The 232,473-nt window shown below is 38.7% G+C and overlaps 6 protein-coding genes across 10 annotated transcripts; 4 read left to right on the top strand and 2 right to left on the bottom strand.

Moving 5' to 3' along the window:
* Positions 1–587: 587 nt before the first annotated feature.
* LOC121317565 (methyltransferase-like protein 24) lies at positions 588–38,061 on the top strand. Its single transcript, XM_041253641.1, has 5 exons — positions 588–1,180; positions 20,079–20,177; positions 24,216–24,355; positions 29,676–29,904; positions 36,760–38,061. The coding sequence occupies exons 1-5, from the start codon at positions 818–820 to the stop codon at positions 37,078–37,080; spliced, it is 1,152 nt and encodes a 383-aa protein (XP_041109575.1). The 5' UTR covers positions 588–817; the 3' UTR covers positions 37,081–38,061.
* A 1,262-nt stretch (positions 38,062–39,323) lies between these two features.
* On the bottom strand, positions 39,324–59,497 carry LOC121317564 (pre-mRNA-processing factor 17-like). The gene is made up of 15 exons (XM_041253640.1): positions 59,304–59,497; positions 58,438–58,524; positions 58,082–58,211; positions 57,454–57,537; positions 55,820–55,959; positions 53,682–53,778; positions 53,145–53,284; positions 51,423–51,497; positions 50,690–50,735; positions 48,621–48,722; positions 46,015–46,130; positions 43,227–43,360; positions 41,672–41,748; positions 40,747–40,891; positions 39,324–40,542 (listed from the first exon to the last, which is right to left on the bottom strand). Exons 1-15 carry the CDS (start codon positions 59,484–59,486, stop codon positions 40,365–40,367), a joined length of 1,734 nt encoding a protein of 577 aa, XP_041109574.1. The 5' UTR covers positions 59,487–59,497; the 3' UTR covers positions 39,324–40,364.
* Positions 59,498–66,622: 7,125 nt separating this feature from the next.
* On the top strand, positions 66,623–127,860 carry LOC121317563 (wiskott-Aldrich syndrome protein family member 1-like). The gene is given in 10 exon segments (XM_041253639.1): positions 66,623–66,712; positions 94,867–95,027; positions 97,691–97,825; positions 111,196–111,349; positions 113,639–113,756; positions 121,667–121,839; positions 124,223–124,399; positions 125,616–125,882; positions 125,884–126,170; positions 126,813–127,860. Coding segments are annotated over 9 exon segments (1,602 nt in total). The 5' UTR covers positions 66,623–66,712; positions 94,867–94,894; the 3' UTR covers positions 126,971–127,860.
* A 9,193-nt stretch (positions 127,861–137,053) lies between these two features.
* On the top strand, positions 137,054–169,124 carry LOC121317562 (consortin-like). Of its 4 annotated transcripts, XM_041253637.1 has the most exons (12): positions 137,057–137,202; positions 140,391–140,667; positions 140,728–140,943; positions 141,846–142,057; positions 144,498–144,528; positions 144,867–144,953; positions 145,444–145,549; positions 147,150–147,171; positions 147,296–147,395; positions 151,683–152,545; positions 165,523–165,661; positions 167,383–169,124. In XM_041253637.1, exons 2-12 carry the CDS (start codon positions 140,445–140,447, stop codon positions 167,589–167,591), a joined length of 2,208 nt encoding a protein of 735 aa, XP_041109571.1. In that variant the 5' UTR covers positions 137,057–137,202; positions 140,391–140,444; the 3' UTR covers positions 167,592–169,124. The 4 variants fall into 4 exon arrangements, with proteins under 4 accessions (XP_041109572.1, XP_041109571.1, XP_041109568.1 ...); XM_041253634.1 differs by having other exon boundaries at positions 140,391–140,943; XM_041253635.1 differs by lacking the exon at positions 137,057–137,202 and adding an exon at positions 137,332–137,445 and having other exon boundaries at positions 140,391–140,943.
* Positions 169,125–176,672: 7,548 nt separating this feature from the next.
* On the top strand, positions 176,673–184,638 carry LOC121317561 (saccharopine dehydrogenase-like oxidoreductase). The gene is made up of 12 exons (XM_041253633.1): positions 176,673–177,006; positions 177,865–177,977; positions 178,663–178,743; positions 179,275–179,404; positions 179,951–180,000; positions 180,194–180,324; positions 180,685–180,802; positions 181,458–181,577; positions 181,748–181,804; positions 182,752–182,863; positions 183,498–183,579; positions 183,947–184,638. Exons 1-12 carry the CDS (start codon positions 176,814–176,816, stop codon positions 184,050–184,052), a joined length of 1,293 nt encoding a protein of 430 aa, XP_041109567.1. The 5' UTR covers positions 176,673–176,813; the 3' UTR covers positions 184,053–184,638.
* Positions 184,639–191,773: 7,135 nt separating this feature from the next.
* On the bottom strand, positions 191,774–222,925 carry LOC121317558 (protein ELYS-like). 2 transcript variants are annotated; one of them, XM_041253631.1, is made up of 36 exons: positions 222,692–222,925; positions 218,306–218,434; positions 217,898–218,151; positions 216,358–216,538; positions 215,948–216,155; positions 215,495–215,611; positions 215,019–215,103; positions 214,597–214,747; positions 212,225–212,357; positions 211,869–212,047; positions 211,573–211,634; positions 211,118–211,246; positions 208,868–208,958; positions 208,575–208,664; positions 207,966–208,106; positions 207,750–207,854; positions 207,404–207,491; positions 207,193–207,316; positions 206,799–206,855; positions 205,440–205,586; positions 205,164–205,354; positions 204,936–205,080; positions 203,771–203,902; positions 201,162–201,309; positions 200,717–200,867; positions 200,474–200,581; positions 200,062–200,245; positions 199,612–199,815; positions 198,288–198,747; positions 198,105–198,198; positions 197,792–197,886; positions 196,436–196,614; positions 194,374–196,138; positions 193,638–193,759; positions 193,285–193,379; positions 191,774–192,270 (listed from the first exon to the last, which is right to left on the bottom strand). In XM_041253631.1, exons 2-36 carry the CDS (start codon positions 218,424–218,426, stop codon positions 192,069–192,071), a joined length of 6,738 nt encoding a protein of 2,245 aa, XP_041109565.1. In that variant the 5' UTR covers positions 218,427–218,434; positions 222,692–222,925; the 3' UTR covers positions 191,774–192,068. The 2 variants fall into 2 exon arrangements, with proteins under 2 accessions (XP_041109565.1, XP_041109566.1); XM_041253632.1 differs by having other exon boundaries at positions 196,445–196,614.
* Between the last annotated feature and the right edge of the window lie 9,548 nt (positions 222,926–232,473).

Here is a 232,473-nt window from a genome sequence, read left to right as displayed (position 1 = left end):
TAAAGGCGCTATACAGAAATAAAGATGGATTGACTGACTTGTAGAATGGACTGTACTTGGTTTCGAGGTGTTTGAGAGCTTGTTCTGTTGATGATGTGGTAGCCAGAGAGCTGCATGATTTTCAGGTAAATAGTTTTTTTTTATTGGAGAAGACAATCTGTGAACATCTTATATAAAACACAATGGTGACACTGAATTTAGAGAAATAGCAACAAAAACGAACACAGTTCAATGACAAATGTCTTCTTTTTTTATAAGCTCCTTTTATAATTACAACAATTAACAAGAGTAAAAAATGCATTTAGGATCATTAGCATTTGGTATCTTGGTGTCAAAAATCCCAACCTCCCTCATGCACTCACACAGCTGTGTGGTCCTGCTGGCTTTACTCATGAAGTAGTAATAAATACTAACAACCAGGACTCCCAGGCAGCCTGCTGCTGATCCCGCTCTGATTGCAGGGGTGTAATGTTACAGAAAGTTTAGAGACTGGAAGACCAGCTGAGAGAGGGGCGGAACTGAACTATGCTGGGGGAGGAACAGGGGAGGGAGTTTCTGAACTTCTCAATGAGTGGAACATTTTGTCATTCAGCACTCACTCTCTGCAGCAATGGTCTGCTGCAGACAGATGACCAGAGGATCACAGTGCCCAGTGGAACACCAAGAAGAACACAGCTCAAACTGCACGAGAGGCACAGGGACTGTACCAGGCGCTGGGACAGGGGGGTGCTCATGATGTGAGAATAGGAGGGGGGGGAGGGCTGTTCCATTGCATGCTGATGAGTAAGTAAAGTGGCAAGGGGCTTTAAGGTGAACAATGATGAGCAAAGACAAATCTAGGAAGGCCTTTGCACTTCACCTCTGCCTCTTCTTCATCACGCTCCTCATCGCTGTCCAGATCTACATGGAGTTTAGAAGCCCCCAGTCTTCTTCCTTCCCTGGTAGACTGTCCACTCCCGACAGCCACAGTGTCCCAGACCTGAGTGGAGACCAGAGCAGGAGAAGATCTGGAGGAAGAGGTGCAAATCAGGTGGACTTGAGCAGTGACATGGTTATCAAGAGTCAGGTGTCATATGTGAGGAGTCTGCAGAGGGATCCAGCAACCATGACAGCAGTGGGAGGCCCAGAGAGCCCAGAGAAGTTGGCAGACTGTTGCCCTGTCCAGCCCAAGCACAAAAAGGTCAGTGAGTGTTCCATTTTTTTTGAATACTTTTTTTTTTTATGAGAAAAAGAATAAAACTTGTCCTGGATTGGACATGGACCTGTTCACACCAGTGAAGATTCTTATTCCACTTTAATATGAAAGCGTGTATGTTTTCAGAAGGTTTTACTTTATATCTCATGTACTGACTCTTGTACTGTCATGTTACTAATTCTACAGTGGATCAAAGAACTTGAAATGTCACGCCTGTTAGCACCATAAAATAACAACATATAGGTATCAGTATATCAAAGCTGTTTCATCCCATGCACGTGTTTCAAAGGGGGCTTTGCTTCACTGGCATCCCTCCAGGTTATTATAATATTGAATGCCTTCATACTAAAGGTCTTCAGTGGGGAAAACATGATGCCTATATTGAGGTCCACTGATTTCATTTGTACTTTTTATAGTTAGGGTTCTTCTGCGTGTATTTGTGTGTGTGTCTGTGTGGGGGGGGGGGGGTATAGTAGTTTAGCTCTTTCATTACTAATCTTTTTGAAAAAAGACAAACCTACAATAACTAATTAAATAGTTTCAGTATCTTGGAAATAAGTCAGAATTACCACTCGAGATTCTGTCATACTGTGTACAGTTTCTTTCATAGACACTGTTGCAGTGTTATGAGTTAAAACAGAGTCTATTTATTTATTTTCCTTCTGATCTACTTTTTTTGGAGAGATGCTTTCAGGAAGCCTGGTTATCATAAGCTAAAGTAACAACATGCATGTGTACCATGGGAAACAACAGGTGACAGTAAAAATTATTTATTTTTTTACTTTGAATATAACACAACAAATTTTCTTTCAACTAAAAAAACTTGCCTGGAAGAACTTCCGAAATAAAAATATTGATGAAGACTTAGAGCAAGCTCATAATGCTAATGCTTGACCATACAAAGAGCACCTGTAGAATAATCTTCAAATGCTATAACATGTCTTTTCAATTAGCAGTAAAGTCAGGAGTATAATCAAGTAGTTTGTGGGCAAAAATTGAAAACACTGACAACAGCATGTTTTAGTAAAATGACAATAAAAGAAAAGAAAACACTGAAAACCAGCTAGAACTGACCTCACAACATGAAATACACGTCAATAACTGACATCCAACCATAAAGCAATAAAAGAGAACCCATTCACAGCAACTATAACTAAAATACCAAACACAATGAGCTGTGGTTGACTTACACCATCAAAGATCAATCCAAATGCAATGGGGGCAGGAAACACTGTATCTTACACTGGCCCAGTTAACCCAGCAAGATACATGACTTAATAACAAGGTTAAATATTATACAGAGCTAAGTCTCAGTACTCACCGAACAGAGCCCAAATAATAATTCTTCTCCGACACGTTATATCTTTACTCAGTTACACAGTGCTGGTTGCAACACAGCAATGCAGCCTTGATATTGGTAATTTTTCACTGCTCTCTGCATTGTTGCTTGGTGGTGTCCATTTTATCTGCTCAAATCATGCAGTTTAAACAGGACAAGGTCATTAAATAATATTGGTACTCAAATGAGTGCTACACAAATGACATGCTTTAAAAAAAAAAATTCAATATACCAGTACTTAAATTATAGAGAATATATATGGTATTATTTGTTTGTTTTCTTGGTGCTTTTAGTTTTAGAATTGTTTGGGCAGTTTGCAGCAGATGTAAGAAGAGTAAATGATTTGGTGTGGCGAGTTGAGTAAAGTGAACAAGCGATCTTACTATAAGTGGAGTGTAATATCTATAGCATACTGTTGTATCATTGCCCCATGAGAAAATAAAATGAAAAGATTCAACTAGGCATTCAAGTTATTGAATTGTTTCTGTTTGTTCTACATTACAGCACTATAGGTCTGAAACAATGGGGCTGGTAAGTGCATAGTATTGTTTTGTATGTTATAGATTTGTGAATACAGCCTTAGAACTACTGTACAATTTTCATTCTACTTCTGTAGCTTTTGCCTTGTTGATGACAGGGAGCCTACTACTCAACAGGCAAAAAATTAATAAGCCAGCAATGGTCACATCTGAGGACTCCCTGCAGCAATGTAACTGTAACCAGCTCCTTTATCCAAGGGGGGTGGAAAGGGGCAGAGATTGTTTGGACAATGTCTAGGTAGACAATAGGCTTTAGCAATGCAAATCAAAGCTAAAGAAATATGTTTCATTCCATGTCACTGTGGGGCTTTGGTATGGAGCTCATGCAAGAGAATGCTGGTGCAGATAAACAGTTATCAGCCATTGATGCTTTTATTGGCTTTCACTCAGTTATCTTTCATTTGACAGTCCATTGAACAGTAATGGAACATGTTTGCTTTCGAGGTAAACAGTACTGTGCCATAACTCATTGTGTTTGTGTGAAAAAAAAATCAAAACGCAATCAACAAAACTGACGGGCATGTCGATAGAACCTTGATATGAACACCATTGAGATGCAAAGCGTGGATTTCATCTTCCACTGCAAATGCCTGCTGTGGTTCTGCACAGGTTTCAGTAGTAACAACTGCAGACAGCGTCTGAGTCACTGACACGCCTCCCTGTCACACACTGTATAAACCATGTTTAGGGTTAGACTACAGAACTAGAGCCAGGGGCCAGCACAAGGAGCTGTGGTTCTGAAGCACTTTGAGGTCCTGTGTGGATTAACCTCACTATTTCCCATTCTTTCCAGTAGGTTTATTTTTTGTAAAAAAAAAAAAAAAAAACTTTACCGCGTTTGTGGCCCCAGGTTGTCAACAGCTCACTTTTCGGACTGTGTAAAAAAAGATATGAATTGCGATAGAAATAGACCAAATAGCAGAAACCATGAGCATTATTATTCACAAAGCTTTAACTGAATTATTTTATTTAATTTAATTTAGTTTTTTTTTAAATGAGTTAAAGCTTTGTGAGCTGGGACCAATGATTCTAATCACTGTATTGAACACACTTCACAGTATCCCAGTTCCCAGAGTTCAGTAAACTCTGCACATCAGGAGGCTATTCATTTAGCTACAGTAGTCCTAAAAAACTTACTCTATCTCCTGCCCAGGTCAGATCAACTACTTTGTTTACACTGGAGTAATTTAATCTGTGCCGAAAAGCATTCGAAAGGCAGTTCCTTAAGAGCAGTAGCACTTCTTATCAGTCTGCTAAAACAGAGCTCCATCTGAAATGGATCAGTGATAATCTAGCCTTACCGGATTCCAGGAGAACGTTCCATCAGGGGTCTCTAATAGTATGAGAACCCACGGGTCTTTTTAGCTGAACACTGTTATTAGTTGCTTTGTTGATGGCTTCATTGGGCAGTGATATTTATTTGCTCTGTTTGCTAATGCACTGCACATGTAAGTAAATGGAAAGGTTTTAAGCTTGTTTCAAGGGTGCCAATGCCCTAAAAAACAAAAACACAAAAAGCATTTCTGTCACAATTTTATTGAAAGCCTAATTAAGGCAAACATGTAAAGGGATCGTTCTTTTTATCTTTAGAGAAGGGTGAAGTTAAATTGATGTAAACTTATTCTCAATTAGGAAAAAATACAACTTGTAATTGGAAATGCATAGTTCCTGTTCTCTTATTAATATACGCTGGACTTTCCTTATCCACTTTTTTGCTCATTTGACTTACTGACATCACGAAGAGCAGGTGCAAGAGTTCAGAAACTACAGATTGTGCAGATTGATTGTTTCTTGTTTTAAAGCTGTCACATGCATGTTTTTCTTCATTCAATAACAGTTTGTTCATATTCTTTGCACAGGTTGTAATCTTTAATAAAAACCAGCCCAAGAGTGCTACTGTTAGTCTGATAAACCCATCTCCTAATAGTGAAAAACATTCCTTTGAGAAACCTCCTGTTGATCACAGTATGAACAAGACAGGTCTCATCAACTGTCATTTAATAACCAGAGCCATGAAGTAGATAAGGAAATCACACACAGTACTGGCTCTTCCAGGAAGTTTAATAAGTACTGATCCCCTAAACGCCCTTCCTGAAGGACAGTCAATGGCAAGGCAGTGGAGCTACAATGGCAATGCAATGATTCTGTACTGTGGGGACTATAATAGGCTGCTGTGATAAAATGGTATCACACGGTGCTTATTTTTTATATTCAGACGTACAGTATGTGTCACAGTGGTATGAACCAATACACACCTGTACACACTGATAATCTGTGATCTGCGGTAGTGGCAGTAACAGGAAAGGGACACACACAAATGTAAAGTTCTCACTGGATGAATTTGAGCTATAATAAGCAGAAATAGATAGAATATAGGTCAGCATCTATAGAAGATTGACCTCTACATAATCACAGGAAATGACATGACGGTAATCAGGTACTGAGGCTTAATAGCAGTGACACGTAACTGATCCCAATCTCAACATCATGCCTGAAAGCCTCTCAGAGGGACATCTTCTCAGCAGTTAGAAAGGTGGGTGTCGTCTCAGCAGTTAGAAAGGTGGGTGTCGTCTCAGCAGTTAGAAAGGTGGGTTTCTTCTCAGCAGTTAGAAAGGTGGGTGTCGTCTCAGCAGTTAGAAAGGTGGGTTTCTTCTCAGCAGTTAGAAAGGTGGGTTTCTTCTCAGCAGTTAGAAAGGTGGGTTTCTTCTCAGCAGTTAGAAAGGTGGGTGTCGTCTCAGCAGTTAGAAAGGTGGGTGTCGTCTCAGCAGTTAGAAAGGTGGGTGTCTTCTCAGCAGTTAGAAAGGTGGGTGTCTTCTCAGCAGTTAGAAAGGTGGGTGTCGTCTCAGCAGTTAGAAAGGTGGGTGTCGTCTCAGCAGTTAGAAAGGTGGGTGTCTTCTCAGCAGTTAGAAAGGTGGGTGTCGTCTCAGCAGTTAGAAAGGTGGGTTTCTTCTCAGCAGTTAGAAAGGTGGGTGTCGTCTCAGCAGTTAGAAAGGTGGGTTTCTTCTCAGCAGTTAGAAAGGTGGGTGTCGTCTCAGCAGTTAGAAAGGTGGGTGTCTTCTCAGCAGTTAGAAAGGTGGATGTAGTCTCAGCAGTTAGAAAGGTGGGTGTCTTCTCAGCAGTTAGAAAGGTGGGTGTCGTCTCAGCAGTTAGAAAGGTGGGTTTCTTCTCAGCAGTTAGAAAGGTGGGTGTCGTCTCAGCAGTTAGAAAGGTGGGTGTCGTCTCAGCAGTTAGAAAGGTGGGTTTCTTCTCAGCAGTTAGAAAGGTGGGTGTCTTCTCAGCAGTTAGAAAGGTGGGTGTCGTCTCAGCAGTTAGAAAGGTATCCTGTTGAGTGTGCAACAGGTGATGTTTGTAGTACCTTCCTGTGAGTTGCTATCTTTACTGATCTTATTACTAAGGAGACAGACATGCTTCAAGGAGCTGGCCTGCTCCCCCAAAAGAACAAGGATTGTTCCTCTGCAACAGCTCAGGATGTTGAATTAGAAATACATTTTAAGGAACACTTAAAAAGTTGATTACACAAATCAGCGCAGACATTCAAAACAGCAGTAATGCAGTCAGATCAGCGACAAGGTGTAACAGCTTAATGCCTAGGGGCCTAATCCTATACTGCAACTGCCAGACCAGTGGTGAGGAATTACAAGTACTTTGTAAGAGGTGGACCGCTCTGCAGGAAAATGCCACCAAACTGTGGCCTTTGTGGGGTCCCATTGAAACCCAAAACAATCAGAACAAACGTGTCACTGTAGCGTTGTTTTTTATTTAATTGTGTTGGTTTCAGCTGCCTCTTTAATTAACAATAATATGAATATTTCAGCTGTGCGCCTTGCAAATAAAAAGTGTTTGAGTTTCAGTTGTCACTTCCCAGATTACTCACTGCAAATGTGAATGGTTGTTTATCATGAAATGTGCTTGAGTTTGGTGGATTTAACACTGAAGTAGATTATAACAATTCATTATATCAACTTGAAAGTAATGGGTTTACATTACAAATCAACATATTATTGTGCAGTAGAAACTCTAGAAGAACCATTAGCAGATCATATCAGTAATGGCAACATTATTGATTTACATATTTTGCACTCCTGATACATAGTATTCACCTATGCTAAATATATATATATATATATATATATATATATATATATATATATATATATATATATATATTATATATATATGTAAACGCTGACGATTGCTATCAACTTCATATGACATTCTCTTTTGTATTATATGTATTAATTTATTTATTGCATTTATATTGCGTCTTTTAAACAAAAGTATCACAAAGCACTGTACAGTACTTAGCAGAAAAAAGAACAAACCACAATACATTTGTATAGCATGTCATACATACAACTGCCACAGTCAGACCATGTAAAATATGAATAAACAGTATACACATAATAATACGAAAGCAGCAATTTTAAAGTTACATTAAAACCCACTAAGATATAAAGCCATTTTATAAAAGTGTGTTTTTAGTCTTGACTTGAAAACTGTAACGGTCCCAGCTTCCCTGACAAACAAAGGCAGAGCATTCCATAATTTAGGAGCTCTACAAGAAAAAGCCCTCCTCCCGTGTTGCTCCTGTTGACCCTAGGAATAACAAGCAGCCACGCATCCTGTGATCTCAGGTAGATGTGGGCCAGTAACTCCTGCAAATAACTGGGTACTAATCCAGTCAGGGCCTTGTAAGTTAACAGCAAAATCTTAAAATCAATTCTATTCTGCACAGGGAGCCTGTGTAAAGAGGCCAAAACAGTGGTAATAAGTTAACTTTTCTGGTTTTAATCAGAATTCTAGTGCTGGTATTCTGAAAAAGCTACAAGTGGGATACCACAAGTTTTGGGACACCAGAAAAAAAGTGCATTACAGTAATCAATTCTAGATGAAACATAGGCATGCATTAGTTTCTCGGAATCAGATTCTGCAATAATTGGTCTAAGTTTGGCTATATTTCTCAAATGGTAAAAAAATACTTTTGTAACTTCCCTAATATGAGTCGCAAATGATAGATTAGTGTCGCAAGACTTACTAAAGCTGGGACGGCCAAGAAATATCATTGCCAAACTCCAACACCCTGTACCTTCTGCAATGTAGTGTGCTGTCTACGCTACCTAGTGGATAAATGGGTTACTAGACCCGGAACCCAACACCAATTTGGGCTGACAGAATACTTAAGTCAAACATCAAATGATTTTTATAAACTTGAACTGGTTCCCCTTCTCACAAACTCAAAACATGTTTTCCCACTCTGTGTCCAACACGGTATAATCTAAAATCGTCCCAATTAATGTGTTTGGGTCCTAAAAGCAAACAAAAACTGGAGACAAATAAAATCAAACACTTTCCACACTAAAGGATCCAACCCCCTTCTCTTGTCTACATATCATAAATAAATATTGCACTGGAGAATTGAATATATAAAATCTGGCCAATAATTTATAGTTTAACACAGAGTCCCTGTCCACATTAAATTTAAAATATTTACACTCCAATTAACTATATTTACAGCATGAATAAGATTGGCTTCTCAATCAGTAATCAGGTTTACAGTATAAAAATAGGGGAATTTAAGCCGGTGGCTACAAAGACCTCCAGCAAGTATACGGCTGACAGACCAGAGTCCTCAATCCTGCAACAACGTGCTATATCCTCGATCCCAGCCATCTGTTTCTTAATCCTGGCAAGTCTCCAGTGGTCCTTCCATGCTTTTGCTTACTCCTCTTGCACTGTCCTGTCCACTGAATATGATCTGATCTGATCTGATCTGGCTGCCCTGCCCTGTCCTGTCCTGTCCTTTGCTGTCCTGTCCTGTTCTGTTCTGTTCTGCTACTCCTCTCCAGCACACTGCTTCTCAGCTCAATAAATAAAGAGTTTTTCAGGTGTAAACAATCATTTGATCTATTTAATCAGGCATATGGCCACGCGTGGTCTATGCCTTTTCCCTTTTAACCAACAGGCTGGTTGCTCCATAGCCTCCCTAATGGGCAGGTGTCTGTGATAACCGGGAATCATTATTTTATTGGAATGGTGATTTTTCAGTAGGATTCCTAATCAATAGCAATTGACTTTTTCCAAGAATGCCAGTTATCTTAGACAGCAAGCAAAAACAAACCAACATTCAAATGCACTGCAAAAAGAATTGTAAAATAAAGCAATAACAAATCCCATACAAACTTACAAATGTGAAAAATAATAATAAAACAATCAAACCCACACCATTAAATATGAACAAATAAATTAATACATTAAATAATAAGCCTGCCTGATGTGTATTACATTAATCACCCCCAAACTCTTAACTTCTAGAACAAGCACCCAGCTTCACTTCTGTTACACTGTCCAGGCAGAATAGGACATTGGCTGTTTCAGTCCTATTGTAATAATAAGAACCATGTGTGTAAACAAGGGATATGGACTTTCAGAGGCTGCTAAAAACAAGCTGTCATCCAAACAGCTTCTCTGCACCACCATGGCACCTTCAGCTAAGCTCACAGTTCACAGTTTCAAAAGGAATGCCAACCCCTTTACATGAACAGCAGCAGCTTTCTGTGACCTTCCTAAACATGCAGCAGGTCCGGAAACGAGGAGCAGAAGCTTTGAAAGAGAATTCTTTCATTCAATCCAAGAAAAGGACAGCTCTATCAAAAGGCTTTCAATGTAGCAGTCCCCAAGAGAAATAAAGAACTGGAGAAATTCTGCGGCATCCTTTCCCAAAATGTCAATAATATTGTCGTACAGTATTTGGTTGGGATAAGAATTACATTTTATCAGTGTTTATTTTGGCAAATGTTATTAAATAATAAAAAAAATACAAATACAATAATGTAATTAAAGACAGTGAGGTTAAAGCACCTATTTTGTTCACCAAATTGATTTCTATGGGCTATATATGTATCCATAGCTGTATAGTAATACAAGGGAGTACTATAGATAGATGTATATAGTATCGACATAATCATTAGGTTACCCTATATACAGAATTGTGTGTGTATATATATATATATATATATATATATATATATATATATATATATATATATAAATTAATTATACATTGACTGTCTATATATATATAATATTAAATATTTGCATATATATGTACCAACCAGGTTATCAAAGGGGTTTTGTTTCAGGTTTGGCAATAGGTTGAATATTTGTAATTGACAGTACTCCCTTGTATTATTATACAGCTATTGCCAAAAGTTTAGCATCACCTAGAAGTTTAGGTTTAGGACACAATTAAAAAAAAATAATAAATAAACTATATGAACATAATATACATTTTTTATTTAACATCATCTAATCTACTACCGGAAGCCATAATAGTAGTACAGTATTTCATGTTAGATTTCAAAATGTCACATTTTTCAAAACTACAAAGCTGTATGTAATTCAATATTTATGAAGCAGGTGGTAATGGCAGGGACAGAGTCTCAGACACAGAAAGCTCAAGTTAAATGTGCTAATGTGCCATTTTAATTAGCAAAAAAACAACAATAAACATTTACAAAAACACACTTGTCAAAATAAACGGCACAAGGGCCAAAACAAAATGTTTTACAACAACTCACAAAAATAAACAAACAGACAGACAGCACGGAACACGAACCACAGACCTCTACCTCTGTCACCAACATCAATTCTAATCCTCCTCTGTCACCAACATCAATTCTAATCCTCCTCTATCACCAACATCAATTCTAATCCTCCTCTGTCACCAACATCAATTCTAATCCTCCTCTATCACCAACATCAATTCTAATCCTCCTCTATCACCAACATCAATTCTAATCCTCCTCTATCACCAACATCAATTCTAATCCTCCTCTATCACCAACATCAATTCTAATCCTCCTCTATCACCAACATCAATTCTAATCCTCCTCTATCACCAACATCAATTCTAATCCTCCTCTGTCACCAACATCAATTCTAATCCTCCTCTATCACCAACATCAATTCTAATCCTCCTCTATCACCAACATCAATTCTAATCCTCCTCTGTCACCAACATCAATTCTAATCCTCCTCTATCACCAACATCAATTCTAATCTGCCTCTATCACCAACATCAATTCTAATCCTCCTCTGTCACCAACATCAATTCTAATCCTCCTCTGTCACCAACATCAATTCTAATCCTCCTCTATCACCAACATCAATTCTAATCCTCCTCTATCACCAACATCAATTCTAATCCTCCTCTGTCACCAACATCAATTCTAATCCTCCTCTATCACCAACATCAATTCTAATCCTCCTCTATCACCAACATCAATTCTAATCCTCCTCTATCACCAACATCAATTCTAATCCTCCTCTATCACCAACATCAATTCTAATCCTCCTCTATCACCAACATCAATTCTAATCCTCCTCTATCACCAACATCAATTCTAATCCTCCTCTATCACCAACATCAATTCTAATCCTCCTCTATCACCAACATCAATTCTAATCCTCCTCTATCACCAACATCAATTCTAATCCTCCTCTATCACCAACATCAATTCTAATCCTCCTCTATCACCAACATCAATTCTAATCCTCCTCTATCACCAACATCAATTCTAATCCTCCTCTATCACCAACATCAATTCTAATCCTCCTCTATCACCAACATCAATTATAATCCTCCTCTATCACCAACATCAATTATAATCCTCCTCTATCATCAACATCAATTCTAATCCTCCTCTATCACCAACATCAATTCTAATCCTCCTCTGTCACCAACATCAATTCTAATCCTCCTCTATCACCAACATCAATTCTAATACTCCTCTATCACCAACATCAATTATAATCCTCAGCTCTGTCACCAACATCAATTATAATCCTCCTCTATCACCAACATCAATTCTAATCCTCCTCTATCACCAACATCAATTATAATCCTCAGCTCTGTCACCAACATCAATTCTAATCCTCCTCTATCACCAACATCAATTCTAATCCTCCTCTATCACCAACATCAATTCTAATCCTCCTCTATCACCAACATCAATTCTAATCCTCCTCTATCACCAACATCAATTATAATCCTCCTCTGTCACCAACATCAATTATAATCCTCCTCTGTCACCAACATCAATTCTAATCCTCCTCTATCACCAACATCAATTCTAATCCTCCTCTATCACCAACATCAATTCTAATCCTCCTCTATCACCAACATCAATTCTAATCCTCCTCTATCACCAACATCAATTCTAATCCTCCTCTATCACCAACATCAATTCTAATCCTCCTCTATCACCAACATCAATTCTAATCCTCCTCTATCACCAACATCAATTCTAATCCTCCTCTATCACCAACATCAATTCTAATCCTCCTCTATCACCAACATCAATTCTATCACCAACATCAATTCTAATCCTCCTCTATCACCAACATCAATTCTAATCCTCCTCTATCACCAACATCTAATCCTCCTCTGTCACCAACATCAATTCTAATCCTCCTCTATCACCAACATCAATTATAATCCTCCTCTATCACCAACATCAATTATAATCCTCCTCTATCACCAACATCAATTCTAATCCTCCTCTATCACCAACATCAATTCTAAATCACCAACATCAATTCTAATCCTCCTCTATCACCAACATCAATTCTAATCCTCCTCTATCACCAACATCAATTCTAATCCTCCTCTATCACCAACATCAATTCTAATCCTCCTCTATCACCAACATCAATTCTAATCCTCCTCTATCACCAACATCAATTATAATCCTCAGCTCTGTCACCCGTGAACACCTATTTTATACACCTGTGGCTAATTAATAATTTAATCAATTATTCAATTGTTGGCTCCAGCCAGATTCCCACATGTTTTGACAGGGAGAAGTTGAGCCACAGGGTGCATTACATTCAGTGCTATAAAGTCAGTGTGGATGTTTTGAAGATGCTGGTTACATTATTAGAGCTGGGGCCAGAGGAGCAGTGTTTTCCAAAGTTTTAAACTTTTTTTCGTAAGTTGTGTTTGACTTTTCCTCTTTTAAATTATTTTTCCACCCATCTAAAATGATAACATTTGTTAGATGAAAGCACAGTTGGCATGTTAGAAACTGTGATTTACAGTGCAAGGCATTACAGTATGTAAAGCTTTCTAGAAGTAGTTTTGTTGAACAATAAGAAAATATGACATGATTTCATATTTTATTTTATGAGTGCATTGGAAGGGTGAGGGCTGTACCTCTTACCAATGATCTTGAATGGTAATGTGGTGGTACCACAGTGACAACACGATTGCACAAGGACAGCTACAGTGGTATCAACTATTGGTAGAATGGTACTACAGTGGCAACATATTTGACATACCAATAATGGCCATATACAAAAAGCATGTATATTGCATTTTAAAATATGCATGGATATTTTTTTGAACAAGTAATCTGGTTTCTCCCTTATCGATGTGTATATATTACTGTTGCAGCCACTCTAGGTTTTGTTTTTAAAATGTTAAATGACTAAACAGTGTCACTGCAACTTGATTAGATTTGGGTGGCTAATTGGCTTTAATGATGTTTTGTTCTCCAGTGGGTGATGCCTGTATCTGTATTACTTTGGGGCGTCCCAAATGTAATTAGCAGGGCACAGCATCCTGCCCTTTGCTGAATGCGAAGGACTCTGCTCTGAATGCTCCCCGCCCTTCTCTAAATGGCACTTGTGCATTTCCACCTCAGTACAAAGCCATTACAGAACTGAGGAAAAAAGCACATGTTTACAGCCCATTAAGCAAAGCATGGCAGACACAGGGTGTGCTATCTGGAGTCACAATCAGAGGGCCAGTGCCATTAAGCCTGAGACACAGCTATGTCTGGCTTCTGCTCCTAGACCAAGTGTCTGCCTATTAATAAGTTGCATATTTAGAGCGGGGCTTCCCACACACTTCCTAAACTCCTTTAAAACTGTTAGTGATACAACTTCACTTTGGTTCCTTGGTATTACTAATAGTGGGTTACCTGACTAGCTGTTGGAAATAGATCCCATACAGCAATGGAACTTGGCTAGGCTTTACAGCCAGGGGGCTTTACAGTACAGTAGGGGTTTATTTTATAGTACAGTAAGGGTTTATTTTACAGTACAGTATGGGGCTTATTTTACAGTATAGTAAGATCTTATTTTATAGTTCAGTAGGGATTTATTTTACAGTATAGTAAGAGCTTCTTTTACAGTACAATAGGGGTTTATTTTACAGTACAGTAAGGGCTTATTTAACAGTATAGTAAGAGTTTATTTTACAGTACAGTAAGAGCTTATTTTACAGTACAGAAGGGGTCTATTTTACAGTACAGAAGGGGTTTATTTTACAGTACAGTAAGAGCTTATATTACAGTACAGTAGGGGATTTATTTTACAGTACAGTAGAGTCTTATTTGCTACCAAAATGGATTAAGTTAGCAGCAGAGCAGCAAACCCCATGAATGATTTATATGTTCTTTTGGTGGCTGACTTGCAGCATCTAGGTCAGCCGGCTCTGCAGATTGAGCAATGATCCTCTTCTCAGAGGTCTGCTTTTGCTACCTGTTTTAAAAATCTCACGAGGGAGGGTTTGGAATGCTCACTTGATACAGGAGCAAATATTTACTTTGGTGAGGGTCCCAGGATGGTGTACAATTGTTTTGGTTGAGGGATCAGAGGACATCCACTGCTGTTTTGGGGATTGCTGTGGGGGACATAGGAAATAATAAGTGTTCTAAATTTGGGAGAAAGACACGCTAAAGTAACGGGCTGAACTACACTTAAAAAAATTATTTCATTTGGATTTAGATTTGTTCAACAGTGATCATTCAAAATAAAAATTGATACAAGCATATTGTTTTTTTGTGAATAGGGCTTGTTATAACATAAGAACATAAGAAAGTTTACAAATGAGAGAAGGCCTTTCGGCCCATCTTGTTCATTTGGTCATTAGCAGCTTTGGAAAACTTGTGAAAAGTAATAATTTCATATATGTGCTATTTTTTCTCTTCATCTATGATTTTGACATTTGTATCTCTTAGTTATTTTACTTTCTTGAATGTTCTTTTGCTGTTGTAATATTGGAAACACTTTTTGAAATTGGTTTTAACCCCCTTGCGATGTTCATTTCTGTCTCTCTCTTGGCCTTTCTAACTTCCTTTTGACTTGCTTTTGCAGTTCCAAGTATTCTTTCTGTGTACTTTGTTCTTGGTTCCTTTTAAACGTTCTGTAAAGTGTCTTTTATCTCTGGATATTTTTTTTTAATTGATCTATTTAACCATTTTGGCTATTTTGTTTTAGATTTTGATTGATCTATTATTGGTGTGTAATTGTTTTGCACCTCTAGTACTACATTTTATAAAATAGCCATGCTTTTTCTGTGGATGTGTTCTCTATTTTGCTCCAGTCTATTTATATTAGTCTCTGCTTCATTCCCTCAGAGTTGGCTTTTTTAAAATTGTAATTCTTAACTTTAGTCGTTACTTTTGTGGTTTTAAAAAGCACTTCAAATAAGACCATGTTGTGATCTGAGTTTGCCAGTTGTTCTCTGACCTCTGTTTTAGTTATTCTGTCTTAGTTATTTGAAAAGACTAAATCAAGGTATGCCTCCCTTCTAGACGGTGCATTGACAAATTGGTTTAGGAAGCAGTCATTTATCATTTGTACCATTTCAATTTTGGCAGTCATGTTCCCCACCGGGTTTTCCAATTTTATATGGGGGAAGCTGAAATCCCCCATTAGTATGGCTTCTCCTTTGCTACATACATTTCTAATGTCATTGTATAACAGATTATTTTGCTCACCATCTGAATCTGGTGGTCTATAGCATACTCCTATTATTATGCACATTTATTTTTTGTCCATTATTCTGACCCATATTGATTCTGAGTTGTTTTTTTCTTCCAGATTTAGCACCTGCGATTTAAAGACTATTTTTGATCTATAGTGCTACCCCTCTGCCTCTTCTGCCATCCCTGTCTTTCCTATACAGTGTACCCACTAATATTATATTCGTATCCATCACTCTCGGATAACCAAGTTTCTGTAACACCTATCACATCGTAGTTACTTGTTAGTGCTGAAGCTTCAAGTTCTAACACTTACTTTTTGAGACTTCTAGCACTTAGATAAATACATTTAATGGCTATCTTACCTGAGTTGTTGCCCTTGTTTTAATGTAGTCTCACTTCTGGTTTTTGTTGATTTCTCCCCCCTTCCTTTCTAGTTTAATGCTTCTGATCCCCCTCGAAGATCCTTTCTATGAGTAGATTAGTTCCCTTTTTTTTAAGTGCAGTCTGCCCCATCTATATAGATAGTCCTTGTTGTAACTTTTTTTATTCACTAAAACAACTATTTCAGACATTGTCAATAACAAAAGCAGTAGAAAAGGAAGGTTTGTGTACTGAGCCAAAATCCTATCAACCATCAAAGACAGATGAAAAAGTTTACATAGCAAAATATGAAAAAATGTTGGTGCTCAGGTTTGACTCTGTGATGTGCTATATGCATGTGTTTTGATCTACAAGTTAGTGGTTTGTAATGTACAATTTTGCTAGAGGCAGCATTTTTTATTTGAATGCAAAAATAAAATATATTGACAAAATTACATGGCCCTTGTGTATTTCCACCCCATTATAAACCAATTGGCTTGGCCGATGAAACACAAAAATGCCCCTTGAGAAGTACAAGTATGTACAATATATATATATATATATATATATATATATATATATAGATAGATAGATAGATAGATAGATAGATAGATAGATAGATAGATAGATAGATAGATAGATAGATAGATAGATAGGGCCTGTACTTATACGAAGGTAGCAGCGCTAGAACTTGCTTGAAGCCTTCAGATGCATTGCTGCTCGAACACCTTTTCTCTATGCATTATGTTGCAATGTAATTAAACTCTTATTAAGTTATTAGCCATGAGGAAAGTTACTGTACCTGCACAAACAGCACATAGAAGGGAGAATTTGCCCTAACGACCAGTTCTCACACAGTCAGGGCAGGACCTCCTATAAGCAGCTTTTAAGAATGAAACATTAATTCTAACAAGCCTGTTCCCACCAGAGCTCTGCAGCCTTGACACAAAAATCATGCCAGCCCTCTTTGGGAATTGTTATGCAAATGTAAGCACATAGTGGTGCCATTCAACCCATTTTTGTCATTGTGTTCCCTGAAACATTTACAATTGGTTTGTTAGCAGCATCTCTCTCATTATACTTCCTTCAAAAATGCAATACAGTTGGAAACAATTGTAATACACTTTTGTGCATAAAAATGACTTACGGAATTATACAATGGAGGCCTCTTTTTAAAGTAGAGGACTGGCAATATTTTTCATCTGATTGGTTTGGGTCCAGGGATTTGAAATTCTAGTATTTTGGTGTATGGCCCTGTGGCATCTCATACTAACAAGTAACCCAATTATTAGTATGCTGGAAGATTCTAGATTCTAGTTGAGCACTCCAAATCCCTGAGTAGCACTGAGCAGCAAACCATCTGCAAATAATGACAGTAGAATGCAATCCTACATTTTTAGCATTGGAATTAGACATACAGAATGACCTCTCTATCCACAAATAACATGTGGCATTGGGCATTCACAATAAAAACAACTATTTCAACTGATTTGCTGTCATCGGTGTTGGTAATGTACGTCACAGTCAATACTACCTTTGATAGAATGTTGCTAGAATGCCTTTGCTAGAATGTTTGAGCACTTCACATTGCATTGCCAGCTGAGTTCATCCACATAATTTTGTCCTTGTGTATTCATCAGTGTTTTTCCAATTTCATAATTTGAAATGTGTTTACTGTTGCCTTCTATCCCTAAGCATGTTTGACACCATAGAACCACCAAAGAATGCATTTCAAACCTTTTTCTTTCAGTGTCAGATTAAAGGGCATGCATGTACTTAACACTGTAATAGCTGGGTAATTACCAATGCTTTCTGCTTTCACATGGTATATACAGTCTAATGTCATTCAAATGGTCTTTGTGAACAACATTTTGTTGCCTGATGTGTGAACACATGTATCCCTCCTGCAGTTACAATGTACAGTAATAGCTGTTAACTAATTATTACCAAGTTATAACTGTGCATGATTATGTGTGCTCCATAATCTGAAGTTCCACCTATGTGCTCCTTTCCATCAATTTGGAATAATTGCTTTAAAAATGCATTTTTAACTGCATTTGCATGTTGTGTATTCAATTGTATTATAGAGTGATTGCTTCCCTACCTTTGTATTGGTAGTGAACCCTGCAGTACTGCCAGGTGGGCAGTGTTTTCCAGTCAACAAATAACCTATTGACAAACATTTAACCTGGGGCACCCTCTGGATATACAACAGGACTAGAACCACTAAACCGCAGCCATCTCAAGCAGAAGGGAATTAGAGGCAATGCTATTCAAAGTGAAGAAGAATATGCACCTGGAGATCTCCCGGTGGAGAAACATATGGAGAATTTGTGAGTTAACCTCTGGCAATAGAGCAGATTGCTTGGGATTCTCTGGCTTCACAAAATAAAATGAGTTGTTTGCCTTTACACTGTCATATCTCATACATATCTAAAAAGCTGTTACTGATAATATTACACTGGTGTCCTTTGAAATCTGTTGCACTGGTTTTGTGGTCAGCTGTTTCAAACCGTTTCATGGTAAGACAGAAAAACAGGGCCCTATTCACAAATATATAATTATAGAAAAATAATATTTGTATAATTAAAATAAACTGATGTTAAAGGAGCCTAGTTTTTTTCTTGGCAAGAATAAAGACGGATGGACATTGATGTGACCCTGATAGCTGCAGTATACATTATGCTGTGCTGAATAAGCCCTGAATCAAGTGCTCAACACAACATGCTCGTCAAATTTCTTTCCACGTCCTTGAAAGCTCGAGGCTCTTGTTTCTTATGTAATCTTAGCAAATATACAGGGATAGCTTGATTGATTATATTTCTTTAGGGGTAATACAGTACTTACTGTAGCAGGCCTATTTTTATAGAGAATATCTGTGGTGTATCTGATCAAATGATACTGCACTTGTGATATGGATCTGGATCATAAAGTATTCAGTGCTATATTAACTGATTGATTGGTTGACTCTAATGCTTAGTGGGCAAGAAATGTATAATTCTATGTGTTTATTCTCCTGTGTTACAGTCCCTGCAATGCACATTGTAATTGTATGTGTTTATTCTCCTGTGTTACAGTCCCTGCAATGCACATTGTAATTGTATGTGTTTATTCTCCTGTGTTACAGTCCCTGCAATGCACATTGTAATTGTATGTGTTTATTCTCCTGTGTTACAGTCTCTGTGAAGCACATTGTAATTGTATGGGTTTTTATTCTCCTGTGTTACAGTCCCTGCAATGCACATTGTAATTGTATGTGTTTATTCTCCTGTGTTACAGTCCCTGCGATGCACATTGTAATTGTGTTTTTATTCTCCGTGTTACAGTCCCTGCGATGCACATTGTAATTGTATGCGTTTATTCTCCTGTGTTACAGTCTCTGTGAAGCACATTGTAATTGTATGTGTTTATTCTCCTGTGTTACAATCTCTGTGAAGCAGATTGTAATTGTATGTGTTTATTCTCCTGTGTTACAGTCCCTGCGATGCACATTGTAATTGTGTTTTTATTCTCTGTGTTACAGTCCCAGCGATGGCACATTGTAATTGTATGTGTTTATTCTCCTGTGTTACAATCCCTGCGATGCACATTGTAATTGTATGTGTTTATTCTCCTGTGTTACAGTCTCTATGAAGCACATTGTAATTGTATGTGTTTATTCTCCTGTGTTACAGTCCCTGTAGTGCACATTGTAGTTGTATGTGTTTATTCTCCTGTGTTACAATCCCTGCGATGCACATTGCAATTGTATGTGTTTATTCTCCTGTGTTACAGTCCCTGCGATGCACATTGTAATTGTATATGTTTATTCTCCTGTGTTACAGTCTCTGTGAAGCACATTGTAATTGTGTTTTTGTTCTCCTGTGTTACAGTCCCAGCGATGGCACATTGACTTGCAGCCTTGGGCCAGTCCAACTCATTCCTTGGAGGATGAAGCAAAGCGGTTCCTGGATTATATCACTAGTCCTCAGGTGAGTTTCGTTTACTTTTTAAAAAATATTTTTATCTGCAATGGTCAAAACAAGAAGAAGCTGGTTAAAATAAAAAACGTTAATGTTGCTATTCATAGGGACCGTGCTTGTACAAGTTTATACAGCTAGGTCAGGCTCAATGCAAAGATCAAGCAGTAAACCTATATCTGAACTGGGAATTGAATTACCAACATATAGGGTCCTCTTTGCAACACATTTTTAATAATTTGAAGGTTACAAGCACCTGCCCATGACTAGGCATTGCTGATTCATGCTGCATTGCTTATTGCTATTCCTTACATTACTCTCTTTATTAACAACTTACTGAAGGTTAGAACTGAACTGAAAATAGGTCCCCAATACTGGAAATACACAAGTAGGACCTCATTTTAAAGCTCAAATGCTCCTCTTTCCAATGGTGTATCGTAAGTAGGGCTATCTTGCACAGTGCCTGATTAAAATATTTAAAAGGTCAGGTTGCCGGGGGGGATATTTAACACTGGGCAGTCCCTATAGAGTTAAACTGATATTACGACAGATAAGGGATGCATTTTTATATCTTGGAAATACAGAGGTATTTGTTTAAACCATAACGAACAGTTTAAACAATGACCTCTCAATTCTGTTATTACATTCTACAGCGTTGTCTAGCAGAGCGTGGCTGTACAGGCAGGCACTACAGTGAAATAGCACCCACTGTTGTAACAGTCCTTCTGGCTGATGGTTGAGGCACATGAGACCCTCTGGACCTGTCGGGCCTGTGTGTGATGATCTATACAATCAACACCACCACCCTCAAGGAGCTGTTTAGGTCTTTGGTGGGCATGGACAGGATCATTTCACTGGTACTTATTAGATGTACCAATCCCCACTATCAGTTATACCAAATATCATGTTTTAGAGAAAAAAAAATACATATGCAATCTTCTTTCGAGATTTGACATCTTTATAAGAAATGGATAAGATTTACAGAATTATTTTGTTAGCTACGCTACAATCAATTTATGTAGAACAGAAACGTATTTGAGTTGTTCCCGTATTTTAAATACTGTACTGCTATGCTGTTACAAACCCCTTCATGTCCTTTGTTATGCCCAGGAGCATTCCTGTTTGGCTCAGATTGTTGTAGTTTCAAGAGGGAGGGAGTTTGGGTTCTTATCATAAAAATTATCTGGCTATGTGGTTTTCTGCACATGATAAAAAATAATATTACCACCCAGGTTTTTGCTTTGTTACCATCTCATTCACTGAGGAAAAAATAAGAATAAAAAACAACAATAAAGATTGCCAAAAACCTAAACTGGGCCATCTTCCTCAGGGAGGACCAAAACAAAATTGCCTTTTTAATTGCTCATGATATGAAAAAACATGGTTGACTGCTTTATTGCGTATAATAAAAAGTCAGGAGCCGCTACTGCTACTGAGGATCCCAATAAATCAGCAGCTCATGGCTAGGCCACCTAACCCACCAGTCTATGTGAAAAAGTGTAGCGAATGCATGTCTTGACCTTTAGCTCGCAAGTATCTCCTGCCCAATTCATGTGATAACTTGGGTAACTCGGAAAACCATGGAAAAGCCTCCTTTTTCACCAACTCGAGTTGCCCATTAACTTGAATTCTGGAAGAATTCATACCAAATAGGCTGCCTTGAGTTGGCTGTCCATGGAAACAAGGTCTGTTTCCCTCGGATTCTGGTCTCTATGTTGTTTGAAATAGTGCCCAGGCCGGGCTTTGTGGACCTCTCCTTGAGCCCTGGGATGAGACTAGCTTCATTTCTCTGGGCTTCTTCAAAGATGCAGTATTTTTCTTTTTTTTATAGGTTGGAGACCAAAACTGAAGCCAGCATTTCAAGAATGGTCTCACATGAGCATGATACAAGCTCACCTATACCTCCCTTGATTTATATACACTACATATTTTACTATATAACCAAGCATTCTGTCATTTTTAATTGCCTTGCCTGAATACCAAGTTGTTTTTTTTTATAGGGGACCTGTTCTGGTTCCACAACATCCATTTGATGTTTGTATCCTGCATGTTTCAACTCTTATATGATCCGCCTGTTGAGCAGCAGATTTGTATTCTCAATTGAAAGCTGTTGGGTGATGTATGATGTCATTTTTTATTTGTGCAATCATCACTGTTGCTGGGCACGCCTGGATTTATGTGCTGAAGTATTTAGCTGCAGGCTGAATCCCATTGAGTTTAATGGCTTACAGAAAGTTAGGTTTATTGACAAAAATGGAAAGGTTTCCAACAACAGAAGTTTTATGGTACTCATCTGGAATGTGGATTTTAGAGCAGTATTGTGCTTGTAGCCAGGTTTTGTATAGTGGTTACTTATTTAAACTACATCTTCTTGTATATGAACCCTGATTAGCCCTAAATATTGCAAGAAAATGATGTTTTGAAAAAGCTTGCAGAAATGTTCCTTGTCCAAAATGTGTCAAGAATATGACATTAAACAGCTTTTTACATTGTTATAAAGCAAATGCCGACCTATGCCTTTGAATATTTTGTCTATTCAAATCTGTCCCACACTAAAATAACAAAAAAATCTTTCTGGTGTGTATATTTCCCTGGAGTTGAGGAGTTCTCTTGCTGATTTGAGTAAACTTCCCAGCCCCAGTTTATGTGTCAGCTGGTAATTATGTTCAAGGAGAGCCTGTGTTAAAGCTTGGAGAAGCTACTCTTTGAGCAAAATGCAGGATTTGAATATTTATTATCGGAATTTCGTATGAGTGAGTGTAATGGCTTGGCATCTCAGCACATTAAACTAAATAGAGAGGCAAGGGCTGGATGCAAACCACTACCTCAGTTTTACACAGTATTAGTATCTTGTCAGCGGCTAGGAGATCCAAAATGTGAACATAACCCTTTAATGTCTAAGGAATGTTCTTAGAATGCTAGCAAGATCATATTGTGAGAGGAATCAGAAACAGTTTCAACCCTATGGCCTCAATAAGTTATACTCAACCCATTTTCACTCATACCATTCATTCAAGAGTTCAGTGTAATTCATTAATTTATTGATTGGCATTGATGTTAAAATGTTTTTTATTTTTATCCTTTTATTATATTTATGTATCATATTAATATGATCATACTGATGCAAACATGACTTTGAAGTGCTGACATTTTATGCAATACAGGAATTATGGCTATATTGTGCAATCAGCCATAATTACAAGGAGATCCAAAATACTTGGCAGCATCTTCTTACCACTACGTTTAACCTGCTATATATAATTTAAGACAAAGAAAGACTTTTACAGTTTCTAAAATAATGAATTAAAACAGTTAAAAAAAAAGCTTGACAAACTAACCCTGTTGACAGATTTAAAATTTACAGTCCTGTTTCTTCTTCTTTCAAATCAATGATGTAACCATAATAAATTGGCTTGCAGCACTATCAGTTTGATTAATACTATACTGCTTTAGAATGCCATTGGGCAGTACGAATTTGAAATCCAGATGTATTATGGTATTCCATAGTAACGATCCGTGATAAGCCCTGTTATATAAACTACATATATACCACCATTAAAAGTGATGCCTTCAATTGGTTTACACATCTGTTTTTGTAAATATATCTGGATAAATTATACAACAGTTTAAAAAAAAACCTCTTTGTCAGTAAATGTATACAGTGAAGGAAGAAGTCCACAAGGACCTGTTGAAATATAAAACATTTGTTGTAGCACAAAATAATATGGGTTGTTTGAAGAAGGTTTTTTCCTTATTGTTTTTATATTCCTTGGTAATACGATATATAAGCCATACTGTCATTAAAACAATGTTTAGAAACAAAGCTTTCTGTACATGTCTAGATTGTTAATGCTCAGAGTTTGTAAGTGACTTGTAAGACACCACTAAATATCTTTAAGGACTTTTTAAAATGCACTCTCTGTTCCTCATTCAGTCAAAGACTTTTCTGAAAACATGGACGGGGGTCTGTGGCCACTGGCTAGAAATATACTGTATGAGGATGAAGCCATTTAAATAAGTGAACTCATCGCAGCTTCTGTCATTCAGCAGATTTCCTGTGGAAATGCACTGGAGAAAGGAGTGATTAATAACCCCTGGATCACAGGGTCGCCGTGGCTGGCCTGCCTGGATGGGAGATACAGCCTGGCTCAGCAAATTAAGAAGAAGCAATGCCGAGTGTATTCCCTGGGGTAAGAGTGGATTGCAAGGCTTCAGGTTTATTTTTCTCTTAACAAATCCTCAGCCTAAAATGTACCCAAAATGTCATTAGGTTGTAATGTTAGTGGGATTGCTACACACATTATTACCAGTTTATCAAATGCAGATGGAAAGCTATAACTGGCTTACACATTAATGCTGCTATTAAGAGTAGAAAAGCAGCCAATCTTCTTTTACAGCTGCCTGTTGGTAATGTGCCAGAATAAGTAGCCCTTACTAGACTCGATGAGAGATAACACAGGTGTGCTGGGGCAGGATAGATACTCTTTACTGAGCTCTTGCTGTTCTCTAGGAAAAGTGGAAAATGTTTCTTTATTCACCTTCTTAATATAATGGTGCTTCGTAGTTTGTCTCTGTAAGGTCATGGCAAGAATCCCTTGCCTCTTCATGGAGATCTCTTCATATATACTTAACCGTTACATTTACATAGAAAGGCCCCTGGGCTGCATTGGGAAGTGAGACTTGGTGCAGAAGCACCAAGTGCTTAGTTTAGAGCTGGTTTGAAAACTGCTCTAATATTACTGATACACCCCCCCAGTGGTAGAAAGTTAAGCTGTGAAATAAGTAGAATATTTAATGGTTTAAATGCAAATTATCGAAGCATGAAATAGTTCTTCTTGTATCAACTAACTGTAAATCTCATAACAAAATCTAATAACATTGGTTAGCTTCTAACAGGAATATTTTACTTTCCACTGCCCTTTGGCTGGGATACGTATGTTTGTTTCCAAACTGCCACTTTGATACTATTGTTATGGAAGATAAGTGCTATTGAAATATTCATGTAAATGAGTGGATTCATTACATATCACACATTTACTAATTTGCAAAAACAAACCATTTATGCATGCATGAGCTATTGAAGGCATACCAAGTTGTTTCCTAAATTTGCAAAACACATGAAGCACTCTGGCTAGTTTTAATCAATTTACCCTTTTATGTACACCATCACACAAGGCTCTTTCAGCTTGGCTTGTGAGTGTTAGTAGATGTTTTCCTTGTGCCTCTCACAGCAAGGTTCAAGAACATAACATATAGCTGGACTTTATTATATTCCAAGTGTCTATTCACCTCTTGAGATCTATGCTATGCATATTAGTTCATGCAATAATCATGATGCTAAACCAGGTAGTAGAACTTTTTATGCAATGTTTCATCCTGCTGCAATTTCTAAAAGAACAAATCAACAATCCTAGTGAAAGATATAATAGAACGATCTAGTTCTGTCAGTGCAGTTTTTTTTTTTTACAATAACATTGATTATAATGCCAGCAGGCCAGTTTGCAATATAGAAAAAAAAAACACCATCATCAAATAACATGATTTCCATTACATGAGAGTAGATGTTAAATTTCATGTTGATCTGAACTCAGCTCTCGCCAAGATAAGCACCAAACTACAGTAAACTAACGTGATCCATCTGCGTCTCCATCCATTTGCGTTGCTTTCTATCTGATGATGTAGATATCCTTCTGCCTGGTGTTGAAGGCTGAAGTGTAATGCTGGATCAGCTTATTTTGCCTCCCCAGTGCATCAGCACACACAACGGCTGCAATGCTGGCTCCGGGGATCAACCCAGTGCGGTCTCCCCAGCGGATCAGCATGACAACCATCTGGATTGAGCTAAGTAGGGTACATCTCTGGGGTCTTCAAGTGAGCACCTTCCGTCCTCTGTGTTTTGTCTATTAGCCCACGACACCTCAAGAGAGCTCAACAGTGATTCTGGCATCCCAGCATCACCCCCCTCCATCCCCCACTCAGCTCAGCCCAGCTTACTTACCCGTACATCAGCGTTGCTTTCTTTCTATTGTACTTGATATCCCCTTCCGTAATCTTTCCTTCTCAACCACAGCCAGTTACTGCTCCTTTCTGCTGCTTCAGATCTTCACTGTGCGACGCAACTCTTGGCCACTGAACCCGACATCTCTGAGAAACCGGGTTGTAGAGTGTGCCACAAATCCTCGACAACCCACCTACACTGGGTAAACCCGGACTCTCCATCCTCACTTGTCCACTTCAGCAGCTAGTTGAGCATACCAAAGTTTCTTCCTCTCATACGCCTCATTGACAGTATCCTCCCATGGCACCAGATGAACAAGGCGTGCTGATCCAGACCACAAGACAATGTCTGGTCGAAGGTTAGTGGTGGCAGTCTCAGGTGGAAAAATAAGCCCTTGACCAACATCTCCCAGCATCTTCCAGTCTCTAGCAGCTTCCAGTTGTCCTGGGCGAGGCTTGGTTTTAACACCTTTTCTTAATGGTTGCTCTCCTGGATGGAGGAATATTGTCTTTTGTGTGTAATACTTTGATGGAAATGGTGGCAACTTATTGGTCAGTTTACACTTGTCTTCCAATGCTAAGGCCAAACATTGCAGCTTGGTCAAGGCACCAAGTAAACCATCCTTGGCTAAGACTCACCCTACATCCTGTCAAAGTATGCCTTAATGTTGCAGGTGATGAACACAAAGGACATGAGGGATCCTCACCCACTCAGAGGTTTAGGTTCTGTGGTGATGGGAGAACATCATATGCTGATCTAATGAGGAAACTGATCCTGCTCTGTTCCATTGTCCATAGATCTTGCCAGCAAATCTTGCGTTGTTCCACACTTTCCCATCTCATCCATTCTCCCTGCTTGGCATGGGAAACTGCCCTTACACACCTCATCCTCTCCTCCTGCTTTCTTACCTCGTTAACTAACAGCTTCCTCTGTTGAACTGGGGTTGCCTTGTGCCATGTAGGAGGAGCTGAACGGAGACCAAGACCTCCTTTTCCATGCTGAACTTTTCCCATAATATCTCCAATTTGAAGAGCAGCCTTAGCATCTTCCACAGCTTTCTTTGCTGCTATCAATTCGACACACCAAATCATTAGCAGCAAGATGCCAGTTACTGAATTAACTAATAAATATGGAAACCTTTATTTCTCAAGGAAGGGTTCCACTTTTGAGAAATGTGCACAATGCAGAATTCCCTTATATCAATTATATTGCTATACACAGAGTCGAATCTTAGTGTTACAGGACACTGAAGCATTTACAAGAAACATAGTATTTCACCATTGCTGTAGGGGTGCTGTATTGACCCACTTATTATCATTATTGAGCACAGTAAATACATACAGTAAAATGAGGTGAGGAAACTGAGGTTTATACATTTTAAGACGGTGGTATTAAAATTCATCCCTCTTTAGGTCATTCAATTAGACCTTGTCATGAGCATATGAATATAAGTTATTAGTTACATGATCGATGTGTCAAATGTTCAAAACAGTAACTGTATGTTTTATGTTGACTGTGACTGTGAGTGCCTGATACTTTCTCTGGTGTTTTGCTGATATGGCAATCCAATCATCCCAAAGGAATTCAACTTCCATTCAGGACTTTATTCACCCATGAATACATCAATAGGAAAGCCTCCTTACGGTTTTCCTAATTAGCTTAATATATCTGAAACATTTGCAGAGACTAAAATGAATATGCCCTGGGTTCTAACAGCCCTCTGGGAAAATAACTTGAAAGCCATGATCTATACTATAAAGCATTGCTTTCACAGCATGAGGGATCTAGTTTTCATATTCCAAACAAAATAAAAGGAGTCTCAGAAGACTAATCAATATGAAATAGTGCTGTGGGAAAAACAACTGCTATACCTCATCTGTAGAAAGAAAAAATGATATCCTCATAAAACTTTAACAGGAGATGAACTATAAAATAATGGTGAGACAGCTTTCCACATCACTGCAAGCTATAGTGCTGTATCTCTAAGCAGTTTAAGATGTTGGTCTTAATTTAAGCGGTACATATTTTGTGTTTATGCAACATGGAGTGGGATAGGGATACCTAACATTAACAGCACATCCTGAGTAATATTACTTATTCACAGAATGTGTACAATGAAAATACCAAATGCAGTTTTACATGGCTGATTGTAAGATGTTTTATTCAGTTGCTGGCTATAATAAAGACGAAGGCTTACCCAAACTCTGTCAGCCGTGAAACGTGGTTCCAGTAGACCGGGAGACTCAGTTTGAGGCAACTGTGCTGTATCAAACTTCAAGTCTCCCCTAATGTGCCAAGCCAATGGCTTTGTGTTCCCTCAGCTTTAAGGAAACTTATTCCAGAGTTTGTCTGTCTCTCTTCATTACAGTGCAACATTCAGCCAACCATTTTGTTTTCACCTCTCAAAGGGTTGCACCCCCAGATTGTTTGGTGTAAATTTCTCAAACTCTCTCTCCCTGAGCTTGTAGGAAGAGATTATGCAAATACAAACACTGGTTCAATTTATATTGTGTGCATAGGATAAGAAATCTACATTTAAACTGTACAGGTTAGGCCAGTGCTCTTTGCTGAAGCAGCCACTGTGATTGAATTGGCACCTGTTCACTATCTAGCAGTAACGACTACCCAGGCAATGTTATTTGAAAGGCAGATGATGGTAAAGAAAATGAACAGTTTCCTCGGTCTGTCTCCTCAAGATACAATAAGTGGTGTGATTTTCAAAAAGATCACTCACAGGATCCATTTACCCTCCAGGTGTAGGTTGTCTTGCATGTATGACACAGTGTAGTCCAGCAGGAAAGTCGTATTTACAGCCTCAGTGTTGTTATGCAAAAAAATACTAGCACTGGTCCAAAAAACAGTGGACTGCTATTGCACTTGAGCTTGTGGGTGCGGCTGAAAACATGTGTTACTCACAGCCAGCAGTTTGGCTCAGAAGGCAGTGACCATTTTTATTAGGCAGCACCCACTAGGCACCAGCTGGATCAGGGCTGAGCCTAAGACTAAGCTTGCAAAATGCAGAAATAGTTGAGTAACAAGTATTAGCTATGATGATAAATCAGTGCCCAAAATATGAGGTGACCAGCAGTCCTACTAACCATCCCCAAAACAACATCTGGTTAAAAAAGGCACATTTTACTGTATTTGTCCATTCCCATTAGAGAATAGGTTAATTTACACATTTGGATTAGTTCGGACCATATTGCAAAGGGGCACCGTCTACTAACATTCATTGTACAGTACAGCAGATTTTTATATATTATTTTTATTTATATAGGACTTTTAATTATGTTTCATACTGGCTTTAACTGAGCATTATTAAATAAGGGCTATGTTATAAATTCTTCTTCTTCTTCTTCTTCTTCTTCTTCTTCTTCTTCTTCTTCTTCTTCTTCTTCTTCTTCTTCTTCTTCTTCTTATAATAATAATAATAATAATAATAAATGATAACATAGCCCTTGTTTAGTACTGTAAGTGCGACCATCTTTTGTTTTTGTGTGTGTGTGTTGCAGGCTGGGGAGCGAGGACAAGCAGTTGGAAGTGAGTTTGGCCAAGGCAGGCTGTGAGGTCCACTGCTTCAACCCCAGTATCAAAGTGCCACACGTTCAGGAAGCCAAGAGGCTCTGGCACCACCGACTGTCCATCGACTGGAGGGACCCCAACCCTGCCATCCCTCCAAACAAACAGCACAGCAACACCAAAAAGCTGGGCGCCATCTTGAACGACTTTGGCCACAGAAAGGTAAGACCGTAGAATTTGATCAGAAAGTCCTTACTTGAAAGTCTTTAAATTATCCAAATGTAAACTTGTTTTTTACTGACCTACTTAACGATGCTGCAAATAAAATAAAATAGAATACCTCAGTGGATGGCCTGTGTTTACCTTGCCACTGTTCTTCAGTCAGGCAGGGCAACGACCTCAACCAAAGACATTTTGGCATTAGAGAAAGCGTGTTGAATCTCCTTATGTCTAGAGATGAGATTCTCCAGCTCTGTTCCTCCATTCAGGTGAGCTGCAGGAGCTCTCCACACACACGCACCTCTTGTGAATAATTTATGAGACTTCTCAAACAATACAGTGGCTTACCTAACATGCCATTGCATAGCTGTGCATAATAATAATAATAATAACAACAATAAACTGTGTGTATATATATATATATATATATATATATATATATATATATATATATATATATATATATATATATATATATATCTGTAGTTGCATATAGCGAGAGAAATGTTTGTCCAACTGTGATGAATGTTTCATAATCACAAGGTACTGAATATAGCGGCTGTCTGTCAGTATGTCACACTTGCATTTTAACAGATATAGTGCTAAGCACCACATGGCTCCAGGTGATTTGGATAAAAGAGATTTCACAGTAAAAGCCATGGCCTGCCCATCTTTGAGACAAAGCATTTTTATGGTTTGCATTGATTTAAAGACTTTCCCTTAATGCAATCTACTTACAAAGTCTGTAAAAACAATTTTAAATACATTTGGAATTATGTTTAAAAAACTGATTTGGTACTGTATAAGATTATAATAGGGGATGGAAAAAACCATCTCCCTGTGCAAGCACAGGGCTGTCACTTTTCCGCTAGCATGAAGATGCTAATGTTATGCAGGAAAAAAGCGAGGACGAAAATATCTGAACATCTGTTAGCAAATTGTCACAGCAAATACATTTAACAGCAGGCAAACTAGATTTAGAATGTGTTCGGATACAAATACATGCTTTTCAGACACAGTTTCCTTCAGCTGGATAGCAAGTAACAAGATATCACAAGTGATAAAGAATTGAAAGGCTGCAGTCACACTGCAAACAAAAACTGCCATTTGGTTGGCTGCAAAAACGCTCATTTTTTGAAAGGGACGTGCAGACAGACAGCATGCCAGACTGAAGTTTACTCTGACAATGTTTTGCGAGTGTTTCTGCAATTGTGTTTTTTCTGTGCAAGGAGCTGTGATTCAGAAAATGTATGCCAAAGACCCCCATAGTTTTCTGACAAGACAGCCTTGTAGTTTTGTATAAAATGTGTTTATAGCTACTTTATCATGGAAGCATGGTATACTTCAATAAGTGCAGACAACATTTAGTTCATAGTTAAGAACTGTCTTACGCACTACTTGAAGCGAATCAACTTTGAAGATCAATCAATTTCATTGGATTGATTTTCTTTAAAAACTCAATCTCAAAATATCGATCTCTTTGGCCACGGTGGTTGTTCCAGCACATATTATTTTTATTGAAAAATGAATTGTTTGAAAGCAATTATTAAACAGAAAAGTATTGGTGAGAATTAAGTTTACTTACTTTAGGGGTGTGGCTCCTATCCGATTATGTAGTTTTAAGTGCTAATATTCTGTTTGCCCTTCACATAAATGTCCTCAGGGTAGACTGGCCTTCAGTTGTGATGGTGGCCCATTATATTAATCAAGATATCGCCGTCATTTGTCATTTGTCCATCCCCACTAATAGGATACAATAAGTGACACTATGTTCAGACTACACTGGTAATGTACAGTAGCCTAGTTGTGCTAGCCTGTTAATAGTACTCTTTTTTTTCCATTGAAATTATCCAGGAGGGTAACCCAGATAAAGACTCTAGGTTTGCATCATTGATAGAGAAAGATAGCCAAGTTCCTGCCCTTTGAGGCTCCTGTGAGTCCCTGGAGCTAGCATTACAAAGCCCAGTATATATACATATAGGGACAATGCTGTCTGTTAATTTTATCAAAAGCAGAGTGATTGATAGGACAACAGGAATTGCACTTCTCACAGTCTGCCAGTTTAAACTGTTTGTTGGTAAATGGGGTATTTAAAGTCTTCCTCCACAGCAATAATATGCTTATTTGGTTCTTTCATGGTTGACAGTGAATTGTGCATGTACTGCATAAGTGTAGGCACAGTGCTTATCAGTGTTGCCCATGTGGAATATATCTCTATCTGTTAGCATAGTAGAGCCCTTTAAGAGCTAGTATGTAGGAATCTCATTTGCACATCTCTACACAAATAGTGGGGAAATTATAAAACTTTGTTCAGTATAAAACACACTGAGCATGTGATTTTTATTTATTTTTTTATCTTGAAAGCTTTCTGAAAACCTACAAATAAAAGGGGATTTTTATATTTCAAGTGGCATAATTCATTAAACCGTTAAATTACAACAAGAGGCCTGGTATATAAACAGAATACATAATGGAGATTCATGATCCATCAGACATTCCTCTCTACCATACACACAAAAGGAGTTTATGCTGTGTGTGTTTACACAAGTTTATACCAGGGATGTAATGCAGGTCTAATGCAAATTCTAAGCGAGGAGCTTTTTTTCAGGGAGATTTATGGCTTATGAGGTTAAGAAGCAGTGTGCTTTGACACTTTGGACTTTGACTGAATGAAAATCAAACAACAGCATTTCTGGCCAAAGTGAGTTGCAGCTAAAGGGGCCTGTTGTGCAAAACCTTTATAATGGTTAAATGTTTGAAATAATAATAATATAATAATAATAATAATAATAATAATAATAATAATAATAATAATATGCTCTGCGAGAAGATGCTTTTATGGTCAGGCTCAGCTGTACATATACTTATCTATACAGGACAAAAAAATAGTGCGTGTGAAAACATTGATTGCGATTATTTGTTAAAATATATCAGTGGTGGTCAGTGACCTTTTTGAGAGGTGAAGGTACTCGCTGTACTGAACACAGCTCTAGAAATAAATAGGACTATGTGGCAGGCTGGCGAGTGGATAGAGGCCCAGAGACAGACTGCAGTTCAAAAAAATAACTATTTTATTATAAATAAACACAAAATGAAAGGGCACAAGGGCCAAAACAAAACAATTTAAACACAAAGAAAGACAAAAAGCAAAACTTACAAAAATAAAATTTCCAGGCTGGGCAATGCCTTTCAAGCCCTCCCCCCCCCCACCCCCCCCCCCCCCCCCCCCCCACCCAACCCCCCAGCCTGCTCTCCCTCAGGTGGCTGGGCCCCAACAAGAAGCAGAGGCCTCCTTTTATATCAGGTGGCTGGGCGCTGATTGACAAAATCAACTAATCAACTAATCAACCCCAGCCACCTGAACATAATAAACCCAGGCAGGCAGGGGAAGTTTAACCCCATCCCTGCCAATTTAAAAGGGCAGAGCTTTGCTCTGCCACAGACTATGATAAGTTATTTTAACATTTAACCATCAGTTTATTTTATCAAAAATTATATTTTGATCAAAAATAAAATACCTGATATCAAAAATAGAATTTTTCACATAAAAAATGAATACCCATTAGAGGACGGCACAAAGACATCTTTCGCAAAATGTCTGAAAAAGCTAGAGTAAATTCATTTCTATCAGACGAGCCTGAGAACTACATTCTGCAGAACAACAGAGACTGCAGCAAATCTATTGGGCTATTTAAATGGAACAAGAACCAGAAATAATATGTCTTTGAAAACACCTGTGTGTTAATGTCATTCTGAAGCTTTGCTGTTGTTAGACATTTCTGTTCCGGCTCTTTCTATAGAGGAAAAAGCATGCCTTAATACCCAAACAATGCTGTGAGGAGCTACCTCCCTGTCAGCCATGAAGTACTAAAGGTCTCTGCCTGGCCCTTTATACAAGCCAGGAAGTACAGTATGCATTTGTATTAAAAAAAAAAAAAAAAAAAAAGAATTGTTGTTCTCTAGAATTCACATTTTTCATATAAAAAATGTGTCTGCAAAGCCTGGGATACTCAACTCTGTACTGGATGCACAGAATGATAACCCTCTGACCTAATATCACAAAGATGCACCCCAAGATCATTGGATTGATCAGCATTCATCTATTTGGAATTGATATAGCAACTGGCCAAACTATGTGTATCTGTGGGATCGTAACCATAGACGCCTGTCAGAAATATACTGTAACTAACACTAGGATTGAATGACAATCTGTGGCATGTGGCTTCATACTCATCTAGTCTCCAGACAGAATAAGATCCCGGGGCCTGCAGTGTCCATGCCTTCACTGATTCTGCACGTTGCTCAACCTTTTTTTCAGGCAACCACTGGGTTTCCTACAGGTAGATGATATCTGCCATGAAAATCCTTCTCCCTTTATCCTTTTTTTTAAATCTAGCGCCTGCATGTGGAACCCACAATGGAGGGCAACACTAATGAAATAGCATAGCAAAAAAAAAAGACAAGTAATGAAGGGTCTTCTGCTCAGACATTTACTGTAATAAGCATCAAACACACCCACACTGTACACCCTCAGTCTCATTACAAAGCTCTCCATTAAAACATTCTGCCTGTTCAATGTACTCCGTTGTACTTGTTCTTTCAGTTCCTCGCCATCCCTGTTTAAAAGAAGGGAGCGAGCTGGCTTCAGGGGTATGATAGGGGTTATTATCGGAAGAGGTTTCTAGAAGGTCTCTGAGCATAAAGACTATTCTGGAAAGAGCCCCCCTTCCCCTCCATGGAGGACGATTGTTGTTATTCTTAGGTTGGATTGCTGCCATCTTGAATGCTGTCCTCCCTGGTGACAATAATGTGTTTTTGTTGTGTGTTTTTTTCTTAAGATCAAAGCTTACAATCAAAGCTTTTTTTTTTTTTTACTTTGTTCTTTAAAATAGTCAAGGTATCTTACCCAAACTGAGCTCCTGACATCTTTTCCCACATTACCTGTTACTCCCTGGCAGTCAAAAAGAAACACAGATCAGTCTATACAATACATCTTAGCAATGTCTTCAGCTGCTGATGAAAACATCCTGCGTCTAAGATTTTACTAAGTTTCTTGTTGGTACTTCTATTTATCTCATCATTAATCTGACTTGTATCCGTAGTCAGCTGCTCTTCGCATTCCGCTATACTACAGAAAATGTGGTTTATCAGTGTCTTCCAAGCAAAACACATTACCTGATTCCCACTGTCTTTAATTCGGTTAAACGTGCAATGACTTTACAGTGATTGTTTTAGTACTTTAAAACAACAACTGGATATAGAAATGTGAATATACTGGGTACTTTACCTTGCCTATTTAAACTAAACTATTAACTATTGCTGGCAGCTAAGAGTCTGTTCTGGCAAGACTAAAGACATTGGAACAGTACAATCCAGCTGCCACTGGCTTTACGCAGATTTATTTCTTCAGGATTAGTAAAGATGGCTGGAATGGTATAAGCCCACTGCTAGGCAGTTAACGCAACATTAAGATTTCAAACTAGTGGTATTTGATCCAGCCCTCTGGGTTACCACTCAGGTGAGCTGGTGATAAAGCTTTGCTCCCAGCCCCTGGTTAGTATCTGTCTTTTTAGTTTTTGTCAGGCAAGCAGCTGTATATAAAAAGTAAGAGATGTGTACCTGATTCTTCAGTGGGCATACATTGCACCTGGATGATATCTAGCAGGGTTCTGTTATAATTTCTCAGAATAGCACAACCAAATGGAAATAATTAAATTTCAAGCAGGGTCTAGCTGGGAGCAGTACTGCCACCCTTACAGCTCACTACTGGCTCAGACAAAAACACATCAAGGCTAGCAGATTTGCCCAAAGTCAGTTAGTAGCTGAGCTACAATTTGTACCCAGATTCAATATGTCTCCTATGATAGCAGCCCCTGGCATAAATAAACTAATCTGAAAAACAGCTGACAGGCTGAGATTCCCAATAGAACCGATACCACTGATGGGAACAATGAAATATGTCCTTTTGGGTATGTCTCCTTCCTGTCCTCCTTGTGTCTCAGCTTGTAAAGAAACTGGATGCCACAAGAAATACTATATTCCGTTTTGTTTAGGACACCGGCAGCTGCACTACATAACTCCATCTGCTAAAGCTGCTTGCAAAAAAAAATAAAAATTAATGAATAAAATAAAAAACTAAACAAACTGGGACATTGGCATGCAGGTACATTTGCTTGGGACTGTGTCAAAAACAAGAAGTGACCCTTTATGTAACAAAGCCAAGCCTCATCATGGAGCTGGCCACAACAAAAGTCATCTCCATATATAACAGGGTAACACACACACACACTTACCCCGCTGGCCTGAAAGGAAGTGCAGACTGAACTGAAGGCAGTATTCAATGTAGAAATGTTTATCCAATTATGAAGGAAAACTGCAGCCAAAAAAATTGGGCTATGTAAAGAACAAAGCATTCCTCCATAACATTAAAGCATTGTGAAATGCTAATGACAGGTTAGGGCTTTTCTTTCTTCTTGTTTTTATTGATTAGACGTGTTCTAATTGAAAAACTGATTAATAAAGGCACACAGATTATAAATACATTTGTGGTCCAAAGAGGACCTTTACTTAATCTTTTCCTGGCACTAATAATACTGGAACTTTAATCCAAGAGTCCAACAACCAATGAGTCAACTCACAATTATACAATTATACTCATTCATTCCTCTAGAAGAGTTTTGTGAATATCAAACTTCCACCAAAAAAAAATCAGCGTTTCATTTCCAAGATTCTTATTGACCTAGTAAGAGCCCTGGGATGCTTGTTCATGAATAATTCAAGTGTAAATTGGGTTGTTATGGTACATACAGGCATATAAAACACATTAATGACATTTGCTTGCTTTATTTTCATTGGCAGATTGACGTTCTCAAGGCCGATATGGAGAGCGCCGAGTGGAAGATTCTAGAAAACCTGGTTCTGGAGAACATCATTGATGAGATTGGGCAGCTGTTGTTTGAGGTGCATCTGCACTGGCCCGGGTTCGAGGTGAGCGGGGACGACAGCACAGTCGTGCGGTACTGGTACAGTCTCCTGAAGGAGCTGGAGAGCAGCCACTTCCGCCTCTTCCACAGCCACAGGGATGACAGCAAACCACAAGTGTTCCTGCAGAAGAACCTCCTCAACGCCAGCAGCAGCTACACCCTCAGCTGGGTGAACACCAAGTGGAGGCATCAGTAAGAGTGCAGTCAGATTGTCCAGGGAAGACAAAGGGGTGGTTGAACCTGGCCTCCAGTGAGACAGGAAAGTGTGGTAATTTCGCTTGTTCTTGGTGTGACTCATGCTTGCAGCAGGACTGTGTTGAGGGCAGAACTTTCTTTTTGGAAGAACGCTTTGCATCTATCAGTAAACAGTGGAAAGGTATAAACTGAGAAGATTAGCAAAAAGAATTCCAAATTCAAGCATGGAAAGACTAGAATTCACAACTGAAGCAGACTGCAGCCTTGATCAAGCTCCCCATTTATTTGTTTCTCTGCCTTCCTTTGAACTTACCTTAAATTGTTTTCAGTGAAACCAACAGGCAGCAAAGGTTGCGGATGTCTATTCAGCCTGGCATCGGAATTCATGTGACTGGTAAAGCCGCGCTTTGAATTTAGCTCAGCATGTGTGTGCACAAGCAGGACGGTTCCCTTGATGGAGTCACTCTTAAAAATAAAACCTGCTTGCAATAGTGTGATGTGGTGGGGGGCATTAGTTTAAAGTATTGTGTCTCCTCTGCAGAGTCCATAGAGACTCCAGAAGGCATGGCACAGTACCCCCGCTTCTGAGGGAGGGATGATTATGAAATGCCAGTGTTTTGTCGTGAAAGTTTTTTTTTGTTTTTTCTGTCTGTTTTTTTTTAATGCTAACAGAATGCAGATGAATGGAGCCCTTAAATGGACATTCTGCCATATTTTAAGGTTAGTTTTACAGCTTACATAGGCTCACCATCAAAGTGCCATAAAAGGGTCTGACAATATGTTACAAGCAAATAACCCTCTTTACTGTTTTACTGATTGTACACTAAAAGCCCATTCACTACCAGGTGAGCTTGCTTTTAAATTAAACTTCCTGCAGACTTCTCTCCATTCACTGAGCTTCAGATAACTATTCCAGTGCAATCTTATTACACAGCATGGGCATTACGTGCAAAAACATTATTTCAAATAAAATATTAATATCAGTCATCAGATGGAATAAGTCTGAATGTTTCATCTAAAAGGTTGACAGTAAAAGAAAAAAAAATAACCATGAACCATTTACTGCGTGGCTGACAGCATCTGGATAGTATCAAAGTCAGCCTCCTGGAGGTTCCACAACACACAGCCAAAGAACGAATGAACGTTTCACTCCTCAGGCCTAGACAATACATCCTCTTCCCTTTGGATGATAAAATGTAAATTGGTCCTTTGTGATTATTAAATTGTTTTTCACTGGTCACTATTTGGGGATTAGAAAGAAAGAAAAAAAATAAAAGCTTTCTTTTAACACAAAGGGTTTTTTTCAGTCCTCATGGCAACCTCAAACTTAATTAAAAAAAGCTTTTAATGCAGAAGAGGGAGCCATCATACAGGCTGAGCATTACAAAACATTCCACCACATTCAGGCCCCCTTTGCATTACACTGAAACTGAACTGTTTCAAATCTGCATACCTGTCTACTAAAACTTTAGACAGCTAAAATCAGTTTTTAGTGCAATAATTCTTGTTTTTAATGAGTTCACCGTTGTTAAATTAGCATTAGTTTTAGTTTCTATTTAGATTAAAACCAAAACAAAACATAAAAAACACAACAATTAACACTCAAGTAACACCAATTAGTATGTTTTTGAATCCGGTTTCTAAGGTTACCAGTGTGCGTCACAGGTGGGTTACCTGCAAGGCAGCCCATGAACAAAGGAAAATGTAACATTTTAAAGAAGGTTTAAGTGAGAATTTATTGGAAGTTAACTTTCAGATATAAAAGGTAAAATAACAATTAAATTCATAAAGAAAATCAAACATTCTATATGGTTATCATTTATATAAGTTTCTGTAACATTTTCCAGAAGAATGCATATTGATTAACCCAAGTTTCCATCTAGATCATGACTCCAGTCTGTAAAAGTCATCAAACTGGACTACCATTGATTAACTGAACATTATACAACTGTCAAAGATCACATTTTTGTTTAAGTTCAAATTCAGAAGTAACTAATAATTCCCTGATAATATTTATTATATACCTCCTGTATCATCCTTCAGACGGGACGCTCATTAGCAGGGTCCTAGTTTTCCGCAAAAAAAAAAAAAAATTCTCAGATAGAAAAAAAAATATCCATGTTGTTCCGCGAGTAAAAGGGCTTAAAAAGTAATTAATAACTAATTATTCTTGAACTGTAACCTTGTATTACAGTGTAACGTGTTAAGTCGCTTTGGATAAATGTGTCTGCTAAATATAAAAAATAAAAAATAAATAGTTCCCCGTTATAAAAAATTAAAAAAAAAATATTCCTGTTAGTTCAGATATTCCTGTTAGTCTTCGTCATCTGGACGGCTACTGTTAAAATAGAGCTGCACCATTCCAGCTACTATTGGTCTGATTTTGGAATGGCACCACCTCCCTAATGTGCTTGCTAAAAAACCTGAAAAAATTCTTGGTCTTGGTCTGCTGCCGATGGAAACAAAGGAGCCAGATTTCAACTTCAAGTACCAGATGGAAACTAGAACAGAAGTAACAGACACTTTTTTTTTTTTTTTTTTTTTTTTTTTTTTTTTTTTACAAAGGGTCTTTATTGACAAATGAGCTGTACAACACTATTTAAAAAAGAAAACAGACACCAGTAAACCAACTTCTACCCAGCAGTATACATATCTGACAAAACAACACGAACCAGCCTACACATACCACATCGACAGGCTTAGTGATACATCTTCCCTCCTTCTCGTATCAATGCCTCCCGGATATATCCTTATTCTGGGATCCAGGTGTGTAAATCAGCTGGTTCCTAGGAGCCATGAGCATGAAGGTCACAGTCTTGTTAAAAGGTCAAAATCCCCTCTGAGAATTATAGTAGGTCATATGGTGAATTTCTGCTACATCCCTACCCAACTGTTTGGTATTTCCAGTTTTTAATCAAAAAGCTACTATGCACAGATCATCATTTAGACTAACATTTACAGTTTTAAACACAATCTTGACACGATTAGAAAGCTACACGGATGTGTATTAAAAGTGCAATAAGTTTTTCCTCCTGAAACACTGCAGTTTAAATAAATTTAATTTAAAAAAATAATGGATTCCTTAGATTGCACAGGGGGAGGAAAACCAACAGAAAATACATAACACTTTAAAAACTTTCCAAACCAGACTGGATACCAATCTTAAAAGTCTTGCAGAAGGCGTCTGGAGCCAATCTACCCATCAGGGTGGGATGGGAATGTCAGTCAACATTGAATTTAAACTTTAAGAATCCAAAATGCATGTATGTATTCCTTCCAACCTCACTAGTCCCAGAGCTTGATCTGAGCATCCCAGCCACACGTGATAACCTTTGAGGTTTCGTGTGGGTGCCAGAGTGCACTAATGCACACTTTGTCATGGGCTTTGATTCGGTGATACAGCTTAGTGGTTTTCCAGTCCCAGATGTTCAGTTTACCATCAGCATCTCCTGAAACAACGTAGCTATTTAAAGAAAAAAAAAAAAAAAAAAAAAACAAATTAACAAAAATCCACAAATATAGGTTTTTTTTTTTTTTTTTTTTTTTTTTTAAATGGGGTTTTAAATGCACCCTTCACTGAAACATACTGTCTTACTATTTGAAAACACTGAAGACATAATGAAAATGAGGCAATTGTATTAAACACTGTACAAATGTAATGCCTTACCTCATATCTGGTGAAAAATCCACTTGGCAGGCATAGCCAGCTACCATGTGACCCTTGAAGATTTTCTTCTTGTTCAGTCGGAACCTGTTCTGGGCTCCAAAGATCAGGATCTGATTGTCCATTGACTGACAGGCCAACCACTTACCTAAACAGATATAGTAATAAAAACAACATGCAATGACTGAAAATAAAACGGAATGTAACCCCCCCCCCAAAAAAAAAATATATTCTGAATACACCGTTTATATAACAGTTGTGACTAAGAGGTTGATTAAATAAACCTATACCCAGCCAGGATAAACCACAGCGGGATTAATGAATCATTATTTATGTAAATAGCATTTTACCTTACTGGGTAATCACCCCTGACTTGCATCATTCACCTATCAGTGGTTAGCCTGGGATCACCCCCCAATTTTTTTTTTTTAAATATAAAACAGTTGATAAAAAGAAGTGGATTCCCTGGTGTTGTAAAATGCTGCAAGCTGGTTTATCCCAGCAGGGTATAGGTTGTTAAAATCAACTGGTTTCAGACTTCTATTAGTAACAATCTTTGACTATCTAATGTTACCGAAACCAAGGTAATCGGGGTCTGAGAAACCAGCGATAGACCTCTTAAAATTAAACTTAAGCTGCAGCTAATTTAAATGTGAAAGCTTATTTCTCCCTCAAATGCTAATTTACTGAATTGCAATGAGGTCAGATTGGCATTACAAAAGGCCTTTGTGTTGAAAAGGGCAGTTTCTTTAAGCAAAACCTTCTAAAACAAGTGTTCCACATTTCTGTAAAGACTAAATACTTGCACGCATCAGAAGGGAGTACAATATCATAATTACACAATAGCCTTCTCACAGAATATATTTAAAGAAAACATCGATTTGCCGAAAAGCTGGATCAAAAAATGAAGTCTCTCTGACCAACTCACCGTTTGGAGATAGAGTTACAGCTGGCATTGAATGCATACTCGGTTCAGCTATGTACTTAAAGTCAACAGGAATGTCCCTGTAAATCAACACAGACAGATAAGGCAAGCAAAGCTGGTTATAGGCTTCTGCTCAGATTCGTTGTTCTTTTTTTTTTTATTCTGAGAGGAACTTTTGAACCCAAATAAAATCAAAAACACAAAAACTTGGCTTCACATCAGAGGTGGACTGTCACAGGTAGACAATCAAGATCAAAAGGAAACGAAAACGAAATCAAAAGAAGCACAACGCCTCACTGCACACTGCAGTCATTCACCCTGGTGACACCACTCACTGCAGTCATTCACCCTGTTGACACCGCTCACTGCACACTGCAGTCATTCACCCTGGTGACACCGCTCACTGCACACTGCAGTCATTCACCCTGGTGACACCGCTCACTGCACACTGCAGTCATTCACCCTGGTGACACCGCTCACTGCAGTCATTCACCCTGGTGACACCGCTCACTGCACACTGCAGTCATTCACCCTGGTGACACCGCTCACTGCACACTGCAGTCATTCACCCTGGTGACACCGCTCACTGCACACTGTAGTCATTCACCCTGGTGACACCGCTCACTGCACACTGCAGTCATTCACCCTGGTGACACCGCTCACTGCACACTGCAGTCATTCACCCTGGTGACACCGCTCACTGCACACTGCAGTCATTCACCCTGGTGACACCGCTCACTGCACACTGTAGTCATTCACCCTGGTGACACCGCTCACTGCACACTGTAGTCATTCACCCTGGTGACACCGCTCACTGCACACCGCAGTCATTCACCCTGGTGACACCGCTCACTGCAGTCATTCACCCTGGTGACACCGCTCACTGCACACTGCAGTCATTCACCCTGGTGACACCGCTCACTGCACACTGCAGTCATTCACCCTGGTGACACCGCTCACTGCACACCGCAGTCATTCACCCTAACATTTGTTTCTTTTCCATGATTTATTTAAATGACATTTGACATGGGCCTAGAGGATAGTCTTATTTAACTGATTCTGTCAAGATCAGAGTTCCACGCTTCCAGTGTGAAACAGAATCACCAAATTAGACAAGCAGAGCAATTCACTGCCTGCCTGTTCATTGTGATCTTTTCAAGGCTGGTAGCAATCAGAACAGAATTTAAATGACAAAAAGCAGCTCTGGGTATAATAATCAGCCCCAGGGATGAGGGGTGGTGGCAATGCAGCTATTGCTCTTGGACAAGGTGATTCGATGAGGTCAGGGGCTTTGTTTGGTTGAACTGTAGGTCAAACCTGTTCCTCCCCACCAGTATGTGACAAAGGCTAAACAGTCAGCCATTCATCCTATCTGTGGTTAACTAAGCATACTGGCCAACTTTTAAAGCCAGAAAAACACATGGAACCCGGCCATGGTTCAGCATTATTTAATATTTTAAAAGATGGCAGCCCTCCAACAGATGCAAAGTGTTTTATTTCTGTATATATAAACACACACAGTGGTATATATAAAGACACACAGTGGTTAGAAACCTACCATTCCCAGACACGAAGGCTCTTGTCGTCAGAGGTACTGACAAAGCGCCTGTTTTCATCCACGAATGTGATGGTGTTGACAGCTCCCAGATGCCTATCGTACTCTTGAACGACTTCTCCGGACCGTACATCCCACTGCAAATGAACAGCAGCAGTCAGTGCAAGCATTGCCGAGAACAATTGGAGATACCGCATATATCTTAAAATGCAGGGCTTGGAGAACTGCGGGGAAAGTGCAACCGGGTGTAACTGGCCTGTAAATACCCTCTGCAGTTATCCGTTGACAAGTCTGAGCACATTCATAGGGGGCTTATGTTCCATTTTCTTGCACATGCACACAGTGCAATACAGAGGCCCCCACCCCACCCCCATTCCCAGTAAGCTTAAACAGAATCTTGACAATGTGGAAAAGCACCTTTTCTTCCCAATTAATGAAAATGTGTGAAGTGATCGTAAATCAGTATTCTTTATAATTGTAACTAATTTTACTGTGCAAGCTTATATGCCATTACTGAACTTGCAACCTGTAAGTAGCTATAGCACTGGTGAATTACTAAAATGTATACATTATAACACGACACCAGGAAATGCAAATAAAGAATTTTAATGGAGAACATTATTCCACATTTTTGTAATGACCCATTTTTATTATGCAATACTCTTATGTAATGTGCTTACTTTGTAGTTTATTTCCAAGTTACTTCATTCACTATTTATTTTACTTTTGCCATGTGCTGCAATTATTTAAGAATCTAAAACAATAACATGTCTTTCCCCAAAGCAGCCCTTAAGACATACTACTGCAGGTCTGTATTTAAAACACAAGAGACTGGCTGCAATAATTTGATTTCCATTTGTTCATAGGTCGTGTGCTTATTGTTTTAAGAGAAAGAGTAAATACATAATTTTATTAACAGTATTTTTAGGGATGGAAATTAAAAAACAAAAAAACAGTCAATTTCCACACACCTCTAAATTAGTTAATTTGTATGGCTATAATTGTACTTTATATGGAACACTGCACCACCTGGTGGCTGCATTCAGCATAATTTTAAATAGCTTGTTAAAAGGGGGCGTGGCTGTCAACCAGCAAACACACACAACCAGCCATTCAGGTAAGCTGCGCAACTGTTTTTACGCATTAAAAAAATTCAAAAAATGCACTCAATTTAACATGTTCACTAAGCTGAAGAATGTAATGTTAAAATATAAGTGACGGAATTAATTTACAGTCAGTGTGTTACTTCAAAAAAAAAAAAAAAAAAAAATGTGCTGAGCTGTTAAATAACTTTGTGTAACACACACGTGGTTGTACGGTAGCTCAAAGTAACACTGCAGTTAAAACAGGCGGCTCTTTTTTAATGTCTACCTAGTTACCATTAAAGATTGAGAGTAGAGTATTTATCAAGGCAGGAGGCAGTGTGGGGTAGTCCACAGCTGGTAACATGAAGGTCACCGGTTCAAATCCTGCCTCTGCCACTAACTGACTACCTGTGTGACCCTGAGCAAGTCACTTAACCTGCTTATAATCCACCCTGCGGATGAGATGTTAAATCAATGTCCTATTGTAAGTGATTCTGCATATAATGCACAATTCACAGCCTACCTCTGTAAAGCGCTCTGTGATGGTGGTCCATTATAAAAGGCACCAAATAAAAATAAAGACATCACTATTATTATTGTCAACAACACAGCTTACCTTAAATTGATGCGCAAGATCTTTATTTGAGCTGTGTAGTTTTGCTCCACAGTTTATTTAAATATGTTTTATTTGAACTGTGCAAGCACAAAGTGTCAATCATTCCCCTCAGCCTTGCCCACTTCCAATCAAGGAAGTTTGGTTGGGACCCAAAATTGACACTCACATGAGTTCTGGATGGGGGCTCGAGCTTTACAGAAGGACCGGGCTGAAGTTAGTTACTTATTCGAACAGTTGCGTATTGAATATTAGCTCACATTCTAAAGGGGAAAGCGCACAGATAGGCTGGATGTGCCACCTCAATTAATTAGGGTATCATTTTAAAGCTTGAGCAGTTCTCATAAATATAAAGTAGATTGCAGAATGGCACAAGTAGGCATTCACAGGCTGTGCCGTGAAATACACACACACACGTACGTCTTTTCCTGCACTACAAATTCTGCGAAATATGATACCTGTGACACTGCCGTGAATTTTAAAGAATTTCCGTGATTTTCACAGGGCCTTACATATAATGCACAGTTCACAGCCAACCTCTGTAAAGCGCTTTGGTCAACTATGAAAGGTGCTATATAAAAACAATATCATTCTGTTATTATTACTCATGACTTCAAGGTAACATTGCATTTTACCCACGGAAAAAAGCTGTCTGGGTAATAGTCATATTGGGAATTAGGTACTTCCTAAAACCCCTTACCAGTTTCTCAATGTACACGCAGCATCCGGGACTGCTTGGTCTTCATATTTTATCCAAATTGAATAAGATCATTTAAAATACCCTTTTAAAAACAAGAGCGAGTTTACCCTCTTTATGTACCCTGACCTCGAGAGCAATGCTTGATTAACAGAATTTTAGCCCGCAGTCACAAATGAACAGTTCTGACCTAGACGACGGGTCTAGATTGCAGCAATGAAATACATCATTAATGGGTTAACCTGTAGCGCAAGACATTTGCATTTTTAAACATGCGGTACAGTAAGCAGGGTTCAAAAGAGTGCTGGTAGAAATAACACAAAGAAACTAATAAAATAAATAAACAATAAAAAAAACCTGCCCAGTAAAAAGTGTAAAGACAGGCAGAAACCTTACCTGGACAATCTTCTTATCAGACATCCCAGCCACAAAGAGGCTTTGCTTGTCTTCATCAGGATTGAACTTGACACAGTAAGGGACTTTCCGGTTTGTAAATCTTGAAATACAATGTCCTGTTAAATCGTGAAAGGGATGAGTGCTTCTCTGGACCTAGGTACTGTACAAACTAAACATGTGAAGTATGATATACATCTACATATGCACAGACTGGAACCTCTGCTATACCCCTGTTAATGGTATGCAGCTCAGCCCTGTGGGTGATAATGTGCAGCATTACATAGTAATATGGTGCATATCCTACCTACTAAAAGGTAGCCTTCCTGTGACTAATAATGATTTGCAAATGACTTAAATATCTTTATTTTTTACAGTTAAGCTACTTGAATCTCCGTAACAAACTGCACAGGAATATAAAAAACACAATCTTGCGGTTTTATAACAGCACCAAGTAATGTACTTTCTCAAGCAACCAGAGATGTCTGGTATGGCATTTACTGAAGCACTACTGAAATGACACCGCAATGCAGGCTTTCTGCTTTCACCCGCTGCACATAAGTAGATAATAGGAAAGAATATGCTATGCTCAAGAGTGTCTGAATGTTATCTGCAGGGTATGCCAACAGTTAAGGTTTTTTTTTTTTTTACATAAACTGATATTTTTGTGCCAGAATATGTACAAGTCAATAGGCTGACCTGTGTATGAAGTTCCTCTGTGACTAACCACATCCAGAAGACAAGCATTACATTGATTATCTACTAGGGCTGGTGAACAGAAACATACTTCCTATATAAATCTTAATATCATTTACCATGAATCACCGTAGATACACCCTCTAGGACAACTGCACTTTTCACTGGTGAACAGAATCCCCCTGTCCATGGTTCATAATAAATCCCTGCCCATGGTTCATAATAAATCCCTGTCCATGGTTCATAATAAATCCCTGTCCATGGTTCGTAATAAATCAGCCTCTGACTGGGAGGTGGCTCTAGCCAGCAATGCCACTCTGTCGACTGTTGTTATTTTGAAATGTAGCAATTAAAATTTACCAGCAGGCCAAATGCAGAAGTCAAGCAATACCTTACCTTCCACAGCTAGAGGACCGATTGTTAAAGCACATAAATGCCTTTCACTTGCCTTATACTAAGAAACTGGACATAGACCAATACAATTTGTATATAGCACCCTTCATAGCAAAGCCATCTAAAAGTGCTTCAAATTAAAAAAAGATATACATAAGTGTATTGATTGCTTTGCTGGTCTGCTGCTTTGACAGGAGTCAGACTGGTTCTTGCAAATTTACTTCTGGATTCTTCTAAATATATAAACAATGTCCCCATGAACTACATCATAGTCTATAAATAATGTACATAAGGTATGTTTGTCAGTGTTACATCAGTTTCAAGTTGTAGGTAGAACTACAGGACTTGTAATCCACTGGACACAACAGGAGGACTACAAGAGGACTGCAGCACCAATACATGTCTCTAAATATAGTTGGAGCAAACCAAACAAAAAAAAATTGCATCACAGGAATGCTGTACTATTAAACTACATTTCATTTATTGACATGGCCAAGGCCTTTCACTTTTGAAGCCCAAAATTGGGATTAACGGAGGTGAAGGAGGCTTAGATCAGGATACGTTTGAAGTCTTGTGTGGCTCAGGATTACTGATGCTTCTTCAGGGATGAACGTGCTTCACAAACAGCCTAGCCTTTTCAATTTATGTTGTGTGAAACCAAGACCCTGGGACCAGAGCCGTTCCCACACAAGCACAGGGTTCTCTCAATACATGTTCTGTTTACATATCTCCGCTCCTCTACCACTTGCAATTTAGCATGAAATTAAATCATAATCAAGGCATTCACGCTATGCCTTCCCAAGCTGTGATGCCTCACTGCTGAAAAGTCTATTTGCGCCGCAGCTGCCTGTAGGAGGAGAGATCATTGCCATGCAACGCAGCAGCCTGCAAGTAATGCTTATAACAGTGCAGGAGTACGGGGCTGGAATGCATATTGGTCGACAGAAAGCAGTGTCATACCTGTTTGATAACAAAGCTTCAACAGTCCCTTACTGCTTTCTCAAAATATTGGTAATCTGTATTCCAAGCAAATGATGTCATTTTTTTCTCTGTCACACATGGGGAGCTCTCGTCAGTGTTTTACGACCCTTTCCCTGTTTAAATGAGGCCCAGCTATTTAATTCACACCAGATGTACATCTTGCACTGCTTCATCAGGGACATGAGGAAATGCGCAACGACTGGATGCTTGGCATTTGTTAACATTTTACTGCAAGCAGACACCTTGCTTACTGGTGTCCTTGAACAGAAAATTCTCTCCTCTTCAAAGTCATAATTGTATTGTCCAGCAATACTAAACACTGTGTATAATTATACTATGGTAAAATCATAACGGTACAAAATTACCTCATTGTAAAATATATCTATTTACATAAAACTGCATACAGTTTTATGCGGTTGATAAGACTGACTAATAATAATAATGGGAGACAATATCGTGTCCCTTAGGAAGCAAAGACTTAAACACAGCATAAAAAACCCTCTTTAGAGAATGTAATAAATTAACAATGACAAACCCACCTGTTTCTGTGTCCCACAGTTTAAGGTATCGATCATAAGCTGCACTGAGGAACTGAGTGCCTGTGTTATTAAAGCAGATGTCACGAACAGCTTTGCTGTGACCTATGAAGAAAATAAATACGAGTTAAAAAACACTAACATTCCCACAGATCTAATGCTTTTTGTTTACTACATCTTATAAAAACAAACGGTACTGCTTAAAATCCAGATATTTATTAGAACAGCAAAACCCATTTTACATCAACATACCAAAGGGACAAGATTTAACACTAGCACCGCCATAGCCACTTTCTGAACAACTTTTACAATTCAAATTGAAATATCTCTGAGTACGTGAACATCTCGTGCATGTCTGTTCTTAAGTGTTATTAAATATTTGAATTAAATACCCATACAGTGTTTCAGCTGCAGAATCGTAAAAATAAATAACTTATAAGCACTTGCTTCTTCAACTGCCAGACCCACAGTTTATGCTGCATATTGAAATCAATACAATATAGCAGACAATTTAGTCTGGGCTGTGTAATAAATTCAAAGTCATTGTGAAAGAACGTATTAAATACTCCTGTCGAGTGCTGAAACACTAATGAAAGTCATTCTACACATCGTATTAAATGATTATTATTTATTAGCAGTTGTCCCAAAATATACACATTGAATCACAATACAGTGCGATATAGCTATGCTACTTTTTTCTCGTCTGCATGTCCTCTGAAGAGTTACCACCAACAGCTCATGCTGTGCGAGCCCCCCTGCACTCCACTACACTCCTCAGGCAGGACCACTGTGCCACCCTGAGAGGTGTAAAATAAATAAATAAATAAAATGTTGCTTATTCTAAGCTCTCTGCACAAATCAGTGACCATCAGGACTGATGCTAAAGGAAATCCAGAGACTGTTGCATTTTACAGCACAACGAAGTACGGTGTGGATATACTGGATCAAATGGCATGGCTGTATTCTGTAAAAGGTGATTCTCGCAGGTGGCCTGTGGCTGTTTTTTATAATGTTTTGGATCTGGCTTTTGTTTTACAAGGAGTGCACCGGCAACACAATCACTCGGAGGTACTTCATTTTGCAGCTAGCCCTGGAGCTATGGCAGAAACACTTTGGTAAGAGACACGAAAGATGGCTGGCAAATGCCCCTCAACCTTCAGCCAACGCTGCGCCCACTGGCACATGGAATCATAGACAATACCAGGTTGCTAAATGCAATAAAAAAAGAACTTCTGATGTCTGCAAACATTGTAAAAAAGCAGTCTATGGCAAATGCACTGGTACAGTTGAAAGGCGTGTTTTTTTGCGTAGGTTGTACTAAGAAAGCTGTAATAGAACTCTGAACACTCAAAGCGCTTTCACGTTGCATAAGTTATGTTACTGTACTGTATATTTTTGTTTTATGCTATTTTTATAACCAGTTATTTATGTTTTATAATTTTATATGTGCATACGGTTTTCTACACTTGTTTACACAGAAGTTTGAGTATTTTATTTTATTAGTTTTATGTATATGGGCTCTTTTTGAAATAAATAAGAAAACAGTTTAATTTTCAATGTAAATACGGTGTTTCTGCTCTGAAAATGTTACGTATGATGTTCATAAAAAAGCATATTAAGTTGTATCCGATTGTTTGTTTTTCACATCGAAGCTGTTTTAAAATGGAGCCTCACATTTTGCGGGTGCGGTGGTTGTATGTAGTCTGAAATCTCTGTGGTTCTAGTGTTAAGAGAAATATTTTTATATAAAACAGATGTTTTAGGTGCGAATGAGAGAGCTGTTCCAGAAATATCTGTGGCAAATACAGCCTCATTCATCTTTGCAAACAATATACATTCTGCAGGATCTTCGAGATTACACTGTTTTTTTTTTTTAACCCTTTCCTCCAAAACATTAAAATACTATTAAATATGTAATCATGCAATACGTTTTTTTTCTTTTCTGATGTTTGTTTTCTCTGTCACTAATTTGTACAGCTGTTGAGAGGATACGCTTCCCGACTCAAAGCAATGAAAGGCCATTACTTCTCTTTCGTAAAAAGATAATTTCAAATACAAGTAGGGACACTTACCAATGAATGTTCGTAAACATCTTCGTTCGTTGTAAACCTCCCATAGCTTAGAACCAGGAAACAAACAAACAAGCAAGAACTTATTTTTTCAGGGTACGTTTTCCTTTGATTTGCTTTCATTTTTTTTTTTTTTTTTTTTTTTTTAATTTTTATTCTGCAAGGCCCAAGAGGCAAGTCATACCCCAGGTGACTAGAGCTGAAAGTGACCCACATAAAAAGCATAAAACACAGCATTTGCAATTTTACAGTCTATACAACAGAATATAGAAGAAATATTGTCCCTGGTTTGCAGGGTAGGTTTGAAGTGCCTTGTTACAGGCACCTTTTGAAAATGAAGTAGTCAAACTTAATTTTAAAAACACCCAATTGCAAAACATACAATAGTACTAAAGAGAAACTTGGTAATGCAGTTGACAAACTCTTTCATAAGTCGTCTTTGTCAATGTGTTTCTTGCTGCATTGTGAAAATAATAGACTGTACTCAAGAAGACCTTGTGCCTCCAGCTAGGCATCTGAGATAAAGGACTTCATTAATAGCCAATTAAACACTGAAACAAGCTTTTATTAAAGCTATCAATATTGTCAGAATTGGTTTAACAATTGTTCACTTTTTTCCTGAAAAATGATTGCTGAAGAGAGCCAATGTATTTTTTGCTTTGCTTAAAAATGAATGTCTATTTGGTGGTGATCCACCCCATAACAAAACTCAATCAAATGATATACTGTGACCCACCTTGATTTTGCAGTCCATAGAACAGGATAGCAACAGGTGTCCAGAAACTGGGAACAACCTGATTGCACTGACACCCTGAAACAAAGACCAGACTTATTAAAGAAACAGCTAATTAAACAAAACTAAATATAGGTACAGAAGGAAAGAGAATATTCAAATTTGCTTAAATGTTGGGGTGCTTGCCAACCAAATGACTTCCAACAAGAACATCAGTTTACAAAAATCAGCCTAAAGCTGGCTGCATCATTTTACTCATTTATTTATTTTAAACCAGGCAGTCACATCCACATTGTCACATTAAAGCGATGCAAAGAACCCTGTGGTTTCTACTGTGAACTTCACAAACAGCTGGCATGGCCATGTCTGACATTTATTGAAGTAAGGTTTCCTAATTTAATTAAAACATATGAACCAAGAATGATGTCACATTGTTTGAGGTTTATTTCAATTTGTGGATGAATGTACTAGAACATGTCAACATCAATAACAATTAAAAAAAAAAACTATATATGGTTGAACTGTCTGTAGACAAGCTGCTGTGGCCTTAGCATAAAAAAAAATATGGAGAGGTGGAGTCCTTTTTAAAAGCTGGAAAGCTTTTGTTTAATCTGCTGTCTGCCATGTTAGGCTGAGACTGCTGCTGTCTGTCCACATGATCAAACACCCACATGTCATTAATCTACAGTCTGTTGCTGGGAGGGTACACAACTATGGCCAGCCAAGACAGCCTTAAGGGCTCCAACTGGCTAGGATAGTTTTCAGCTATTATCTAAATGTTTTACTTGAAACCTGAGCAGCTTCATAAAAGCTGCAGTTCTGTACTGAACAAACAGCTGTGCAGAGCCCATTCCATTGCCTCTAATGGAGCTTTGCATTGCCAGGTTGTCCAAGGGACAGATTTCACAAATACAGATTTTATTACAGTATTCCAGGGTTTGTTTTTACAGGAAGTCACAAATATAAAAATTGATCTTCTAGCTGCTAGGGAAGGACACTTCTACCCACTGCAAGGGAATGACTAGTAATGCCACTACTCTTAAGTTCTTTATGCACACTCCCTATAAGATTCCATCGGCATACAAACCTCTAAAAGTTCCAAGTTGATTTGTTAAATGTTTATTGGAAGGAATGACAGCAGTATTTTCACTGCCACCCTTATCATTGCATTGAAAATGTGTTTGTTCATTTTTATGTCTAGGATATGCAAATCTAGTGGAATCACACTATATTTAAAATTGGTTTCTGGCACCCTCACAGATCTACAATGTGTTGGTTATAATTAATAACCCAAATTAAAGTGGAAAATATTTAATCAGCAGGCAAAAATGATGGGGAATAGGAAATCACCCTGACAGCATATAGTGTATGTCAGAAATAAAGTCTTAGTGTTCATATGCAATAACTTCATGTACGGGTCATTGCTATGTGGAACAGGTGAAAGAGGCATTGCTGTACTACAATATAAGAACTACCGGCTTGCCACAAAGCAGAAAATGAGAAATGAAAGAAATAAAATCTAAAAAAAAAATGGTAGAGTACAGGAAGGTTAACAGGATTACAAACAATTATCATAAACAAACGAACATCCTCTCCATGCTGCGCTACAACAAGAACAATATGAAGTCTATCAGATTTACTAAAACACTGGTCAACATCAAAACCTACAAACCTACCTAAATTGTTCCCAATTTAAGATCCTCACAGATTTCCTAGCCATCTTACCTTTGTATGTCCAGACCATACATGGATCTGTTTTTTGGGCAGGTAACATTTGTCTGGGATATCAGCAGAGCGCAGGTTGACCCCGACGTCCTGGGGAACGTGCAGATATGACCTTCCTTGGTAGTCATACATGTCTTTGGCTGCAGGAGGCAGGCAAGGAAAAGAAAGATGACATATTTAGAAGGATCCAAAACAAAAGCAATGTGTTCTACTACCTAGCACTCTATATACCTAGCATAGACATTTCTTGTAACAAATGTCCTTCCAGAGTTGAAATAGGGTCACTGTGATTTAGGTTAACATAAAAAATGCACAAAGTAGATGGCATTGTAATATTACTGCCACAAAATGGCTTCTTGACATAATAGCCTTAACCAAACTTTTATAAAAATCTTTAAAATAATTCTAGAATACACCTGTCTGTCTGAACACTTACTGATTAGATTTACATTAATTAATGCCACAGTACAGCTCAATTCTGAAATATAAAATCAGCTGTTGCTATGCTCCAATGGTGAGCAGAACAGGCTGGCTTACCGTGAAGGATTGTTTTTTCATCTGCAGGAGCCTCCTCTTCATTTCTGCCTTTCTTCTGTCTCTTGGCAGTAATCTCATCCAATTCCTTCTGTTCTTCCTAAAGGACAGAAAAGCCTGTTAGCACTGCCATTCAGCCAGCTATTCAATGACAAAACAATACAGATTCATTAGGAAATCACCAATGAAATATAGGAAAGGTTTCAGTACGATTAAACCAGTATCCTGTACAATAGAAAAGAAACCTTCACTACAGATCAAAGAAACACTGTTTTGTTCCACCTTACAGGATATCAATAACACTGTAAAGCAGTATCCCTTGTGGAAAACCATCAGTAAGTTTAGCCCCCAAGTCAGTTTAGATTAATGAATTTTTAAATATTTGTCCAAAAAACAAAATACAAAAAAAAACAAACAAACAAAAAAAAAAAAACCACTGATCCTGCGTTTGTATCCAAAACAATGTTTTCTGGCAATGGGGGGGACGACAATAGACAGAAAGACGTCATGAACGATGTTGCAGGAGATTGCATTGATTTAGACAGACATAGGATGCAGTCATGGATAGAAAGCCACTGCATTCAGTTTAGTTCTGTAGTAAGCAGGTGCACTGGCTCCAAGCACTTATATTCATTTCCAGCTAGGCTGAATCTCACATGGCTAAATTACACAATACTAATTTAAATTCCTACAGTGTTGTGACAAAACCCGATGTGAGTGACTGTATCACTACCTGTCTAGGCTTGGTGGCTGAATAATGGCTTTGTTCAGAAACAAGGTTCACCGCTGTGCTACTCTACTGTAGGTGTAAGTAATGCAGGTGTTTTGAATAATAGACCCTTTTTGATAAATTATACATTCTTTCTGTAGTGTATAGTGATTGTATTTTTCTGCACTACCAATACAGGATCCTCTGATGTAGTAGGCTGCAGCCCTGGGAAAGATTTATGCAGTATTTCTGAGGGAAATCACGCCGTTAAATATATAATGTGTGAACAGTGGAACTTGTTGGTATTTGGGGGGTGGGTGTGGGTTCAAGCAGAATCTAAAATAAATGCCACACAGGGGAATTGTGCAGAAACTAGGGGTGCACCGATAACCGGTAGCTTATCGCCCTGTGTAACGTCGTGCGATCATCCTACAGTAAATACGCCTCAAAAAAGCGGAGTTCTGATTTTAAATATCTGAAGAAAATAATACGATAGCCAAGTTGTGTGCAGCAGAGCAGACTTGATGCCACATTAAATACAACAATGAGCTGTTTCTATATTATAGAAGCACACAAACACACACACACATACATATATATATATATATATATATATATATATATATATATATATATATATATATATATATATATATATATGAGAGAGAGAGCGAGAGATTGAGAAATAGGTTGAAGCCTAAATAACATTGATGGTTTAAGTTGTTCTTCTTCTTACTACTACACAACGTACTTCAAAAATGACCTTTTGTAATTTTTGATGATCTTGCTTACTCTGCATTGGCAGCGGGTATATTCGGTGCATTTTGAAGCAGGAATTCATTACTGTGCTGTCTTGTTTAGTAACAAATTCAGGTTTGACTTGTCATCGTTGTTGTAGTTGACATTGCATAGGCTACATTTTTCTTTTCAACTGTACAGTATAGCTCGAAGTTATAATATGCAATGTTTGACTAAGTGGCTATAAAAGTTAATGTCACATTACATATTTTTTTCTACAGAAGTATTTTTACTAGTACAAATGCAAAGTGTTATTTTTGTGTGACTGTTGTAAAACAAATGTATAAATTGCTGTCAAGCACATTCTATAATACTACATTATGTTTTGTATTAATTTTCTGAAATAAATGAAAACATTACAATAACTGGTCATTTTTGTCATTTATAAAACAGCTTGAATATAGTCCCTACGCTTGTTCTTGTAGTTTACAATAGCTGAGCGTCAATGTCTATTATTATGGGCAGATAACCAATCGGCTATCAGTATTGCGGCAAAGAAAATCGGTGTACCCCTAGTGAAAAGGCAGTCACATACAGTAGTCTGCACATTCATTCTACAATAATGAGAATTCTTACACTTCCAGAGAACACATCTGGTAATAGCTTCCCTAAAGGCTGATCAACAGACACTTACTTCTGAGGGTTTGGCCACATCTTTTTCATCCAGGTACTTAGCCCAGGGTCCCAAGAACCCTTCAATGTTAGAGGCATCGCTCCCTTTAACTTTCTTCCTCTTTTCCATTTTCTTTGCGCCTGCTTCAAACACTGTTAGGCCTGACATAAAAATAACTAAATGTTAAACGCTTAAAAGGGCTGAATGTGCTTAGTTGGACCATACTCCAAGTGCCATTTGAATTGGCTTTTTTTTCTTTTCTTACATAAGCTTTAAAAAGGTTTATCCTTATTATTGAGTTATAGAGGTTTGGCTTTCCAGGCTTTACTGCCACATACTCTGGCAAAGCTTATTTATTCTGCTCACATATTACAGATTCACTTCCTGTGCAAAAGTGTTTGAGCTTTACACTCACTTTGTAGCACATCAATAGAAACACTGGACGTGGACAAAACATGTGTATACAACTGATCCCCAACAGAAACATTGGACTGAATCTCTGATCTGCAGGCACCACTTCTGGTTTGTTTTTTTGGTTTGTTTTTTTATTTAATTAAATTCCATTTCTTGTACAAAGAAATTTTTTTCTTCAATTAACTAACGTTGTAGCAACTCTGAAGCTTTAAAATAACAGTACATAATAACACAAATCATAATTAAAATATTAAACAATGGGTGTATTTACTGCAGATCAGAAGACTTTCTGTTGTCATCTAGTAAAAAACAAAAAACATTTGAAAAAACAGATCAGCTATTATCATTTAAACATAGGATACACAATCAGAATTATTAAACACATAATGGCTGATGGAAGGATACGTGCAAGTGATCTGTGGCTGCAAACACACCCATATTGTGGCCAAAATTGGCATTTTGCACACGCAAACCATGTTTAGCTGCCGTAAAGTGGGACTTCAGCGGCCACTAAAAATGTGGTGTATGTAAAAAATGGCCTTCACCTGCCGTTCTACACCCGCTATCAAATTAACACTGCCATCATTAATCAATTTAAATGATATTTAAATGTATTCAAATGAAGAAGAGCATGGAATTGGGTGGGAATCTGGAATGCTAAGTGGGCGCAAACACTGTAATGAGATGTAAAGATTTTGCTTTGCACCTGGACAATTGCTGACCCTCGAAAAACTCTGCACCTCCTCTTACAAGGTGCAAACCATTGCAGAAGAGAGTAATTAAGAGCTGTATAATACCACACACCTTCAGAGACCATTCATTAACCTCAGGACTTTGCTGCCCTTCCTCTAGCAAACCTCATACAGTGTATACTGCTCTCTGTACTCCTGACTGACCTCACCTCTGGGCTGTCAGTGCGGCCGCTCAATATACCGATGCACAGGCAGCACTCATTGCATCCCTCCTGATCATGATTGCTGCTCATTATTTCTGTGTGTTGAGTAATTTGCATTGCTCTTAAGCTTATACAGACTGCAGTGCAAAGTAATTGCCTGGTCGCTAGGCAATTTGGATTTTGCAGCCTACTATTTTTGCACAAAAAAATAAAAATAAATAAATAAAAAAAGCTGGCTTAAGAGAGGGGTATCAGAACATTGTGTACATACAGTAGGACAGTGTCTAAACGGCTCTGCAGAATGTCAAAAAGACAAAATATATTTAAAAAAAACTGGATAACTTACCCTTATTCTTTTCTGCCTCTTCTATTGCACCTATGTAACCAGTTGTTAGGTGACTGTTGTCTAAGGATGGATCCAAGGCATAGCCTTAGAAAAAGAAAAAGAAATTAACAAAGGTCTTTTTGATCAGACTTTGACTATATCAACATAACTAGTAAATCTAACAAATGATTTCCTGAAGTGCTGCTCCTGAATCCACATCTCCTTTTGCTGGGAAATGATCAGTTACTGAAAAAATGACCATGTACCGTACTGTCAAAGTCCATCAAGGACGCAATTAGAGCGTGCATGCACCCAATACCATTTTTAACAAGGTGAACAAACAGTGACATCCAAGAGCTACGAGGTTTTGGTTGGTAAACAAAGAGGGTAAGGGATAATTATGTCTTATTATCCCTGCAGGGAATTAAATTCCTGGCTACGGGGATAGAGTGGATAGGGCTGTGAGCACCTAAGTCACACTTTACATTTTTTCCATTATTGTGATAAAACCTGGTATTAACATTATGTATGCATCAATTTATGTCACTGACATAAATTAGCCTCTACATCTATCAAGCTAATGACAAAGCTGCAATGCAACTCTCCTTTAAATAGCAACTGTTTACAGTCCTGTTTCATCAAAGCTTACCGAAGGTTGAAAAGGTTCTCCTCTGTTCCTCAAACATGAAATCATTGAGGTGAGCAGGCTCTGCATAACCAGATAACATGTTTCTGGGGGCTGACATCTGCTGGGTCTTGAACGGGTTCATTGGACCAAACTGGGCATAAAAAGAATGAAAAACAATGAATAGATGTAATACATTTCATTTGATGATACTATATGAGCATGAAGATGAGAAAATATTGTCGAGGCTCAGACTTTTACTCTGTTTTGTATACTATGAATAAAGTCTGTCAGCAATCCTGACATTTCTCTGAATGCACTTGTTATCAAACCGCAATCTCTGGATTTATTCTCTTGAACAGTAAATGAATGATCCTCACCTCAGGGGCAAACAAGGTGTCGCATGTGGGGTTATACATGACCTCCTTAAGAGATGGATCAAGGTGCACTCCGGTCTCCACATCTTGCTATTAAAAATAAGAAAGTCCCAACCCAATCCAGTTACTCATCAACAATCCCAGACTTACATTAAACAACAATGTTAGACATACATTTTTCATCATGTGCATTAAAACTGCATGGGCTAGTTCTTGAAACACAATCCACCTTAGGAAAAAATGACCTCTGGAGCCTTATTAGAAAGCTATTTCTCTACTTATGATTTAAAAACCAGAACGTTGCTTTAACAGTTTACAAAGCCATGTTCTCAACCTGAAAATGTTTACCTGTAATGGACTTGTAAAACTGTTATTATTGTTATAAATTTTATATGCTACTGTTAGTGACATGTTTAACAATTTCTGTGGTAGTTTGCTATGGACACTAATATTTGTTGACATGCATTGAATAGTGAGGAGTTATTATTATTATTATTATTATTATTATTATTATTATTATTATTATTATTATTATTATAAACACGATAAACCAGAGCTTTCCTTACAAGTTCTAGCTGCACTACCATAACGTTGTCAATTAAAACTTCTAAAAATCCTCTGGCTTCTTAAACTGCAACCGTATTACGATTAGTTTACTCCACAGTCCACACCATGTGCACAGTACCACAAACACCAAGCATCTACCAAAGAGCAGAGCACAACAATGTCCTAATATAAACTACATTCTGTGTGTAACAGTGAAGCAGAAAGATAAAAGTAATTCACATTCAACTGAGGCCTAGGTCGAGTTTTAAAGTACAGTACTACTAATTTCCTACAACTAAACACCCACGCCGCGCTATCTGTACCTTCACAGCCACCTCCGGAGCGGAGTTGAGGACCTGCAACGACAGCGTTTTCTCCGAACCCAAAGGACGAAGGTGTGCTGTAGCGTCCTGGCTTGCATTGTCGGTGCTGGTTCTGGACTCGCCGTCAGAATCAGAGCCAGAATCGCTGCCGTAAACTTCAAGAGAAGCGATCGCAGCCGACATCTTGGATGTGTTGTAAACATCCGGTCAGACAGGTCCTAGCGGGGTCAATAAAATACAAACAGAGCAACAAGTAAAAATAACGAAAAATTAAAAATATTATATAAAAAACGAAGTAATTTATTATTTTATTCCAGCAATATTTTTATTTGACACATATCACTTTATATGTACGAGTAAAATATGAAAGCATTTACCATATTTTTTATATATCTTAAAGGACGTTATAGCTCCTCAAAACTCATTGGCTTCATGAGCAACTTAAAAAATATATATATATATATATATATATATATATATATATATATATATATATATATATATATATTGTAGCGTGCATGGGGGTAGGCAGCAGCAGGGCTGGTAGGTGACGTAATCACAAACAGAGACATAAGCCTGCTATATGCTCCTTGCAAAGGAGCAGGCTCTTTTGTATAGCAGTATCGGCGCTATGCTTCAGTGCAAGAGGTCCTGGGTTCGCACCCGCCCTCGCCCTGTGTGATGCGCCTGCCTGCGTTAACCTACTTTGCTACATTGGTGTAAGAGGTGGGATGCAGGTACCCCAGCACGCAGTCGTCGGACTGTAGCCTGGTAAGCAAGTCCGGGGCGGACTTGAGGCTGGCAGGGGAGAGTGTAGTGTGCACGGGGGTAGGCAGCAGCAGGGCTGGTAGATGGCGTAATCACAAACAGAGACATAAGCCTGATATACGCTCCTGGCAAAGGAGCTGCATCTTTTGTACAGCGGTATTGGCGCTATGCTTCAATACGAGAGGTCCCGGGTTCGCGCCCGCCCTCCGCCTGGGTGTGGATTGCCTTGCCCTGTGTGATACGCATGCCTGCGTTAACCTATTTTGCTACTATATATATATATATATATATATATATATATATATATTTTTTTTTTTTTTTTTTAATGGTGAACTAAAATAAAAAATTGAAGTTTTACATTGAAATATATGGTTATCAATTTATGTAGCATAATGTATTGTAGCAAAACTCGGTTAATGCAGACAGGCAGAGGGCAGGCGCAAACCTTGGACCTCTTGCACAAAGCATAGCGCCGATACCACTATACGAAAGCACAATTATAAAAAATAATCTATTTTAGCCCATCTCGATCTTTTTAAATATCATTAAAGACCATGAAAATAAAGTAGTGTGCGCGGTGGAAGGCAGCAGCAGGGCTGGTAGGTGAAGTAATCACACACAAAGACATAAGCTTGCAATAGAGCAGGTGCTTTCGTATAGCGGTATCGGTGCAATGCTTTGTGCAAAAGGTCCAAGGTTTGCGCCCGCCCTCTGCCTGTCAGCATTAACTGAGTTTTGCTACAATACATTATGCTACATAAATTGATAACCATATATTTCAATGTAAAACTTCAATTTTTTATTTTAGTTCACCATTAATATATAATAGCAAAATAAGTTAACGCAGGCATGCGTATCACACAGGGCAAGACAATCCACACCCAGGCGGAGGGCGGGCGCGAACCCGGGACCTCTCGCACTGAAGCATAGCGCCGATACCGCTGTACAAAAGAGACAGCTCCTTTAGCATAACTGAGGCAGAAGTGCTAAAGGGACTAGGAGCTCTTAAAATAAACAAATCCCCTGGGCCGGATGAGATCCTCTCAGTAGTACTCAAAGAAATGAAAGAAGTAATTTATAAACCGCTAACCAAGATCATGCAGCAGTCTCTTGACACAGGGGTGGTACCGACAGACAGGAAAATTGCAAACGTAATACCGATCCACAAAAAGGGAAACAAAACTGAACCAGGTAACTACAGACCAGTAAGCCTGACTTCTATTATATGCAAACTTATGGAAACTATAATAAGATCCAAAATGGAAAATTACCTATATGGTAACAGGGTCCTGGGAGACAGTCAACATGGTTTTAGGAAAGGGAGATCGTGTCTAACTAACCTGCTTGATTTTTTTGAGGATGCAACATTGATAATGGATAATTGCAAAGCATATGACATGGTTTATTTAGATTTCCAGAAAGCTTTTGACAAAGTCCCGCACAAAAGATTAATTCTCAAACTGAACGCAGTTGGGATTCAAGGAAACGCATGTACATGGATTAGGGAGTGGTTAACATGTAGAAAACAGAAAGTACTGATTAGAGGAAAAACCTCAGAATGGAGTGTGGTAACCAGTGGTGTACCACAGGGATCAGTATTAGGTCCTCTGCTATTCCTAATCTACATTAATGATTTAGATTCTGGTATAGTAAGCAAACTTGTTAAATTTGCAGACGACACAAAAGTAGGAGGAGTGGCAAACACTGTAGCAGCAGCAAAGGTCATTCAAAATGATCTAGACAAGATTCAGAACTGGGCAGACACATGGCAAATGACATTTAATAGAGAAAAGTGTAAGGTACTGCACACAGGAAATAAAAATGTACATTATAAATATCATATGGGAGATATTGAAATTGGAGAAGGAATCTATGAAAAAGACCTAGGAGTTTTTGTTGACTCAGAAATGTCTTCATCTAGACAATGTGCGGAAGCTATAAAAAAGGCTAACAAGATGCTCGGATACATTGTGAAAAGTGTTGAATTTAAATCAAGGGAAGTAATGTTAAAACTGTACAATGCACTAGTAAGACCTCATCTTGAATATTGTGTGCAGTTCTGGTCACCTCGCTATAAAAAAGATATTGCTGCTCTAGAAAGAGTGCAAAGAAGAGCGACCAGAATTATTCCGGGCTTAAAAGGCATGTCATATGCAGACAGGCTAAAAGAATTGAATCTGTTCAGTCTTGAACAAAGAAGACTACATGGCGACCTAATTCAAGCATTCAAAATTCTAAAAGGTATTGACAGTGTCGACCCAAGGGACTTTTTCAGCCTGAAAAAAGAAACAAGGACCAGGGGTCACAAATGGAGATTAGACAAAGGGGCATTCAGAACAGAAAATAGGAGACACTTTTTTACACAGAGAATTGTGAGGGTCTGGAATCAACTCCCCAGTAATGTTGTTGAAGCTGACACCCTGGGATCTTTCAAGAAGCTGTTTGATGAGATTTTGGGATCAATAAGCTACTAACAACCAAACGAGCAAGATGGGCTGAATGGCCTCCTCTCGTTTGTAAACTTTCTTATGTTCTTATGTTCTTATGTTCTTATCACTGTTCTTCGCCCTGATATCATCCACCGAGCCTGCACAAATTGGAGATGCTGGGTTACCGACATCCCAGTCCAGCTTCGGACTGTGACTAGTCCACTTGCCCTGATAGAAGAAAGAGGCCACCTAGAGACTGAGCACGCTGGCTGCCACTATCACCATGAGGACAGCCTCTGTCCAAGACCCCTGCATCCTTGGTCTGGGCTTCCTCCAATGCGTAGTCTCACAGTTAGACCTACAACACGGCCACATGGGGAAGCACAGCTCGCTGACAGGTGAACCTCCCTCCAAGTTCCTGTCACCACTTCGTCTGCCACCGCACCTATGGACAGCGACAACCCACCGCCTTGCCCACCCATGACCCCGATGACGCAGCCTGTCCCCAAGAACCAGTCCGCCATGGAGAGCGTCCTGGAACGGAGCTGTGAAGGGCTAGACGATGTTCAACATGACCAGCTACAACAGCTGTTACCCGAGTTTCCGGATATCTTTTCCTCCCAGCCAGAACAGACCAGGCATACCCACTTGGTGCAACATTCGATAAATACAGGGAACACCAGACCCATTTGTCAGCCCCCACGTCGCCTCGTCTTAGCCCGTCAGGAAGTTGCTGATCGAATACAGAATGAGATGCTGGCCGCTGAAGTGATCGAACCCCCAACAGTCCTTGGGTATCCCCTGTCTTGCTGGTTAAAAAAAAAAAAGATGGAGAATGGAGATTTTGCGCCGACTACCGTCGCCTCAACGACATCACAAAAGAGGACTCTTATCCACTGCCCCATATTGATGAGTCCTTAGACCTGGTTGCCGGCTCTACCTAGTTCAGCTCCCTGGACCTGAGAAGCAGATACTGGCAGGAAGAGCTCGACCCTGTTGCCCGCCCCAAGACCGCCTTCTCCACCGGATGTGGGCTCTGGCAATTTAAGATGCTTCCCTTTGGCCTCTGCAATGCACCTGCCACTTTTGAGCATTTAATGGAGAGGGTGTTGTCAGGCATCTCCCCCCCAGCAGTGCTTAGTGTATCTGGAAGACCTGCTGGTCCACGCCACCACCTTTGAAGAGGCCCTCATGTGCACTGTACTTCAACGCCTACAAGACGCCGGTCTTAAGCTTCACCCAGGTAAGTATCATCTGATGCAGCGCAAGGTCAATTTCTTGGGTCACTGTGTGGGGAAAGACAGGATCCAGACATACCCTAAGAAGGTAGAGGCTGTACAGTGCTGGCCAACCCCCCCATACGTAAGACAACTAGGGGGGTTCCTGGGTTCGGCCTCCTACTACCACTGCTTTGTTCCCCCGGTTTGCCACCCTAGCTGCTCCCCTACACCATTTGCTGCACAAACACCAAGATTTCGCCTGGAGCCCTGAATGTGACGCTGCCTTTGCTACGCTCAGAGAAGCCCTCATCAGCTCCCCAGACCTAGTCCCCGCTGAATTGGACGTCCCCTTTATCCTCGACACAGAAACCGCGACTAGGGCCTGGGTGCTGTCTTCTCTCAGCTATTACCAGGAGGAGAGTGGGTCATCGTTTACTACAGCCGTGCCTTTTAGCAAGCCAGAGCGCAGGTATTGCGTGACCCGTAGGGAACTTCTAGCTGTCGTCGCCGCCCTCCGCCAGTTCCAAGCCTACCTCACCGGCCTTCACTTCACCTTGCGGAACGACAACGCTTCGCTTCGTTGGCTAGTGAACTTCAAGGAGCCTGAAGGACAGCTGGCAAGCTAGCTAGAAGAGATGCAAGAGTTCAATTACACCATCAAGCACAGAGCGGTTATGCAGCACACCAATGCGGATGCCCTGTCTCACCGCCCCTGCGCACCTGAATGCTGCTACTACTGCCTGGACAGAGAACAATGGGACCAGGAAGAGGATAACTGTGGTGAGTGCCTCATTCCCCTGCCTGTCTGAAAGGAGCTTTCCACTGTCTCTCCCTCCAAACGGCGTGCACAACTGGCGGGACCCAGACCCGCAACCCGTTTTCCTGGTTCGCACAAGGCACTCGACCCCGTTGGGAAGACATCTCCGGCTGTTCTTCAATAACCAAAGTGCTGTGGTCCCAGTGGCCGGGGATTGCCATCAAAGAGGGGGTCTGGAACCTGCCACCCGTGAAGAAGGATGGCAGCTGGTGATTCGCCGCCCTGTCCAGACCCAAGTCTTGCCTGCCGTACACGGCACCCCTGGCAAGGGACACTTTGGGTTACAAAAAACATGCCGGGACTGCAGCTGAGTTATTACTGGAGCTGCAGCCGCAGAGATGTAGAGGACCTACCCCCCCCCGATCCTGAGTATGCCCGCCAGCTTCAAGACTGGCTAGACACCGCACACCAGTTTGGCACCCGGCATGACATGCAGGAGAAAGGGAGAGCCTTCCATTCCAGAGAAAAAGTGTGGGTCTTCAGGGGAGGAGGGCAGATGTGACCAGACCCGACTCTATTTAAACTGCAGCTTACGCGCTGTATTGTGTGTGCAGAGTGACAGAGAGAGAGAAAGTAACTAAATCAATCCATTTTGTACTAAAACAGACAATCAACGGCACTTATAAGCACCAATTAATTTCCATTTTTCTAACAGCAATAAACGGCACTTTCAAGCACCAAATACCTTTGCAGCGTCTCCTTCTTCCCTCTGGAACCCACTACATGCGCCACCTCTATATGTATAGGCAGTGTGGTCCACTGGTTAATGTCTAGGGACTTGTAAGTAGAAGGTCATAGGTTCAAATACCATCTCTGTCACTGACAGTCCCTGGTTCAAATCCCACCACTGACTCAGTGGGTGACCCTGAGCAAGTCACTTAACCTGCTTGTGCTCCATCCTGCAGATAAGATGTTAAATCAATATTCTATTGTAAATGACTCTGCATATAACATACAGTTCACAGCCTACCTCTGTAAAGTGCTTTGTGATAGTGGTCCACTATGAAAGGTGCTATATAAAAATAAAGAGAGTTTATATATGTTGTATATCTTTCTCAAGGGAGTGTGTGTTTGGATTAAAATGTTGGAGGTATTTATAGGTTTTTGACGGCATGACAACAACTTGTTATTGTTTATATTCAAATCCATGATTTATTCTTACATGATGTAACAGTGTTCTATATAGTGACATCATTTTTACTTCTATCTTTAAATCTGTATTAATTCTAATTAACATTAGTTTATATAAACTTATATTTATAGTATCATGCAATCCTGGCACTGATGATCAGCCTTGATTTGGCCTCCCCAGCGCATCTGCATGCACAACCTCTGAATGCATTTTGTTTATTTATGTAAATGTTATATATTTATTGGAGATAATTAGTTCATTATGTTCTGTTGAGTTCCGCTGGTATAATCGCGTTCAGTCTGTTTATCCATTTATTTTCTTTTATTCTTCCATATGTCGCATTGTCTAATTTTTGCTGTTCTAATACTACAAACTTTACATCATTTATATCATGTTCTTCACATGGTGTTGCTGTAATGTATATATTAATGTAAAGGGAGCATGAATATAATTGATAATAGTTGACTTATTTTGACAATTTGTCGAAATACACACCTGCTAAACCTGGACCGGTACTGCCAGGTTATACGGCATATATAGCGGCAGGTGATGATGTTAACAATAAACTTTGTCCTGCATTACTTCTCTTTTGATTGGACCAGCGTTGTATGACAAACATTTCTGTGTGTTAATGTTTTCTCACGTTTCATGTTCGGTTGCACGGGGCATTCTTCAACAATGAAAAGTGGAACGTACCACGTCGGAAATTGTAAAGGGAACCTCCTATTTAGAGCTATATATTATATTCAATTAGAATAACTGCAAATGAGACCGTGCACTCTTTGATATATTTGAAAGCAATTATACCTTTATAAAAGATATTAAAAGGCTCGTCTATGCTTAACATTTTGTTTTAAATATGAATTATTAGTTTTAATAAAAACATCTATGCACCCTTTTGTGATTTGCGTTGTGTGTTGATCCAGCGTTGTTATCCAGACTATGTTCTTATGACAACAGTGTAGAATGGGACTGGATATTTAAACCGAGGCAGCAGCGGCGAGTCGGGGCAATTTATAGAGGGATGGCCAGAAAATAAAAAGGTACCACAGATTCAGACTTTGTTAAATTACTACGTAGAAACGTTAAACAAGCAAATGCTCATTTAACATTTGGAAATATCGTACTGGTGATATTACACATTACTGTAATTTAAGTTGTCCTCCTTTCGGTTTTTTAGTAAATGTGTTGGAATGATGTTTTATTTTCTATTTTTATGGAATATGGCAGCACATGTACATTTTGTGTAGACTGTATTCTGTGTATGGAAATGAACATACAGGCCGATGTGTTGATTCTTTTATGTCACTGCTCTAGATTATACCGATGACAGGTGCCGAGTAATATAATACTCGCATATACTGGCATGTACTTTCCATACATAGCTTCTTATAAGTATTCCAGCCACATTATACACACACACACACACACACACACACACACACACACACACACACACTTCGTATTGAGTTATTGTTGTATTCGATTGTTTTATTCGATCTTTCAGTTCACAAAGTTTTCTTGTTAAATTGATGTGTAGCTTTGTCGTTTTCCATTTTTCAAAACTGGATGGTCCCGGCTGGTAGGTATGCTAAACTAAGATCTATGTATCGGAATTGTCACTAGGCATTCGTGTATTTAGTTAGTTTTGTATGCAAGTATACAGGTATGCAAGTACAATTCTGAATATTAATAAACATATGTAATCAATTCCATGTCTTAATTGACGAGTTCTGTCAAATATAAAGATAATTTAAGAACATTTTTTTTTTTTTTTTCCCGAAGAATCCAAAATCGGGTTAAAGAAAAGGTCGAACCATTATTTGCAATTGCTTACCTGCAGTGTAGGCTATATAGTGCCTCGAACAGAAGTAGCACAATCAGAAAAAACAAATTCAGTTTCTTTAAACTTAAAAACCCTGAAATCACGGTCAGGAATATGCATCGCTTCGTGGCGATATACAAATATGCGCAACGAACGGTTAGTTTAAATCATGGAATTTTGATTTCACTGTGGTAAATGTTATCATAAGATACGCGATATTGTCGGAATTTGATAACATGATTACAATTGGTCTAATTATTTACATGTAAACTGCATGATGATTTCGCACATTAGTTTCTAAACGATTTCAATGTAAATGTCTTGTGCCACATATACTGTAGTAGAGGGCAAACAAAGGTGTGGCATGCCTTATCATGTGAAAGTAAATAAATAAATAAAAATAAAGCACTAACATAATTGATTACTACACGTGTTTCTTGGGGATAAAAAGCAAGCCCATATTGTTCGTGTCGGGTACCCTTATGGTTATATATAATATATATATATATATATATATATATATATATATATATATATATATATATATATATATATGTATGTATCATGTGTGTTCTGGTCTGTACAGTTTACTTTATGCTTCCAAATCATAATGGCCTGTCAATGGTAATATGATATTTCCAATATTTGTGTTGGGATGTGTTTTTACCTTTCATAAAACATCATTGTCCTAGATATTGATGGATCAGTAGAAAATGTTAAGTTTAATACATATCTGGAGATAATTAATGCAGTTTACTGTACTGTACTGTAGCTGGTGATTAGGATATATAGAAGATATAATAGCCCTTAATAATATTTAAAACACGATTTATTATTTATATCTTTGTTTATTTTACTATTGTGTGCATCCCTGAATAAAGCATATATTGTTGTGTAAGAAAAGAATGGCACATAAGGTTGCTATTCGCTTTGTCCAGCACTTCACCTAGTAAACCAAGGAGGTGAACATGAATGGCAGTGAATGAATCTGTCCGATGTTCAGAATGATGAACAGACTCTTTTGCTATACTAATTACTAATCAAAAAAAGAAATGCAGCAAGATACACTTAGAAACCAACTGTTGTATTTGCTGCAAAGAGCTATTCACACCTGTGTGTGTGTGTGTGTGTGTGTGCTTGTTAGAATTACAATTGCATTGTATATCAGATTCTGCAATACAGTATAGCCTAGATGGCCATCATCTAGCAATATCAAAATGTATGGAAGGTAGGCTTAGTGTCTGATAGGTTCACAGAATTGGCTTTATTAAACAGTATTGTGGAGTAAAGCAATGCGTGCTACAGCAGTATTACTGAATGATGAAGTAAGATTAGAGGAGGTTGGTTTGAGATGAGCCTTCAACTTCCTTGATTTTTTTTAAAATTTCGTACAGTTAACAGCATTCATGACTTAAAATACATAATGTTCATGCTATGTCTGGGCCACCATGCATGTGTACTGTAATTCAGCTTGGTACAGTAGTTGTGTGGGCTCCACACCAAGAGGTTGCATGAATGTCTCTGTTGTATATATTGCTTCTAATACACAGTGGGCTGTTGTGAAAGATAAGGGTAGACTTTCTATAAAAAGGCACTGATGCTTCTGAAAGCAAGATGTGTGCAGTTGCTATATCAGTCTCCATAAAGAGATATCTGAAACCAAGACTGGTGTGGGAAGAGACTGGTTGCTTCCTTTAAACATTTAGACAGTCCAGAATAATGCGTTTACCATACTGTCATCTCTCTGCTTTTCAAGGTGACACATAGAAAGGGTCTTTAAATTCCCAGTTGAAAGGGATATAATTGTCAGTACAGAATGTATATTTTTACGTGTAGCGTAAGACAGTTTTTAGATATTAGAACTTAACGATACTGAACTTAACACGATCTTGAATTGCTATTACTTGAATTGTGATACTATAAATATATATATATATATATATATATATATATATATATATATATACATACACACGCACACGCACACACACATACACATATTAGGATCTTAGTCATGTCAACCTAACCGAGTCTGACATTTCATTTGTTGGGCTAGTGACATATAATGTAGCCTACATGTTCAGAACCATCTATCTGAATGTATTGAAACTTGCCTGGACATTTGTTATTGCAAGTTATTCCACATACAGTTTATGAAATGGTGACCTACTTTCTCTCTGTACTGCTTTTTTGACTGAGTGTAACAAGCTCAGGTGTCTGATTAAACACATAGGGGGTCTTATTTCCATCCCTGAAATGTAACATTTTGCTTAAACATCAAACATTACAGAAAATAGTTAAATTGTATCTTGTATATAATTATACAGTCGGAAGAATGAAGATCCATTTCAAATTCAGTTTGCACCTCTTTTGGAATACTGTTGATAGAAAACTTTCTAATATTGCCTTTTAGTGATATTCCTGTATGACAATGAGGTAGATATTTATCTACAACATTTTGTCCTTTGTCACTTGGATTTATTAATTTCTGAATGTGATGTTGATTTCTGAAAGCTATGTGGAACCATGGAGATGCCAAATATACAGTGCACAGTATTGAAATACCACCACGGTACACTCATTGTTCAAAGCCAGTGTTTTGGTAGTGATAGTGACACTCCAAACCATAATTCCTCCACATCTACAGTACAGTACCTTAACCCAAGTGCAGACCCACTGGCCAGCTATGTACCCAAAAGATCTACAAACAAACTATCTTTCCATGGCTGTGTTATCTGTCTGGCTGGGTAGGGCTAGGATTCAGAATTAGACTACTTCCTATTGATCCAGAACATCAACACACTGGGCCTCTGTGCTGAGTCGGTGCACCTGCTTTCACCAGTCCTTTATAATAACTATCATTGTACAAAGAGACTAATGTCCTGTAAATGCATACAGTAGGGGAGGCATAATGAGTGACACTGCAACTAAACAGCCCTCTTAGAAATCATCCAAGAAAGAATTATCACTGTATGACTTTTATTATTTTTACCATCTGTGTACAGTATGTGCTGGCAAAAAAAAGAAGTTTGGGTAGATAATTGACTTTGTCAATCCAATACCATGGCCAGGTACAGCTTATCATTACCTCTGCAAGCTATAGATTGTAAGACTGTACTGTAGAACAGAATTGCACGCCCACTCTGGGAGGGTATTTGTGTTCATGGTTTCAGGGTATGGCTATTCTCCTTCCTTTGAATGGAGAATCGGGGATGGGGTTGGTGGGGGTCCATTATGGTATAATTTTTAAACCTCTTAGGGGATTTCAGTACAGGGTTATGGGGGATGGGGTACAGTAATTGGATTTTGAGCTGAAACTGTAGACTTTACAATTATGCAAGGCATTGAGTAAAATGTCTTGCTCCTGATGCAGCGGTGGCTTGTGGGGTCAAGCCAGCCCTGATTATGGAAGATGATCAGGGTGGAGCTGTCAGCAGGGACCCTGAATTGATTCCTTCCTGTTTCTGTCCATGCAAACCTATTTCAACAAAAGGGTTCTCAAACAGAGTAACAGATTTTAAATTAATTTTGCTCTATCTAAAATATCACAAACCAGCAGATTTTCATTTTTTAAGATGGCATTCTGTCTCACGTTCTGAGTTTTACCCAACAGTAGTATCAGTAAGAAGAAATGTGTTTATATTGATCGTTTTCCTTGATTTGAATATTGAGTTTTTTGTTATTCTAGGGAGAAAAAAAAGACCCAGGAGAACTGTGATGAATTGGTTGGTCAGTTACAGTTAATTGTGCCTCTCAGGTGGGTTTGAGATGTTTACTATAAAAGCTTTAGAGATGTACTGTATCTGTGAATACAAATGTTTACTGTGGGGCATTTTTAACTGTGAACAGGGAGTTTATCTGGGTCATATTCACACTACTCAACAGGCGAACGACACTTCACCCTTCTGTAGTGTTCTGTATTTTTGTTGAATATGTTTCTTTGATTTGACATAAATCATAAATCCCTGTTTTCAACATTATCAACCTTGGAAGCACGTCATCCACCTGATTAGCCTACAAGCACAGCAACAGTGGGCACAGTAATTGAGTTTGACAGCAGGAATTGATGGAAGGATACCTGCAACATTATGAGTTGCAACACCAGCAGAACAGATAGTTTTTGCATATCAGACAAGATTTTAGCCAGTATTAGGCTGTAGTTCAAAAATATAGAGTTAAGAAACATGCATGGTTGAGTTTTTAAAAAGTAAAATGAGCAATGAGGTGTTCTTTATAATGTTACCGGCAGACTCTGGAAGGAGGCGGGGCTTTTGCCCCTTGTGGCAGAGGAGGCCTTTTCTTTGGCTCTCAAAGAGAGATATCACCCTTTCTTTTTTTGCATTGTCCTAAAGCAAATGGATACCTGATTAATAGCCTGGGATACAAGTCAGTTTTCATGCCTTTTGCTTTTTAACAGTCTACCTTTGTGCCTCAAGTTCATGCACAATTGAAAAAACATACAGTAACATTCTGTTAACTGGCAAATTGCTGTACAGTATGTGTTCTTTAACCTGATTATATATATATCTATATATCTATCTATCTATATATATATATATATATATATATATATATATATATATATATATATATATATATATATATATATATATATATATATATATATTTAAGTATAATCTTGATTCAGTCAATGCAGCACTCCAAATTCCTGATAGAATGCACCACACATCTCAGTAGTGCCCTTGGTATTTGTCTAAAGCTGTAGCTGACAAACGGGGCAGTGAAGTTTGACGCACTAGATTAAAAGCTGTCCAGGGTTCAGTGGTGTTAAGGCCTGTGAAGAAGTCTGTTTCCACTTCATCAGCAAACAGTTTAGAACGACATTTTAGGGTTCTGTGCAGAGGCAGGGTCTTGCAGGCTTTGAAATCCATGATAACAAAATTACTGGATGTAATCTGTGACAATGGTACAATTGTATTGCATCTGAATTCTCAAGGTGGGAGCTCTTTTTAGTGGGTTCAGGCAGTGTTCATGACAGGCTTGCTGTAATTCTAGAATTGAGGCTACAGCAGTCCTATCTTGCATGTAAATGCCTCTGCTTTTTCAAAATGTTGAATTTCTTCATCGATAGCCTCTCTTTTGAAACTCCCTATTCCCCCTTGTGGATGATCAATGATCATCCATCCCCCAGCCTTGCTTGACCTCTGACTGCTGGAGATTGCACTTCAATTGAGGATGGCTGTCTTCGTACCAGAAGCTTCCTTGGTTAAACTGTACTTCTATGTTCACTCATTTCTACCTAACTCTAATGTAATGCGCACATTAGAGAAGTTGCCTTGATTTTGACATAATCAATCCTGCTTGTCTCTTTCAAACAGGGTTCATTTAATTTGGCTCACACTTTTTTCACACAGAAATTACCATTATCTGTTAAAATTGCATAATGCTTTACATACAGAAAAAAAGGTAGCAGTACTGTATTTCCACTAACCACATCTTTGTTCATTGAGAAGACTTGTAAAAGTGCATTTAACCTTTTTATATAAATATAGGACTCCTTTACTTACCGTATTTTTCCTTCCTTGATTTACAGTATGATGATATTGTGCAGGTGTGTGCGTGTCTGTGTTTATGACAGAAAGAAAGAAAAGGATGCTTTGTGTATAATTGGAAGTGATTAATTATTAAATTATTAGAAGCACCTGTTTTTCTTGTGAGCTTATTGTGAACAGTACCACTATAATAAAAAGCTTTAGGTTGATATGATCACCATCTACCCACCAGGGTAAGTGACAGATGGGTTTTTGAAAGCATTTTGCAGCACTGGGGAGTCCAGCTGGATTCCATCAGTTACTTACATTTAGGGGTGGGGATAACCACCAATAGGTGGGTGATGCTGCTCTATGTACTGCAAGGTAATTTCCAAGTGCTGTAAAATGTGCCAACCCTGTGTGTCAGCAGTAAAGGCAACTACATCCATCTGTTTTCATATGCTACAATGTAGTTTTCATTCTGAAGAATATGTTTTCATCTTTTGAAATAAATTACCAAAATTTGGGAAATACATACTGTTGGTAGGAGATGTACAGTACTGTAAACTGTTTTTCAGTCTTGATTGCTTTCATTATTCAGAGAATATGATCATTTCACAAGCCAAAATCATATCACATAATAAAGATTATGAAAATGAGATGGATCAGTGCATACAATAGAATGTCCAATACCATCGTATTTTTTATTGTATTAAAAAAAAAGAGAGAGAATTGTGCTGTTAAGCTTGCTTTTATAGTGCATTTAATTTGCTGTGGTTCTCTCCTGGCATGTACTGTAGTCATCATTTGCTTTATAGTAACCATTGTCTTGTGTTAGAATACTGCCATTCACAACAACATTGTACTTACATTGTCAAGTAATTTGCTTTCTATTTTAAGGTCAGTGCCTATATTAAATTACATTTTTTGTACAATGATACTGCCATAGGGTGGATGCAATGTAAAAAAAATAAATTAATACTGTTCCTCTGGGCAGCTCCGTAGCTCCAGGTTTAACAGTGTTGTTTAATGGAATTACACTTGATTTAGCCTACAGTAGATGGCTCTGAATGTTTTCATTATTTTCTCTTTGGTTGATGTAGGGGAGTATTTCTTTTCCCTTCAAGTAAGGAGTTAGCTTAATCTCTGTACTCTACAGTTTACAAAGGTTCTTCAGTTACAGTAATTGCTTTGCCAGAACTGTTTATTGAAAATGTCACATTACGACACTTACAATAATATGGTTTGCTCAGAGTTGCAGGGAGTGCTCAATTTTTCATGACTGTAGACAGAGTAAGGATGTTTATAGTGAAATTATACATTTTTTCCCAAATCTTTTTATTATATTAATAATTATAATTGGGACTGTACTTGCTTTAAACATTAAAGTAGCTATATTTACTTTTAAAGAGCGTGAGGCCTCTCATGTAAAGATAAAATAAACTGAAAGAGACTGCCTGTAAGTTTATGGTAAAATCTGTGAAATATATTAAGACATATTATTTATAACAATGTATTCCTTGCAGTCCATTGATCGATTTTAGTTTGCTAACTCAATTTGACCGTCTGGGAATCCTTAATTTTAACTCACTGTACAATGATCTCACTGGAGTTTACCCTCTTGTTTTTCAGTTAAAGTATATTAAAAGTTCTCACCAGTTTCACAGATTCTACAGAATATTATCAAACTTTTAGTTTTGACTTCTTTTGCGCTACCATCAGACATATTGTCCAAGTCCGAAGATGCTACTGATGCTTGTGCTGATGTGCGTGTCAGTTTATACCAAATTATAAGGTATAGCTAGTAAGAAATAACACATCCCCCACCACAGCTGTAAATACAGTGTGATTTAAAAATAGATTACTGTGATATGAATTACATCCACTGTACAGTGTGCACAATAAGGACAGCAGGTGTGACACAAAGACAGACGTACAGATTCTACAGCAATGCTCTCAATTACATCACTGCAGGCTTCTCCTAATGTCCATACATTCTGATAACTGGTATTAAAATCATGTCTTATCAAGAATCTTGGTTCCCTGCTGAGATTACCTCTCCCGGCATTCAGCAATTGAATCCTCTAAACCGTGTCCACAAAACCTTGCCGATCAAAGTGGAATGCTGAGGACATTCCTGTGTCTGCCTGAACTACTGCATTGTACAGTATATCTTCTGTGGCTCAATATTTTATGTTCAGTACAGAAATACTATATGCATTGTGTTCTAGATCGTTATCCCATACTCATTGTTGTGATAGCCCTGTTTTTGTTCATTCACCATTAGGAGATGGTTTACATTGGCACAGGCACTCAAACTAGGACACTTGCTTGTTGTCAAGAACACTAACAGAGTTTCTGGCATTCCTGTAACATAATAATTTTGATATGGCAGAAAGTGATGAAGCCAAACAACTTACAGCTTTCCTTCATGAACACTTGCTTGCACCATTTTTTTGTAAAACAAATGATCTTTTAATGCTGCTGATCCAGTAAGAAAAAATAGTGCATGTACAAGTTCTTTAATTATCCTTCTTTATATTTTACAGTATTTCCGCAATATCCCAGTAGGTGTGCACTAACATATCCAAGATATAAAAGCGGTCTTGGGTAGATTAGAGTAGTTTATGTAAAAGAATATATAAACCGGATACTGTATGAGTAATGTACATGAGCAGTTACTGCTTTTTGAATGCCTGGTTCCAACCTATAGTTTATATTAACAAAGAAGACAGGATATTGCCAGGGAACCCATGTACTGCACACTAGGCTTGAACGGTTGTACTGTAATATGAGAGTGGGCTTATTGTGGATCATCAGAATTCCCCTTTGTCTTCATGTCAACATATCCACTAATTAAATAGTTTGGCAGGAGCCGGGAATATATTTTATGTAGGGAAATTTGCAGAAGGTTTGTGAAAATCATCTGGTGGTTTGCATGCTGCTTAGGATTTGGAAGGTAAATTACTGTATTGGTTCTTTTCTTACCTGGTTACTGTATGTCGCTGGTTTATTGAACCTATGTTTACTGTTTGAATTCAGTGAAAGAAACTGATTCTTGAACCAGTGTAACCTGCTCCTGAACCACAATTGCAGAACTGCAATTAGAATTAGAACACACTGCCTTCTTACTGTTCCGAATCTACAATTAGATTTAGAACACACTGCCTTCTTACTGTTCTGAATCTGCAATTGGAATTAGAACACAGCCTTCTTGCTGTTCTCAATCTGCACCCATATAATGGTATATTACAGTACACATTTTGCTATTAGGTTTTGCTATTTTAGTGGCATATTTGTACACTTCACAACAATGCAGACCAGCTATTACACGTGTGGGTACAGGGGGAGATGCCACCCTTTTCTTTGTCTATGCTGCAATGCCTAAGGGTAGAAAATGTCTTGGTTAAGATAGATGTATTGTAAAAATGTAAGGTAGTTCACCCAGTGGGTTGATCAGTTGCACACACACACATTTAACATTTGCATGCCATGATGTTATTGCTGGTAATTTAAATTGTTATTCATGTTTTTATTGTTGCACCCCTGAAAAGTGATATATTAGATAGTTAACACAGCACACAAGGCTGCAGCTTACTAGTTTAGTTCTGCTTAAAAGCTTGCAAATAGATAATAAAAATACAATAACAACAATGTACATATCATATGCTTTCCAGTTTCAAGTGTATATAGATTTTTGGTGCCTAATTGTTTTACCCCTGATTTTCTCCCCAATTTGGAGTGTCCAATCATTTTCCACCCTCACCACAGTAATTCCCCACACAGCTCAGGAGACCTGAAGGTTTAATGGGCATCCTGTGATCCCACAACCAAACCAGCTTCCTCTTTTACACCCAGGAACTCGAAAGCAGATGTCAGCAAGCTACCGACCTCTGGAGGACAAAAGTCAGTCTTGCAGATGTCCGCTTTTGTGCTCACTATGTGCCTGGCCAGCAGGATACACTGTAGTGCGATGAGGAGAAACAGTCCCTGATGGTTTTGCCTCCCAATGCGACACTGCCTTTGGAATCCCAAGCCAAGACCGGTGACTTCACACAGCCAGAATGCGAAGATTTTGTTTTTAAACAACATTTAGGTGGTCTTCCACATTTATTGAATTATTGGATGTTTTAGCTAGAGCTGGAGCTGATGTTTTCAAGTTCTTCTCATTTGCTCACCTTTCTCTGTCTGGCCAGCTATCTCACTAAAACAAAGACTGCTCTTTTCTGTGACCTTGGGGGTTTGTTAAAAACTTACACACATGTCAGTATCTCATTGCTTCAATAACACATGGGGCACTAACAACCATCTTGAGAATTCTAAGGAGTTACCCTAGGCCTCCAGTTCTTATCTGTATTGTAAATTACCTTCACTTGAGAATCTCAAGGTGTTTGTGCAAAAAAAGATGTGTAACCCTTTGACTACTCTTATGGTCCTACATGAATCTGGGGACAAGGAAGTGCAGTGTATGTTGATAGATAATATCTAGAGAAAAGCTTATCCTTTTGAAACTTGGTCTGGACATTCTTTAGAAAAAGTTATTAAGCGTATCAATTAATGAGATTTTCTTTAGAGGCATTGGTTTTATGTGCTAGTTAACTGAATTTTTTTTTTTCTTATCTGATGAAACTTTATCCTTATTACTGACGACAATGCTTTCAGCAAACAGTCATCAAAATCTCTTTCATGCTGATGATGCAGCTTTACCTTGCCTAATCGTTAACGTGGATCTGTGTATAATAATGTCTGGCTGACACATATGAACTTGCAGCAACGACCGAACTGTCAAGATAAATTATTCCTTCAAACTGTGTATTCACTTCTGCTATCAGCTACAAGTGACATTTAGATAGCGAGGAGTACAATAGGACTGTGACATTGACATTGTAGAGATTCTGTACAACTTCTAATTTCCTCCCAGGAGCGTGTACGATACGATTAATGAACTGTGCGGTTCATTTTTCTTTCCAGCTATACCCTGATAGAGATTAGATTCCAATTACTGTATAGACGTATATTCAGGTAATGATACCCAAAGTATTAAAAAAAAAAAAAAAAAAAAATATATATATATATATATATATATATATATATATATATATATATATATATATATATATATATAGGTATAACAAAATAAATAAAAACAGCTTGTCTGTTTGGGATTACAGCTGCAGCCATGGCAGATTTCCAGTTATTGATTGCTTGCAGTACAGTATGTTGAGAGTGTGAGTGTGTTTCAGTAGTTGGATTTTCATAGCAAGGATAGCACTGGCTCTCTTCTGCACTTACTACTGTTGCATTCTGTTAAGTACAGTACTTACAGTAATAGGGATCAACCAACACAGTATCTTTCATCACAGTGTATGTAGTACAAGACATTTGCCTGGTGTAACCCACATTCCTAATATTCGGTGGTTTGTATTGTGAAGTTCATATTTTTTAAAACACCCTTTTATTAAAGTTACATTTATTTTAGCTTATTTTGCATTGTCCATTCTTCTTTCAGTTATCACAGGTTTCATGATCAAATTCCAATTTCTGAAAGAATAGTGATACATATTTTTTATCACTTAAAAATATACTACCTGTTACACTGGTGTTATTAATTTGTTGAAGTTATTAGACTGCACTGCACTATTAGTTTACCTTGCCAAATACTATAACTTAACTATGTAACTGGTAGCCTAATTGTTGGTTTGAATAACCTTCATAAAAAAATAAATTCTTTAAAAAGGGGTGTTCAGAAAATGCTGTCTATTGGCACAAAGTGGATGCTGGTTTTCCCTGAGAGATTATGGACTCCGCATAGCTGATAAACGTTATATTTTTTTTTTTTTTTTTTTTGTAATCAGTGAGAATCACAGTTTTGTATCTTTTATTTTCTTCCTGTAATTATTTCTAGTTGTATAGATCTACTGAGAAGACTTGCCAGTCCCTTCAGGCACTCTGAAACTAACAAAGACCTTTCCCGATCAACTAATTGGACACTCCTATAACAGCATTAAAAGCTTTCAGGAATACAGAATGTGAAGCAGGAAATAACTTCCAATTGCAAAGAAAATGCTGTCAACAAAAAGGGGACATGAGCCATGATATCCATAAACCTAGTATTTGTGTGTGCACTGTTTTAAATCTTTATGCAACATCAACTTCAATCATACTGTAGCACCTCCAAGCACTTCACAAGCCCTATTCAGGATAGTGGCTCATATCTTTAGACAGGATATAAATGCTTTCAATACTAAGAAATTGCATCACAGACATTTGACAGGGTTGGTTCAAGACGGCTAAAACAGTGACCACCCGAAGAGGCAATTTTGTTGTTTCCATGCTGGCCTACAGTAACTTTCATCTTAAATACACACTGCTGTACAGCACCCTGCTGTGTGCACGTGACATGCCGAAGTCACACAGCCAATATAATTAATAGTTTTCATTTAATTTTAGATGTCTTTATTCCTAGTGCCGGTACTATAAATAGCCACCACCACATCAAATGATCTGGATGCGCTTTGCCAAAGATGTTGTGATAGGGTTAACATGTGTTGTCAAGCTGCATTGTACTGTACATGTCCTCTGCAGGTTTTGGGCTTACTGGATTAGTATTTCCCACAAAAAAAAGATGTGTGTACCTAAACCCGTTTTAACTACAATATGAAACTGTGATGTGTCCCTCTGCATCAAAAACAAATACATTGAATTTACACTATAACCAAATCTTTACACTGAAACTGCATATTTCCAATGAATACATTGTTATCACACCATCTACAGTGAAAGCAGGACTCTACATATTGGGTTCTCCATGGCACAACAATGTCAGCCATGCGCTAGGATGTCAAAAAGGATATGAAATAAAAGGCCACTGTCCCTTTAAGGCAGGAGAAAAGGTAGATATTTTTTTTGTTTGTTGATTCTGTCAAATTCATAGATAGCTTGGCTTCTATTAATAATCCAGCCTGTCTTTCCAGAGAGCTTGTTTTGTGTGGTGAATAGAAAGACATCAGATGGAGCTTCAGCCCTCAGGAGGGCTTAAGATGCATCCCCACTGGAGAGAAAAGAATATTGAATTTCACCTTTGAATATTAATTAGTTCTGTTACAGTAGTGTTTTTTTTTTATTTTGTTTACAGTACTGTATGTACTGCATATTCATACAGTCAAGTCATGTAATACATTTTGTTAAGCTTTTAAGATACATTTGATAAACGATAAACTTGATGAACATTGTTTACTGCACAGCGCTATCCAAGTAGTGTTGCTGTCAACTATTGCTAAATCAGTCTACTATTCTTGTCTTCTGTAGAATTACAGAAACCTACTGTGTGGTATGCATACTCTGTCGTTAATCAAAATCACATACTGTACAGCAGAGGTGCATTTTTTTTGTTGGCTCCTCGAGAACAACGTGATGTTAGATATGATGATTAGCTGTTCTTTAACATCTAAAATCAAGGGTCCAGCTGTTCCTGCATGGAACCCAGTAAAGAATATTAAGGTACTGTACCTACTGTAGTTTATGGAGCTGTGTTTTCTAAACCCCTGATTTTAATTAAGCCCCACACACCTTTTTACAGATTTTTGTTTTAGGTATCCAGGCTGAAACTTTTTATTATACGCCAAGCACCTTGGCAATTTTAGTATCATTTCATTAAGTAACTTGACCTGGATAGAATATATATATATATATATAGATTATATATTATATATATATATATATACAACATATGGATTTATACATATACATTTTCAATTCAGACTTTCCTGTCCAAAGCTGTTTAAAACTGAATTGCAGGTGAGTTTTGTGAGAAGATCTGGATGCAGAGGAATTTGGGTGGAATTACATTCCATTTGAGGCACTTAATATGAAATGTCCCCATGAAAGAAGGAAACGGTATTCCTTATAATGTATTTGATGTACAGTGCTAAAATGTATGTTATCTTACCATTTAATAAGCCACTGATCTAAAAAATACAGGACTATATTTACTAACAAATTGTCCCAGTTCTTTGTTAAGATTTTGTTATTTTTCTATTTAATGATTGGATGTTTATTCACTTTCTCATTTCAACCACAGGCCTGTATCAAGAGAATATGCCTACTACTGACAAAATGACAAGTGAAAAAGAGCCGGCACTGGAAATGTGTAGATTTTTATATCCCTGGCACTTTACTCTTTATTTATACAATAGGGTAATGCACAAACCCCAGGACAGCATAATAAAATGACAGCACGCCAAAAAAAAAAGTAAAAAGATAAAGAATTCTCCAGTTATTTAATTTATCATGTTATTCCTTGATGGTAAATTAGATACTGTAGCAATTTAGTTGCTTTGCCAAATTGTCTAATTGGATGTCTTCTCAGTGCTTTCATATTGTAAAAATCTAATTTGCTCATACAAACAGGCTGGTTAGGTTTTCCATTTAGCAATTAGAAATGGCTATTAAGTGTGTGTACTGTATATTTCTAGATTTGGAGCAACTGATCTACTGTACACCCCTGATCTCCTGCTTTCTAGGTGCATTCCATTTTCTATCATTACAACAGTGAAAAAGTATTTGCCCCCCTGTCTGATTTTCTGCATTTTTGCACATTTTTCACATTGAATTTGGTCAGACCTTTTTATGGGTTGTAGTAGTATATACAGGGAGTCTGAGAGAAAAATGACACCAAAGTTTGGTGCTTCTTTTATTTGTTTGGTGTGCAAGGTAATCAAACATGCAATCTTCTTGTTAACTCAACCCAATTAAAGGTATAAATAGGGTCAGTTGTTTGAATACTTTGGTTAACAATCAAGCCTGATTTGGGCCAGCAGTGCCCAATATATATCTGACTGACTTTGGCCCTTACCATCAGAGTGAAGTTATCAGCACACAGGTTCTAGAGGCACATCATGCCACGATCAAAAGAATTTCCTGAAGACCTCCGGGGAAAAAAAGTTGTTGATGCCTATCAGTCTGGAAAGGGTTACAAAGTAATTTCTAAGGTTCTGGGCCTCCACCAAACCACAGTCAGAGCCATATTGTCCAAATGGAGAAAGTGTGGGACAGTAGTGAATTTTCCCAGGAGTGGCTGTCCTGCCAAAATCTCTCCAAGAACAAGGCATAAAATCATCCAGGAAGTAACAAAGAACCCTAGAACAACATCCAGGGATCTGCAGGCCTCTCTCATCTCGGCTAAGGTCAGTGTTCATGACTCCACCGTCAGAAAGACACTGGGAAAAAATGGGATTCATGGCAGAGTAGCAAGGCGGAAACCACTGCTCACTAAGAAGAACATGAATGCCCATCTCAAGTTTGCCAAAAAGCACCTGGATGATCCTCAAGAGTTCTGGAACAATGTTCTATGGACAGATGAGCCAAAATTGAACTTTTTGCCAACATGGGCCCTGTTACGTCTGGCGAAAACCAAACACTGCATTCCACAGTAAGAACCTCATGCCAACGGTAAAGCATGGTGGTGGTAGTGTCATGATTTGGCGATGCTTTGCTGCATCAGGACCTGGACGATTTGCCATCATTGAAGGAACTATGAATTCTGCTCTGTATCAGAGAATTCTACAGGAGTGTGTTAGGCCATCCGTCCTTGAGCTGGAGCTGAAGCACAGCTGGGTCATGCAGCAAGACAATGAAACACGCAAGCAAGTCTACACCAGAATGGTTGAGGAACAAGAAATTAAAAGTTTTGGAATGGCCTAGTCAAAGTCCAGACCTAAACCCCATTGAGATGTTGTGGCAGGACCTGAAACAGTTTATTCTTGAAAACCCACAAATGTCACTGAGTTGAAGCAGTTCTGCATGAAGGAGTGGGCCTCCACAGCACTGTGAGAGACTGATCAATAACTACAGGAAGCGTTTGATTACAGTTATTGCTGCTAAAGGTGGCGTAACCAGTTATCGCGTCTAAGGGGGCGATTTACTTTTTCACACAGGAGCATTGGGTGTTGCATAACTTTTTTTAATAAATAAATGAAATAAGTATCAAAATTTTGTGTTATTTGTTCACTCAGGGTCCCTTTTATCTAATTTAGATTTTGGTTAAAGATCTGATAACATTCAGTGTCAAAAAAATGCAGAAAATCACACGGGGCAAATACTTTTTCACGGTATTGTATATACGCTGCTTAAAATTAATATTTGTTTTTTTTTTAATCTGTTGCCTATTTTAGGAAGTTTGATTTGGGTTAAACACACTTTTCTGCCTCATAAAACTTAAACAGTCTCCCTTATTTCTGTTGAGGTGGCAGAGAGAATCGGATAAAAGTGTGAAATCCTTAATTACAGCACAGCTCCATTTCCTTGAGTTAAAGATAAAAGTGGATGTACTGTAACCATGGTTCTGCATGTGCATACACAGTACATGCAACTTTTAAATGCCGAAAAACTCATTTCACCCTTAAATTGAGTTCAAATCTCTCTTGTTTTGTTTTTTCTTGCTCAGTGTTCGGTACTGTATTTACAGTATTACCCTCCATGTTTTAGCTACACCATCTGGTTGCACTTAAGATAATCACATCCTTTTTATCAAATGAGTTCAAGGTTTGCTATAAAAAAAATAATAAATCAACCAATCTTAATCTGTTTAGAATTATGTTTTTTGTGTCGTGAGGGGAGGAAAATCCAAGAGTGTGGAAAGATTGCATTGCCTCTGTATGGGAATGCATTACTACCCTGCAATCCACAAGCACCAGTGTTGAGTTTCTAACAGTATTGATTATTCCATTAGCATTTAATTTCTTACTTGATTGCAATATTGTGTAGGGTGCCTATTCATTCCCTTGCGTATAATAGGCTGATCCTTTTTGCATTCAAGATCCTGACATTGTGTCATAATTCAGTGTTTAGTGGTTGTATTGGGGCACCAAAAGAGTAATTATTTCTCTATCTCAGTGCCTTTTAAGGGTAGCTTTCAATTTATGCTGAGCATGAGTGAAAAGATTTGAAGATTTGGTCACAAGCGGGGCTGGTGCTTGTGGTGTTGTCATTGTAAGGAGGCTTGGTTGTTCACGGGGTTGTGTGCTGAATGCTAATGCTACTATGCAGTCCATTATGATACTTGTTTAGATTCAGCAATACTCTCTCTCATATATATATATATATATATATATATATATATATATATATATATATATATATATATATATATACACAGTGCCTTGCAAAAGTATTCAGACCCCTGACCAATTCTCTCATATTATTGAATTACAAGTGGTACATTGAAATTTCGTACTGTTTGATATTTTATTTTTAAACACTGAAACTCAGAATCAATTATTGTAAGGTGACATTGGTTTTATGTTGGGAAATATTTTTAAGAAAAATAAAAAACTGAAATATCTTGCTTGCATAAGTATTCAACCCCTGTGCTGTGGAAGCTCCCAGTTTGCACCGATGAAAGAAATTGCCCTAACGAGGACACAATTACCTTACCATTGGCCTCCACCTGTGAACCATTAAAGTTGCTGTCACATTTTCTGGATAAAAACCCCACTGTTGAAGGATCATTGGTAAGGCTGTGAATCTAAAGGAAAATGAAGACCAAAGAGCATTCTACAGAAGTTAGAGATAAAGTAATACAAATGCATAGATTAGGGAAAGGGTACAAAATAATATCCAAGTGTTTGGATATCCCAGTGAGCACAGTTGGATCAATAATCAGGAAGTGGAAGCTGCATCACACCACCCAGGCACTGCCAAGAAAAGGCCGTCCCTCAAAACTCAGTGCTCAAACAAGAAGGAGACTTGTGAGAGAAGCCACAGAGAGGCCAACAATCACTTTGAAGGAGCTACAGAGTTCAGTGGCTGGGAGTGCAGTAATGGTGCACCAGTCAACCGTATCAAGAGCTCTGCATAACACTGGCCTGTATGGGAGGGTGGCAAGAAAGAAGCAGTTTCTCAAAAAGTACCATCTGAAAGCACGTCTGGAGTTTGCCAGAAAGCATGAGTGTGACCCAGCTGCGATGTGGGAAAAGGTTTTGTGGTCAGATGAGACCAAGATAGAGCTTTTTGGCCAAAACTCAAAGCGCTATGTGTGGCGCAAACCTAACACTGCCCATGCCTCAAAACACACCATCCCTACAGTGAAGTATGGTGGTGGCAGCATCATGCTGTGGGGATGCTTCTCATCAGCAGGGACTGGGCATCTTGTTACAATTGAAGGAAGAATGGATGGAGCAAAATACAGGAAAATACTGCAAGAGAATCTGCTTCAGTCCGCTAAAAAACTGAAGCTTGGGAGGAAATTCACCTTTCAGCAGGACATTGATCCCAAGCACAAGGCCAAAGCAACATTGGAGTGGCTCAAGAACAAAAAGGTGAATGTCCTACAGTGGCCCAGCAAAGTCCTGATCTCAATCCCATTGAGAATCTGTGGCACTATTTGAAAATTGCGGTCCACAAGCGTCGTCCAACCAACCTGAACAACCTGGAGCAAATCTGCCAAGAAGAATGGGCCAAAATCACTCCGACACTGTGTGCAAAGCTGGTACATACTTACCCCAAAAGACTTAAAGCTGTTATTGCAGCGAAAGGTGGCACTACCAAATATTAATGTGTGGGGGTTGAATACTTATGCAAGCAAGATATTTCAGTTTTTTTATTTTTCTTAAAAATATTTCCCAACATAAAACCAATGTCACCTTACAATAATTGATTTTGAGTTTCAGTGTTTAAAAATAAAATATCAAACAGAATGAAATTTCAATGTACCATTTGTAATTCAGTAATATGAGAGAATTGGTCAGGGGTCTGAATACTTTTGCAAGGCACTGTGTGTGTGTATATATATATATATATATATATATATATATATATATATATATATATATATATATATATATATATATATATATATATATATATATATATATATATATATATATAATATATTATATTATATAGTGTTGGCAATTAAATTCACAACCCTGGCAGTAGTGTTGTGGGAATAAGTATTGCATAGTGCAGGCTTCACTGTGTTTATGAGGGCATATTGGTAAATCTAAATGAATGTAAATAATAATAAAAGTTCTTCTTGTTAATTAACAAAATGTGTTATCATGCAGCATTTATCCTCCTCCTATGAATACAGTATGCCTGACTTTAGTAGAATTAATTCAGTGCTTATCCAAACGTCATGTATTAAAGATGCTTAGTCTTGGGGGTTTAGTTGAAAATTTAGCATTTGATGTAAATAAATAAATAAATAAAGGGCATGGATCTTGACGTGCAAAGATTTAACAAAGTGCTGTTTTAATTGCCTTCAGTAATCGCACTAGATTTATCTTTCTAATACCCCTTAAATGATGCTTTCAGTACAGATTGTGTATAGGATATGTCTTTTCATATGCTACTAAGTAATTTATTGGGAGTTTAACTTTTTAGGTGCAACCAATAATAATGACCATGAACTGTGGAGGACCTCTTCTTGGTGCTTTTCACCATCTCCTTTATACACAGCCTGCTGTTAAAGCATCCACAGAAGTTTCAGGAGATTCTGGAATGATTCCCTCATGTATTGTATAATAGCTTCACCTCAGGGCAAATCCATTTTTCAGCTTTAAAGAGCATGAAGAACGTGATTCACTAATTGTTGCTAAAAGTTGTAGTTTATTACCTTGTTTGGCTTACTTAACTGGTACACATGGCAGGATTTTTGGCTGAATGGTTTGCTTTTTAAATACAGTAAATTTGCAGATCATTTTCAACAGCCAATTTATTAATTATGCCAACTGCTGTAATAATAATAATAATAATAATAATAATCCCAAAATTTGGCGGGGGGGGAGGGGTTATATACCATGCTACTGAATTGTTGATTATAACACTTTTTGATTATGAAGATTCCTTTATTTTTTTTGTACGTCTCACTTAAAATGCTCTGTGTATAAAATGTGTTAAAGACATTTATATTATTTTGAAAAGGTTGAGATATATTGTTCATTATTTAACGTTCACAAAAGGTCTATGTTGTAATTTTATTTAACAGATTGCTTAATTACATAATTAGGGAGAGGACGGTATTCTACGTAATAAAGCAATATTTTGCATCCTGTAATTCTAAAGAGATAGATAATGTACATTTCTATTTAACAAGTACACTATTGGGCCACCCTGTACAGTGTGTACAGTATAGAGAAAGCTGTCATTAAACTTGTTGGGATACTTTACTAAAGACGTGATGTGAAATAGGCAGCGCTCCAGGTAAGGTTTTGAGTCATTGAGTAATTTATACTCCAATTTAGACACAGTGTGAGCAAAATGTATCAAATTACTTCAAAGTCTTGAGTACTTTCAATAAATATTGTATTTTACAGTATGGGGTATTGTGACAGGGTCTTCCTCGGGTCACACGTGGGTAGCCGCTGTTCAAGCATACAGAGAGACAGAGGTGGTGTTGAAACGCCGGCACAGGCGCGCAGGATTTATTAACAACAAACAGAAAGTGAAAGTAAAATAAAGGCGGTCATGTGACGTTACCAGCGATGGTAACGCACAGAGGACAAATACAGTAAACCGTACAAAAAGTGCAAAATAAAACACAATACCCCAAACTATAACTCAAAAAGGTGCCGTGAAAACGGCAGGCCTTGCAGCAGCCCCGATCACAGCGATCGCCATGCTTTTATCTTGACGCTCTGTTGAGACACGCCCACCTGCCTGCTGGAACAGCTGATTGCTTTCAGCTGCTGCTCCACGCAGACCGGTAATCGTCCCCAGCGGAGCGCCACAGCAGCTAAACAATTAAATCAATTGTAACAATTAACACAAAAACATACAATAAACTACATATTTCACTGTGCAAGGCTTACGCTTTGCCACATATCCTCCCGCTCAGAATGGAACCCATAGGGGTCCATTCGACAAAACAAAAAAACACAAGGGTGGATGGGAGGGAACATTAGAGCCAGGCGCAACCTCCTCCATACCAGACACCAGGCTCCAACGTTAGCATCGCTAAACAATAAACATGCACACACATACAACCACTATCCACATACCAATAATTAACAACAATACACCCACAATTATTACCCCCTAAACCCAGTGTCCCTTCACGGGGCTCCTCTCCAGAGGATTGACCCGCCTCCTTCTGTGACGATCCCCCACAAACGACAGGTCCTCCTTCGCTGACGCTCGGCAGGCAGTTCCTCCCGCTGGCGTCCGGGCAGGCAGTCTCTCCTCCTCCCTCGCCAGCTTCCAGGACCGGAACTCCTCCTTCTGCAGCTCTCGGGGACGGACCCTCCTCGGCCTCTCTGGCGTTCGGGCAGGATGTCTCGGCTCCTTCACAGTGCCTTTAAGGACAGCGGCTCCATCCCTCTCCTTCAGCAGCCCCTCAGGGTTACCTGCGGTCTGCCCTTGTCCCCCCCAAAAAATTTCAGGGGTTTGCTCCTCCTGTCTCTCTGTAGCCATCTAGCCTTGCTTCGGCAGGATGCAGCGGAATCCACTTCCGACACCATATGTGACAGGGTCTTCCTCGGGTCACACGCGTGGGTAGCCGCTGTTCAAGCATACAGAGAGACAGAGGTGGTGTTGAAACGCCGGCACAGGCGCGCAGGATTTATTAACAACAAACAGAAAGTGAAAGTAAAATAAAGGCGGTCATGTGACGTTACCAGCGATGGTAACGCACAGAGGACAAATACAGTAAACCGTACAAAAAGTGCAAAATAAAACACAATACCCCAAACTATAACTCAAAAGGTGCCGTGAAAACGGCAGGCCTTGCAGCAGCCCCGATCACAGCGATCGCCATGCTTTTATCTTGACGCTCTGTTGAGACACGCCCACCTGCCTGCTGGAATAGCTGATTGCTTTCAGCTGCTGCTCCACGCAGACCGGTAATCGTCCCCAGCGGAGCGCCACAGCAGCTAAACAATTAAATCAATTGTAACAATTAACACAAAAACATACAATAAACTACATATTTCACTGTGCAAGGCTTACGCTTTGCCACAGGTATGCATTAACTACAGCCTTACATTTTAACTGTAATGTTACTTTGAACTACAGTACTTTACAAAAACTTACAATGAAAACAAAACCAACAATTACTCATATTTGATTTATTGACCACAAACAATATGGCTGTGAAGCAAATAAACACAGCAACAGAATTTTTTTTTAAATTTTAATTCCAACACTGCAGATAGAATGTACAGTACTTAACAAAAGGCCTGATCAGGGCTCTGTGGGGGCCATACCATCACTTCCAGGACTCCTTGTTCTTCTTTATGCTGAGGATAGTTCTTAATGAATTTCGCTGTATGTTTGGGGTCGTTGTCATGCTGCAGAATAAATTTTGAGCCAATCAGATGCCTCCCTGATGGTATTGCATGATGAATAAGTATCTGCCTGTACTTCTCAGCATTGAGGAGACCATTTAATTCTGACCAAATCCCCAACTCCATTTGCAGAAATGCAGCCCCAGACTTGCAAGGAACCTCCACCATGCTCACTGTTGCCTGCAGACACTGATTCGTGTACCGCTCTCCAGCCCTTCGGCGAACAAACTGCTTTCTGCTACAGCCAAGAAAGAGCACCTGCTGCCATTTTCCTGCACCCCAGTTCCTGTGTTTTCGTGCATAGTTGAGTCGCTTGGCCTTGTTTTCACGTCGGAGATATGGCTTTTTGGCCGCAAGTCTTCCATGAAGGCCACTTCTGACCAGACTTCTCCAGTAGATGGGTGTACCAGGGTCGCACTGTTTTCTGCCAGTAAAGTTTCCTTGGCCGACCACTGCGTCTACGATCCTCAACGTTGCCCATTTCTTTGTGCTTCTTCAAAAGAGCTTGGACAGCACATCTGGAAACCCCTGTCTGCCTTGAAATTTCTGCCTGGGAGAGACCTTGCTGATGCAGTATAACTACCTTGTGTCTTGTTGCTGTGCTCAGTGTTGCCGTGGTGTATGACTTTTGACAGTAAACTGTCTTTAGCAACCTCACCTTGTTAGCTGAGTTTGGCTGTTCCTCACCCAGTTTTATTCCTCCTACACAGCTGTTTCTGTTTCGGTTAATGATTGTGTTTCAACCTACATATTGAATTGATGATCATTGGCACCTGTCTGGTGTAATTGTTTAATCATACACCTGACTGTATGCCTACAAAATCCCTGACTTTGTGCAAGTGTACCTAGAAGAATTGATGCTGTTTTGAAGGCAAAGGGTGGTCACACCAAATATGGATTTGATGTAGATTTTTCTTCTGTTCACTCACTTTGCATTTAGTTAATTGATAAATATAATCTATTAACATGTCTATTTTTGAAAGCATTCTTACTTTACAGCATTTTTTCACACCTGCCTAAAACTTTTGCACAGTACTGTATATATGTGTGTGTGTGTGTGTGTGTGTGTGTGTGTGTATGTATATATATATATATATATATATATATATATATATATATATATATATATATATATAAATATTTATTTTTAAAAACTATACCAATACTTCACTAATGAAAATAAAGAAATTATAATATTGTTTTCCTTATTGATCGCCTTGCTGTAGCAATATAAAGCGCCCCGACTCTCTCCAAACACAGGATATTGTATTTCTTATATAGATTTTGTTTCCCAAACTATTTGGTTGAGAGGGTCTCAGACGGCGCAGAGAAATCCAAAGAATTGCTAGGCTGCAGTTAGGTGTCCTGGCAGTTCATGATCCATTCCCTAGCTACTGCATGCACCATATTCACAAGTGAGCATTGAGCATTACTACTGTTACAACAGGAAGGTTATTCATCGGTCAGTATCTTGGCTTGGGCACAGACAGTAGCACCATCGTCCAATGTGCACAAGCCAATGATATTCACTTTACTGTGAACTGCACTGACCATTATTTACATTTTTACATTTATACTGATAAATCATCTCCTGATCACCCATTTTATCACCAAACTCCTCAATAATGCTATCCATGTCATAATTTTATTACTATAACATCTCAAAAAGCTTGGCAAATGTCTGTGATTTTCTTTGAGCGCTGTATGCATAAGCAGCTATCTTGTTTGTTTTATGTCCGTGTTATGTCTGTGGTGAAGGGAGTATGTGTATTGCTCAGATCCCCCTCCTGTTTTTTTTTTGGTTTCTCTCGGCCATTGAAAGCTTTTCTCTGCTTTTTCAGGAGAAAAGACGACTAGGGACCTGTGATTGACGTCTTTTTGATGATGTTGGACAGGGTCCAACATCGGACCGGAATGGAAAAATTGTAATGTCGGACCTTGTCCGACATAGGACCACAAAGGCTTAATGTAGCTGGTGATGAACACAAAGGTTCTGTGGTGATGGGAGAACGTCATATGTTGACCTGTTGAGGAAATTGATCCTGCTTTGTTCCGTTGTCCATAGATCTCGGTAGCCCGTCTTGCGTTGTTCCACACTTTCCCATCTCGTCCATTCTCCCTGCTTGGCCTGGGAAACTGCCTTTACGCATCTCATCCTGTTCTGCTTTTGCACCTCATTCACTACCAGCTTCCTCCGTTGAGCTGGGGCTGCTTTGTGCCATGTAGGAGGAGCTGAATTGAGACCAAGGCCACCTCTTCCATGCTGTACTTGCCCCATGATATCATTGATATGAAGGGCAGCCTTTGCATTTTCCACAGCTTCCTTTGCTGCCCACTTTCTCCCAGTTTTCAACACAGGTGCTGCCTCCCTCACACATTCATTGTGTGACTCTGCCAGTGTCATTTCCAATAGAATCATGGTGCACTGTGACAGAAAGACAATGATTGTTTGTGGTAAATCTCCTTCCTGACTTTTGACGGCACTAAGTAATGGGAACAGAATAATCTGGACTGCTTGGCCTGACACTTCATTCTATGGGTTAAAAGGAAGTCGGTCATGTAGAAAAGAGACAGAGCTTCGGTACACTAGCTCATTGACCCGGAGGGCAAATGATGTGGCAGCTGCAGATCTTAAAAGGCAGCTGCCATCGTTTGCCAAGGGGTAAGTAAGGGTCTACTAAATCACAGTAAATGTACGTATTTTTCACGTTTAGTTTGCAGAATAAAATTAGGATTTCGTGGACCTGTTTAAACATTAAGTATTTCAGAACACTATAAAGCTTAAGAGAAAATAGTGGTACTTGCTTCCTTACTAAAACAGAGTGCTGTCATTTGTTAAAGGCAAACATGCAGCATCCCCCCTGCAGTTGACTTGCCCATACATTGAGACTGCACGTTCTGCATCCGCTGAATTGGTATGAAGTGTAAGGCAAAGCTTTGCCAGGTTAACAGATGTGGAAATCGATTAGAAACAGCCCAAAAACTTATACATGGCTATTCAGGTCTAAAATTCCAACTGCGAAAAAGTAAGCAGCAGGTTGAAGCGAGGTGGTGTGCTAGATCGCTGTGTACTGATTTAACTTGCCAACAGGAATACTTTTTGTCTGGGCTGACCTTCCAGTTTGGTTTCTAAAAGCTGTTTATTTTACGTTCTGTTCAGCAGCATCTGTAGTAGCCTTTAATATGTGATTTTGAAGCTAAATACCAATCGATCATGTTTTCTCCAAAGACACATTATATGCAAAACAATTACCTCCATCTGCATGTACAGTTTCTTTGGGGAAATAACTTGACACGATCAATCACCGAAATATACATTGCTTTTTTTGCTTTGTCGTCCATTTCTACTATTTTACCTCAAATGCTGAAAACTAGGTTTTAGCAACCTAAATCAAAACAATGCAGCGCTAACTTTGTCCCGCCCCCTACAGTACAGGTCACAGAAAAGCAGTACGGAAATGATAACAACGAATTAAAATGTTGTTATCATTTGAATAATAAACAAGAACGTTAACTGCTTTGGACATTTTTTTTGAAAATGTTATTTGTGGTCGTTTTTTTAAGGGCTTCTACAGAAGGAAGATACTTAGCTTGCATTGTGCAGTAGTTAATTTAAACAAGGTTTTTTTTTTTCCTCTCCGTACTTGGAAGAGCACTACACTATTGTCACACATTAAAATGTATCACCCACTGTTGCTTTTTCTTTTTACTTTCTGTTTCGGTTTTTCCCGTCTCTCACACACTTTACTCCTCTCGACCACCCACCACAAATAACAAAAGCTGCAGGTTTTTATACCTGTGACCATCTAACAGTAATTACAACACTCAAACAATAATTCAATAAACGGCTCCAGCCACATTCTCCCATGTTTTTGCCAGGGATAGGAATTAACCCCATCCCTGCCAACCACCATCAATACACAAACCACACAGTGTAGCCTATTTAAATACAACAAATCTTAATACATTTTCCTGTTCCTAAGAAACACCAAACCAATACATTTATTTTAAATAATAGTACATTACACCACAATACAATTAGAAGCAGGGCTTTGCCTTGCTCCCTATTTACACACTGGGCTTTTCTTCCCTGCCACAACGATGCATGTAAAGATATGCATAGAAATACATATCACTTAAAGCAATGGACGAAATGGTTATTGTAGCCTTTAGAAACGAAGGTGCAACGAAATTAGTTATTTAAACCCGGCTCATTGTTTACAAATCATACACAAAGGAGCCTTCTCTGGCCACATCTCATTTTGAATTTACCAACTTTCATTGATAGTGTAATCCACATCTGGGAGGCTACTAGACATCCTCTGCTTTTAACCCCCGTGCGAATCATGCTTTAAGTAGTTGTAAAACTATAGGTATTTGACAAGTTTGCAATGAAAAACAGGAGGATGGACTAAAATCAGGTTAGGTAGGTTATTCTTTCTGTTAATTAATTGGTATGTTGGATAAGCGCATAGTAGTGAAAAGTGTGATTGTGAGGTGAAACATCATGGTTCTTAATAGAGCAATTTGAAGTTAATTGAAAGTTTGGAGTGTAGTTAATTTTTACGTACAGAAATGTTTTTATAAATCGTTACCCATCTGCAAAAATCTCCGTCCAACCCTCCCCCACCCCAAACAAAATCCTGGCTAGACCACTGGTATCATGTGCACCTGTAAACCAGTTAACTGCTGTGTAAACTTGACACAATGTATTTGCTTTGTTTCTGTGATTGAAATAAGACACTACTCAGCAGACCTGAAACCCAAGAAATCAGTGTGATTGCCTGAAAAAGTACAAGTTTAATTGGTTTTAAACATTATAACGAATTAAAGTACTTGACTGAATGGCCTGAGAAACAATTTAAAACACGGTCCGGTTTTTTATGAAAACCTTTTTATTTTCTTTTTATTTTAATTTGTGAATCTAAAACGGGGAATGTAACTTTTGTCTTATAACAATGCAATTTACTTAATGTGTTGGGAGTCGGAGATCTTCTCTGTGAAAGTCCAGAGTTGCACCTGTAAATAAGGTCGATTCACACACACGTTTTACTTATTTGAAGTTTTATAGTTTTACTTAAGTGTACTTTATGTAATCTCCTAACTGGCTACTGAAACAGAAAAACAAAATGTGTAAGAGATGTTTATAAAACCTGTCTAACAAACTGGTGTGGTTTAAAACAAAATAAATGTAGTTGCTTTGTATGATTTTGGTTTTTTTATTTTATTTTTTAATTGTTTTAGATGTGCTTGGGGGCAGTGGGGGTATGGAGGTTGTGGCAGTCCGGATCTAGGAAATATTCCATGAGAATTTAAGAGCTGGGTATAACAGAAACAAAACTGGGGTAGGGCTTGATAGACAGCTGTGCTGTAATGTGATTATTGATCCTAAACAGCACTTTATCAATCAATACTTTATTTATATAGTGCTTTTCATACAAAAAGTATATCAAAGTGCATTTACTTTAATCACCAGGTGACGATTAATGCGTCTTATGTGTGTAGTATACTACATGTGCAAACTGGCACATGGCTAAACAAAACAAAAGCTAACCGTTTAAAGATCAATGTTTTCATAGTTTTGTTTCTCTTCCTAGGTGTCCTGGCCTTTAGATTCACCCAAGAATGCCACTAGTGAAGAGGAACATTGAGCCCAGGCACCTGTGTCATACGGTGCTGCCTAGAGGCATCAAGAATGAGCTGGAATGTGTGACTAACGTGTCACTGGCAAATATAATACGGCAGCTCAGCAGCCTGAGTAAGTGTGTGCATGTTCATGTCTCTCCTGTTTGTCTTCAGCTCCTAACAAACCTATTCCCCTTGAATATGTACACTGAGCATTTCCTCACCTGAATGGATATTTCTACAGTATATGGGATGATATGCTAAGTGTTATCCCTTGTACTGAATCACTACATGGAGTATTATGGTTTTCTTTTCCTTTGACAAAGATGGTGCAAATTCTACATTGACTTGCATCATAATAGCACTATCATTATTCTTGACTTGCATCATAGTAGTACTATCATTATTACCACAGGTCATAATTTTTCTTCTATTAATGCTATTTTTTGTTCTTTGCTTGTATTTTATACTTCGGGTTGGAATGATGTGCAGGTATTCTTTTAAAGATGGCTCTACTCTATAGATGACAGTTTGGGACCTGATCCAGTTAACAGAAATAATAAAAAAAACATGGTTTCCTCTTCTAAGTGGGCCATCCAGTCATCTGCAGGCACAACAGTCTATAAATTGGATACATTCTTTCAATTTAAAAAAAAAAAGTGAAGGCAACAGGAACCTGTCTCGTAATGATCAAACAGTGTTCATAGGAAAATTTCACATAATCAGTCGCTAAAATCTTTGTAAAGGTCTGTCCTAGGTTTTCCTCACACTTCATCTTACTCCTTCTCGGTACAGCACTGTTTCCGGTAGAAGGACGTATGCATGCATCATTATTGTAAGATAATGAATACCTTCCTGGCAGACATGTTTTTGCTAATTACAGTAGTTACTTCAGGCCTCTCGTGTACTGTAATTATATTTGTAAAACTCATGAAATAGTGTCAACGAAGAGTTAATCTCTTCAGCTAATATTTCAATCCTTAAACTCTAGGTAAAGTATAACAGTCATATGTCGTAGCTAATACTTCAGTTCAGTGTATTCAAATCATACAGTTCTTTTGAAAATAAATGTAGTAACTAAATGATAACAATTCCGATTTCCCTACAACAATGTTTAAATCTCTGAACATAGCAATATAGATCACTTTGAGATGGTTTGAGAAAGTGGGGTCTATTCAGTTTATCTAAACAGTAGCAAATCTAAATAAACTAACCTGCATTTTATTTACTTCACATATATATCTAAAAAGTAAATAACTATCTGAAGACCTTAGGCAGAAAATTATTTATTTGTCATAAAGCTGGAGAAGGATACAAGAAGATTTCCAAGCATCTGAGTATCTCAATTTCAACTATTGTTTCTATTATCAAGAAGTACAAGAATCATGGTACTAACATAATGATCCCTCGGTCTGAAAGAAAGAACATAAGAACATAAGAAAGTTTACAAACGAGAGGAGGCCATTTGGCCAATCTTCCTCGTTTGGTTGTTAGTAGCTTATTGATCCCAGAATCTCATCAAGCAGCTTCTTGAAGGATCCCAGGGTGTCAGCTTCAACAACATTACTGGGGAGTTGATTCCAGACCCTCATGATTCTCTGTGTAAAAAAGTGCCTCCTATTTTCTGTTCTGAATGCCCCTTTGTCTAATCTCCTTTTGTGACCCCTGGTCCTTGTTTCTTTTTTCAGGTCTAAAAAGTCCCTTGGGTCGACATTGTCAATACCTTTTAGAATTTTGAATGCTTGAATTAGGTCACCGCGTAGTCTTCTTTGTTCAAGACTGAACAGATTCAATTCTTTTAGCCTGTCTGCATATGACATGCCTTTTAAGCCTGGAATAATTCTGGTCGCTCTTCTTTGCACTCTTTCTAGAGCAGCAATATCTTTTTTATAGCGAGGTGACCAGAACTGAACACAATATTCAAGATGAGGTCTTACTAGTGCATTGTACAGTTTTAACATTACTTCCCTTGATTTAAATTCAACACTTTTCACAATGTATCCGAGCATCTTGTTAGTCTTTTTTATAGCTTCCGCACATTGTCTAGATGAAGACATTTCTGAGTCAACAAAAACTCCTAGGTCTTTTTCATAGATTCCTTCTCCAATTTCAGTATCTCCCATATGATATTTATAATGTACATTTTTATTTCCTGCGTGCAGTACCTTACACTTTTCTCTATTAAATGTAATTTGCCATGTGTCTGCCCAGTTCTGAATGGTTATTTCACCATTGGACTGGAAAAGGGGAAATTGTAATGTCGGACCTGGTCCAACATAGGACCGCAAAGGGTTAATCTGCCTCTGGCTGTGGTATTGACTAATAATAGAATAGTGACTGAGCTTGGATGGCATTGAGGACCAGACTTAATACACCAACTAAACCACCGTAAATAATAAATTAAATTAATAATAATAATACAAAAAAAATATATATATTTAAACATTACAGTACAATTATGAATACATTTTTTTGGTGTTTATTTTTAGAAATTGTTTTAATTTTTATTGATGGCGAAAAATCTGTGTTGATAGGAAAATTTTTGGGTTTGTTTTTAGTGTGTGCTTGCTGGGTAAAACCTCAAATCAGAAGCTGTAGTATAATGCACATGTTACATAAACTCGTGGACATAAAATGATTTGGTAATTGGAGAGACATTTGCCTCAACGGCCCTCCCCCTCACTGTCTTGTCTTATTTCTCTTGACCCAGATAAAGATGTTCCAGATGCAATTCCTTTTCCATACAGTGTCTCGCTGCAGTAGAACAGGCTCAATGCGATTTTGTCTTGCTTCCAGGTAAATATGCAGAAGACGTGTTCGGGGAGCTGTTTAATGAGGCCCACGCATTCTCATTCCGGGTGAACTCTCTACAGGAGCGCGTGGACAGCCTCTCCGTCAGTGTCACACAGCTGGACCCCAAGGAGGAAGAGCGTAAGTGTGTCAAACTGCTGTTCACATGCTTCACTCAAGAGAGAGAGCACCGCTAAAATGCCTTCTGCTGGGTTCACTTACAATGGATTTGAAAAAGATGTAAAGAGTAAAATGGAGATTTCTGAGGGAATGCATTTTTTTTTTTTTTTTTTTTTTTACTCCAACATGTATGTTGTTTATTTTTTTTTATTTTTTATAGAAATATATAATATCCACAGTCCAGTTGCAGGCTTGCACTTTAATGCTCCTTTAGAGTCTTGCACATGATTTATTCTCTGCTTTGACCTTGGCTTTGGTTAGCAGCCTAGTCTTCTTCAATCAGTTGTTGTCTTTACTCCTGAGATCACTCAGCAGTGTCTATGGATTATCCTCAGTCTCACCAGGTCATAATTCACAGTACAGTCTCATTACTGCATTCATATACTATATTCTCTATATTACGTTCCTTGATTCCCCTTTCCCCTTTCTCTGGCTTTCCACACTGTCAAGACATGGTGCAACAAGAGCCAGTAAAAAGCTTTCTGATGCTTACCTGGGCAGTAATGCCAGTTTCAGTTCCTGGCAAGGCAGCTGCTGCTTTTTGGAGATGAATAAATAGCTATGGTGAGATCCAACTGAAGGATAATGGTTTGATGTTTTTTGAAGCAGTTGGGGGCTTTGAGCTACTGGGCCATAACTAATTCTGAACCTAGCAGCGTGATTTATAAATCATACGAGTATCATTGTGCACATTTTATTCAAAAGCAGTCATAATTGTCTGAGTGAACATCCTTTCTGTTCTATTTATATGGAAATTATATTTGAATACTCTTAACATGAAATATTTACTCCAATTGATTGTTGACTCGCTGCCAATATAAGAAAATGTTTCTGATTTCTAACAGAAGAATAATTGTTCTTTCAGCCTTCCCCTGCTGCTCTGCTTCATTTCAGTTTAAACCATGTTTCTGTAAAACAAGCATACTGCATCTGCACTTGGATATGCAAGAGTTATTATTATATTGATCTGGAACTAATTGCATTTAGCATTGTTTATTGATCATAGAAAACAAAAGTGTGGACATATAAAACCAGCTGATCGGTATTAAGCAGTTGGCTAAACAATTTACAGAATAAAGCAGGTTCCTCTTGCTATTGTGTTGTAAAAACAACTACTACAAAGCCCACTCCTCAATCCTGCAAATGAAGATTGTGTCCCTGGGTCGAAGAACAGCCCTGTATATTAACAGGCTATCATTTTTGCCATAATAAAACAAAGTAGAATAACTCACATAAATATCTGAATAATTATTATTTTTGTTGTTGTTATGACTAAAACTATGAAAAATAATGCAAATATTTAGCTTTAAAATGTAGTTGCAGATTGAGTGTCGGTTACTGCTTGGCTCTTGCATTTGTCTGAGTAGAGTTGGCAAACAGGACACAAATGCACTATGACTAAAAACAAGGTCTTTATTGCCCCTGTTGTCCTTGGGTAACAATTGGAGCAACCTGGCTTACAAAACTGTCCCTGTTTCTCACACAGTACAGCAGCTGCTGCTGTTCACCACACAGTCGTAATACTGAAGTCGAAAGGCTGCAGTGGTACCCATTTATAGACGGATAATGTTGCCCTCAAAAAACTTTAATGTGGGGTCAGTTGTATTGTATCTTTTTTTTTTATTGTTAACTCATTACTCCCAGCAAGCGATAAACACGTGTATACGATAGTGTAGGACAACATCTGCAACATAGCACGTTAAACCAGACAAGTGTCTTCTTGAATTGATACAGGGCAAATAAAACTAATACATGTACCTTACATTAAAGAAGTGACTTGGAAATATCTTGAACCACTGTACTACAGCTATGGCCAGAAGTTTCCACCACTTAAAATAAAACTAAAAAAAACTATGAACATAATTTAGATATTTTATTTAACATTGTGTAATCAAATAAAATGCACAATTATATCACTTCTACCAGAAGTCATAATACTAGTACAGTATTTCATGTTCGATTTCGGAATGTCCCATTTTGTTATTTATAGAGTATGGTCTACTTACCTTCTTTTTTGTATTCGTGCTTGCACTATTAAGAGGTACCTGTGCTGGCCCTGCGGGCACAAAGTGAATAAATTAAACGAAGGTTATTCTGTTTTAGGGTGCAGAATATTGGATAAATAAAACACCCACGAGTTTAGTGTTTTCAGAGGTCACCAATTTACTCTAAAGAACCAAACGTAGAACAGTTATAAAAGGAAGGGCTAATCATTCCAGTTGTCATGGCACCTGCTTGTAAATGGAGCAGCCTGGTAGGCATATGCAAATATGCAATTGTGTAACACATTGAATAAGTTTTGGTGGTATTTTCTGTTAACGTTTTTTCTTTTGCTTCCTACATCAGAGCAACTAGCTTTAGCAAATGTGAACAAACAGAAAAATGAACAAGAAAAATCTTGTGTAAATGGTATTGGCATCATATTTTAGTATGACATTTGAAAATCATTGTGGATCAAGCAGCGTGTTACACAAAAAAATGTGACAGTTTCACTTAAAAAATAATAATAATAATAATGTGAACATTACCCTTGGTAACAGTGATTGCTATAAAAGATCAATAGAGCTGTTGACAGTACACCATAGTTGAGCACTGTGTCTCTTTGGTATGTGTGTACTTGGGCTGAATTAGAGCTGTTTGATGAATTGGATATTTCATTAAATTTCATTAAATATCACATCTGTTCATTCAGTGGCAGTCCCCCCCACCACCATATACAGTGCTCCCTCGCTATAACACGGTAAATACAGTACCGTTGTTCAAACTATAAACAACTTCTCAGTCTAACTGTTTCTTTCTCTCCCTTTTGATACAGTATCTGAACTGAAGAAAAGCTGCGCTGGCACCTTATAACTAAATAAATATTAGGCCTGTTATGTTGTTATCTTTCCTAATGTATTTCTTTTTTTTGCTGCGAGAGGAGCTGCGGCTTTCTCCGGGAGACGAGACGATTCAGCCCCGCTCCGGCAGCCAGACACTTTGAACTGAACTCCCACCCGCCGTTTAGCCAGCCCATTTATAGTTTAAAAACTGCTAATTAAAACGATCCACTGAAATGAAATATAGCGTTGATTACATGGTGCTTTAATCATTGTTAATTCACAGGAAGTTACATTTTTGCTTCACTATATGTGCATTATAGAAAGGGAGTTATTTTATTTTGTAGTGTAGTGAGTGTGTTGTTATATATATATATATATATATATATATATATATATATATATATATATATATATATTATATATATATATTATTATTATTATTATTTATTATTATTATCTTTTTTTTTTTTTTAAGGGCTTTATTTTTCACCACCCCAACCCATTAACGTACATTTTTTTTCTTTTTTACAGTAGACAAAATAGAGTTCTGATTTACAGAGCAGCTGCTATTGCCTTTTTAGTCAAATAACCACTGTGCATTGGGTTCCTGCTATATGTGAAGAAACAAACACACCAATTAAGCCTTCAGTGTAAGGTAGGAGCAAAGTAGTAGTGCCTTCACTCGGCTAATGGGCATACCGACTGCAAATTGAAAAATAATGAAGCAGAGCCAATATTGGATACAAGAAGGATGGTCATTTGGGGAAACTTGCTACGGTCTTCTTGAGCAAAGGGTCCAGATTTTAAAACCACTCAGTCAGTTCTATGAGAAAAGCTGAGATGATGATGGCCTTTTAGGGAGTGTTGCAGGGCATGATTGATATGCTTTTTCACCCTGACGGAAAACCATTTTTGCCCAGCCAATATTCAATATCTTTCTTTTCTGAAAAACTAATGACTGTTGATCATACAGTTTAACCAGCACATTCTCATTCTTTGCGCTTTTATTGAAACTGCAGATTTATATGGATGAACTGTAATAGAGGAAAACTTACAGTGAATACCAAGCAAAAAACTTTACGGTGATCTGTGACCTAAGATGGACACCATATTGTGGTCAAATGACTTTAGTTTCCTTTTATTTTCTTTTTCTTGTTTGACCTGGATATATTAATGATGCACATATTTTTCAGATCTTTTTCACATTTTCATTTTACTTCATGCTTGTAAATCATTACATCTGATATAGCATATCGATTACATTGTGCTACCAAGGATGCTAGTTTCTTCTTCTGTTTTATAGTGTTACTTTTAATTGACCAAAAGTGTGTCTTATTACCAGCAGCTGATTATTGGGAATCTGCTCTAGCAAAGCTGCATGAGTGAAATGAGTTAATTTACTCTTAAAGTCCATTTTCCGTTTTTAATTAAATTGTTTACCATGCATTATCCATAAAATTGAGCCATGATAAAAAAACCTGCACATATTTAAAAAAAACAAAAACAAAAAAACGTTCAATTTTATTTCTGAGACGCATCTCCCAAAACTCTCAAGTGATGTATACTTCTAGAGCGTGTATGGTTATTTGTTCCATACTGTTTAGGAAGGCCATGGGAACATCCTACTAGGCAAAGCAACAGCTGCCATATTCACTGTTCCAGCAATGATATATATTTCCCCAAGACAAGGTGTAGTTTCTAAACCAGTTAAATGGACAAAATGTAGAGGGAGTTTTACACTGTAGCAAGGCTGAAAGCCTTTCAACTTGGCCACTAGCTGAATGGATGACATCATCTTTACTTTTGCAGCTAATTTTGCAGCTTAATTGTAGCATCGGCCTTGGTGGTAAAACATACATTGTTCAAAAAGCTGCTAAGATGCTGTGTCTCATCCAAACAGCAATTTCAATGAATTTATGATTGGAACTCTCCAAAATCCCTTTGCAGTCAAAGGGCCACCAAAGTATTAGAAAGCTCAGAGAGGTATGGAAAACCATATTAATCATTGCAAACCATGGTCAGACCATGGTAAATGTATAGTATAACCATTGAAATAGCATTGAGGGAAAACACTGTGGTAAACCTTTATAAGGGAGGTGCCACGAAAGCTCTGGGAACTCTGATGTCAGTATTTCACACTTGCATGTTTAGCCAATAGGTAATTAGTCTTAACTTGCCATTATGTTTTGCTGCTTGTTTTTGTACCCTTGTGGAAGGGTGGTGGGCAATTCACTGACACACACGGGAGACAAGTTTTAATTGAAAACACCGCAGTGGTGCCCAGTTTTATTATTTCCTGCTTCATTTATTTTAGCCCGCAGAAAGGCACTGTTGTCCATGGCCTGAATACCGACCACGGTAAACAGGACCACAATAATACCAATACTGGTACACTTACAGGTGCTCTGAAATAATAAATGACAAAAGGCGAAAGAAAAAGGGAAAATAAAACACAGTAATAAAACTACACTTCCACTAAGTCAGTCAGCTCAGGTCTCCGTCCTACGCTATGCACTATACACTGGGATGGCCAAAGTTCCCGTCTATTTAGAAAAGCCCCTCTTGGGTATGTAACAATTCATTTTAATTATAATTCTTTATTTAAGGCTGGCTGTCTTTTTCAGCCATGCTTGTCTGTTTTGTTCATGCTCGCCTCCTCAGCAATCGTCTCTGGGTAACCCCAATCTTGGCCGAATGAATCACCAAGCGTCGTTCTTATGGGCCGAGCAATCCCCCCCAAGATCTGCCTCTCAGCCACTCAGAGAGAGGGAAAGCCCACACACCCTCTTCCCCACCTCTCCATGTCATTGCCATCACTGACAGGCTGATCCTACGAGGCTGCTGCCCTCTTCCTGCAGAATCACGCATGCGCCAGACACTAGCACAGATCTCGCCTGTTACACCCCTTTTGTTACATTTTAGCCATGACATGTACATATATAATTGTATGCTTAGTTTGAGTTTTCAGTTATACCAGTATAACCAGGGGTGAAATTCTAAACAAAAAAGTGCAGCTACTCATATGCACAGCTGGAAGGGATGATGTTAGAAAAAATGGTATGGAAAAAAACAACTGTGCTATGAACAAATGATACAAAAAGGTCTAAGTCAAACAGTGCACAATAGGGGCTAAAATATCTCTCAAATGTATTATGTAACAGGCACTACTACTAAAATGGATCCCCAAGGGTCAGTCTTTGGTTCTCTCGTGTTCTCTCTCTACACCCGCTCCCTGGGCCCCCTCATCGCATCCTATGGTTTCTCATACAATTTATAAGAACATAAGAACATAAGAAAGTTTACAAACGAGAGGAGGCCATTCGGCCCATCTTGCTCGTTTGGTTGTTAGTAGCTTATTGATCCCAGAATCTCATCAAGCAGCTTCTTGAAGGATCCCAGGGTGTCAGCTTCAACAACATTACTGGGGAGTTGATTCCAGACCCTCACAATTCTCTGTGTAAAAAAATGCCTCCTATTTTCTGTTCTGAATGCCCCTTTGTCTAATCTCCATTTGTGACCCCTGGTCCTTGTTTCTTTTTTCAGGCTGAAAAAGTCTCTTGGGTCGACACTGTCAATACCTTTTAGAATTTTGAATGCTTGAATTAGGTCGCCACGTAATCTTCTTTGTTCAAGACTGAACAGATTCAATTCTATTAGCCTGTCTGCATATGACATGCCTTTTAAGCCCGGAATAATTCTGGTCGCTCTTCTTTGCACTCTGTCTAGAGCAGCAATATCTTTTTTATAGCGAGGTGACCAGAGCTGAACACAATATTCAAGATGAGGTCTTACTAGTGCATTGTACAGTTTTAACATTACTTCCCTTGATTTAAATTCAGCACTTTTCACAATGTATCCGAGCATCTTGTTAGCCTTTTTTATAGCTTCCCCACATTGTCTAGATGAAGACATTTCTGAGTCAACAAAAACTCCTAGGTCTTTTTCATAGATTCCTTCTCCAATTTCAGTATCTCCCATATGATATTTATAATGTACATTTTTATTTCCTGCGTGCAGTACCTTACACTTTTCTCTATTAAATGTCATTTGCCATGTGTCTGCCCAGTTCTGAATCTTGTCTAGATCATTTTGAATGACCTTTGCTGCTGCAACAGTGTTTGCCACTCCTCCTATTTTTGTGTCGTCTGCAAATTTAACAAGTTTGCTTACTATACCAGAATCTAAATCATTAATGTAGATTAGGAATAGCAGAGGACCTAATACTGATCCCTGTGGTACACCGCTGGTTACCACACTCCATTCTGAGGTTTTTCCTCTAATCAGTACTTTCTGTTTTCTACATGTTAACCACTCCCTAATCCATGTACATGTGTTTCCTTGAATCCCAACTGCGTTCAGTTTGAGAATTAATCTTTTGTGCGGGACTTTGTCAAAAGCTTTCTGGAAATCTAAATAAACCATGTCATATGCTTTGCAATTATCCATTATCGATGTTGCATCCTCAAAAAAATCAAGCAGGTTAGTTAGACACGATCTCCCTTTCCTAAAACCATGTTGACTGTCTCCCAGGACCCTGTTACCATATAGGTAATATTCCATTTTGGATCTTATTATAGTTTCCATAAGTTTGCATATAATAGAAGTCAGGCTTACTGGTCTGTAGTTACCTGGTTCAGTTTTGTTTCCCTTTTTGTGGATCGGTATTACGTTTGCAATTTTCCTGTCTGTCGGTACCACCCCTGTGTCAAGAGACTGCTGCATGATCTTGGTTAGCGGTTTGTAAATTACTTCTTTCATTTCTTTGAGTACTACTGGGAGGATCTCATCCGGCCGAGAGGATTTGTTTATTTTAAGAGCTCCTAGTCCCTTTAACACTTCTGCCTCAGTTATGCTAAAGTTATTTAAAACTGGATAGGAACTGGATGACATGTGGGGCATGTTGTCAGTATCTTCCTTTGTAAAAACTTGTGAAAAGTAATCATTTAATATATTTGCTATTTTTCTTCATCTACGATTTTGCCATTTGTATCTCTTAAACATTTAATCTCCTCTTTGAATGTTCGCTTGCTGTTGTAATATTGGAAAAACATTTTGGAATTGGTTTTAGCTCCCTTAGCAATGTTCATTTCTATTTCTCTCTTGGCCTTTCTAACTTCCTTTTTGACTTGCGTTTGCAGTTCTGTGTACTCTTTCTCTTTCAAGACCGTTTCTTATGTATAGCGCTACCCCTCCTCCTCTTCTGTCCTGCCTGTCTTTCCTATACAGTGTATACCCACAAATATTATATTCGTCCCCATCACTCTCAGACAACCACGTTTCTGTAACACCTATCACATCATAGTTACCTGTTAGTTCAGTAGCTTCAAGTTCTAGAATTTTGTTTCTGATGATATGCTGATGATGCTTGCACCAATGGCTCCCGATCACCGCTCGCTTCCAGTTCAAGGCTCTTGTACTCGTCTACCGATGACTTGACTAGACGGCACCCAGCTACCTTCAGATCCTCATCTCTCCCAACACCCCCACCCAACCTCTCTGCTTCGCCTGCACTATAATACTGGCTGTACCTCCTTTACGCTCCCGTTGCCTCCAGAGCCCGCTCCTTCTCCACCCCTCGCCCTGCAGTGGTAAAATGACCTTCCGAAGGATGTCAGGACTGCCCAGCCCCTGACCACCTTCCGGCACTTCCTCAAGACACACCTCTTCAGAAAACACCTGTAATACTCAACTCTTCCCTTCTAGACTATATAGCAGTCTACCTTTTAATGCACTTATCTGCTCCCTATTTTACTGTATTTAATCTTGCACTGAACCCAATATCTAGTATTTTGTATTTCACTTGTACTCGTATCTAACCCTAAATAAATAAATAAATAATGATGATGTACTTGGCTATTTTATACTTATTGCTTATCTTACATCTCTGTTGTGTTTCTGTGTAGATTAATTACTGTGATCTATTCCAGAAAAAGATTTCAGGCAGAAACAGTATGAAAGTAGACTTTTTATCCCTGGCACACAAGTGCACGCAAGTAAAAACTCATATTTAACTCAAGTAAACTCTTCAAAATGTTTTAGAATAGGGGGCATGTACAAAGAAAAAAAACACCTCACCATTTTGGTTTTTGTTTATTACAGTCCTTATAACAGAAGATATTAGGATCACAACAAAACAAAAAGTTGATCACTATGCTTAACATGTACCCAGTGTTTGAAAAGCGTGAAGCACACCTACATCTTTATCCTTATTCTGACTCGCTTACCAAAATCTGAAGCTGTACTTTGATCATGTTTTTTATGTTATTGTTAATCCCTACTGTCCCACACATCACTTGACATTTTAGAAAATGTCACGCAAATTCTGGCAATGTGGTAAAACGGTGCAACTATGTAATTCATGGCGAACACTGACGTGGATTTTAGCCTTCAAATTCATGTGCAGCAATGTTTGTTTTGAATATTTCAGATAGTTTCTCCGCCACACTAAAGAAAATAATTATTACTTCATAATAATGATAATTACTCGACGCTGTTTTCATATTGCACTTCAAAAGTCTTCTCTCGTTGATCAATGAATGAGCACTGATACAAAACGCAATGGGTGGAGATTTGTGACTTATGCCAAAATTAAATCTGATCAGAGTGAAAGCTTGGCCAATCAACATGCAGTGATTATACTGACGTTAATGATGGCCAATAGCAGCTAACAGAAACAGAAGCAGTATGCAAGCATCACAAACTGTGATGAATGAAAGCGGATTTGGGAAACATTGCGCTAGTGGACTGTGTGAGTGGATGGAATGCATCCACATTGAATGAAAAGCAGATTAAGTAAGTCCCGGTACCTAGTACCCAGCATCAAAATGAGTACCGGTACAGTTTCACTCCTAAGTATAACAACTGCCTGTGCTGTTGAAACCTACTTTGGATTTCTAGTGAGGGATGAACCATGTTTAACATACAAACTATAACAACTGCCTGTGCTGTTGTGTGTGTGTGTGTGTGTTGTGTGTGTGTGTGTGTGTGGGTGTGTGTGTGTGTGTGTGTGTGTGTGTGTGTGTTGTGTGTGTGTGTGTGTGTGTGTGTGTGTGTGTGTGTGTGTGTGTGTGTGTGTGTGTGTGTGTGTGTGTGTGTGTGTGTGTGTGTGTGTGTCTATATCCATGCATTAACTGATTGCACCATAGTTTGTATGTTAAGAGAACTGCAAATGTTTTTATTTCTAAAATCTTTTTTAAATGTAATAGCACATACAAAGTGAAAGAGTATGAGTGTAAGAATATAAGCAGTAAGCAAGAGGAGGGCAATTCTATAGTCTTTCTGCGGTGGAAAAAAATGAGGAGATAGAAATGCAATTTCAGCTCTAGCTCTGTTGGACATAATGTAGCAGTGTAGTTTAATGATGGCCTTTTGTATTAATTTAAAAGCACACTGTAAAGGTCAGAGAGGCTATCTGACTGTTTAATATTCTAAGCGAGAAGCCACACATCTAAATAAAATGTTTCTAGTACCCTGCAAAGGCTGTTTCATAATGTCTGGGTTACTGCAATCCAAAAGAAACTAACAGAGTAAAACATCCACAGCAATAAAAACTCTGTGAACAGACATCCGTTATGACAGTGCGCTGACAATTCTTATTTTGCGATGGAGATTTTATTTTAGCTGTCCTTAACAACCCAGAAAACAGATGACTTATAGACTTTTGACTTTGCTTTACTTTTAGTAGCTTTTCATGCAGTGCACTTTTGAAGTAAAAACTATTTTTATTAACCTGTAGTTTAAATCCTAACACCCTTACCTAATCCCAGTCTAAAAGATGAATGGTGAGCCTCTAAATCACTGTTTTCTTTAAGAGTCTCTCTTTTACATGCAGCCATGCAGGTACATGTACATCTGTGAGGTCTCCAGCCTTTGCAGTTCCATCTACAGCAGTCATACCCTTGTCATTAAAAAAAAAAATACAAATAATAATCATTGTCACGTTAATGTAGCAGAACAGTTTTTGTCACATACAGGTAGTTAACTATTTCTAAGCAGCCAACACTGTGGGTAGGTTTGATTAGAAGGAATGTACTGATTTCATTGATGATCACCGTGAACCTGTTGCAAAACATTCAGATTTTTCTGTTATAACGGTACATACGAAACATGCTTATAGGTTTGTCACTTTTGATTCTCTAAGAAAGCGGCCTAAACTCTGTAATTTTCACTGATGATTTGCAAGAGGAAATTGACCATTTTGCAGTTTTTTTCAAAATGTCCTTGCATTTAGCTTGATTGTTACATTGTTGATTTATTTTAATGCAACACAGTTTCATCTTCGCTGCTTTGCTGATGATCACCCAAGCTGCTCTGCAGTAGTAAACATTTTGAAAAGATTGATCTCCATGCCATCCTGGGATTTGGTCAACCTTCACATTTTTAGAAGTATGCTAACATTTAGACTATGTTTTATATCTTTATGAGCGTGCACGTTTTCTTTTAAAAGGAAGCTAAAAAAACAATTAAGCAGGGTACACTTATCCCAAATCCTCCACCTGCTTACTTAGTGTGTTTTCTATTTGTGTTTGTTTCTTGTATGTTCACTGAGGAGCCTGTCACTGTCAAAAAATCTCTCTAAATTGTTTCTTGCCTGTGTGTGTTATTCTTGAGTGAATAATGTGTTTGAAATAAATAAGTTCTGCTTGATCTTAGTTGCAGAAAGTCATGGTTTTCCATAAACAAAGAAGGAGAATGAATACAGTAAACTTTATGTTCACTCCCCTTTTAGCTGACCTTTGATACTTGACATACCTGAATAATGATCTTTGGAGAACCTGAGAATCCACCTGCAGTTATAATCTGGTGCAACGGTTATGATTTTCCCAAGCTGAAACCGAGCCAAAACTGACATTTTCATGACATTCCAAACTGAACGATACCAACAAAAGCTGAAACCGAGCCAAAACTGACATTTTCATGACATTCCAAACTGAACGATACCAACAAAAGCTGAAACCGAGCCAAAACTGACATTTTCATGACATTCCAAACTGAACGATACCAACAAAAGCTGAAACCGAGCCAAAACTGACATTTTCATGACATTCCAAACTGAACGATACCAACAAAAGCTGAAACCGAGCCAAAACTGACATTTTCATGACATTCCAAACTGAACGATACCAACAAAAGCTGAAACCGAGCCAAAACTGACATTTTCATGACATTCCAAACTGAACGATACCAACAAAAGCTGAAACCGAGCCAAAACTGACATTTTTGTACAATGAAAAAGTGTTGGCAGTCTGAGCACTAAGCTGGCACCATTTTCAGGAGCTCATCTCACACTTTTCTGTATGTAGATGGTTCCTATTAACATCTCTTAATAATTTTAATAACATAAATCAAAGGCTATGTCGAAACTTCCCTGATTGAGTCTGACAGCCCTCATTAGGGATAAGTGCTGCTTCTTACTGGGTGTTCGGATGTCCAGGCTGTTTTCTTTTCAGGGTTCTATAACGGGTTGTTGATGAAAGGTTCTGGTGCGACTACTTGCAGGCATTTGCAAACACTAACTTAAACTTTTGTTAAGAAAAAATACATCCTAAGTAAAAAGCTGAAGCTGGGTGTTTTTGAGTTTTAAAAAAAAGTTGTTTGTCGTGTCTGTTATATTAGTCTGGGTAGACCTAATTTAAACCTAATAAAAAATTAGATAATGATGCTAAACTGCAGTGTTACCTGAGGCCACTGTGAAACTGGAATAGGCAGTAAACTGGGTGAAGCTGCAAAACAAGTAGAAGGGATGCTGCATGGACCAACTTGATAGTAATTTGAGGAAGACCATGCTGACTCTAAGCACGGGATTCAAAGGGGCATTGTAGCTCATCACTTGGAGTCTTATGGCAAATATCTGGAAGATGCTTTAAATTTAGACACTTCTGTGAGCAGGTCAGTTTATTTTTATCAAGGTAGCTTAATTTACACACCATGATCTGAAATGTGTTTTGTATGTCTGATTTACTTTGTTGCTGCAATCTATCAGCATATTGATTGGATTCAAGCACAAGTGCCTTGTCTGTAGAGACCTGTGTAAGTAGCAGGCTATAATAAACCAGCATACTAAACGAAAATCTGCACATGATCTAGTTTTAGTTTTTTTGCTGACCATAAATTTAGATGACATTTAAATGAAAGTGTGTTCTCAGTAGAATCTTTTTTAAGATGTTGCCAAACATCTCAGACGCATTGTATCCAACATTATATTTTGCGGCTAACAGAATTAGAGTAAATGATCATAATAATATAGTTAAAGAGAACATTTAAGTAGCAGATATATAGATGCTTGTTAAAAATGCTCCAAAAAATTACAAAGTAGCCTGTTTTCAGATGAGGGCAATGGCATTTAATATGTCTAAAAATGTGTCTGAAAAGGTGATTACCACATGCAAATAATGTTTTCCTGCTATGTAGTTTGTCAAATCTCAATAAAACATAGAAATATTAATTTTGCTTGGTGGGAAGCATTAGATGACATTTTGCTTTGTTTTTTTTGTTTTGTTTTTTTTTTAGTTTCCCTGCAAGATATCACCATGAGAAAGGCCTTCAAAAGCTCCACTATCCAAGACCAGCAGCTCTTTGACCGCAGGACATTGCCTATTCCACTGCAGGAAACATACGACCTGTGTGAACAGCCCCCACCACTCAACATACTAACACCTTACAGGTTGGCAAGAAACATAAAGCTGGCTGCTAACCCTGTGTTTGTGTGTCATTTCGAAATGCATCTTGATGTGTACAGTGGATGGATGAGTTAGGGGGTGAGGAGGGTACCCAGCTATTTTATTATACTTTTTACCATATTTTTTGTGAGTATGGCTAGGAATGAAGATGAAAGCCTATATTTTACCAGTATGTTATTGACAGTATAATTATAGATTTTAATTTTTCATACAGCAAGCAGTTCTTAGTTTTTTCCACACTGTAATTGTGTGAGAAGTTAATTCAACCTCTGCCTAATCAAGTGAGAGGATAGCAGCAACCGTGTTAATTTACTGTTGTCCAAATTTAGTCCAAAGGGAGCTGCCATGATCCAGTGAGCAAATTCAGGTACTTTTTTTAAGTTTTTATTTTTTCTAAAGATGTTTCTTTTCCTAACCCCTTCAGTCTCTGGATGAGTAAGTGGTGCTTAGTGGGCAGGAATGTAATTGAATCCGTTGTCACAGGGTCTCTGAAGTGGTGATACAGTATCAGCTTATGAATGACGTTGCATGTTCACAGGGTCTTGCCAGGTGTTAAGCATACAGACCCCCACGCTGTGCACTTCTCCTTGACCATTGGAGGCATGTCTTATACACTAATGACATTTAAGTTGTTTATATTGAAAGCAATCAGTGAATTTCTGTAAGTGTTATGTAAGGCCTTAGTAGATGATTTGTGTATTTAACCTATTGGGTAGTAAAACAGTATCTGATCATTTATGTTTAAGTAAGATTCTTTCTAAAACAAGTCCTTGTGAGACTATTGTGAATTTTATACTTAACCCATGTGTTCATCAGGCTGGTTGTAAAGTTTTATATATAGCTACAGTATAACTATAACCCCATCCAAAAATATTGAAATTCACTGCTGTATAAACTTTCATTTTGCTTTGAATGTGATGCATATCAAAATGCCATAGTTATGGCAAATAATTGCATATGAAAAAAACAAAACAATATATGCACCATTATCAAGGAAATATCAAATATTAGCTCTAAATAGCTGAATAGTTTGTTATATTGACTGTTCCGATAGACTACCTGCAAATAATAAGTACATTTGTGAATGGCTGTTAAAAAAAGAGTCAACTCACATGTAGTTAACGCATTGATTTTTGTGAAGATTAATTTTTAAATGCATGTTAATCGCACTCCTGTCTTGTCTTGCTTAGCAATATTCTTTATTTTCTTGGCACAGGTTTGTTGCTTTTAATTACAGCATTAGAATATAGAGCTCAATGAAACTTGTTCAAAGGACCCCATTAAAACCAAGACTAATTGAGAATATTTTTTTTAATCTCAAGGTTAATAGTAATTCATTTTTGTAATCGCTTGACAGCCTAGTAATAATTTATAAAAATTTTCTGTCAGTAAAAATGAACTACACTCCAAACTTGCAATGAACTCAAAATTGCCCTATTAAGAAACATGGTGTTTCACCTCACAGTCACATTTACAACCAGCGCTACGCAGTTATCAAACATACAAATTAAATAACAGAAAGAATAACCTACCTGATGTTTAGATCCCCAAGTCCATCCTCCTGTTTTTCATTGCAAACTAGTCAAGTACTTGGGTCTCAGTTTTACAACAACCGTTTAAAGCATGATTCACACAGGACAAAAAAACAGGTTCCCTAAGCTGGTCAAAAGCAGAGGATGTCTAGTAACCTCCCAGACATTGATTCATTTTTATCAAGGAAAGTCTGTAAATTAAAAATTAAATGCAGTGTTGTGGCCAGAGAAAGCGTGTTTTGTGCATGATTTGTAAACAATGAACCAGACTTAAATAAGTAATTTCATTGTACCTTCTTTTCCAAAGGCTACAATAACCATTTCTTCCTTTGAGTGATATGTATTTCTATACATGTCTTCAAATGCACCATTTAAAAGCATTCATTTTTTTAGAGTCTGCAATTTTGGTTTGTATTTTCACCTGTCCCCTGATGCCATCATTTGTATATTAATCTTGGACGTCGCATCGCACGTCTGTTTGAACTGTACATGCGCACGTTGTCCAATCAAAGGCGTCAAAGGCTGAATCAGGTGTAGAAATGACAGGACTCTGCCCAATCACAGATATGTGTTTGACTGATTTTTTAATTTTTTTAAGCATGCTTAGACATTGTTGAATAATTAATTTTTGGGGGTTCAAACCCCTAAAACCCCTAAAACCACCCCCCTAGCTACGCCACTGATGTCCATGAGCATTTCATTGATGCCTTTTATATACTCCTAAATGATGTTCTTCTTCAGGGATGATGGCAAGGAGGGTTTGAAGTTTTACACAAACCCATCTTATTTCTTCGACCTATGGAGGGAGAAAATGTTGCAAGATACAGAGGACAAGAGGAAAGAGAAAAGAAAGCAGAAGGTAATGTGTCTTTCTTGGTGTGAGTGTGCATGTGTGCGTTTGCGTCAGTGTGTGTGCAAGTGGAGATCCTTCCTCATGCCTAATCTTATTTCTTGGAAATAAATTAAGGAGAAAGTAAACGTGGAATTGAAGTGATGATTTTTCAATATATTTTTAGACTTGATTTCTGTATTCGTTCTTGTTTGAAGCAAAACATGAATTAGTGTATGTTGTACAGTGCACGCATGCTAGACCTGTATTTGTTCTTGTTTGAAAATTGGGTGTTGATGAACTCCAATATTCAGGATTCAGTTTGAGTTTGGAGATTGTGTGATTCTCACAAATGCATATCTCATATTTGGTATGGTGCATAACTCGGCTTTGCACACACTGGTATTATCCCCACAGCCTTAATCAGATGGTGATTAACAGTAACTCTTTTACAGAACATGTACTCTGCTTTTTAAACATATGTTTGTGGTAGTCAATGCATTTCATCATTTATTTATTTATTTATTTTTTCTTCTGCTGATCCTCTATGAAACCAGTTAAAGACATGACTTCAGTCAGTCCTACAGATTTCCATCTTTCTAGGTTGTTTTTGATTGTCCTAGCAGATTAATGTAATGCTTATTGACAGCTGTGCACAACTGGTAGATGTTGAAAAATAATAGAGAGAGAGAGAGAGAGAGAGAGAGAGAGAGAGAGAGAGAGAGAGAGAGATGTCTCAAAATACAAAAATACATTATTTATTTGAAAGTAAATCCTAAACAAGCACAGAAATAAAAACAGCAAACTACTAAGCTCAGAATCAATCCTCTCCCTTAGATTCAGATTTCTGCAGGATTCTGCACATAAGACAGTACTACATGGATACTATATATATTTTGTAAAGACACTTTAAGAATTCTTATTTAATACTATGATACAAAGAAATCTTGAATAAATTGAGAAGCACAGGTTTTTGAATGAACTCTATCCACTACCGTACTGTATGTTGTGTGATAGTTATGTGGAAAATGTGGTTTGCAGTCACTGTAACAGAAAGATCAGTGCTTGTGTATCACTCTGTGTACAGAATTGGTCTTTTTGATTTAGAAATAGCTTCACGGTTCCCATACAGGGTAATAATTACTGCCAGAACTAAGCTGATTAGGCGGAACATCTTCAACCCTGCTTGTGCTGTTAAGCATACCCACACCCACTTTGCGCTAAAGCTGTATCTAAGTCACAGAAAATAACGAATTTGTTTGGAAAATACTGCAGTATCACATTCACCAGCATTCATTTCTCAGCCTGGGAATATCTATCTACAATTTTATTTTATTGTGAAAACAGTGTACAGTACTTATTGCAGCACAAGTGACAGATTCACTAGTCACATCCGAATAAAAATGGCATAGGCATTTGTTATCTGCAGTTGCCTCTGAGTCAGTCTGCTTTGGGTGCCTCGGATTCAGATAGTTTGCCGTTTGTAATAAATGAGATGGGGCAAACAAAGATTTGATTCATATTAGAAAACACTGTAATTCTGGAACAGCTGGTCTCATTATTTTCTTTATTGGAAAACACAATTTGCACATTCATAGGGTGATGCCCCGTGTGTGCTCTGTTTATAGATATTCTACAGCAGTCGCCTCATTTTAAACAGATGCAGACGCTCTCAGTTGATATCTGTACCGCTGTTTATTTGCCAGAGCATGATGTGCGGATGGTATTTCAAGGAAGATAAGTTCATTGCGTGATATACATATTGGAGGAGGGAAAAGGAAATATTCAAAATTAATTTTCAAAGTCTGTAGTTTCGTGGTATTTTTTCTTGGGAGGGGGAGGAGTTTAAATGTTTTTTATTTTATTTATTGTTATTTATGTAGTGTTTTTGTTTATTTATTTAGACACGTCACATGGTTAATCTATGGCAGACCGTTACTAAGCTTTGAATCTTGGATCGCTAAGCCTCCTTACAAGATCCAGCTTTTTTCCTTTGTATTAGCAATAAACCCCTCTACAGCAGACATTGCCTTTCGGATAATTCACCTCTCCTTTGACTTGGAGTCACCATGGTCAGTTATGACAACCCTGTAACCATGGCAGCTGCTGTTGCAGCACACTCACTAGCTGCACAAGGCTTTCATAAAGAAACTGAAGACAGTGAAGAGGAGAGGCTCAGTGTGAAATAAAACTGAACCAGACATGAAAGAGGATCAATAAAATATAAGAAAACCAGGTGTGACAGTGAAGTAGAAATAAAGCAATGAGACATAATGTAGTGTGGTAATAACTAGATTAAAAGCAAGGCGGAAATAGAGTAGAGGAACACGTTTTAAAATAACTTGTAGATTCTTTCACCAATTGGAAGAATGTGTTTAAATGTCACAATAAAGAGGGTTTGTTGGATAAACGTTATTTGCATATCCAGGTCAATGCTCCCTCCTACAACAAAAATGAAGTGCTTTGCTTAGAAATGTGTGGCTCTTTTGGGAACCACCTCCACCACTGCGTGATGTTCCAATGATGTTCATACAATAAATCCAGGTAGAGATTGAAGAATACTTTTGGTTTCATTCACCTCTCCTTTTACAAGTTCTGTAATATCTTTGACTTTAAGCAGCTGGAACCTTCGTTTCATGTCTCATCTGAAGGCTTTCTCTGTGTCACCACAAAGCTCACACACACCGTGCTGGAGGTAGGTAGCACATGGTGCTTTCAGCTTGCAGCCCATAGACAACTTTGCTCCAGGTTGATTTACACTAGTGCATATCAGTGTTTATACAATCTAACACCAGCTTATCTTCAATTTGAATTTGGAGACCAGACAACTTTGTTATTATACAGTCTTTTAACCAGTTCTCTTTTTAGGCCCACCCACCATCTTGCAGTTTTTTATCATTCAGATTGCTGTGCTTGAAGTGTGCTAATCCAACCATTGTACTGAGACAAATGTGCCTGCCGTGCTCAATAGCCCGTGAATTATATAATGTAATACAATACTTTATTGTTGCATACATTAAAAGCTGGACTTTGGGCACACTGTTAGATGGATCACTTTTCTAAGAAAATTGATCTTTGTAGACAGGTATTTAAATTGGCTTCCCGTGATTTTTTTACGGTGAGGTTAAAAACTAAAAACATAAGACCAATATTATGTATGCATAAAATAAATATGAGTTCCTATTAAACTAGTTTATTTGTTACAACAACAGCAAAGAGGACAGATTAATAATAGTTAAGGTGCATGCAGTGATGATTTCTGTACAAGAGCACCACAAGGCACTCCCCGTTCTTGCATTGCTGGATTTATGTGTTGTACCAGCTGATTGTTCACAACTCTTTTGGGAATAGGCAGCCAAGACTTGACATGCCAATCTTATGTTCGTTTTATTTCTCCAGATCTTTAAGAGGAGTTTAACTACAATTCACATATACATAGCAGTCATCTGACCTAGAATCCCAATGTTATCTGCTATACTAAGTTGGGATCTTTCCCACTGCCCTATAAACTGTAGGCCCTTAAAATGACATATTTTAAGGAAATCGATGCTTTTCTCTGTCATGACAGGTTTTTATTTGCTTGCTAAAGTAGGATTTATTTATTTTTTGTATGCAGGGCTAATGGACATTTCAATTAGAGATAATACCCATGTTAAATATCAATCTTCAGTCATTTACAGTAGTTTTTTAATGTGCTCTTAGTGAACCTTATTTGACAGTAGGGGGGAAAAATCAATTTACAATTTAGTGGTACGATGAATATGATTTGCCAGATGTGCTGTTAGCAGACAAAAAGCTTTTTCTTAACATGTTCTAATGGCAGAGGCATAGAAAAGAAATCCAGTTATCACTCTGAGAAGGTATATGGTCTATATTTTTTCACTGAGGAGATGGCTGAGTCTTCATTTCTAACGTGAAAGCACAGATGACATGAACATGGGAAATAAAAAATGCTCTAAGAATTGAATCTTACACACCTAAATTAACACCATGACTTCATTTTCATTTATTTCTTTATGTGTTAATATTTTTATAATTCGAAAAAGTAAATAAAAAGTAACTATAGATGTAGTCCATTCTCTTGTTAAGTTAAAGTAGTGTATGGTGTACAATATTAAGAGAAGTTACGCCTCCAGTGCATTGTACCCACCCACCCACACCCACACCCACACCCACACCCACACACACACCCACACCCACGCAGTAATATGTCAGTATTCAGCTATGGCCAAATGTTTTGCATTACCTATAATTTTGGGATTGAGACATCATTTAAAAAAACTAAACTATATGAAAATAATTTAGATATTTTATATAAAATCATGTAATAAAAAAATACAACATATTGCAAAAGTCTATCAGAGGCCATAATTGTAATACCATATTTCATGTTAGATTTTGAAGTGTCACATTTTTGTCATTTTTTTTTTTGGCAGTTCTTTGGTAAGTATATGGAAAGCAACAAAGTGGTTTGAAACTCAATATATTAATGTAACATTATTCAGCAGGTTTCATTTGACTTTATGAAACAAAATGTGTAAAATCGGGTAGGATGATGGCCATAGCTGTACATGTTTGTTTTTAGTTTTTTTTTCAATTGAATTAAACTGTGTTATGGAATTGATTCTCTTGTTTTTTTTACAGTTTTCTTTCTTTTTCAGTGCTGTTTTAAGCCTTTCAGCACCCCTTCAGCTACAAATCTAACAAGTGAAATGCTGGGGACAGCATTTTCTTTCCTTTGTCTAGATCATGTACTGTTTGTGCCATGTGATGTTCAGTGTTCTGTGTTGTTTTTTGTATCCCAGTTATGGTATGTTGAAGTAAGTGTTGATGGTAATGATGATGGTGATAATGACTGTAATAACTTTACAGGTATTTTAATTACATGTAATTGGAACGCATTTAAAGAAGTTATATTATTTAAGCAAGTTTTTATATAGCGCATGAGTATGTAATGAATTCCTATTGAAATTCCAAACCTAACATTAATTCATCACATACATTATCGTAAAGACACAGGATTATTTATAGGAATACATGTTTTAATGTATTTAATCATTCACTTGCATTTCTATTGCTTCTCACGAGTTTATGACTTGTTCATGCACTATTCAGAATGAAACAATGCTTATTTTAGACTTATTTAACCGCGTTTCCCATGCACTGAATTTACCTGTATTTTGAAGTGCATTCAACATTAATAATAATAACAATTATATTTATGATAATATGTATAATAATAAATAGTCAGTACATGTTAATGGTACATTTTTTAAACTATAAGATTTTTGTATAATGTATAGAAATATTCCAAACATTGTAAATGATAATCTCATACATGGTGCTAATTTCGAATAATTATAATGATACATCAAGTCTCAGATTCAGGACACTGGCCCTTGTAATAAGAGATACTGTTTGTGTCATGACAAGCCCATTTGTTTTGTAGTTACAGGATTCCAGCAGATTATCTCAGACCTGTAGGTTTTTAGGCCATCCTGGTCAGGTATGTTTGATGAAGTACACTGGGTTAATAAAACTATAAGAAGCTCCTTAACGTTTTAAAAAACAACAGAAAGGTGGTGAAAAAGTAGAAAGTAGATTTTTCTTATTACATTTTCTTGCTAGTATTCCTGTTAGACTAGTGCTCGGACTGGGAGCTAGATCCTGGTGGCAAACACTGTAACAGCTCCCCCTTTGACCTGATTCTACACATAAGGATTTGGCATTGTGGCTTTCCCTTTTAAAGTATATGGTTCTATTAATTCCAGTAAATCTTACCGAATACATTTCATTGGTCAGATTTTCCTAAATGAAAAACCACACATTAAGGTAAAGGTCAATTTGATTTATCAAACACTCCTCCAATGTCAACTACCGATCAGCTTAGTAAAGTCAAACAAAGAAACTTGGTCGACATTGAAAACACATCCGTCAAAGGAAAAGCAGTGTTTCGTACTCAAATTCAAGCCAGTGTGTCTGGATTCTGGGGGTTTGAGTTCTTTCAAGAAAAATACATGGACATCATTTAAAATGTTTTGATTTTCTGGAGATATATATATATATAGAATATATATATATATATAGATAGATAGATAGATAGATAGATAGATATATAGATAGAGAGATAGATAGAGATAGATAGAGAGAGAGAGAGAGAGAGAGAGAGAGAGAGAGAGAGAGAGAGAGAGAGAGCCCCCTTGAGAGAGAGAGAGAGAGAGAGATGAGCCCCCTTTTGGTAGTGTGGCGAGGCTGCTATCCTCATGCAGTTATGTGGTTTCCGGGTTGTAGGCAGAGTACTGACACGTAATATGCAGTGTTTTATTTATTCAGTCCAAAACACGGCAATAGGGTGACTGGCCCTTTAAATGCAACCAAGGGAAAAACAACATGTTCAAAGTTCAAACAAAAGAAAAACATAGCTCTCTCTGAGCTCTACCTTAACATTGGGGATTTCCCCCATTTAGTCCCTATCTATAAAGGAGAGAGCTAATTCCTGCTCCCCTTCTTCACCAAAAGGTTATATATTTATAGTTTTAGTTTTAGTTTTACCTTTCCAGTTGAGCTACCAAAAACTCCTTGTTTCCTTCAGCAGCGCTTATAACCACACCAAGGGCAGTTTGCACTGGTCTTTTATACCAGCCCTTATTAGTTCATTGTAACCAGCTGTTTAATTAACTAACTTGTTATAGCCAAATCAGCCTCATTAGACCCTTACATTCTGGGAGATGTAGTTTTCTGTCTCTCTGAACTACATCTCTTGCCTCCACTGGCGTGACGAGACGGCACCATGTACCCCATATCGCGACGATCGGTACCAATATATCTCCTCCCTTCTGCTTAGAGGGAAGACACTTTAACATATGTGAGATATATTGTATATATATATATATATATAGGTATATATATATATAGAGATATATATATATATATTATATATATATTTTAAAATACAGAGGAAGAGTTGTTGTATAAATAAACTAACAGAATATTTTTCCTACAAGGACTCAAACTCCCAGAAGCAATTTTAGTGTTGGATACAACAACAAAATACAAACATGCCATTTAAAAAATCGAATGCACATTTTTACACAATGTGTGCTTCTTTCATACAGGAAAATGTAGAATTATTTTGTTAGCTGTTTGTACTTTACTATGTTTTTTGCTGTGATTCTTTTTTTTTTAAGAATGCTACCAGGTGGCAAATATTAAAATTTGTGGGGAATTTTCAATGTTCGTCTTAATGGGGCAAGTCATTTATGAAATGTTCTGCACGCCTTTGTCTTTGGCTAGTTGTAAAAAAACAAACAAAAACAAAACAAAAAAAAAAAAACGATGCAAGCAAAATCCCACAGGAAACTAGATAAAGTACTTCTATTTCCTTCTCAGTCCTGAACTTAATATATGTTCATGTAGCACGAAATATTTGTTTTGTCTTGTTAAAATATCCTTCATTGGTCATTTGTATTTATTGTCTATTTGTGTTTCACCGTTACATATCAGAAATGTTTAGTGATAGGCAATAGGCATGATGTGTGGAATGACCATGAACTGACATGACTAGAAATGGCATCAGATTAACAGTGTCCTGGAGTCTGGGCATGGATCTGAGATGCCCAAACAGTCTGGGAGGGCTAGTTGGTTTTGGTGACATCTTCATGGTGTCTTTACACAAATATACATAACATTAAGAAAACAAATCCAAAGAATCATGTTGTCTATACACCAGGCTTATTTGAGTGCGGTCATAAGCCTCCAGTATACGACACACCAACCAAAACTCCACGGACATGCATTACGTGTGTTTAACCTGTCTACTGACATCTAATCACGTTAGCGCGTAGTCCAGAGAAGACAAACGGTTTCAATAGAAAGTCTATTAAGCTGCAGTGCCTGTTGTAAACAAAGTAACAGTTGTCTTCTTGTATTTTCTTCCTCAGCTGAAAAACATAGATCGTCCTCAAGAGCCTGAGAAAGTGCCCAGGGCTCCTCATGACAGGCGTAAAGAGTGGCAGAAGCTGGCCCTCGGACCCGAGCTAGCAGAGGATGAGTCGGACGACCCCCACAAACAGAGAGAGCTCGCCAACGGCACAGCAACATACTGTGATGCAAGGTTTGTTTTGAGTGAAGCCTCTATAACCGATCAGCACCCCAGTCCAGACAGATCAGTCTTAGCTGCTGAGACTAAAGGTTTTCATGGCTTCCCTATCATGTGAAATATTCATGAGGACTCTTTGGTTCATTACCTGTCAGTTAATAGTATACCAAAGCATTGTTTGGTATCTGGAGCAGATGGTTTCTCGTTTTAATACTGTTGCTTTGTATAGCAGTAGTGGTGTTCAGGTTTTACAGTTTGTTTTTAGTACAAGATATATTTAGAATTCTGGTTTTCAATCGTTTTTATTAATGTTGACTTTATTTTTTTTACAGTGAGTTTTTAGTTTATTGTTCAGAAAAGTTGTTCATTTTCTTTGAATTACTGGAAAGAAATAAATAAAAATAATCCTTACTTCATACTGGAACATTTAGTTATAGCCTTGGATTCTTGTCACGCTATCGATTCACTTTACTGTAATAACATAAACTTAATGCACCCAGCATTGTGTCTGTGATATTGCTGGGAATACAGAGATCTTAATTGATTGATTTAACACAGATTACATATAGATAGCTGAGAGAAGTCGTGAGTTTCTCCAACACAATTGTGTTTGAAATGTTTTACACGTGCAGGATCATCATGTTCTCAGTTGGTTTTGTCAGTATGTGCTGTTTTGGACAGTTTTAAGTAAATGTTTGGTTTCTGCATTCTAATTTTCTCTCTTCATGTTTCATGAGCCTCAGAGCAAAACCTTTAGAATAAGCTTCATGTTAGAATTAGTCTAGTGTGCAGTTTAGACAAGGCTGAAAACAAACCTGAAAATCTAATGTTATGCCACAGATGTGAGTGTAAGCATTACAGGGAGATTATTGTATGTAAATCTGCACTGAGCAGGGAAGTAAATGTTGATACTACTGCTTGAAATAGCATACCAAGTGCTAGTAGCGTAACTGATGCTTCATCAGAAAAGCATTGCTGTTATAAATCTTTGAAATCTAAATTTTCAAATAAATCATGCAGATCTCAAAGCAGCATTACGCTTAGTAACACAGCATTAAGGTTAATAACTGCCAGGTCCAGTAATAGTACCCCATCAGAGCCTTACACTTCTGTGCTTCACATAGGAACACGTGTAAGGTGGGACCCTATTAATACACGGAACACAGGAGAAAATTTAGAGAGCAAAGTACTCCCATGGAACTTAATCTGTTTTTTCGAATCCAAGTTGCACTTGTTTGACAGAAATAAAAGTTCAAATTTGGGGGGAGTGACTTGGATTCAAGAGCAGCATGGATTCACGGTTTTTCAGTTAGGGGACCAGTTTACATTTGCACATGTCAACAATTATGCCACCCCTGAATGAGAGCTACAGCACACAGTGATGCCCACTACCGTAATTACTCTGGATACAGTAACGGGATATTAAAATGCTATATATGCAGTGTTGTGGCACAATAAATGGGCTTCAAGCAAGTGTAAGTGAAATCATTTCTGTATAAAAAAAAAAAAACGATAAGCAGCAAAACAAAGGGGGACTTATATAAATAGAGTTATTCTAATGAGAGAAAAACATTTTATTATGACCTCTTTGAAAACACTCTGGATACGTGTGAAATTTGTCCAGATGTGCCTCTGTTCAAGGAAGTCTCGATGTGCTGTCAGATTTCATTCTGTTCTTATTAGTTTCCAGCACCTTTTCCAGGTTAATGTCCACTGTTAAATCCTGCTTATTTAATGTGAGTAACATCAAATTCAACATAACAGAATGTATTAATAATGTATTAATGTATTAATATTAAATATATGGAGGGATTTGTAATGCCATATGCTGAGGGAGAACCGTAGTTCCTTAACATATTGTGATGAAAAAGCAAGACAGCTAAGCAAGGGGCTTTAAATCAGATGAAGTGGGTGTGCATGATTCCTGCATGTCAGTTTGAGCTACTGTATGTCAGCCTCGTTTATTTCGGTAGCCTGTGTCTGATGGCAGAGTAAACTGCTGACTTTGTCCAAAAGAACGTTTTTCTCTTTTGAACATGGTTATAAACTATATACAGTATGTTGAGATGCAGGATGCCCAAACCCATGTATTGGTGTTGGGGGAATGGGGACTTTTTAAATAAAATGAAAAAGCCTAATGTTAGAGAACCAGCAAGAACTATATGACCTCCTATGCCTCGTTTAGTTGGCGATAATCTTGTACTACTCCGTGTTAATATAGGTAAGGTAGTTCAAGAGTAGAGATAATCAGGGTCTGCGAAACCATCTGTAAATGCAACCACGTGAGTTACTTATTTCAAATTAGAGACCGGATGAATTTAACCTAACCAATTAAAAAAAAAAAAAAAAAAAAGGAAATGAGAATTTTTTTTTTTTAAATTATTTTAATTTTTTTTAGGCAACCTGTTTACATGGATCCTATAGATGGACCCTTTTCGCTGGCAGCGTTACCTTACAGTCAGATGAATGAGCTCCTGAACAGAACCGGGGACAGGATGTGCGTCAGACCACATGAGCCTCCACCACCTCCACCAATGCACGGAGGAGGAGACCTCAAAGCACCCTCGATTATCAGGTACAGTACAATTGATAAGACTTTCGGTACACACGTGTTTTCTTTCTTGATCTTTCACCCAACATGAAACAGACCTATAGAAATGCTATGGTTGCACCTTCTGTGTCCACAGTACCACACTCTGCTGCTGCTGCTTTAGTGGCATTGCTCTTTCTACCATCATCGTGCCTTTCTTGTGCTTTTTAAATCAGCAGTTTTGCCTTCCTTCTTATCAGACCAGTCCACCATGAAGGAGGGTATGGACTGCATAGGATGTTCATAGTAAAATGGGAAACCAGTCTGTAATGGTTTTATTGGCCTCTGTTAACTTTCCACTGTCAAATAGTCCTTAAATCTTACAGAAGAGGGCTCATTTTCTGTGTCATTAAGTGAGTGTTTCATTGGTAACAGATGCAGTTTACAGGCCTCTGTTCCATTTAATGCTTACAGTCGCACTGCACTGTATTCCTCCGGCTTCCTTCACAAACATATTCACCGTTTTATTTTCTCATTACATACTCCCACTTATCACTGCAAATTGTAACTCTTTGTTGTATTGTATCGTCAGTGAGGAAACAGCTGCATCCTGAAATCAAATTCATTTTATGAGCCTCTTATACCTGTTTATAAGCAGCAGGTGTACTTCACAAGCAAGACATCCATTAAAGAGCAATATCCTGACTGCTCTATCTTATTGATAAATAACTTTGGTGTGTGCTCCCTTCATTTATATGTCTGTATGGGCATATGGTGTTGGCCACCATATGGTCAGGTGCACAATTAGTGCCACAATAAGAAACCATGCATGTTTTATATTTAAATACGCTACACTTTAATGTTAATTATCAGCAGATTTTTTATTATTATTATTATTATTATTATTATTATTATTATTATTATTATTATTATTAATAATAATAATAATAATAATAATAATAATAATAATAATACCTCTTCAGTTATAATATGATTTTAACTTTGCACATATGCTCTAATACCATTGTCTCTGACTGTACATAGAAGACATGTAATGCTGTGGATGAATGTTGTAATCTAAGGTTTAAAATAAAGAAAAAGAAGAATAAAAAGCACAAAGGAAAGTCTATTGCAATGTTCCTACACACCGCTACTATGCTCTCCACTCTACCTCTTTTTTGTATATGAAAAAAAGTTGATGATCCGTTAAGTTTTGCATGCCCGTAATTACTACACTGTTTGCTTTTTTTGTGCATTCTAGCTCTAGTTCCGGATTGACAGACAGTCGCCCCCAGTCTCCAGCAAGAACACCAGTGTTCCTAAACCCCTCTGCACACCCTCCTCCCCCACCACCCTTACCCCCCTCCACCACCCCCACTTCCACTAAACTTACCCTCCTCAGGGATGCGGGCACCCCACCTCCCCCCGTCCCCCCTCCTCCTCCCATGCATCCACCTGCCATCCCCCCTCCACCTGCCCCTCTCCAAGTGGTCCTTCACCCTGCCCCTCCACGGGTTGCCCCACCTCTGGCCCAGCCCGCCTCCCCCGCACGGGTGTCCCACAAGCTCCGGAGAAGTGGGGCCCCTTCACCCCCCGACAGAGAGCCAGGTCCTCCCTCCCCCACCCCCGCCCCCACCACTGCCCTTACCGGGGCTCAGGTCTGCTTCTCCTTCTCTCGCTCCTCCTCCCCCCGGGCCGCCCCCTGTGCCTTCCTTCATGTTAGCCGCCAACCTTTCCTCCGAATCCAAGCGTCACCCCTCCAACCTTCCGGTCATCACCGATGCCAGGAGCGTGCTTCTGGAAGCAATCCGCAAAGGTAAGAAAACAGACGTTCAACTAGGAATGACCCGGCCACTTTGGAAAATGGCTAAACGTGTTTTACAAGACCTGGTTACAGAATAAAATTTCCAAGCCACCAGTATTTATGTATACCAGGTGAAAGTATTATATAGGGCTATATAATACAACACTATAGATTGCCATTATAGGTTTTCAGCGCATTTCAAAGAAGAAATACAAATCCATGTTTAACAAAGGTGTCTTTGTTTGCAATGTAAAGCCTGCCAGAGATTCAGACTCCCAGTAGTCTATGGTAGAGACGTCCATGTAATTAAGGAGCTCTGTAGCTGAAACCCCAACCATCTATTTTTCTGACCTACTTTGGGAAGCGTCAAAAGACCTGCACCAGCGGAACGAGGGGCTATACAGGCACCAGATAAACACATGTCTGGATGGATCTCCATTGATAGTTGTTAACGTTATCTTTCAAAATCAATTATGAATCCTATCAGCGTCCAGTGAAGCCTGGGGCAGCTTGCTGTAGTTTCGCTGGAGCAGACTGAGGTTGACCAGCAAGAAGAGATTGTGTGATAGACTAGTTATGGAAATGTGTGTTCCCATTGTGTTCACCAGCAAACCAGCAGGTGCTGTTATTACTATTTTTTTTTACTTGAATCAGGTATTCAGCTTCGAAAAGTGGAGGAGCAGCGGGAACAAGAGGCGAAGCACGATCGCGTGGGTAACGATGTGGCCACCATCCTGTCACGCCGCATTGCTGTGGAGTACAGCGATTCGGAGGATGACTCAGAATTTGACGAGGTTGACTGGCTGGAGTAAAACCTGGATGTATTCCTCTTTTTCACTATAACTGATAAGTGCTGTCATCCATATGTGGTTCTCGTTTGGGGGGAAAAAAAAGATTTGACAGTCATTTGTTTTTGCAACTGTTTTGTACTCATTTTCTACACTACATCTTTAAAAGTTTCTTATTTTTTTCAATGATAAGAATCTTCCAGATTACATATTTTAAAAATAATAGTAAATAAAATTAAATTTTTACTGTGACTTTTGTGGGAGGGGAAAAAATAAATCTAAAAAACTGTTGCCGTTAAGTATTAGTGGGAGTTTGTATGCATTATCTTTTGAAGTCAGTTCTTTTACCACAGTGCCCTTTCCTGGAAAAACACAGAACTATTGCATTTTTTTTTTTTTTTTATTCCATTTTCTAATGGCCAGTAGTTTCTGGCGCAAGCTGGATTGAGGATTTACTAGACTTGAATATTTTGCATGAGCAGCTAACATACATAATGTATTGACTGGTTGTTTAATTGTATGCGCACTTTGTGAATACTGACTTGAAGAATCCGTATAAGACTACAAGCCTTGAGGCAGCTTTTTATAACATTACCACTGCTAAGCAATGTGAGTCTTATGCCTTCTTGGATCATATGTCTGCTGCGATTACAAACTGAAAGAGATATACTGCCTAGATTTTAATCCTGGGAAGGACGCCCTTACTCTAGACTGCCTGTTTTCAAAAAAATATATTGTTGTTATTTTCGTATACTATGCTGCATAGTTATTTTTTTATTTCATTTTATCGTTGTTTTCATTTCTGTTCATGAATGTCCTGTGCTGTACTACTTTGCCTGCACTCTAAGTATTAGCTGTTTCTGCGTCAAAACAACTGATTTGAATATACTGTGTAACTTATGTAACTGTTTACCATTTGCTTGATTTAATAAAAGCTAAGCTTATGTTTAAAGTAACACATTGTCATTTTTTTATGACTTCATATTGTTGAGCTCAAATCCGACAGTAATTTTTTACTGCTGTAAAGCTACAGGTTCACGTTCTGTGTTCTAGGTACTGCAGTAGGACTAATTTTCACTGCTGCACATAGGAAAATGTGTGGAGACTTATTACTTGTAACACCATATGCAACTCTAGCATTGTTGCAGGAAAAAAAACAGACCACCTGTAAATAAAAAAGAAAACCCAAATGAAAGTCTGGGAAACAAAAAGATCAAGTGAATATAGTAAATCTTTGAAATCTCTTCTTGGAGATACAACATTTGCAGTGCAGAGAGGACCTTGGGTAATACCTAATTAATGCTTAAAACCTCAATAGACAACATTACAAGACCCCTGACCCCACACACCATGCTGGGAAGTTAGCTGAAAGATGTATTTATTTATTCTAAATGCACTTGAATAGAAAGCCACAGTCCTTCATGAAGCACTGGTTTGTTCTGGGTTCACAGACAGCACAGTTGTTAACCCTTGTACCTCTCGGAGCAGCTCCGGTTGGGTCTCGTAAATCAAGTGTTATGTTTTCTATGTATATTAAAGTAACTTCCCTTTAGACTTCCACTGCACACCAAGATGATGTAGCTCTAACAAATTAAATTTGGGTCTCCAAACTCATCAATCTTATTAATGTGCCCAGAAAGTAGAAACAGTCCTACACAGCCTTCTTATAAATTGCTGTAATGGTCTTTTGAGAAATAACTAGAGAGCAGATTGCTGCTGGATTCTGAAAATACAAAAAATAGGCATGCTGCTTTATAATTCATGAATGGATTACAGCATGTTGGTGAGCTGGAAATATTATAGTTAGATTCTTAAGAATACCTGTGAGGGAAGCTTAAGTTCATTGGTGCATTGGCCATATCAGTGATACACTTTGACACAGTATCTTTAGAGTTGGTACACTGCTGTATTGTATTATTCTGTCAATAAAGTTACATTACAGATGGTGCCCAGTAATTGCCTTTCAAGTATGAAATGTGGCCATTACCAAATGGGTATTTACCTCCTAAAGATCCGAATCTTGAATATTGTATACCAAAGCTGCTCTTTGATCTGTGACTCAGTCATGGCCCCGCCCCTGAGGTATCAAAAAGACTGCGCTCACAGATCTCCGTGCCATTTTTCCTTTCAAGACTGACCTGATCAGGGAGCCTTCTTCAGATAAGTACTTTCTTGCTCAGGTGCAAATAATTTGTTTTAAAGGTCACAAAATTAGTGAAATGGTTTCAGCCTGTGTGTACTCAAAGTGGTTTAACTTGTAGATAGTTTCCCTCAGGTATATAAAGACCTTCAAGCTGCAACTCACATAGTGATCCAACAAAGCAACCATGAAGACCATGGAGCTTTCAAAACAAGTCAGGGATAAAGTAGTAGAGAGGCACAGAGCAGGAGATGGGTACAAGAACATTTCAAAGGAGCTGATTATCCCTCTCAGCACAGTGAAGTCCATCATTAAGAAGTAGAAGATGCATCATACCACCCAGACACTACCCACATCAGGTTGCCCTGCCAAACTGAGCAGCCGGTCAAGCCAGTCAACACCATCCCAACTGTCAAGCATGGTGGTGGCAGCATCATGTTATGGGGATGCTTCTCTTCAGCATGGATGGATGGTGCAAAGTACAGGTGAATCCTTGAGGAAAACCTGTGTGAGTCAGTCAAAACTCTGAAACTGGGGAGGAAATTCACATTTCAGCAGGACAATGACCCGAACCACATAGAAAGCCACACTGCAGTGGTTGAACAAGAATAGAATTAATGTTTGAGTGGCTCAGTCAAAGTCCTAACTTGAATCCAATCAAAAATTTATGGTGAGACTTGAAGATTGCAATCCATCAATGATCCCCAACAAACGTATCAGAGCTGGAGCAATTTTCCCATGAAGAATGGGCAAAACTTTCACCATCCTATTGTGCAAAGCTAGTAGAGACCTATCTAAAAAGACTCATAGCAGTAATTGCTGCAAAAGGTGCTTCTACCAAGTACTGACTTAAGGGGCTGAATACTTATGCAACCAGAATCATGCAAAAAGCCAGCTCACCTCTTCCCAGACAGCCTCCAATCTGTCGGACCGCAGAGTGCACAGAATAGCCAGGTATTTAGAGCTTTTTTCAGCTCAACAGAGCGCTCATGGTAGTGACATTCCAGAAACTTCTGGGCCTAATGGCAGCAGCTTCCCAGACCCTTACATTGGGTCTCCTGCACATGCACCCTCTGCAGGCCTAGTTTAAGAGCAGGATTTTTCAGCCCATGTTGAACCGCAACTGCAGTGTCACCAGAAGAGATGTTGTCACCACAGACGTGTCCAACCTGGGCTGGGGTACGCAAGGTGTGTGGAACCTTCCTTGGCAGGGTCTCCACATCAATGTTTTAGAGCTGCAGGCTGTTTATATGGCCTTGCAGAATTTTTTAAAAGCTGTACTTTTCCATAAAGACAACACAACAGTGGTGGCTTACATCAACCACAGGCCTCACGTCACCCAGTCTCCATCGTGTGACCCGCAAGCTTTTGCTATGGGCGCATGAGAACCTCCTTATATTGCAGGTAGTTCATCTGCCTGGGGTGACAAACTTGGCAGTGGACCTCCTCTCAAGGGGAGTCTCTAGCAGCTCAGATTGAGGGCTTCACCGCTCACCTGGGAGAGGTTCGGGAGAGCAGAGATAGACCTCTTTGCCTCCCAGGAATCAACCCACTTTCCCTCTGGTTCTCCATAATAGGAGGCGGGGACCCGTTGGCAATAGATGCCTTACCACACCAGTGACACCCCAACCCATCAAGCCTGAAACTCTGGATCTTACCCCTTAATAGCTGCATTTGAGCCATCTGGGTCTGTCCAACAAGGTTATTGGCACCCTACAAAATGCCAGGACAACGTCCACAAGTTCTCAGTACAGGCACAAGTGGGGTGTCTTTGAGACATGGTGTCTGCCTCATGGGTTCGACCCCACGACTTGTCCCAAGGCAGTAATACTGAAATTTTTGCAGGACCTATTTGATGAACGGAAATTCCCCTCCACATTAAAAATCTATCTGGCAGTTATCTCAGCTTGCCGTGCTAAGATTGACTCGTCTCCCCAGGAGCTCGCTTCCTGGTGAGGCAATTTTTGAAAGGGGCTAGAGGCTAAATGTGATGCTTAATGCACTCAAGAAGCGTCCATTTGAGCCCCTGAATTCAGCTGAGCTGACATTTTTATCATTTAAAGCAGCTTTCTTGCTTGCTATCAACTCTGCAAAATGGGTGAGTGAGATGCAGGCATTCTCTATTGCGAAAGCCTGCTTAATTTTTACAGATAAAGGTCACGCTCTGTACCAATCCTGCTTTTTTGTCATTCCATGTCAACCAGTCTGTGGAATTGGAGGATTTCCATCCACCTCCTGTCCAGTCTGACAGGGAGCGACAGCTCCATACGCTGTGCCCAGTTCAGGCCCTGGCATATTATGTTTACAGGACAAAAATCTGAACACGGTCAGGACTGCCTAGGAGCTGTCCGACGCACCCCTTCCAGAAAAGCTCTTACCCATTCCACCAGGGGCATGGCAACTTCGTGGGTTTTATTCCAGGGTGCATTTGTTAAAGACATTGGCAATGCAGCGGTGTATGCTACTCCCCATACCTTCACTAGGTTCTACAGACTAAATGTTGTGGATCGTCAAAACCCTGGCTTTGGAACTAGAGTGTTAAAGATGGCTTCTCAGTCGACCCTTACAACACAAGCATCGAGGTGAAAATTTCCCTTAATTTTTTCACCCTAGCTACTTGTTACTCGGGTTCCGAATTAGATCACACAAGGCAGCTTTCGGCTTAGCCTTGTAGCATTCCGGTCGTCCCACAATCTTGCCCTTGCGATGGCTTTGGTAAACTCACCCATTCAGTAATGGTTACATTACGTCCTTGATAGGGAATGTTAGGTTATTATCATAACCCTGGTTCACTGAAATAGAAATGTAACCACTAGCCTTCAAGGTCACTATGTCCATGATTGCAGCAGGCTTGAAGGAAAAATGACGCAGAGATCTATGAGCGCAGTGCTTTTGTGCCCTCAGTGCAGGCTCACGATTGCGTCACAGGCTCAAAGAGCAACTTTTGTATACAATTTTCAGGTTTCAGGTCTATAGGTGACAAATACCCATTCAGTAATGGTTACATTTCTATTTCAGGGTTATGATAATAACCTAATGTTATTTACATACTCTTGACATACAAATCTTTTTCACATACCATTTTACTTCATGTTAAATAAAAAGATAATCAATCTGATGTGCATTCCATCTACAATTCTCATTTCTAGATTTTTCTTTTGGACACAGTTATGCCTTACCTGCTCTACATTGGGTATGCAGTGACCTACATTATCAGCTCTGGGGGGAAAAAAGGCAACAGTAAATAAAAACTCTGAGGAGAAATAATGCCTGCTTTAATTTCCAAGGCATACCGCCTCTCTTCAGCTTCCACTTCAAAGCAATTAAAAGCTTTGATCAAAAATATTCTACCTCTGAGCCTAAAACCAAGAAATGTTTTATTTGTTTATTTCTGAGGTTTGTCCGCCACTATTTTTTGTTCCTAAACTATAATCTTCACTCTAATGCATCCCATTTTCTGTGGTCGTATCACTGGTAAATAAAGATCTTGATTTGCCCCTTACAGAAGTGCCCATAAGTATTAACAGTCTGCATTCATTTCAATATTATTCCCCTTCGTAGCATGCAATAAATGCTGCACCTCCCCACAGCAGCTCAGGAGTCTTGAAGTTCAGTGGGTGTCTTCTGATCCCACCATGATGCGGGAAGCAAACCTCCACTCCCCAGACTGTGTGAGGTAACCTGCACACCATGTGTCCGTGCCTTTACATGCACTCGTGATTCTAGTACAGTTGGATCAGTTGCAATTGATCTGTTGAGAAGAGGGGAAAAGAAATGCCCCAATAGTGTGAAAAAAGCTTTCTTGTGCTATGCCAAAAAGATCTAATTTGCCCCTCTTCTCAACAGATTAATATATAGACTGTAATAAAACAAATGTAATGAACTTGTAGCAGTACATTCAGACCAGCTAAATGATTGACTAAGCATCTGAAACCACTGGGTGTCAATACCCAAACTATCTTACAGTATGCAACAGTATGCAACTGTTGTGCAGATCTATTCCCTCACACATAACCCTATACTGTACCATTAGAACTCCTTACACATTCTACACAAACCCTACAACACATAATTACTGTAAACAATGGGAATGCAATTGTTTCACCTTAATGCTGTTTAATCTGTAATCTTGCTGCTGATTAAAAGAAATAAAACACAAACATTGTATTGCATTATCCCAAGATAATAAATCATTTTCTCCTTTATCTCGGCTCACCTTACCCCAAGTGGGTAAGCAGCATGCATGTCTCAAACTAATAAAAACAGCCCCCAGCTAATCTCGGAGCAAAGTGCTATTGAAAGAATAGCTCTTGAACTGGCTATCTGCTTCTTAACATAGCTTTCTTTGCTTTGTACATTTTGTATATTGTTTTACTGCTTGGAGCAATATCCTTCTTTAAGCATGCAAGCTGAAGAGTCTTCAAATTGATCCACGTGAGCCTCTGCAAGGTAGTGCCTCCATGCTCAACACCCGAGAAACTAATATCAATAAGTATTTACTAGTAAGTGCAGAAGGTATTCATCTCCATCACAAGGTCTGAAGGCTGATTTATCAAAGCACATATTTTTACTCCCTGATTGAATTTGTTGCAAACCTAAATAAATATATTTTTAATCCGTGTACACCTTATTTTGTGTTGTTTTGTGTTGGAGAATTCTTATTTTGTAAGTTTGTTAGACAAAAAACCCAACTGGCTTCTGATCCTATTGAGCATCAATCAGTATATAAGAAAGATGAATGATTGGTTGGCAAACAATGTAATCAGATTGAGCTTCTATAGCTACTGTAAACAGGGTAGCAGCTACATAATCTCAAGAATGGATGCAATTGCAGTACACTGCAGCTAACATTCCTATTGATTGGAACGTGACACCAGTACCAAATGTTAAGGATGAAGGAATTAGCTGTGATGTTTGTCTTACCTCGAGTTGCCCTTTTCTTGCCCTTTTCCCATGTGTGTGTTAGAATTTCAGCACATGGGGTACCTCAATTGCAACATGTGCATGTTTGTTGACAGTCTTTTATTGTTTCAGCAGTTTGGTGGCAGTCTTGGAATGGTACCTCTTTATATACTGCGATAAGAAAAATGGGGCTTTGCTTTTTGACTTGTTTCTCCAATGCGTAACTCCCCAGAGTAATAGTGACACCTGCTGGGAGAGGCTCGGAGTAACCTAGGGTCAGTTTCACAAACAACTTCTGGGTCTGTTAAATCCATTTTAATTTCAAAGAAGAAAAATGTACTGAATAAAAGAAATCCCTTGTATTTAATTATTTAAACTGGCTGATCTGATTTCTGCAAATCTATACTGTTCTGTCTTGTAATGTAGTTTTCGGAAGAAAAAGAAAATCCTTTATATTGTTACACGTCGGTTCAGAAGGGTTATCTTTAGGAATATCAGGGTAGTTTATAACAGGGTAGTATATCAATAGTACTGGTTAGACATTTCATCAACAGAAAAAAAAAAAAAACACTACGCACTATATAGAAACCTTCATGAGCTGAATTTCTTATAAATAAAATGGAGCAATTTTCAGTGTTGTCTCCACATTGTGGTGGTGGCTGCACACATGTGGGGGCAGGTTCTGTTTATCGAGGGGAAGGAAATAGAGAGCAGTCGGCCGCTCACATATCCTCATCACATTATTTCCGGGCACTTACTGTGTAGAGTTTTCAAAGCCACAAGCACAAGTCAGATTGTAACACAATTACTTGTTCCTCAGTCTTTTCGATGTGAGATCATGCAGTTGGCTCACGATGTCCCATGTTTGAGCCATTTAGGTAGCAATAAGACCCAGGAACTAATATTGGCTTGGTTTTATTGGATTGGAGTTTTTAGTGAGGTGACGCAATATGTAGCAGTGTCCGGAATGCCAACAAGTAGCGCTGGGGCCGGTTCGCCCTGCCCCGCTGGTCCCACTGCCCCTGATCTCAGTTCCCTTTGAACGCATTGCTATGGATATAGTGGGTCCCTTGAGCCAGTCTGACTCTAGATACACGCACATTTTGGTAGTGGTGGACTACGCGACCAGAAATCTAGAGGCAGTGCCATTGAGATCCACTAGTGCCGCAGCAATTGCTCAAGAGTTAGATTATAGCGAGAGCAGGGATTCCAAAAGAAATCTTCACTGATCATGTAATGAACTTTGTCACAATGTTTGAAGGAACTGTATACATTATTGCATCTGTTTATCATCTGCAGATGGCCGGTTTGGTGGAATGTTTTAATCAGACTTTAAAACAGATGCTGAAGCGAGGATATGCTCAGGCTTGGAGTCACTGAACCTTCCCAGAGCGAGAGGTGCAGACCTATCGTAATGGTGGGTAAGAAGGATGGCTGTGTGGATTTTAGAAAGATTAATTCCATCACCAAGTTCGATGTATATCCAATGCCCAGAGTGGATGAGCTCCTTGACCGACTGGGTAAGGCACATTTAATCTTGACCTTGGATCTGACGAAGGGATATTGGCAGATTCCACTCACTCAGAGCTTGAGAGAGAAAACTGCTTTCTCTACTCCAGATGGCTTGTTCCATTTCTGGACCCGCCACCTTTCAGAGAATGGTGGACCAGGTTTCAGCTCCCCGTCATGTGTACATTAACGATGGGGTGATTTTTAGCTCCACCTGGAAGAATACAATATTTTTTGTTTTAGCCCAGATTGGGGATATCTCTTGAGAGCAAAATAACACTTAAAATGCACATCCTATGGTTGCCATAGTAATAAAGGCCACTTTTTAGGCTAGTGTAGCGTGTAAATGTGTGTGTGTGTGTTTTAAGTGTTTTTAGACAATTAGAAAAGTTAGGGTTAGGAGGTGAGGTGTCTTAGATATAAACAACTAAACATCAAATAAAGATGGTGACCTTTGAATCAGCCTCGATGCAAGAGGCTTCAGAGTTCTTTGCAACTTCTTAGCAATTCTGCCACCCTGTGGCAAGAATGTAGAATTGCTATAAATGGTAGTATCTAATAGTAAATTGAAACAAACTTCCAAATTTAGTCTTTAGTTCTGTACTAAGTTGAGCAGGTTAAACCTCACCAATACTTCAAGGACATCAAAGAAACCAGGACCAGAGTCTTCACACTGCATCTGCTAACACACACACACACACACACACACACACACGACAGAGACAAGCCATGCAACAAGGACTGCTCAAAGACAGGCAGTATCAAGCGGACAGGACATGAGAAAGGACTGGTACCTGGCAGGGTGTTCAGCGCAGCCAGAACCCAACAGCCTTCTCACCGAATCTGCAAAAACCAGACACACACAATACTAATACACATCTACAATGCTTACAAAAACGAGAAGACACTAGTACTGGATTCACCTGCTGCAGTCAAAGCGACACAACTAGCTAACACAATTTAGTTTACTTACAAACAGACATTAGTTCAGCTAACTTCTGATTTACATACAGAGAAGTCAAAGTTTATAAATCACACACACACACACACACACACACACACACACACACACACACACACACACATATATATATATATATTACAAAGTCAAGTTATTCTACTAAAGCAGCATTTAAAGCAGCATTGGATAAGAACTACAGAATGGTACATTGCCTAAGAATGCTTGGCAAGCTTGTCTCGCAGAAGTACACCACTGCACTATCCATTGTAAACAGCAGAGGGCAACGGCAACCGCTTGCCAGTCCGGCTAAAATCCTTCTGGAGGTTTTCATTAAGTAACAGTTTTCTAGTTGCCTGTAAAGCAATAACCATACCATTAAAAAGATGCGGTTATCACATTGTCAATAATATGACTGCAATATATGTCGTCAAATGAAACTAATCTGTAGTAGTCTACTATGTGAATACATTAGTACTGCAGCGAACCAGCTAACCAAGAGTCGTGTGAAGCAGGTGTGCGACTCCAAACAGCAGGCGCATTTCAGGATGTTCAGCCATAAATGCGAAAGTGTGTCCTGGTTGAGTCAGTCAGCCCACGTGAGGGCGCGTTTATTTCGAGGTGTGCTGTTCAGAAATGCCGAGAGACACGGCAGCCGCGGATGAAGCATCAGGAAGAATACGAGTGCGAGAAAGCATCAAAACAGCAGCCGGTGAAAAACAACTGACACGTGACAGTCACTGACAGGTAAACACGTAAACAAAATACCTCGTAATTCTGTTTTTGCTGTCAAAATGTAATTTAATGCAAGGGTTTAACAGAGGGATTTGGATACAGAGAGACGTTGCAGTCGTAGTATGAGCTTGTCGTTGAATTACTTATGTATGTACTACTAAATAATGCAGTCTGTGTAGTGTGTTGTATGTGTTACAGTTTGCAGTAGCACACGTTTCGGTGTGTTCAGCAGCGTTGCTGTTGACTACCAGCAAGGTAAGCTGATGTGTGGTATTGGGAAGACCTTGCTGTCAATGGATTGCTGCATTTGTTTTGGTACTGTACTAAGTTTATTCAAGTTGTACACCATGGGACGATTAGTTGTAAGTAAATCGTTGTTAATGTCACACTTTTGCGTTGGTAAAGATGAATGTTTTAAATGTACAAGTAAGTAAACTGATTGTTCTGTTTCAGTACAGTGATTGGTATGTCACAAAAATCCAGGAAATACTTGAGCTAAATGTGTTAATCATTTTTGAAAATACAGTACCAATATTGCGCGAAAACAGTGGCATTCATGACCACTGGTAGTGACTGTTGCTCCACGGCCTCTAGTTTCTGTGAGGACGATGCTAACTGAATGACGTAATATTTACATTATGTGTGTGTGCGGTAAATGTCACAAATATAGCAAATACATTACTTGCTAGTGTGCTTTGTGTACTGGGTTCATTAAAGTAAATGCCCAACTTAAGTTTCACAAAATATGCAATTGAAATGCTGCCAAATGAAGCCAAGTTTTACAGAATGCTTTCAAGGCTTGCTTCCCAGTGCTACTTGCTCATTTGAACGCACATGAGTCCTATGCTAAAAATAAAACCGTAGCCTCTTGCTTAGCTCTGGAAGTAGAAGTAGTGGTTTTATGCAGAAATCCTCATTTGTTCCAGTCTTTGTACCAGCGGTAGAACTTGTTGGAAGCTTGACATTTACAAACGATGGCATTCTATTCAGAGGTCTGCAGATTGTGAACACTTACAGGCAAATTGAGATCATTTTGATTCTCATTTATTTCTCAGGAAGTAATCGATTTAGGGCTTTTTTTTGCCTCATGGCAGATATAATATATCTTGAAGCACTGTTTTTTATTTTTTTTAATTTGTATTCATTTATTTTTTTGCAGATTATTTTAACAGTATGTTCTACACAGGGGTAGGAAACATACATTTGAAACGCCAGTGGTTTCACACTGTTGTATAATTAGCTAACCCTCCCATGGCTGATCAATCAGGCATCTTCTGTCACTTTTTTTAAATTGCTCATGAAATACCTCGAAGGTTCAGATGCCATCATTGTATTTTCAGTGCTATGGAAGCTTCTATGGCAAAATGTAACAGTGCCCATAATTTTGACAGAATTTGGCTGCCAAAACCATAGTCACGTGACCTTTTTGGTTTCCATTTAGTAAAAGACCAAACACTGAGATATTGGCATATTCAGTACACAGCTGTGTTCTATGATTCTCTAAGTAAAACTGTATGGTAAAATTGAAAATAATGATCTTAAAAAAAAAAAAAAAAAGCAGAGCCAATTTCAGGTACTGCTTCCTAGTGCAATCCTGACTGGGGTCATCATATGTACAACTGCTGCATTCTAGCAAAAAAATTCTTCTAAAAAATATTGCCGATTGCAGGGAAGCTTAGGAAAGTTTGTGAAACAGATGATATGCTAATTTTAGATTGTGGTATAGTCTACTTCATTGTGCATTTTATATATCCCTTGGATAAGATCGAAATGGGTTTTGACCCTGAGCCCCAAATTTCCTTGCACCAAAAACTGATTTTTTTAAATTTTTTTATTGGAAATTAGAACAGGCCTTCACCCAGCAGTATCTTTCTCTTTATAATACTGTAATGGTTTTTATATGTTAAGCCATCATAATTGTTTTTATTTTACGTGATCAAAGCCCCAATCCAGTTGTACATTACTAAACATACGTGATGTGGCTAGGATACATGGGCCAGCAAGGCATTGGCTAGTGGAGAGTATTTGTGCTTTGCATGCAGAGCCAAGCAAATATTATTGTAATAAACTTTATGATACAATTTCAAAAGTGACATTCGATTGCCCATTTGTGTTTGTGCCCCATTGACTTTTTCTAAAATCTCTACGTCCATATTATTCCACTAGACCTGATAGGATTTTACGTTTGCATATGTTCTCCTCATTTAAAATACCCTCTGGAGTACTCTCTGTACAGTACGGGTACACAGGTTGTAACAACCTCTACTGCTACAGTAGGTCATATGCTGTGTATTACAAAGTGTGTTCAACCTTTCGAAATGGCATGCACATGAATGTCTTTAGCATTCTTTCTGAACCAGCTGATGCTCAGTACCTAGATGCGGCGTAACTATGAAAACTGACCAATGAGAACGAGAAGCCAACATGTCTGTTTGGTGCGAAGTTTCAACACTCCAGCTGTCAAATTTATATACAGCCTAAGATCACAATGTTATGAAGAAATGGCAAGTAAAAAATAATATGAAAACATGTTGATTTTTTTTTTATACCGCTCTTAAAAATGTAAGTGGGCACTTTTTTTTTTTTTTTTTTATAAATAATCTATAGATATATTTTTGTACTTTTTATTCTTTAAAAAATGTACCTATCTGATTTTTACCTGTACGCTGCGCCAACCCATATGATAACATGGAGCTGAAATCGATCATTCACAGTGCGGTACAGTCCACATTGAAATGAAACATAAAACTTAATGGAGTTAAGTGCCAGGCTAGAGACACAAGGTATTTATTACAAATTTATATATTTATATATTTGGTTGGATACAAGTTGCTGATTTCTTTGTCTTCTGCTTCAGAATTGATTTTGGGTGCAGAAGAATGAAGATTTATTATAGATAGCAGCCCAAGATTTGTAAATGCAGAGTTACTGCTAGAGATATTGAAACTTAGGATAACTGAATGCCCTTTGGTTCCAATGTAAATTTAATTACTGCTTGAGTCACTCTAGTAAAAATGGTATTTTGAATTTCCGTAAACACAGTGGGGAGGAAAAGTCCCAAAACATTACTTTCAGTAGATCACATTCAAACTTAAACAATTTGTATTGCAAATGTTTTCTTACAACCACACTGTTTTTATGAACTGTTTGAATTTAGCAGCAGTAATCATTTATATATTTTTTAAAATCTCTCTTTTCAGAAGTGAGAGCGGAACTGATCTGACTCCTTCCATGGACTGAAGCTCGGGGTTCTAATGGATGAAGAGGAAACGCAAAGAAATAAGGTGACAAAGCAGGTGAAAGGGACTGTGGACCCTAAGAACAATGTGGACAGAGGATCCCCACAGACAACCACATCGTCCTCTGATAAGAATGAGAACCAAATCCAGGGATCGGTGAGCGGGCACCAGCAGACCCAGCAAGACTGTGTCAACAACAACGAGACAGACCCCCACAGCAAGACAGGGGATTCGAGAGGTCTGACACAGGGCCTTAACAACGAGACAGACCCCAACAGCAAGACAGGGGATTCCAGAGGTCTGACACAGGGCCTTAACAACGAGACAGACCCTCACAGCAAGACAGGGTATTGCAGAGGTCTGGCACAGGGCCTTAACAACGAGACAGACCCTCACAGCAAGACAGGAGATTCCAGCGATAGCCCGAGTGCCAACACTGAGGGGGTCAAGGGAAAAGGGACATCTCCAAAAAGGAACGGAAAACGCAGAAAGGGCATGGAGGCGGAATCTTCAGGTTTTCATTTCCTGTCTTGTCTGTTTAGCTACAGTATATCTATTTGGGAGGGCATGGATGTCAAGAGGAGTATCACTTTACTTAAAAGAGGATAACAATTGAAGTTCATATGCTTCAGGCCAAAACAATTGCGGTCATGTCACCTATACCAGTGCATCAAGACTGTAGTGTAAGCTTCAGCTTACTAATAATATCATTGAGTGTAGGGGATGTACTATATGTGTTAGCACAGCAATTATGTCATTGCCTTTATACCTTAACATTCATGGTATATACAGCATTTTTGCAAAAATATCACCTCATTCTAGCTTGACCTCATTACACAGTGTTTCCATAGATAATTAAAACAGCTCTGTAAAAAAGATGCACAGTTTACAATAACAGTGCAACAGCACAGGCAAGTGTAAACAAATTATTTTTACTGTATTACTCTTTAGGGAACAGAATGTACATTGATTACAATGCATAAGAATGATATTCTATTGTGCACACATACAGTACAGGCTCAGTTCAAATCACTATATGTGATTCTTTGCATTGGTCGTGAAATGTTAAGACGATAACATGTTGTGTGACTTGTTCTTCAGTTGACTAATCCTTCTGGAGTGTGCTCACCTAAATATTGCTCAGTCATACTTTTGTGGGCACAGTGCAAGCACAGTGTGATTCCATCATGATCCAAGCATTCTCTCAGCATTATTTTGAAACATGCTGCAGTGATACTACATACTGTATGGAAGTAAATTACATTTAACAGGTATATTGGATATATTATGGTCTAATAATGCCACTTTTAATTGTATTTCCATCACACAATGATATGTTCTGCAGGAGTGATTCCTAAAGGCCTTTCTTCAATTCAGAGTCCCATTGTCATTGTTGCTGCTGTTTTGTGTTTGCAGGAGTGGTTCCTGAAGCCTGCACACAAGTGATGCTAGACAGCATCTCTAACGGTTCGCAGGGACACAGTGAGGAGGAGGAGGATTTCCTGGAGGTCTCTACCAGCTGTCAACAGAAAATTGAAAAAATGAGTCTCCTGCAGTCGCTGTTCTCTTCACTCAAAGGTGGTATGGAACCGAGCAGCTCCAGAGTGCTGCCACAGCGTCTCCACCAGGTCCTGTAAAGTGTCTGCCTTGATTCCACAACTGTGGGGTGACTCTATGACCTAAAGGCTTGGCTGTAAAGGGGTTAATGCATGAATTCATGATTATTGTGTCTTGTTTCTTTGATATTATCTCCACAGTGGATAGCAAATGTGAGATACATGGGCTTAAGTGTTTAACACCTACACTACAGTACTACCATGTCTCTGTTCATCCACTCATCCAGTTTAATTCAGTAATGCAGCTTGGTATGGGCAGTATTTGGTATAAGTTGATGCGTACAGCTCCTTTAGCAGTCTCCTTTAGCAGCCTCTGCTTAGCTACACAATTTCCCAGTGAGTTGTATGGTTGTAGTCAATTTCCTTTTAGATTATTGGCCCTCCTCCTTTGACTTGTAGAAGGTGTATTGTTGCAAATAACCATAAGTAGTCAAGAATAATAAAAAAAAGTAACTTCCCACAGAGTTTTGTCTTTAATTAGCTGTATTTTGGTTGTTAATTTGGGGGGTTTCTGTTTGGCAGACAGGCGAGAACAATGACCTGTACATATAATCTCTGTGCTGGTATTTTTACCACACGTCTGCCTCTCTTTTATAAATGGCAGATTACAAGAAAAGTGTTTGATTGCCTTATATAGCCCTGTTTCTGTAAAGTTGTGTGAACACACCGCTTTTGTGAAGTTGTATTTATTACACAGGCATGAAATTGTGCAACACACGTGCACAGGGGTTGAACAACAAATTAATGTATATCTGCAAGGTGTTTCTGTAATGCTGGAGAGATACAGGAACATTTCTCATTGTCTCCAGTGATTATTATTATTATTATTATTTATTTATTTATTTATTTATTTATTTTTATTTTTTTAAACCCATAATGACTCCATGCACTCCATCTACGGGGTTACAAAAAGCAGTAAAGGCCTTTTTTCCTCAATTTTATTTGGTGGTCTCAATTAAACCCTCCCTAAACATTCTCTTCAGTTTCGAGCAGATTGAGGGTATACCTGGCAATCTAAACATTCTCTTCAGTTTCGAGCAGATTGAGGGTATACCTGGCAATCTAAACATTCTCTTCAGTTTCGAGCAGATTGAGGGTATACCTGGCAATCTAAACATTCTCTTCAGTTTCGAGCAGATTGAGGGTATACCTGGCAATCTAAACATTCTCTTCAGCTTCGAGCAGATTGAGGGTATACCTGGCAATCTAAACATTCTCTTCAGTTTCGAGCAGATTGAGGGTATACCTGGCAATGCCCTTTCCAATTTTACATATACGGTCACTTCTCGATAGTGGTGCAGCTTGGTTAGGACAAAGCAATGTGATGTCCTAGTTTTATATCTGAAATTACGGGTGAGAAAGACCTGCAATTCAGTGTGTGTTTTCTCTATGCCTCCAAAGATTGCACCCTGCTGTGCTGATGGAATGCCCCAGATCTGTTCTGTTGGGAGTCATTTCATTTCCACATGATACATTTCTTGGGGAAATGATTACATCAGCAAGATAATGCATGAGTCTTGCAGTTTTGCAATTTTCTAATGGCCAAGGGTAGAAAGTGAAATAGTCTTTTTTTTTTTTTTTTTTTTTTTTTGGTAGATCTGGGGTTGGGGAGAGACAAGGTGTCCTTTTAATCCATCATGACCCACTAGTAATAGAAGTTTAGCTTTTTTCTTTGTGATATTTTTACATACACCTTGTTTTATTATTTGTGTGTTCTTGTTTGTTGAATTGTGTTTTTATGGGGGCCCTGTTGACAGGAAGCGGTTTCATTAGAGTTCCACAGCAGTGACAGCTAAGAAAAATATTAAGACAATAGCGTTTTTTGTTTTTTGGTTTCCATTTATGTTTTTGTAATGCTTATGTGTACCACATCCACCGAGCGTTTAAGTGGCTCTCCAGGTATAACGCAGAAATGTGTTTCTTCAAAGAGACCCCATTGTGTATGCAGCCTCATCAGTGGCACTCTGCTGTGCTGCTGGAGCTTGGACCTGGCACTTAGGATTTTTGGAAATGTATTGTTATTGCTATTGGCAACAATGCAGCAAAGCAAGGGCCATTGGGTTCAGACTCCCACTGTAATAGAGATGCTAGAGCTGATTTTTGGACAGTTCCACTGTTTGTCACAAGAATGAAAACTGCCACTCTTCTTCTGCAAAGGTGGTAGCCATTGGAGAAACTTAGCAGACGTGTAATAGTATTATATTTATAATGTGTATCTATGTAGAGTGGATTTTGTGATTGCAAGTTTCCAAACAGTTCTTCTGTTTAAAATGCTGTTTGTAGTTTTATTTCTTTGACTGGCAAGTGGTATTGTCTAAGCATGCCATGTGCCTTGTACAGTTCTTGCTAGAGCTTATTTAGGCAATCATGCATGAATTGGAATAATGTATTTTCATGGCAGTAAAATTATTTAAAACTGGTATAAAGGCAAATACATATATTCTTTTTTCAGATAGCTGAGACCTACTTCCAAGAACATGATTGTATCCTTACTTTGTTTGGGGAAAAAACTATTTCACATTTTTCCAGCTGTTGTTTTGTGTTTAAAACTAGCAGGGCCAAAGCTTGCATTCTTCATTAAATATGTGTTTCAAATTTTGACTTAAAAGCACCACGAGGCAAGCATTTGTTTATGCAGTCTCTGTACTTCCAGTAAGCTGGTTTCAGTGAACAACCTGTGTGAGGTTCTGTATAGCAGAACATAGCTGAGCATTCTGTACCTTTCACTAATGCTCTACTGGGTCACCTCAACCTTGCCCTGGCCTGCTGTATGAAGTGAAACACCAGGCTTTCCGTAAATTTTCTTTAACAACTCTTGCAGATGAAAAAGCAGTCCAGTTCATCCAGCTGGAAAGACTGTATCACGAGCAGCTGCTGTCCAACTTGTCAGCCATTCAGAAGCAGTGGGGTATGTACCATAGAGGCAGCTGCCATGTTTCATCCATGACCAGTGTAGGCAGATCATTTCTAGTTTTCAATAGCAAATCGTTTGATTATTTGCTGCTACAGAACTGGATGTGTGACATATGATATGAATGGCTGGTGTGAACATTTTTGTCAGGACATCCTTTTTCTTAGCAGAGTGGCATTTACGCTGTCAGTAATTAACATGAAGTGGTATACCAGGATTAAGATTTGCCGTAGAAAGGTGAAATCATTTGAGATCTTGACAGGCTTTCCTGCACATGGTGGCGCATATGCTGTAAGCTTGACAGCACTGTAATGGTCTGGCAGCCCAGTTGTAGAGTACAGCTTACAGAAAAACCGATACAAAGCAATCGCTCTGATGGCACAGACGAGCAGTGTTTTTTATTTATTTATTTTGTATTATTTTTTTTTGTGGTTGGCTTTCAAACAACCTGATCAATGTCTTTTAACGTCCTCTCTGGTGGTTTTAGAATCCAGAAGGAAAGTAGCCCCATCTCAGGAGACCAAGCCCTTCCGAAACACTCTGGAAGCTCAGGAGCTAGCAACGCTGACGAAGCTCTGCAGGACGCACCGACGGTAAGAGGGAATATTTTAGAACCGTGAGGTCTGTAGGAGAACATGCCTTCTCCAGGGACCCCAGATTCCCCTTAACCGGCACCCCTCCATTCTTATCTCCCATGAGTGCTGCATATCAAAGGCAACTAACATTGTATTTAGTGGAGGCGCTCGTAATACATTAATTCAGAGATACTTAAAAGTATAGTTGTAGGCCCATTTACACTGGCCGTCACTGCCCTTTTAACCCTGTTCTCACGGTGCATTCATTACACTTGCTGCACTGGAGAATGCACACGCTCACTCTCCATTCATTACACTCGCTTCACTGGAGAATGCACACGCGCTCCATTCATTACACTCGCTGCACTGGAGAATGCACACGCTCACTCTCCATTCATTACACTCGCTTCACTGGAGAATGCACACGCTCGCGCTCCATTCATTACACTCGCTGCACTGGAGAATGCACACGCTCGTGCTCCATTCATTACACTCGCTGCACTGGAGAATGCACTTGCTCGCGCTCCATTCATTACACTCGCTGCACTGGAGAATGCACACGCTCGCGCTCCATTCATTACACTCGCTGCACTGGAGAATGCACACGCTCGTGCTCCATTCATTACACTCGCTGCACTGGAGAATGCACACGCTCGTGCTCCATTCATTACACTCGCTGCACTGGAGAATGCACACGCTCGCGCTCCATTCATTACACTCGCTGCACTGGAGAATGCACACGCTCGTGCTCCATTCATTACACTCGCTGCACTGGAGAATGCACACGCTCGCGCTCCATTCATTACACTCGCTGCACTGGAGAATGCACACGCTCGCGCTCCATTCATTACACTCGCTGCACTGGAGAATGCACTCGCTCACGGTGCATTCACTACACTTGCTGCACTGGAGAATGCACTCGCTCACGGTGCATTCACTACACTTGCTGCACTGGAGAATGCACACACGCTCCATTCATTACACTCGCTGCACTGGAGAATGCACACGCTCACACTCCATTTATTACACGCGCTGCACTGGAGAATGCACTTGCTCACGGTGCATTCACTACACTTGCTGCACTGGAGAATGCACACGCTCCATTCATTACACTCGCTGCACTGGAGAATGCACACGCTCGCACTCCATTCATTACACTCGCTGCACTGGAGAATGCACTCGCTCACGCTCCATTCATTACACTCGCTGCACTGGAGAATGCACACGCTCACGGTGCATTTATTACACTCGCTGCACTGGAGAATGCACACGCTCATGCTCCATTCACTACACTCGCTGCAGCAATGTGCATGTTCGGCTTGCCACCAGGAGCTTCGACATCAACCAGGCTTGAATGTAATCGGCGGATTCTGATTGTTGCAGGTTATGATGGTTCAAGCATATGCTCCGTTGCTGTGCTTTGAGCAATTTGAGACTAGAGATAGAGTTTCAACATGGGGGGGAGAGTGCATAGCTAAAATTAGAACGAAGACAGACTTCAGCCTTAATCGCTTTTTCCATTTTGCACAATTTGTAAGGGGAAGTAGATATAATAAAATTAGTATATAGTATTTGCAATCAGCCAGTCTTAAAAAATTATTTTTTTTTTGTTCCACAGGCCCACTCTTACTGCTGAAAAGGTAATGAAGTGGTACATTTCAAACTAGCTCATGCTTTGTCCTTTACTTGCACTGTTTTTTTTTTTTTTTTTTTTTTTACTCCTTGCTCTGGAGGGAAGCCAAATGTCCTATAATTTCGTTTCAGCCTGTTGCAGGTGGGAATGCATTGAAAAACAGCCTTATTGCATTGAAGAAACCTGGCGAGCAAGGGAAACCTGACCTTAAAGCAACTACGTACAGTTCAGGTACGTCTGTATGTTGTGCTGAGAGGGAAGTACTGTGATTTTGTCTGTGCATATTTAAACCTGACAGTTGTAGGTTCTCATTGTGCTAGTTTTATGTCCCAGTGCATTTCACTTGCAGTAAACTTCTCTAACTGTTTATCGCTAAATTGCAGTTTGTTCCAGAATACAACCTTCTTAAAGATAAAAAAATAAATAACATTGCTTAGTTTGAATAAGAGTGTTGATCTAAGACGTATTCAAGTAGGCTTTATCAGCAAAGTTCTTCAGTATAATAAAGCCAGTAGGTTTGTTTTCTTGACATAGTTTATTTTAGTTATGACAGCATTACAGAGGCATTGGAAGCTTTTTGGTGGTCTGCTAGATGTTAGAGCTGTTAAGTGTCATAGCTACTTGTTGTTGTGATTTTGGATTGGTCATCTGCATCCAGATTTTTTAGTATTATGTATGCGTAGTGTAGCAATGGTATAATTAACTGTAAAAAGTAGAAATCTTCTAATATAGAATAAGAGATTAATAACACTTTTTTTTTTTTGCTTAGTTAAAGGAAATTAATGACCATTATTAACACACTAGGGATCAAAGATATTTTTAAAACAAAATGCAACTTTCAGTGTTTTATAAGTTTATAGAACATTTTTAATAGGACGGTATTATAGACATTCTCACAAACAAGTGCCTAGTTAGCAAGACAAATAAATGGGACTTGCCATTCTAAGAACAAAGTACCAACCCAAAGGCCTCTCTACTAGTCCACACTTTAAATACCTTCTAGCCACTGCATAATGCATGACATGAAAGCGTTGTGTGTCCAAGGTGCAGGAAAGCCACTGAGTTTTGTTTACTGGGAGAGCAGGGGAGTGTCTGCTACCTTGGGTTCATGCCACTGTCTTTGTGTTTGTGTGGTTTCACTTTCACATACATGCATGATGCGGTATTCATTCCAGGACATCCATCTGTGTGCACAGCGATTGACTAACATGGGGGTTCTCAACTCAGTGTCAGACGGATGGAATACAGATGAGGGTGCTTGTTCTGTAACCTTTGTGCTGCCCACTCATTTATTAAAGGGACACGCATACCCTATTATCCCTGGCCTACATTATATTGGAGTGTGGTAATAGTAAAATGCTAAACCACTGTAGCTATTATTTGTATTAAAAATGTAGATATACAGGGTTGGTGGATGTCTTCTCCTTTCCAAAATGGTCCTGACACCTGTTTTATACACATTATGGGCTTCATTCACTAAACAGCGGTTCAAATCATTTAAATATAATGAATAATGTTAATATGTGGAAATGTATGCAAATTACATCACAAAATACCATACATATTCACTTAAGGGTGCTAACTTTACTAGGTGCCTCAGCGTGTTAAAAGTACCGCTTCTTGAAAACAGGCGGTGTCACAGAACCAGTAGAAGAGCTGCACAGGAGAGCAAGAAGAGGAGTCAGGGAGAGAGTGTTTCGGAGCAGGCAGACGTTACTAGTGCTGTGTGTGGAGGAGGTAATGACTAGATACAGACTGAGCACAGATCATACCAGCCTTATGTAAGGGTCTGGAAAATTCACAATATCACAAATTTCACTGAAATCATGTGTTTGACTGCCTACCTTGAAAATTATGCAATTTATTTTCCTTAGTGTTTTGCATTACTGTTAGAAGCAACGCTACAGTAGCTGTACACGGTCCAGCGTCAGTGCTGTACATTTGGTTACTATGGCAACGGGGTCAAACAAATACCAGCTTCATGATTGGTGAATTCCTCATACTGTACAATGACATAGCATGTGAGTCAGAGGCGGGAAGTCTAAAATGGTTGTCTACATGTTGTTGATGTATTAGTTTGCAGTGTATGATTAACATTGTATCTTGTAAAGTGTTTTGTGATGGTGGTCCACTATGGAAGGTGCTGTATAAATATAAAGATTTATTTATTGGTTTGTTTGTTTGTTTGTTTGTTTGTTTGTTTGTTTGTTAATTAAAAATGCAAACAGCTGACAAAAAAAGCTAAATTAATTTCAACAGAAGATCGCATTCAGAGCTACGTAAAGGAGACGTTGCATGCAGATGGTGGGATTCTGTTTTGCTCAACTTGTAATCTGTCTTTGGATCATCTAAGAAAATATACTATTGACAAGCACCTTAACAGCGCAGTACACAAAAACAAGAACATCAAACTAAACTAATTCAGGCTAATCAATTACCGAACAAGCCGGTCACAATCACAGGACTTGGCTCACCGTGCACCAGCTACCCCTGTGGCTGGCCAGGGCGCCTGCAGGCCAGCCTGTACGAAGTTCAGAACTGCGTGGTCCGCCGATGCTGTAAGTTCTGGATATGGCTGCACGGCGGACATGCAAAGTGAAAAAAAGTGGACGGCTGACGACACTCGTTTCAGAGGACGATATTGCTCATCTTCGTATCTCCCGAGTTAGTTTAGGGGTTGCAGCAGTGAGCCAGCCTGAATAATAATTGAACATTCCAAAATTGGGCAAAAATTGGGAGAAAATTGGGAAATTAATGAAAATAATCACCATGTACTAGTAGGTAGGCTATGCTTAAAATAGCTTTAAAATATACAAAAGAAACTGTAAACGTCCAATAAATGAATGTAGACAGAGTGGGAGTTGAAGTGCAGTCATAAATAAAAGCAATCAAACGGCATCTAATGTTAAAGTGATGTTTTGCCAAACACCTTTTGAAATGTAAATAGTGAACTTTTAATTGACTGAGCGAGTGCTGTGCTGACTTTTGATTAATGTTACAAAATAAATCGGAGGGAAATTAAGTTGAACAAACAAGTATTTGTTGGATTTGCAGAGTTAAACATAAATGTTCCAATAACAGTTACTTTCTCTGCTTTGACTGTCTTGCAGGACACTGATTTGGGACAAGACCCCTGCCCTCATCCTACAGAGCACAATTTTGTCCTTAATGTTTCATTGAAGTTAATGTTCTCACTGGTTCAGCACCAAAAAGCCTTTCATAATTCCCCACCACTTCTGCTTATACATTTATCTCCTGGTCTGTAAACTTTAGATTCCTCACTCTGTCCTCCTTGATCGCTGTCGTTGTGACAAGCTCAGAACCATACTTAGCTTTTCTTTTTGTGTGCCATTATATAAATATACTATAACATAGTACGTGTAAACCTCATGCATAATTCCACGTGTTGAATTCTGCGTGCTGAATTCCGCGCTTTTTATCAACTTGCAAATTAGTCATTTAGCTCATTTTATTTGTGCATATAATTACAGTAGTGAATAGAGTGACCAATGGTTCATTGTTGCTAGTGGTGTGGCTTCCCCCTGCCATGCAGTAATTCTGGTAATTTACCGTCATTTAGTGAATGAGGCCCTATGTACTCTAGTCATCTGTAGTCTCAGTCATGTTCAATCAGACACCAAAAAGTGAATCGTTGTACGTACAATATGTGGCCTTCTTGTAAACTCAATATCATAATGTATGTTAATGTATTTTACAGGTTTGTAACTAAAAGTCTCATTTTAGGCATGAATGCAGTCAAATGACTGAACCCTGTTTATGGTGAAGTTCGAAATAACTTGCAGGAGGAGCAGCTTGTTTGCGCGTTCTAGTAAATGAAAAGGTTTCTTAGTACGTTCGCTCACATTTTGCACTTGACCATCTGTGTCTGGAAGTTTGATTGGATCGCTCCATAGAACAGTGAGCTTTCAGATTGTATATGCTATAACAAAGACTGAAAAAGAAACTTTATTGTGGTTAAATGCATATGTGTTCTATAGAGATATTGCATGAAAGGTGCAAATAGAAACATTAAACAGTATATCTGTTACCCTCACAAACGTTTTGCAATGTTTAAATGTGTTCAGGAATGTAGTTAAAGTTTAAATGTGTAGAAGAAGTTTGTACAGCATGCATGTGTGGGCGTGTATGTGTGCGAGTATGTATGTAGGTATGTGTGTGTGTGTGTGTGTATGTGTGTGCTGTCTGTCCCAGTCTTCAACATGTTAGTGAATGTTTGCTATAGCACTGCGACACAAGCAGGTCCAGAAGCAGTCGCTGTACAGAACGATGAGATAAACTGCTAAAGATGTCATTGTTGTTATTTTTTATCCTTTGAGTGCAGTGTTTACATTTAAAAAAATGCACATGCACTCATTGAATAATGAATCTACTTACATAGTATTATTAAATGAAGTGGAGACATGGGTAATAAAATAAATGAATCCCAGAGCACCTCAACACTGTTAGGTCTGTTGTGATGAGTCTATACTAATTGTATCTTTGTTTCTTCCCTTTCAGGTAACGGACCTGACAGAGAAACACTGAGGGAGGAAAAGGAAGGCAAACAAGTGGGCATGTCGGACAGAGGGTCTTTTTCTGGGAGTGAAACCAGCAAAAGTGTTGTGGGCAGCCACCAGAGGGAGCCATTATGCAATAATAGTTCATTGCAGGCCTCTGGCACACTTGGCCAGCCCTGCAGTGACTCTTTGTTTACTAAGAACACTGGTAGGGAGGGCAGCTGTTTCCAGCCAGAGGCAGAGGAGCTCCCTGAAGATATGCTGACAGATGCAGCAACCTCACAGCAGCAGGGGGAGGGGGGTGGGGAGGAACCTCTGCCGACCAGGAGGGCAGAGCTAATTGACACAGCGCAAAAGAAGCCTGTCTCCAGGCAAGCCCGTCCAGAACAGCAAGCAAGTGGCATACAATATGACTCTTCTGCCAGTGGGGAGCAGGCTGGAGAAGGGAATTATCTGGGAGAAGAGGTAAAGGTGAAAGGCAAAGGTTTGTTGTCCTCACCTCCTCGAGAAGCAAGGGACGACTCAGAGAGCACCTCAGCAGGGAATGAAGCCCTCCAGTCAGAGCACATGAGTGAGCCGAAGGAGCTGGAAGGACAGGGAGGGGGCGAGGAGGATGAGAAGGAGGAGCTGGGTCTGGAGGAAGGGGAAGCGGACTTGGAGAGCGAGGATGTCTTGAAGGCCACAGGGAGAGCAGAGGAGGTAGAGAAGAAGGGATCTCCTGACAGGGATGTTGCCTCTTCCACGGGTGGATCTGTGGTTAAATCTGAGCTGGACACATCCCCCCTTGCATCCGTGGATATGTGGGGTCTGGACGACAGCACGCCCTCCCTGGATGACCTTGCAAAGAGGATAGAGATTGAGGAGGTGAGTAACATTCCTGGAATCCCTAGTGCTGTCAAATGGGGCAAATCTTATAGAAATGTGATCACTAATATTAATCCCTGCAGTTTTACTTTTCAGTCACCAATCCACCATAGTGGCCACGAATATTGCTTCACCTTGCATTCAACCATGCTCAACTTGTTTGAGATAACCACAGATTTTGGTAGGACATCGCACGTTTTTTAAATAAATGCTGTCAATTGTGAATGTTTACTCATTATTATTTATACAGTATATCTTAGAAAGTAACAGCTTAACCAACTATTTTTACTGTAGCCCTTGACTACTGCCAGCAAGTGCATGTTTGTGCTGTTTGTTGCTGTGGTAGTCACAGTACTGTAGTTTTATTTTGAGTAAGCTGTTGCTGTTACTTCATTTTCTTGGATACTTTACACTGTCGTGCTACTGTGATTAAAATAAAAACATAACAGATGCATGCTTGTGATATTCCCATCTTTGGATATATACTGTGTATGTCATAACCTGTGTGGAAACATACAAAATAAAATAGTTGTATTGCATAATACAGAATACAGCACAATTGACAGCCATTTAAGTTAGTGTTCAAGACAAGACAAAATGAGCTAAAACTAATGGCACTAATGCTTTTTTATTGCATTATTTTTGTACTCATTTACAGACCCTTGAATTTTCTGTTGCTTTCTTGAGATTATAACGTAGCACTGACAGCAATCACAGTTGAAACAGTAGAGTAGTAGTTCAGTTAAGCCTCAGAATAGCACAACAAAATATAATCGTTCAAGTAAATATTGGTGATTGTACTGCCCACATACATTTCGCTCCATTTCCCCTCACATGATTATTATAATGTCATTGCTGTTCAGTAAAAGCTTGTGTACAGCAAATGAATGCGAGGGGTAAGTATGCCTTGGTAGCGTCAGGAGAAAAAAAAAAAAAAAAGCATTCGCAACAAGCCTAAAGCAAGTTTAACATACTACAGGGGTATTACTAAAATATGTATTCCAAACAGATACAGTACTTTGGAATGTAATCTATATAAACTAGACACGAGTTTACGAAAAATAACTCATGTCTAGTAATTCTGTGACAGCTGCAGCATGAGCATTGCATCTTGTTAATACTGTACCACCCAACGTTCCCTACCTAAAACACATCATCATCATCATCATCATCATCATCATCATAATAATAATACATTGATTTACTTAACACAACATACACACCCAATATAGGTCAAGCTGACAGTTACTCCAAAATTTTATAACATCGCTGATCGTTTATTTATTCATTCTTTAAGCGTTATTGAATATTGTTAAATATTCATTATATAACTGTTCATTTTGAAACTCCAAAGAAGCACAAACAATGTACAGTCAGTTTTATTCAATGTACACAATTTATTTACAGTCTGTTTGTTTGCCAGGAAGCTTGTCATCCTGCTCTGGATTCAAGGCGGCACACTTTTTTTTGTTTTTGTTAACATCGAATACACAGAGGAGTGTACTTACAAAGCATTTTCTAAACTGATTCGCTGGAAGGATGGGACCAGCAAATCAGACGCTAGTTAACATGAGCAGGAGAAGAAGAGCACGCCCACTGCTTGTCTGGCAGAAATGCTGTAAATAGCAAGGCAGCGCGCGTTCGATGCGTTTTCGTTGATAAACTTATATAATGTTATTAACTGTGTTTGTTACAAAAATGTACTTATTGAATTGACTGTCCAGTATTTCTGTCGATTTATATAGTGAGGAGTGGAATCAATCGAAAAATTGATGTTCAATTTAATCGTAGCAGCCCTAATGTTGTTGTTGTCTGCACATCTGTCCGTATGTATCGCACTTAAATAGCGTGGTACTGAAAAATATAGCGTTACATATCCCCACGTGTTCCTACAACTGTTTAAATAACATACCTGTATTTGTTCTTTTCATTGTTAACATTCTGAAAAACATTTTACTCTTATAACTTTTAAGTCTGTTTCAAAGCTGTATTCAAAATGGCCACTCTAATGCACTGGGGTTTGAGTTATATCTTCCAAATCACTGCTGGAAGAGCAATTTTTAAAATAAAAAATAAAAAAAAACGCACAGGTTTTTCTGTTCCATACCATATCAAAGGTCATTATTGCTGTGTTACCTGTTTGAAAACATGACCAATAATCCTTACACTGTCAGTGCAGTAGGGCGGCCATTTTGAAAAGAGCTTTGAAACAGACTTTAAAGTTATAAGTGTAAAGAATTGTCAGGCTGTTATCAATGGAAAGAAAACTTGCAGGTCTGTTATTTAAACAGTGTTGCAACATGTGAGGATGTGTAATGCAATGCATTTCATAACCCTGCTACTTTACTCTTTAAAGGAAGTTTGCTTGTATGTTTGTCTGTCAGGACCAGGGATTGTCGGAATCCGTTTGCTGAGGAATAACGCAGAAAACACGAATTATCTCTGTGCTGCCAGAGAAATTTTGGTTTTACACTTGGGGTGGGGCAAAAAGCCAATGAGTTTAGCAGTAGCCTTCCAGGTGACAAAGACTAACTTGAAATAAACTAATATGAATACTATTTTTTAGGTTTAATTATTATTGCACAGACGTATTTGTAATGGGGAGATACCGGCCACGATGATGACTTGATTTTAGACTTATTTTAATTGTGGAATAACACTTTTTTATGAGCATCCTGGTCATGACACACTTATCGTTTTACATTATCTTATCCTAATGTGATGAAACTAGGAATAGGCCTAGAATGTTCTTTACCAGTTCTTGACTGTTCCCTTTCAATTTGAATGACAACCAGTACTGAATGGGAAGAGCCTCTCTGACCGTCAATCTCTGAGCAGATATACAAAAGCTGCCCTATCAGGGTCCTGCTGTGAGGGGGAAGTTCCTTCCACCTCCTGTTGAAGAGGGACGTCCTAACAGTAGCACATCGCCATTTTCTTTCTCATCTCTCTGAGACAGGTCAGATTGCTTTTGCTTTCTTGAACCAAAATTGGCTGATTTGTTGGTTTTATCAGCAAATTAAAAACTAATTTCCACGGTAAAATCGTGCTTCGAGCGTGTCTAAGCGTGCTCTCACTTTATTCACATGTCAATTTTCTGACTAGAGCTGGTTTCGACCCCTCTTAAGTGATTAGTGAGCGGCCATTGCTCTTTCACTACACAAGGCCTTGTGTAGTTCATACACCGTGTGGAGAGCTGTTGTGGTGCTGTAAGAAGACCTTGCATGCTCGCGGTGTCGTCCCCTACGCCGAAAAAAAAAAAAAAAAAAACAGCTCAGGCCTAGGGCCCCTCTCAATCCTTGGGCTTTCCTAGCACGGCTGCCTTTGCCATCGCCGACCACGCGATTGAATCGGCTGCATACCCCGGCATCGACCGCGGTTTTTCCCGCCGATGGTGAGGTTGAGAGAACAGCACCTACCCGGTCCCGATTGACTCGGCACCGGTGTAAACATCTTCGGTGCCGCCTACAGCTCAGCCCCGACCGTGCCTACCATCGGCACTGACCTTGGAACAGGTCCACTCGGCACCGACAGTCTCGGCATCAACAGCACTTTTCTCAGCACCGATTGATTCAGCACCGGCGAACTTCTTCGAGGCCGTCTACAGCCCGGCTCCGACCGCACTAAAAATTGATTGATAGATTCGGTACTGGGGAATAGCTTCAAGGTCATCTACAGCCTGGCACCAACCGCGCTACACGTCAGCATCGACATCGGTGTCAATCGACTCGGCACCGACCGCGCGCATCTCGACGCCGACCACGGCACCGACAGTGCTCGCCTCGAATTCGGCACCGGTAAAAAAAAAAAAGCACAGCAGTTAAAAAAAAAAAAAACAACAACAACAACTGCAAACATGTCAGTGCAGTCGACTGGGTCATCAGCTGGCTTCCACCAGTGTGACCGGTGCTCAGCTAGGCTTCCCAGGCAGGATGAACATCGATCCTGCGCCAGGTGCCTAGGGCCAGAACACACGGCCAAGGCACTGGCAGGTGAGCTGGAATGCTCTCCATGTCGGAAGTTCTCAAGGAGAACTAAGCCACAGAGAACAGCCCTATCCCCAGCAGAGTTTCTCTTCTCCAACCAGAGGAGAATGAGATCAGTGGTCAAAGAACCTCCGCAGAGGTCATCCAGGACCCCCCCCTTCCCCCAGCTACAGTGACCAGGGAGCTCTCACGCTTACCTGGGTCACCCTCCCCTACCCCACCACTAGTACAGATTCTCGGACACCTTTCAAGGGAGGCAAGGTGGTCACCGCCGAGGCAGTACCACTCGAGGGGACGCTCATCAGGGGACAGGCGGTCACTGCACAGGCACCGCTCCCCTTCCCCAAGGGACAGGTGGTCACCGCTCAGGCACCGCTCCCCTTCTCCACACAGGCGCAGACGTTCACCGTCACAGTCGCCTCGAAGGCGCCCAAGCTCGGCCGAGCGGTGCTTCGTGGAGCTGGCAGTTCCTCATCCCCTCTGCCTAGACCCCCTAGTCCAGTCCTTGTCCGCGTCAAGATCGGACGTCTCGGACCCAGCCAACTCCCATCGGGCAGGCCTCTGTGGGAGGCTCCTTAATTCCCTTGCCACACATGTCGCAGAGGGAAGAGTTCCAGGCCCTAATGCAGCGTGCAGCTGCAGCCACGGATGTTCCCTGGCCAGCAGAACAAGAAGAAAAGGAGAACCGCTTCCGCCAACAGAAAGGGCACCCACAGCATGCCCTCCCCCTATGCCAGGACTTCCTGGAACTGGTGCACTCCTCCTGGAGCAACCCAGCGTCTGCACCCTCAGCCTCCAGAACAGCAGAGTCTCTGCTTCTTACTGCAGGAGCCCAAGAAGTGTGCCTAAGCGTATTCCCCACTATCGGGGACACGGTCACAGTTTTGGTGCAAGGTTTCACCTTCACCAAGGGGAATAAGGACCCAACCTGTCCATACAAGCCTTGCAGAACGACAGATGCAATGCTCAAAAAAGCTTACGCATCAACAGCGCTGTCGGCCTGAGCAGCAAATGCCATGGCCATACTGGTGCTCTACCAGAATCAGTTAGCAGAGAGGCTGCAGGAGAGAGCTTCTTCAACAGGAGATCGCCAATCTTCAAAGGAAGAATGCTGCACGCTTGGTAAGCCCAAGTGATGCCCTCAGGGGCTTCTACTCCAGGTACTTCCTGGTGCCCAAAAGGGTCCTCAACTTGTTCCTCAAACAGAGGAAGTTCAACATGTTGACAGCACAGCGTATTGTCCAGTCCGTCCAACTGGGCGACTGGTTCACATCGATCGACCTGCAAGACGCCTACTTTCATGTCCCGATCCGTCCCATGCACAGAAAATATCTGCGGTTCGCCTTTCAAGGCAACGCGTATGAATTCTGCGTGCTGCCTTTTGGCCTTTCGCTGGCACCTCACACTTTTTCAAAGTGCATGGATGCAACACTGGCTCCACTCAGGCTGCGGGGTATTCGGATCCTGAACTATCTGGACGATTGGCTAGTTTGCACGCATTCAACAGCACCCGCAGAGGTGCACACAAAACAGGTCATAGATCATGTGACAAAGTTAAGGCTCTCAATACATCAACAGAAAAGCAACTTTGTACCGTCTTGGTCCACTTTGTTCCTGGGGATCAAACTGAACTCTGAGCATGCTTGCTATAGTGATCACTATAGACGCCTCCAGCCTGGGCTGGGGAGCAGTCCGGAACAGGAGAGGAATAAGAGGTCAATGGAAGGGACATTGGCAGCAAGCGCACATAGATGCGCAAGAGCTGCAAGCAATGAACCTTGTGTTATCTCATTTTCACCAGCAGTTAGTGCACAAACATATGCTGGTCCGGACGGACAATACCACAGTGGTAGCCTACATAAACCACCAAGACGGCCTGCTCTCACCCGGCCTTCACCACGCAGCGCACAGACTCCTGTCCTGGACGCACAGAAACTTGCGTTTCATCAGGGCAGTTCACCTTCCTTGTGTGGACAACAAGGCAGCAGACCTTCAGAGGCTATTGCATGCGTTTCCTCCGCTACCATTATTGTCCCTGACATTAGAGAGGATCAGGGTGGAGAGAGCACAGGTTTTGCTGGTTGCACCCAGATGGCCGAGACGCCCCTGGTTTGCTCTCCTCTCCGACATGTTGTTGGATCAGCCGTGGAAGCTCCCGCTGCGCAAGGACCTCCTGAGCCAAGCAGAGGGGCTGTTATGGCACCCGAACCCAGCCCAGCTCCAACTCTGGGTCTGGCCATTGAACGGAGCCGTTTATTTAGACGAGGTTTGCCAGATACAGTAGTAGAGATACTACAGTCTGCTAGGGCGCCGAGCACTAGAGCCCAGTGCTCATATAAATGGAAAGTTTTCTGAGACTGGTGCATTGCCGAAAGTCTCGATCCTATGACTTGACCTATTGAGACTATATTAACCTTCTTACAACACTCATTTGACGCAGGAAAATCAGCGTCAACTTTGAAGGTATACCTGGCAGCAGTATCAGTGTGCCTTGACAAAATTGACTCTGCGTCCCCTGAGGCACATTTCCTGGCATTGCAATTCCTTAAAGGGTCTCGGAGGTTTCGTCCTCCCATGAAAAGTATGGTCCCCAAGTGGGATCTAGAACTGGTGCTGCGGTCCCTTATGGGTCCCCAATTTGAGCCCATGACATCAGCAGAACTGCGCCCTGTTTCCTTGAAGGTGGCGTTTTTAATAGCCATTACGTCTGCCAGACGAGTAAGTGAGCTTCATGCGCTGCCCATCGATGACACATGTATGGATTTCACTGGGAATTACTTGCGAGTAACATTAAGAACAAATCCAGCCTTTTTGCCAAAGGTGGTATCCTCATTCCATATTAACCAACCAGTGGTTTTGGAAACTTTCAGACCTCCCCTGCACGAGTCTGAGGAGGACAGTAGACAACACACGCTATGCCCAGTTCGGGCTCTGCACTGTTGTTTGGATAGGACGGAGTCCTGGAGACAGTCCAACCAGCTGTTTGTCTGCTATGGGTCCCGCTCTAGAGGTCAGGCCCTATCGAAGCAACGTCTAACGGACTGGGTGACAGATGCGATACGCTTGGCATATGAACAGACAGACTCCCCGTTACCGGGGGACATTACGGCCCATTTTACCAGGGGCCAGACAACTTTGTGGGCTTTCCTTCATGGCGCCTCCTTAGATGAGTTATGCAATGCTGCTACATGGACAGGTAGTCAGAAATTTGTGCGTTTTTACTGCCTTGATGTGACAAACCCGAATGAGACCCTCTGTGGGCTGTAGAGTTTTGCAGGTGGCATGCCCTTAGACGTCATGTGGGCTCTGTTGCTATCACTGTGGGGCTGTACTGTTGGTAATCTGGAGCCAATACAGCTTTGGTACAGCTTTCCCATTCAGTAGTGGTTGTCATTCGAATTGAAAGGGAACATTAGGTTATTACCATAACCCTGATTCCCTGAAAAGAGAATGACAACCATTACCCTTTGAGGTCATGTCCCCAGCTGACCTCTGTTTTCGAAAGAAAATGGCGATGTGCTACTGTGAGGACATCCCTCTTCAACAGGAGGTGGGAAGGACTTCCCCCTCACAGCAGGGTCCTGATAGGACCAGAATCACTTGGAGAGAAGTTCCCCGATTTGTACACACACCATATATGCATAGGCTATTCATTCTGAATATGTTTGTTTTTTTCTCAACTTCTACAAACACAGCACAGCTAGATGATATTTGCAAGGACGTCCAAGCATGCAGAGCAAATAAACAGAACATGGGCATTGCCGATTTCATTCTTCAGTTACCAGTGTGTGAATAGAGGTTGAGTGAGGCTCCATACATAACCCTTTATTGCCTACCTGATACACTGGCATTCCCAGAGTTGGAAAAAAACAATAGCATTTTATATATATATATATATATATATATATATATATATATATATATATATATATTTCAGAAAGGTTGAACAGCAAAAGAGAGAAAAAAAACAATGGCTAGTAAGCAGAAGGCCAAGGAAGGGTATACGATCTTAAGAATAAACTCAAAAGTACATGCAGCTTGGAGTTATTGTGGTGCAGGCTTGTAAAACATTGCATGGGTGTGCATGTGTTTATCTTGGCAACTAAAGTATTAGGGACCATAAGCCCCTTTCACACTGGCACTCCTGCCCGGGTCTGGACCCGAGTTCTGGTTACCCGGGTCACAGCTGACTCTGATTTTACTTGCCAAACACAGCAACGTCACATTTGAAAGAAACAACATAAACTGCATGCTTTAAGCTTTGGTCCAATTCCGTTATTTAAGGTTTACATTCATGGTACATTTCTACAGTTTGTTTGTAATGTTAATTTTTTAAAAGGAAATGTTTTCAAATTTTCTATTTTTTATATTTTTTGTATTTTTATTTTTTAATTATTTCCAATTGTAAAAACAAAAAAGTCTAGCAATATAGGACACTATGGTCAAAATTGGTGTGCTGATAAAATTCCAGTAAAGTGTAATTTAGTTTTTTTCTTGGGAAGCGCTGACACATAGGAATGCCTTGTAGCAAAGGATTTTATAAAGAGTGAATGTCTTCTCAGTTTGTCAGTAAGATTAAGCGCCCAATTCAGTTGTCTTGGAAAAATCATTTTGGGAATGTACTGTAGATTTGTAAAACAGTCAGAGCAAATGTGTAGCTATATTTATTATCTACCGACTGGGGTGCAGATCCTCAGCAAAAGGCTGTATAGCTTACAGTATGCTTCACACTTGTACATAGAATGAATGTAGATCATAGTAATCTACACAATACTTATAGCTCTTGTTCTGTAAAAGCATACTTGCTTGGAATGCAATGATACTGTATAATCCTTGGATATTGCTCCACATTCACTGTTAAAACTGATGATTCCCACAAGCATGTTGTGAGGCGAGAGTGTATTAAATGGAATGTCCAGACAGTAATTTATGTGTACAGAAATAAAATAATTAATTTTTATTATCTATACACAACAAAATAATTAAATAACAAAAGAAAACAAAACGGCGTGAGGGAGGGAGTGCAGGGGTGAAATCTAAAACAGATTGTGAGAACTCGTCTTTAATCGTCTTCTTGGCGAACCATGCATAAACAAAAAAAAGACAAAAGAAATGTTAGTATTTTCAAAAATCTCGCTGCACCAAACTAGTCTCTCCCTTCACCCGGTACTCCGCCTATTTTACTTTCGGAACCCCCGAACACAGTAGTACGTTCCCTTTAGTATGTAATGTCCCGCCTCTGTAGTCAGTGGAACACCAATCCCCAACTGACAAGTGTCCTTATCCTTCACTTGACTCCAGTGGCTGGAATTTACATACTCGTACTTCCGCCCCTCACCAAGGTGCCGCCCCTCAAAAAGATTACTTTTGCCATGGTTGCCACAAAACGTTGCCTGTAAGCTGTCAAGCACACTCATTCTCACTGTGGCATCTTTCTGGACATTCCCTTTGTGCCAAAGCTGGCTCTGCAGGAATTTTAAACAGCACTGTAAATGTGCGAGTCACAGCTTCATACAGAGGCTGTACTCAAAAGGAGAAGCCGAAGAAGAAATGTAGACCTGTAATGAATTAAAATACAATGGTGTATGTGGCTGTGACAGGAAAATATATCATGCTTTGCTGTGCCTGTGCTTTCAGATTTTAATTTATTTAGGTGCTATCTTTTCTAAGCCCTTTTAAGAGGCAGTTGTATAAAAGTGGGGTTAAGAAGCACCCAGTCCAGTTCTAATGCCTAGTTTTAGGCACTGCCGTATGCGATATAGATAGCCTAGATTAGCATACCATTACTCATCCTGCTGTAAACTGAATATGCTGGATAGATTTCTGAAAGGGTTATTAACCAAAGCACGTGACCAAGCACTGGATGTATTTGCTAATTTGATAAATGATGCATCTGTCACCGTCGGTTTCATGGCTATCCCCAATAAAGGTTTATCTTGAGCCTTACAGAAACTGTTTGTGGAGTCCATCTGGGTTTTGTGATTGTGAAAGCTTAATCACTGGCAGTGTCCTGGACCTGAAGTTACTGTCAGCAGGTTAATTTTTCAAGCTTCTCAGTTGAAGATGCTAGTGGGGGCTGGTTGTTGAGTTAAGCAGCCCATTTTAATACAGCAAAGCCCATAATGTCTACCATCGAGCTGTTACCGACTCAAAGTCAAAATCCTGTTACACTACAATCCATATTTTGGAATTTTGTTTTAAATTTGTTCTCTTTTTTTTTCTTTTAGACACTGCAAGAGCTTTCAACTCGGGCACCATATTTTTGTATTGAACAGTTTAATGCTATAGTATATATACTTTGGATGCTAATTTATTATTTTCACACTGGACTTTTTGCTTGCAGAGACTGTGTAGCCTTTTATTTTTAGGGGACAAAAAATTTAATGTGTTTATATATTTTTTGAATGTAGCGACTTTTAGCGTTTTTCATGATGTGCTTTTGCACTGGACACTGCATGCAGCTTTAAAGTTTAATGTTTGTTTTGAGAAACGATTTGAAATGACAAAACAGAGACATACTGCAGCATCTTTGAATTGTATTTCACCAGTCAATAAATATGTTAACTGCACTTGTTGATTCTTTAGTGTGCTGTGCTGTGATCTACCTTTGAATTGTAAGCATGCCTAATTGTAAACTGAGTCTATCTACCTAATGTTAAAATACTCCCTCTGCAGCACTGCCTGTAATTTCGCCCCTCCCTTAGTCAAAGCTCCTCTCCCGCACTTTTGCCGTAACGACAATTTTACACTCCCTGGACTTTGACTCTGCAGAATCCGGTAATTTAGAAAGGTTGTCAATGTTGCATTGGCTGCCTGATAAAGTACTGCATTCAAAACATTTTTCACTTCTAATGCTTTTGTTCATAAACAGATGATGTTTGCTTTTTAATATGAGCCTTTCTAGATGAGAACTGCATTGAGGTTTGGTGTAGTTCTGGTATGGCTCCCCCAATGCAAATCGTATTTGTTCACTGCATGTGCAATATATAAGTGGATTTGCGTAAGTTGGCTTCTTGTTCTGCTACTGGTTGATTTATGTTATCCCAATAAATATTTCCTTCAACAATTTTTTTTTTTTTTTTTTTTTATAAATTTTAAAGTATTTATAACATTTCTGACATGTCATAAGATGCATTGCACCCAGATTTAGCTATGAGCTCATTTTCATTGGCAGACCCTGGATAAACACAAAACGATACAAGCAAAGTAGCATTTGCAGAAGGGAATACGAGCGAGCATCAGGTAACTGCGTAAGCAGGACAGATAAATTAGAAAAAGAAAAATAAGGGTATGAAGAGAGAGATATGCAGTTAGAAATTCCATTTTATTTCTCTGCAGTGAATATCTGTGACACGTAAACAACTATGGGCTTCTTAAAGAGAACTAGAGTTAAAAATAAACATCCTTGTTGTATTGAAGACTCAGGACTAGTTACTAAGCATGTAATAACCTTGCGTATCTGTAAGACAACTAGTTAAAACTTGTCAATGCAGCAAATTCTTACTGAATCTTTACTGCACAATCCAATTTAAACAATCGGAAATTACTTTACCAGACCCTCAGCATATACCTCAATGCATATATATTACTCATACATATATTTATACATATTATTTTGTCTTGTGTACAATAGAGTAGATCACAAAAATGGTGCATGACGGTTCTGTGTTTCTTCTGAGAATTTAAACTTAATTGTTTTAGAATTAAACTTAATTGTTTCTCTGCTTTTCTTCCAGCTTAAATTATTCATACTCCATAAGTCATCTTGACCCTGTTCATTATGGCTCACAGCAATGCTGTCACAATGTGTTGCTGTTTTGCAGTCCTATTCCACACCCAGTGTTCACTCATATAAGAGACAAGTGGACAACCATTTCAAATATGACTTGTCAATGCAAAACAAACAAACAAAACAAGCACATCACCACATTTTGTCTGGCACAGATGAATGTTGTATATTTACCTTGAATATTAGTACATTTTTAATTGAAGTACAGATTGAAGTAACTTAAAAAAAAATGATGGTGATTAAGTAGATTCAAGAAAATGCACAGAGTCCTTTTCTTCAATCAGTTGCCAGGTTTATTGAAGTATGCAGGGAGTCTGGTCCCAGGTACAGGACAAACAGAATACTCATCATTACGATGTTTGCATGACATTAAATACCCTTCTGTATAGATGGTCCACCTCCCCTTTCTCTGACACTTAACCAGTTGCAAAGGTAATATAATTTATTGTGTGAATGTGTGTGTGTCTGTGTGTGTAGTCTAGCTTGACAACCTCTGAACTCAGTGCATTCTTCACACTCCTGGAGACAAAAGGTCCATACATCTGCCTTTTGTTGATCTCTCTGAAGTCTTTAGAGCCTGTGCTAATTGTAGTCCACAGCATTGTTATCTCGTTAGCTTGCAGTCAATGTTGGGCAAGAGCTTGTAGACGCAAAGTCTCTATCAATGGTTAGCAGTACATGCAATTTGAACCAAACAGTCTGCTATCTGCAATATTAGTCTCTTTTCAGAAAAGAACACCAGTATAGCTCTGCCAGTCCACATGTGTAGCAAACTGCTAATCAATTCTCGATCCATGTTTTCCAACACAGATCAGTGGAGAGCTTCTGTTCAGTGCCAGTTAATTTAACCTGTGTTGTTACACTGTTTCCAGAGCATATAAAACCCTAGCAAAGTTTAAGTGAGCATCTGAAGTGTGGAAGCCAGTCTGGAACCCATGACTTGGAAATTTTATTTTACAATGGTTCCAATAGGTGGCTAAATTTTGCATTCAGGAGCACAGGTCCTGTTGGTCGTGTTTAATTTTGCCACTCCAAAATGCTTCCACAAATTAAAATGAGTCACGTTCTATCAAAAAGTAACACCGTAAAAAAGTGATACTTTTTGTTTGTTTTTATACAGTTTTGCTTTTACTCTGTACTGTATATTGAAGCTGGGTTTGTAGACTGCAGTTTGACTCACAGATTCCCCCTCCTGTCCACAGATAACCCCGGCAGAGGGCCTGGTGTCCATCCTGAAGAGGAGAGGCTCGCCTGACGCAGCAGAAATGCCTCCAGTGAAGGTGAAAGGAGGGGCGAAACGGAGAGTTCGATTCCAGGAGCCAGACGACGTGTTCGACCAGGGTAAGGGACAATCCCTTTTCTGCTAAAAGTTCTGCGTTTACTTTCCTGTACTGTGGTTTGCATACATTTTATCCTGCTAATGAGTACTTTCATAATAGAGTAATATAAAGGACAATAAACCTCAGTATAGACATATTTTGTACAGTCTTATCTTTCAATATTGCACCTGTATACAGGTTCAGTAAATATCTATGACCACTTTTACAGTTATTTTCTGTAACGTTAGTTATACCCTGCTAGGATAAGCCACAGCTGGATTTTACAGCACCATAGAATCCACCTGGGTTGCATCAGCTAATTATATTTAACCATGAGGTGGTTAATGCAATCTAGGGTGTAAAATACTGTTTAAAAAATCCAGCTTTGCTTGTCCTAGTAGGGTATAGGTTGATCAAATCAACCCTTTTGTCATAAGAGTTCAACACATTTCTTTTATTTAGATTAATAATGGAAATGACATTCCATGTTGTTTTTTTCTTATGAATATTGTCACTATTAAACATTACATTTGGATAACAGAGATTTTTTTAACAGAGCCTTTTTTCTGGTTCTGTTTAAACACTCTAGTGCTGTTTTTTTTTCCAGGCTTTGGATAAAATGATCCCTCAGCATCCCAGTCCTAACCACTGCACCATAATTGGACTAGTCTGTAACAACCTGTCAAAATCCAACATGTAATTAATAAGAAAAGAAACGGGCCAGCGCCCATGTAAGGCATTACTCACCCTGTTCTCAGACTTGCACCACTTTCAAACACAAATGCTGCTACTGAGACATATCATGAATTCTTTAAAATACCCTTTCGCACAGCACCAAATTGCGCAATATAATACCGTCATAATCCTTTCACACAGCCAAAGGGATCATGGAAATCAAAGAATGGCAGAGAACAGTAGTACACTGTAAACTTCCCTGTGCTCACTTTTCCCTCTATTAATTGTATATATGTGGAAAATTGAAATAAAAATGTTTAAGTGGGCCGCATTATTGATATCATTTAGCCATCTGATACCAACTGCAGTGTATTAAAAGCTGTAGCTTGTCGACTATCAAAAAAAAGTTCTACCTGTTGCATATACTGTCAACAGCTACAGAAAATGCAGATCCTTTGTGTGTGTGTGTGTATGTATGTATATATATATATATATATATATATATATATAACATAACAGCCTGTTGTGTCTGTTGCTCGCTTGAGTTTCCTCTGCGTTCTTGAAGTCCCCCAATCACATTAACTGGATTTGTGCAGGCTCTGTGCCACCAAACTCTACTGCATAGTTCAAAGTGCCGCTCTGTTTAATAGTTGTCACTCAAAGAATTGTAAAGTTAACAATTCCTTGATGACTTCCGATTTCCAGTTGCTGCCTCGTTCTTGAGCAGCCACTGTATTTGAAAGAAATGAAAGCATGTACCACCGACAACAAAAATACCCAACCCATCCGGTATACAGTCACTTGGGATGTTGACTTTCAATCCACACCCACTATAGCGCTTCAGTGTTGGCATAGCATTTCACACAGAGTTAAGATGTTTCAGTGCCGTCTCTGAACCACTTGACGAGGTGGTTCAGACAGTATAAAATATGACGGCTCTGTGACGGTGTAGGCAATTCACACAGACCAAAATTCCACAGCCGTGCTGGTTCTGAACCGTCAAAACTTGTCTGTGTGAAAGCGGTATTACTTCTCAGATTCATGCTCTTTTTGTTTTTGCCCCTGCAGACGAAGTGGGAATGGACTCCTGCTTCCTGCTGGTTCTGCTGTGCGTTGTGACGGTTTTCATCAGTGTGGGCGGTACTGCTTTGTACTGCACCTTTGGGGATGTGGAGTCCAGCATTTGCACAGACTTTTCAAACAACATAGACTTCTACTTCACCCAGATGCAGCAGAGGGTGCAGGTGCTCAAACGCTGGCTCTCCCCCGGCTCATAGCAGAATGCATCTGCACACTCTCTCTTGTTCTTACTCTCTTTTCTTATCTCCCTCCCTATTAAATCACAGAACAGTGATTGCATAGAAGGACCTAACATAAGGCATTACTTCAACCTCAATGTGGCTGAAATACCGCCGATGGTCCCTGTGAATTTGACCAAAGATACAAGCTTCAGCGTGGTGGTGAAATACCTGAAGCCAGTAGTAAGAGCTGTGCTGGATTTGAAAGATGATTCTTCAACACTTCCCTTTTCACAGTAGCTGTAAAACAGAAGCTGTTGTCCTGTCGCTTTATTTCCTGATTAGCCACAGACATGCAAAAGGAGATGCTGAAGCGTGCCTGCTGATTAAGCAGCCTGTCCAAAGGAATGATACATCATATTGCCATGGGTGAAAGCTTGGTTTTAATGTATTGACGAAGAAAAACATATATAAAACAGAAGTCTTAACATTTTAACAACAGTGTAAAAAAATTTTTTTTTTTTTTGTTTTTTTTTTTTTTTTTTTTTTAATATCCTTTCAGGTTTTGTGTCCTGCTTGGACTGGGAAGGTAATGGTCTATGCGTTGCCTCTGTTCTGAACTGATTAGCAGTTTCTAAGCAGCAGTGATCTGTAAGCTCTCAGTTTTACAAATGTAACTGAACTGGGATAGGGAAGCAGTATGTTAAACACTGGGCATTAAAACTTCTTTGTTGGGGGGGCCCGGTAGCTGGTCAGATTCTAAATGCACAATCAAGTTTGTAGTGTAGGATTTTGTTCTAGAATTCCAAGTACTGTAGTTACTACCCTGGTTGGTGGAATGGCTTCATTTTATTTCTGTTTTATTTGTTATTCTTTTATAATATTGATGTTTTTCTTTAGGATATGCACTAACCTTGGTTTGGTTTTTTTCAGGGTTCACAGCGTAAAAACTCTTTGAAGAACCAAAATGGCTTTTCACTGCAGTGGCTGTTTCACAGTCAACAAACTATAATCAAAATAAAAAAGCAAAACCATTTAAAATGAAGCAAAATGTCAGAATATGAACTGAAAGAATTAGCTTTAGAAGCTTTATATATATATTTTTTTTATGTGTCTCTGGCTGGATCAGTTGACATACATCTGCAAATTGTGAGGTTTGATCTATTTATTAAGTATAAAGAGCTTTACGGAAAAGATTTAAAAAAAAGAATAAAAAAGGATACTTTTTCTATCAAAATTGTATTGAGGTGCATGTCTCCCTCTGTTGTACTGTTTGAAATTGATGTGTAGTTTCTGTACTTTTGGGTTCTCACCTTTTGTGTTAAATGATCCACAAAAAAAAACATGATTTTTATTTCCATTTAATATTGCCAGACATTGTCTTGTCTAGAGTCCATACCACTAAAATATGTTAACTTGAATATAATGTGCTAGATGTCAACAGCATATCTATGATTTTATTTTGGTAACATTTAAATTGCTCAACTGTGTATATCATGTACCAATAACTAATGCATCACCATGTTTTAATAGCTGTCCAGATTAAAAAAATAAAATAAAAAAGTGTTGTAATTGCTGAACAAGGAAACATAAATGAAATGATTTGGATGAAAATTATAGTGTTTTATGCATGTGTGTGTATGTGTGTGTGTGTGTGTGTGTGTGTGTGTGTGTTATATATAAACCATATGCCTCTGTAAGATGCTTTTATTATTCAGCAAAGTTAAAGCAGTTATAGCTAATTTAATAAGTCACTTTATATTGTAGATCTCACAGTTCAGGTTTTGTAAGAAACACATGCTATAGCAAAATGTAGTGTGCATCAGGCAATATTTATTATTACTGTTAGTAGTAATTCGTTTTCCAAAGTGACTTACAGAGACTAGGGGGTGAACTATGCATCAACAACAGCTGCTGCAGAGTCACTTGCAGTAGGACCTTGGCTTTACGTCTCATCCACAGGACTGAGAACAAGGAGGTTAAGTGACTTGCTCAGTGGCTGAGCCAGGATGAACGGGGCACCTCCTGGTATCAAGCCCTTTTCTGTAACCACTGGACCACCAAGCCTATGTTTGGTGAGATCAGTGTGGACACAATACAAGTACTTGTAAACTTGTCTATGCAGTGGAGTGCAGGAGAACATATGCAGTGTTTCAAAAGCTTTTGATGTGAAAGGATGCAGGTATATTAACTGCACAGAAAAAAAAAAACAGAAATTTAATTGGTTGAAATAAATAGAACATAGGAATTCCACTAGTCTATCCTGACTCCCAAAGGGACTGAGGGAAATGGTCTGTACTGCAATATTCTCTTCTCAGAATTAGGTGAGCTATTAGCAAAAGAAGAGCTGTACTGTATTGCAGAATAGTTTGGTATCAGTCCCATTACAATTTGCTTAATATATTTATGCCTGAGCAAGATTCTTACCTGTATTGGGTATATTTAGGGCTTCTGATTTTCCGTTTTAACCCATAAAAAAATGATAAAACACCATATACAATAAACACCAGAAAAACACTGGACATGGTTACTCAATTCATGTTGATTTGAACCCTTTCCCTGTAAAAAAAATAAATAAATCAACCTACAAAAAATATATACATAACACTTTCCCTGTGCAACTGGGCAATGTCCCCCCTTCCTGACTTGTACCTTTTAATGTTTAATGTTTTTTAAGGTTATTGCAATGTATTGTTTCTTTACATCGCTTTTTCTTTAAAGTCTTACCCTCCACCACCGCCCCAAAGTAGGGCAAGAGAACCTTACTAAATTATTTCTAAATGGAAGAACTGCAATAGCATGGTTTGTAAAAACACAGTCCTCATTTATTAATACTAGTTTCAGGTTCCTAAGAAGGTGGCTACTCTGAACAAGACTGCTGGCCTGCACAGTATGTTTCCATTCGTCTGTCATACAAAAACCATCATGGGCATGTGCTCCCCATGTTTCAGTTGAGGAAAATTAACCCTGTCCCATCGTGGGACAGAGACACTGGCCCCCAATTTCAGGACAGTCCCATCCAAAGAAGGACAGGTGTTCACCCTAAATGTTCTTGAGAATATTGACAGTATGAATACCAAATAAGTAGGCTATAAGTCATTAACATGTATGCTGAGCACAACTGAGTTCTGTGGATTGACCCAGCAGCCACAATTTCAATAATTTCACATAAAACAAACCTGTCAAGCCTCAATCTTTTGGCATTTTAAAACCTTTTTCTTGCCCAAGTTTAAGCTTTCTTACTCTTTTTCTTCCTTTTTAGAATGTATTTTATTATAAGATTTGAAAATTTCGCTATTTTTTTTTTTTTCACGTTTGCTTCCCTCCAGCAGATGAATGGTATACAATACAGGGAATAAAGTGAGTGCTATCTTTGTGGAAAAGACATTGAGCATGAATAAAAGCAATGATATGTATGTAGAAGAGGTGCCGTCATGGATAAAAAAAAAAAAAAAAAAAAGTGTGGGGGGGGGGCCGGGCCACTAGACTAATATTGGACCAATAGACCTGTGAATAAAATAAAGACCCTTAATTTTGTATGTTGCAAAACACAAGGGCAGCTCTTACTGCTAGTAACAGTCTGTAAAGAGGTCAATGTAAATCACCTGACTTTATCCTGAGCTTCTATTACTACAACTGAAGTATGCCATACAGAGACAGCTACAACTGAAGTATGCCATACAGAGACAGCTACAGCTGAAGTATGCCATACAGAGACCGCTACAGCTGAAGTATGCCATACGACAGCTACAGCTGAGGTATACAGAGACAGCTACAGCTGAGGTATGACATACATATGAGAGTAAAATCACAAATCTGCATATTCTTCCACTGCAGTAACATGCCCATAAACATTAACTCTTTAACTATCACTTATCAAAGTAGGTGTCTGAGAAACAAAATAGCTATATTAACTTGTTGATAATTCACAGAACAAAACTTGGCAAGAAATACTTTTTTTTTTTTTTTTTTTTTTTTTTTTTTTTTGCCAAATAAAACAATTAAACCTTGGCATAATTTTTTCAGCACCTGGCTGAGCAAACAGACAAAGGTTTAACATACAGCACTGTATAAACACAAACCTTTTAAAAACAAACCCAAAGCAAAACAGTCAAATAAAGTAGAGGGGCAAACTATTTAGATTGACCCCCACCCCCATATTCAAAGTGTGTGTGTGGGGGGGCACATGCTCCTTCTTATAATTGCAAACACAGAGATAAATTACAAAAGATGACAACATCAAATGAGGCTACCACAATATCTTACAAGTAATAACCACTAAAGCATCAGATACGAACCTTCTTTTTTAAATGCACACCATTTGGAATTAAAAAAATTATAATAATTAAACTCTAAACAAGCGTGTAAATGGCATCCACCTGTGCCCCATCTGTAAATACAAAATTAGAGCAACAATATAAGTAACATGAAAAAGTACATCACTCTGACATTGTAATACAGTATGGAGTTTGATATACGGATGCCTCCATATACTGCTTATATTCTCACGCACTTAATAACTTGTGCTAAGAATGTCCAAACTAAGTTTAAACACTTCTTAGCAAGTTTCTTAAAAAGAAATGCTGTACCCACCCAAGCATACTGTATTTAGAGGACACTACAGTGTTCTGTACAATCCCATCTAGTTTATTTGATACTATGAAAAACCTATCAAAAAATTATGTCCTTTGGAAGCTGCATCATCACAAGTGAATAGCTGGTCCTCTGGATATTAAAAGTGTGACAGACTGTCGGACAGACAGACAGTCCATACAAACACACATCTCATTGTAACAGAATCCCTGTCTCTGACTCTCAATGCAGGCTGTTGCTTACTATACAGCACTGGATAAACAGCATGCAGAGGCTGGATTACGCTCTAGTTCCTTAATCCCTTTACCTGCTCTGCAATTGAGCAAGATTGATTTGTTTATCACCCCAGAGTTCCAAACTGTGATAATCTTATACAAACAGGTTTATATTCCAATTATGCTAATAGTAGGAGTTAACCTGAACTCACTGGATTGTAATTCCACACATTTCCCATGGTAACTGTAGTTTGGAAACAGATGTTTTAGTGTGCATGTACTTTCATTTGCATGCTTTCTGGTAGTACACTAGCGGAAAGTAATCTCTGTTTTCAGGTCTTGTTCTGTGATAGCGTTGTACTTTTATGGTCCTTTCACCTGGGGATAAATTTTCCCCACCCCTTTAGGGCCTGCTTTCCTGTCAGTAACCAATCAGCTGATTCCCCCAATGACTGTCATGCTTTGCAGCCAGTAAGAAGTTTGTAGCTTAGTTGTTCTTTGCTGACATTAAAGTTCAGCTTTCATATCGAAACGTGTGCAAGAGTGCTTGCTGTGGCCGCACTCACAACTTTTCTCTTGTTAACGTATGAGCATTGTGGTTCTGCACTGCCTGTACTATTACTACACACTGATGAAGCCCACACTAGGGAGAACATTGCCTTCTCGGTGCAAACCGTTTTTCGACTCCTATGATTTAAAGCAAGTTGCATGTGCTGTTACTGACAGTGATGCCAATGTTGTACATGTCTGCCAACTTCTTCAGTTGAAACGGCACCCTTGTTTAGCTCATACATTGCACCCTGTCTGCAGGCGATTATTTTTCCCAGGCAAGGAAAGCAAATGTTACTAGACGAAATATCTGCAGTGATTGAAAGATGTCGATCCATAGCCACCCTTTTTAAAAGGTGTGTGCAATGCCTATTCAATCAAAGGTATGCCTGGCTGAAACTGGATCTCAACCAGTGAAGATTGTGAGAGTCTGCATTACAAGATGGAGCTCAAGCTTACCAGTGATTGAAAAGGTGATCCAACAAGCGGAGCTGCAGCCTTGAAATTGAAGAGACCAGCACTAAACAAAACTAAATAAAAAAGAGAAAAAGTATAATATAGGGCATGGGTTTTCAACTGATCCTGGAGTACCCCTGTGTTTTGTTTTGTTTTTCAGCTGAACTTTTTATTGAACCCTTAATTAAACTAATAACTTGCTAATCAAGGCTTTTATATTGTTTTCAGCTCTAAACATGCCAAGTTAGAACAAAAGTTTGAAACCAGTTTGGAGCCAATCTGGAGTAAGGGCGCTGGAACTAGGGAAAATATGCTACAAAAATGCAAAAATATAGTAACACAAAATACAACTGCAACTTCTGTCGACACCACATCGTATGCGACTTACCCCTAACCCTAAACCTTACCCCTACCTTACCTAACCTCTACCCATACACCTAAACCTTTCTACCCCCTACCCCTAAATCTAACTGTCACTATCAAGCTCTGTTCATATTATTTCAACACTAACGTTGTTATTATTTGAACACTTCAACTGTTACTGGTATTTTAACAGTTTATTTTGCACGCTCTAGCGGCCTCTAGTGGCTACTACATCATATGCTCATCGCTTTGAATTGAAAGATAACACTATGTAACACAATTTTTGTTCCTGGGTAGTAAGTGTTATTTCCTAATTGCTTATGCCTCAAAAGTATAGAAAATGGCTATTATTCCCCACAAACTTTGCTTTTGTGACCAGGACAGTAATATTTTGAAATGTACCTATTTCCAGTGAGAAAACTGGCGAATTTGTGTCTTTTCATTCACATAAAGTCAGAAAAAAACAACATACGAATCCAAATTAACATGTATTTATACTAAAGTAATAAAAAAATGACTACAAAAGATTTAAAAGTGAACAGTTTTTCGAGATTTACGATTATACTGTAAATCACTTTCACGAATCAGCCACCAAATGTAGTCTCCCATCATATTCTCGTTATACTGTCCTTGGTAGCGGTGTTCAAAGTCCAGTATATCCTGGTGGAAGCACTTGCCTTGCTCCTCCAAGTACGCTCCCATGTTCTCCTTGAATTTATCAAGATGAGCATCAAGGATATGGACTTTGAGGGACATCCTACAGCCCATTGTGCCGTAGTTCTTCATCAGAGTCTAAACCAGCTCCACATAGTTTTCAGCCTTGTGATTGCCCAGGAAGCCCCGAACCACTGCGACAAAGCTGTTCCAAGCCGCTTTCATTGCACTCCAGGATCTTCTTTATCTGTGGTCCGACGAAGACACCAGCTTTGACCTTTGCCTCAGACAGCTTAGGGAAGAAGTCTTGAAGGTAATTTAAGGCTGCCGACTCCTTATCTAGAGCTCTGACAAATTGTTTCATAAGGCCCAATTTGATGTGCAGTGGTGGCATCAGCACCTTTCGGGGGTCCACCAGTGGCTCCCACTTGACGTTGTTCCTCCCCACAGAGAACTCGGTCCGCTGTGGCCAGTCCCGCCTGTAGTAGTGCGCCTTGGTGTCCCTGCTGTCCCAAAGGCAAAGATAGCAGGGAAACTTGGTAAAACCGCCTTGGAGACCCATCAGGAATGCCACCATTTTGAAGCCTCCTATGACCTCCCAGCCGTACTCATCATACTTCAAGGCGTCCAGCAAGGTCTTTATGCTGTTGTAATCCTCTTTGAGGTGCAACGAGTGAGCCAGGGGAAGAGACGGGTACTTGTTACCATTATGGAGCAGCACGGCTTTGAGGTTCCTGGATGAGCTGTCAATGAAGAGGCGCCACTCATTCTGGTTACAGGCGATTCCGATTGCCTCGAACAGACTGGTCACATTGTGGCAGAAGCAGAGCCCATCTTGACGGGTGAAGAAGCTGGAAAAAGGTTGGTGACGCTTCCTCTGATCTGCGACTTGCACACTTTCATCCAACAAGTTCCACTGCTTGAGCCTAGACGTCAAAAGCTTGGCATTGGACTTGGTGAGACCAAGATCTCTAATCAAGTCGTTGAGGTCTTTTTGGTTGGGGTAGTATGGGTTTCTCTCCTCAGCTCCACCTCTGAAATTGTCATCTGGATCTACAACATCTTCCTCGCTCTCTGACTTGCTGCTCTCTTCTAAAGACGGCTGCTCTCTCTCCAGAGGAGTGGGTACGGGGAGCTCATGGCAGTGTGGCACCGGGGCGATGGATGAAGGAAGGTCTGGATACGTGATAGCAGGTGCATTCTTGCCAGTCTGACATTTGGAAGGGTCCACCATGCAGAAGTAGCAGTTGCTTGAGTGGTCAGTGGGTTCCCGCCAAATTCTTGAGATAGCGAACTTCATGGCTGTCTTTCCCCCTCTGTACCATCCTACAAAAAATACATTTATTTCACCCATGACTAATGTGTAAGAGATTCTCGCAACATTTTTCATATATGATATATTTTTTCAATAACATTGAAAATTGTAAAACATTTTAAAATTGAAAACTTTTACAATTTTAAAAATTTTAACAAATTTTATAACATAAAATTCTGAGCAACAATTGTCCATCTTACCTTCCAGAGTTTTTTTGCAGTGCTCGCAGGTGAAATGAGGTGCCCAGGGTTTGTCTTGATCCCCGACAGGCATTCCAAAATATGCCTTGTAGGCCTCACACATCTTAGCAGATGCTTCCACGGAGTACTTTTTCGCTCTTGTCTTGATAAATTGGCCGCAGACATAGCAAAATGCGTCTGCCGGATGCTTGCAGCCTCTTGGTGCCATCTCAGAAAAATGCAGATATGTATCCATTTAGGCAGCTGGAACTAAACTGAACTGGTGGGCTTAAGGCCCCTGTATTTATACTACTATTTATATTACTGGAAAGTTCTAGAATGTTCTAGAAGTTACTCCAAGTTTACTCAGTACTGACTCTATCTGGAATGTTCTGGAAAATAGGTGAATTTCAAAATATCACTGTCCTGGTCACAAAAGCAAAGTTTGTGGTGAATAATAACCATTTTCTGTACTTTTGAGGCATAAGCAATTAGGAAATAACACTTACTACCCAGGAACCAAAAAAAGTAAAAAAAAAAAATTGTTACACGGTGTAATACGCAGTAACGTTTTAACCTATAGTTAATAAATAAAATCATAATTTCTGTATTATCCTAACTTTATTTGTCTTACAATGACCTATTAAGCTTAACCAGCAAGGAGCTGGTAGAATGTTCTATTTTTGACTGAGTGAGTTAGTGTACCGTAAACCATTTTTTCACACCATTGTCCCGTTAGTGGTTCCGTACTAGGTGGGTGGTGTGCTTTTTTTTCTTTTTCTTTTTTTTTTTTGCAATCTAATGGTCTTGGACGCTGCTGCAGCCAAAACTCCGCTGCTCTCGTCGACGTGTACCGTTCTGACGCTCGCAGGGCGTCTTCTGTCTACTCTGTGCTGTACTGTCTAGAGTGTAATTCACAAGTGCAGAATTAATCACCATGGCGACAACCAGCACCAGCAGAGATTATCAACTGGTCGTCTTCGGAGCGTCTGGTTTCACTGGGCAGTTTGTGGTTGAAGAGGTGGCTCGGAACTCAGCCGAAGGGCCAAAAGGAACTCTAAAATGGGCCGTAGCAGGGAGAAGCCGCCAGAAGCTCGAACAAGTTCTGGATCAGGCCGCAGGAAACCTCGGTAAAGTATAGCCTTGCCAAGGGATTTCGTTTGATGCGCGATTTAGGAGTGAGGTGCCGAATCGTGTAGCATTGCTGTGAAATGCAGCAGTGTTTAAGCTAGTGGGAAATTGTAAACAATATGCTGGCGTTTTGTTTTTTCTTATTATAAGTAAGCGAGAAACGTGTGCAATTTTCTAAATATGCAAACCTACCTTGCTATGTTATTTGCCTTTAACTAATAAGCGAGTCCAATTTCTCAATTTCTACTGCGTATGTTGTACAGCCGGTATTCATCTTGGCTCTGTACCACTAAACTGGCCTCTCTTGCAACGATCCATATCTCACAAATAATTAAGTCAATTATTATTACCAGCACAGATCATGCAAGCTAGTGAAAATTATAACGACATATTGGCGGTAGCAATACTATTTTGTTAAATGTGTGCATTTGTTTTTATATTTATTTATTTATTTATTTTTAAATGAACTATACTGTTAGGATGAACATCGACATCACTTGAGTCGAGATGATTAATCCCATGTCATGTGTGATCTGTAACTGCGCACAGCACCTTAGTGTTGGAAGATATGTGAGTCAGAGTTTAGTGAGCTACCAGCTTTTTTTTTTTTTTTAGCTGAATTATTGTAATACGTTTTGTATAGTCTTGTGCATTTTGTTTTTAATCAACAATTATTGTGCTGTTATTCCTTGCCAAGTTTCTGACGCATGTTAATTGAAGTGTTCTGCCTTTGATAAGCTTAACCCAGTCATTCACCCTGTGAAACAAATACAAATAAAATAATACATGCCATTTACTGAGGTTATAACCCAGTGTACTACGTTTGTTTTTTTTGGTTTTTTTTGTTTTGTTTCCAGGTAAGCCAGAGTTAAAGTCGGAAGTAGATATTATAATTGCTGATGTTGGTGATCTAGACTCATTGGCCTCCATGAGCAAACAGGCAACGATTGTTCTCAACTGCGTTGGGCCAGTAAGTACACAATAAGGGTTTCTGTGTAGTGAATATCACTGAAAGAATACATTCCAGCTAATGAATTTGTTTTGCATTTTGAATGGGTGTAAGAGTGTTACATTTGCCATACAGTACAAGTCTGTGTGTATGAACCCATTGCAAATGTAAAATGTCTCTGCACTCAATGAATGGCAACGTAATCTCTGAAGAAATCACTAAATGCAAAGTTCAGCAGTACAACAAACTGTGTCATGTCATCCAGCTATCAAACTGCAGTCATATCTTATCAAATTATACAGAGTAGTAATGCACTGGGTTATGACGTATACTATGTTTGCTTGTGCTACAGGATTTTATAGAGAGGTTAGATATGTACTTCTTTGGAAGGCTGGCAGGTTTACATATCTGGCAGTCGATACTCTTTGCTAAAACAAACATGATCATCCTCTATTAAACACTCAATAATGCTACATTTAAAAATAATAAAATAAACTTAGTAAATTCAGTTTTCAGATGAAACTGTATACTTAGAAGAACATTTATTTTTGAATAAACCCAGTTAAGAAGTGGAACGCAGGCTTGCTTCCCTTGTGTAAAACAGCAACAGATGAACAGACCTGCATGCAGCACATTTTCCATTCTCAGTTGCTGGCTGTAGTTCAGAATGTGTAAAACATTTTTTTTTTTTTTTGTTGATTATTAGTACAGGTTTTTTGGAGAGCCTGTGGTTAAGGCCTGTGTTGAAAATGGAGCCCACTGCATTGACATAAGTGGTGAGCCCCAGGTACGTATAAGAACATTTTCCTTTTTCTTTTTGGGTTCATGTATATCGGATGACAATCTTATGTAGCGAATGCTGTCAATGTTTCTTTCAGGCTCCATTGTGAACAAAGGTTTTTAATTACGAAGCAGGGGAAACATGTTCAAGCTACAATGACGTCATCCGACTAATATTTTATGAAAGCACACATGAACATTTAGTGTTTGTGAAAGATATGTACAGTGCGGTGTTTGTTCAGAGCATGGGCAGCTGCAGTGAGAATTGTAATCAGTTTGTTTTCCAGAGTGCCTTATGCCTGCTCTGGAAAGACCACAGTACAGTTTCTCTTATGTTTTGTGACAGTGACAATGAGTCACTGTGGTTTGATTACAATGGTTCTGTTTTCAATAATAAACATGTCATACAACAGCAAAGAACGTAGTTTTTATCTTCACTTGCAAAAGTGGTCTGTCATTGTAAGCAACACTGTTGTAATGAACTCCACTTTCCCTTGGTATGCATACACATATATAGTATTGCACTGTTTCTGTTCAGTTTCTAGAGGGAATGCAGCTGAACTACAACACCCAGGCTGCCACAAATGGGGTATATGTGATTGGAAGCTGTGGCTTTGACTCTATTCCAGCAGACATGGGTGTGCTTTACACCAAAGACCAGTTCAAAGGTAATTTTATTTTTCTCTAAAACATAATTTATCCCATAGCAAAACTTGATCAAATTGACCACCACCACAGAAATGTAAAAGCTAATGTTCCACAATCCCTTTCAAGTTAGTGTTAAAATACATTGTGGTGTTGTCAGTTTGCTACTCTGTTCCATCATTTAACTTTCTGTGGAATCAGTTTCTTCATTGACGCATTTTATTATCTTAAATAACAAATGGGTAATCCTCAGTAAATGAATAAAGAAAATGCAGTGGAGCACAGATCTGCAAAGATCTTTAAACTGCCTTTCAACTAATCCTTTCAACTTTTGGACTGCATCTTTTGGCATAGGATTTATGCTGTGAATACAAGTTTAGATCATTAAAAGGACCAACTTTTAAATCTCTGCTTGTATAATCATGAACTCTTTCACTGAAAATAATGCAGGTTGTATTCTTTTGAAGCATTAATGTGCTAACTTTCAAATGCGTATTAAGCTTTAATTTCACCTGGGAGCTTGATACTAACCTTCAAATCCTGAATTCATTGCATTGTCTGTATTTCAGGGACACTGACTGCAGTTGAAAGTTTCTTGTCAGTAAATGTTGGACCTGAGGTAGGTTCTTTGCTTGATGATGCTGTATGTAATTGAAATTTACCACCATCTGTATGTTCTTAATTTGTATTTTTCTGTATGCAGCAAGTAGGAATTGTAAGTTTCTGCATTTACTTTTTTTTGTGATTTTATTTGTGATCCTATACGTGTGTATAGTGAATGTGTATTCAGAATTGCATTCTGTTATTGAAAGGGTGGCTCCATTCATGATGGAACCTGGCAGTCGGCTATCTATGGTTTTGCAGACCAAGATAAACTCAGGAGTTTGAGAAAGAAATTAGGTCACAAACCCCTTCCAGTTGTTGGAGCAAAACTGAAACGAAGGTACAGAGTGAGCTTTCTTACAATTAATATTATAGACATTTGTAATACGTACACTTTGCTGGCTGGTAACAAGAAGTCAGTTGCAAATGTATGTTTATTGCCAGACCAAAACATTTGTGGTGCTGGGGATATTCTGTTGCCATTGTTACCCACCTCTAAATGTGCTGGTATCTCTGAATAGAAATATATAAGCTCTTCAAATATGTTCAGTTTACTATCTTAAATAGTTTCTGATATGTACCAGCTGATTAGAGAGAGAAAGAGAGAGACCATTCATCATTTGAAACAAATGAATCATTGCAACATTTCTAATCTGCAGAAATAAATATTTGATGTGTCTGGCTTCTGTTTTGTCTACAGAGGTGCTGTGTTCTACAGTGACGAGGTTAAACAATATGCAGTTCCTTTCATGGGCTCTGATCCCTCAGTAGTGAAAAGGACCCAGCGTTACCTGTGTGAAGAGCTCAAGGAGTCCCCTGTAAGTAAGAATGCAGTGCTTTACGGACACTGGACGAAAATGTATAACACATTAAATATGTAAAATAAATGGTCTTTGTTTGGTGAATGTCACGTGTGTAGAGGATATAACAAAAAAAATAATTGCTGTGATTTTATCAGAATGCTGTCTTTTCACCTGCAAAGCCTCACTGTTTGGTTGTAGATGCAGTAATTGACATGTACCACATCAAAACAGCCCTGGAAACAGTCATACTTAAGGTTGGATTGGGCTGCTTTTGTAATACAGTGTGAACTGCAGCTGGTTAGAATTGTTATTTGAAGATATTCATGCTGGATTGATCAATTGACATGCAACATCTTCTTTACAGAGAGTTTCTGCCCTTGTATTATGGGGATAGAGAAATTGAAGTCCTGTTTTACAATTAGCCTGAAAGTAGTTTAGTTATGTTTGAATTTTTGCCTATATTGGAAATTAGCAAAGATGCCAAGATTAATGCAGTACTTAATGTCCACAGAGAACTTGTGTCAGGAAGAGCCCTAGGTGTAATACCATTTACACAATTAAATATGTGTTCCTGTTCTGTGCATGATGTGTTGCATACAGGTCAGGAATAAATAAAATTTAACAGTCGCCAACCAATAGATGAATGAAAACTTCTATTTGTGTCCCACAGGTCCAGTACAGTGCTTTTGCAGCAGTTGGTGGAGTGGGCTCTGTTTTAAAGTTAATGTTTGCTGGCATGCTGTTTTGGCTGTTTGTTTTGACTAGCTTTGGAAGAAGTCTTCTAATTAAGGTACATTCCAAAATACATTTTGATGAACAAGATTTAAATAGTTTCTACTAGCCAAGATAAAAGCGACATTGTATATTGTCTATGAATCTAAATTTAATTATTTTGTACTTCATTTTACAATTAAGTTAAACAGAAAAAAATCAAAGATTGTTACTTTTTCTTTCTTAAAGTATCCTGAATGGTTCTCATTTGGATATTTCACAAAAGATGGTCCCACTAGAAAGCAGGTAGGATTATCCTTTTTATACTTTTAAAGAAAGGCCAACAGTAAATACTTCAGGGGGGTTTAAACATTGAATGGTTGAATTTGAATGTGTTGGTTTTAAATAATAGAAAATGCAAGGGTATAATGTTCTTGTAACATACTGAGCCCTTTGTTGTATACTATTACTATTAAAATCTGTTGTAAAACTGTTTTTTTTTTTGTTATTCTGCTACATTGTTTACCATAGTTGTCATTTTCCTCTTTACTCTGAAGCAGTCACTAAATCATGTTTCAAATTGAAAAGTTAAGCAATTAAGCATTTTCTTAGTAATGGCAAATATTACATATATAGCTTAACTGATGGTTTATACTGTAGTCTTGTGACCAGCATATTGTGAGGCTCATCGTATTCACATGCCTTGGTGTATGGTTAACACCCAATGACATGCCTCAGAACGCACTCCAAATTGTAAACCTGTTTGCTTCAGATGTACTGTGTGTGCGTGTGTGTGTTTGTACAAAAACTTGAATCAGTCAGAAGTACTGTTAACAACCCAGGTCTTTGGATCCTACATGCAAATTTAATTTGAAACCGAGAAAACTATGTTTGATGTTACCCTTACTGGGTATTATCAACAATGCTGTTTAGAGAGGGTTGATACAGTTCAGTTCTACACCTAGCATTTATTAAGCCACCTAGTGCCATGTCTGATACCTAGATGGCATGTGTTTTTACGGAAGCCTTCAAATGTGTCTAAGTAGTGTTACACCCAAATAACTCAATAAAAACATGTTTGAGATGAGCTGAACTTTGTTTCTGGCACTTAGTACTAACATGAGAGTCTTAGGGTTAGACTGGCCTGATTTAGTCAAATACACATTTATGAGTGGCATGAATGAGTAACATTTTACAAAAGTTTGATTTAAAGAAAACAGAAATGGTCAATTGTGTATGCTTCGAATTTACAGATGGAAGGCTGTTCATTCAGTATGACCTTTTTTGGTCAAGGGTATAGCGAGGGCCAGGATCCACAGCAAGGTAAACCCAACCTCAAGATATGCACTCAAGTCAAAGGACCAGGTACGAATTTTGTTCTTTCTTTGATACTGTGTCATGCAAGTGTCTCGGGGTTATTATGGGATGTCATGATTGCAGCTTGCTTTTGGGAAGGTCCATTTTGAAAAATTGAAAAAACAAAACATTCAAGTATAATTAAAATTATAACAGGCTTCCTCTTACTGTGGCACAAGGATTGTTAATTTCTTTCAATAATTTATGGTCCGTATTTGTCCTCACAATTTATGTACTAGAATCTGTGTTTTTAAATTCTGGGCTGCATGCAGACCACATATTTGAATCCTGTGTCATTATTATTACACAATTAAACATTTGTATACATTTTGATTTTATTCGGTATAAACATGAAATATTGTACGTATTACTTATTACTTCTGTCAGACTTTTACAACTCAATAAAAGGTGTGTTATCTACCAAAGACCTGCTGCAATTTCTGTTTGACTGGCTCATCGGTTATAAACTAAATAAAGAATAAATAAACCATTCTTCAGCCCCCAGTATCCATTTACTGTGCAAAGCACTGAAGGGCATACTGAATTTTATTGTAGAAGATAAGACACCTACGTTATAACCAAGTTAAAGTACAGAAGACATTTTACTAATTATTACTTCACTTTTATTTATTTACCATTGCAGAGGTCGGTTATGTTGCTACGCCAATTGTTATGGTACAGGCAGCCATAACCCTACTGAAAGAGTCCAAGTCTCTACCCAAAGAGTGAGTGGTTTTACTTGTGTTAAACTGAAACAAGAGACTACAGTGTGACTGCTTTAAAAGTATCCTCAGTAATAATGAACATAGGGTTCACTTCAATAAATGAATGTGTAAATCAGATATATATAATTTATATATATTTCTCTTGCATCATGGCCACTTCCATACCGGTTTCAGTTTTTATTACATGGTACAGTATTACGTTTGATATCATTTTGTTTATAGCAAAAAATAACCACTGAGGTATCTTCAAAGATGACAAAAGGTTATAGAGCCCTGCTTTATATGGTGTTGTCAAAGCCAAGCATGAACTGCATCCAAAGCTACCCATTTTGCCGTTGTGTAATGTTGTTTCTGTTAAATTCCACAGGGGGGGAGTGTATACTCCTGGGGCCGCCTTTTGCAAGACCAGTCTGATTGAACGACTGAACAAGCATGGTGTTGTGTTTTCTGTCATCAGCAAGCCTGAGGCATGAGAATATGTGCAGAAATAGCCTTCCTTATTTCATAATGTCACAAGATGAAATGCAATTAATAATGGAGGGGAAAAAAGCCCTTCAGTAAAATGCTGTGTATGCCGAGTCTGCTTACAAGTTACTTTTCATGTTTGCTTGTGTTTAATGCACTTTTGATGCCTGCGAAGCAACCCAGGTTTAATGCTTTACATGTAACACTGCACTCTTCTAATAGAACACTATTGCTATATAAATATAAAACACGCAATTGTATTTTTGTGTTCTGTTAGTTACACAAAAAACCTGAACATCCACTTTATAAACACGTAATAAACGCAAATGTCTGCCTTATTAAACACCTTGAATTGGTTTTGAAATGATTCATGAATGTACTGAAACTGCTGTGTTTGTCCAGGTATTTTTAGAGCTTCATTTTAATGGAACAGTTTTTATTTACTAAATGTTTTGGGGTAGACTTTCTGCAATTCTTCTTGGAAGATATGTGACTGTACTGACACCCCCTCCTTTGCAAATGTTAAGAAACTACATTCTGCAAATAAGATGTTCTTCTCACCAAATATGTCATTATTAAACCTTTCAAACATTAGACTACCATAGTAGGTTTCACAATTGTCTCCATGCCAAGGAGGGAGGGAGGGAGGGAGGGAAAGGGGGATGTAAAAATTCAAGGTCACAGTTTGGAAAAGTGTAATTACACAGATAGAAATGACTGTATTCCACACCGTTCACAGGTTTCTTCACAGACCAGACACAACAATGGAAACTCCAAGCAGCTGCATGCAAACCTGGCGGCCATGTTGCCTAGCCCAGGAACTTCATTTCGTACAAGGCAACAGATAAAAACCCAGAAGGAAGGGTGGTAATATATAGAGAAGGGCAGACAGCTAATGAACAGCTTAGGAGATGGACTTTTCTGCAGGCTTTTTGATATTGTAATACTAATAGATAAATAAATACGTACTGTATATACATACAGAAATATGCCCGATTATTTCAACACTACCCTCGTGATTGAGGTTTTTTGTTTTGTTTTAATAGACATGAACAGCAATAATAAAAAGGTTCTATAGCTGTGATAACTACTGATACACATTTTTCCAAAAAGTAAGAAGTTATATTACCTTATAATAATAATAATACTAATTTATTTACTTGGCTGATGCTTTTATCCAGGTCGACCTACAGGGATACACTGAATTAATTTTACATACAGATTCTGGTGCCCATTTATACAGTTTGGGTTTTTACTGGCGCAATCGGGGTAAAACAGCAGTGTCCCATCTGGGATATAACAGCCTCAGCATTTGTGTAACTTTACATTAGAAATGATGGGGCTAAATATTCTAAGAGCTGTATCTTAATTAAAAAATAAAAACGTGCTACACTAGGATTTTAAAAAGAACATTTAATGTACAGAAAAGTTTGATATGAAAATAGTTTTATCTTGCATTAACTGGCAATTACAACATTGAGGATTTTTTTCTGTAACTTGTTTGACACCTTTAATCCCCTTACTTTTTGCTGATGAAACAACATTAGAATCTACATGTCGAGTGTATTTGTCCTGATGTAAAATTGCACAAGTTAATAGGGAGTAACTTTGCATAAGATATAGGACAAACCTTTACAGATTAAATGAGGTATTGCACAGATTAAAATAAATAAATAAATAAATAAATAAATAAAAGCAACAAAAATAAAAAGCAAATTGATAGAGCATTTACATTATAATGTTAAAAAGATCTGGGAAGACGGGAACAACTTAGTGTCTTAACTCTACAGGGAGAAAATACACTAGTCATCCAATTGGTCATCATCTTCATTTCAGGCTGTGTTTTACCTACCACTTTACCTTGGAGGTACCATGTCTGAAAGCTTGAAAAGAAGTAACTTAACATTTAAATGGTCCCATCTGTTTAAAATAGAGAAAGAAATGTAATCATGCATCATTTTAAATTGTACTAAATTTTAATAGAATTCTAATAGATACATAGAAATTGAACATATTATTTATTTAGTTGTTTGCCAGCCTTTATCCAAGGCCACTTAGTGTTTTTCAAACATTCAAATACAATATACTGTATATACACAGTGTAGCAACAAGTTCAGAGTATGACGTTACAATAGATTTCTTTAGACAAAAACATTCAGTACAGTAAATGGAAAATTGAAAATATGTACAGTATTTTAAAACTGATTTTATAGAAAATTGCAAAATATAAAGTGATCACATGAATCCAAAATATAACCAAGATAGCAACAATATGTATACTACAAAATATATGTATGAATGAATGCTGCAAAATATCAGTTGCCCAGAGGTATAGCCTCTGTATGCTTTTACAGGGCCAGACCCCTGGTTCTGTGCTCATATCTACTTGCTGAAGCCGTTTTTATTTTAGCCAAAGAGGTGTTCACGTGTTGCGGGAATGCACTAGCAAAATCCACAAGTCAGTGACGTCAGCTCACTAGCAATATGCCTCCTATATTGTTGGGAGTGGATTTTTTGAATGCAGCGGGTTTGTGCATTTGAGAAAGGAGAGGAAGACTCATGCAATTAATTGGAGACTGAAGTTGAAGAGAAGCAGTTAGCTTCTGCTGTACGAATTAAAACGGTGTGCTGCTCGGATCAAAACATATATTTTATACTGGCCTACACTACTTCAGTTGTTTTTGCTAGGGTTGCTACAATGTGCAGCACAGTTTTAAGGGTTCAGTCCCTACAAGGTTTTAACAGTGTGTTCTTTTAGGTCTCTGCTGCCCTCTAGTGACACTATTAAACACTGTTTTAAGCATAGTAATACACCTCACCTGTATTCTAGCTCTGTCTCATGCTGTGTTTATTTTAGGTTAATATCTTCCATTCATTCACGTTTTCTTTTTTTTATGGTTATTGATAAATTATTGATAAATCCCATTTCCATGAACATTCTGTTTAATAAACATCTGAACATACCAAATGCTTGAGCTCCGTTCACAATCACTTTGGCCTCTCCACATGTGTCTATGGCAACTCCTCCATCAATATTTGTAAAGGTAGCATGTTTATCTAGAATGCTGACAGTGAAAACAAAAATCATTCAGAGCTGGAAAAAAAACAAAGCAGTTGCAATCTAATATTTGTTGCAATATCACAACCAAGATGTTCCATTATAAAACTGGAAATAAATGTTTATGTGGCTAACAGGTACAGTACATGACTATAAATGCAGTCGCAATGCAGGAACGGTGACTCAAGGTTTTATAGCCATTACAGGAAAGGGGATTACCCTGCTGGTCAGCATGGTGCTTGATCACCTTTCTACCAGCGAAGGTAGACTTGACACTGCTTGGATATTGTAACCCATGGCTGTTAAATGAATGGCTTATTAAATTCCAGATTGTCTCTTTTGATTTGAGGTGAAGTATACAAGTAAATGCAGGCAGTGGGTTCTAAACGAACACAAAGACACATAGTTGTTTTTGATGGAAGTTACAGTAGCGTTCACTGTTACTACATTAGAAGCTCTGTCAGAAAGACCTAGTTCCCATTCACCTAGAGGCAGGAAAACAACCAAAAACAATGTTAACTGAATAGCACTGAATAAGTGATAAGCACTGGATACTGTCAGGGATCGATTCAAGGCAACCCAATAGCTATGTCCCATTATGGCAAACTCCTTCAACTGCTTTTCTCTATTTGCATTGTAATCAAACTCAATATTTTCAGGAATGGAAAAAAAAAAATATGTAAAATTGCTGAAACTTAAGCTAAACACAGTTCAATAAATATTTGAAGTTGTTTCTTCTTAGCTTTTTATAACATTAAATGTAGAATTTACCTGAGTAGGACTTTTCAAGCATGGTTTGGTTTGAAATATACAAAACTGCACAATAAAGAAATCATTACAAAAGGCAAGGCTTATCAATAGAGAGATTACCCTGTTGGATAAAGTGTTTAACCTCTCTGGAAAGCTGGGGGCCTCCACTGATGTTTAATATGTAAGGGAAGGTCTGAATCATACACCTCTCCTAGGATTTGAAGAGTTTACTTTTCAGAACAGGAATTTGAAGATAATATAAACTCAGTATTTTATATACTAAAAAAGTTATAAGACTCCCCAGCATGGTGACAATAAACACTGGTTTGCTGAAGATTGCAGAGCGGTTCTAACTGGGGGACTATAACTGGATGTGTCATGAAACGAAAACTTGGGGTCCAGTTCAAAGTCTCCAGTTGTTCCATACCTGGGTGATGACTCATACTGCTAGTCCCAGTCCCTCTGTGGCTCTGCGAGGCGCTGCTGCCACAGTGCCTGGATTACTTGTTCTGTGCCAGGAGCCAATGCCAGCCCTCTGAAAAACGAGGTCAGAGGTCTGCATCACACACCCGCTCGGTAAGTGGGCTTCAGAGCCATATAAACACAAGTAGAAATAAATAAAAATTTAAAAAAAAACATATTTCAATAAAAAAAATGTTTAGCCACCGTATCTAATCCTTTTGTACATCTGCAGCTACGGACAATATTTTGGTATCACCGTGTTTCATTCTTGTGCTTGCTATTGCTATAAGAACAGGTATGTCACCTGGTTCTGTATTTATTTATTTTTTTCAGCAGTGTAAAGATGTTTGCAACGAAATTAGTTGAGTGAGAAAATACTGTAATGGCAGTGTATTGCTCTATTAGTTTAACCACAAAAGCATATTTTTATTGGTTGGGATCTATCTATCCTTTTTAAATTGTAAGACGAGAGTCCCAAGCAGGATCAGAAGTGATAAAACGCTCAATAAAAAATAACCTAAAAAACAAACCTACAAAACCCCAATAAAAAACCGGAAAAATTAACTATAAAAAAAAAACCCTTAAAAAATAAAAAATATAAAGTAAAAAACCTAATAAAACATAAACCCCTATAAAATAACCAACCAGCCCCCGAAGAAAATAACCATAACACCGCTTGTCCTATTAATGAAGCCTCTATTGGATGTTCCCCTGTTACTGTATCTTCAGAACCTCCAATCTTCCAGGGAGGAAGTAGTTGCTTTAACTAGCCTGCTGTATAGATCTGCAGAATCTGTGGCCTACATGGCTGCAGTGGTATGAATCAGGATTTAGCGATATTGTGATAAGCCTCTGGGAAACAACATAAGGTAAACCAAGAGTGTTATGCTATGTACCTAGCATTTACTAGGGTAAAACTAAGATAGTTGCAGTACAGCTTTCATCCTGTGTGGCATTCGGCTCAGTGAACAGAGGAAAATGGTCTTTGACACGGTGTACTCTTACATTTCCAAACACCACAGGTCTGTGAAAAGATTTGAAACACACCGTGCTGAGTAGAAGCTGCCATCAGTATAAATCAGAAATGCACAATGCATAGATAATATGAGAAGATGCACATTAAAATGCAGTATCCAGGCTAGTATCAGTTATTGTTTTACCTTCCATTATAACAACTTCTAACCAACATCATCACCACAACTATATTCACTAGTGCTATTTTTTGACATTAGATTAATCCATAACCATAAAACACTCAATCATAAGATGCAGAATGAAACCGGTATTTTTCTAGTTTTCATAAATTAGATGCAGTAAAAAAAAAAAAACTACCCACAGAGATTATACTGTTGTATAAAGATGATATATGCATCTCAGGGTAGCTAAATATAATTGTCGGCTGTAAAACACAAATATGATCTTACACCTGCAACTACATATTTCACCACACTGCTCAAGCTCCTTTCTGGATGGAGCAAGGAGGCAACGATGTATAAAAGTAAAACCAGTAATCCTGAATCATTATCATCACAAATAAGCAAGAGTAGTGCATTATAACAGCTTATCTGCATTAAGAAAGTCCTCACACAAACAGCGACGTCTTCATTAGCTGCCATCACCTCCTTATGTTTTGCTTATGCACATTAAGAGGTTTCGGAAAGGCAAGCCCGGTGGTCAACGAGACAATGTGAGCTCTTTAGTCAGGTATTTAGTTTTGTTTGTAGTTCTTACTTTAAACAATTAAGCATACTAAGAAATTGGTTATAAAATAGGCAATTTATTGTACAAAGCTAAATTGGGTATGCTTTCTGGACAGATGACTTAACAGGAAGCTGTCTCGGTACATGGTGAAACACCTATACCCCAGTACATAATACTGGTTTCAGATCCTTTTTTTTTTATTATTTATATATATATATATATATATATATATATATATATATATATAATATATATATATATATACTAAAATCTTTAAGAAAAACTGTGCAGAAACTTGACATCCATGGTTTACAACTTTACTTAAAAAAAAAAAAAAAAAAAAAAAAAAAAAAAAACACCCCCCTAAACCTGCCATGGTCATTTGTCATAGTGATTTTACCTTTAACATGTTTCCCCTTGTTGGTACAATATACTGTAAGAGTCGCTGTAATGCTTTTCCCTTGTTGGTTATTCACAGGATGCAATATAATGTTTAAATGGTTCACACACCTAATACTACAGTGCATCTTATACTTACCAACAAGTAGAATCACATTAGGAGACATTGCCAACAACTGTAAGGTTCAATTTCTTCATAAAAACTAATAAGTCAGTCTTCTTCAGGTGATTTCATTCAAAACAGCTTTATTCAGCCAATCAAGGGTAATACAACAGTGATCACAGGCACAGGCCTCAGCTGATGGTATTCGGAGCTGCTCTGGTAGAGGTGTACTGTCTCAGCTGGCATCAACGTGGATGTTAGTTTCTGAGCTGAGCTTTCATGGCAGAGATGTTCATTTTTTTTTGTGCCAAGAAATTGCTTTGTACAGCCGACACACACCTAGCTTTCGTACTTTGCTTCAACAAGTTTGGTCATATTTCCCCAGCGTGATGCGTGGTGTGAGACAAAGATTAGCAGAAACCCAGATAACAAGAAGTTACATTTAAGAACAATGATAGTTTTGCTGAATTGTCTCAGATGGCAAAGCGCTATACCCACTTATGACAAGGTCAAACGACAAGGCTGGTGATTGCAAACTGCTGATGTAAACCAGCTATGTACAGCTTGATTTTAAGAGTTCATTAACCCTGCGTTGATTCAGAGCTTACATTAAACACAGGAAAATCACAATGTTTGCATTATGTTTTCAATGATTCCTTTACCATTTAAAAGGGGCAACATAAACAACGGGTTGCAACATGGAAAAAAATAAAACGGCTGATTAAACAAGAACTGAAACTGAATACGTACACCGCCCCACACAAGGCGTGTGCTTATCAGAAAAAAGCCTACGCCTGTCACTTAAAAGTGGTTTTAGAATCAGTTTTAAATTAATTTGCATATAGGCTCAAAAAAGCTTACTTAGCAGAAACAAAGGTTTAATCATCCCTCCGAGGTGACAGCTGCACTCTGAGTTAAGAAAAGCCAGTTACTCCTTACAAGGCAAGGGCAATACATAGGCAAGATTTTCAAAAGCCTTACATAATCATCATATCACTTCTTGTAAACAAATATCACTCCACATTTATTTATTTCAGTTCTGCAGATAATCATCATCGGCTTAACCAATTAAAAAGAGCCAGAAGGTGGTCACCAAGACTAGATTTAAATAAACAAAGTACTTATAAGGAATGTCAATACCCATATCCAAGCTTTACATGAAGGGTTTAACAGAGAGCACACATGTGCTCTGCATTACCCAAGACAGTCTCATTGTATATCAATAAAAAAAAAACACAACATGGTTGTAGTTTAATTTGAACAACACACACATAGAGAAGTGTACATTTTTATTTTTAACATTGCTAAAATAAGACAATATTTACATTTGCATCACTTTATATAAATGTATGAAGTCTTATAAAATAAAAAACGAAGTCCAATACTCCAATTCTCCATACAGATCTTACGAAATGTTATAATTTATATAAATTATTTCCCCACAAATTAGATGTTCACCAATTCAAACATTTCCAATGGTTCCAAAATTAATCTTTACTTTTTATTACAAAAACAGCAGGGAGGAGTTAAATGTTACAAAACTTTTCAGATTCAAAGCATCTTCCTGCGTGTAACTGGCTTTGGAAAGATAGTATCCATCAGTCTCTTTCTAGTTCTCCTCATAGTTTTTCTCTCTGAATCTGCACCTTCTCCTGATACTTGTTTTCCTGCTGATGCAGCAATTGGGGTAGCAACAGGAGAGATTAGGTTTACTTCCACTGGTGGAGGAGACCATGGAACATCTTTTTTTACTCTGTCGAGGGAAAAAAAAAAAGCAGCATCATACCTATCTGTTCCACTGTCAATTATACTTATCAAAGAAGCCAAAGTGCTCTCCTAAATCATACTCCTGCATGCAGTGCACCATCTTAGGATTTGGCCACAGCTAAAGGGTGTTGTTAAAATTGCATTTGTTGGCTGGCACGGTGGTCGATACAGAACCTTTACCAAATACCAGCTTTGCATTTTACTTACAAACGTTTCTGAAGACATTAACTACACAACCAAAAAACTGTAACATGAAATTAAAAATAAAATGGGTTCATATACCTGTACAGACCTACAAAGCGCATACAGTATAGGCTACGCAGCAGAAATGCATAGAAAAAAAAAGTGATGGATACAGTACCTTTAGTGCGTACATGCTTTGCACTTCTGTACAAAATGACTCTTTGGCTAGCTGCAATAGGCAATACAGTAAAGTTTCTCCTAGTTACTGCCTGTGCATTTCTTAAAGAATAAAAGCATGAAATACCCCATGCCACCTGGTCTAAAACGTCAACTCCATACTTCGTTGTACTGACAGTTTAATTTATGTAAGGGCTGCAGATTGATCTAACCAGTACAATACGTTGTCGGCATGGTCCGGTCTGATACAAAAAATATAATACTATACTGTAGAAGCGAAATACTATCGTTTTCTATGTAGCCGTCAATTTGATGGAGTCTGACGGTTCTAGGTAGGAGGGGATTATAACAAATGTTTGCAATCCTGCCTTTCAAATGCTATGAGGGTATTTAATACATGTATTTAGGAAAAGTCGAGAACGGACAACCGCGTATCTCTCGCACGCAGAGTAATTTCAATTTTAAAAGTGAAAAAAGAGTCAAACTGACGGCCTTAGCGGTTCTAGTGTGAAGCTGATGTGCTTGAGATTGAAAAAATACAACAGTGTTACCCATGGAGCCAACATTAATTTATACAATCCTCTAATGTAGCAGTTATTTGTGCAATAGGTATTAAATGAACATATCAAATTTCACTTACTTGCTGGCTTTCTTTTTCATTGGTTTTGAAGCTTTTTTAGTATCTTCCTTTTCTTTATTCACTTTTGGAACTTCATTATCTACTTCATGTATATCCTGTTAAGTGATGAAGTAAATGGTTGAGAAAACAAACAATTAGACAAACCCAAACATTTTCTTTACCCATTAACATTAGAGTATAGCAATAAACATGGCATTATTTATAACAAATAATAAATTAAAAAGGCAATAAAAAAACCAAAAAAAATCTTAATTTTTGAGTGAATGTATTGTACTGTCCTATGAAACAGCACCCGCTGTTGTATGGTTGAGCAAAAAACACAAATACACCAAAGAAATCTGTATGAAGTTTACCATCTCCTCCACAGTCCTGGATACTGTGGTACCAGCTTTCTGTCTTGTCCGTGTTGCAGGAGGGGAAAAGACGAACTGCGGTTCAACAGCAGAAAGAGCTTCAGAAGAATATGGCTTTTTAGCTAAAACAAATTAAGTATAAATTCTGTTACAAACAAATACAAACCTTGCACAACAACTACATTATTCCCATCCTCTCTCACAAAATGCTTACGCTATAAATGCGACTTTCCAACAGACATAGGGGAATTTTACAATCCTGGACGCTACCAAACCAAATATTAAAAGATGATCACCCTTATCAAAATGTATAAGGTGAATTATGAAGAAGTCACAATTCACACCTAGCAATGCAAGAAATGAAACAATGGTACTAAACAGATCAGTTCAACAGATTATTTGACCCATTCATCAGAAAGATTCAGAGCAAATATGTTGATTTAGAGTCTATTAAGGCCCAGTTAAAGGAAGATAGTACTGTTTCATATACATATATACTAATTCAGTGTCAGAAACTAAATTAGTATATATTAGTGTTCTATTAGTATTAACACTATATTAGTGTTATATTAGTATTAATTAGTGTATATACTAATTATCTAGAGTCAGAAACTAAATGGTTAGATCATATTACAGTAGAATTACAATTATTATATGCTAAGACAGTATTGCCTGAAAATAGCTTTTGTCAAAAAAAGGTATTACTTATTCCTATACCTAAACATACTTTCTTTACCTTTCATCGACCTTGTGCGTGGAGGAGCGAATACAAAGGGTTCTGGAGCTGGTAAATCAGGAACTTTACTGGGGCGGCCCTTTTTTGCTTTCTTAGGAGTTGCCTTTGCAGGATCCATCTTCTCACTGTCCTCAGTAGAGGCTTCTATATTCTGGTCTTCAGCATGCAGTTCATCACTGCTGCAGAGTTCTGCCAAACCCCTGGTCTCCTCAGCCTCATCAGGGGAGGGGTACTGGGTTTCCAGGGTCTGATCTGCAGCAGTTTTAGTGGTCCTCCTCCTGCTGTTAGCTCCAGTTCCATGTAACTCTTTGATCATTTCATGGTGAGACTGGCGAGACACAATCCCTTCAACCATCATAATTCCAGACTCGCTTGTTCCTGTTTCCACATACCTTGTGCTTTTCTTAGAAGTGTCAGGGGCTTGCAGCTCAAATTTATTTGCACTGGCATTTTCTAAAATGGGCAATGCATTTTCAGGAACTTCCGTTAGGCTTGCCAATCTGCTCCTGGTAGCTCGCCGAGGAGTAGCAGTTTTAAGCTGTTCCAAACTGCTCTTGGACTTTCTGCCTCTTTTGGGGTTGAGGGGCATCTGGTCATGATGCTCTGGGGAAATTTCCTTTTGTTGGGCCACTTGGGGAATCTCCAATGTGACCCCTCTGGATTTCCTGGTAGACCTACCGGGACTGGCTGGCACTTTTACTGCTTGGTCTACCTGGGCACTTTCGGAAACAGAAACATTGCTTTTTTGTCTGGTTCTCCTTGTAGGAGTAACTGTCATCGCTACTTCTTGTTCACCGGTTTGATCTGTAGCTTTGGTGCTTTCCACAGGCTCAGCAATGCTACTCCTGGTTTTGCGTCCTCCTCTCCATGGTGTGGTTGGCTGTGTAATTTGCTGCTGGTCTGCATCAGGTTCTGACTTGGCATCTTTAGTTTTCCTCAGGGTCCTCCTTGGTGTATCAAATGTGTTTGTTTGGGGCTGGTGCTTTGCACTTCTCATAGCTCTTCTGGGAGTGGTAGGCACCTGCATGTCTGGTTGACCCAAAGGCTCGCCATCTATTGGCTGTAACATTTGCTTAACGCTTTCTGAAGTAACCTCTTTGGGTTTTCTGCCACTCCTCTTTGAAGTAGCGGGTGCTGGAGGTTCTTTGACGCTAGCTTCTGTCAAAACGTGAAAGGGTTCTTTCAAGGGTTTGGAGGTTGAGCTTCTTAGTGTTTTTCCAGTCACCAGCATTTCTTCCTGCATAGAGCCGTCGACCAACTCGGTAACAAACTCCTTAGTTCTAGTGTCTTTGACAACATCAAGCAGGTTCTCTGCAATAGACATTTTAATTGGCTCAGGCACATATGGAAGAGACCCTGCAATATCAATTTGGGTTTCCAGACTCTTCTCTGCAGCCTTTACCAAAGCTACGGCCTCTGGATTACCAATTTCTTCTTCAGACTCTTTAGAAACATCATGACCCTCCTCAGCATGATCTTCACTTTCTCTCACTTTAGGCAGTTCTACAGTCAGAAGGTTTGCAGTAGGTTCAGAAGCTGAATTTTCTATTTCATTTTCTCCATCCTCAGCTTCAAGTATTAAAGAAAAACCGCTAGGAGCTGATTCCTGGTCATCATGAATCTTAGGAATTTCGCTTTCACTGGTTTCCAGCAGTTCTCCTTCCTGCGTGTTGGAGAACTGGACAGGAAAAAGAACAGGGACAGTCGGCTGCAACTCTGTGTAAGAAACTAGTTCAGGATCTTCTACAACAGAGTGATCTACAACCTGAAAGAAATAAAAATATGTTAAACAAACAAAAAGACAAAACAAGCCTCTGAATTTTTTTTTATTGGGGGGGGGGGGTACAAAAAAACCCCCACCAATCCTAATTTTACTCATTAGCCTGGAATATGCAGTACAGAACTGAGACTATTCTTATTTTCATTCATTCAGTTAAAATAAACCAGCAGCCTTCATTCATGGAGTAAAATGAAGTTCATCAATAGAAAAAAAAAACAACAAAAACACACATATGAACTTAAATAGAAAGTCCCCAAAGAATTAGGAATGTATTACCCTGACCTGTATTACCTCAGAGATTACAGGAAGACCAGCAACAGTGAGCTCTTCCAAGCAGACACCAGATTCTTCAGCAGGGGTCTCCTCTTCCAAGCAAACATGTTCCTCAATTTTACCAATCTCTGCAATGTCCTCAGGTTTGTTTTCTGAAGATACCACATCTTCACTGACATGTACCTTGGCTAGAGGAGAAGGTTATATAAAACAATAATATTTTATGACCTTTTGTAATTGCCCTTTTGTAATTACCAACTTCCTTTTATCCACCAAGAAGTTGGTAGCTATAGGTGCAAAGTCATGCTAAAAAAACATACGTAATTTAACACATATAATTTGCAAGTATTTAACATATTCCATGAATTACTGATACACTTATTAGGAGTGGGAATTGAGTACTTTAGTGCTCGAGTATTCGAACCCAACGCCAGACAATATTATTCTACATATGCGTCACAAAAATTACCACGTTGGGCTCCCGAGTAGCGCATCCGCTAAAGGGGCTCCGCATAGAGTGTAGGATGCGCCCTACAGCCCGAGTCCAGGCTACTCCACTGCTGACCATGGACTGGAGCTCCCAGGGGGTAGCACACAATTGGCAGAGCGCTGCCCGGGGGGAGCTTAGGTCGGCCAGGGTGTCCTCGGCTCACCGCGCACCAGCGACCACTGTGATCTGGCCGGGTGCCTGCGGGCTTGCCTGTAAGCTGCGTTGTCCTCCGACACTGTAGCTCTGAGGTGGCTGCATGGTGGGCCTGCAGTGTGTAAAAGAAGGGGTAGGCTGACGGCACACGCGTCGGAGGACAGCGTGTGTTCATCTTCACCCCACCCGATTCAGCGCGGAGGTGATAGCGGCGAGCTAAGCCTAAAAATAATCGGCTATTCCAACTTGGGGAGAAAATAATAAAAACTGACGACTACTAAATATAATTAAAAAAAGTTGCGGTTATACGCATACCTGAAACTGCCACCGGCAGTCATTATGAGGGTACTTTTTAAACAACATCAATATTAAATTGATAGACAACTATCCGACAACTCAAGCACATTATATCAAACATCTGCACAGACAAAACGCTGTATTTAAATGAACAATTAAAACATAAAAAGGGTTTATTTTCTAACTTCACATATAAAGCAGCACTTTATTATATGAAAATTATAATAAAATAAACAATGCACAGGATCAGATGAAACAAAAAAGTCTGCCAACTGGAACTGACCGGGTCGCTATAATATATTGAACTTGCGTTCAAGAGGAGATATTCAAAAAAAAAAAAAAAAAAATTACTGCTTGAGTAATTATCATTATTTCTAGTACCTTTAACCTACCCCTAATAGGTATAATAAAAAAAAAATACTTACACTGAGCATCAGCCTCTACAGGTACTGAAGCATCTGAACTGTCGGTCCCAAAAACCACCTCAAACAGTGGGTAAGTCTGCTTTTGCTCTTCATCACTAAAAACATAATTAAAATGGCAATTATCACACATATACGGAATGATGACAAATACGTAATGGTAACTTATCTTTCAATATTTGCCATAAGGGAATTTTATACACTAAGGTGGGAAATTACAGCCTAACCAAGAGGCAAGTAGTATATAAACCAAAGGAGAAAAGCTCATGCCCATATTAGTTTCAAATTAAAACAAAAAGAATGCTTTTTGTATTACCTCTTAGATGCTGCCATGTAGCATAAGTCTGTCTCGAAGGCTTCCCTAATACTAGCACGTGTCAATGTTGTGGAGACATCCACATTACCCAAATCTAAGGAAAAAAAACAAAAAAAACAAAAGGTAATACAGGTACAGCTGTATACAGAGCTTGACTCTAACTATACAGGAACATCAAGTTACCTTTGCACTCCATGAGTGGCTCTATCACTTCATTTGCATCCTCTGGGGGAAGGTTTTCCTCCTGCTTCTCTATTAAGTCTACCTCATACACCTCCTCCTCCTCCACCTGCGGCTCTTCCGTCTGCGCTGGTTCACAGTCCACAGAGACTGCTGGCTTTGCGCTTATAATCACTACATCATCCTCGAGCTCCTCGGGGGTAGGTGCATCATGGAATTCCAATGTGGAGTCTCCAGATCTCGCAGAAATGTGGCTCATCTCCTTGACAACCTGCATGCCTTCTGAAGCATCTCTGCTTGGAATCTCCTCTGCCATTCCCTCATCCTCATCCTGCTGTTGCAAGATCAATGGCTTGCTTTGGGCAAATGAAACATGTTCTTCTGCAGAAGTAGACCAAGGGCTAGCTGACCGAGATCTTGATTTGAGTACGGAGAGCAAGTTTATTTGGTTATCAGCTGCAACCTGTTTAAATAAAAACACGTTACATGCTGTACAGTCATTCCACAGTGCAATACAAACATTCTAAATGGATAAGGTGGTTAACAGAAATAAATCAAAAGAAACACCAGTGAAAAAAGCCGTGTGCGATGTAAACTTAGTGTGATGTAAGCACCATAACCTGTATCTTTACAACATATAAAAATGTTGTTTTGACATGCATACAGACACTTTAATACATAGTCTCTTCCCAAGGTTTATGCTAGCTCTCTCCTTAGCACCCTCCACTGGCTACTTATCTCTGCTCGCGTTCAAATCAAGACCCTTGTTCTTACCTACCGCTTTCTTCACCACACTGCCACCTCCTACCTCCAATCCCTTGTGTCTCCCTACACCCCTTCTCTGCTCCTCCTCTACTGACTGACTGATTATGCCTTCCCTCCACTCTCTGTCCTTTTCTGTCCGCTCCTCTTCCTTAGCCAGTCTGTGGTGGAACCAGCTACTGGAGAATCTCAGGACTGCTCCCTCTCTCACTGCTTTCTGCTGCCGCCTCCTCAAGACCTACCTGTTTAGACTGCATTTGTACTCTGCTCGACTTACCCTTCCTACTATGCACTGATCTTGCCTGACCTAAGCACCATGTTCTAGATTCTCATCTAATACACTAGCCTTGCATTACTATTATGGCATTGTAGATATAACTTCCTAGTTAATATATTTTAGCCGTACTATTGCACTTACTGTAAAACTACACTATTTAAAAATAGTAAGCTTGCACTGTAACCCTGTACTGCCCTGTAACACTTGTAAGTCGCCTTGGATAAAGGCGTCTGCCAAATAAATAATAGAAAATACAACGACCACGCTGTTAATTTCCTCTCTGCTTACCCCATTGCTCCATTGTGCAGTTTTGGTTGCCGCCTCCTCTATGAAGGTGATACGACTTTCTTTCACACGCAGAGGTGGGGTGAGGGACCTGCCTGGAGAAGCAGAAGGAGACCCTACAGGCGTTGGCCGCTGGCTGGACCTCAGGATGGACTGGGGGGTGAAGCCAGGAAAGCTAGAGGCCGCAGATGTCAAAGCTCTTGCTTTCTATTACATAGGGGGAAAAAAAGCCAACTCAAAAAAGGAAACACTGAACTATTATTAAGCAGCTGATATTATTGCAATATTATTGTCTTCACTGTGCAAGGAGCCTTTTAACCAAGCTTCCTGAAATGTAATTATTGCTTATTCAAAATGTCTGTCTATATATATATATATATATATATATATATATATATATATATATATATATATATATATATATATATATAAAAAAAAAATTAACAACCTCACCTTTACCACTGGAGGAGTTTGCAACAATGTTAACTCAGGGGGCTTAAAAACATTTTTGAGGTAGCTGGGCTTGATAGCACTTGGCCGTAATGGACTAGATGTAGTCCATGATGGGATAACCTTGTGTGGAGTTTGCTGAATGCTCACAGTATCAAGAGTAGGCAGAACCACCAGATCAAGTAGCCTGGGGAATAAAAGAACAAAAAAAAAAGTGGAAAAAGTGGAAAGGTTATTCAAAATCAGATATTTGCACTATTTGGAGAAGAGAATGCAAAGGCATAGCTGCACAGATTTCTATGTCACTGTTGAGGTCAACAGTTCACTGCAGTTTACCAGTATTTTAGCTTTTGCAGATCATTTTATGCGAAAACCATCACATATATGTTTTTTTTTTTTTTTTTTTTTTTTTTACCTGGAAATCCTCTTTGTGATTTTGGTAATGGGTGTGCCCACAAACGCATCCGTTTGGTCTAATGAGCGTGGGGGTGATTTAATGGGTGGTAGTTCTGGAATTTTCGGACTACAAAAAAAAGAAAAAGGAAGAGTCACCTTTACTTTGTTTCTGTAGACTGGCTACACATTTGTACCTAACTGAAAAGCATACAGAAGCAAGACAACCTCAAAAAAACTAATCTGAAACAAATTCAAAATGTACCTTTTGAATGGCGACAGATCCGGTTTAGTATTCTCCCCAACCCACACCTCCCCAATTTTAAAGAGCACATTGTTAATGAAGGTTGCTCTTGTGAGGATATTCCCTGAAGCAGCTGGTTTTGCCATTGTGGACAATGGCTTTGGCCTTGAAACTGAAATAGATTCAAAAGCATAGATTTGTGTTTGGACAAAAACAAAAAGCATGATACTTGTTTACTGGATTAACTAACTGCACTACCAATAGAGAATATGTATAAAGTTTTAAAAATATAGCAATTCTACAGATCAGATTCAATAAATATCTACTGAAATACTGTGCATTGCAATTTTAGGTTTCCGATTAGCCCTCCGAGTGCAAATCCTGTCACAAGAGAAGGAGCTGTGTTAAAGTTGCATTGGGATGCCAATTAATTTTGCACTGTAAACTTTTACTTAATTCAGTGTACCTTCCCGCAGAATTGTGGTTGGATGGTGGTAAGGTTTTGCTCGTTCTGTAGCAAGTCTCCGCTGCACTCTAGGAAGAACCTTTCCATACTGGTCTAAAATAGAATTTCTGGCAATTGTCCTTTCTTTCAGTTGAGGATCTCGGTCACTCTAATGAGAAAAATATATATATATCATTATATATATATATATATATATATATATATATATATATATATATATATATATATATATATATATATATATATATACACACACACACACACACACACAAAGGACTAAACATTTGTTGCTAACATGGTTAAGATTACTGGAATACAAAAAAAAAAAAAAAATACAAACTATCTCCAAGCTTTGAATAAACACTGCAGAAAGGGTGGATATTTTTGAGACCACCACAATGGTGGTGTACGTCTGCGGTTCTCAAATTGGGGGTTGAACACTGGAAATTGGTGTGGTGGTGTTCTATTCACAGAATGACATCTGTACACAGGATAAAATGTACTGGAATTTTGGCAAATACTTCACGGACTGGTTCCTTGACATGTGATAATTCTAGCCATCATGGTGGTGGGGCTACAAGGCTGCATTCACACTGGGTCAAACGGACTTAGTCTGGTTCGTTTAGTTTTAATCAATGAGCTTGCAGTTAACATTGATCTGAAAGCAAACTGATTGAGTTTTTTTTGCATGCGAGCTAAAGTCCTTTTTTGGTCCCTTTCCGTTTTTTTCAATGCATTTTGAAAGTGCATATTTAAAGATGGCAGCTATTGATGTATTGCTCTGGTTTTTAGCCCTTTGCAGTCCATGTTGGAACAGGTCTGACATTATAATTTTCCCTTTTCAGTCCTATGTTGGACCCTGTCCAACATCAAAAAGATGTAAGCTCTGTTCTCTAGTTGTTTTTTCTCCGGAAAAAGCAGAGAAAACCTTTAACGGCAGAATGAAGCAGAGGGAGAGAAAAAAAAAAAATCTCATAGCCCCATACACTAGAGATAACACAGACAAACAAAGGAAAGGGCTGCTTCTGTGCTCAAAGAATATCATACATTTGCAGAGTTTGAGATGTTATAGTAATAAAATAATGACTGATTGCATTATTGACAAGTCTGATGATAAAACAAGTGACCAGGAAATAATTTATTAGTATACACGTCTATAAAGAGGTATGTGAAATACAGTGAACAAGGGGTGGGGCTTGGCTGGAAATAAATTACTGAGTGTACTTTTGTGATTCAGTGCCTTTTCAACCTGTTTTACTCTGGGGGGGAATAATTAAAGAGCGTGTGTAAAATAAACAGCATATGTGAAAATAAATTGGACCCGACGCACCTGACAAGCACTGAATAAATGGACTGCAAAGGGTTAATATAGCATGATTTAGATTCCTACATATTGCTGTTGAAGAATGCACTGGGGAGCACTTCACTAATTTAATGAATACATTTCTTGAATGCCTACAACAGGAGAACACAGTTTATACAATTATGCACGGTTCTGACCAAATGTTCTACCAGAGATTAAGTTTCTCGCACCGCACTTTAATTTACTGTCACCATAGCAACTCTGAAGCCAAAAATAAGAGTATATAAAATAACACGGTAATAGTTTAAAAATTAAGCATCGGTTGAATTTATTTCAGATGTGAACAACTCATTTTCTTTATATTGTCATCTAGTCAAGACAAGACAATTAAATGTACAAAAAAAAAGAGGAGATCACAAATTATCATTTAAACATATGGTATACACAATCATAATGATTAAACAAATAATCCATAAGACTGTTTATTTTATTTTTGAATGGCACCAACACACAGCCTAATACATTACTCTGCTATTCTTGCTGAGCACGCCCATAAAATTTTGTATAGCAATAGCAAAACCGGGACGACTAACAATTTTAATGTTTCCGACCAGGTCCAAAAAAATAAAAAAAGGCTGAAAACAGAGTCAATTTTCCCAGGATGTCTGGTAACCCTAATGCATGTTCCGAGACAGCGTTTGTTTACTTCCAAATCCAGCAGTTGTTCACACTGACGTTTAGCAAGTAAACCAGACTCAGGGCATTTGCTAAAAAGGCCCAGTAACTCGAATCGAATATTATAATATAATATATATATATATAATATATATATTATATAATATATATATAGACACACCACACACACATATGTACGTACTTTAAATATTTTTTTTAAAGAATTGTACTGTATCATGTGTAATGCACATTTATATATATATATATATATACATATACGTACATACGTATATATACTATATATATATATATATATATATATGTAACTATATATATTATATATAATATGATATATATATATATATAAAAATATATTTATAAAAGAGGGATCCACTAACGGCATACATAGGTAATATTGCATGTCAGATCCAGTACAATTCTTTAAAAAAAATATTTAAAAAAGAGGGAGTCCTACTGAACAAAATGCTTTGGTCATAATTTAAGACTACAATTTCACAGCAGTTTGCTCTATTTCAGGTTTTCCTGAGTCTTCATTTTAATAAAAGATGCATGATGTGTAAATACACAAACTTCTATGCAACAGGCTTGTATACCATAAGTCATTACATACCATTAAGTTCATCTTTAGGGTCTGATTGAGTTGCAATGCTGGCACATAGTTGGCTCGCTGGAGATAATAAACCATGAGAAACTCGTGGTTTTGAAGGTCACCGTTGCTTTGGAGGAACTTCTCCAAACACTCCTCCAATGCAGAAAAAAAAAAAAAACAGTTTAAGTGAACATGTACACTACATGTCAATTTAATACTGGCATCAAGACCAAAATTAAAAAATCAGAACTAAAATGCTTTTGCTGCACTGTGTAGTTTTTTTTTTTTTTTTTTTTTTTTTTTTTACCCCCATACAACTACATTGTCCAATTTAAAACACTACCAGTTTTAATGGTTTAAAATTGATCCATCAAGCTGATTCACCAAAAGTAAGGCCTTGGTGTTACAATAGCCTAATGGTTGGGTACACAGACAAAAATGTAGACTACAAATCCAAGTAGGTTATGATGAGGTTGTACAATACACTGGTGAGATCACATAAAAAAGCACTGTGTCCAATCTGGACATTCTGGCCCTGGAGTCTAACAAAGAGCAACCAGACTAATCCCAGGCCTTATCGAAATGAGCCATGAAGATAGGCTGACCCTAAACCTACTTAGCCAAGAACAAAGAATGGGGGGAAGAAGGGGGGGGCCAGGGGGTGCATGTGAAGTATTTAAAATCATAAGGAATTGACAGTTAATCCGAACCAATACCTTAACACAGTAGAGATACTTAAGACAAAAGTGGTTCACAGAGTGGTGAGGGTATGGAACGGGTTATCTAAAATCGTGGTGTGGAGGTTGATTCACTTGGATCCTTTAAGACCCAACTTGACAAAGTCTTGTATACATGGGTTGAATGGCCTCTTCTCACTTTTTTCGTTTTCCTTTGTAAAATAATTAAACAGAATTCTGAATAATGTCCTTTTCTTGTACTTCAAGGAGAACTTGTTTGAGAGGCTGGGTACGCATTCACTGCAGACTAGGCTGCATTTCCATGGTGTACATTCAGGGGTCTGTGATACCAGATGTAACTCTAGTAACAGCATGCAGAGTCGCACTTGGAAACGAGGCATTATTTTACATATTCCCTACTCATTAAGACCATGAGACCCTTAGTCTGTTTTATCTTATTCAAAAGAATCCTAGTCAACTACCCAAACTAAAATTTAAATGGCACCTACCTGCTCAGTTACTGTGAACGGCAGCTTTAGAAGGTCTTCCATTAGCCCCATCTCCAGACACATTTCATACATGTGTTTTAGCAACTCCTCCACATTCAGCCTATTGGAATGTTGCCTTAGCAAACCCCAGGCCTCCACCATACACCTTAATGAATATATCAAAATAAATAAAACGTGCAATGAAGTCAAATGAAGGCATTAATGCCAGATGTTTTAGTTTAACAGTACCTGTTAAACAGCAACACAGTGAGGTATAGTTTTATTTCACTGCTAGTCGACATTGATGGCTTCATCATCTGTATGTATCTAAGGGCTTGTCTGTGCTCCCCTTGGCACATCAAAGCCTGGATTATCGGTGCATGTTGCCAAGACTGCATTGATCGGCTAGTGGCTGGGTGAAGGATGAGATCCAAAGCGGTCTGTGTCATAAACAGATAAGTATATTACAAACAATTTCCAGAACTCCAATCTTAGCCAAAATTTTAAGGACTGCCATTCAGTTACCTCATGATCATTATGATCCAGGAGCCAAAATCCTTGGATAAGCTTCATCAATCCCAAAGGGATTGCAAAGGCAGTTGGGAAAGACTCAACAGAGGACTCTGGTTTATTGGAAAAAGAATACAGGACATCCAATAACAAATAGATAACCTGAATGGCATTTGTTAAGGAAATTGGCTTTTAAAAGAAACAAACATCTCAGACAACAAGTTTTGCCATTATACTTTGCCCATATGACAAGTAGTTTATTTATTTGTTTTTTGTTCTGTTGCTAGAAAGATACTCTGTGTATATTTCTAGACAGCCATGACAGTTTCTGAAAACTGATTGGCTTAAGTCTAGCACTCAAGCACAAACATTTTAAAAAGTGTTTACATCCCACCCCTATCGCTTCCACAGCTAGCCAATCAGAAGAAAGAAGCTGATGTTCTATTGGTTACAAAGAAACCCCAAAATGGCTGCCTCTGGCAATGCAGACTAATCTTAAATTTAAGCTATTATTTACTTTTTTTTTTTTTTTTTAATTAGCAAATAAGTGATATGGCACATGACATTTAAATGCAGCAATCTAGTAGTAAAAAAAAAAGGGACTGTCGCTAAGGTATTAGCGGATTACAGAAAATCATGTTGTGTAATGTACTTGTTGGGATGTTTATAAAAAAAATAAAATGTTTGTTTAGAAGCATTCAGACAAACTACCTGGCATTTTTGTTTGTTTCAATTTTAGTGTTGCTAACCTAGTTTGCTATTTACATTTTAGGATTTAAAAAAAAAAAAAAAAAAAAAAAAAAAAAAAAGACAAAAAAAGGAGATCTGAACAGGAGCAATATTAGTTATTAATTGGACATGCACTACCCATCTGTGTGAAACTAAATATGTAGGTTGACAAATATGTTTGATAAAAATGAAATGCTTAAATATGAGATTATCTGTACAACATTTTATTTTAAAATAGACTGTAAATCTCATGGCAATGTGTTTATGTATTAATTCATTTATGTATTTATTTCAGTGAGTAGTGAAGCGAAAGAATGTTGTCCATATGTGTAACCTGACTAATTGTGTGAACCCGTCCAGCTACAAGGCTAGATCCGACCCTGTTAAAATCAATAAACTGATTGATTGTGTTTACTGTTAAATAAAACCAAAATCCTACGTGATGGGGAGGAGGGGCAAGTAGATTCAACATTTTGTCCCTCAGTAAAAAAATGTACACAGCTGGAGTGTAACTTGATATGCAAGAGAGCTTTGATGAGATGTGCAGATTAAAACAAGCAGGTATGCAAACAAAGCACTCTTTCCAACTGTTGACAGACCAACTGTAACTGAAGTATAGAGAAATGTTCACAAATAAAAGGATACAATTGCATGCTTTGCTGATTCTTCAACACTGTCCAACAGGTAAACATCAAGCAATGCCTAGGGGGAAAAAAAGTTTAATTGCCAAACTAGAAAAGTCTCATAAATTGCAGTCCTATTCCAAACACCCCCACAAAACAAATCTGAATAAATTATATTTCCATTACTAGTACTCTAGCTGTGCCATTTCTCAAACCATAAAAGCAAAAAAAGCCACAGCCCACAAAATCAGCTTAAAATAAATATCACGAGGTGATAGCATTAGAGCTCTAAAAATGGCTCCACCAATGTCCCTTTCAGAACATCACCACATGTTCTGTACAAATTAGTTTCCTGTAGAAGTTAGACTAACCCCCGAACCCCTCCCCAAAAAAACCCCAAAAACCTTTAGACTTACATGCAGTGTTGGAGGGGGGTATCTTCCAGTTCCACCTTCATCGCGCTTCCACACCTTCTCAATTTGATCTCCAAACTGGGACACCATTCCATCAATCATAAGGCAATTTGAAGACCATTTACCTCTAAAAGAAAAAGCTAGTGTTTAGCAGCTGAATACCAAAGTAAACAAGTATACACTATTCAAATCAAAGCAAAAAGCTACACTGTACCTAGATGAGCGTTCAAGCTTCTGCCGTCGTCCATTATAATAGTTCTGTATTTCTGGATAGTTATAGCAGGGCTTGGATATCTGCAGATCTACAAAAACAAAATAAAATAAACATTGGAAAGCATGGTGGTGGAGGATATTCCATGCTTTATTATTAGCAATACCGATTTAAAAAAATACAAGTACCAACAGCAATTGGGACAGCAGACAAGGCCCTGTTAAATTGGGAGCGAGACTTTGCTCTTGGGAAGCAGCATCAACAACACTCGAAGAATCGAAATAATTAAATCCTTGGCTGCAGGTTTGTCATTATCCTTAAATTCCTTTTTCAGTCGCTACAGACTTACCGGCACCTTCTGGCAGGAGACCAGAGCGACAGAACCACAGCACCACCTGGGCATATTGAAAAATGAGGTTGGCAACCACATGTTTGTTCGTTAAATCCACTAGACCTGTGAAATACATAAAACAGTTAAGAATTTCTCCCCACCCAAAAAAAAAAAAAAAAAAAAAGCTAGTCAAATGCCATTGCCCCCTCCCACCACTTGGGCATTTCAACTCGCCTTTCTCTGTGAGTTCTTGTGCCTCATTGAGGAAGCAGTTAAAAATGATGCGGAGGTTGCCAAGTAGCAACTGACAGTGCTGCATAACCTGGAGTGTTTGTGGATCAACGAAGTTACAGGAGCTGTCAAAGAGTGGCGCACCTAATAAAAGAAACAAGCAAATAAACGTAACATTTTCACTTCTTACTGCCGAGATCCATGTACTGTGCTTTTATCACAATTACTTAATATTCTTTCATTCACATGTCCTTGATTAATAAATAAACAAAAGGTACTACTGCCAAAGCAATTCCAATGTTGAGTTAGAAGAAAAATGTCCAGCTTCCCTTTAAAATGTCAATCTGTTTTGTTAGTGGAGTTTCAAAATAAAACAGATGGCAATAAAAACTGTCACTTGTTACTGCAGAATATTACCACAGAGACCCTCATGAACAGGCTCGTTCAAAAATATGCTGTTGGATTATGGAGCGATTTTCAAATTGATGTTATAGATAAAAAGGATCCATTTCATTTCATCTTCAACAAATAAAACACTTATGACGCTTTCATATTATTGCACTGATAAACCTAAAAAAAGCATAATTTATAAGCAAGCACATGTATACTCACAAATGTTGTCAAGTTCAACTTTTGTATGAACCAACTTATTCCATGCCCATTCAAGTACGAAGCGTAGGTTAGCTCCAGACCTTGGTTGTTCTTTAAAATGTTTAAAATAAAAAAATTTAAAAAAAAAAAAAAAATTATATATAATAAATTCAGTTGAAAGGCTCAACAGCAAGTTTAAATCTTACATTAGTAAATCTGCCAAAACAAATATTGGAGATCCAAACAGCAACAACCTCAAAAATTGGACACATGCAAGCGAATTAAGTATGTACAAGCACATTAAATACCCTTACCTTCTCCGGTCCATTGCTTGATGCACCCAGTTATCAGAGAAAGAGAACTTGTTTCAATGACAGTTGATAATATGGCTTCCAACTGTTCCTCCTATAGGAGTATGACATAACATTTGCCTTAACAATCCATTTTTCTGGAGTTTAAGATAACACAAAATATTCCCCAGATAGATTATGCATTCTTAAAACAACGACGGGTTTTGGTGTCAATGACTTGAAAGTATACAAACTCCTTCAGCACTTTACAGAAAGACTAAATAAATAGTTTGTTTAAAACAAAAAACTTAGGGCTACAGATTTTCTGCGATCGCGGAATCAGGCATTGGGAAAATTAGGGATTTTGGGAATGGAATTTTACAGTGTTGTCTCTTTCTTGGAACTCCAGAGAGAGAGAGAGAGAGATTTTATTTTTTTTGCACTACACCCAGCCAATCTGAGTTAATTCATCATGTGACTTCATTCACGCGTCTCTGCCTGAAACACAAAATGGCGGCTGTACCAACTAAAAGAAAAATCCAATGTAACCAATGAAATCTAGTGAACAGAGCTGAAACGGCAGCTTCCATGTGTACATTGTTTTGGCACTGCTGTATGTAGGAGGCAGGAAAGCTCTCACAGTGTAAGGGCAGCCAAAACAATGCCAAAACAAATGTGTCAATGGGCTCATTTAGCTGGCAAAACAAATATTTATTTAGTGAAAACCCAGATTCATTTTTTCAGATTTAATTGCTGAACGATGTTTTTCAGATTTATCCTAGTAAATGTTGAATTACCAAGTGTGAAAAAAAAAATTATGCATTTCACAGATTTTTGTTGTAAATGTTAGCTAAATTTTGACCCGCCAAGTGTATTATTAAATAAAATTTATAGAGTGGTTTTAAATACTGAATTTACGGTATACGTTTTCAACACTTATAAATTATATCTGAAAGTACAATTTTTTTAATGTGTTTAACATTTATGTATTTAACTAAATCTGGACCTTTTGTGGCTAAATCTTGGAAAAAATGTATGCTAAGGGGGGGGGGTCGGCATATAAAAATCTAAATTATTTGTGTATTTTACTGTTTCATTTATTTCTTTTCACTCTACCTGCATTTAATAAAGCAATAATTAGCAATCTTAATTTAATTATATTATCTGATGACAAAGAAACAAGCTCAGCGCCATGTAAAGAATGTAGAATTTATTTACTATGTAAAGAATGTAGAATTTATTTACTATGTAAAGAATGTAGAATTTATTTGCCATGTAAAGAATGTAGTCACTACAATACACATCGTTTGTTTCATAAAGACATTCTGTCTAGAGCCACACCTCTGGTTAAATTTCAGAAAGAAGGAAAACTTAGTAATTGGGAGGATTCATTACGCGTTTACATTAAAAGGGGCACTATTTAATTTACAACCAGATGCTACACATCACTGAACCCGTGTAGCAACGAGTCAGTCAACACGCCTTCATCAAAATGTTTCGTATTTTATCCTGGTTATTGTAATGCCAGTAAAATGTTCAAAATTAATTTGTAAAGTTCTGTAAACAGGATTACTCTCACATGACATTGCCGGACTGTTACTAAACGCTTTCATTTTTTTTTACTGTTTACCAGCAAAAAGTTAAACAGGTCTTTTCAAAACACCTTTATTTGTAGACTGAACTACTGTGTTAGTGGAAGACTGTAAATATGATTCTCACAACTTTGCTGGACATTTATTTTCTGAACTACTGTAATAAGTTTTCCTGCTTATTTTAATGCCAAAGACCAAAAGTGATGTTTATAAGAATTATGACATGCAAGCGTCTTCATGTGCTTTAGTTACTATTACAGCAACAAGTCTGATTGAAAATCTTGGCTTTAAAAAAGTGGTAATATTTATTACATTTACTTATTTTAAGCTATCAACATTGTATTTATGCTCAAATGCCATGTTTAATTATCAATAAATTAATAATAAAAAAATAAATAAAAAAGTGGGGGAAAAAAACAGAATTGGTCATTTAAAAAAAAAAAAAAAAAAAAAAAAAATTTGCTATTTTCCAGAATGGAAAATCAGTAGCCCTATAAAGTATATTAGGTTAGTTTACTGATCAGCTGTTTGATCTTCTGTGTAAAATATTTTAGACCATTATACAGGTAGGCAGTGTAAGTTCTGAAACTAGAATCAAACAGTTCCTTGGAAAACAAGGCATAACAGTAACAGACAGCAGCGACATCGACAGTTGCATTCATGAATGCTACTGTAAGCTTACCTCTGTAAGACTGGAAGGCTGCACATCAGCAAGTCGGGGAGACAGCAGGCCAGCCATTAGACACCTGCTGTAACCATCAGGAATAGCTTCACTTAGACAAGGACCAGATTTCTTTAGGAAACTTAATGTCTGAAAAGTTAATAAAAAAAAAACAAAAAAAAAAAAAACAAACCACACAAAAATATCCACATTAGTTAAACAAAAAAGATCACATAGCAACTGGCTATCCAAACAGACTTTTAACTTGAAGATAAGACACTGTATCCCAAATGAGAAATGTGGCCCAATGTGTGAATACCTTTTAATGGATATTAGGTATATTTCACATGCCAAATAAAGAGAAATGTAAGTAGACAGGTTTTTTTATTCAGCTTTTATTTGAACATTGGTTTTTAATGACAGATGATTTCTGTTTTTATGTTAATGTTCCAATTGAAAAAATTCAGACCACTAACCTCCTTCTGAAAACCAGAACATGTTAGGTGTACAATCCCCAAGTCTAATAAGCAAGTTGCATCTGCAAAAGGAAATAACACATGAAATTATTTTTGGTGTATGCACTACCCAAGTATCACTACAAGTGAATAACTCGATTAAATAAGAAATATAATACAGCACTTATCATGTAAAGGCATTACCAATGACACAAATCAGGCTCTTGTTTAAAAACAAGAATTTAAAACAAATAATTTAAATTGCTGGCTGATCATAGAATTAAGGGGAGACAAGGGAAAAAAGGGTTAATACATACCAAAATTATAAGTGCTGGGATAAAAAAATTGCTCTGGAGGTGGACTTGTAGGAGGCAATCCTCGACTTAAACTGCGTTCATGAACCAAGATGTCCAGGAGGGGATTTGGGCAGGTCACTGTCACAGCGTCCAGCGACCACAGAGCAAAATACGGGCAATTGTGAAGAAACTCGCCAGTTCTAGAAAGAAAACACAGCTACATAAACCAAAAGCAACTACAGTATCGCTGGGTTCAGCCACTCTCTCAAGCAGAGTTCAAATGTTTTGTTAAGTAGGGCTACATGGCATGATAGCAAAACAATTAAACAAGTTTAAAAATACTCAGTAATGGAACATTAAAAGTGTACAGTTTCTACCTTAATGAATCAGGCATCTGTGCATGGTACCAGCGATTAATATCGAAGACACCCAGGTAAGTAGAGGGTTTGCCCTGCCCATAGGATTTTACTTGCCAACTGAAGATGGCCACGCTCGTGTCAGGAGAAGAGACTGCAGAAAAACAGAAATTAGACATGATCTACTGGCAAATATAAACCACTGCAATAAAAAAAAGGCTTGTGTTAACAACAATTGTCTTGAATGAATAACTATTTGATATAAAATGTACTCATCTGTTGGGAATCATTTTTGAGAACCTAGAACACAAAGAAAGTCTGTGCACACAGCACAAAGGAGAGAGTATTGAGATCTTGCCTAGAGCAACTTTAACTGAACCTGGCACAAAGGGGCACTCACATTATCGCAAATGGATCGAAGCAATCAGACCGGGATTTATGGAGAAAAAGGAAGCTGGGAGCAGCAGAAAGACAGACAATTACAATCCTAGGCAAAATAAAGAAATCCATTGTCCAACACATGGTACACAGTTTTTGGGTAATGAGTAGGTGCTTCTTCAAAATTCCCACATAAACTGGTAATTGGCAATCAGACTTTGAATTGGCTTGAGCCTACTTGGTTCAATAACAGTTGGCTTGAAGCTTTACACCTATGGACTGCAATTGATTCTGTACCCTGCAATAAACGAACGTCAAAAAGTTTCGCGTTCAGACTGTTTATAGGCAAAAGAGACGTCTACAAATCAGTTTATCTACGTGTCAAAAGAAGCACCATTCCCAGCTTTGAACCAAGTTTCTGTTTCCAGTCGTGAAACTGCAGCATATTGAGACTGTGTTGGCCTTCGGATAAAGGCATTCAAAGAAAGAAGAAACACATGGGAAGTTGCAACAAAGTGAATAACTGAACGACAATGGAAAACTACTTCTACAGACTTTTGGGTCTCCGCTTCAAGGAACCGTTGGCAACATTTTCAGTACCTTTCCTCTGTGTAATTACTGTTGAAAACACACAAAGTTGATAAGTTATGTTAATTTGTGCTTTTAATGCACGTATGAAAAACCTCAGAGTTTGAACCTTGTTAAAAGTAACTATAAACTGCTTAATGCATTATTATATGAAATGCTTGTTTTGAATGTATACCTGGCAATTGTTATTAAACACTTGTAGTCCAGCATTATCTGTGGCTTATTACTAAAAAAATTGTATTTGAAAAAGGGTGATTTTGTGTGCGATAGGTGCAGAGAAACTGCCCGTGTAACTAAGTGAGCAGAGCGATGTCATTACATGCTAAGTCTGCCCCGACAGATTTATACAAGAGTTGACATGTACTGTGTTGAAATGAAATGTTGAACCTACACTTAATGCTAGTAAGACAATCATTTTTAATTATTATTATTTATTTATTTTTTTAATTTAGTGGTCGCCAATTATTTTTATTGTTTTTTCCCCAATTTAGTAATGTCCAATTATTTTTAGGCTCAGCCCACCGTTACCACCCCTGTGCTGACTCGGGAGGGGCGAAGACGAACGCACGCTGTCCTCCGAAGCGTGTGCCATCAGCCGCCTGCTTCTTTACACACCATAGACTCACCGTGCAGCCACCCAGAGCTACAGCGTCTGAGGACAACGCAGCAGCCCGCAGGACGCCTGGCCAGACCACAGGGGTCGCTGGTGCACGGCGAGCCAAGGACACCCTGGCCGACCTATCCGTCCTCTATCCGGGCGGCACTCTGCAAATTGAGCGCTGCCCCCTCGGAGCTCCCGTCCTCAGTCTGCAAAGGAATAGCCAGGACTCGAACTGGCGACGTTCAGACTATTGGGTGCATCCTGCACTCCACGCAGAGCACCATTACTGGATGCGCCACTCAGAAGCCCAGACAACAGAACTTCATTTGTATTGTAATTGAATTTAAAACTATATCTATCCAATGAAGTCGTATTTATTCGTACTGTATTGGACTGTATATTGAACTTACCTCATGATTTCCTACATTTCTGTATTATTATAAAATAAACTGCTACTACATTTTAACCTACCTTGTTTGGCTGAGGGTGTTCTGTTTGTTCATTGTAATTCCTCGATCTTATAAACGTCATTAAATAATTACGAAGAGGTTTTAATCAATGTAAATTAATGGATAACTAATAGATTGTCTATTTAGTTGGTGATGTAACATGGTAATGGTCATATAGTATTCATTCAGCTAAATTAACACATTGAAATTTAGACTATTTAACTAGTTAAATTAATTAATTGTTTAAACTGATTAAACAAACTAATGTGATTAGCCCCACATGAAAGTATAAGGGATGGGAAAGAAAGTAAAAACATTAATAAATACTGGAATGTCAAGTAATAAAAACAAAGGGAAAAAGAAAGAAAGAAACCAACCTTCATTCATACTTTCATCTCGGTCAGGGTGGGTCCTAAACTTTTCAATAGTCTGGCAGCCAAGCAGACGGGTGCTGGTGGCCTGTGCCCTTAATGAGAATACACCCCCAGTCAGGTCCTGACTGTAACGCTCCTCACAGTATTCCAAACCCTGCAAACAAACAACTATGTCAAAACCCATGACCTATAGACTTTCTGGGAGAACTTATACTGTGTATCCATTATATTCCTGTGTAAATCAAACAATACTTTTTTTTTTTTTATTAAATAAATGTAGTTCTGACAACTATAGTAAACACACTGATGTTTGAAATACACAATGGCCACAACATTTTTTTCCGCCCCCCAGAAAAAGAATGAGGGCACTTACTTACTATAGACCAAGTAAGCATACTGGTACAATATGTTAATACTTTTATTACCTCATAGAGGATCTGTCCAGATGCCAGACACTTCCTGTCCCCAAATGCCAACTGCAACAGGTGCAAGCTGACAACATCCCCTTCACTGAAAAGAGATAATTGAAATATGACTAGAAAATGGTTCATTAGCTATGATTTTGAAGAAACTATACATTTTTAAATAAATTTAAATTTGGTTGAAGCAAGAGCAAAAGCATACTTTCAAATTATAATTTTATGATAGCTTTTAAGCTCCTATTTTTTTTTCTAATCAACATCAGCAATGCTTTAAGTCCAGCATGTAGCAAAACTATACTACAAGTGAAACTATACTGCAAATTTAAATTCAACTGACCACTTATAGATAATACAGCTATGTGGTTTCTTTGGAAATGCTACATGAGCTGATGTTTAATGCAACACAATTGACATGAATTAATTTTATATTCAGTTGCCTCAATTCTATATTTTGATAAAGCAATGGGGTGGTTACTCACCTGTCCTGGGCAGACTGTACAGCCCAAAGATAGCAGCAGTTACGAGGATCATTCTCCGGTTCTTGGAACGTCAAAGCGTGAACAGACACTCTGCCACCTTCTAACTGCGAGTGAAACCTTGTGGGGGAAATACATACGTTTAATACTAGTTCATTAATGGCTCCTGCATGCCCTGTTGTAAAATGCAAAGTTAAACTACCAGATTAAAATAAAAAATGCCATCTTGCCACCAATTGACTTTAAATGTATTTTTTTTGTTCACAAAATAAACAGGTGTAGGACAGTTGTAGTGCAGAGCATAGCATTAAAACACATATTTTACACAATTAAAGAAGCCCGTTACATTACTATTCACAGCGCATTAGCTACACAGATAACTGTAATATAGCCATACAGACATTTCCTGTAAAAATCCTACTTGTGATTCTCTCTTTGACTATGCTTGAGACTTACTCTTTCTTTAATGTCTTCATGTTCCAGAGTTGGAGGTAGCCATCTGAAAACCCAACTGCTAACTGGTTTGTTCTTGTGAGGTACTGAATTGCTGTTGCTGCAGTCCCCACCGGGCTCTGTAACTGAAGGCATAGATGTCTCCCTTCCCTGGTCACAGTCTCACGGATACGTGGGATCTCTGCCGGAGACTTGTTAACCACTTGAAGATCTAGACATGAATACAAGTATATAAACACATGATTCAGGACTAGCAGGAATACAAACAGACTTTCCAGCTGACAAAAGTCTTGTTGAGGTGATTTCCATGTACAGTACTAAGGCTTAAGAAAAAAGTCAAACTCAAGTATGACAGTCCATGTTTTATATATATTATCCTAAAAAAAGTGTACATTAAAATTGTCCCAATTTACCTGAAGCTTCTAGCTCACTCTGACTGCACGACAAGTCATCCAAACACAGATCAATCAGCAGAACATGCCCCACGTCTGTTACTACTGCCGCAGCCCCAAAGAACCAGCGTAGACTCTGGTGTAAATGCTGAGTGCTGGCACTGGCACCACCATGATTTATTAATGGTTCAATAGCAGTTACCTAGATAAAGGCAAGGAAAAATATATATTTAACAGTTGTTTTACTTTTAATGTCCACTGCTTTAAAAATATTTTCTAAAGCTTGACCCTCCACTGTTTATTGAAGTAATATCTACATATCCTAATAGTAGGGCTGGAACGCGATGGGTACATTTTGACCTTCGAAGGTTCGGAACACATTACGGAAGCAAGGCATAATTTACTGGTGACATCACCATAGCTACTAGTTTATATTTGCTTGGGAAGCCTATTATCGTACAGGTAATCCATATAAATGGAATAAAATATGAGCATGTAGTTTAAAAATACGTTACACAGAACAGTAATCATGTTTTTATCATTTAAATAAATACACGGTTTACATACCCGCAATTGATGCTGATTGTGATACTCCTACATAACATACAGTAGCAATGGACGATAGTGCAATTTTCTGATATTGATTTATCGGCAATGAAATATATAACCTTTCTTGTAACGTGTCTAGTTATTGCTAATTTGTTTACAAAATAAACAAAAAATAAGTATTTCAAAAAATGTTTTGCATCAGCTGTTAAACAGTTACACATTCCAAACACAGACCATATGTTACTGTAACACCCTGCTTGTACATACAGCTCTTGCTAATTTATTTTTGAACTCAAAAAGTGGGGTTGCAACCTTTATAAAAATTATTAAATTAATACTATACTATTACTTGCAACATTGTTTTGCACAATGCAGAATACCCCGGTATCTTTATAGCATACTTAATCCCCTAGTCCCAAATCTTTGCAGTGAAATTTAAATGTGTGATTTATAGCATTCACACATTGTCAAACAGTTTCTGTTAACAGAGGAAGAAAAAAAAAATCTGACAATGCGTGAATGCCGCTTGATGAACCTTCAAAGGTTCAGCAATAGCTTAAAATTTCTGGCTAGCGAACAAACCTTCCTACACAGCCCTACTTAAGTGACGTGTACCTAATTTTATTGCACAAAGGCTGTGTTTTTTCACCGAGTACTGGTACAGGAATTTGATTTTACATTTAACAAAGCACAAAACGTTTTTTCCCCCCCATGTAATAAATTGCAGATGAAACAGGAATGCAAAATGTCTATTCGAGTCATTATTAGTTAATTCTAGGACAAAAAAACTAAACAAAGCATCACCAATTCATGGCACAATGTAAAAGCATGTGATGGATATGGCCAAGAGAGAAGTACATTATTTTTTGCTGGACAACAACTATAACAGAATGGACCAAGAAATATCACAGAACACAGCTGCGTATCAAATATGAAGACCCCACTTCAAAGCCTGTGGTCTGTACATGATCATCACTCGGGCATTTATTAACACAAAAAAACAAACACATACCCTTCCAGGTAAAACCACAGCTTTCACAACCCGCGATATGCCCAGGTCATAGAGACAGAGCATGCTCCCTTCCATTTCCTCCAGTCCCACAAGAAGGCCTGTCCTTTTCAGCCAGCAGAACTCCTTTGCTGCCAGGATATTGGGAGGGTTCTCCCCGACGCTGCTGAACCGATATGCTGAAAGACGCTCCCCTGTGACAGAGTTGACCACTTCCAGCTGAGGACCACATGCCAGCCAGGCCAGCCCATTCTTGCCTAAAAATTACAAATATTAGGTTTTCCAACAAGACCATAATACAAGAGAGAAGCTATAACCATGTTTTTTTTGCCCTCACAGTTTTCTAGGTTTAATATGCAGTAGGCTTTTTTGTACAGTGAATTTAATAAGGTACCCACAAAAGAATCATACCTGTGGCAAACTTTCCATGTAACACAGAGTCCAATTTGATCTCATCCTCCCCAAGCGCTTCTACAGTCACCTCTGGAAACTGTAGCAAACTGCTGATTACCTGTGCTGTGAGGTCACACATGCTTTACTCTGTCAAACAAAGAGAAAAGCACTCTCAAGTTACTATAGAAATGTGTGAATCAGTCTTTCCTTCTTAATTTAAAATTATATACAGATGCTATTCGTAATATACCAAGAAGACACATTTCTTTGCCAAGGCAGCCTAACACTTAACATTAGAAAGTAATGTATTTCCTTTGCCCCCAATCTTGGTATGCTGGGGTGGTGGTAGTGGTTTTCCTCTTGCTCTCCGCTCCAGATTGTACTAAAATCAGTAGCATTCCCAGTTCTAGATGCTGAATGATGCATTCTACCACAAGAAACTTACACATCAAATCCCAAAATAGACTCAGGGTTCTCCCCAGGAGTTCTGTAAAGCCGGGCAGCAGAACATAGCCGGGCGCACTTAACGGAAAAATAAATTTGCCTTACCTTAAATATAGAATACGACAAAGAACTTGAATAACGTGTTGACTTTCGTTGAATATATCTGGTTGCTCTTTCATTTGTTCTACATTCTTTTCCATTACTGCTTTTACTATGGTAAATTATCACGTTTATTTAGGCACTCTATGATTTGATTGGGGAAAGATAACGTAGCTAACTAAGTAATTAGCTTAATTATTGAGCTTATTGCTTCATTTAAATTGATTTCTTTATGTTAAGCTTTTAGGGCATTTTGTTAATGCACGTCCATTTTTGTTTTTCGCTGTTCAATATTTTTTTAATGCAATTGTTCATTAACCATTATTTATTTATTTATTTATTTTACATAACAGTACTCACACGTTTGGTCACCATCATAACTGTTGCATGAAACCAGAGTGTAATAATCCAGCACCTCTGCACTTAAGCATTTGTATTGCAGAATACAACTGTGTACCAATGACTGTATAAATGTGAACCAACAGGTCTGTATCACTCATATTGAGTTTAAAGGAATGCAGAAGTAAACTGGAAAGATAACCAAAGGAGGTCAGTTTCATGGGCAACAACACATTAAGCATGAAGGGTTTATAAAACCCTAAAATATGAAGTCATGAAGTCACTACCTCAAATGGTCTCAGATAAAAGGGACACTGTGACGACAGCAGCTTTGGAGAAAAAAACTCTTTTTTTCTCTTGGATCTAAGCAGTGTTAGAAACTAACTATACTGGGCTACTAGTCCAAAGGACTAGTACCTTTTGAAACTAGCTAGTCCTGATGTGAAGTGCCTCAGTTGGAATCAACAACAGTTGGGGTCCCTAGAAATAGACTTATTTTACTTTGCTAAAAACAAACAGCATGCATGCATGCATGCATATATATATATATATATATATATATATATATATATATATATATATATATATATATATATATATATATATATATATATATATATAGACACACACACACACACACACACACACACACACACACTTTTTTAAAAGCACCTTTGTAAACGCATAAGATTGATCAATCACCTGTTTGGACCTTGGTATTGAGCAACTATGGTACTGTGTGCTGAGAAACTGACAGCACCAGACTGGACGACAGAGGAAAAAAGTCTCTCAGCTATGTCACCTTGCTGACCATGAAGCTCCTCCTGGAATTGACACCAATGACAAATAAAATGTCTATTTTATTGTACGTTACATGTGTTGCTATTTACAAAGATGATGGCTGTCTATGAATTACCATCTGCAATAATTAATGTACTAACGTACACATACAGTCTTCACTAAAGTCCCAATTTAAAGACAGTACGTGTCACTGTAGCCCTCGGAATAAAATTGTTAGCTATGTGGCTTTTTTAAATTAGGAGTGGGAGAAAACTGCTAAGGCAAGTACAGCAGAATCTGACAGAACTGATAGATGTTGTGTCTGCTAGGTTTAGTACTAATGAGAGCAAAACAAATACAAAAGAGAGGGAAATGCAGATCTTTTTAAGAAAGCTGGGATACTTTGTATAAATGGATTTTATATTTTTAAACAGTGCAACAGCAGCTCTGCTTGAGAAGCATTCACACTATAATTTGACAGATGAGGTGATTTAATTGCACTATGCGGGACCTTATTTTCCCCATTGGTGCTTGAGCCCCGGAGCACTCGCGGAATCACTGTCTGTGCACTTAGTATTATCAGTGATTAAAGCCTGATTTTTAAACAAACTGATTATCACTCAATAGTACTGTATTGGTATAAGACAAGTGTTTAAGAAAGTAATTTCAGACTCCAATCACTTAAAATATGCTGACAATAAGCACCAAGCTACAGACAGAGAGTCCCATAAACGTGTTACTGTTTATAGATAAGAACTCAACTATTATGAAAATATTGTGTTATTATGTTTCAAGCAACATAAAACGATAATGTTCATTATGGTAATTGTTTGTTTATTCGTTTTAAAATGTTTAGTACAACGTGGCCTGTCTGACCTTGTTAGTACAACTGGCCCCATTTGATAATGACTCCAGTATAAATCTCCACATTTTTGTAAAATGACTTCACACTTACTTCAAAAAATGCAATGTGTTTCAGTAAATTCAAATGAGAACACAAAGTAAAACGTCATTAAGTGGGGTTGGCATTGCAGAGGAGATGAAGGGAGGTTTCAGTTCAGAGTGACTGTTTTCTACGCATTACTTGTGAATGCATCACTGCTACACCCAGTTAGAAAACTGACTGTTCTCTTAGGTGGTCATAGGTAAAGGAGAAAAGTGCCAGCAGAGGTCTGACAAACTCATACAAGCTCTACTTATGGGAATACCACTGGGCTATGCATCCCAGTTCACATTCTTCTTAGTTTTGTTATTACTATAATCAGTAAATGTGCTGTTTAAAAGGCTGCCTGAACTACTAACAGGTAAATACGAATATGCCATATTAGCTGCATGTGGAAGAAAAAGGAACCTATAATGAATTGGTCTACTTGTACTTTGTCTGTAGTAGAAACAAACATTTATAGTATGTAGTACAATTTCTATTGACGAGCAAAAACATCTCTCAAAGCTACAAATATCTCAATTAATGTAGTCAACTGATGATCCTTGAGTTAACTAAAAGCCTAGTATTGTGCACGGTTTAATATTCATTTTTACTTTCATGTTGGCGATATTATAGGGGTGTGGAAATCGGACAACATTAAGACTAACGTATGCAAACAATTAAGCTAGATTTTTGAACAAAGTTAATTGAATTGTAGAGAGAGAACATTCCTGTAAAACCTGGCTGTGCTCTAAATAAACCGCTTCAATACCAGAACACACAAAGACTACATAAAAATCACAGCTTGCAATCGAAAGCAAAATAACTTAACAACATAAATCTTGTGTGGTGTCTAGTATTTTGGAAGCATTTTGACACACTTTACAACGATTGCTGTCACGTATTTTCTGTGCAATAGTACTCGCTTAAGTTTTAGTATCGTGTTTCTAAAATAAATGTACAAAAGGGCATTACCCCCTATGCACACATATTATACCAATCCTTCTGTACGAGGTTACTTTTGTAACATTCACTGTAGTCGTAATATCGCGTTACGTCTAACGTAACTATGGTAAATGCGGCCTAGTCACAGGCTGCATTCACAACCTGTAGTAGAACCATGTGTTGTCAAATTGTATACTGTGCATCTGCCACAGTCTGCTCCCACAATCATTATTTCACAATGAATTTGACATCAAGACACTGAAGACGATCAAACGAGAGGTTCACCTGACACCAAATTCCGGCCTAGAGAATGTGCAATCCTTGATAGTAACCAGTAATAGCAGCACATGCAGACATGAAAACATACATGTTGCCCTAGAATTATGCAAGTACACTGTGACAAAAGGGTGACTCACATGTAGATCTAGTTGCATATTTTCCGGTAATAAGAGTCTAGGAAAGAATATTATTAATTTTATTTTTTTTTTTTTGGGGGGGGGGGGTGCTTATTTCTGTACATTATGTGTTGACGGTATACTTAATGTATAAAACCTTGCACACTTTTTAATTGAAAGTCAATTGTATTTATATAGTTGTGGCAATGTCTGTGGATGTAAACATGCCTGATTAAGAAGTATTGCTAGCTACATCAACAGCAGCAATGTCTTCAACAGGCAAGAAACGTCTTTCCCAAAATCTCCTGACTGCGCCAACACAATTTTCACACACCATCATTAAAATAATAATAATAATAATAATAATAATAATAATAATAATAATAATCAATAAAAAAACAACAAATACATAAATAACTGAAGTGTTCCGGTTAAGTTTCATGAGTTCGAAACAGTAACATTATTTTCTTTACGTACCTGCCGGTCTTATAATATCGCTAATTGTGTCTCCCAGCGCAGGTCCCCCGCTGTCATAATCCGCTCTATCGCAAACTCTGCCTTTGTATGCCTTTGCCTCCGTAAAACGATAGCAACAGTTAAAATTTTTAAAACAGAATTCCTCCTATGTATTTACTCTTTTCAGTCGCTCACTCTATAACGAGTTGAACACGAGCGCCATTTCTCTCCTCTCAGCCGCTGCGCATAAATTTACTTCTATAAATCCCGTGGCACCCCTTGCACCGAAAACAAATCTCGCGAGATCTCTCCTTCTCCGTTGCCTGCGAAACAGGGGGAGTGAGAGAGCGGGAATTTCAAAAAATCATTGCCCATAGAGGATGAAAGGCACGGGGCAGGCCATACTTGAATGGCAAATACACTGCTATTTTGTATTAGAACATCCAAGGAAAGGACTATCATTCAATCCCACTGGACCACACAGCTTCCTATTTATACTCATCAAATTAGGCTACATCTCATGGGGGAACTCAAGTTTCAGTAAACATTATCCACACTCTCTCTCTCTCTCTCTCTCTCTCTCTCTCTCTCTCTCTCTCTCTCTCTTATATATATATATAGCACCTATCTGTCTATAGAAAAATACATTGAACATACAACACATACTAATGTCTTACTATCTACCCTTTCTTATCATTGTAATAAATAAATAAGATATATTATTATTGATTACTATTACTAAATAAAACTATTACTTGCAAATGACTAAATATTACAATGACCAGTAATCACTTGAACTATGGGAAGTACTTATTGTTTACCTTTGTTGATCAAACTAGTGATAATATATTTTAAGAGGTGGTACTGTTTATTAAGTCTATTCTTCAGAAATGTGTTTTAATTTACTTACACTGTTTCTAAAATCCAAGCAAAAAAGGTACCACTCCTTCCAAAACAACAGAACAAAATAAAAACATTTACGTATGCACTGTTTGCAGATTTTATTACTTGATATTCATTACTGTACTTGCTTTGATCAGGTTTCTGCTAGCCACATTAACCCGGGTACGTGTTCGAGTTGCCCCCTCCCCCCTTTGTTTCTGCATTTTTAGATTACCCGTCTTGGCTCTCAATTTGGGCAGGAGCCCGAATTCTCTGGTCCTATTTCATTGCTCTGGCTGGCCTGAATTCTAAAGTCTGAATCCGGCCTCAATTCCATTGTACACCCGAGCCCTCACGGTGTTGTTTTTTCCTCTGCAGAGCTGAGCCGTGCTACTGACGTCACACACGACAAAAGACAGTTATTGTTAATTATTGTTAATAATTAACCCAGTTTGCTAAAAGATGCACAAACAAATGGTGTTAAAACATTAATAGACCAACACGGTACAGCTGTATCTTGTATCAAGGTTGAGACATTTTGTAGAATTCTGTGTCTTTGAGTGAGGCCACTTTTAATTAATTTGGTTAATGTTCTTTTTGCAAGTAGTTCTACTTTCTATGTACTTAAAAAAAACAAAACAAAACAAAACAAAAAAACCCAAACCTTTAAATAAGTTATTTTGAGTTTAAGACCTGTCAACGTATTCACTACACTGTGCTGTTTTATAGGTTACAACAAACCAAATGGAGGTAGCTGTCTTCCTCTGGGTTTTACTTACCTATTTGACTGCTGTTTTCTATGTTTTTTACACTTGAAAAACTACACAATGCAGTAAAACATTAATAGATATAAGCAGGAGCCCTTTACAAGAAGAAAAATGACCTCCACGTTAGCCCAGCTGAGTATATGATCAATTCATCAACCAGTACAATAAAACAAACACTGTAAATGTGTGTGGGTATGAGTAGTGTCCGTTTTCTTTCATGTTTGTAATTAAAGTCGTGCTTGTATGCAAAGGGACAATGGTATGCATTAGCCATTCGTGGAAAAACATTCCCATCCCATAGTCTCTCTGGAATTAAATAAGGGAGTCTTGTTGGCTGATCGAAACGAGGTCCTCTATACAGTAACAGTGCATGCCTATCTACTTCACATGCCAGTATACTTAACACAGCATGCAATAACTAAGGATCAAAGCCAGTTCAAATAAGGAGCGCACCAACATACGTTTATATGATTTAACTCAGTCAGATATTGGTGATTGGCTGAACAAGTGATACTCACTGTACTGATTTTATTAACTATTGCTATAATTCCAACTGTCTGGTTCCCCTCCAGTTACATTCCTACAAAGCATGGCTGCTCTGACTATGCAATACATTAGGGGGCAGTGAAGTATCATATGTTTTATTGTTGCTGCCCTCTCCTGTGTCACACTGCTGTGTTTTCTGTTCAGTTTTGTTATTTTGCTTTACCATTCTTTGCTACATCAATTTGCATTAAAAAAACAAACAAACAAAAAAAAACAATCGTTTAATACCCTTCACAGAAACACAAAAGTGAGCAGCACTGTTTAGCACTATTTGTGTTTTGCATGATTCAGATCTTATACTTGACATACTTACTAACTAGCAAATACTAGTTCTGAAAAGACTCCCCAGAGCTTATTGTAGAAGTGGGAGGCATATTAGTGTTGCACAGGATTCAGTCCATACTGTGCAAAGTGCATATCTCAAAGCTAATGTAAAGAGTAACATTCTCAGGTTGCCCATCTGTGCCTCAGCTGTTGCAACATTTTAGAAAAGGATTACTTGCCAAGTAGTGTAGAACCCCGTTCGTCCAGTTGCCATTTCCTGCCAACAAGTAACACAACTGCTCTCTGACCTCTAACCCAGTGGATCTCAAACTTGTTTTGCTGGGCACCCCTTTGCAAATGTTTCAGGCTGTGATGACCCACACCCCAATCCGCAGTGAGATATCATATGACATTTATGTACAACAGAACGCTACACGCAGGCAGCAAACAGCGCATCGTTTCGGGGCGTTTTGCTTTGTATACACTGAATGAAATTATTATTTTCGTTTTCGTTTACTCTCCAAAATGCTTGGATGGCTTTTTTTTCTGCAACAATACTACTAACTCCACAGTATTTGCACTTAGTGGTACCATCTTTTATTTGTTGTCTTTCACAACAAAATCCTTATGATCAAGGTCACATTCTTCCGGGTTTTTTGTGTATCTGTTTTTTTTTTGGACATTTCGCTACAATTTGGAATTATGTTTCAAATTCTCACTATCTAACCGTAAAATGGCTTTAAATCGCACGAACAAGCCGTCCACTGTAATTGTAATCTTTTTTTTTTTTTTTTTTTTTTTTTTTAATGGGGGTGAAGTCAACGTGAAATGAGTAACAATTTCAATTGTTTTTCTGGTGTTTACTGGGGAAAATCAGAACCCCAGATCTTAAAGTCTTAAAGTTCTTAAAGTCTTAAAGTTATGACAGTATTTTCTGTGATCACGCAATCACCCTACAATAGCCCATTTATAGAAACGCTGCTCTAACCCATAGATCATAATGTCCTGTGCAAGTTTGCCTCAGACTGAAGTTGAGTTTATTGTAAAAACTACATGCTATAATTTAAAATGTAGAAAAACACTTCCTAATGTATACAATACCAAACAAAACAGGCCCATACATTTTCCTTGCAAAGAAAATCCATTCATTATGTCTTTGAAAGAAACCCTTGTTTTAACAATCCTGTATTTTTATTTTAATATTAATATCTGGTTACGGTACTACATTAGATTAAACAAATCTCTGTTTGCAATACCTGCTTTTAGTTGTGCGCTTCCTGGGTTGTTTCACCTGGCTTCTTTCCTATCAATAACCAATCATCTGCTTCCCATATCCGCTGAGAGCAACATGCTTTAATCTCCATGTTGGTCACTGTACAAAACTGACTGCCACTCTTGTCCTGAAAAACACAGCGTTTGGCTAACATGCAGTTTTTTTAGTTGATTGGATTTTCAGTGACCATCCTTGTACTATGCTGTACTTGGTGGTATAATAACACAAGACTGTACATGTATGTTAAGTGTTGTTTTGTATTATCGTGTACACATTTTGGATTTGAAACAACAATATGCCATGGATATCTTGTGATGTATTTGTTTTCATACAGAAGGTGATCGCCCCCAGCATTCAGAGACAGAATGCTTGTAACAGCTATTTAGAAGAAGAGCACATTATTCTAGTGTGTCACATTTGTATTCAGTAATGATATAAAAACATCAAAAAAACACCATCATGGCCCAACTAAAACAAGGGTTTTTGTGCACCCTTCCTGAAAGGCCAAATGCCACAGCCTAAGACTGTAGCAAGCCAAGGGCTCTGCTATCCAAGCTGCACTGAAGAAACAGCAGTGCAAGATCTTTGTACATCTGCTGTCCACACTATTCTTGACCATGACAGCATTAGCATTTTTATTTCGTAGGTAAGCAAGTAAAGCAGGCACAGCTCACTGAATTTCTGCTTTCACAAATGTTCTCTCGCTGCAAAGTGCACTATATTGTACTGCATGAGCTTGTGTGTGTGTGTGTGTGTGTCATCGCTTGCTGTTTGATCCTTATATAACCATTTATTTAAATTTTTTATGATGTGGTACGTTGGATTATATTAAATATGAGTTAATCCCCCAGGCTCTCTTCTAATGCTGGAATCACTATCGAGATGCATGTGTATGTGTATTAAACTCTGCCCTGAATGAGCAGTGTGGGGTTGGATTTTCAGAACACAGCCTCTGACTCCATGGTGCTGGATGTGTCATCAGCAGACAGTCCTCACAGCAGCAGCCCACTGAAGGGAGCACCAGGCAGTGCCAGCCGAGCAGTTGCTGTCGAGAGGATTTATAAAGCAGGGCTTGAAGAATCCTCGTAGTGGACATGAGTTCAATTGACTTGGCACGGTGGGCATTGGATCATTTATCAGTGTGCGAGATTGAAAATTCAGTTTTCACCTCCTAGCAGGGACCTCCAAGTGCCTTGGCAGAACTGTTCTGCACTGAATTAAACTATGCATGTGCTTGCTGAGCCGAAATGCAAACGGAAAAGTACCTCATTTCTACAGGTCGTACCCAGTTCTACCACTAGGGCAGTGAGAATGAAATAGATTATATTTTTTCTGTAGAAGCCCCAGAATGCTGCTTCTTTTACCACTGCAGTTTTCTATTTCAAATACCATACATCTGGTACTGTGCTCTCATGCCTGTTTCAGGAATCATCTGCTTACAGTACACTGGGTGCTGTTGGGTCCTGGACAGACAACATTGTCAAGATAGGGGTCAAGAGGGCAAGATTTAGGTCTATCAAATCAGTTTTGGGAGCTGTAGGGACATTGAAGGGAGCTGTCACAATATCATATCTGTGGCTGGCTGTGTGACAGCATTAAAAGTAACTCCCTCAGACTGAAAACTGAACATGCACCACAGGCAGCCACTAACAAGTGTCTCAGGAGCAGACCAGTGGAATTCAAAATCAGGTCAGGGGCGGACCAGTGGAATTCAAAATCAGGTCAGGGGCGGACCAGTGGAATTCAAAATCAGGTCAGGGGCGGACCAGTGGAATTCAAAATCAGGTCAGGGGCGGACCAGTGGAATTCAAAATCAGGTCAGGGGCGGACCAGTGGAATTCAAAATCAGGTCAGGGGCGGACCAGTGGAATTCAAAATCAGGTCAGGGGCGGACCAGTGGAATTCAAAATCAGATCAGGGGCGGACCAGTGGAATTCAAAATCAGGTCAGGGGCGGACCAGCCAGCAACTCAGCAGGGATATATTAAAGATGAGAATGTGAAAATCAAGGCACAGATTACCAGTATGTGGAAGAATGATCTGCACTATAGTGCAATACAATACGTTCACAGTAACCCTGTTTCATTGGTATATTGATCGTACAGTTTGGATGCCATCTTCAGCCCCTTACTTTTGAACATTGAAGAAGTTTTAAAGGTACTCTTTTTTTTGCATGCTTAAAACACACACACACAGACACAGTGTGCCTGGCTAATCCTAACTGAGAAATGTATAGTGAAAGAGAGCATCTTAATTATGAAATCATTTCATCAGCCATCATCTCAGGCTCCTCTCTAAATATAACGTTCAAAGTGTATTGGTTCAAACAAGTACCTGCAATAAAGGTAAACTGTCAGTTTATCTACATAACCAGAATTGTGCACAAAATGGCTTGAGTAGTAGGACAGAGATTCCAGGCATCTTCCACGCTCACCACAACACATGGATCAGTAGGAGAGATTCCAGGCATCTTCCATGGTCACCATAACACATGGATCTCAAACAGTTTGAGCATGTTTTAGATGAACTTGAACAATGCATTTGCCATCATGATCCATCCCTCAAGGTTGTAGCAGCTAGAGTCAGCCCCTAGTGCCACATTGTGTTAAGGCTGTGATCAGGGCACAGTGATCTAATATATGATATAAATAAGGTACAAGTCCTAATACAGTGGCCAGGCAGTGTACATCTGCATACCATCACTGTCCTCTAGGCTGCCCAGCCCTTATAAAAGTTTACTACAGGAGTTTTGTAGTTTTACCACGCTTTTTCCATTATTATACTATGCATTTACCATAATTTACCCCATTTTGCCATGTTTATTAATACACTTTTCTATACCTTGTTATTCTTTACCATGCTTTCACTATGCTGTATTACACTTACTACAGGACACCTTTATAAGGGATGGCCTCCACTCTTACTGTGTAACTACTGGCCTGTAGTTGTTTATACCACCAAGCACCAAGTACACACCCTTTTCCTCTGGATGTTTTACTCCACTGTGCAAGATTCAATATTAAATGGAAAGATAAACTTATATTGCAGACACAAAGATAAACTGAATGGAGAAATAAAGAGAACAATCTGGTTCTAGAGATATGAAACATCTCAAACACTGCAAAAGAGAATGCACAGTTTAAGTCGTGTTTACCTATGAGTAAACAAACACCATCTATCACTGATTCCAGAAAGTGACGCAAAAGGATGAAACATGAATATTCAGCAGTGCCCACATCAAACAGCACTGCTGCCAAGGACTATCGTTATTCTGACATTTCTACCACTGCACTGAAGGTTGTTAGAAGCTGTAAACGTTAAAAAAAACTTCAACTTTTAAAAATTATTGTTAAAAACAAACTGCTCGTGACTTATTAAAAGCAATAACCAGGGAATACAAATCTAAACATTTTCCAAGCATAGCTTTAAAACAAGGTATTTTCACTGTACATTCCAATTCTTGAAATGCAAGAAAAGTGAGCCAAAGTGCTAAACTGCAGCCTTCTGTGTCTGGGTTTGCAATTTCTGCTGCCGGCCTGCCTTGACCATGACACTACAACACCATGATGACATTATAACATATTGCTTTTTTTCCTTGCAGGAAAAAATGGGAGCAAAATAGGATCTGTTAAGATGCTGATCATTGAGTGCATAGTGATGTGTTCAAGTGTACATGAACACTAAATCAAGCCTGCCATTTCAGGCAGCCTGGCACTATGACAAATCTGCTTCTCTTCCCTTGGCACATATTAGTTGTATTCTATTAGCTGTTCCTCGGCAACAATCACGCACATCGTTTACAAGGGATTACTGTACTGTTCTGTGCTGGGGTGCCCCGCCCCTGTGCGTATTTTGTGTTTTATTGTTGTATGCAGTGTGTATATATTGGTGCACGGGGTATAAATTGGGCTGTATATATATGTGTGTAGGCATGGGGATTGCACAATCACTTCACGTGTAGATAAAATGTGAATTAATATGTGAGAAAGGGGATTGCACAAATGAGTCCACCGGGGGAAAGGCTGCCAAGCCGGCACCCTCCGATCCCTGCATGGAAGAAAAAAACAAAGCTCCAGCTACCGTGCTAGGTGCTGACGCTGGCTTGGACCAGGAAGACTGGATCTCCCTGACAAAGTCGGGGAAAGGGCGCAGTGTTCTGTCCTGTACTGGCTTAACCGAGGAGAACCAGGAGGCCTGGAGCTCCTTGTCTCTGGGCCATTCCACCCGTAGACGTTGAGCCACTCGCTCAACCAAAGCCTCAAATACTGCCCCTGGAGATACCTCCGGTTCCTGTTGCAGCTCATCCACTGAGTTGCAAGAAGGTCCCTCCTGCACAAGCTCGTTGTCACCAGATGCCTGCAGACAGAGGATGTCCTCTTCCTAGTCTGAGATGGCCTCAGGCTCAAGCTCAGGCTCAGGCTCAACAGTCGGAACGGGAGTCTGGGGAACCAGCGCCGCCGTAGTGCCAGGGGCCGACAACATACTCATCACGAGTGACTGTTGTCCCATCACCACATCCATAAAACGACCAATCTGGTCCATGAGAGCCGAGATCCCGCTAGGCTGTTTGTCCCTAGGGGACCTGGGGCACGCATGCTTCCGCGCGGGAGGTGAACGCTCCATAGGAGGGGAGCATCGAAGCTGCCCCACGCTCCTGGTAGGTGAGCGAGTGCGTCGCCTGAGAGACGGGGAGGGTGACCTGGATAGTTGCAGGTGGGCAGGAGATGATGCTGTACCACCTGAAGGGGGAACAGACTCACAATGAGATCCCTTGCTAGAAGGAGATCCCAGCCCCACTGCCCTGTTGGCTCTAGCCTTTAGAACCCGCCTCTGGAACTTCCCGCAGATAATGCAGAATGTTGTGTCGGACAGAGACATAGCAGCATGTTCTGGACCCAGGCATGAAACACAGAATTCATGTGGGTCCTCTGGGGGCATTTTTTGGCTACAAGAGCCGCATTCCTGGAAACCTGGCATAGCGCACAGCACTTGCCCGGGTTGCACGGTGGGTACAAATGTGCACAGAGCACAGGAGCGGGTATGCGCAAGGGATGCATGATAAGTGCACGGGCACAGAACTGATATGCACAGATGAGTGCTCGGATGTGTGGGCGCACGGACACCGATGTGCACGGAGAGCGCACAAGCCACAGGTGCGCGGATAGATGTACCATCACGAATGTGCACGAGGCACAGGTGTGCAGGGGGTGCAAGGGCATAGAAGTGTGCAGCTACACGGAGGTGCACGGATACAGGTGTGCACAGGTTGCACGGAGCACAGGGTGCACGGATGTGTGCTGTACTGCATAGGCAAGGGTGTGCGCGGAGCACAGGTGTGCCTTATATGCATGGGCACGGATGTGCACGTGCACGGTGCATGAGTGTGCACAGGTCTGCGTGTCGCTGCGAGGGTGTGGTGAGATACACTTGGGAAATAATCCCGATTAAAATTTAGATCAGGAGATCTAAGCCAACACACAGGGAAAAACTCTGTCTGCAGCTAATGTCTGGAGCAGGCTACTGTCTAATAAGGACCGCTGCTGAGTGTCTAGCAGGCTATGATCTAAAAAGATTGCTGCTGTAGTGTTCCGTCTGGCCCACGGCCAACACACACACCTCGTGTTTCTCTCTGAAAGAAAGAAAAACAAATGCTAGTACAAGTAATAAAATATACAGGTAATAACAATAAGCTCTCAAAGTAATAAATAATAATAGTATGCGAGACAGACTCAAAGAGTGAGCAAACTGAAAAGAGCGAGAACGCTCGAATAAGCGACTCAGCCGAGTGCTTAAGGGGCAGTGCCAGCCGGCACGCCCAGTATGATGGCTAAAGGCAGGCGCAAAATTCAACCGAGCCCGGTGAATTGCGGTCAGCGCTCAGCGAACGTAACTAGGTTTTCAGTGAGATAAACCCGGGGAAGGTGCAGCCGCCAGCTTCCCTTGCAAAATTAAGGCAACGGAAGGTACAAACACTAAATTTTATTTTTTTTATTTTTTAATAATCGGTGTTGTAGAACAACAAATTGATTACACTCAATCCTAACAGCAGCCGAAAGCAAAAGAGGCTGGGCT

The sequence above is a fragment of the Polyodon spathula genome, chromosome 6, assembly GCF_017654505.1.
Source record: "Polyodon spathula isolate WHYD16114869_AA chromosome 6, ASM1765450v1, whole genome shotgun sequence".
Classification (NCBI taxonomy): domain Eukaryota; kingdom Metazoa; phylum Chordata; class Actinopteri; order Acipenseriformes; family Polyodontidae; genus Polyodon; species Polyodon spathula.
Note: the sequence above shows the minus strand (reverse complement) of the source record. Positions and strands in the feature narration are given on the sequence as shown.

Excerpts from the sequence above, each read along its gene's own strand:
- LOC121317565 (XM_041253641.1), top strand. The coding sequence starts at position 818 with ATGATGAGCAAAGACAAATCTAGGAAGGCCTTTGCACTTCACCTCTGC. Across the intron at positions 1,181-20,078 it reads TCCAGCCCAAGCACAAAAAG|TCCCAGCGATGGCACATTGA; the intron begins GTCAGTGAGTGT and ends CCTGTGTTACAG. Across the intron at positions 24,356-29,675 it reads TGCCGAGTGTATTCCCTGGG|GCTGGGGAGCGAGGACAAGC; the intron begins GTAAGAGTGGAT and ends TGTGTGTTGCAG.
- LOC121317564 (XM_041253640.1), bottom strand. The coding sequence starts at position 59,486 with ATGTCGGCTGCGATCGCTTCTCTTGAAGTTTACGGCAGCGATTCTGGC. Across the intron at positions 51,498-53,144 it reads TATGGTCTGGACATACAAAG|GGTGTCAGTGCAATCAGGTT; the intron begins GTAAGATGGCTA and ends TCTTTGTTTCAG. Across the intron at positions 50,736-51,422 it reads CTATGGACTGCAAAATCAAG|CTATGGGAGGTTTACAACGA; the intron begins GTGGGTCACAGT and ends CCTGGTTCTAAG.
- LOC121317562 (XM_041253634.1), top strand. The coding sequence starts at position 140,445 with ATGGATGAAGAGGAAACGCAAAGAAATAAGGTGACAAAGCAGGTGAAA. Across the intron at positions 142,058-144,497 it reads TGCCACAGCGTCTCCACCAG|ATAGCTGAGACCTACTTCCA; the intron begins GTCCTGTAAAGT and ends TTCTTTTTTCAG. Across the intron at positions 144,954-145,443 it reads AGCCATTCAGAAGCAGTGGG|AATCCAGAAGGAAAGTAGCC; the intron begins GTATGTACCATA and ends TGGTGGTTTTAG.
- LOC121317561 (XM_041253633.1), top strand. The coding sequence starts at position 176,814 with ATGGCGACAACCAGCACCAGCAGAGATTATCAACTGGTCGTCTTCGGA. Across the intron at positions 179,405-179,950 it reads CACCAAAGACCAGTTCAAAG|GGACACTGACTGCAGTTGAA; the intron begins GTAATTTTATTT and ends TCTGTATTTCAG. Across the intron at positions 180,325-180,684 it reads GGAGCAAAACTGAAACGAAG|AGGTGCTGTGTTCTACAGTG; the intron begins GTACAGAGTGAG and ends TTTTGTCTACAG.
- LOC121317558 (XM_041253631.1), bottom strand. The coding sequence starts at position 218,426 with ATGTGTGACCTCACAGCACAGGTAATCAGCAGTTTGCTACAGTTTCCA. Across the intron at positions 211,635-211,868 it reads TCCCAGCACTTATAATTTTG|ATGCAACTTGCTTATTAGAC; the intron begins GTATGTATTAAC and ends TTCCTTTTGCAG. Across the intron at positions 200,868-201,161 it reads AACCACAATTCTGCGGGAAG|TTTCAAGGCCAAAGCCATTG; the intron begins GTACACTGAATT and ends AATCTATTTCAG.